Raw genomic sequence first — 227095 nt, 5'->3', positions numbered from 1 at the left:
TTAAGAACCAAGTTTCTTGCATGCATTAATGCATTTAATCCTCACAACAACTTTATGAGGTAGGTCTATTATTAATCCCATTTTTACAGATGAGGAAACTGAGGCACAGAGGAGTTAACCCCAAGAGCATAAATAGCAAGATCATAAATAGCATTTATTTTATTTATTTTTAATTTTTTTAATGTTTATTTATTTTTGAGAGACAGAGACATGGCATGAGTGGGGGAGGGGCAGAGAGAGAGAGGGAGACACAGAATCCAAAGAAGGCTCCAGGCTCCGAGCTGTCAGCACAGAGCAGAATGCAGGGCTCGAACTCACAAGCCGTGAGATCATGACCTGAGCTGAAGTCTGACGCTCAACCAACTGAGCCACCCAGGTTGCCCCAGCATTTATTTTAATAAAAAGAATATGAAGAAAGTTTATGCTTCTTAGAAGTAAAATTTATATCAGTCATACCCCTCTCAGAAAATTTTGGTTCTTTAGTCTCATGGGAAAATTTTGTTTAAATCTCTTACAGAATTTTACATACAATTTGCTTTAGAAAAGTAAATGCAAGAAAACGTGATATGCACTTAACGTTTATAAATATTAGATAAATTGCATGGTATTTTGGATGACTGAAACATAAACAAATTTATCAAAAAAGGCTCTACTGCCAATAAATTAGATAACCTAGATGAGATGGACAAATTCTTAGAAACACGCAAATTAACAAAACTGACTCAAGAAAGAATAAAAAAATCTGAACAGACCTATAACAAGTAAAGAGATTGAATCAATAATCAAAAACTTCCAACAAAGAAAGTACAGCAGCAGGTGAGTTCACTGGTGAATTCTACCAAACATTTTTTTTTCTACCAAATATGTAAGGAGAAGTTAATGCTAATTCTTCTTAACTCTTCCAAAAAAAAAAAATTGAATTAAATTAAAATAAAAGGGGAGGAACACTTCCTTAATTATTCAGTAAGACCAGCTTTATCTTGATACCAAAGACAGATCGTACACCATGACAGACTAGTAATTATTGCAGGAATACAGGGATGTTTCAACATATGAAAATCAATCAATGTAATATATCACATTAATAGCATGAAGGAAGCAACAGCTAGAAGAAACTGGGACAATGACATGAAAATAATGGTCTTATTTAAAAAAAATAGAATGAAGGGGGAAGCATGATCATCTCAATTGATAAGAAAGGCATTTGACAAAATCCAACACTCTTTCCCAATAAAAAACACTCAGCAAACTAGGAAGAGAATGGAATTTCCTCAACCTCTTAAAAGGCATTCATGAAAAACAAATAGTTAACAACATACTAAATGGTGAAAGATTGAAAACTATCTCAAGATCAAGAAAATGCCCACTCTTATCACTGCTAGTCATCATTGCACCAGAAGTTCTAACATGAGCAATTAGGCAATAAAAAGAAATAAAAGGAATCCCAATTAGGAAGAAGTAAGCCTATCTCTATTTGCAGCTTACATGATCCTATATATGAAAAATTCCAAAGAATCCACACACACACAAAACTATTTAGAGTTAATAAACAAATTCAGTAATGTTGCAGGATACGAGATCAACACACAAATGTCATTTGATATCTATACATTGGCAAAAAAAAAATATCCAAAAAGGAAATTTTAAAAAATAATTCCATTTACAGTAGCATCACAAAGAATAAAATACTTGGTAATAAATTTAACGAAGGAAGTGCAAAGCTTGCACACTGAGAAGTACAAAACATTGCTGCAATAAAGATTTATTTAAGTGGAAAGACATCCCATGTTCATGGTTTGGAATACTTAATAAAGTTAAGATGGCAGTATTCTCCAAAGTAGAGTACAGATTCCATGCAATCCTTATCAAAAACCCAATGACCCTTTTTTGCAGAAATGGAAAAGCTAATCCTAAAATTCATATGGAATTGCAACCCAAAGGAGCCAAAACAATCTTTAAAAAGAATAAAGATAAAGGACTCACATATCCTGATTTCAAAATGTATTAAAAGCTACAGTACTCAAAACAGTGTGTACTGCTATAAGGATAAATATATAGACCAGTAGCATGAAATAGAAAGTCCAGAAATAAACTATCATCAATACACTTATGGTCAACTGATTTTCAAGGAGAGTGCCAAGACTATTCAATGAAGAAGGAATAATCTCTTCAAATGGTGCTGGAACAACAATATTCATGTGCAAAAGAATGAAGCTGGACATAAGAGTTAAAACCATAAAACTGAGAAGAAAACGTAGGCATAAATCTTCATGACCTTGGATTTGGCAATAGTTTCATATATATGGCACCAAAAGCACAAGGTAACAAAAGATAAATTGGACTTCACTAAAATTAAAAAGTTTCTATGCATCACAGGACACTATTAGGAAAGTGAAAAGACAACCAACAGAATGTGAGAAAATACTTGCAAATCATGTCTATCAAGAAAATATAAAGAACCCCTACACTCAACAACAAAAAGACAAACAACCCATTTAAAAATGGGCAAAGGATTTGAATAGACATTTCTCTGATGAAGGTATAAATTCATGGGCCAACAAGCCCAGGAATAGGTGTTCAACATCATTCATCATTAGAGAAGTGCAACCAAAACCATAATTAGAGACCATTTCAAATCCACTAGGATGACTATAATTTTTAAAATAGAAAATAAGTGTTGGAGAGGATGTGGAGAAATGAGAACCTTTGTACATTGCTGGTGGGATGGTAAAATGGTACAGATATTATGGAAAACAGTTAGTGGTTCCTCAATAAATTAAACATAGAATTACCAGATGACCAATTCCACCCCTGGGTATATATCCCCCCTCAAAATAAAACCCCTGAAAACAGGTGTTCAAACAAAAACTTGTACACAAATATTCATAGCAACATTATTCATAGTACCCAAAAGGTGGAAACATGTCCATCAGCTGATGAATAAACAGATTGTGGTACATAATATAATAGAATCTTTTTGAGCCATAAAAAAAAAAAAATGAAGCACAGATACATACTACAACATGGATGAATCTTGAAAACATTATGCTAAGTAAAATGAGCAAGACACAAAAGACCACATATTGTATGATTCCATTTATATGAAATATACAAAATAGGCAAATTCATAGAGATAGCCGGAATCTGAGAGTAAGAGGGAATAGGGGGTGGCTACTTAATGACTAAGGAATTTCCTTTCAGGGTGATGAAAATGTCCTGGAACTAATTAATAGTGATGGCTACAGAACATGGTAAAGAAATGTCACTTGTGGAAAAGTTATGTATATTTTACAACAATAAAAAAGCTTAGTATGTATGTTAGAAACTGTTATTTAAATATCATAACACTTAGGCATTCTCTAGATATTATTGGGATTAAAATTTTGCACTGATATTCATCCCAAAGATATTTTTTCTAAATGTAATCTGCAAGTAAATGAATTTTTAAAGTCACACAGTAACTTTAGATCATAACTCTAGTCTAAGACTGAGAAACAATGGCAAACAGGAAATTTTGATTGGAAGCTCTTTCCCAATGCCTGGTACACAAACAGGCATTCCACAAATGTTTGCTAAAAGTCAAAGTAGGTACCTTTTCATAAACTCCATATAATGCTTAAAATAGTTGATAATATCTTAACTGTTATTGAGGAATAAACAGTAAAATGACATATCATTTTACTGTGACTGGATTATAAATTCCTATGTAATACTTTCATTCTATTTCATTCTATTTTCATTCTATTTCATTTTTTATTTGGAGTAAAAAATCAAATGAAAAATTAAAGCCTACTTTTGGCATTTTCATCCTTCTCAATCTCAGATGTCTTCCATGATTTATAAAAATGCACCAAGGCCCCCACCAGAGATTCTGTCCTTACTCCTAAGACCTAAGAAAATACCATGTTTATTTTGTATCTTCTCCTGGGCCTGAGCAATTCTGGCATCTTGTGAATCTCTTGAAGAAATACAGTATTGATTGATGTAGGTATTAGCATTACAACTAGTGTTTACTGCCACCCTATTTTCCCTCAACCCTGAGTAATTACTTCCTTTGGCTGAGATGTATCTAAAGAGTGAAGACAAGGAAGCCTGGGAACCCTGTTCAGTGCCCTATATCTTTGCGCAAGCTGAGGTTGGTCCCATTTGGTGACATTTCTTTGTGGATAATAAACACATATGTAATCAAGATATTTTAAAACAGTTTTATATTGCTGAATGAATACTAGTATAATATGTGCCTAAAAAATAATTAACAGAAGTTGGGAAGGCAAACAATGACTCAATGACCATTTGGTTACACTGTGAGTGGTGGCATGCCCAAGGTAATTAAAGGTATTAAATTGATCGTGACTACATTATGTTTCAAAACTAGTCAGGTTATATTTTTCTGAGTGAATTCTACTCAGAAAGTCTATTGTCACTTTTGAAGATAGTTAAAAACACTCAAAACTGAGAAGTGGAATCAACTAAATTTTTAAAATACTTTTCAAAGGTATGCATCTTTACAAATCTAAAATACATAATAAACTGAGCAACTCAAAAGAGACATAGATGGAGTAAATTTTGTGAAAGGAAAGATATCCTCACTTTGTGGTGACTGGAGCAATGAGGTTAGAGAGAAGCTGTCATTTAAAGAGCTAGCTGTATGTGTCAGTGACAAGAATAGCTGGGCTGTGTGAGAACTTCAAAGAAAGAAAATGCTAGGTAATAAGCTTGGCAAAAGCTGACCTACTTACCTGTCTGATTCTGTATCACAAACTCAGCAAAGCTGCAGAGAAGGACTGGGAGTGGGGGTGGCAGGAGCTAATCCAATTGAGAATTCATTTATCTCAGAAACTTTCTAATCAATAAGGCATTGAGCAGAGCATTAGGGAGACCAAAATCTTATGCAATAATTGATCATGACACAAAGGAGGGGAGAGAATGTTAGTTCCTTAAGGGCCCATTCTGGGGTATATTTTTGTATCCCCTGCAGCCCTTAGCATGTTACTCATTGATATACCTTCACATAATAGGCTCTTGCTCATTATTGGTTGAATATAAATATGGAATAGACTTGGTCTTTGAGGTCAGTCACTATAGATGTATGTGAGTTTATAGTAACACAGATTCTGAAACACAGAACAAAAACAATTTATGAGATTTCCGTGTTCACATATTGGAAGAGGGTTTTGAAATTAGAGAGGTGGAGAACACAAGACAGAAATGACTAACCTAGAATATGTTCAGGAAGGAAGGAGCAGCCCAGGCTGACTGCTGAATCAGATACATGCATAGGGGTGGAGGGAAATGTCGGCTCATTTATTGTATTATTCAAATTAAGAATAACAGTCATCATTTCTATCTGTACATGACTCCACAATAATATGAAGAAGCTCCAGACGGTTATAAATAACTACCAGGGATGCAGCCTACAGGTAGGCCTCCATTATATTCTGTCTACCTGCTCTTCCCTTCTGACCTTGTCCACATAGCCATATGGACCACTTACAGCTAAAATATATTAACTAAATCGTCTTGTTTTCTCTTCTCCCAGCAATATTACAACAATTACAATTTTCAAATGTCATGGACATTTTACTCAATATTTGGGTGGTAGGGAAATTTTATATTTTCTCTGTTACATAAATCTTTCGTAATAAGTAATAGTCATTGCAAAGATTGTACTAGATGATTATTCTGGTCCCTTCTAGCTCCAGTATTCAATAATTAGGTTGAATAGCAACTATCTCTTGATGTTCATATCCACCAGATATGACATCTTGGGATAATATCCCAGCCAGAACCCAGAACTCTATGGAGTTATCACCCCAGTGCCAGCATTGTCTAGTCTAGTGATTCTCAACCACAGCATCACACCAGGATTACTCGAGGAGCTTTAAAAGACCCTTAGTGCCTGAACTCTACCCCATATATGCCATCTCAGGATATCAGTTCCAGCCAGAACCTAGGTGATTCTAATCTGCAGCCACTGTAAAGAACCATTACCTAGGTCAATCTCTGTGTCACCGCTTACCAAAGTCTTCAAATCAAGGCTCTCTGAACTATAGTCTGAGTGTTTGTGTCCCTCCCAGAAGTCACGTGTTAAGAACCTGACTCCCTCCCCCTCCCCCCAAAAGTTATGGTATTAGGAGGTGTAGCCCTTGGGAAGTGCTTAAGTCAAGAGGAGAGAAGCCCTCCTGGGTGGGATTAGTGTCTTCTAAAAGAGGCGCCTGAGAGATCCCTAGATCCTTCCACCACATGAGGATATACCAAGAAGTTTGCAACCAAAAGAGGGCCTTCACTCAACCATGGGGCACCCTAATTTCGGACTTCTAGCCTCCAAAACCGTAAGCAATAAATTTCTGCTGTTTATAAGGCACCCAGTCTATGGTTGGTTGGTTTGGTTTTTTAGTAGCTAGAACAGACTATCACAGTGTTAAACCAAGAGCAAACTTTTCAAGCACCCTCAGGCTTTTAGGAGAGCCACTTATTCACATAATTATGAGATTGCAAATCATTCTTATCTGCTCAAGCTCTCCAAGGACCACTACAAGATAATATTTTGGTAGCTTTATTTAGCATGTGCAAAGTATACAATTTATTTTAAAACAATATACCATTTAGAGGTTTTCACAATTTAGATGAGCTTTTCCCAAATTATACCAAATTAGTGAGGCTGTATAGTATTTTTGTAGAAGAAATGGAATATTTTTAACAAAGTTATTTAAGAAAGATATTTGTGATGGTCTAAAATGAAAAGCATCTTTCAAAAACATGAACAACTCAGAACAGACTTCCGTTTCTGGGAATATGGTTGAGTAAATTATTTAGAAAAATCATCCTGCTTAAAACAATGAGAAATTCTGAATAAAATATATTTTCCCTTAAACCTTTGAAGAACAAATCAAGATTATGAAGACAAAAAGCTAAGTGAGAGACCGAGAAAGGTGAGCTGAGCACTGAACCTCTTTTACTGAGGACATTCCCCAAATGGAGGAAATTTCCTTTTGGTTTTGTTGGTTTCCTAGGGTATAGGCTAAAAAAAGTCAAAACCCAAGACATGCCCAAAGTGGAAAGACTCTAAGTCTATAAAGCTGGGACCTTAAAGTGCTACAGCTCAAGGAAAGTGACAAACCAAAATAACACCTACTTTGTTCCCTATTATCAGGAGAATGAGAAAAGAAAAAGAAAGAAAGAAAGAAAGAACGAAAGAAAGAAAGAAAAAAGAAAGAAAGAAAAGGGAAAGGAAGAAAGAAAAAAGAAAGAAAGAAACTAAGTGACAGAAAGAAAAGGGAAAGGAAGAAAGAAAAGAAAGGAACAAAAGAAAGAAAAGAAAATGCCTGGGGATCTCTGAGAACAGGTGACCACAAGTCACACACACACACACACACACCCGCTGTAAAGTTGCAGCCCAGATTTACATTACAGGAGACATAAATAGTCCCATAGTCATTTAAAGAAGATCTTTCCACAAAGAAAACTCTAGGCCCAGATATTTTCACTGGGAATTTCTAACAGACAAGGAAGACTATCTTTCTGAAATGTATGTAAACAGAATAATATGTGCTTAGGAAATTAATGTCAGAAAAATGACATCAAAGAAATGCCCTATCTGCACATTTTCAGCAAAATATCTCTCTCACTCATATGACCTTCAAGAATACTAAACTTTGTTAATTTCATTAAACTAATTCTGTATTTATTCAAAATATGGCAAAAGATATTTCTTCTCTAATTTTATTTAGTCTTCTATATTGTTCACAATGATTGCCATTAGAATAAATATGTTACATGATGTTTGAGCATTCACAAAAAATTGTAAAACCTACAAGTGACTAGTTAAGAGAACCAAAATTTCAACATCCATGACTGCATGATGGTGACAAGCTCTTTAACCACAATAGGACAATGACTTAATTAATATTAAACATTTTAATAGTCATTATTTTGAAATTATTCTCCATTGTTGATAATAAAAATTATTCAGCTCAATTTTTCTTTGTCTTATCCAGTAGAAATTTTAGATTATGGACTTCCTAATATTACATCAAACTATAAAAAATTATGCTGATTCATAGTTCTGGGTTGTCCACTGATACTATATAGTTAATGCTATTTAGCACATTGCCATTTTTTTTCAATTAATTACATTATGCTTTAAGATAAGCTAAAGATATTTTTGTGCCTAATTATCTGCATACTTATAATAAGTAACCTGTGACTATAGAATCTCAGGGAGCCAAGTAGAACCATTCAATGAAGGCCCATGATAAAATATGGTAAGTACTACTGGAGTGAGGAAAATGTTTAAAATTAAAATTTTACCTGTGGTAAAACTTTGCAACGTTCCACAAATGAGTACCTCTTTTGAAGACCAAAGATAGAGAAAAATGACCAAAGATAGAGAAAAAAAAGATAGAAAAAAAAAAAAGATAGAGTATAAAACTCAAAGATTATACTTCAGCTTTCTACATCCAAAGACTATAAAGGCAGAGAAACTACAGATTGAAGGTCAACAAACTAGAGCCCACAGGGCAAATCTGTCTGCTGTTTGTGTAAGTGAAGTTTTACTAGAACACAGATGTGCCTATTTGATTACATATTGCCTATGGCTGCTTTTGTGCTACAACAGCAAAGTTGAGTAGCTATGACAAAAACCCTATCTTTTTCTTGACATTTGCAGAAAAAAATTTGCCAACCTGTGCGGAGGACCATTCTTCCATCACCTAAGAGATAAGGCCTCAGAGAAGGTTTGATATAAGGAACTACGTACTATAGTGCAGGGTTGGCTGATTATCACGGTCTGGGATTTGACTCTGCCCTACCTGCAAACTAGTAAATTAACCTGTTATTGTTTCACACGTGCTGGCAGAAGACAACTAAAGTCCTAGGGCAGAGACAAAGAACTAGATGACTCCAAGTACACAAACTAGTGTGACTCTCAGAGTTTGGGACAATTCTGCTGGCCCCCAAATCCCACAGGAGCTGGTGGGGAATCTGCTGAGTTTCAGAAATCCATTGCTTTTATTTATTTGTTTATTTTTGAGAGAGAGAGAGCTCAAGTGGGGGAGGGGCAGAAGGAGAGAGAAACTATTAAGCAGGCTCCAGGCCCAGCATGGAGCCTGACTCAGGGCTGGCTTTCACAAATTGTGAGATCATGACTTGAGCTGAAATCGAGAGCCGGTTGCTTAACCAACTGAGCCACCCAGACGCCCCTCCACTGCTTTATAGCAAATGGTAGGCAACACTGCTCTTTGTCCTCAAGATTTCATACTACACACAGCCCTGAGAAAAGGCCCAGGTTAACAGTAGTGAATAGCGACGCTCAGGCACTGCAGCAGATTGCTGTCCCCTTCCTCTTTTCATGTTGTGCCAGCATTTCACGTTGTGCCAGCTGGAAAAGAAGAAAAAGGCCCATGTCTATTTTCACAGAGCAGGTAATGAAGATTGGATATGAGCAGCCAAAAATTAAAAATTGGCACATATGACTATCAGTGAAACCAGGCACATTGAATCGAGATAGAGTCTGAAAATATAGAATAAAAGGAAGAGGGTGATTCGATTCATTTTAACAAATCTGTGTGTGTGTGTGTGTGTGTGTGTGTGAGTGATCCCACTGTGTGCTAAGAACTAAAACACATGGTCCCTCACGCTTTAGTGACCGTAAGGAGCTCACAAGCTGGCGGGACACAGACAACTAACCATAACTATGTCCCCGACAATCCATCACATCCACGATTCCCTTTAATACAAAAGGAGAAAAAGGAGGGAAACATTCTAGTAGAAAAGAAGTGTATTGACAGATAATTCCAGTACAAGAAGATAAGTAGCAAATGGGATAAATTGTGAACATTAGACGAATTCAGAGGAAGAAGTGTGATACCTAAAATAAGAAAATGAGAGTTCCTTCAATGGTTGGTGCACCTCAAATAAAACACATACATATCAAACAGATTACGGGCAAGTAAACATTTTCAGAAATTAGTTCAGTTTAGTTTAGTAAACATTTGTTAAATATCTACAAGGTACAAGTTACAGAATGAAATAATTTTATGAACTGCCTGACATACCTTTATAATATTTTTTCTTACATTTTTTGGTTGCCTACTTACTGATCACCCCTTCATATGGCAACAATTTTCTCATATTTTCTATAGAAAGTATAGAAAGGTAGAAAGGTAATTCACTTTCCTCTAACACAATTGATCATAATTTGTTCTTTTATTATTTATACTTCACAAAACCTCTTTCAGCTTCACAATTCATCATCAGTCATGCCATGTAAACCTTTAGGATTGGGGAAGATTTACATCATGCTTCTTTCTTTCTTTTTCTTTTGAATGTTTATTTATTTTGAGAGGTGGGGAGGGGCAGAGAGAGAAGGAGAGAGAGAATCCCAAGCAGGTGCTGCACTAAGAGCAGAGCAGAGCCCAGTGTAGGGCTTGATCTCATGACCACGAGAACATGACCTGAGCCAAAATCAGGAGTCAGACACTTCACCAACTGAGCCACCCAGGTGCCCTTCAAGTTTCTTTCTTGTATGAGCTATTTCTCCTCTACTTTCCCATACTTCTATGCTTTCCCTACTTTTGGACATATTTCTGTCATGATCCCACCACATGCCCTGCACCTTCATGTCCTGACCTAAGCCAGAACAGCTGCAAAACTTAAATATACGTGAAAGCAGGGAACTTAAAACTGACCACTTGTTTTGGCGATGAGCAGTTTGCATGAAGTAGAAGCAGCTGTGTCTTAGTAAATGTTTAACATCGAATCTCTATAGTGGGAAAAAAAAAAAACAACCTCTGATTTGTAGCATTTGCCAACATCAATGGTGAAAATACTCCCACCAGGCAACGATTTCGAGCTACCAACATGATGTCACTAAATACAAAGTTGGGAAGAGATGGGCACAAGCAGGTCTCAGGCGCCAGTGTTGGGGGCACCAGCACACCATTGAGGACAGGGTCTAAGAGCCAGACTGCACCAGGTTGCATAGATAATGGAAAAGTGTGTGACTCGTTTCCCAGAGAAAAATGAGGAATCTAAGTGAGATCTGATGGGACTGTAATTTCATTGATACACATCCCAAAAAGAATAACTTATTCTTATTTTTTAAAGCATCTGGAAAGTTAATTTTTCCCTCTTACATCGAGCCATGGATGCTGTCAACAAAGCAAACAAAAAACAATTGGTCTGCTGAAAATTGTTTCTTCTTTCCTTCAAGACATACAGCAGGGTTCTCATAGTTGCAAACACATGCTGGTTTAGATCATTTCTCTCACAATTCCAAAGAGTGTTTTCCATCCCACCTCTCATACCAGCCAAACTGAGTTCATGCCTGCCTGCATCAGAAAGTGGTTGATCTCAGGCTACTGGCCCATGTTCCTGGGCACAAGAAAGCAACTCTGCATGACTTAAAGCTGTGTGGCTAACCTAATTAAACCACAAACAAAAGATTTGAAGGCAATTTGCAAAAATATCAAAATATCCAATAAATATATGCAGAGATGCTCAACATTGTTAGTCATTAGATAAATGCAAGTTAAAACTATGGCATAGCATTCACGGTACAACACACTACAATAAATAACAATTTTAATTTTTTTAATTAAAAAATTTTTTTTAATTTATTTATTTTTGAGAGATAGAGTACAAGCAGGAGAGGGGCAGAGAGAGAGGGAGACACAGAATCCAAAGCAGGCTTCAGGGTCTGAGCTGTCAGCACAGAGCCTGATGCGGGGCTTGAACCCACAAACCTCAAGATCATGACCCGAGCCGAAGTCAGACACTTAACCGACTGAGCCACCTGGGCACTCCTAGAATAAATAAAATGTTAAAAGATTGGTCATACTGTGGGTTGGTGAGGACAGAGCAGTTAATTCTACATTGTTGGTGGAAGTCTAATACAACCACTTTGTAACAATGTTTGTCAGGACCTACTAATCCTAAATACAAAATCTACCCTACATTCCTACAACTCCACTCCAAAATATATACTAAACACATATAAGTGCTTATTTCTATCAAAATACATGAACAAGAATATTCATGGCAGTTTAATGTGCCCCACACTAGAAATGAATGTCCTAAATGTCCTAAAACGAAATGGATAAAGTGGTTCAGTGATACAATGAAAAAAAGAACCAGCTACTAATCCACACAACATGGGTGTACCATTCAGTGAAAGAAACAGAACACAAACATTTACATGCTGTATGCTTCTGAATGTTTCTACTTGAGTGAAATTCAAAAAGGGGTAACACTAATCCATGGCGATAGAGCTCAGAATGGTTAACTTTGAAGATGTAATGACTATAAGTGGACAAGAGGGTATCTTTTGAGGTGACGGCATGTTTGACGTCTTGATCTGGTAATGGTTAGGTGTATAAACATGAAAAAAAGGAAAATTAAAAGTGGTGCACCGGGGTGCCTTTGGCTCAGTCAGTTAAGCATCGGACTTTGGCTCAGGTCGTGATCTCAAGGTTCATGGGTTCAGGCCCTGCATAGGGCTCTGTGCTAACAGCTCAGAGCCTGGAGCTTGCTTCAGCTTCTGTGTTCTCCCTCTCTCTATCCCTCCCCCACTTGTGCTCTCTCTCTCTCTTTCTCTCAAAAGTAGTAAACAGAAAAAAATTTTAAAGCATTTTCCTTCCCTAATAATGCAATTTAAAGCCATTAGGTGGAACATGGCAAGGATAGTATGTGCAGTAGGGTTGAGGGAAGACATGGTGGCCCAGTGTGGGGCACCGGAGCCTGAGCAGGGTGAGGGGGGTAACCACACAGTGGGGCAGCCTGGCACAAACTGTCAGAGCCTGAGGAGGGTAAGGGAAATACCCACGCCAGAGTTCAGCCTGGCATCGCAAAGTCAGAGGCTGAGCAGAGTGAAAAAGGTGTCTGTGAGGGACAACCTGGAAAAGGGGAGTTAGAGCCCACCAGGGAGGGGCGGGTGTCTGGGGACAGAGAGAGTGGGGGCAGGGATTGGACAGTGGGTGCCTACAAAGGTGTGATACTGTGATTTATAAGAAACATCCATTCTTTTGTCTTCCTTCCAGTTTCTGGCACAGAGCTAAGTGATAAGAGCAACAAAGGTGTCTTTTGTTATGTTAATGAGGCGACTTTAGGAAAGCCCCTGAGGTGGGGGGGGGGGGGGCACAGGAGGGAGAGGGGAGGGACTGGTTGCTGGGGGAACCAACCAGGTGATTAGCTGGTTGGAGCTTTCAGTCCCACCCCCTGACCTAGATTGAATTCAGTCACCAGCGGCTAATGATTTAATCTATCGTGCCTAAGAAACAAAGCTTTCCCTAAAAACCCCAAAAAGAACGGAGTTTGGAGAGTTTCTGAGTTGGTGAGTCTGTGGGGAATTGAGGAAATTGACAGCCAGGAGAGGGCATAGAAGCTCTGCACCTTTAAGGTAAGCTGCCCTACCCTGGGCATCATTTCCACCCGGCTCTTCCTGAGTTATATGTATATATATATATATATATATATATTAAGCTTATTTATTTTGAGAGAGAGAGCATGTGCATGCACACAAGTCAGGGAGGGGCAGAATGAGAGGAGAGAGAGAATCCTAAGCAGGCTCTGTGCTGTCAGCGTGAAGCCCAACTCTGGGCTCAATCTCAGGAGCTCTGAGATCATGACCCAAGCCAAAATTAAGAGTCGGACACTTAACCACCTGAGCCACCCAGGCACCCCCTGAGTTATATCCTTTTATAACAAACTGGTAAGTCAAATGTTTCTGTGAGCTGTTCTAGCAAATTAATCGAGCCCAAGGAGGGGGTGTTGGAAACTCCAATCTACAGCTAATTGGTCAGAAGCACAGATAACAACCTGGGCTTATGACTGCTGTCTGAATTAGGGAGATGGGGGCGGCAGTCTTGTGGGACTGAGCCTTTAACCTGTGGGATCTGACACTATCTGCTTGGAATTGAGTTGAATTGTAGGATACTCAGCTGGTATTGGACAATTACCTGGTGGTGTGGGAAAAACCCACAGACATTGGGATTGGCCCCAGCATGGTTAAAGGGTATTAATCGAATTAGTAATTATATTAAGGATAATGAAACACAAGTTTCTCACTGTTGGAGAAGGGAGTTATAAATACAGAAAGGGTAAAAACTAGAATGAATCCTGATATTGAATCAGGATTGGATGCGTCAGTGTGAACTCACAGTTCAAGGAAGGAAGGAAGGAAGGAAGGAAGGGAGGGAGGGAGGAAGGAAGAAGACATAAGACAAATATTCCCTAGCTCGCTCTCTTTACAGAGAGAGTCTGGAAATAGCAGTGACCACACCTTGTGCCCACATCTTGGCTTCTAAATACCATCTTCTACTAAAAGGAATGAAAGATTCTTGGAGACTGCCCGGTTCCAGACCTAGGGCAAGAAAAATACAAGGCAAAACTAAAACACCTTATTGTGCCAGTAGACAAGGTTGTGCTCAAAGAATGTTGGGGGCATGGCAAAGGGCATGGAAGGCAGCTTGGAGGGGCTTCCACTGACTAAACTGGGGTCTATGTAAAATAAATGGCAATAATAAACTATAACCCTTTGAATAAAATACAAACACGTACAGACAAAAAAAAAAAAAAACAACTGGAAGCTTGATGAGGAACAAGACATTTAATAGTTTTAAAGTATCTCCCTCCAAAACATTGTTACAGAGGACAATGAGTAACTTTAAATTGAGAAGCCTAGCAGACACCATTTTAATCACGAAACCAAAGCGATTATTATCAGTAATGGGACAAATGAAAATCTTACGCCACGTGAGAGGATGGAATGAAAAGAACACAGCATCACTTCTGTGATATTCCTGCCGAAGATGTATAACTTGAACCTAATCAGGGGAAAATATCAGACAAGCTAAACTGAGGGTCATTCTGCAAAATAACTAACCTGGAATTTTCAAACGTGTTGAGGGTTGAAAGTTAAGGAAAGATTGAGCAGCTGTATCAGATTGAAGACTAAAGAAACAGGACAACTAAATGCAGTGCATGATCCTGGACTGAATTCTTTCACTATAAAAGAGACATTATAGAGACAGTTGTCAAATGTGAATGGTTCTGTGCATTGGGTGATAGTAATGTTTCCCTGTGAAGCTTCCTGATTTTTTATGATTGTGTTGTGGTTTTGCACAGAAGTGTGTTTGTAGGAAATAAAGAGTATTCTGAGATGATGGACCATCGTGCTGGCCAATGTGCTCTCAAACTGTTCCGAAAAAGTTGTTTCTGTGACTCTCCGATTGTTTCAAAAATAACAATAATTATTTTAAAAAAATAATTAAAATAAATGATAAAATTTTTTTAAAACATTTTTTTAATTTTTTAAAAAAATTTTATTTAAAAAATAATTAAAATAAATGATAAAAACTAAAAAAAAATTTTTTTTAATGTTTATTTATTTTTGAGAGAAAGACAGAGTGCGAGTCGGGGAGGAGCAGAGACAGAGGGAGACAAGGAATCTGAAGCAGGCTCCAGGCTCTGAGTTGTCAGCACAGAGCCCTATGCGGGGCTCGAACTCATGAACCTCAACATCATGACCTAAGCCAAAGTTGGACGCTTAACTGACCGAGCCACACAGGTGCCCCTGAAATTTGATTAAAAAAATTTTTTAAGGCTCATTTTTCAGCTTGTTCTCTGTGTTCTAGGCCTCCTCCTTCCAGTTTTCCACAAAGTAAATTTCCTGCCTTCCTCAGATGCATAGGAAACATTAGCAGAATTGCAACTCATCTGAAAATAATTGATTGTTGAAAACTGCACATCTGATCCCAGATTTGCCAATGAAAGCTTCTCTGCATATAATTCCATCAATATGAGATAGAGTTTATGAAAATGGCCTTATTTGCGATATAGCAAATGAAGCATACAAAATTTGGTTTTCTATTCCTTTTAAGAAGTTCTTAGGAGAAAATTGATCCCCTTTCCTGTGGAAGAGATAAGAGAAAGTGAATGAAGGCATGGAAGGAAATGCTGAAATCTCTGTAAATTAACATTTTTGTAAGTATAAGGTGATATTTACATTGAAATATCTTGCTAGTGATGAGCCAAGGGAAAAGCTTATTTAGAGGGAAAAGCTCATTTTTCAGATAGTTGTGATTTTTCAAGGCAAAGAAAGAGTAAAAAGGAGACAGGAATAAAAAGGCACAGAAAAATTTTTAAGTTTAAACTTAAAGAAAAATCAAGAGATCCAGGAACAGGTTAATTTATGCTGAATATTTCTCTAGCCTGTCATCTACCTTGTCCCATTCCAAGTATGCCAATATCCCTGATCTAATATACTAAATACTCCATCTCCTTCCTTCTTTCTTCTTTTTTAATGTTTATTTTTTTGAGAGAGAGAGAGTGCGCATGTGAGCACGCGAGCGCTTGGGAGCGCACGTGTGGGGGGAGGGACAGAGAGAGAGGGAGACACAGAAACACAGAATCCCAAGGAGGCTCCAGGCTCTGAGCCATCAGCACAGAGCCCTACTTGGGGCTCAAACTCATGAAACATGAGATCATGACCTGAGCCCAAGCTGGATGCTTAACCGACTGAGCCACCCAAGTGCCCCTTCTCCTTCCTTATTTTTTAAGAGGGTATTGAAGCTAGCAGTGGCCATAGTTTGATTATAAGAAGATTTATAATACCTAACCATGAAGGATCCCTTCTTATTTAGAAGTCAGTGGGCAAATAGAAACTATTGTTGTCTTCTTCAATAAATCTTTCTTTGAAAATATTGTTTTCATGCTTCCTTTAACCAAAGTACCTTACAAAAAATTATTTTTATCCCTGAGCCACTGACAACCATCACTGCTGTTGTGTTATGTTCACGTGCTGTAAGACCACAACTCACACGGGATCAACTGCTTTCAGCAACACCTGATTCATTACAGAGGAAGTAGAAAAAAAATGTCCAAGTCACAAAACTTAAAATACAATTAATCCAGGGGCGCCTGGGTGGCTCAGTCGGTTGGGTGTCTGACTTCAGCTTAGGTCATGATCTCACAGTTTGTGGGTTTGAGCCCTGTGTCGGGCTCTGTGCTGACAGCTCAGAGCCTGGATCCTGCTTCAGATTCTGTGTCTCCCTCTTTCTCTGCCCCTCCCCCGCTGGTGCTGTCTGTCTCTCTCTCTCAAAAATAAACAAAAAAAATTTTTTTAAATACAATTAATCCAAGAGCTATTATTTTAAGAAAGAATTTCCTTTCTCTTCTCCCTTAAAAACTTCATTTGGGGAAGTCATTATCTCTGAAAGTGAATATTTTCCCCTCCTAAAAGGATATGCATGTTTTGGAAAATATTTGGCAGTTCCTTTCAAAACTAAAAATAGACTTACCATACTATGTAGCAGTGGCATTCTTAGGTATTTATCCCAGAGAAATGAAGAGTGATTTTCACACAGGAACTTGCATATGAATGTTCATCGAACTTTTTTCCTAATAGCCCCAAACTGGAAACCACCCAAATATCCTGCATTTGGTGAATGGTTAAACAAACTAAGAGACATCCACACCATGGAATACTACTCAGCAAAAAAACAAAACAAAAAAAGGAACAAGCTATTGATACATGCAACAACATGGATGAACCTCCTAAAGGAAATTGTGCTGAGTGAAAAAAGGTAGAGCCAAAGGGTTACATGCCACATGGCTCCATTCATTTAGGATTCAAGAAGTAACACAATTATAGAGATGAAGAACAGACTAGTGGTTCTCAGTGGTTAGAGATGGTGGAGGAGGGGGTGAATGTGGCTCTAAGGGAATATTGCAAGAGAGTCTTGGGATAGTACAGTCGAATATCTTGATTGCAGTGGGCTTTCAATCTACATGCACACACATGCACACACACACGAGTGCCTGTGTAACTGGTGAAATCTGAATAAACTGTGGATCGTACCAATACCAACTTTTTGGCATTGATACTGCATCATAGTTGTGTAAGATGTGGGAGGCTGGGGGAAGAATACGTGGGAATTCCCTGCATATTTCTTTGCGCTCTCCTATAAATCTAGAATTATTTCAAAGTAAAAAGTAAAAGATGCTATGTACAAAAATTAAAACTTTACATTTAATGTGATTTTCTTGAAAATACAAAGACTAGCAGGGAAGCAGGGGAAGGAATTGCCAGTCATTAGGTAGGTATGGCAATTCACTTTCTATGAATCGCCATGGCAATGTGGCAACATTTCCTACGAATAGAATATTTTTACACATTAACCGGGAAGGGAAAAAAGTGTTCTATATTCAGGACTGAACTTAGGGTTTGAGAGGCCTAACATAACCCGAGTATGTTAAGGCCTTGACTCCGTGTTATACCTACTGTCCTCCTGAGGATAGAAAGAACCTAAGGGCGGGTGTTGGGTCCCTGACCACTTCTGCCCTAAGTGTGTGATCTGTATGTTTATCACCAAATCTTGCACTTTGACGGTTAACATTACTTACCCGCCATTTTCACTCTTTCAGAAGGTTATTTCTCAAACAGTAACTTTTTCCTAGGTTTCAAATATATCCCCTTGCTTGGCATTTTTAAATATCATAACAGCATCTTTTTGTCTTTTCTAAGAAAAATTCACATTTCTGGTGTGTTTTCAAAAAAAAAAAACACCTTAAAATCTGCAGTTACTTAAGACAATATTTATGTCTCTCAACCCTATTGCTCTGGTTTTTCCTATTCTCTCCTTATTTTCCTTAATTTCCTCCTCTCTCTTTGGCATGCTTCTTCTCTATCCTTTTAGAGAAAACAGTATCTTTAATCATTTACCCTTTGAGGATAGGGCCAGAAGTTTTGAAATCACTAACACTAATTATTAGGACAAGGAATACCCACCCTTTGGTCCCTGCATACTCCTCATTAAAGACCTACACACTCAGGTGTAAAGAAATTCAAATATCCAGATACAGCATATTCCTAGGTATACAATAGAATATGGTAAGGAACAACGTCTACCTAAGGACATTTTTGAGACAAGCAAAACACCTGGATCACATGATTAATTAGATTCATTAATTGTTTTTATGACAAGCTTTAACCTAATTTTCCAAAAAGCTAGTTTTATCAGGAAAGCCACATTCAATGTGAAGATCTAATGTTTGTGCATAGCTTTTATCTAATTGAGGCAAAATTCATATAACATGAAATTAACTATTTTAAAGTGAATATTTTAGTAGCATTTAGTACATTCATAATGTTGTGCAACCACCACTTCTGTCTAGTTCTAAAATATTTTCGTAAGCCCAAAAGGAAACCCCAGCCATCAAGACTTACCCCCTATTCCCTTTTCTCCCAGCTCCTGGCAACCACCAACTGAAATCTATCTGTGTAGATTTATCTATTTGGATATTCCAAATAAAATCATATGACCTGTGACTATGTCAGGCTTCCATCACTTAACGAATTTTCAAGATTTACCCATGTTGTAGCATGAAATCTATCAAAACTTCGTTCCTTTTTTATGGCTGAATAATATTCCACTGTATGGTTGTACTGCAATTTGTTTATTCATTTAGAAGCTTGGGTTATTTCCACCTTTTGGCTAACATGTATAGTGATGCTCTGAACATATGTGTACAAGCATTTGTTGGAGTTCCAGTTTTCAATTCTTTGGAGTACATACCTAGGAGTGAAATTGCTGGGTCATGTAGTAATTCTATGTTTAACTTTCTGAGGACCCATCAAACTGGTTTCCAAAGTGACAGAGTCCTTTTACATTTCTGAGCATAGGTTTGTTAAGAGAAGAAGCTATTTGCCTTCAGAAACAAAACCGGATTTCCATCTGCTTCCTTGCATTTGGCACAGTTTAGAATAAATCAGTGGTTCTCAATTCTGGCTGTATACCACAAAGAGTTTAAAAAAAAAAAAAAAAGGAAAGCATGCAAGAAAGCTCCATCCAGGCTCCATCTCTAGAAATTCTGTTTCAATAAATCTGGGTTGAGCCTGAGCCACACCAAGTGACCCCCAGGTAATTCTAATGGCAGCCAAGATTGAGAACTACTTTTCTAAATGAATTCTGGGGAAGTAATGCAGAAATTTTCCCTTGGAGAATAGGAATCATTTGTCATGGACTCAGAACTAACTTTAATTTTTTTTTAACTTTAATTTCTTAATTTCCTTGGCTATTTGATTCATAGCCATGTATCTGTACCTAGAATCATGCTTAGGAAAGAACTGGACAAAAATAACTGCCTTAATATGGAATATCCAATTTTACTTTAAGCTTACAATTAATCATTTTTAATAGAAGTTAATAATTTTAAATGGCATTAATATTTTTAGCTACTGATATTAGTTAGGAAACCAAAGGGAAATATGTTCAACTTAGGATCCCCAATCAGATACTATTTTTGAATATGCTATCTTTCCCTAGTGTGCTTAACTAGACTTCCTTTCTCCATAATAGTGGCAGGAAATTATTTCTTCAAATGGCCATTTTATTTTTTTTTTTAATTTTTTTTTCAACATTTATTTATTTTTTGGGACAGAGAGAGACAGAGCATGAACGGGGGAGGGGCAGAGAGAGAGGGAGACACAGAATCGGAAACAGGCTCCAGGCTCCGAGCCATCAGCCCAGAGCCCGACGTGGGGCTCGAACTCACAGACCGCGAGATCGTGACCTGGCTGAAGTTGGACGCTTAACCGACTGCGCCACCCAGGCACCCCTCAAATGGCCATTTTAAAGACCAGAAGTCTAAAAGATAAGTTGGAGACAAAAATATAAGATGATCAAACAATACTGGAATTTACTGGAAATGTAATGTGTAATAAAGAACTCTATATATTTATTTTTAAAACCTGAATTCTACCTAAATCTCCTATTTCTTTATCTGTATTTAGTATAAATGTCATTATTTCCCATTCCCAATCCCATATTCTCTCTCTCTTCATCTTGGAAACTCTCCCTTCTCTTTGTCTCTCTCTTTCTCTCTATGGAAAAACACTTTTCTGATATTATAGCAAATTATGTTCATTTTAGTTCTGTATCCTTTTGACAAGTTTCCTGCGATCTTTCCCAGTTTTTACAGCAGATTCTGAAAATACTACTTTTTCATAATGCCATGCTTTTCCAAATAAATTAGAGGTTTCTGAAGACTGCTATAATAATAGCTATTTATTTATACTTAAATAAGCAATCAATTTAAAATTGTATAGCTGAAACAAAAATAGCTCTGTGCATTCTAGAATTACCCCTCTCACAGACTGTATAATGGCTTGACTAACTCTTCAATGAATCTCTCCTGAATAAGTGGACATCAGATCCTTTCCCAGAGGGACAGGCTTAATCAAGTTCCCGACTCTTAAATTTTAGAATGGGAAGCTGGATTTCCCTTCTTTCCCAAATATTCTTTTATAAGAGATTTTGCATTCAGAAAAGGACTCAAGCATTTGCAAAGGATACAAATATTTCCAGAGACTACAACAAATATATTTTTATTCATTTTCAAGTTCCATTGTAGATAAGAAAAATGAAGCTAATAATTATTGCTGCAATAGCCAATCATACTACATGCATAAATGTATCAAATTAACATGTACACCTTAAATCTACACAATGTTATATGTCAAATATATTTCGATAAAAAAAGTGAAGCTAAGGAAGTTACATACATTATCCAAGTTACTAAGTGATTATTACTGGGTTCAAATTGCCTGGTCTGCATCTTCCACTGTCCTTCATTACCTCTCAATATCCCTTCTCCCTACTGAAACCCTACCTATTCTGTCAGCCTAATGAGAAAAACAAGAATAACAAAAAAATTGAAAACCAGGCATTAATTAGGATCCCTGTTTCATAAAAAATAATACCAAATGCGTCTTGCAACTTAAAAATAATAAATTGAAATCTTTCAGAAGGCATGTACTAGGAAAAGTATTGTAGCTTTGCAAACTTAATCAGCATAAAAAAGAATACAGGCTGTTTGAGTCTAACAAGACAAAAAGTGAAGGAGACTTAGTAAACGATCTGGAGATCAGTGGCCTTGAAGAGCAGTCCACAGATGGGCATAATCAGCATCACCTGGGAAGATGTTAGAAATGCAAATTTTCTTTTTTTTTTTTAATTTTTTTAAAAAAAGAAATGCAAATTCTCCAGATGCACCCTAGACCTACTAAATCAGAGACTCTGGGGGTGGGGCCAAGCAATCTATTTCACCTCCCTCACCCTCCCGCCAAGTGATTCTGAATTATCACACTGAATTTATCAGATACACACTAAAGTTACAGAACCAGTGATCTAAATGATTCAGACTCAAAAGCAGCAGAAGAGAGTTGAAGAATTGACATAACCTGGTATGGAGAAGCTAAAACTCCACTTATTAGGATTGTATGCTTTTCTTTTTTTTTTTTTTTTTTAATATTTTTTTTTTCAACGTTTATTTATTTTTGGGACAGAGAGAGACAGAGCATGAACGGGGGAGGGGCAGAGAGAGAGGGAGACACAGAATCGGAAACAGGCTCCAGGCTCTGAGCCATCAGCCCAGAGCCTGACGCGGGGCTCGAACTCACTGACCGCGAGATCGTGACCTGGCTGAAGTCGGACGCTTAACCGACTGCGCCACCCAGGCGCCCCTGCTTTTCTATTTTCAGTACTGAGCAGCCTAATAGGTGTGGTATATTTTTTACTTGACCTAAGTAAATGTGTTAAATACACACACTTACCATAATTATAAATGCATAGTAAATAGGTATACGTAGTGGCAAAACCCAGAAGGAAATACACAAAAAAATAAATGTTGATAGTGGGATTCTATGTGGTTTTTTTCTCTTTTTAACTAATTTAATTTTATCTAAAATCAAATGAGGGTAGGTATTGTTATCCCCATTTTAAACTTCAGAGCACACATTCAGAGGAGGTAATTTGCCCAAGGTTAAAACACTAGGGCTGCCTGGCTGGCTCAGTTGGTGGACCATGAAACTCTTGATCTCCAGGATGTGAGTTCAAGCTCCATTTTACGTATAGAGATTACTGGAGAATAAAATCTTAAAAAAACAAAAAGACACACAAAAAAACTAGTAAATGTCATGAACTATGTTTAAAGTGGGAATTTATGGCCATGTTCAATTTGCTATTTTACAGAATGCAGTCCTTAAAAGAGTCATATCATTTTATAATTGAAAAACATTTAAATATATAAACACATATTAGGAAGCAATACACAAAAATTAAAATTTTGAAATATCCAAATGTGTTTAATATTCATATTTAAAGCTAAATATGCAATGACCATTACCAGCTTTGTTACATTACTAAGTTATTGCAATGTTAGAAAAATTATGTTCACAAGCCTGCAAATGTTCTCAGCCAATTTATTGAAAACATACCAAAACTGAACACAGAGTTATGTAATTTTCACCAAACTTGAGATAAAAGTGAATATTGAAAATGAAAAACTTGGGGCGAGGGTGGGGGCAGCTAGGTGGTTCAACTGGTTGAGCGACTGACTTCCGCTCAGGTCATGATCTCACGGCTCCTGGATTCAAGCCCCATATCGGGCTCTGTGCTGAGAGCTTGGAGCCTGGAGTCTGCTTCAGATTCTGTGTGTCTCTCTCTTTCTGCCCCTCCCCCACTTGTTCTCTCTCTCTCTCTCTCTCTCTCTCTCTCTCTCTCTCTCCCAAAAATAAATAAACATTAAAAAAAAAACAACCTAAAAAAACAAAACAAAACTGAGGCACCTGGGTGGCTCAGTTTGTTGAACATCCAATGCTTCATCTCAGCTCAGGTCATGATCCCAAGGTCATGGGATTGAGCCCCATGTTGGGCTAGTTGCTGAGCGTGGAGCCTGCTTAAGATTCTCTCTCTCTCTCTCTCTCTCTCTCTCTCTCTCTCTCTCTTTCTCTCTCTCTCTCTCTGCCCCTCTCTCCCTGCTCATGTGCTCTCTCTCTAAAAAAGAAAAAAAAAAAGAAAGAAAAGCTAAGATAACATTACAGTTTTATAATACGGTGGAGAAAAGATAAATGGGTACACTATCATGAAGTGCTAGCATTCTTAAAAGGTTTGAAGTAAGGTCCTTTGGCTGGACTAAGAATAGTTGAATGGGCAATATTAATCATAATAAAAATAGAACGAGTAAAGTCAGTGAAACTAAGAGAAGTATGCAAGTTACCAAGATCTTGTATGTGGGGGGAGAAGACCCCTCCCAAAAAAGAAAGACAAAATAAGGAGATTAATACAGAATATCTGCATTCTTGCCAACACCGGAATGGTGAGCCAAGAGCATATAGCAGCAGTTTGATCAAAATTGAGTGATTTTTTTTTTCCTGAAACTGAATTGAGTAACTGTAAGTTGCCCTGGCCAGAAGACTCCTTTATAATAAAAGTACATGTGGTATAGTAACCTCAACACTAAGTGGATGTCGGGAGAAGAGTTTGGGCCAGGTCTAGTGTAAAAGAAGATTCCCATTTGATACCATATGCAAAAATAGATACTATATATTAAAGACTTAAATGTAAAAAATTAGAATTAAAAAAATCATTCAAGAAAATCTATAAGCAAGGGAAAACTTCAAAACCAAGGCTAGAACCAAGTAGCTGTTTTTAAAATACTTCTTAACCATACAAGATTATGCAAAAGATCCCTTACAAATTGACAAAAAAAGACAACCCCACAAAATTAGTGAATATTGTTAAATAATGTGCAGAAGAGCACAGATGACCAATGGAAAAGTGAACTCATTAGCCCCCAGAGAAATACAAATTAAAGTGACAGTGAATATCATGTAAAATGGTATCTCATTGTAGTTTTCATTTACATTTTCCTGATGACTAATGATGTTGAGCAACTTTGCATGGGTTTATTAGCCACTCATATGTCTTCTTTGGAGAAACGTCTGTTCAAATTATTTGCCCATTTTTAATGAAGTTATGTTTTTATCATTGAGTTGTAAGATTTCTTTACATATTTTAAATACAAGTCTCTTATCAAATAAATATATGATCTGCAAATATTTTCTCCCAGTCTGTGAGTTGTCTTTTCACTTTCATGGTGGTGTCCTTTGAGGAACAAAAGTTTTGGTTTCTATGAAGTCCACAATTTTTTTTTCTTTTGTCATTTGTGGTTTTGGTGTCATATCCAAGAAACAATTGCTTAAACCCAAGCAATGAATTCCTGTGTTTTCTTCTAAGAATATTATAGTTTTAACTATTGCATTTATGTCTTTTATTCATTTAATTTTTGTGTATTCTGTGAGGTAGGGATTCAATTTTATTTTTTGCATGGATATCCAGTTGTTCCAACACCATTTGTTGAATTTAATTCTTTCCCCCATTGAATTATCTTGACAACTTTGTTGAAAACCAGTTGGCCACAGACGCATGATTTTATTTCCAGTCTCTCAATTCTATTCCATTATCTATATAACTATCTTTATGCTAATAATACACTGTTTTGGTTTTGTAACTTTGCAGTAAGTTTTAATTTTTTTTTAATCTTTATTTACTTTTGAGAGAGAGAGAGACAGAGTGAGAGCAGGGGAGGAACAGAGATAGAGGGAGACACAGAATCCGAAGCAGACTCCAGGCTCCAAGCTGTCAGCACAGAGCCGGACGCGGGGCTCGAACCCACGAACCATGAGATCATGACACCAGCCGAAGTCGGACGCTCAACCGACTGAGCCACCCAGGCTCCCCTGCAGTAAGTTTTAAAATAGAAAAATATGAGCCCTCCAAATTTGTTCTTCTTTTTCAAGATTATTTTGCATATTCTGGGGCCCTTGAAATTCCTTATGAATTTTGGGATCACCTTGTCAATTCACCTCAAAAAAGATAACTGGGATTTTAATAGAGATTTTATTGAATCTATACATTAATTTGGGGAGTATTGCCATCTTAAGAATCCTAAGTCTCTGATCCATGAATGTGGTATGTATTCACATTTATTTTCTTCTTTAATTAAGCAGATTTTGTAGTTTCTAGTGTACAAATCTTATACTTTTGTTAAATTTATGTATTTTATTTTAATGCTATTATACATAGATTTTTAAAAATGTTCACTTTTGGATTGTTCATTTCTCATATAGAAAAATGCAATTGAGGGGCGCCTGGGTGGCTCAGTTGGTTAAGCGTCTGACTTCGGCTTAGGTCATGATCTCGCGGTCTGTGGGTTCAAGCCCCGCGTCGGGCTCTGTGCTGACAGCTCAGAGCCTGGAGCCTGTTTCAGATTCTGTGTCTCCCTCTTTCTCTGACCCTCCCCTGTTCATGCTCTCTCTCTCTCTGTCTCAAAAATAAATAAATGTTTAAAAAAAATAAAAAATAAATAAAAATGCGATTAACTTTTTGTGTGTTGATCTTGTATCCTGCAAACTTGTTCAACTCATTTATTAGTTTATTATAATGATTTTTGTGTATTCCTTGGAATTTTCTATGTACAAGGTAATGACATCTGCACAGTTTTACTTCTTCCTCTCCAATCTAGATGGTCTTTATTTCCTTTTCTTCAATAACTCCCCTGGCTAGAACCTTTAATACAATGGTAAGTACAAGTGGCAAGAGTGGATATCCCTTTTTCCCCCTAAGCTTAAGGAGAAGGCATTCAGTCTTTCACCATTAAATACAATAGTAGTTATATGATTTTTTTTTATAGATGACCTTTCTCAGTTTGAGGAAATTACTTTACATTCCTACTTTATTGAGTATTTTTATCATGAATGAATGTTGAGTTTTAAGGGTTTGGGATTTTGTCAAGTATTTTTCTATTAATGTGATCATTTTTGTCCTTTATTATGTTAAGATTGCATGTTATAGAAATTTATTTTCAGATATTGACTTATGCTTCCATTTCTTGGATAAATTTCACTTGGTTGTGATGTACATTCTTTTTTTAATATATTGCTGGATTTAATTTGCTGGTCACTTTCATTTTTGAAAGATCTATTTTCTGAGTATAGAATTCTGTATGGACAGCTTTTTTCTTTCAGTCCTTTAGTATGTTGCTCCACTGTCTTCTGACTTGCAGGATGTCCAACAAGAAGTCTGCTCATTTTCTTATCTTTGCTTCTATGTGCATATATCTTCTTAATCTGGCTTTTTTTTTTATTAAAAAAAAGTTTTTTAATGTTTATTTTTGAGACAAAGCATGAGTGGGGGAGGGGCAGACAGAGGGAGACACAGAATCTGAAACAGGCTCCAGGCTCTGAGCTGTCAGCACAGAGCCCTACGCAGGGCTCAAACTCAAGAACCGTGAGATCATGACCTGAGCTGAAGTCAGATGCTTAACCAACTGAGCCACCCAGGTGCACCCTTAATCTGGCTTCTTTTAAGAATTTCTTTCATCACAGGTTTTAAATAATTTTTTAGTTTTTTTTTTTTTTTTCATGTTTCTTATGCTTAGTGTTCATTGAGTTTTTGGATTGGTGGTTATCATTTTCATCAAATTTGGGGATTTTTTTCAACTTTTACTTTTTCAAATATTCTATTCTTACACCCCAGCTCCTTCTGGGACTCCAATTACACATAAATTAGGCTCTTGAAGTTTTTTCACAATTCCATGATACTCTATACATCTCTCAGTGGTTGCCTTTGGGTTTTTGGGGGAGGTGGGGGTGCAGGAGGGCACAAGGGGATGTTTATGTTGCCATATCTTGAAGTTCACTAATCTTTGTTTTTGCTGGCATGGTTGGATCCATAAGTCACATGCCTAAACTCTTTAGCAATTCATTGTCTGTCCATACTTTTGGCCTTGTTTCCAGAAAATGCTATCTGGATAGGCTGAGAATTTTCCAAATAGCCAAGTGCTGATTCTTTTGTGTTTGGCAGTTCACTCTCAACTTATCTCCATCCTCTCATGTTTTACTATAAGCAGCAAGGAAAAACTAGGCTGTGCCTTCAAACACCTTAGTTGTAAATCTCCTTAAATATGTAAGTTTATCACTTACAAGTTCTGCTTTCCACCCAACACAATAAAATTCAGCCAAATTATCTACCACTCTATAACAAGGATCAACTTTCCTCTAGCATCCAATAACATGTTCCTTACTTCCATCTGAGACCTCACCAGAAGCATCTTGACATTCCTATTTTCAGCAACATTCTGTTATGACAATCTATGTATTCTCTAAAAACCCCAGAAACTTCCTATTTGGTTCTCCTGTCTGAGCTTTCATCAGAAGTACCTTTAATGTCCACATTTCAGCCAATAATGACTTCAAAGCAATTTAGGTTTAATAAAGTACCTCAAAATTCTACCAGCCTCTGTTCATAAGCCATTTCTGCATTTTAAATATTTGTTACAGTAGCACACCACTTTCTGGTACCAATATCTGTATTAATTTCCTAGGGCTGCTGTAAAAAAATACCTCAAACTGTGTGGCTTAAAACAACAGAAATTATTGTCTCACAGTTCTGGAAGCCAGAAGTCCAACTTCCTTGGCATTCTTTGGGTGCAGCTGCATCATTCAATCTCAGCCTCTGTTGTCACATGGCATTCTCCCTGTGTGTCCTCCCTCTTCTGGTAAGTACATAAGTCATATTAAATTAGAGCCATGCTAATGGCATCTTAATTATATCTGCAAATACCCTATTTCCAAATGAGTCCATATTCACAAGTACCAGGAGTTGGGACTTCAACATATCTTTCTGAGGGACACAAACTTATCAACAAAACCAAAATTTATTTTTTGGAAAGGTCAACAAAATTGACATATTTAGCTAGGAAAAATGAGAAAACACTCAAATTGCTAAAACCAGGAATAAAAAAGGAGATGTCACTATTGACCTTCCAGAAATAATATAAAGGACTACTGTGAACAGTATGCCAACAAACTGGATAACCTAGGTGAAAAGGAAAAATTCCTAGAAAGACACAAATTATCAAAACTGGCTCAAAAACAAGTAGAAAATCTGATGAGACCTATGACAAGACATGGAACTTGCAACTAAAAAACAAATTCCCATAAAAAAAAAAAACAGTAAGCCTAATTACCTACCTCTAAGTAAGTTGATTTCGTTCAATTCTTCATATCCTTACTCTATCACTTTACATTAACTTCCTCTTTTGAGACAAACCCAATAGTCTAATAAATAATACCTACTTTGAATCTCTTGAAATGCTTTCCTCTGGTTTGCAGGACTCTACACTCTCCTGAGTTTAATTTTTCTGGCCTAATGGTATTTCTCCTTATGTAGACTTCTCCTAAAGGGTGGCAAAATATGCTATTCGAAAATAAGCCACTTTGACATAAGGATTCTTTTGAGCCAGAAGGTACCTAAAAAAACAGCAGATGCAAGAGTATTCTAATCTTCTTCTGAAAACAGGGCATTAAAAACTCCCATGTGAAAGATACCCTCCCTATACAAGAAGCAAAATAGCATCCTTATCAAGAAGCTGAAATTGAGAGTCTATACAAATAGGCCTTATTAAAATTACTTTTCTTTAGCCTCACCACATTGTTTAATTGCTTTCTCACAGTTGCCACGCTTTGTTCAACCTAATTTAAAAGTATGTATGTAGGTGTCATCATTTTTTTGGGTCTTTCCCTTAGGATGGCTCCCATGTCAGCTAACACATAAATTCGTAGTGTTAATCTATCTTAATAAATTAATTTCTGTTAATCTGTTTTAGGTCAGCTTACTTCTCAGGTCTAGCTGAAAAAACCCTAAGAGGGTAGAGGTAAAATGTTGTCTTCCCTACATTTCTCAAACCTAAAAAGTCCCATTCACTCTTTTAGATGTTGCATGGCCAATTTCTGAACTTCTGCTTCTGCTAACCTTTTTGTTTTTCAGTCACCTATTGACATCTTCATTTGAACGAATAGGTCTCGCACCTGAAACTAAAGGGAAGCGTAAATTAAACAACACCCCCACGCCAGGGAACAGTACCCTACTTGAGAATGTAACACCCATCATTAGTTCTTTGAAATCATTTCATTTCCTGCAGGTCAATAAGATTCTTACCTAATAACGAAAAGAAAAGTGTGGGTTGTTCAGCACTTTCAGACATGTTGGCAAAAGAAGTACTTTCATATGCTAAATAATAACGCACAGATCTATGGTAGGGCATACTATTTGGGGAAAAGCTGCCAGGTCCAAAGTCTAAAGAAGCAATTAGTGCTCATTTTCTTGCCCAATTTAGTTGTCCTATTAACGCCTTGAAAAAAACCCACTTCTCACATCCTATTTCTTCTACCCCAGAAGCCTGGAAAGGAAAAAAAGATGACACACGAGCCCATCCAAGTCCTCTTTGCGCTGACTGTGTAAGAGTATTTGCCCCAAGAGCAAATTCCCATTTTCCTTTCATCCAACATCCAGTGTTCGTTTTCTTGATTCTCGGCGCCCCGAAACCGCCACCATGTGCATCTTACTAACCAGCAGACGAAATTTACGCAGGCGCCTTTCAGGGCTCACAGAACCCGCCTCCCTCGAGCAAGTCCCCGGGATTCATCCAATCAGAGCTCAACCAGGAAATCAAGTATCCGCAACACCTGACGCGAGTCGGCCTACGTCCGCCAGTGTCACGTGATTCCAGTCCGCGCCTCCCGCCCTCCCCTGAGGAGGACCCCCACGAGGCACCTCCCTTCAGCTAGTGCTCGCTGATTGGTTACTGTTCCTGCGGTCTCCTGGGTGACGGGAACGCGTTAGCCCTCTTGGAGGAGGCCCGCTGCGCCTGCGCGTTTGCCAGATCGCGCGGCCGCTCGAGCCTTGAGATGAAGGTAAATAACTTACAAACCCCCGGGGGTGGGGGCGGGAAAACGCGACCACTGGCTCTTAGTCTGCTGAGCGTCATTTTGAGGTTAGGAGTCGGTGCCCTCTCCCCCGTCCTGAATGCATTAGAGGAGGGGGCAAGAGAGCCGGTGGCCCGGGGGGAGGAAAGCTGCAGCAAAGTTGAAGGAAGGAGGGAAAGGAAAGAAAACTGGAGAGGAGGAGAAGGCGGAGAGGGAGGCCTCATTTCTGGCACCGCGAACTGAGTTGAAGTAGTGAGGGCAGAGGGAAGGCGGGCATGGCCCGAAATGAGCAGATTGGATCAGAAGAGACTAGGAACTTCACACCGCGGAAAGAGCGGTCTGCGTTTGGAGGGTTGCGGTGAAATTGACTGGATTGGGTGTCACCAGCTGCTGCTTTTCCTGCAGCTGAGCCTCTAGCAAGCCGTACTCAGCGCCTTTAAAAGAGTGAAAAGCTTCCGAAAGAATAATGTCAAATTGTATCGCCAGTGACTGATCTAATGTAGAAATCACTCAGTGGCTAATGTACATTATTCACGGAAAAAACTGCACTTGCACACGCAGGTCTCCCTGGAGAGCATCATCCTCTGCACGCACCGTTCCTAGGTTTGGGCTTCTAGTGAACCCCATTCCACGTCAGTGGCTACTGCCGATTCACCTATCCACTTTACTACAGCGATAGTACAGCCCTGATCTGACAAGAAATGGATAGCTCAGTTTGAAAAGTAATTAAGTCGTAATGATTCCTCGTGGCTATTAGCGTGGAAATTGGAATTGACCGGTAATCATAACATTTCTAAAGCACTTCACAATTTATGAAGTATCAGAAGGGAGAAGCTATTATTCCTGGTTTACAGATGAGAATTTTGTGCTTGAGGCAATTTGAGCTACTTGTTTTAATTAAGCCCTGCAGCTAGTAAGTAAAAAGCAAAACCAAAATCTGGTTTTCTGGTTTTGAAGCTAGCACTTTTCCTGTGTACTGTATATGGAGCATGTATATATAGCTCCACTGAAGAAAAATAATCTCTAAGGCCACAGCTAGAAGAGCGCGACCATGAAGCTGATGAAATTTAAGGATGCATCGCTTGAATAAAGGGGTTCTAGGTCATGTTGTCACAAAATTGCAAAAGATGCCTTTATGCTTTTTTTTTTCCTTCAAGGTGTTTTCCTGCTCCATAAAATGTGAATGCACCTTTGATTATAGAGGTGCACCTGTTTTCAATAGAGGTGGATTTCATCCACTTAACACACCAAATTGATTGGTGTTTAATTTTAAGCATTGGATGAGTTTTGTGTAGCCACTAGCCTTGCCAAGCCAGCTGTAGTATTTAAACTTCATATGCCTAGATATGGTCTATGATTTAACCTAATTATTTATAATTTAACCTAATATTAAAATCTAATTTTTTTCATTCAAGCTTATGTTCTTAATAGTTTTAGATCAATATTGTTTGATATAAATTTAATGTGAGCCAGTGTAATTTAAAATTTTTAGTAGCCACATTAAAATGTTTTAAAAGAAACAGGTAAGATTAATTTAAATAATATATTTTATTTTATCTAGTATATCCAAAATATTGTTTCAATATGTAATCAATATAAAATATCAATGAGATAGTTCACATTTTTCATAGTCCTTGAAATGTGTATGTATTCTATATTTACAACACATCCAAATTCATACTACCTACATTTCAAGCCCTTAATAAAATTTCAAGTCCACCTGTGATTTGTGGCTTCCATATTGGATACCCCAGTTCTTGACTAAAAGAAAGGCTTCTCAGCTGATACACTGTCCACCCAATAGCAAAATTAAGCACTTAATGATGAAGTAAGTATAAATAATGGGTAAAGGAAGAAAATAATTTTGAATGAAGGATAGACATTTGTATTTTTATCACGCTTGAGATTTTTTAAATGGTAGTTTTGTTAAGTTTAAAAACTCCATGCCACTGATTATTAGCTAAATTCAAGTTTAAGTTATTTTACTCTTTAACATATAAAACATTAAAATTATAATTTTCATGAAATTAATATTCAAAACATTTAAAACCAAATTTTATAATTGCTTTCCTGTGTGTACTAAGGTCCATACTTTAACAGCCAAATTGTGGAAATTTTTTGATTGGTTGGTTGATCTGATTAGTCATTTTGTTTGTTATATTATTGACTTTTTCTGGATGAGTTCTAACAATAAGCCTTTACCATCCTGAATTCTACTGTTTTCATGATCGTGTTTTGGTGTATTTGACCAACCCTTAATTGTATGTTTTGAAAATATAAAAATTGCGTTTGCCTTTTTAGCGTGTTTTCTCACTAATAGAAAGGACTTGGCTTGGCACACCAATACAATTCACCTGGCAAAAAACATCAGGAAACTACCTTGCAGTAACAGGGTAAGAAATCAATGAATGCTTTAAGTAAATCATCCTGACTTCAGATGCTTGTATGCCTGTATTACCACACCATTTGTTTAGTAGAAGTTCTTGTATGGTGGTTGTACAGTGGGAAAAGTAATACATTCATCTTCATTAACATCACAGTTCAGGGGCGCCTGGATGGCTCAATTGGTTAAGCATCAGACTTTTGGGTTTTGGCTCAGGTCATGATCTCCCAGTTTGTGAGTTTGAGCCCGACTTTGGGCTCTGCACTGATGATGTGGAGCCTGCTTGGGATTGTCTGTCTCTCCTCTCTCTCTGTCCTTCCCCTGCTCTCTCTCTCTCAAAAATAAATAAATAAACCTAAAAAAAAAAATCACAGTTCATAAAGTCTTTTCCCTGATAATAACTTTGTAGGTACAAATTATGAAACTGTCATGAGAGATCACTGAAATCACTTGAATGGCAGCTTAATTTTTTTAATGTATATAAATAAAAAGAAACAGATTATATTTTTGTGTTCTAATTGCTTTTAGAGCTGATCATATTGTGAAAATCTTTGATCGCCATGGTCAGAAAAGAAGTGAAATTAACTTACCTGGGTAAGTACAGAGGTGGGTCAAAAACTTTTTCAAGCTTTGTTTCCTAAAAGATAAAAACAGTATTGCCTTAAAACTATAATCAAATAGAATTTTACCACATATATATAATCTGTATCTCCTCTTTTGCTTTTTTTATTGCAAAGAGATTTTTTTATACATAAGTTGTTAGTAAAACATGTAAACAGATAGAGTTGATATTTATAACCTCCATACATTCAGAGGGAAGCCTTAAAGTATAATTATAAATGAGTCTATATGGAAGAATACTTATTTAATTATAAATAAGCCTGTGTGTGTGTGTGTGTGTGTGTGTGTGTGTATAGGCAGAGAAGATAAATCCACATCCCTATAGCATTTCACAAATTGTTGGAAAATAGTTACTTTCCACATACTTTTTAAATGACAAAGACATTCTGTTTTCAGGAAATCATTCTAGATTACACAAAATATAACTTAAGCATTTTTGATGATTCTTTGTAAATTACCTGTATTATTTTATTGATAGTCTCAATGGTTATTAAGGTGTGTAGAGTTCCTCATCTAAATGGTCTTATGCTGCCATGCTTTTTAAATTCACGTCTGTTTTCTGTGGTTACTGCCACCATCTTTGCAAAGGTTGTTTTACTTCCGTTGGTCTCTGACAGCCTTTCCCACCTCCTTCTCTGCCCCACTCACCTGATGCCACCATTTTGGTGTTTCCCATCGCCTCTTAACTGTTGCTTTTGTTTTCTATATTATGGAAAACAGAAGTCAAAATAGTTGTAATTATGTCTAAAAACAAAAAGGCACTTAGTAAGGACCTTCTTTGAGTAAATTGTATGGGGTTTTTGCATGATCTCTGTGACCTCTATTGGTTATATGTTAGCTATATATATATTTTTTTTACCTCTGAATTATTTTGCTGTATTTATCATAGTTAAATTCGACTGACAGAGGATCTGCAGATAAATAAAATAGCTTTATGTATTGCCTTTGTTAGATGATTTTATCAAAAATTTGAAAGCTTCCCTCTTCCAAACTCCCCTAGTCTCTGAAAATATTAGAGAAAATTAATTTTGAAGAATAAAGTGATTGAAATAATTGTCTTAACTATAAAACTGAGTATGGCTTAGCCGATATCCAAGAGCAGAGTCTCAAAATGAAAATCAGAGAAGAAAAAGTTAATTCTCAAGGAAGTTTTTGAATTATGATAAACACTTTGGAATAATTTTCAATTGTAACATTTTTAAAAAAGCATTTCCTATTTATAACTTTTGTCATTTTAATCAAATCACTCTTACTCTGTTATAATATAAAATGAAAATAACATTTCTTACCACTTCAAAATCCAGTTTTTCCATTATTTGCAATCCCACATCTACCCAACCTTGATCTGTTTTATACCCAATTTGTGTAGATATAACTTCATTTTTTATCAGTACCTTCTCTTTCTCTGTAAATCTGAAGTGACCTTTTGACATTTGGTTATACAAATTACCTCTTGATTCCAGATGTGATTTCTTTGTAGAGGTACTTGATGAGTTTGTCTTACCAAAAGGCCAGGTTCTTTATAGGATCTAAGAAAAATCTGCTAACTTACTATGTGTAATTATATTTAATGTAGTATATATAAATTATATTTAAAATAGAATTTAAATTCTTCCCATCCTCTCAACAACAACAAAAATTTTAACTTAGTGTAATCTAAGCAGTGAATAGTGAATTGTATTTCTCACTTTAGAAAGTTTATGACCTATTCAAAGTACATTGGTCTTGCTATAAATAAAAATCACAAATAGATTTTTAAATTTCTTTCCCTTGCTGTAAGAAAATGTATAGTGATATTTTGCTTTCTTTTTTAAAAGTAACTGTGTTGCTATGGATTGGGATAAAGATGGAGATATCCTAGCAGTGATTGCAGAGAAATCTAGTTGCATTTATCTATGGGATGCCAACACAAATAAAACGAGCCAGTTAGACAGTGGTATGAGGTAAGAACAACTTTTTTATTTTAAATCTTCACTTAGAAATATGATTATTTGGAAGCACCTGGGTGTCCAACTCTTGGTTTCAGCTCAGATCATGATCTCATGGTTCATGGGTTTGAGCCCTATGTCAGGCTTTGTGCTGATGGCCCAGAGCCTGCTTGAGATTCTATCTCCCTCTCTCTGCTCTTCCCCAGCTCATGTGCATGCATGCGTGCGCGCTCTCTCTCAAAATAAAAAAAAAAAGAAATATGATTATTTGTAGGTTTGATACTAACAATACTTACTGCTATCATAAAAATGCATTTGTGAGTTATTATGAAAGAAAGTTCATTTATTTTTTATTGTTACATATAATTCTATTGATTTTGCCCAATTAGAGTAAAACTGTTATAATTGTAAAATATAAATAGCTTCTTAAGAAGTTGCTTTCTATGGAACAGACTAAAATGTACAAAGATGAGACAAAATATCTGAAAAATCTGGAGATAGGATTGGGTGCAGGCATGGCTGGATCTAGGAGTTCTAGTGATGCAATCAAGACTCTAGCTCTTAGCTCTCCCTTTCTCTGTATTGACTTATTCTAAATCAGACTGTTCCCATGGCTACTGCCAGCTATTGACTTATATCATATCATTCACAGCAAGTTATGCCAAAGAGAAGAGCATATCCCATCACATCACCCTGTCCACTCAGTTACTCAAAAGGTCCCTGAGTAGGGTACACAGTGCCATGGGATTGAAAATCCCACCAGGTGAAGAGTGGGATGAAAGGTGGGACAGTTCCCAAATGGAAAATACATTTGGAAAACAATGAATTACAGGTCTGTGCTAAAATAGAAACCATTTTGACATATGGAAAAGCAAATTTTATTTACAACTGAAACTTGGTAGCTCAACCTTGAACAAGTTGCTTAACCTCTCTCTAAATCCCAAGTTCTTCTTTTATATGGAACGGGTATAGTAATAATATCTGCCTCATGGTGTCATGTGGCATGCAGGTAGGCCACACACACACACTATAAGATAAGACTATAAATTTCCAATTTACCAAGGATAATAATAACCCAGAGGAAGAAAGGTGGCCATGCAGAACAAGACCAAAGGTAACCTTAGCATAGTTTTCCTTTCCCTCAAAATTGACTCATGAGGTGTGCATTCACAGTTGATATTGTCTGCCCATTATAAAGTCTTAACATTTCTTGCTCTGTCCTTTTACACTTGGGGTATGCATCACTTTTCAGAAGATTTGAAGTACTTTCTGTTCTTCCATTCAAGAGAATATTTATAAACATCAAGTACTGGTTCTTGAACCAAATTCAGCATCAGTGAGACCACATTCTCTCCTGAAGAAAAAAGCATAATTTCCAGTGTTTCAGACTGGTGTATGTTCCTCTGCTGTCTATCTTCCCACAGATCCATTTCCTCATATCATCTCAGAGTTGTGAGGTTTAATTGTGTGTCATGCCTGGGCATGAAACCAAGAACTGAGTGAATGGTAGATGTTATTGTAATTATCATTAAGGTGGAACCAATTAAATATTAGTTAATATTTAATGTCTAAAGGTACTATTTAGCTTGCTCACAATTCTCTCTGTTCATGTTTTATAAAAAGCAGACTCCCAAAGAGGATTGAGTGTATGAGATTTATTATAAGAAATAACTGTGGGGGAACCTTGAGGGGGCAGGTTAGAAGAGCCACCAGACCACAGTGCATATCTGACCCTTGTGAAGTGGAGAGGGAAGGAAGAAAGGTTAGGTAGAAATGTCTTAGACTGCAGCTCAGTTCTAAGAAAGTTCAGCTAAGCCTCTGGGGAGACTTTAAGCCAAAGTAACCCATCAGAGAAATCCTGTGTCTCCTGGGAATGGGCCTCAACAGTATCCGTGTCCACTCAGTTACTCTCTGAAAGTAGCCTGTGGGAGAGCGTGGGCCCCAGCAGATTGAGGTGATGGATTCCAGTGCCAAGCATCTGGGGACACTGGTCAGTTACACTTTCCATAGCTGGAGATCTGAGAGACATTCTCACAGCTGTCATGCCTGCTTAAACATTAAGAGAAACATGCATATTGATATTTTAAAAATATATGCTTAATACATGAAACCCAGCAGCCTGGTATATTAGTACTTCTTATTAGAAGTAATTAAGAAAACAATTTTAAGTTTATTTATTTTTTTAGAGAGAGAGACAGCATGAGCAGGGTAGGAATAGAGAGAGGGAGAGAGAGAATCCCAAGCAGGCTACTCACTGTCAGTGCAGAGTCTGATTCAGGGCTCAAATTCACATACCCTGAGATCATGACCTGAACCAAAATCAAGAGTTGGATGCACAGTCGACTGAGCCACCCAGGTGCCCCCAGAAGTAATTTTTTTTAACTACACATTTACTACATCCTTCTATTGTTACAACTAACTTTTTATATACTTTAGGTGAACTTTTGTCTCCTAGGTATCAAATGTTCTTGAAACCAGTGTTATTTTCTGCAGTGAATGGCCTATCAGTGGTTCTCAAACTTTAGGTGCATCAGAGTGCTTATTAAAACACAGATAGTTGGGCACCAGAATTTCTCACTCAGTAGGTCTGGGGTAGGATCAGAGAAGTGGCATTTCTGAAGTTCCCAGATGCTGCTGCTGGTCCTGTGATTGCACTTTCAGAACCACTTTTCTATACTCATTGTGATTTCTTTCCTCAATATATGGAAAGGAGTCTACTACTTTCCAAGGAGCCCCGATTCCACGTAGTAAAGAATTATATAAAAGTTCAACCAGTAGATCCTAGAATGTACATAAGAACTGGTGGTAGGCAAATGTGCTTTCTACCTCTTTGTAAGTGAGCTACCCTTGATAGTGACAGAGTTGGGAGAGACAGAGAATAACAGTGGAATAGGAGAACCCTAGGCTCACCTTGTTCCATGAATAGAACTAGATAACTATCAAAACATCCTAAATACCCCAGAAATCGACCTGAAGACTGACAGAACAGACTCTACAACTAAAGGGACAGAAGAGGCCACACTGAAAAAGATAGGAAGTGTGAAGACATGAAAGACATGGTTTAGTGGAGAAATGGATCCTGGCTGCTGTGAAGGGGAAGGAGCGTGGTCATGGAGAAGGGCAACTGAGAGAGGAGCATATAGGGGAATGCACAAGGCAACATTTCCCCAAAGCCATTGGCTTGGAAAATGAGAAGGGCTGAATTTCATGAGTTCTTGCAACCAATGGGGCTTAAAGCCTGGAGTTTTGAAGGTCAGCAGCCTTCACTAGGATAGAGCCTAGAGGGTACTGCCCTGCTCCTTGAGAGAAGGCAGGTAAACAACCTGGGGCATACAGCATGTCAACAGCAATCTGAAGAGAGACTGGGCCACAAAATTGGGAGATCATTTGCTCTTGTGAGAGCATGTCCCCGAGAGACAGCATTCACAGAGATACATCTCCAGGAACAAAGGAGCTGGTCAGTGCCATTTCTCTCTCCACAGCATAAACACAGTCACCTGTGGAAGCAGTGCAGCATGGATACTGGCTGCCTAACTTATATTAAGCACCCCCTGTGCTCCAGTGGAACTGCTTGTCTCAGTCACACCTCAGTCCCAGTGTGGCAGGGCACTCCCCCAGAAGACCATCACAAACCTCTGCCCACACCATGTCTCCTAAGCAGAGAGTGCTGCAGGGCCTCAGTTCTGGTGGAAGTAGTGACAGGTCTCATTTCACAAGCAGACTAAAACTTGCCACATCAGATCAGGGACCAAACATTGTGCATAGAAGCCAAGCAGAGCCCTGCAGATGACTCACTGAAGGATAGGGCAGCCAAAACACAACAGCACAGTACCTGCACACACACTGGAAGCACTCCCTGAAGCATGAGGCCCTAAATGGTATGTGATATCTTCTTTATAAGACCATTAGTTTCAGGAGCAGGAGACTTAACTGGCTTTAATAGCACACAAAAGAAGACAGAGACTTAGAAAAAAATGAGAAGACAAGGAATTTATCCCAAACAAAAGAACAAGATAAGGTCATGGCCAGAGATCTAAGTGAGATAGATATAAATAACATGCTTGATGGAGAATTTAAAGCAACAATCATAAGGATACTCACTGGGCTTGAGAAAAGAAGACATCAGTGAGACCCATCCCACAGAGACAAAAGAGTTAAAAAAAAAAAGAATCAGATGAAGAGTGCGATAAATGAGATTAGAAACACACTGGATGCAGTGGACAACAGGCTGGAAGACTGAGAGGGACAAATTAGTGACCTAGAAGACAAAGTAATGGAAAGTAATGAAGCTAAACAAAAGAAAGAAGAGTTATACAACATGATAATAGACTTGGGGAGCTCAGTGACTCCGTCAGATATAATAACATTCCCATTATAGAAGTCCCAGAAGAAGAAAAGAGACAAAAAGGGGCAAAAAATGTATTTGAAGAAATAATGGCTGAAAACTTACCTAATCTCGGGAAGGAAACAGGCATCTAGATCCAGAGGCACAGAGAACTCCCATCAAAACCAACCAAAGCAGGCCTAATCCAAGACATACTGTAATTAAATTGCAAAATATAATGATAAAGAAAAGATATTAAAGGCAGCAAGACAAAAGTCCTTAACTTGCAAGGAAAAACCCATAAGGCTAGCAGAAGATTTTTCACAGAAATTTGGCAAGCTAGAAGCGAGCGCATGATATCTTCAAAGTGCCGAACAGGAGGAGCACCTGGGTGGCTCTGTCGGGTAAGCATCCAACTTCAGCCCAGGTCATGATCTTGCAGTTCAGGAGTTCAAGCCCTGCATCAGGCTCTGTGCTGACAGCTGAGAGCCTGGAGCCTGCTTCAGATTCTGTGTTTTCCACTCTCTCTGCCCTCCCCCCACTTGCACTCTGTCTCTCTCTTTCAAAAATAAATAAACATTTAAAAATTTTTTTAAAAAAAGTGCTAAGTGCTGAACAGGAAAAATCTGCAGCCAAGAATACTCTGTCCAGCAAGTCTATCATTTAAAATAGAAGGAGAGATAGAGAATTTCCCAAACAAAACTAAAGGAGTTCGTGACAACTAAGCCAGCCCAGTGAGAAATATTAAAAGGACTCTTTGAATGGAAAGGAGAAACCAAAAGTGGCAGTATAAAGACAGGAAACACAAAAACAGTAAAAATGAACATTTCTGTAAAAAAATCAGTCAAGGAACTCACAAAAAAAGGATATAAGATATAATAACATATACCTAAAACTTGGGGAGGAGAGGAGAAAAGAATGGGTTAAAATTTAATCAACCATCAACTTAATATAGACTGCTATTTGCAAAAGAGGTTTTATACAAACCTAATGGTAACAGTATATCAAATACCACTAATAAACATGCAAAGAATAAAGAAATCCAAATATATCACTAAAGAAAATCAGCAAAACATGAAAGAGGGAAAGACCAGAAAGAATCAGAGAAAATCTCCAGAAACAATTACAAAACAAGTAATAAAATGGCAATAAATAACACAAGGATCATAAATTACTGTGAATGTAAATGGACTAAATGCTCCAATCAAAAGACATAGGATGTTATGGGGTGCCTGGGTGGCTAAATCAGGTAAGCATCCAACTCTTGATTTCAGCTCAAGTCATAATCTCACAGTTTGTGGGATCTAGCCCCACATCAGCCTCTATGTTAACAGCGTGGAGTGTACTTGGGATTCTTCTCTCCCTCTCTGCCCCTCCCCTGCTTGCATGTGTGCACTCTCTCAAAATAAATATTAAGAAAAAAAAGACATAGGATGTCAGAATGGATAAAAAAGCAAGACCCGTCTATATGCTGCATATAAGAGACTCATTTTAGACCTCAACACATCTGCAGATTGCAAGTGAGGGGATGGAGAAGCACTTATCATGCAAATGGGTGTCAAAAGAAAGAGTAGCAATACTTTTACCAGACAAACTAGACTTTATTTATAATTTTTTTTAATGTTTATTTTTGAGAAATAGAGCTACAGTGTGAGTGGAGCTGGGGGTGGACAGAGAGAGGGAGAAACAGAATCCGAAGCAGACTCCAGGGTCTGAGCTGTCAGCACAGAGCCCAATGCAGGGCTTGAATTCCTGAACCACGAGATCATGACCTGAGCTGAAGTCAGACACTTAACTGACTAAGACACCCAGGCACCCTTAGGCAAACTAGACTTTAAAACAAAGACTGTAACAAGAGACAAAGAAGGACCCTATATAATAATAAAGGGGACAATCCAATAAGATTTAACAATTATAAATATTTGTGCACCCAGCATGGGAGCACTCAAATATATGTAACAATTAATAGCAAATATAGAGGAACTAATCGATAATAATACAATAATAGTAGGGGACTTTAACACCCCACTTACATCAATGGATCATCAAAAAAAATTTTAATGTGAGGGAGGGGCAGAGGGAGGAAGACAGGGAATCTGAGTGGGCTCTGTGCTGCCAGTGCAAAGCCTGATGTAGGGCCCAAACCCATTAGCCCTAAGATCATGACCTGAGCCAAAGTGAGACACTCAGCCAACCTAGCCATCCAGGCACCCCAATGGACAGATGATATAAACAAAAAATCAAAAAGGAAACAATGGCTTAGAATGACCAGATGGACTTAACAGATATATTCAGAATATTCCGTCCTGAAATAGCAGAATACATATTCTTTCAAGTGCACATGGCACATTCTCCAGAATACATAATATATTAGGTCACAAAATGGGCCTCAACATATACAAGAAGACTGAAGTCTTACCACGTACCTTTTCTGATCACAATGCTGTGAAACTAGAAGTCAGCACAAGAAAAAATTTGGAAAGACAACGAATACATGGAGATTAAATAACATGCTACTAAACAATGAATTGGTCAACCAGGAAATAAAAGAAATAAAAAAGCACATGGAAACAAATCAAATTGGAAACAAAATGGTGTAAAACCTTTGGGATGCGGCAAAAGTGGTCCTAAGGGGAAAGTTTATAATAATCCAGGTGTACCTCAAGAAGCAAGAAAAACCTTAAATAACCTAACCTTACACCTAGCGGAAGCTAGAAAAAAGAACAATAAATGAAGCCTAAAGCCAGCATAAGGAAAGAAATAATAAAGATTAGAGCAGAAATAAATGATGTAGAAACTAAAAAAACCCCAAAAAACAGTGGAACAGAGCAATGAAAGCAAGAGCTGATTCTGTGAGAAAAATAAATAAAATTTATAAACCTTCAGCCAAAGTTACCAAAAAGAAAAGAGAAAGGGCCCAAATAAGTAAAATCACAAATCAGAGAGGGGAAATAACAACTAACACCACAGAAATACAAACAATTATAAGAGAATATTATGAAAAACTATATGCCATCAAATTGGACAAGCTAGAAGAAATGGTTAAATTGTTAGAAACATATAAATTACCAAAACTGAAACAGGAAGAAATAGAAAACTTGAACAAACTGGTAACCAGCGAAGAAATTGAACCAGCAATTTAAAGATTCCCAACCAACAAAAGTCCAGGACCAGATGGCTTCACAGGCAAATTCTAGAAAGTATTTAAAGAGGACTATGGCCTAGTCTTCTCCAACTATTTCAGAAAAATAGAAAAGGAAGGAAAACTTCTAAGTTCATTCTATGAGGCCAGTATTCTTTTGATACCAAAACCAGATAAGGATTGCACTAAAAAAGAGAACTATAGGCCAATATCCCTGATGAACATGGATGCAAAAATTCTCAATAAAATACTAGCTAACTGAATTCAACAAAACATTAAAAAAAGTATTCACCATGATCAAGTGGGAACTATTCCTGGGTTGCAAGGGTAGTATTTGCAAATTAATCAATATGATACATCACATCAATAAGAGAAGGGATACGAACCATATGGTTGTTTCAATAGATGCAGAAAAAGCATTTGAGAAAGAACAACATCCATTCATGATAAAAATGCTCAACAAAGTAGGCTTCGAGGAAACATACCTCATAATAAAGGCCATATATGAAAAACCCACAGCTAACATCCTCTTCCATGGGGAAAAACTGAGAGCCTTACCCCTAAAGTCAGGAGCAAGACAAGGATGTCCAGCTCAAACTTTTTTTTTTTTTAATTTTTTCAGTGTTTATGTTTGAGAGACAGAGACAGAGCTTGAGTAGGAAAGGGGCAGAGAGGGAGGGAGACACAGAATCCAAAGCAGGCTCCAGGCTCTGAGCTGTCAGCACAGAGCCTGATGTGGGGCTCAAACCCACAAACTATGAGATCATGACCTGAGCTGAAGTGGACACTTAACCAACTGAGCCACCCAGGTGGCCCTACTCTCACCACTTTTATTCAACATAGTACTGGAAATCCTAGTCACAAAAATCAGCAATAGAAAGAAATAAAAGGCATTTAAATCAATAAGGAAAGAGTAAACGTTCCATTATTTGTAGATGACAAGGTACTATGTGTAAAAAATCTGAAAGACTCCACCAAAAAATTGCTAGAAATGATACACGAATTCAGTAAAGTTGCCAGAATCAATGTACAGAAATCTGTCACATTTCTGTACACCAATAATGAAGCAGTAGAAGAGAAATTAAGGAATCAATACCATTTACAATTGCACCAAAATCCTAGATACCTAGGAATAAACCTAAGGAAAAAGATGAAAGACCTGTACTCTGGAAACTATAGAACACTTCTGAAAGACATTGAAAATGACACAAAGAAATGGAATATTCCATGCACATGGATTGGAAGAACAAATATTGTTAAAATGTCCATACTCCCCAAAGGAATCTACACATTTAATGCAATCTGTATCAAAATACCACCAACAATTTCACAGAGCTAGAACAAACAATCCTAAAATTCGTGTGAAACCACCAGAGACCCTGAATAGCCAACCTTGAAATAGAACAGCAAAGTTGGTGGCATCACAATTCTGGACTTCAAGCTATATTACAAAGCTGTAATCATCAAGACAGTATGGTGCTGGCACAAAAAAATACACATAGATCAATGGAACAGAATTGAAAGCCCAGAAATGAACCCACGATTATATGATTAATAATCTTCAACAAAGCAGGAAAAAATGCCCAGTGGGAAAAAGACAGTGTCTTCAACCAGTGGTGTTGGGAAAACTTGGATAGCAACATGCAAAAGAATGAAACTTGACAACTTTCTTACACCATATGCAAAAATAAATTCAAAATGGATTAAAGACCTAAATGTGAGACCTGAAACCATAAGCATCCTAGAAGACAGCACAGGCAGTAACTTCTTTGACATCTGCTGCTGCACCTTTTTTTTTTTAATTTGAGAGAGTGTGTGTGAGAGTGCATGGGGGAGGGGCAGAGGGAAAAGGAGAGAGAGAATCTTAAGTAGGCTCCATGCCCAGTACAGAGCCCAACAGTGGGGCTCAATCTCACAACCGTGAGATCACAACCTGAGTCTAAATCAAGAGTCAGATACTAGGGGCACCTGGGTGGCTTGGTCAGTTAAGTGTCTGACTTCCACTCAGGTCATGATTTCATGGTCTGTGGGTTCAAGACCTGCATTGGGCTCTGTGCTGACAGCTCAGAGCCTGGAGCCTGCTTCAGATTCTGACTCCCTCTCTCTCTGCCCCTCCCCAGCTGTGCTCTCACCCTCTCAATAATAAATAAACTTAAAAAATATATTTATAAAAAAAAAAAAGAGTCGACACTTAACCAACTGACCCATCCAAGCACCCTGCAACTTCTTTCTTGATGTCTCCTGAGGGTAGGGAAACAAAACAAAAAATAAACTCTTGGGACTACATTAAAATAAAAAGCTTCTGCACAATGAAGGAAACAATCAACAAAACTAAAGGCAACTTATAGAATGGAAGAAGATATTTGCAAATGACATCCAATAAAGGGTTAATATCCAAAATATATAAAGCATTTATAAAATCCAACACCTCATAAATAATCCAATTAAAAAATGGGCAGAAAACATACAGATGGCTGATAGACACATGAAAAGATGTTCAACATCACTTATCAGGCAAATCAAAACTACAATGACATATCACCTCATACCTGTCAGAATAGCTAAACTGAAAAACAACAGATGTTGGTGAGGATGTGGAGAAATGGGGACTTTGGCAGGAAGGCAAACTGGTATAGCCACTGTGGAAAATAGTATGCAGGTTTCTCAAAAAGTTAAAAATAGAACTACCCTGTGATCCTTCAATCATACTACTGTAGGTATTTACCCAAAGAGTACAAAATCACTAAATCGAAAGGATATGTTCACCTTGATGTTTATAGCAACATTATCTACATTAGCCAAATTATGGAAACAGTGTTAGTTCCGTTGATTGATGAATGGATGAAGAAGATGTGGTATATATGTATTTATGTGCATACATAAACACAACAGAATATTACTTAGCCATAAAAAAGAATGAAACCTTGCCATTTGCAGTGACATTGATCAGGAGCTAGAGAATATAATGCTAAGTGAAATAAGTCAGAGAAAGACAAATACCATATTATTTCATTCATATGTGGAATTTAAGAAACAAAACAAGCAAAACAAGAAAAGAGAGAGAGAGAGAGGCAAACCAAGAAACAAACTCTTAACTATAGAGAACAAACTGATGGTTACCAGAGGGGAGGTTTCTGGAGGGATGGGCAAAAGAGGTGATGGAGATTAGGGGGTGCAGTTGTCATGATGAGCGCTGAGTCATGTATTCAAGTGTTGAATCACTATATTGCACACCTGAAACTAATATTCTACTGCGGTTAACTAATTGGAATTTAAATAAAAACTTTAAAAAGTGACAGAGTTGGAAAATATATGTTTTATTTAAGGCGATGAATTGTCGATGATGTTTCCAGTTTAATATACTGTGTTATTGGACCTACTTTTTTGAAAGCATGAGGTGTTCTCATCCATTAAGATTTTTACCACATTTACAACTGTCATTAGACTCATTAAACCATCTCATCATGAGGCATCTTAACGAAATTTGAGATTCCATCATGGCTTACGTTTTTATTTATTACATATTCGTAGGTCTGCACTGAATTTGTAGGTCTGACAGTAAGATCACCTTCTAGCATCTCCAAAATATCTTTAGCACTTAGTTTTTGTTCTAAAGCATTAAGTTGTAATTTCGTACTTCAGCTCCTAAGTAGGTATTAAAATTATTCATGAAATACTTTTTAAAGGATCTGTTTGGAGGTTATGATTGTGAATTTTTTTTAGTAATTGGTATTTTAATGTTATAGGGATCAAATGTCTTTCCTTCTTTGGTCAAAAATTGGAAGTTTCCTGGCTGTTGGAACTGTTAAAGGAAATTTGCTTATTTATAATCGTCAGACATCTCGAAAGATTCCTGTGCTGGGTAGGTTATAGCTGGAAACACTGCTAAATACTTGAGATGCTTTACATAAATGTAATATATTTTACTGCCTTAGATTTTGCTGATATTGCAAGGGAAATTGTGTAGTAGTGAGGCTCCCCTGGTCAAGCCTTATATCTAGCTAAACTTCAAGATCCATCTATACTGTCTCCTAAGAATTACCCAGGCTAAATAGAATGAATGTCTCTCTAAGGTCCACCTGTGCCTGTGGACACCAGGACATTAATAGGATGGCTTCCATTTGTCCCTTTCTCACCCAGATTGAGAACTGTGGACATGGAATAGCTCATGTTCATATCAACACATCAGTAGATGGACTAAAACATTTGGTGACTGTTTGGTGAGAATATCACTAGATATTAATTCTAACCTCTTACTCTCTCCAAACACCAAGTTAGCCTATGTAGGCACTGGGAATTACATTTGCCTCAGGGTATATGACTACAGTGTGTCGTTCCTTGTTTGACATTCTTGGTTCAGGCTCTTTGATTCCCACAGTCTCTGGTCACTTAGCATCTGCCTTCTGAATACCCAAGAAGAAACAGATCTATTCTTAATTATTGTAACATCATGCTGGTAAATGGTGAAACTAGTAGGCTTAATTATACCCACGTGGCCAGAAGAATTATAATTTACTGCTAAGGAAGAAGTTAAACCCTGGAGATAAGAGTACCCACAGAATACTTGAGAAAGTACCTTTCAACTGAGGATATTTAATTATTTCATTTTTTTCACATATATGTCTGTTTAATATTAATATTTTTAGTACTCCAGACTAAAGGTAAGGTTATTGATCCATTTGAAAAACTAAACAAACTATTTTGAGTTATAAAAAACAACTTTCACCATACAAATTGTCTATTTGACTTCAGTTAGGCATTTTTTTGTATCCCAGTTCATCTGTAGGAATATCCTGCCAATTGATTTACAGGCCCCAGAAATTTTGACACCTGATGTATAAGAAAATAATTCATCAAAGCATGATTATTTTGTGTCAGGCATTTGTCATACGTTCATGATTTTATATGTGATCTTCGTATTTAATATGAATATGAGTCTGTTCTCAGTCATTTATTAACTGTGAAAAATGGGCCTAAGGAGATTCAAGTTAATTTTGTATCTTTAGCTAAATATATAATAGCTGCCTCTTTCAGAGTTGGCTATGATTTGTGACTGCCTTTTTTCCTTTTAAATAACTCACTTTCCTAAATCCAAGCTTTTCCACTCCAGGTAGCTGCCGCATGGTAGCATGATCTGTCAACATTTCACAGTAACTAAGATCTGTTACCACGTTTCATCTCACACTGATTTATTTCCTCAACTAGACTAGACACGGGCAGTTTTCTCATTGCATGGTTCTTATATACATGAAATTCATTTACTACAGTGTAATTAAATGTTGCAAGCCTCTCAATAACATGGTTCAGACCCCAGTTACCATACTAGAGCATCTGTGAGTCAGTATTAATTACATAAGTCAGTACATGTAAAGTGCCCAGAACACTTTAAGTAGGCACACAAAACATGTTAACTGTTCTTGATGTTAAGGCCAACCTGAGTTCTGAGCACTGCAAGCAAAGAGGCCTTGAGATATACAGGAAGGAGGAGGGAGAGATGTTCTTCTCCCTTTCTCGGGTATAGAAAGGAGTTTGTCTTTGAGATTTTCCCACCTCTCTTTGTGCACTCTTTATCCCTCCTAATGCCCATCTCTCTGGGCCCAGTTCCAATGTAGCACCCAAGTCCCTTAATTTCTAATCAGAAAACTCTACTACATCTCAGTGTCTTCTCTGAATGCTCCCTTCACTTTTGTGCTCTGGCCTCCTGATTGGCAATGACCTCTGTATCCTGACGACTCCCATGTTTATCTCTTCCAATTTGTAGACTCCTATATCCAACTGCTTACCCAGCATCTCTGATGAGATATCTAATAAATACTTCAAATTTAATATCTTTAAAACCCTTTGGACACACAGCTGTCCCTCTCACCATTGGTGACATCTCATCATTTTAGATCTTCAGGCTAACCCTTAGTCTTGACTCTTCCTCTTTCTCATACCCTCCATATCTAATTTGCTAGAAAATCTTACAGGATTATCTTCAGATATCTCCATAATCCAGCCTCTTCTCACCACCTGTCCTGTTCCGCTGTGTGTGAGCCTCAAACATCTTCCACTGAATTTCTGCAATCTCTTAACTTGTTTCCCTGCTTCAACTCTTGCCCCACTATCGAGTATTCTCAACTAGGGGCCAGAGTGAGCCTTCTTCTCAGACCTTTCCAATGGTCCTCCATCTGACCCAGAGTCAAAGCCAGAGTCCTCACAATGGCCAGCCAAGGCCTGCATGACCTGGTGCTTGCAAACTCTGATTTCATCTCATCTTCTCACTTCCTCTGCTCCAGCCACACTGTCCTCCTTGCTGAGCCTCTAACATACCTGGCACACTCCTGCCTTAGATTGTACTCACTTAATAACTACTTACTTAGAACTTACTTCCTGCATAGGTACTGTATTAAGTTCTGTAAGGGGTGGAAAGAATGGTGTGGTCTCTGCTCTCAAAAGCAGCCAAAATAGCTAAACTTATATGGCACTTTCTTTATGCCTGGCACTCTTCTAAGTGCTTGAACTCATTTGATCCTCAGCTCTGTGAGATTGGCCCTACTGTTATCCCCAATTTATGGGTATGCGACTAAGGAATAGAAATGTTAAGTAGCTCACAGTAAGTGGTGGAGCCAAGTTTCAAATCTAGGCAGTCTGGCTCCAGAGTATGTATACTTAACCATTCTATTTCTCATTGTAGAATTAATCTTGCGACTCCAGGATTTGTGCTAGGACCTTCAATAAATCTCACAGTGTCAAGTATGTAATTCTCTGCCTCCCCAAATACAGTTTTTGCACTGGCTAGATTCCTCAGCAAAAAAGTTTCCTGATACATAGTGGTTCTATCTAATATCCCTTACTATTTAAGTGACTCAGTTCTTAACACAAGTCTCACTAGGACACATTCAGATTTGCACCTCAGTATTATCACAAATCTAATGCCCTCTAATTTTTCATGAATAGTCAAAACTGTGAATGTTGAATCTGTTTATACCAAGGGTCTACCACCCTGTAAAGCTGAGTATAGTAAAGGTAACTCGAGTGCGGTGGGATTTGCCTCTCTTAGAGACATTGTTACAGGGTTAGCTACATGGTAAGCAAACAAACTTATCAAGTAGCAGAATATCCACCTAAACGGTTAAAAAAAAAAGCATTATTGCTCTTCTATGCTGTTATATTGATTTGTAACTTGGTAATAAACTTTTAAATAAGGTTGCTTAGACACTAACTGCTTTGATGAGGTTTAACATTCTTTGTTTAATATCCATGTCATATTACCTAAATGTTCAGATTAGACATCACAGATCTTTTAATTTTTTTTGAGAAACCATGTGTCTGTACAAAAATCATCTCTTTTTCAGGAAAACACACTAAGAGAATCACATGTGGATGTTGGAATGCAGAAAATCTGCTTGCTTTAGGTGGTGAAGATAAAATGATTACAGTTAGCAATCAGGAAGGTGACACGATAAGACAGGTAATACAGTAACATCCTTGGTCCAATATATTCAGAATTTCCCTGAAATGAAGTTTGTCTACCAAGCTAATCTGTACAATTTTTAAATCTCTACGTGAGATATGTATACAATAACTTCATGTTCTAAACAACAAAAGCTTTTCTTTTTATGTATTAGTACACTTTTCTTCATAGGACTACTTTATCCAAATATTTTCCTTTGTACATTTTCCATTATCGAGTATTAGCATGGGTTATCGGCTCTGTGGTTATCCTCCGTCTGTCCATTTGTGAGATAACCCTTACTTTATATATGTATGTTTATAATATAAATGTGAATAACTAAACTTGGATTCTGGTCTGCCTGATATGTTAATTTAACTTTAACTGATATGTTAAATTGCTTCCAAACTAACCCTAATTAAATTTTAAATTTAATTTTAGGATTCAAGTTTACCGCTGTTCAAATTTCACAATTGATTAGATCCTCAGTGGCTCCTCCTTAAGGGAATTTGTATTACCAAGAGCTACTACATAATCTCACCAGTGGGTAAATTATACTTTGGACCACTTCGCTTATGATTTAGTATTGCTGGGGCAATATTAACTAGCAAATTCTTTAAATGCCCACTAGGTATGTGGCACTGTGCTATGTACTTTAGAAGAAATATGAAATATGACCCTATGTTCTCTATTGCTACATAACAAATTGCTCTCAAAACCTAGCAGTTTAAAACAATATACATTTATTGTTTTATAGTTTTTGTGGATGAGCAATGCAGGTGCACCTAGCTGCATTAAGGTATTAAAAGGCTGCATTTTATTGGTCAAGGTTGGAGTCTCATCTGAAGGCTTGACTGGGAAAAAAATCTGTTTCCACTTTCAGTCACATGGTTGTTGACAAGAGTTCAGTTCCTTACAGGTAGTTAGGCTCAGAGCCTCAGTTCCTCTCTGGCCATTGATTAGAAACCTACCTAATTACCGTGCCACATGGATCTCTCCATAGAGTGCCTCATAACATAGGTGGTAATAGATTGTGAGCAGCCATTTGAAACTTAAGCCACAATCTCTTAATAAATAACCTGATCTCAAAATCATTTTTGCCATATTCTGTTATGTAGAAGTAAGTCCCTGGGTCCAGCCCACACTTCAAGGGGTAGGGATGGGGATTACACAAAGAAACCAGGAGGTAGGGATCATTGTGGATCATCTTAAAAGCTGCGAACCATAGGACCCTACTCTCAAGAAGACAGAACTAATTACGATAAAACACAGCCTTATGCGATTGCCAGTTTTGTGGTATAGCTTACAAGTCTTACATATGTGAGATGGAGGAGATCAAGGAAAGCTGAATTAGGAATATTTAAAAGACAGATGATCTGAATAAATCAAGGTATAGGATGAACTTGTAACAGAGAGATCCAAAATTACAAGGGCTTCATTAAAAATAGACCTACCCTATGACCCAGCAATAGCACTGCTAGGAATTTACCCAAGGGATACAGGAGTGCTGATGCATAGGGGCACTTGTACCCCAATGTTTATAGCAGCACTCTCAACAATAGCCAAATTATGGAAAGAGCCTAAATATCCATCAACTGATGAATGGATAAAGAAATTGTGGTTTATATATACAATGGAGTACTACGTGGCAATGAGAAAGAATGAAATATGGCCCTTCGTAGCAACGTGGATGGAACTGGAGAGCGTGATGCTAAGTGAAATAAGCCATACAGAGAAAGACAGATCCCATATGTTTTCACTCTTATGTGGATCCTGAGAAACTTAACAGAAACCCATGCGGGAAGGGAATGAAAAAAAAAAAAGAGGTTAGAGTGGGAGAGAGCCAAAGCATAAGAGACTGTTAAAAACTGAGAACAAACTGAGGGTTGATGGGGGGTGGGAGGGAGGTGAGGATGGGTGATGGGTATTGAGGAGGGCACCTTTTGGGATGAGCACTGGGTGTTGTATGGAAAACAATTTGACAATAAATTTCATATATTGAAAAAAACCACAAAATTACAAGGGCTCTAAGAATATGGTAGTTTGGATGGTTTTTCTTCTTTCTCTTTCTCATATAACAGAGAGAGGTAGGCAGATCATCTCTGCATGTCTGCTTCACAAGGCTGTACATAGTCCCAGGTTCCTTGCTTCCATCTTACTGCTCTGCTATTTGCTAGGATGTTTTGTCTTCATATGCATAGTTAACAGCACCAGATCTGTATTTCCACCCCAGGGAAGGGAGAAAGAGAAGTGGAGTGCAAGAAACATTTAAAGGACCTAGTCTGGAAGATGCATTTATTATTTCCATTCATATCACTAGAACCTAATCATATAGTCACGCCACACTGCTGCCAGGGAAGCTACAAATTTAGTCTCTGTAGATCATCGATCATGTGCCCCACTGAAACTTGTTTTAGTGGATACCATAAGACATTTAGCAGTCTGTCATTCAACCCACGCAAAGCAGCATGAACAAAGATAAGAAGAAAAACTTGAAGCTTGTTTATGGCTCATTCAAGATTGGCTTGACTGAAGATGTGGGCTTTGATTGAAAATTTATAGAAAATAAGGCTGAAGAAGAAAGTTGGTTCCTGTATCTGGAAAGCTCTGAAAGTTAAGCAGAAGTAACTCAACCATGTTGAGCAGAACCATAGCATGATTAAAGTGGTTCTTAAGAAAGATTAACTAGTGTAAAAGATATTTCCTAGAAACCTAAAATTTTGAGCATTCTATGTTGGTACCCTTTTGAATTAGAATGATAATACAGTTCAAATGCTTTAGCTCCACATTTTTGTATCCATATCAGACATCAACACTGAATGAAGACATGGTCTTACAATGTTTTGCTACAGAGCATCCCAGGAAGTCGCTATATTCAGCCATTATCTGCATACATTTCCCATTTCTGATCTTTAAGATATATACTTCCAGAATTAGACATACTACTTAAGTTGTCCTGTGGTAAGCAAAGCATACATTAAAAGCATTGCTTTATTTGGTACTGTCTCTGAATTATTTTGACTTTACTATTCTGAAGATCACTCTAGTGTTACTTGTGTACATTTATTTTTATTTGTCCTATTAAGGGTTTGTCTTATTTCTTGAATCTGAAAATTGCTGTCTTTCATCAATTCTGGAAAATTCTTAGTCATTATCTCTTGGGTATTACCTCTTGCTCTTTCTATTCTGTCCTTCTGCAGTGTCAGTTAGACATATGTAGGACCTCCTATCTCTTTAACTCTCTTTCGTAATATCTTTTTGTCACTACAACTTCTGGATAATTTCATCAAATCAGTTCACTTACTCTTGAAATTTGGTCAAATTTGAGTTTTTTTATTTTAGTGATTCTTCTTTTCATTTTTAATAAGTACTTTAGAGCAAAATAGGCATTAATAGGATTAAGAGGTACAAATTTCCAGTTGCAAAATAAGTCATGGAGGTATGATATATAGCATAGGGAATATAGTCAGTAATATCGTAATAATTTTGTATGGTGAGATAGTACTAGACTATGGGGATAATTTTGTAAAGTATATAAATATTGAACTACTATGATGTTTATCTAGAAGTAATAGGATATTGTATGTCAAGTATACAGTTGATCCCTCAACAACATGGGTTTGAACGGTGCAGATTTACTTATATGCGGATTTTTTTCAATAAATATAGTGCAGCACCATAAATGTATTTTCTCTTATGACTTTCTTTTTTTTCTTTTTTTAGAGAGAGATAAAGTGAATGGGGAAGAGGGACAGAGGGAGAGAGAGAGAATGTCAAGCAGGCTCCATGCTCAGCGTGGAGCCTGACGTGAGTCTCAATCCCACGACCCTGGGATCATTACCTGAGCTGAAATCAAGAGTCAGATGCTCAACTGACTGAGCCACCCAGGCACCCCATGATTTTCTTAATAACGTTTTCTTTTCTCCAGTTTATTTTATTGTAAGAATACAGTATTTAATATACATAACATGCAAACCATGTATTAATTGAGTGTTTATGTTATTATGAGGCTTCCAGTCAGCAGTAGGCTATTAGTAGTTAAGTTTTGGGGAATCAACATTTTATGCCAATTTTGAACTGTGCAGGGGCTCGGCTACCCTGACCTCCATGTTATTCAAGGGTCAGCTGTATTTTTAATTAAAAAAGAAAAATACTTTGTAGTTCTCTTAAAAATCTGTCAGGATTTTTTTTTTTTTAAGTCTCTTGTCAGGGTGCCTACGTGGCCCAGTTGGTTGAGCATCTGACTCTTAATATCAGCTCAGGTCATGATCCCAGAGTTGTGGGATCAAGCCTTGCATCAAGCTCTACGCTGAGCATTGGAGCCTGCTTACGATGCTATCCCCCTCCCTCTGCCCCTCTCCACCACTTTCTCTCTCTCTCTAAAATTATAAAGAAAAAGTCTCTTGTCATACTTATGAGTCTTTTTATGTGTTTAGTCATTTTAAAGCATTACTTTATGATCTCTCTCTGAGAATTCTGTTATTTTTAGATCTGCTGACTTTTGCTCTTGATGCATTATTTCTTTGTGACTTTTCTCATTTTGAATTGTGAGCTCATCTTCAGCAGGGCTTGTCTGTGGAAATTTTTTTGCAGCTTTGGAAGAAGCTTTGGATTTGCCTTTGATAAACACTCCAAGGAGTTTCTAGACCACTCAAAGTATAAATTTGAACTTCAGATCATAATGAGGATAGGAAGGAACGTTTGATTTGAAAAGAACGTTTTCGGCATTTCTTCTGACTCAAAGCTCAGCCCAAATCAAATGGGCTTCTTTATTATCAACTTACCAACTGCTCTGGATAGTTGCACACATACTTTGGTTTATGGTTTGATCTTTGCTTATTGTCCCTGGAAATTTTCCTTACCTTCTTTCAAGCTTAATGTATCTATTTGATAAGATATTTGTTCCATTTCATCCAGAATTTCTAGAGGTTTATTCACGGTGGGATTTTCAGGTATAACAGAAGTAAAAGCAAGTTACCTGTTTTATTAATATTCAGAATGAATTTAAGTGTTGCATTTGTTCATAGTGATAACATTTCTATCCCTGCAGACGTCAGTGAGATCAGAGCCTAGCGACATGCAGTTTTCCACGATGAAGACTGATGATCGAATGTCTGCTGCTGAAAGCACAGTAAGAATGCTAAACCAGGGCACTGGGGGGGCTCAGTCGGTTTAGTGTCCAACTTCAGCTCAGGTCATGATCTCGCAGTTCGTGGTTTCAAGCCCCACACCAGGCTCTATACTGACAGATCAGACCCTGGAGCCTGCTTTGGATTCTGTGTCTCCTCTCTCTGCCCCTCCCCCACTTGTGTGCACGCAGTCTCTCTTTCTTTCTCTCTCTCTCTTTTTCAAAAATAATGTTAAAAAAAATTTTTTAAAGAATTCCAAGTCAAATCCATGCCCAAGTTATTTTGATACTTTTGTAGACTATTTTTTCTCCTTTTCTAGGATGGTTCAGAATGTATAGTGATAAATAAATTATGGTCTGTCATTTATTAAATCAGTGTAAGCTCCAGTCTCTTAGGCATGTAAGTTGCTTTTGCTGCTGCTGGCAACATCTAGCTGCCTGGTGTCACAGCAGATGAAGGCATCTTCCTGATGCAGTGGGTGTTGCTCTTCCGATTCTTGTGGTGGTAAAAACAGGGAGGGTGCCTTCACAAATAGAAGTCTTGATTTCTATATCATTTTTTTTTCCACACTATTGGAGATGGTGACCAGAGCTCTGTAAATTGTACTTTGTATTTTGTTAATAGCTTAGATGCATTTTCCCTGCCACAATTTAATACACTGAAATCCAGATGATTTTCACAATTAATACAAATATATTTAAATTAAATGATCCAATTTCTTAAAAAGCTATTTAATTGATAGTGACTTATAATTGGTAGAATCAAGGAAATATATCAGTGTTTCTCTTTTTATATAAATCCATCACTCTTAATGAGCCCAAATAAGTAATACACTCCTTCCCCTCCCTCACACAGGTAAACCCTGCACTGAAAATTACAATCAAATATTGACTGTGTGAGTAATGGAGGGACACTAGTCTAGCAACATTGACCAGTGACCTGCAGGTGATGGAAAGAATGATGATATAAAAAATTGAGCTCAGTTACCCACACAATGTGACTCAAAATCAGAATGTCCTCTTAGGATGGAAAACTCTCTATACTCTGGATATGAATTCAGTTTCAATGGAACTTCGTCAGACTTACAGTCCTGTATTGCACAGAACTCTAATGAGAGGTGTAGAGAATTTTAAAAAGTTAACCCACCCAAGGGCACCTGGGTGGCTCAGTTGGTTAAGCATCCAACTTTGGCTCAGGTCATGATCTCACAGCTCGTGAGTTCAAGCCCCGTGTCAGGCTCTGTGCTGACATCTTGGAGCCTGGAGCCTGCTTCAGATTCTGTGTCTCCCTCTCTCTCAGCCCCTCCTCTGCTCTCTCTCTCTCTCTCTCTCTCTCTCTCTCCCCCTCAAAAATAAATAATAAAACATTAAAAAAAAATTTTATAGGGGCGCCTGGGTGGCTCCGTCAGTTAGGCATCCAACTTCGGCTCAGGTCATGATCTCACAGTTTGTGAGTTTGAGCCCCGTGTCAGGCTCTGTGCTGACAGCTCAGAGCCTGGAACCTGCTTCAGATTCTGTGTCTCCCTCTGCCCCTCCCCTGCTCACACTCTGTCTCTCTCTCTGTCTCTCAATAATAAATAAAGGCTAAAAATTTTTTTTCTTTTTTAATTTTTTTAAATAAAATAAAGTAACACCCAGCTATTTTAATGTACTTTTCTTTTTTTTTTTTTTTTAATTTTTTTTTTCAACGTTTATTTATTTTTGGGACAGAGAGAGACAGAGCATGAACGCGGGAGGGGCAGAGAGAGAGGGAGACACAGAATCGGAAACAGGCTCCAGGCTCTGAGCCATCAGCCCAGAGCCTGACGCGGGGCTCGAACTCACGGACCGCGAGATCGTGACCTGGCTGAAGTCGGATGCTCAACCGACTGCGCCACCCAGGCGCCCCAATTTTAATGTACTTTTCAAAGGGTATGTTGGATGTGTGTAAAGCCAAGGACCCTTCCCAGACTATATATTACAATGTATTTTTTTAAATCACGTTATCTTATTACTTACAACATTTAATGTAAACCTGGCTCATTGTTTGCATAAATTAGATTTAGCTATTTGAATTTCCTTATTGGTCTTCACGAAGTACTGAGTAATTCATTTGCATGATCTCTTAATCTTTTCTGGCAGATCAGTGTGGTGGTTGGCAAGAAAACTTTGTTTCTTTATAATCTGAATGAACCAGATAGTCCAATTGATCTGGAATTTCAGCAGCGCTATGGTAACATTGTCTGCTATAGGTGGTATGTAAAAAAAGCTTATTACCAAAAGATATCCGTGTGTTTTTCCTTACTAATATATTTCATTTTTGACCTTAGCATTTTCACTTCTATATGTAACATTTTCTGGATTGTAAACTATGATTTAACATGTGAAACTTGGGGTACCTGGGTGGTTCAGTCAATTAAGTGGCCAACTTCGGCTCAAATCACGATCTCATGGTTCATGAGTTTGAGCCCCACAACAGTCTCTGTGCTGACAGCTCAGAGCCTGGAGCCTGCTTTGGATTCTATGTCTCCTCCTCTCTCTGTCCCTCTCCCACTCATATTCTCTCTCTCTCTCTCTCTCTCTCTCTGTCAGAAATAAACATTAAAAAAAAATTAAATATGTGAAACTACCTAGCATATTACATGGCCCTTGATAAATTGGATTCTGTAGTTCTTTAGTTTTAAGGCACTTGCTTATTTACTTTATTGCAAATGATAATCATCCTTTTAATGTATTGTTGCCTTTGTTGCTATAGGTATGGTGATGGCTACATCATGATTGGCTTTTCACGTGGAATTTTTGTGGTCATCTCCACTCATATTAGAGAGATTGGTCAAGAGATATTTCAGGCTCGTGACCACAAAGATAGTCTAACCAGTATTGCAGTATCACAGACGCTGAATAAAGCTGCTACATGTGGTGACACCTGGTAAGTTATATTCACATTTTCCCAGGAAAGCTTGTGTAAGGAATATTGAAGATATTCAACAAGACTTTGATGGCTAATATGACTCTATCCACCATACTTTCTTGCACTCCTAAAACCTGTTTGCAATTGAAAATTTCTAAGATTGCTTCTGCTGTTAACACTCAGGGCAAAACCTAAAATAAATACTAGATGTAAACTAAATACAACACCTAAAATTGAGTATGCTTGAAAATCCATCTTAAAATAGGTAATTCCAGGTAATATGAAGTAAGCACATTCCATCTGTCTCTCTCACTGAATACAGCTATAAACCCTGGGCAGACCTTTGTAGCAACGTGGATGGAACTGGAGAGTGTTATGCTAAGTGAAATAAGACATACAGAGAAAGACAGATACCATATGCTTTCACTCTTGTGTGGATCCTGAGAAACTTAACAGAAACCCATGGGGGAGGGAAGAAAAAAAAAAGAGGTTAGAGTGGGAGAGAGCCAAAGCATAAGAGACTCTTAAAAACTGAGAACAAACTGAGGGTTGAGGGGGGGGTGGGAGGGAGGCGAGGGTGGGTGATGGGTATTGAGGAGGGCACCTTTTGGGATGAGCACTGGGTGTTGTATGGAAACCAATTTGACAATAAATTTCATATATTGAAGAAAAAAAAAAAAAAACCTGGGCAGAATGCATGGAACAGCTATTTGAGGACTTTAAAAAGTAAATAGTAGGCATATTGAAGAAGACCAGAATTTGAAGTACCACTGAACCAGTAATGAGTCTCCCATTCGTCTTCCAATCTCTCAGGACTGAAGGCAGCCAAAATCCAGAAGTAGAAACCAGAACTTAAATAAGAGAGCTCTGAGAGAAGTCCTCTGGTTCTGGCTCAAGTTGCAGGAAAGAGAACTCCTCTTACGCTCGGAGACAGTTGGGGAAATTTCCCAGTTTCCTTTCTTTTTCTTTCTTTCTTCTTTCATGCCCTGGCCACCAAGCAACCTGCAGTGGCAGCAACAGCTCCGGCAAGAAGGACCCTCAGATGCCTACAGCTCTGACAGAGGGTAACCTTCCTCCAGTTACAGGGGCTGTGGTCCCAGGAAAGTGGGGTAAACCCTGCTGCTTACTTTTCCCCCTGCCCTCCCACTGCTTGGTGGCAGGTATGGGTACAGTTGTGGGAAGGACAAGACCCTGCAGGGTAACTAGAGCCCAAAATTTACTGCTGGAAGACCAAAAAAGGGATCCCCAGGGAATCAGAACATACCAGGGAGATCCTAGAGAGGGAGGAACTCTGGAAAGCAAGCATCTAAAGATATTTATGAGCTCCTAGGTTCACTCCTGAGCTATACATGTGTATCTCATCCTAAACATACCAAAGACTTTGAGAACTGAACTAACAGATCATAATGCAAGTCCTATGGGCCACAGAGTGGGCCATACAGGAACATATCCGAATATGACTGCAAAGCCTTTGAAAATGGAACTGATGTTGAAACCACAACCCACAAAAGGCTGGTTGATACTCATGGCCTGAACCCAACTGGGTTGGTTGCCTGCTTTGGGAAAAAAAAAAAAAAAAAAAATTAGCCTTCTCTATGGGACTTAGACAAAGTGCAAGAGTTTCAAACATAATATTCAGAATATCCGAAATAGAACCCAAAGTTGCCTGACATACAAAGAATCAAGAAAGTTTCAACTTGCTTGGAAAAGGCAATCAAAAGGTGCCAGTGCCAAGAGGATGGAGGTAAAGGTAGCAGCTTTATAAAAATTGTCCACATAAGTCCAAAAAAACCTAGCTCAGATACATCATAAACTGCTAAAAACTAAAGACAAAAAAACAGCTAAAAAACAGCATTTTAAATGACAGTGGATTTCTCACCATAAGTCATGGAGGCCAGAAGGAAGCATCACAGCTTCCTAAAGGGCTGAGAGAAAAGAACAGTCAGCTGAAATTCATTACCCAGTGAAAATATCTGTCAGTAATGAAGTGAAATGGAAACATTCTCAGGTGAGGAAAAATGAGGAGAATTTATTGCTAGCAGACCTGCTCTAGAAGAATTGCTGAAGGAAGTTCTTCAGATGGGACAGAAGAGATGACAGCAGAGGATTCGGAACATCAAGAATGAAGGAAGAACGACAGAAATGGTAAATATAATAGATCATTTTTTTGAGACCTTTAACATACATGCTGTTGAAAGCAAAATTATCATATTGTCTGATAGTATGTTCAGCATATTAAGATGCAGTACGTAAGACAACCCCAACATAAAGGGAAGAGGTTAAAGTTATATGTGATTTCTACATTATTTGAAGTGGTGAAATACTGATTCTAAAGAGACTGTGAAATTAAATATGTATGTTATAATCTAGAGCAACCACTAAAAAATAGGCAGAGATATATACAAAAACACAATAGGTAAATTAAAATGGAATACTGAAAAATGTTCAAATCTAAAAGTGGCAAGAAAGGACAAACAGGAACAAAGGGACAAACAAAATAACGAAACAGTAGATTTAAGTTCACACAGATCAATTAACTATGTTAAACGTGTAAATGACAATATTATTAGACATAGACTATTAGAATTCTTAAATGACCCTATTATATATTGTAAGTAACTCACTTCAATATAATCATATAATGAAATAACCAGGTAAAAGTGAAAGGATGGAAAAAGATCATCCAAGTGCTAACCAAAAGAAAGCTAGGTGTCTGTCTGGGTATCAAACAAAGAGCAAAGAAAATTACAGGGATGGGGAGAGAGACTGCATATTGATTAGATATAACAATGCTCAATGAGCACACACCTAGCAACAGAGCCTGAAAATAGATGAAGTAAAAACTGGCAGAATTAAAAGGAGAAATAGACAACAATAATAGTTGAAGTCCTCAGCGTCCCACTTTCAGTAATGTATGGAACAATTAGAAGTTCAACAAGGAATTAAAAGTATCAAATTGACACTTACTAAGTAGAGCACAGAGTGTCAGATCATAAGCTGCCGTTCAACAATACACAACAAGAAGAACTGAAATGGAGAAATTCACTATTCACAGGTCCAGGAGGAAATACCTGCCTGTCTTGAGGGGTCTCACAGAGAGTTCAAGGCACAGTTCAGACAAAAAGAGACAACCAGGAGCATGTGCTGTTAATAGGGTTCATGGAAAAAATAGGGTTCATGAATAAACTGCTTTGGGTTTCCCAGGCTAAGTCCAAATTGGTCAACTCTAACCAAAAGAGTGGGGTAAGCCCCAGAGAGCTTATCCTAGGGGAACATAAGGCACACAGGTGGTAGGAGGCAGGGGAGACTGTTGATCACAAGGGCTTTTGGGGAAGTCACATCCGGAACTTACGTTTGCTTGTGACTCTGGGCTGCTACCTAAGGCATGCACTTATAAGAAGGAGGGAGGGGTGTCAATTTAAGGCCATTTGGCCAAACAGAATGGATGCTGAGGCAGCAGTACCATGGAGTAGCTTAGCTAAACTCTTCATAGATTTGGACAGCACAGTAAACCAACTAGACTTAACATACATCTGTTAGACATTACACCAACAATGGAATATATGTTTTTTCTATGCACCCATGGAACATGCACCAAGATAGTCCATATCCTGGACCATGAAACCTCAACAAATTTATTTTTATTTTGTTTTAGAGAGTGAGAGCAAGAGAGTGGGTGGGGGAGCTGGTGGAGGCGGAGAGAATCTCTAGCACGCTCCATGCTTAGTGGAGTCTGACATAGGGCTCAATCCCATTACCCTGGGATCCTGACCTGAGCTGAAATCAAGAGTTGACCACTCAACCAACTGAGCCACCCTGGTGCCCACAAAACCTCAAGAAATTTAAATTCAAGTCCTACAAAATGTGTTCCTTGGCTATAATATAACCACATTGAAATGAATAATAGAAAAACAACAGGAACTTCTATGAACACTTGGAAATTAACGTACTCCAAGTAAATCATGAGTATATCCTAGAGAAAATTTAAAAATACATAGAACTGAAATCTCTAATCAATAATCTAAATTCCTACTTAAAGAAACTAGAAAAAGAAGATCAAACAAAAGGCAAAGCAGAAGGAATAAAATAATAAAGAGCAGAAACTGATGACATTGAAAATAGAATTGGAAAAAACAAAAAGGTGTTTTTTAAAAAAAATGATAAAAAATTGATCAGCTTCTAGCAAGAATGACAGAAATAAAGACACAAATCACCAATATCAAGAATGAAACGGGAATATCGCTACAAATAAAGGAATACTACAACTTCAGAACTACAGAGGAATACTACAGACAACTCAGAAATTTGGCAAGTTAGAAGACTGGAAAAATCCTTCAAAAACCACTACCAAAACTCAACCCAGGTGAAACAGATAATCTGAATTAGTCCTGTAACTTTTAAAGAAATTGAATAATTTAAGCCTCCTGAAAAATCTCCAGGTTCAGATGGTTTTGCTGGAGGATTCTACCAAATTCTTTTTAAAAAAGAATTAACACCAATTTTACAAAATCTCCTCAGAAAATAAAAGAGGAGGGAACACTTCTCACCTTATTTTATAAGGCCTTATACCAAAATCAAACTATACAAAGAGAAAGAAAGAATGAAAGAAAGAAAGAAAGAAAGAAAGAAAGAAAGAAAGAAAGAAAGAAAGAAAGAAAAGAAAGAAAAAAAAAACTAGAGACCAATCTCTCATGAACTTGGACAAAAAATCTTCAACAAAATTTAACAAACTGAAGTCAGCAATATATAAAAAGAATTATACCTCATGACCAAGTGGGATGTATTCCAAGTATGCAAGCCTTATCGACATTCATAATTCAATGAAGTTACTATATCTGCCCCTGAAGAAAAACCATACTATCACATCAGTTGACACACAAAAAATATTTCATAAGATCTAACACCCATTCATGATAAGAATTCTCAGTAAGTTAGGGATGGGGGGGAATTACCTCAACTTGATAAAGAATGTCTACTAAAAAGCCTAACATCATCTTTCATGGTGAAAGACTGAGTGCTTGCCTCCTGAGATTGGGAACAAGGCAAGGCTTCCACTCCCACTACTCTAATGCAACCTAATATTAGAAGTTCTAGGCACTGCAGTTTAAGACAAGAAAAAGAAATAAGCTACATCCAGATTGAAAAGAGAAAAGTAAAACCATCTGTTTGCAGATGAAATGATTGCGTATGTAGAAAATCTCAAGGAGTACAAACAAGGAATGCCTAGAACTAATGAGTGAGCACTGCATGGCTGTAGGATGCAAGATCAATGCACAAAAATCAGTCACATTTCTATATACTGATAACAAACCTGTGGAAACCAAATTAAAAATATGTCCTTTTTACTCCAAAGAAAATGAAGTACTTAGATCTACACATAACAAAGCATGTACAGGGTCTATGTGCTGAAAATTCCAATATGATGCTGGAAGAAATCAAGAGACCCAAAGAAATGGAGAAACACACTGTTCATAGGTCAGAAGACTGAACATAGTGAAGATATCAGTTCTCTCCAAATTAATCTATAGATTTAATGAAATTCATATGAGAATCCCAAGGTGGTTTTTTTGTAGATATAGACAAGTTTATGCTAAAACACAGTTAATCCTTGAGCAACAGATGTTTGAACTGCTTGGATCTACTTATGTGCAGATTTATTTTTCAGTTTATTTTTTTTTGAGAGAGAGAAAGAGGAGGGGCAGGGAGAGAGAGACAGAGAGAGAGAGAGAGAGAGAGAGAGAGAGAGAGAGAGAGAGAGAGAGAGAATCCCAAGCAGGTTCCTCACGGGCAGTGCAGGTAGGTCTTGAACCCCCACAAACCATGAGATCGTGAGCTGAGCTGAAGTCAAGAGTTGGACACTCAACCAACTGAACCACCCAGGCACCCCTACATGCAGATTTTTAAAAATACATACAGTACTGTAAATGTAAATTAAAATCTTTAAGATTTTCTTAATAACATTTTCTTTTCTCTAGCTTACGTTATTGTAAGAATACAGTATATAATGTATATGACATACAAAATATGTGCTAATAGACTGTTTATATTATCGATAGGGCTTCCAGTCAACAGTAGGCTATTAGTTAACTTTTGGGGGAGTCAAATGTTATATGCCGTTTTTCAACTGTGCAGGGTTTGGCACCCCCAACCCCCATGTTGTTTAAGAACCAATTGTATATATGCAAAATCACGGGTCCTAAAATAGCTAAAAGCAATCTTTAAAAAAAAACAATAAAGGGGCACCTGGATGGCTCAGTTGGTTAAGCGTCCAACTTCAGCTCAGGTCATGATCTCATGGTTCGTGAGTTCAAGCCCCACATAGGGCTCTGCACTGACAGTTTGGAGCCTGCTTTGGATTCTCTCCCTCTCTCTGCCCTTCCCCCACTCATGCTCTGTGTGTGTGTCTCTGTCTCTGTCTCTCAAAGATAAATCAACATTTAAAAAAATTTTTTGAAGAGAACAATCAAATGAGAGGAATCATCTTACCTAGTATTAAAGCTCACTTTATAGCTGCAGTAATCAAGACCATGTGGTATGGGCAGAGGGAAAGACACATAGATCAATAGAACAGTATAGAGAAGCCAGAAATAAACCCACACAAATATGCACAACTGATTCTTGACAAAAGTAGAAAATTAAATAGAATTAAAATTGCCTTTCCAAGAAATGGTGCCCAAGCAACCGGATATCCATATGGAAAAAACCGGAAAACAAACTTCACACCTTAATCAAAAGTTAATTCAGTGGGTCGTGGATTTAAATTTAAAATGCAAAACTATAGCATTTTTAGATAAAAACAGGAAATCTTCTAGGTCTAGGCAAAGAGTTCTTGGTTTTAAAACCAAAAACATGATCTGTATAAGGAAATATTGGAAAATTAGACTTGCTCAAAACTAAAAAATTTTACCCCATGAAAGATTCTGTTAAGAGAATGAAAGATAAACAGCACAATGAGAAAGAATATTCACAAACCACGTATCCAACAAAGGACTAGTATTTAGAATGCATAAAGGGGGGCGCCTGGGTGGCGCAGTCGGTTAAGCGTTCGACTTCAGCCAGGTCACGATCTCGCGGTCCGTGAGTTCGAGCCCCGCGTCAGGCTCTGGGCTGATGGCTGGGAGCCTGGAGCCTGTTTCCGATTCTGTGTCTCCCTCTCTCTCTGCCCCTCCCCCATTCATGCTCTGTCTCTCTCTGTCCCAAAAATAAATAAAAACGTTGAAAAAAAGAATGCATAAAGGGCCCTCTCAAAACTCAAAAAAACCAAACAATCCAATTAGAAAATCGGCAAAAGACATACATTTCAGCAAAGAAGATATATAGATGGTAAACACATGAAAAGATGTTTGACATCATTAGCCATTCCAGAAATGCAAATTCAGACCACAATGAGATATTACTATGCATCTATTAGAATGGCTAGAATTAAAAATAGTTATAACATCAAGTGCTGGGAAGGATGAGGAGAAGCTAAATCACTCAAACCTTGCCGGTAGGAGTGTAAAATGGTACAGCTACATTGGAAAACAGTTTGGTAGTTTCTTTCTTTTTTTTTTTTTTTAATTTTATTCATTTTTGAGAGAGAGAGATCATGGGTAGGGGTGACACAGAGAGAGGGGGACAGAGGATCTGAAGCAAGCTCTACACGGACAACAGAGCCCAATGCAGGGCTTGAACCCATGAACCATGAGATCACGACCTGAGCTGATGTCAAACGCTCAACCCAGTGAGCCACCCAGGTGCCCTAGTTTGGCAGTTTCTTAAAACAACAACAACAACAACAAAAACTGAACATGTACTTACTGTATGACCCAGGAATTTCACTCCTGGCCATTTTTCTCAGGCACATGAAAATTTATATTCACAGAAAAACCTGAATATGAATGTTTATAGCAGCTTTATTTGTAATAGTCAAAAACTAGAAACCATCCAGATGTCCTTCAGTGGGTGAGTGGTTAAACTAGTACATCCACATCATGGAATACTACTCAGCCATAAAAAGGAACACACTATTGATACACACAACAACTGATGTGAACCTCCAGAGAAGTATGCTGAATGAAAAGTGCCATTCACAAAATGTCACATACTGTGTGATTCCATTTATGTAATCCTGTTGAAATGATAAAGTTATAGAAATGGAGAACAGATTAGTGGTGACCAGGGCTTAGGAATGCATCTGGGGTGGAGAGGAAGGAGGTTAAGTGCATATATAAAAGGGCAACACAAGGATCCTTGTTGTGATTGAACTGTTCTATATCCTGACTGTGGTCCTGGATCTCAGCAATCTCGCATGTGATAAAATCGCATGGAACGAAATACAAACACATGCGTACATACACATGCACACACAAAATGAATACAGGTAAAACCTGGGACATCTGAAAGAGGTTATATCAATGTCATTATTTGACTATACTATTATCCTGTAGATTTTCAAGATATTAACATGTAAGGAAAGGTGGAGGGTATAGACAATCTCTGTATATACAATCTCCATATTCTCTCTCACAGCTGCATGTGGATCTACAATTATATCAAAATAAAAAGTTAAATGAAAACAAGGAAGTAATATATATAAAGGGAAAACCCTAGAAGGGTGGAAGGGAGGAGAGAGGAAAGGAGAAAAAGAGGAAAGAAATCTTAAAACCATTGTGTCCCAACACTGTGCTATGCAACTTTCATTGGCATGAACTGACCTATCTTCTCTGTAACCCTATGAAGTAATATGCCTGCAGTTTTTCATTAGTATTTTTTTAATGTTTATTTATCTTTGAGAGAGAGAGAGTGGGGGAGGAGCAGAGAGAGAGAGACACACACACACACACACACACACAGAATCCGAAGCAGGCTCCAAGCTCCAAGCTGTCAGCACAGAGCCCAATGCGGGGCTTGAACTCACGAACTGCAAGATCATGAGAACCACCCAGGTGCCCAATATGCCTGCAGTTTTTCAGAGCTTTCAACCTATGCCTTGTGATTCCAGATAAATGGTCTTTCTGTTATACTTCATTTCTCTTTGTATGAAAGAACTCAGGGTGGTCGGAGGAGCACACAGATAAGAGAAACCTTTTACTTCTTAAATAATTAATGCTGCTCAGAAGAAAGTTTTCCTACACAAAGTTTTCTTCAGGGCAACTTAAACCTCCTTGTTCCTAAAACTATAGATCAGAGAATGCAGCTGGGCACAACCACCACCCCACATAGAAAAATTTTTTAAGATAAAATGTAATTATAGAAATTCTATTTTCTTACCATGACCCAAATGATTATCCTATACAGGCCCCTTTGGAAAACACTGACCTGTTCTGTAGCCTACACTTTTTCATGAACTGAAACAATTTTGCTTAACGCTTATATTTATATACATATTTTTTCATTTTTCAGCATTAAAATTCATGACTTGGCAGAATTAAAAGATATGTATGCTATAATCAACCTGGATGATGAAAATAAAGGTACTGGTTTTTCTGAAGCAGAGTGACATTTTATTGCAATGACAGAGTAGTGTGTTTACTATTATATGATTTGCATTCATTGTGGGAGGAATAAAATTAACACCCTTCATTAGAGTTTGCTAAAATAACCCTAACTCTAACCTTCATTAGGTTTCCCTAAAAGAACCTACTCCTCTACAAAGCTGTAAATCCATTTTCATCTAAAGATTTATAGTGAGTTTAATCCCAATTTCAGTCATAAAATCTAAATTCTGACATACTTTCTCTTTGAGCCACTACTGAATGAATCAATGCTCATGCTCACATGCCTGTCCATAGTGAAGTTTTAGTCTGTATAGACCATTAAAGAAAACACTTGATTTTTTTTTGTCTCTGTAGTTTAAAATAAAAATATTCGTTTGCCCGCAACAGTATTATTTGTTCTTGACTACTCCTTTATTCTGTCACTTACTTCAGGGTTGGGCACCTTATCCTGGACAGATGATGGCCAGTTGCTGGCACTGTCTACCCAGAGGGGCTCACTGCACGTCTTCCTGACCAAGCTTCCCATCCTCGGGGGTGCCTGCAGCACAAGGATTGCGTATCTCACCTCTCTGCTTGAAGTCACTGTGGCCAACCCTGTAGAAGGAGTATGAAAATAGTATTACTTTGATTCTATTTATCAGTAAAACCAAAATGGTTGTAGCAGTTGACTTGCTACTCTTACTCTTCTGTGTTCTAGGAGCTGCCAATCACAGTGTCTGTTGATGTGGAACCCAACTTTGTAGCCGTAGGGCTCTATCACCTGGCCGTGGGAATGAATAATCGAGCTTGGTTTTATGTCCTTGGAGAAAATGGCAAGTATCAATCCAGTTGTCGTTTTCTTAACCAGCATGTAATTTCTGTTATTATTTGGGAAATGCTGAAAGTTTCTTTTAAGACCAGGTCTTTCACTCTTTGTCTTCAGATGCCTCTTTCTTAGCTTAAATGGTTATGTGAGTCCTCTAAAAACTTGGCATAATTTTTGGAAGGATTTTATCCTTTACCTTTGCAGTGAACACAGCATTGGTATAGTGGGCAGAGTCTGACCTTTAGAATTAGGCCCCGAGTTCAAATTCCCCTTCTGCTCCTTGTAGCTGGGTGACTGTAGACAAATTATCTACCCCTCTGAGCCTTGTTTTGGAAGACTTCGTCTGGAAAATGAGGATTCTTCTACTTGTAAGGGGTCATGAGCAAAACTAAATGAAGTAACGTGTGATCCACCTTTGCACAATGACTTTCTTGGGCACTTTCTTGGGTAGGCTAGTGGTTGGGTCCCTTCCCCCTCCTTTTATCCATGAAGTAATGACCACTAGCACCTGAAGGGAGCCTTGCTTTTTCTTCTCCCCTTTGGGGGTCAGATCTCCCTCAGGAGTAGAGTGAGCCTGAGAATTATCCCCCAATAGAGTACACCATTAAGCTTATTGTCACGAAAGTGTAATTTTTCATTGTTTTATGCGTGATTTTATTTTCTCTTACTTGGTTTCACATGCACCACTATGGAATTCCTGAAAGGCAAATCTATATGACAACTAAGATTGTCTTTAGAACGGCCAAAATACAAATTTTTGGTTCAGAATGCCCTTAAAAACACACATGTAAAAATTATTTGCAGATCTTTATGTAATTTCATTTATATATTAATGTGTGTGTGTGTTTATTGCTACAGCTGTTAAAAAATTGAAAGATGTGGAATATCTGGGGACGGTATCCAGTGTTTGCCTTCATTCTGACTATGCTGCTGCACTTTTTGAAGGCAAAGTCCAGTTGCACTTGGTAAGTATAATTTTGATGTCCCAGAGCCCTCAGGACTAGTGATGACTCAGTTTAAATGATGATGATGATCAGCCTAATGTCATATTATCAAGAACTTTGGTCAGAAAGCTAGAAAGCCAGGTGTGCATAAGGGACTAACAGAACTCTTTACCCCTTCTGCATGAGATGTTCAGTTAACTTTCTTGCTCTGTTTCCAAGAAACCCAACAAAATATCCACTGTGCTACTCACAACACTGCCGCAGCCAAGTAGATCCTGTTGGTAGACTGCATCTAGTGGGAAATTAAAAACTGATGGGCATGTTATATGCCTGGTCTTCCTGGAATGAATTGACTTCTGTATTTGGGCATGTCGCTAGGGGGGATCCTTGAAACGAAGCCTATTGTTCAAAAGACATTGGGTCCCACAATGTGGTCCCTGAACAAGGGCCTCTCTTACATCTATTTCATGCCTCTTTGCTTCTGGGAAACCAAAGAGAGTAGCTATTACCACTGCAGGGCCTGCTGCAAAACCATTCCCCTAAAAGGGGTTGTTTAATGCTGCCCTGCCAGGTTGTTCCTGTCTGATGTCTTTCTCAGTAGACATTCAGTAGTCTGAACGTTTAATCGAACTTAGGAAGACTCTCTCCTATCTCCCTAGATTGTTACAGGCCAGGTTTAGTCAAATACACCTATAAGCTATTATTCTTTTGTATTTTAGATAGAAAGTGAAATCCTGGATGCTCAAGAAGAACGTGAGACTCGACTCTTCCCGGCAGTGGATGATAAGTGCCGTATTTTATGCCATGCCTTAACTGGTGATTTCCTCATCTATGGTACAGATGTACGTAGTGGCTTCTTTGATACAGAACATAGGGGAATTTTTAATTGTTATTTTGTAATATGCATGTATATTGTGTATGTTATATTATTTACAGTAGATAGACATATACAGCAAATAGGTGGCATGATTTGCTATCAAGTTGCTTTTGTGATTATAAGCAATTCTGATGGCAGAGTAAAAAGAGCAGACTTTGGAGCCTGGAAAGTCTGGGCTCACATGCCAGTTCTATTACTTGCTAGGTGGTACTTAACCCCTCCAAGCCTCAGTTTCCTTATCTGGATGCTTTAAGGATTTAATGTGGTGATGAACATAAGACACCTCATTCCGCTTTAGATCTTCACTGCCTACATTTAGTAGGCATTTAATAAATAGTAAAATTAATTGTGTATTGAGAATCCCACTTTAACCGTCTCGTCTTTTGAACCACTAGTACCCTACTCCTCTAAATATTACATTAGTCACATGGACATAAAACATAGTAATAGCACTTTATATTTGTACAAATATAGGTTTCAAAGATTTTTCAAAACCTATCATATCGGTTATCTTGTTCAATCTCTAAAATAATTTAGTAAAGGTGGTAGGAAGGGCAGTTTTCCACATTAATTAGAAAAGCAATTCACTGTTTTAAATGTTTCATTTTCTCACATTGAACTGTTCTTTAAAAAAGAGCATGTCTTAAAACACACTATTGCCATAAGGGAGACTTTAAGTTTGACCTAAAATGATCAGTCTTTTTAGTAATATACACCAGTAGGGTAGGCCTCATGTGTCAGGTAAAGTGGCAAGGGAAATGGTAAATAATAGTAAATAGAATACATTTGTATGATACATGACAGTTTATAAAGCCCCGATCTCACTTATTTTATCTCATTAGTTTTCTAAAATAAGCAGAGAAGTTTTAGAGATGAGGACACTGAACTTTAAGAGGTTAGTAAGTTTGTGATAGACGTGGAACGTGAACAGTATCTCCTGATGTAAAATCCACTCTTTCCACTATGCCACATGGCATTCTGAAGTAAGAACTCAGGGTGTGGTGGTCTGACATTAAGTCAGCACTTATCTCAATATTTCTTGAGTGATTCTGACTACGTCATGTTTTTTAAAGTTTTATCGAGGTATGATTGATAGACAACAAACTGCACTATTTAAAGGCTACAATTTGAGGGGCGCCTGGCTGGTTTAGTCGGTTAAGCGTTCAACTTCCGCTCTGGTCATGACCTCGCGGTTCGTGAGTTTGAGCCCCGCATTGGTCTCCGTGCTGACAGCTCAGAGCCTGGAGCCTGTTTCAGATTCTGTGTCTCCCTCTCTCACTGCCCCTTCCCCACTCATACTCTCTCTCTGGCTCAAAAATGAATTAAAACATTAAAAATTTTTAAACCACAATTTGGTAAGTTTTGACATGTATATACCTGTGAAACACCATCAACTCAGCCAAACTAGTGAACACATCCATCACCCCCAAAAGTTTTCTCACACCGCTTTATGATTCTTCCTTCTTGTCCCACCACATTGATTGCTCTCTGTCACTATAGATGAGTTTCTGTTTTCTAGAGTTTTATGTAAATGGAATCATACAGTATGTACTCCTTTCTATCTGCCTTCTTTTATTCAGTGCCATTATTTTGAGATTCATTTCCTACTGTGTGTGTCAATTGTTGATTCCTTTTTCTTGCTGGAGTGGTGTTTCATAGTATGCATTTATTATAATTAGCTTACTCAAGAACCTAAGGATGGATATTGGGGCTGTTTCTAGTTTGGGGTTGTTTCCAGCCTGGATTGTTTCCAGTATGGGGTCTTCACAAATAAAGCTGCTGTAAACATTCATGTTCAAGTCTTTGCATGGACACATGCTTTCTTTTCTCTTCCATAAATACCTAAGAAGTAGAATGGCTACATTATATGACATGTGTGTGTTTAAGTTTTTAAGAAACTGACAGTCTGTTCTCTAAATTGATTGTACCATTTTACATTCCCATCAACAGTATGTGAGTATTCCTATTCCTCTACATCCTCACTGACATTTGACATGGTCAGTCTTTTTAATTTTAGCCACTCTTAAGTGTATCTTAAGTGAAATCTCATTGTGATTTTAATTTGCATTTCTCTAATGGATTAATGTGGAGCATCTTTTCATGTGCTTGTTTGCTTTCTGTGTATCTTTGGTGAAATGTCTGTTCAAATTTCTTTGGCTATTTCCTAATTGGGTTGTGTTCTTATTATTGATTTTTGAGTTTTTTTTTTTTTTTTTTTTTTTATATTCTGGATTTAAGTCCTTTATCAGATATATACTTTGCAAGTATTTTCTCTCATTGCATGAGTTTTCTTTTCTTTCTCTTACCAGTGTCTTTCAAAGAGAAAAAATGTTTTGATTTTGATGAAGTCCAACATGAAAATTTTTTTTTTATAGATTGTGCTTTTGGTGTCCTATCTGAGTAATCTTTGCCTAACCCAAGGTCATAAGGTTTTTCTACTATGTTTTCTTCTGTAAGTTTTACAGCTTTATGTTTTATATTTGGTTCTGCAATCCATTTTGAATTAATTTGTTTATACTGTAAGGTATAGTATAGATCAAAGTTCATTTTTTGTTTATAGATATTCCAATTGTTCCAGCACCATTTGTTGAAAAGACTGTCCTTCCTCCACTGAATCATCTTTGTGCTTTTGTCACAAATCAGTTGTCCATAGGGGCGCCTGGGTGGCTCAGTCGGTTAAGTGGCCAACTTCAGCTCAGGTCATGATCTCATAGTTGGTGAGTTCAAGCCCTGCGTCAGGGTCTGTGCTGACAGCTCAGAGCCTGGAGCCTGTTTCCGATTCTGTGTCTCACTCGCTTTCTGCCCCTCCCACACCTCTCTCTCAAAAATAATAAGTAAACATTTTTAAAAAATCAATTATCCATAAATAAGTGGGTCTTTCTGGAATTGCTCATTCCATTGATCTGTGTGTCTATCTTTATAAGAGTATTATGCTGTTTTAATTGCTGTAACTTTATAATAAGTCCTAAAATCAGGTAGTGTTAGCCCTCCAACTTTGTGTTTGTTTTTCAAAGTTGTTTTGGCTATTTTCAGTACTTTGCATCCCCATTTGAATTTTATGATAAGCTTGTTAATTTTTACAAAAAGGCTGCTGGGAATTTTAATGGTATCATGTTGAACTTACAGATCAGTTGCCATCTTAAACTCTACTCACCAATGAGCAAGGTATATATTTCCATTTATTTAGGTTTTCTTTATCTCAGTGTTTTCAAGTTTTCTGTGTACCAATACCCCTTTTATCAGATTAATACCTAAGTATTTCATATTTTTGTATTTTAGCATTTTTCATTTTTTTAATACATAGTATTACATTTTAGTTTTTAATTTCTGAATGTTCATTGGTAGCATATAGTAGTGCAACTGATTTTTGTGTATTATTCCTGTATACTGCAGCCTGGCTAGATTCACTTAGTAGTTCTAGTAGTTTTTTGTAAATTCCACTGGATTTTCTATATAGATGATCATGTCATCTCAGAGTAAAGGTAGTTTTACTTCTTTTCCAATCTGGATGCCTTTTATTCCAATTCATTGTTGAATAGGAATGGTGAGAGTGGTGTCTTCATCTTGTTCTTGACCATTACGTATGATTTTAGCTACAGATCTTTTGCAGATGCCCGTTAACAGGTTGTATGTATACTACAAAACCTAAAAACCACTAAAATAACAAAGTTGTAGCTAAGAAGTCAACAAATTAGATAAAATCAAATAATAAAAAATACACAGTTATATTGAACCCAATAAGCTATCCTAGCATTGGTGCTCTTCAAATAATTTTGTTATTTTTTCTTTGTTTCATATTGGATGGTTTCTACTGCTGTATTTCAAGGTCATTAGCCTTTTCTTCTGTAGTGTCTAATCTGTCATTAGTCTCATCCAATGTATTTTTCAATTCACATGTGGTATTTTCATCTGTAGAAGATATGTTTCTTTTTTTTAGTCTTCCATGTCTCCACTTAACTTTTTAAACATGAAATATAGTTTTAAAAAAATTTCATGTTTTAATGACCTTATCTGCTAATTCTAATATCTGTGTCAGGTTTTATTGATTAATTACTCTCTTTATTATGGTTCATGTGTTTCTGTGTTTTTGCATACCTGGTAATTTTACCTTTTGGGGTGCTAGATATTTTTGTATTTCTAAAAATATTCTTGAACTTTGCTCTGGGATGCAGTTAATTGACTTAGAAACAGTTTGGCCCTTTTGAGTCTTGGTTTTATAATTTCTTAGGCAGATGTGAAACAGTGCTCAGTCTATAGCTAATTATTTCTCACTTTTGATCTTTCCGTATTCTGTACCCAGTGCCCTGTGAGCTATGATCTTTTTTTTCCAATCTGACTATTGGAAACAGTCACTATTCCCAGTTCTGTTCCCTCTAATCCCTTTGGATGGTTCTTTCCATGGCCTTGTAGTTTTTTCACATGCATGCAGTCATTGCTACCAGCTGAGGACTCACGGTGGACCCCCTGCAGCTCTCCAAGCTTCTTTGTCTCTTGTCCTCTGCCCTGCAAAGTCCAGCCACCTGTGCTCCCTGGACTCTCAGCTCCATATCCTTAACTCAGGGAGCCCTGCCCTGCCTGTATCCTCCTCCCTTTGCCATGCCTTGAAAACTTGCAAAGCAAAAGCTGGAGAAATCATAGGGCTCACCTGGTTTGCTTCCAAAATCTCAGGCATCACTGTTCTTTGTTGCCTCATTCCAATATGTTGACAATTGTTTTTTCATGATTTTGTCTGTTCTTTTTGGTTGTTTGGGTGGGAAAGTTAAATCCAGTTTGTTACTCTGTCTTGGCCTGAATAGAAGTCCAAGATGTTATGTGTTTTTATTTTAATTAAACTTTTTATTTTGAGATCATTGTAGATTCACAGGCAGTTGTAGGAAACAATACAAAGAGATCCCATGCAAGAAGCAAAACAGGGAGATCCAATATACTTTTTTCCTAGTTTCCCCCAATGGTAACATGTTATATATTATAACCAGGATATTAACATTGATAGTCAAGATACAGAATAATTCTATTGCCAGGAGGATCCGTGTCTATTTTATAGACACATCCACTTCCCTTCTGCTTTCACCCCCATCTTGATCCCTGGTAACAAAGTTACAGTTGACCTTGAACAACAGGAGTTTGAACTGTACAGGTCTTCTTATATGTGGATTTTTTTTCCAATAAATTCAGTATAGTACTGTAAATGTATTCTTAAGGTTTTTGTAGTATGTTCTCTAGCTTTATTGGAAGAATTCAGTATATAAGACATTTAACATACAAAATATGTGTTAATCAACTGTTGTGTTATTGGTAAAGCTTCCAGTCAACAGTAGGCTATTAGTAATTTTGGGGGGGGGGAGTCAAAAGTTATATGTGGATTTTTGATTATGGGGGTGGTCAGTATCCATAACCCCTGTGTTGTTCAAGGGTCAACTGTAATCTGTTCTACATTTCTATAATTTGTCATTTGATTCATTTGAGTCATTGTGTGCATGAATAATTTTTTTCCTTTTTATTGCTGAGTAGCATTCTATGATATGGATGTACCAGTTTGTTTAAGGATTCACCAACTGAAGGACATCTGAATTAGTTCCAGTTTTTGAATATTGCAAATAAAGCTTCTATAAGCATTCACATACAGGTTTCTATGTGAACAAGTTTTCACTTCTGAGTAAATGTGAAGTTAACACTCACATCCACTGTAATGGCTATAATCAAAAAGTCAGATAATAACAAGTGTTGGGAGAGATGGAGAGGAATTAGAACTCTTATACACTGCTGGTGGGGATGTAAAATGGTGCAGCTGCTTGGGAAAATACTCTGGCAGTTCTGTAAGAGATTAAACAGAGTTACCTTATGACCCAGGAATTGCACTCCTATGTATATACCCAAGAGAAATGAAGATATATGTCCACATAAAACTTGTATACCAATGTTCATAGCAACATTATTTATAATAATCAAAAGATGGAAACAACCCAAATGTCCATCAACTGATAAATGAACATATAGCTTATCCATACGATGGAATATTATTTGGCAATAAAAAGGAATAAAATACTGATACCTACTACAAAGTAGATGAACCTAGAAAACATCATGTTAAGTAAAAGAAAGCAGTCACAAAAGACCACATATTGTATGATACTGTGTATGTAACATGTCCAGAATAGACAAATCTAGTGATAAAAAGTAGATTAGTGGTTACCTAAGACTGTGGGGAGAGTGGGATGGGGTTGGGGAAAATGAGAAAGATTACTAAATGGGGTTTCTTTTTGAAATGATGAATTGTTTTAAAATGAATTGTGATCAAGCATTATACAAATCAATCTGTAAATTATGCTAAAAACCACGGAGTTCTATATTTTAAGTGGGTGAATTACATGGTATATGAGTTATACCTCAATATGCTATTATTTAAAATGAAGTACAGACATCTTGTAAAAAAAGGAAAAGGATCAATTAGGAGTATCTGGGTGGGTCTGTCTTTATTCCGTTCCAGTGACCTATGTGTCTGTCCACTCACCAATACTACACAGTCTTGGTTACTGTAGCTAAAAAAAAAAAAAAAAACAAAAAAAAAAAAACAAAACCCAAAAACTTGCAACTGATTAAACTGATTTTCCTACTTTATTCTTTTTTTATTAAAAATTGCTTTAGCTATTATAGTTCTTCTGCCATTTTCATATAAATTTTAGAATAATCTTGTTTGTATCTACAAAAAATCTTGAGATTTTTATTAGAATTCTGGTAAAGCTGTATATAAGTTGGAGAGAATTAACATATTTATAATGGTGAGTCTTCCAATCCATGAACATAGTATACCTCTCCACTTATTTAGATCTTTTTTGATTCTTTCATCAGTGTTTTATAGTTTTTAGCATACAAATCCTGTGCACATTTTGTTAAATTTATATCTAAATATTTCGGGGTTTTTTTTGAGAGATTGTAAATGGTAATATATTTCTAAATTTTGGTATCTACAGTTCATTGCTAATATATAAAAATACAATTGATTGCATCAGGTGGTTTGTTTTTATTTTAAATTTAATTTTCTAATTTGTCTACCAACAGCAAAATATTTTAAAATAACATGGTTTGAAAGTTATTCTTAAACTGTAAGGATATTTCTTATAAGTGAAAACATCTGAAAATCAGTTATGCTTTAGTTATGCTATATCACTAAGAATGTTAGAACTAATTGTTGAATTAAATGCACATTCTCATTTACTGTCTCGGGTCTGTACCTTTACATATAGTAAACAATTGTTGTAGACTCTTCCTACATGAAAATATGGTATATTTTCTCTTAAAATTAGGAAGTATGTTTAAGTGCTAAAAGTATTTTTTTGACAACCTTTATATTTCTATGACTGGATTATTTTTAGACTGGTATCATTCAGTATTTCTACATTGAAGACTGGCAATTTGTTAATGATTATCGACACCCTGTCAGTGTGAAAAAGATTTTTCCTGACCCAAATGGGACCAGATTAGTTTTCATTGATGAAAAAAGTGATGGATTTGTCTACTGTCCGGTAAGTCTGGAAGATTTTTAAGTACTTATTTTTTTTTAATGCGATATACAAAGAAAAGTGTGGGTTTTTTTTTTCATTTTTATGCACTTTATTTTCAATATTTTAAGAATATCACTTTTATAAGTTACATAAGCATATAATTTTCATATGGTCATTGTTCAGTTTGAGTCACTATTATACTAATGTTTAAAATGAGTTCATTAAGACAGTTGATTAAAAGACAGAGATTAACTACTTCTTTTTTGAGGATTTGGTGAAATCTAAAATTATCTGCAACTGATATCTTTCTAGGGAGAAAATTTAGACTATTGACTTAATTCCTTCACGATTATTAGTATATTCAGATTTTCTACTTCTTCTGGAGTTAATTTTGTGATTATTTCTTTATGTTTCATACTCCTTTAGTGGTGGAAATAGTTGTTCACGGTATTGTCTTTTATATCTATCTATCTCTATATCTATCTATCTCTATATATATATCTATATCTATCTATCTATCTATCTATCTATATATGTATAATTTAAACCCAAGTTAACATATAGTGTAATAATGATTTCAGGAATAGAACTTAGGGATTTATCACTTACATATAACACCCAGTGTTTTTAATATATATTATATATAAAATCATTTTCTCTTATGCAGTTCAAAGATGATAGTACTTTGTTACCGTGTTTGTGATCTATTTCTACAACTATACATCAAGAAAACTTTTTCTGGGGCTCGTGGCTGGCTCAGTCACAACACAACTCTCCAGCTCAGGGTTGTAAATTCAAGCCCCACATTGGGCATAGAGATTACTTCAAAATAAAATCTTAAAAAACAAATGAAACACTTTGTCCAATATTCTGCAGTTTTTCATAGTGTCAGTACCAGAAAGATTTTTTTTAATGGAAAAATAATTATATCCTATACCACTTTAACCTGATTTACTGCACAATATTACAATATATCTTCGTGTACATGACCTTTCTCTCCAGTTGTGCAATAAGGTTCAAAGGGCAGGGACTCCTTTCCACCCACCTTATTTGATTTTCCTCTTGCCTTAAAGATTCTGAACACAAAGGAAAGGCATTTTTTTCATAATTAAAAACAGATGGACCCTTTTTAGATGAGTTACTCTGCTTTTTACACATCCTTAACTTTTTTGGAAATAGATTAGCAAAAGGAAATGTGATTTTACATCTTTTACTTGGATTTTTCATTTCCCTTTGATATCCAGTTAATGATTTAGTATGTCCTTGTTCACAGTCCACACAGCCTACAGCTGTTCTCAGACATGTCTTAATAGCCATTCCCCTGGTGCCTTCCTCCACCTCAGTAGCCACTCGGTGAAGACTACTTTGCCCTCCCTGTACTCTTCACTAGATGCTGAGACTTCCCGCCTTCTCCTTCTTTTCCTTTCCTTCCTGCCTGTCTTTCTCTTTCTTTAATTTTTTCTTTTTTTCTCTTCTTTCTTTGATAAGTAGAACAAGTTTCCACAGGAGTGCTTGTATTACTTAAGCAAAATTCCTAATGTGCCAGTTCTTACTCAACCCGTTCCTCTCCCAGTCACAAAACCAATGAGGGAAAATGACATAAATAGAAAGATAACCTTGAGTTATTTCTACTTGATACGGAAATTCATCCTGTACAGATCTCCCTTCTGTAACAGGGCACTCGTTCGAGCTGCCTTGCTTCCCCATGTGGCTTCCCCGTGGGTGGAAACTGCTGCTGAGAGCACCTAGAGGGTAGGCGGGTAAATCAGGGATCTGACAGGAGCTGGAGGCAGAATGGGGTTTGGCTGCTAGGGAAAGGCTGAAGAGTAAGAGTCAGAAAGAGCTGATGCATTTTTCTTTCTCCTTTTACAGTTTTCCTTTCCTTGATAATTTTTGTTAAAGAGGTTACATGGCCTTTCTCGTGGAGTTGGTTTGAGGTTTCAGTGAGTTGATTTTTCCAAACCCGTGATTGGGCACTTGGTAGCAGCCATTTAGCAGGTGTTCGTTAAAGCCCTGCCTCTTTATTGCTTTACCACCCTTCAACCCCTCAAGTTCCAGAATTATCTCACTTGTTGCTGCCCATTCCAAGTCCTGTTTCCAACTCTAACTTGCAGCCCAGCTAAGTGTTAAGAAAGAAGTCCTGGTAAAACAAAATCCACACAAAAGACTGACTGTATGAGAGCACAGGCTCTCCCACTCTGACCTGTGGGTGGATATTTGCTTTTATCCAAATTAAGATCTCACTGCTAGGGTAACAGTTACGTGGTTGGGCACAATATCTGAGGGGAGTGTAGTGCCCACAGGAGCGAATTCCTCTTTTAAATAACACCAGACGATCTTCCACAAGTAAGGCCAGTGTGGCAGGGAAGGGAAAGGAAGGCTTGTGGTGTGGGCCTTCCCCTGCCACCACCTAGGGCACAGGAGGAGGCTGCGCGGAGGCCCCTGGACTCCAGACCAGGTTGCTGTGCGTTTGATTTGATTTGAGCACTCGGCCTGTCATAGTGTGCTGCTGCTATGCAGCTCACTTCTCTACTCAACTTCAGTGAATTTGAGAGAAATACTGCTCCTGCGGTGTGCATACATGAGAATAAGGAACAATTCACACCATCGCTCTTCCTCTTTAAAGTTCTTACATTTACCTGTAGGTTCCCTTCGTATGTATATTCATTCAACTGATTTTTCCTCACTGTGTGCATGGTGAGGAAGTGACTTATGTTGTACAATAGAAGTGGGAGAGATGACATTTTTCTTACTAATGAATGCCCTAATAAAACAGCCTTGTCCCCCCATCACTCTCTGGAAGCCCATGAAGGGTGACTTGTGATATATTACGGAAAATTCGTAAATACGTTGCCCTTGAGAGAGGTGGTAGAATGCAGTATTTAAGTGTATGGACCTTAAAGACAGACAAACAGACCTGGAGTTAAGATTAGTAGGGGCGCCTGGGTGGCGCAGTTGGTTAAGCGTCCAACTTCAGCCAGGTCACGATCTCGCGGTCCAGGAGTTCGAGCCCCGCGTCGGGCTCTGGGCTGATGGCTCAGAGCCTGGAGCCTGTTTCCGATTCTGTGTTCCCTCTCTCTCTGCCCCTCCCCCGTTCATGCTCTGTCTCTCTCTGTCCCAAAAATAAATAAACGTTGAAAAAAAAAATTAAAAAAGATTAGTAATAATAACAACGAATATTTTTGTGCAGAATACTCCTTACATATATCAGTTATCTCTTAATCTTTATAGCAACCCCAGATATATTCCCATTTTTTAAGTAAACTTTATGCCCAACATGGGGCTCTAACTCATAACCCCAAGATCAAGAGTTGCATGCCCTACTGACTGAGACAGCCAGGCTCCTTGGTAAATACTCATATTATTGGCCATTTTACAGGTGAAGAAACTAAGGCATAGAAAAGATAATTAACGGGGCACCTGGGTGGCTCAGTCAGTTAGGTGTCCAGCTTCAATTCAGGTCACGATTTCATGGTTTGTGAGTTCAAGCCCTGCATCGGCCTCTGTGCTGTCAGTTCAGAGCCTGGAGCCTGCTTCACATTCTGTGTCTCCCTCTCTCTGCCCCTCCCCCACTCACACTCTGTCTCTCTGTCTCTCAAAAAATGAATAAATGTTAAGAAAAATGTTTTTTAAATTAAAAAAAGAAAAAGAAAAGACAAGGAACTTGCCCAAGGTCACACAGTCATGAAATGGTATATGTGGTAGGAGCCCAGAGTGGCTTCCTCCAGAGCTCTCACTTTAATTGGATTCCCAGTTTCACCGTTTATAAAATGGGCACAGTTCTAGTACCTACTTTGTAGGTTGCTATGTAAAAACTAAATGGGATGATGTGCATAAAGCTTGTAGTACAGTGTCTGCCGTGTAATAAGCACTCAACAAATGTTTACCCTTTAAAAATTCTACCACCAGTCCAGTGGCCCTGGTGTGCACATCCGCACAAACCAAGCATCAGTGTAACATAGTGGTTAGAAGCATAGACTGGAGCCAGACTGCCTGCTGGGTCCAAATCCTGACTCTTCACCTTACTAGCCGTGTGACTTCGGACAAATTCCTTGGTGCTTGAGTTTCTTCATCGGCAAAATGGGCATAATAATGCCCATCTTGTACAGTGTGAGGTTAGAATTAAATGAGGTTACGTACATATAAGTAATTAGCACAGTACCTGGTAAGTAGCGCTATTTGATAGGAATACAATTAGAACTACGTACAATTTTACATTTTTGATTAGGTAATTTTTTTAAGAAGATAAAAAGAAACAGGTGAAATTCATGTTAATATGTTTAACCCAATATTATTATATCAGTATGTAATCAATATAAAGTACTGAGACGTTTTACCCTCTTGTCCATCCTAGCTCCTTGAGACCTATTGGATAGTTTACACTTACACACATCTCAGTTCAGACTACACACGTTTCAATGTTCAAATAGCTGCATGTGGATTTACACAGTGGCTACTATGTTAGACAGCCAGCTCTATAGTATTGGTTATTATCTGCAAGAATCTTCTATTTCATTCTGACTCCGAGAGGCAAATAGGGTAGAGAGGAGGTGGGTATTTCTCAGTTTCACATTCAGGATATTATATAAGCCTGTCTGCCAAGGCCAATAGCTTATATCACTAACAGTACATTTTCAATTTATTGGAATGCATTATGGAGAAGTTTTTTGAAACAAAACAGACCCAGTGGAATTTCTTTAATTTTCAAATATGTATGAGTTAATTTGTTCTATATACCAGGGATTGAAAATTTTCCAAACACCAGTGTGTTCATAGTTTAAATTTCTTTTGTCTTGAGAAGTTTCAATTTTTTTTTTTTTTTCCTTAAGCTGAAGCTTTGTGTCCAGACTTATAGTTTTTCCCAAGTTCAACAAGTTTTAGGCCAAGCCAGATCTGGTACAAGAATCGGGAAAGGAACTTTCCTTCCTGTTACGGTTGGAGTGTTGTTGGGTTGAATGCGTTGGGAAAACTATGCCAACCACGGCTGCAGACAGGCTCCTGCCAAGGCAAGTGATAACAAAGTACATGCTTGGGGCAAATCTGTAAATCCTGTTTTGTAGGTCAATGACGCTACCTATGAGATTCCAGATTTTTCACCAACCATTAAAGGTGTCCTTTGGGAAAACTGGCCAATGGATAAAGGTGTATTTATTGCTTACGATGATGATAAGGTGTACACCTACGTCTTTCACAAGGACACGATACAAGGTACTTAATCACCTTTTTGTACAATTGTCGTTAAATTTCCGTGACAGTGAAATTAAAACCTTCCTTTCTGGTTTTTGTGCTGAGTATTCGCTTTTAGCATTAAGATGTCTATTTTAAAATACAGGATCCAAGGTGATTTTGGCTGGAGGCACCAAAGTTCCCTTCTCGCATAAACCTTTGCTGTTATATAATGGAGAGCTGACCTGCCAGACACAGAGTGGAAAAATAAACAACATCTACCTTAGCACCCACAAGTTCCTCGACAGTTTAAAAGATGTGGGGCCTGATGAACTGAGGCAGATGCTGACACGGACTTTAATGCTAAAAAGGTAGGGCTCCAAACACTTCTCTGGAGCTCTTATTTGCTTTTGTGATTTTAAAGGCCAAATCCTATTGAAAGAGATGGGCATAATAGTATTTACTTTGTTTATTTTACAGGATTGTTGTGAGGCTCAGATAAGATAATGGGTGTGAGAATATGTGTAAATTCTAAAGGAAGTCCTGTTGTACTAAGCCCTTTAGAACGAAGAGGTTTCTCATCACCCAGATAGCACAGTTATTGTGAAATTCTAATAAACCTCATTATTTCAGCAGTATCTTAATGTCATCATAAGAAGTTTGGTTTTGCCTAGCTTGTAATTTTTTTTTTTTAATCTGATTTTTCCTGTTACCTCTTGGGGCTTTTTTGAGTCTTCTTTTGTGGTTCTGACCATCTCTTAAATGTTGCTGTTCCTCAGCGTCCCATGATCTCCCTCTTCTCTTCTCTAATCATTTTTCCTGAATGAATCTCCTCTACTTACATGGCTTCAACAACATTCATAAGAGGCTGACTCCAAAATGTGCATCTTTTGCTTAAACCTGTATTTCCCACTGCCTACCAGTTGTGTTTTTGGGAGTCCACAAGCTCCTCAAACTTTCTCTGTTTAAAACAACTCATCTTGCCTGGCCTTTTCCCCCAGTCCTTATCACGTGTGCACCTGTCCCAACACACACACCTACACCTGCATACACGCATACACCAGACCCTTTTCTCCCCCACCCCCATACTCTCCCACTAACTCGCACCCTCACTTGGAATAATATATGATGTCACCACTTCTTGACCTCTCTCTCTTTGATAGCCTCATGACAGTCTCTATTCTCCACACACTTTTGAAAATCTGAATCTGATGCTCTCACTCTCCTGCTGGAGATCCTTCCCATTGCCTTGAGGAAGAAATCCCTACTCCTCAGGGACCTCAGCATGACGTACCGGACACTTGATGATTTAATGCCAGCCTCAGCTGTCCCCATTCTTCCACTCTGTGTTCTGCCAGCTGCTTGAATCTGATGTTTTTCATGATTCTTTGCCTTGGCACATACAGCTTTCTCTTCCTGGAACACGCTTCTCCTATGTCTGTATGCAGGAACTCCTTATTCTCCACATTCAACAGAGCCCTCTCCTGCTCCAGGAGGCGTTCCCTGCAGCCCCGTAACCTCTGGCAGGCTGGTTGGGGGTCTTTCTGGTGGATTGCCGCAGGGCAGTATACACAGTGGTTTAGAGTACTTCCCCCCTACCCCCACTGCTGTGTGACAGGCTAGTCTTGTGAGGTTTCTGAGCTTCACTTTTCCTCATCTGTAAAGAAGAAATAATAATATTCCTTAGTGGAGAGGGCTGTTAGAGTAATCTAGTGAGAGAGTTTAGGCAAAGCATTTAGCACAGATTCACATATCACAAGCCCTCAATGACCTGTGTCATACTGTGTCAGAGTCGTCTGTTGACTTACCTGTCTCTTCCACCTTCCCCAATTATGACGGCCTAAAAGACAGTGACTGTGGGCTTGATCTTTGTATCTTGGTTCCAAGCTCAGTTTCTGGCACAGAACAGGTGCTCAGTAAATGTGTGTTGGCTGGGAAAATGCATGGGTGAACAGATGGATGGATAGATATAATATATTCATTAATGCAAGGGTCCCACAAAAAGTTCAACTGGCATTTATGGTCATGTTTTGACCAGAAGTCAGCAACCTTTCTTGTTATGGGCCAAATGGTAAACATTTCAGGCAGTCAGCAACCTTTCTTGTTATGGGCCAAATGGTAAACATTTCAGGCTTTAAAAGCCATGGGATCTCTGTCACATCTACTCAAGTCAGCCATTGTAGCACAAGAGCAGCCAAGACAATCCATAAAAAATGGACCGAGCGGCCTTGTTCCACTCAGACTTGGGTCACAGCAGCAGACAGCTGACTGTAGGCCATAGTTTGCTGGCCTCTGTTGTAAACTTCCAAATATGTAGGGGTAGAGAGAGTACTGTTATTAGTCTCATGTGAGAAGAGAAATAATTTTCATCTCTGTGTGAAATAAACCCAAAAATAAACAAAAGAAAAGAGTTAGTTGCTAATGAGGGAGGGTGGTTACACAGCATAGAGTCAGATTAGTAAAAGAAGTTCAAGAAAAAGCATTTATCTGTATAATAAAGGAAGACAAGTTTATGTAGTTTTTGATAACTTGGAAATGATGATTACAGATGAAGAAATGGTTTGCAAATTTATCTGAGATGTGACATTGTATTATATATACCCTGAGCATTGCCAGTTAGGGGACGAGTAGAGCTCCCTGATTAAATCCTGTGCTCAAATGCTAGGTTTTCTGATGCTTGGGAAATATGCAAGATTCTGAATGATCACGCTGCCTGGAATGAGCTGGCCGGAGCTTGTCTCCATCACATGGAAGTGGAGTTCGCAATCCGCGTCTATCGGACAATCAGAAATGTTGGCATAGTGATGTCCTTGGAACAGATAAAGGTAAACAGCATCTCATGAGAATTATTAGTTAGTATTTAAGTGGTATTTATTCAGTCATTTTAAGCTTCTGAAGTTAATCGTACCTAACTCATCAACAAGTTAGTCGATAGACCGTTACCACTTCCTACTAAGCAAAGGCTTTTTAAAAAAAAAGAAATTCTGTATTTGTTCTCATTAAAACTGCTTTTGTTTGTAGGGAATAGAAGACTACAATCTTCTGGCAGGACATCTGGCCATGTTTACTAATGATTTCAACCTGGCCCAGGACCTGTACCTGGCATCCAGCTGTCCCATTGCTGCCCTGGAGGTATGGTGGCAAATAAGGATGGGAAGAACACGCAAAGGGGATCCCCTTTTGTGTAGTTAAAATTTCTCAGCACCAGACACCACACACCTTCTCCTTCCTAGAATTTAGACATTTCGGCTTTAAGAACCCCTAAGTATTCATTAATTTCAAAACTACTTTCATTCTGTGTTCTGTGGAGCCATAAAAGGCATGTTACTTTAACATTACCAAATAATTTAAAGTCTGTGTCCAAAGAGAACAGATTATTACATTTATAAAAATGTACCCAAATGAAAACAGTCACCATGTATCTAGAGCTCACATGGTGCCAGGCACTTTTCTAAGCAGTTCACATATTTTTACTCCTTTAACCCTCCCAACAATCCCAGCGGTTAGTTACCTATTTCCCAAGTGGGGAAACTGAGGTACATGTATCTTTTACTTGCTGTATGAGATTCTCTCGTGTGTCAAGAGGTACACTGAGGACTAGTATACCACCATTAGTTTCCCAGAGGTGAACATTGCAGGGGAAGGACTAGGACAGAGGGAAGGACCTGGCTCAACACAAGGAAGAAGTGGTTAAATGGAATAGCAATTATTGGGCTCTTGAGTTCAGCTCAGGTCATGATCCCAGGTCACGGGATGGAGCCCCATGTTGGGTTCCGCACTGAGCTTGGAGACTGCTGGATATATTCTCTCTCTTCCTTTCTGCCCCTCTCCATGCTGGCGCTCTCGATAAGATAAGATAAGATAAGATAAGATAAGATAAGATAAGATAAGATAAGATAAAAAATAGAGTTGCTGTTAGAACATGAACTCTAGGGTCAGATGTGTCTGGGTTCAAATCCCAGCTCTGTGTAATGTTCTACAAGTTATTTAATCTTTCTGTGCCCTAGGTCCCATTTTTTAAAATTAGGGGTCACAGTATCTAGCCTGTAGGGTTACTATAAAGATTTCAAAATGAGACTAAATCTCTGGAACAGTGCCTGACCAATAGTAAGGACACAAAGTGGTAGCTGTTGTCATTGTTAACGTTATCCTACCTCACACCAGCATTTCCATAACTACTTAGAGGAGGGGTTTTGAAAACGCACTTGCTGTTAGTTAGTTTTACAACTTCACTTTTTCAAATTGTTCTACAGAAAATTTTCATAATTTTAAGTGAACTAAATTTAAAAATGTTAGATAATTTTACAACATCATTTGTGATAATAGGGGACACCCTGAGAAAATTTCAAAATTTGGACTGATAGGCACTGAAGTAGGAATATAGTTCACTCTTATGTGGATCCTAAGAAACTTAACAGAAGACCATGGGGGAGGGAAAGAAAAAAAAAGTGAGAGAGGGAGGGAGCCAAACCATAAGAGACTCTTAAAAACTGAGAGCAGTCTGAGGGTTGATGGGGGTGGGAGGGAGGGAAGGGTGGGTGAGGGGTATTGAGGAGGGCACCTGTTGGGATGAGTACTGGGTGTTGTATGGAAACCAAATTGACAATAAATTTCATATTAAAGAAAAAAAGGAATATAGTTGTGATATGAGGGCAAAAATGTCACCTTAGCCCTTCTGCATTTAGTTGTGGACTCTTGTTGTGTGCTACGGGATTTGTAAAGGATTTGAAGTGATGACTGACTTCCCAGTGGAGAGGGGTGATCAACCTGTCATCCCTTTAACCTCACTTCGAAGGCTGAGGAGTTAGCTGGGTAAGAGGTCAGAGGCACCGCCCTACTGCCCAGCTCTGCCAGGTACTAGCAGTATAACTTGCTAAACTAGCCTCTCTTTGCCTCAGTTTCTGGATTTCTAAAATAAGTACAATAAAAGTTCCTTGCAAAAGGCTTGCTAAGGAAAAGTAAATAAGTTAATGCCCTCAAGTAGCACCTGGCAAAGAATAGCACTTGAAAAATGTTAGCTATTATTCATTCCTTACAAAATGTGAATAAAGTGAGGAGTAAACTCTAAAAGATTCTTTAATAATTAGTTTATGTTTGGAATTATGTGCCAGATGCAGATAAAAGATCACAGGAGCCAGGAGGAAAGACAGGTTCACATTTTATATTTATGTTTGCTATTATTCATGTTGTGAAATAGCTTCAGATTTTCTCAGAAAATAACATCAATTCCTATAGTAAAGTATTTCTCATTTTTTAAATTATCTCCCCTCTAACTAGAAAATTAATCTTGATTGGGTTAATTTTTATTTAATTTTTCCCAATTGATAAAAATTAAATACTAAAGAGTAGTATTTTGTTAGGGAAGACTGAATTTTGTAGGACCACACACCATCGTAATAGTAAGATGTTTTTGCTCCCCAAGACCAATTATTACCCCCTTGGGAGCTCTATCACTCCCACTGAGGCTGTATGCTATAATAATACATTATCCTTACCAAGATCAAGTTCCACTTTTTAAACAAAAAGCTTTTCCAATCACTTCTAGTAAAACTAGCATTGTATGGTGACTGTGCATAATAATGTGTTCATTTGAAATTAAGGTCTTTCTCTTCCCAATAGATGAGAAGAGATTTACAGCATTGGGACAGTGCCCTGCAACTGGCCAAGCGGTTAGCCCCAGACCAGATACCATTTATATCAAAAGAATATGCCATTCAGCTTGAATTCACGTAAGTCCTTATCTTTACGTTTTGCAGTCAGTAGCTAGCTACTGAATATCTTCAATTCCAAACTGCCATTAATTAGAAGGCCCTCCACTGATTTAATCATTGCTAATGGGGACAGGAGGGAAGCTGTATTAATTGTACTTCCAAAAAATGTTTTTTCTAACGAAGTCTTGTCCAGGCCTTTATCCACTTTCATTTTCAGGATCAAAATTTAAGTTTGGGTCTAAGCCTTTCCTACACTTAGAGTCTAAATATTGTTTTGAATCACATTTGGCCAAAACAGTTATACATAGCATCAAGGTGATGTACTGCTTTTCATAGCCTATGTTCATGATCTTGACCTCTTTGAACACTTCAAGGATTTGCAGTGTAATTTCAGGTCGTGTGGAAAAATATCAGAATTGGGGCACCTGGGTGGCTCAGTCAGTTGAGCATCCAACTTCGGCTCAGGTCATGATCTCATGATCTCACTGCTTGTGAGTTCAAGCTCCACATCACGCTCTCTGCTGACATCTCAGAGCCTGGAGCCTGCTTCAGATTCTGTGTCTCCCTCTCTCTCTGCCCCTCCCCCACCTCACACTCTGTCTCTCTTTCCTTCAAAAATAAACATTAAAAAAATTTTTTTTAATAAATAAATAAAGTGTTCAAAATTTCAACTTAGCATTGCCTAACTGGGCTTGCCCAAAGAAAACCTGAGGCTTCTGATGAAGAAATTGTTACCCCTGTTGTCAAGAAACATCCTAGCTGTGTTGACATGATGGGGTCCAAATATTAGAAATTTCCACTTAGAATGAGCACTGGGTGTTGTATGGGAACCAATTTGACAATAAATTATATTTTAAAAAAGAGGAAAGAAAGGAAAAAAGTAAAAAATAAAATAAAATAATAAAATAAAATAAAATAAAATAAAATAAAATAAAATAAATAAAATAAATAAAATAAAATACAAAAAGAAACTTCCACTTAGAAACATTGCTGACCACACAGCCTGGGCTGTCCAGAACGATGTTCTCAATCGGCAGAACAGTTTGTCTTCCAAAAAATCCCTGGTGCACTAACATGTGAGGAAACTGGGTGAACTGGGTGAGGCCTAGAGAGTTGGATGACCTGCCTAAACTCATATGGTAAAGCTCAGGCAGAACTCAAATAATGCCATTTTTAGAGCTGATTGATTTATTCTGGAGGCAATGTTTTCTCTGAGGAAGATGGATCTCCAAGTGAGTTTTAGCCAAACATCACTGATTCATTCTCTCCCAAATAATAAAAACAAGATAATAAATAGGTCTTCTAGATATGCAGACCCATGTTAGCATCAGTTATGGGAGTATTATTATTTATATTATGTGTAATACTTTTTATCTCAGTAAGAACCAGGGCCCTCAGTACTGTAATCTGAAGCGTGTTCCTTAATTTCTACCCTGATCCTTTCAATACATATTCTACTTATAAATATTGGGCCTTTGGAAAATACATTCATTTTTACGGTCACATGATTGTCATTAATGCCCTAAAGGCGATAATCAAAAGCGGTCTATTCAGAAGACATGAACAGACATTTCTCCAAAGAAGACATACAGATGGCCAACAGACACATAACACGAAAAGGTGCTCAGCGTCAGACATCATCAGGAAATGCAAATCAAAGCCACAGTCATCTCACACTTGTCAGAATGGCTAAAACCAAACAAGTGTTGGCAAGGATGTAGAGAAAAAAGAACCTTCATGCATTGTTGATGGGAATGCAAACTGGTACAGCCACTGTGCAAAACGGTATCGAGTTTCCTCAAAAAGTTAAAAATAGGAATACCCTATGATCCAGCAATTCCACTTCTGGGTATTTACCCAAAAAATATGAAAACACTAATTCGAGAAGATATGTACCCCTATGTTTATTGCAGCATTATTTACAGTAGCTAAGATACGGAAGCAACCCAAGGTCCACCGATAGATGAATGGATAAGGAAGATGTGGAATATATATACAATAGAATATTATTCAGCCATACAAAAGAATGAAATCTTGCCATTTACAACAACATGATTGGAGTTAGTATAGTGCTAAGTGAAATAAGTCAGAGAAAAATACCATATGATTTCATTCATATGTGGAATTTAAGAAACAAATGGGAAAAAAAAGAGACAAACAAAAAACAGACTTAATTATAGAGAACAAATAGATGATTACCAGAGGGGAGGTGGATGGGGGCATGGGTGAACTAGGTGAGAGGGATTAAGAATACACTTATCTGATGAGCACCGAGTTGTATATAGAATTGGTGAATCACTATCTGAAACAAATGTAACACTGTATGTTATATACTGGAATTAAATTTTTTTAAAGTAGCCCATAAAGAGTAATCTCTTTGACATGAGCCATAGGAACATTTTTCTAGGTATGTCTCCTTTGACAAGGAAAACAAAAGCAAAATTAAACTATTGGGTCTACACCAAAAATAAAAAGCCTTTGCAGAGTGAAGGAAACCATCAACAAAACTAAAAGACAACCTATGGAATGGGAGAGGATATTTGCAAATGACATATCTGATACAGGGTTGATATCCAAAATATGTAAAGAACTTCTATAACTCAACACCGAAAAAACACAAATAATCCAGTTAAAAAATGGGCAGGAGACATGAATAGATATTTTTTCAGAGAAGACATACAGATGGCCAACAAACACATGAAAAGATACTCAACATTACTCATCATCAGAGAAATGCAAATCAAAACCACAATCAGATATCATCTCACACCTGTCAGAATGGCTAAAATCAAAAGGACAAGAAACAAGTGTTGGTGAGGATGTGGAGAAAAAGGAATCCTCTTATACCGTTGGTAGAAATGCAAACTGGTGCAGCCACTCTGGAGAACAGCATGGAGGGTCCTCAAAAAATTAAAAATAGAACTACCCTATGACCCAGCAATTTCACTACTAGGTATTTATCCAAAAGATACAAAAATACTGATTTGAAGGGGCACATGCACCCCAGTGTTTATAGTAGCACTATTAACAGTAGCCAAATTATGGAAAGAGCCCAGATGTCCATCGACTGATGAACAGATAAAGAAGATGTGGTATACATATACATATGTATATGTTTACATATACAATCAGCCATCAAAAAGAATGAAATCTTGCCATTTGCAATGTAGATAGATGGAGCTAAAATGTATTATGCTAAGTGAAATAAGTCAGAGAAAGACAAACACCATAAGATTTCACTCATGTGGAATTTAAGAAACAAAACAGATGAACATAGGGGAAGGGAAGGAAAAATAAGATAAAAACAAAAAGGGAGGCAAACCATAAGAGACTCTTAACTAGGGAGAACAAACTGAGGGTTGCTGGAGGAGAGATGGGTGGGAGGTGGGCTAGATGGGTGTTAAAGAGGGCACTTGTGATGAGCACTGGGTGTTGTATGTCATGAATCACTAAATTCTACTCTTGAAACCAATTCTATACTATATGTTAACTAACTCAAATAAAATCTTGAAAGAAAAAAAAAATAGATTACCATATGATCCAGTAATCCCACTACTGGGTATTTATCCCCCCAAAACTGAAAACACAAATTCACAAAGATATCTACAACCCTACATTTACTGTAGCATTATGTACTGTGGCCAAAATATGGACGCAACCCAAGTGTCCATTGATAGATGAATGGATAAGGAAGATGTGGTATATATACACAGTGGGATATTACTTGGCCATAAGAAAGAATGCAGTCTTGTCATTTGCAGTATCATGGATAAATCTAGAAGGTATAATGTTAAGTGAAGTAAGTCAGAGAAAGACAAACACTATGTGATTTTACTCATTTGTGGAATTTCAGAAACAAAACAAATGAAAAAAAAGACCAAAAAACATAATCTTAAAAATAGAGAACAAACCGGTGGTTGCCAGAGAGAAGGTAGGTGGGAGATAGGTAAAGAGGATTAAGAGTACACTTATTGTGGATGCCTGGGTGGCTCAGTCAGTTGAATGTCCGACACTTGATTTTGGCTCAGGTTATGATCCCAGAATCATGAGATTGAGCCCCAGGTCGGGCTCCACAGGCTGAGCATGGAACCCGCTTAAGATTCTCTCCCTCTGCGCCTCTCCCCCGCTTGCATGCATGCTCTGTCTCTCTCTCTCAAATAAAAATTAAAAAAAAATAAAAAGAGTACACTTATCAGGATGAACACTGAGGAATGTATAGAATTGTTGAATCATTGTACACCTGAAACTAATATAACACTGTATGTAATTTTTTTTAAAAACAAAAGATGCCTGTAAAAGTGGCCCATAAAATTTAATGTCCCTCCCCAAAATGCTTAAAATACTACAAAGTAATAAGTATCTTACAATCTAACATAATCCAGCTTTATAATTATTTTTATTTCTTTAAAATTTTTTTTGTAATGTTTATTTTAGAGAGAGAGAGACAGAGACAGAGCATGAGTGGGGGAGGGGCAGAGAGCAAGGGAGACACAGGATCCGAAGCAGGCTCCAGGCTCTAAGCTGTCAGCACGGATGTGGGGCTCAAACTCACAAGCCGTGAGGTCATGACCTGAGCCGAAGTTGGACACTTAACTGACTGAGCCACCCAGGCACCCCTATAATTATTTCTAAAACAGCAAAATAATAATGAACTGCACTTGAAAAAAAATGCTTATATGTTGTATATCCCATCTTATGTGAGCCCAAGCAACTCAGTGACAAAGATTTCTTTTAAATCTTGTATATGTAAATGAGATACTTAAATATGTATTAAAATTCACTCTAATTTTTTTTCAGGGGTGATTATGTAAATGCTTTGGCTCATTATGAGAAAGGAATAACGGGTGATCATAAGGTAAACTTGAATAAAGATATGTATAATTATCTTTAGGTTTGTTAGTTTCATTTAAAAAGCCATGGTCTAAATTGCATTTTATTTATTAGTAGGTGAGCTCTTTTTCAGTTTATTAACAACTTTGCAAGGATAGAGTTAAATCATTTTAAAACACTTCAGATCTAAAGATGACAATATTTTTTATCACTCTGAAAAAGATCTGTTTTCCTTTGTATCTTAAACATGAGCTTCTCGTTAATGTTCAGAGTAAAATTTTTATCCTTTCCCACTTACAGGCTAACTATGATTTTCATGAGGCTTTTCCTTTTACTCTTAAAAAATTTCAATAACTACTCTACAGTGTACCCCCAGTCCATAAAAGTCTGTTCTGCCATTTCATCTCTCACGCTGTATCTTTTATGATGATCCTGGAAATCATGTACTTTATGCACTATTCCAGCCCATTCTCCCATCCCAGGGTTTTAGCTCAAGAAGCTAAATTTTGCAATAAAAATTGATGTTTTTAGGTGAGGTCTTGTAAAGATTGAAAATCTTTTTATTTCCTATTTTATAGCTAGAATTTTTATTACAGAAGTTAATACAGTTTCACTGTAGTCCATTTAAAAAATCACCACAGTATAACATGACAAGTGAGAGTCTACCAATCTCTCCTCCATCCACACACCTCAGTGGTAACCACTGTTAACAGTTTTATATATTTCCACCCAGAATCTCTTGTAAGCATACAAATATGAATGTAATGTGGACTTTCACTAAATATGATATCATTCAGTTTTACAGGGGTGCCTGGGGTGGCTCAGTCGGTTAAGAGCTGACTTTGGCTCAGGTCATGATCTCATGGTTCGTGAGTTCAAGCCCTGCGTCAGGCTCCATGCTGACAGCTCAGAGCCTGGAGCCTCCTTCGGATTCTGTCTCCCTCTCTCTCTACCCCTCCCCGACTTGTGCTATCTCTATCATTCATAAATAAATAAACTAAAAAAAATTGTTTTAATGCTTTAAAAAAATCATTTCCTTTCAGCAAAGATTAACTGAAATCCGTTCTGGGATAAACAGCATTCTGTTTTCTTCGTGGTCTTTCAAGTCAATACATTCGAATCTATGTTAATCTTTTAAGAGCTTCTAATAGTCTGTTGTTTAGATATAGCATGGTCTTTATATCCACTCCCTTATTGAATCATAATTGTTTTTGGTTTTTTACTATCAAAATACTGCAATGAATATTCTACCTAGTGTACATGTATCTTTACCTAAGATAGTATTTCTGAAGGATATTATTCTTATAAGGGGATTTCTACGTCATAAAATATATGCTTTTAATTTTTTATATTGCTAAGTTGCTCTCCAGAAATTATAGCAATTCATATAGCTGTAGGTCATCTGAGAAAGTGTCCATTTTCCCCCACAGTTTCAACAACATTGAATGTTAATCATTTTATCTCATCTATCAATTTTATGAGCCAAAAACAAAGGTCTTTTGTGTGTGTTTATTAGTGAAGCTGAGCATGTTTTTTTTATTGGCCAATTATATGTTTTTTAATGAATTGCCTGATCATATCCTTTGCCTTGCATAACTCTTGAGTTTTTTATACTTTCTTTGGCTACATACATTTTAAGGTTTTTAAAAAATTGTTTTTATGTTCCATTTATTTTTGAGACAGAAAGAAAGCATGAGCAGGGGAGGGGCAGAGAGAGAGGGAGACACAGAATTTGAAACAGGCTCCAGGCTCTGAGCTATCAGCACAGAGCCCGACATAGGGCTCAAATTCATGAACCACAAGATTATGACCTGAGCTGAAGTTGGACGCTTAACCTACTGAGCCACCCAGGCGCCCCTTAAGTTTTTTTTTTTTTAATCTGTGTATTTGAATCTAGTAACCACTAGCCACACATTGCTATTTAAATGATTGAAAATTAAATAAAATTTAAAATTCAGTGTCTTTGTCACGCTGGCCATATTTCAAGTGCCCAGTAGCCATTTATGACTATTAGCCACTGTGTTGGACCAGGCAGATATAGAAGATTTCCATGATCACAGAATGTTCCACCAGCCATGCTGCTTTACATAAAATACAATAGGACATTATATTTTATTACATAGATTAGTTCCCTGAAAAGTTCTTTAGTTATCTTTAATGAATTAAACAATTTTACAGAAAGTTTTTAATGTTTAATCGTGTCTAGTAGAGAAATCTTCCATTTGATAAATGGCTTTTTCCTTAATTTTGTTCATAGCATTTATGCTGTGTATCCAGCATATTACTTCTTATATAAAATTTTATATCAAGAAGACATACAGAGATACACAAAGCATTATGACAAGGGTAGTAAGAATTTGTTGTTAAGCATAAAAGGTGTAAACTTCTAAAGAAAAATATATAACTTTGTAACAGAAGATAAAAAAAAAAAAAAAGGACTCAGTGTTACTTCATAATGTTAAGATTTTCCTGAAAAGACTAGTGAAAGTAACCTTTGGGCTCATTTTAGATTTAAATCAATTGTTTGGCTGAAATACATCAATTTAACTTAGGGTCTGATGTGTTATTTGCCTTATAATTCTAGGAACATGATGAAGTGTGTTTGGCTGGAGTGGCCCAGATGTCTATAAGAATGGGAGACATACGCCGAGGGGTTAACCAAGCCCTAAAGCATCCCAGCAGGGTCCTTAAAAGAGACTGTGGAGCCATATTGGAGAACATGAAGGTACCCTTTTCTATGCCTAAATATTCATGCGGACTTATACGTAATAAATTCAGTATTTTAATAATCTCATATTGTTTTAGCAATTTTCAGAAGCAGCCCAACTGTATGAAAAAGGTCTCTATTATGATAAAGCAGCATCTGTTTACATCCGCTGTAAGAATTGGTAAGCATTTGCTAAGTTTGTTCTGAGCAAGTGTGGAAATGAATGGGTCCCGGAAGTCTCCCCACTTGTTTCCTTATCTGTACACCCTGTTCTCCCTATCTAGGTCTTCCCTCTATCTCCTTTTTTCTTCTTGGATGAGTTCATATTAATAGTTTGTTTCCCAAAGAACAACACATCCTGTTGGTTCGGAAATCCCTGATCAGACAAATTACTAGGGAAAAGAGCCCTGTTGCCCCCAAACTGTTAATGAACGAACCTTCATTTTCCCTTGGAGGGGGAGGGCAGGGGTGTGGCATCAGAAGGAAAAGCAGTTACATCTGCTTTTACCTATAGGAGCCAAGATTTCAAAGATCATGATAACTTTTTTGAATCCTAAAAACTAACACTTGATTGTGGAGAGTGACTTTGGAAGTGAATATAGTGCTGATACTCTCTGAAATCTACATTCTAGGGCAAAAGTTGGGGAGCTTCTGCCTCGTGTTTCTTCTCCAAAGATTCACTTGCAGTATGCCAAAGCTAAGGAAGCAGATGGAAGGTTTGTACAGTTTCTCAAATTCATGCAAGTTTAAAGCAATATATAAGTTTGATAAATTAACCATCAATCTTTGCAACTTCTAAGAAAGGCAGAGTGGAGAAAGAAAACATCTTTACCCTTTGCCTGGCCTCAAGTGCCAAACTATTACATTTTTCCCATATTTTAAATACCTCAAGTAAACCTTTATGTATTCAATATAGGCTACTATCTCTTTTTATTTAAGAGTTAAATACTAAAAGGTGATATTTTGATATAATATGGCATGAAAATAAAGTGATGGTCATTTTATTAAGAAGGATAACTTACAGATGCCAAGGAAAAGAACAGTGAAGAAATATGAATTCCACACCGATGATTGCACAGTTTAAGCTGCAAAACAGCGTCAAGATATCGCAATGGATAGTTAATATCCTAAATAATATCTTCTGTCCTTCTGCAACTGGATAGAAGAAACTCAAAGACAAGGAGTCTCAGAGGAGGAAACACAATTATGAAATTGTATCTCATACAAACATGAAAAAGCTCTACCTCACTAATAATAATTAAAGCAACAGTATGTTATTTCAACCTCTCCTATCGTGAGATTTTAAACTAATAACCATACTATCAAAATGCACTTGTTATGCATGACTGACTCATTCTGTATAATTTCCGTAGCCTTTGGAAAGTTATTTGGCAAAATACATTAAAAGACTTTTAAAGGTCAGTACCCTCTACTTTTAGAAAAGCAACCTTAGGAAATAGAGATACACACTAAATGTCTTGTTGAAATGGAAAGAGCTGGAAAGCTAATACGGACTGAAGACAAGTCTTGAGCTCCATCTAGAGGTTGACATGCAAAGATTTTTATAGATCACTCTTACTGAAATATTCTGTTATTTTCTGTTTTCTAAAATAAGCTTATATTACTATTATAATCTTCCCAATCAAAAAAAAAAGGAAAGTGTAAAAAATTCTATATATATTGTTCAGATGAAAAAATGCAATTCAATATTAATATTTTACTGTTAGTTTATCAAACCTCTAAAAAAGAACACATTTTAGGGAGATGATTCCTTGTATTCATCCTAATGAAGAATAAAGAAGTACAAGAAAAATAAGCAACCGCCATCAATAAAAAAATTGCCTCCTTTATTGACATTTCCCCCCCCAAATGTGACAGTGTTAAGGAAGCTTATCTGAACTAAGTATTTCTTATAGATACAAAGAAGCCGTTGTGGCTTATGAGAATGCAAAGCAATGGAACAGTGTAATCCGCATCTATCTGGATCACCTCAACAATCCTGAAAAGGCTGTCAGTATTGTCAGAGAGACCCAGTCTCTGGATGGAGCCAAAATGGTAGCCAGGTAACTGAATGCATTATTTTTGGACTTCCAAAAACTTGCCTGGAAAGAAAGCCCCACTTACCTTGATCAAATAAATTCAAAGGGAATATTTATTCTTTATAATTTTTTTTGTTAGATCTAAGTGTTTAAATTCAAAGTCTATTTGTTGTGGTTAGTGTAGGAGAGAATGTTTTTCAAATACAAGCATATAGTATAAAACTGCAGTTTGCCTAATGCATTTTTTAAAACGGTTTCTCATAGTTGCAAAAAGATTTCATTTTGTAAATGACAAACTTATTTTAAATGAGCCAAGCTGATTAAAATACTTTGTTTTAGGTTTTTCCTACAGTTAGGTGACTACGGGTCTGCCATCCAGTTTCTTGTTATGTCCAAATGTAATAATGAAGCTTTCACCCTGGCTCAGCAGCACAACAAAATGGAAATCTATGCAGACATTATTGGTAAATACCATTGTTTTCCCTAATTTCTCTTACAGATTTGTATCCTAGAAATACTTGACTCTTAGGACCTAATTATCAGCTTGGTATAGCCCACAAGCACATGCACACACACCATTTATACAGAGACGCATACATATTGATGTGTTAGACTTCAAGATTCCTACTATCTTACAGGTGAGATGGAATTATCAGGCCGTTTTCAAAAATTAAGATTTTGGGGTGGCTATTAAAAGAAGCCAGATTTCCCAAATTCTGCTGTTTGCCAACCAGTGGTAAAACAAGGTTCCAAAATGAAGGTAATAAAAAATGCAGAGGAATTTTTGAAAAAATAGTTTCATAAGTTTTTAAATTGAGTTAAAAATTAAGATTATATGATTCTACTTTGATGAAGAGTGATATACACAAGACGTGGTTTTTCAGAAGAAAGTCCAAAAGAGGATTTTATATTCTGAGAACACCTGCTTTTAGGTTTTCTTCCCTTATTTGCAATTTTCTTAGAAACTACTGAAATCATTTTCAGATTTTGATTTTATGGGCCATACATAACATTATTTTTGGTGGTATTTTATTTTGTTTTATTTTCCCAATATGCATAGCACAAGTTTACCATTTTAACCGTTTTCAAATGTACAGTTCAGTCATGTTAACAGTGTCATACAGCCGTCAGTCACCACCATCCATCCCCAGAACTTTGAATCGTCCTGAACTAAAGCTCTGTACTCATTACACAGTATGTCCCCATTCCCCGCCCCCCACCGCCCCTGGCAACCACTGTGGTACTTTCTACAAATCTACATAAATTTGACTACTCATAGTATGTCATATAAATGGAATCCTGAAGTATTTGCCTTTTTGTGTTTTGTTTTTTAAAATTTACAAAATGACCGTAAGAATTGATGATAGGATTTATGAGAAAATTTTTATTTCCGTTTCAAGGAAACAAAAATAGGTAAAAGCATCTTCTCATATCTTAGAAAGTCATTCAGATAATTGTAGAAAATAAGGAGCTGCAGGAAAAAAGGGAAATACAAATAGAAGCAGTATTAGTTACTAATTTTTAATTCGACAGATAACATTTCTTAACATTACAAATCACTATACCACTAACCCATTTAAGTTTTTCTCATTTCATAAGGATGTGGCTTATCCTGCATCACTCACACACACACACACACACGTACACACACACACACACACGCAGGCACGTACGCACGCGCACACTTTTGTCCACCTTTCTTTACCCTCTTCTATTACAAACTCCCTATCTGCCTTGGGCTGGAGGCCCAGGGCTGTTGTGACACTTTGGTATTGTAACAGGACTCCAATACCCATGGGTAAATGTAAACAATGAGTTGGAACTCCTGCAGAGTTGAGGTCCTTCTTCCACTGTGCTTAACATATTTAAGCTTCAAACCAAAAGAAAAACAGTAATAAAAGAAAAAGAGTAATTATCTTTAAATGGCATCTATCAGCCACTTGAATATCATTTTCCTTCCTTGTCTGGCAAATGCGGACAATTGTCGAAACCAGGCCTTGCTGAGAAAGGCGGATAGATTACGTTTGTATTATGGTTGACTTCTGATTGTTCTTAGACTCTCGGCAGAATGCGATTGCGATTTGTAGTCATAGTTGTTCCTGTTGTTTTAGGAAATGAGATTGAGACTCTTAAAGAATGATAAAAGTCACTAAGGGTGATGTCTGACCATAGCCTACATTCTCACAAGGCTCGTAATTTTCTCTCCTGATTCCTGTTGAGGGTGAAAAGAAAATAGAACAGAGCTGGTATTTGGGGGAATGATGGTGGATCTGTTTTGTGATGAAAACAAACACTGACAATAACACTGATATTTACAGTTACAAATTTTTTATCACCTATTTTTAGATCACCTGTATTTGGATCTTATTTTTAAGTTAGCAATAAAATTTTGCTCAGATATTTTACTCCGTAAACTTCTGTTGTAGGTTCTGAAGGTACTACTAATGAAGACTATCAAAGCATCGCCTTATATTTTGAAGGAGAAAAAAGACATTTTCAGGCTGGAAAATTCTTCTTGCTGTGTGGCCAATATTCACGAGTTAGTATTTCCTGAGAAAATATACATTGGACTCCACAGGAATGCTAATAAGATTCTTTCTTTATTTTTTTAAGTAATCTCTATACCCAATGTGGGGCTCAAACTCAAGAGTCCGAGATCAAGAATCATATGCTCTACTGACAGCCAGATGCCCCAGCAATATTTTAAAATTATTATTAATGCTTTCAGACACCCAGACCTGAAATATCAAAGTTAAATTTAAATCATTCTCTCTCTCCCACAGCCAATCACATTCTTCCCCTGTAATATCTCTGACATTGTCCCTTTTCATTCTAACTATCATCAACTTAATCCAAACCTGGGTCACTTCACTTATTATATTATTACAATATTATTCCTATTTTCTAGTTTCTGTTCCTATAATTCATCCTTCATTTTATTCCCCAAACAGTACTTACTTTCACTGCTACAGGGCCCCTAAAGCAGGAGTTATGGCGTTCAAGCAAGGGGTGTAACTCAGTGAAGCTGTGTGTTCATTGTGTTCATTGGGTGTTCACTGGGGACTTACGGGTGCCACCTGTTTGGTCTGAGGGAAACATCTTCTACTTACCTCCAGAAAATTGTTGCCTTTCAGGAGTTGGGCCCCTGTGGGCTAGATCATAGGACTTTTCACGAGAAATAGAATTCTAGGTCTCCCAATTTTAAAACATGGGCCCACATATTTGTAGAATACCTCACCTGCCAAAGAAACGTGTCTGTGTGTGAACTCAGCCTTCTGGCTACCTATTTACTGTTTCTGGCCACTTAAAGTCCAGATTCCTTAGCTGGCACTTAAGAAAATTCCCACAGATTGACCTGCACTTCCCAACCTGGCATCCAGCTGTTTCCATTAAGAAACATTCCATGGGGCGCCTGGGTGGCTCAGTTGGTTAAGCGTCCGACTTCAGCTCAGGTCATGATCTCACACTCCATGAGTTCGAGCCCCGCGTCAGGCTCTGTGCCGACAGCTCAGGGTCTGGAACCTGCTTCAGATTCTGTGTCTCCCTCTAGATCTCTCCCCCTCCCCCACTCATCCTCTGTCTCTCTCTGTCTCAAAAATAAATTAAAAAAACATTTTTAAAAAATTAAAAAAAAAAAAAGAAACATTCCTGCTAGCCTTTTCCCATTCCTGTTCTCCTCTAGATCTCTCTCTGCCCTCTTTCCTACCTACCACAGACCTGTTCATCTTCAGGTCCTTTTTCCTTCATGGTACCTTCAGATCACCCCCCTGTTTAATCAACTTTTCTTCCTTAGAGCACCAATGAAAACAAATGGTCATACTGCCCATTGTCTCTTAAACTTTTATTATAACCTTAAATTTCTTCATAGGTGTAGTGTTTAGGAAGTAGACAATTATGATTTAAAATAATTGGTTCCTTATAAATATCACATTACACAGATCTCCCCAATTAGATTGTGTATAATACAACAAGAGGGGCTGTGTCATACCCTTCCTGGTATGCTCCATAGTCTCCTATACATAGTAGCAGGTTGGCAATAAATATTTGTTGAACAAATAAATGAATGAAAATAATTATATCTTCATAATGAAAGAGGACTTATTTTTCACTCTCATCAGAAGTCAGAACTAAATTCTTCAGAGGGTTAACTAGATCCTTCCATTTTTAAAATTCTACTCAGCCTTTTTGGGGTTTTTTTAAGTTTATTTTTGAGAGAGGGAGAAAAAGAGGGAGAGCAAGTGTGGGAGGGGCAGAGAGAGAGAATACGCTGTCAGCACAGAGCTCGAGGTAGGGCTTGATCTCATGAACCATGAGATTGTGACCTGAGCCGAAATCAAGCATCCAGCACTTAACTGACTGAGCCATCCAGGTGTCCCTCAGCCTTTTAGGTGTATATATTAAGACCCAGACTGTGCAAGCCCCTGGTTGAGAGGTGGACACTTTCATAAACTGTAATTACTTTGTGTGAAAACTTTGTTTTTCCCAATGTGAAAGCAGTCTGAAAGTTTTTAATTGCTATACATTTCTCATTTCAGGCACTGAAACATTTCCTGAAATGTCCGAGCCCAGAAGAGAATGCAGCGATAGAAATGGCGATTGAAACTGTAAGTGAGCTCTGTAATAAGACTTTTGAGAATGCTGATATTTTGAAAAACATTTTGAAGAAATTTCCAAACATACAGAAGTAGACTAAATATTGTAACCAACTCATCTGACTTGTACCCATCATCTGACTTCAACAGCTGTCAGCATACGAGCAATCTTATTTTATCTGTACCCCCACCTCTTTCCCTGTGTTATTTTAAGGCAAATCACAGACATCATGTCATTTCATTTATGGGTACAAAGTCTATCTATAAAAGAAAAGAACCTTTGGGTTTTCTTTTAGGTATAACTTGCATGTAGTAAAGTGCACAAATCCTAAGTATGTAACTCTTTTTCTCATATATTGCACTGACGTAACCCCTACTGAGATCAAGATATAGAACATTTCCAGCTCCCAGAGGCTCTTATGATGTCTCATAGTCACTGGCCAAGGGTAACCACAGCCAAGGGTAACCACAATTCTGACTTCTGTCCTTATAGATTGGTTTTATCTGTCTATGTATTTCATATAAATGGAATTGTACATAGGTACTATTTTGTGTCCAGTTCCTTCGAATCAACATATAGTCTATTAATGCATGTGTATTACTACATGCAGTGATGGTTCATTCTTACTCATTGCTGTGTAGTATTCCACCCGATGACTATACCACAATTTATTTACCTATTACTCCATTAATGGGCATTTGGGTTGTCTCCACTTCAGGCATATTATGAGTAAAGTTGCCACAAAGTTGTTCATATCTTTTGGTGGACATAACACTCTGCCTTATTGGGTGTATATCCAGGAGTAGAATTGTTAGGTCATAAGATACACATATTTTGGCAATAGTTGTATCAATTTACACTCTACCAGCAGTATGAAAGAATTTAGTCGCTCTCTTTACTAACACCAATCTATGTCATTATGACTACTGATAGAGGTGTAGTGGTATCTCATTATGGTCTCAATTCATTTTTCTAAAGACTAATGATATTGAGCACCTTTTCATACGTATATTGGCCTTTTGGATATCCTCTTTTCTGCTATTTAAATCTTTTTTCTAATTTTTAATTGTATCATCTCATCTTATTCTTACTGATTTGTAGGACTTTTTATAATTTCTAGATACAAGTCTTTCCATCATATATATATATATATATATATATATATATATGATCTCTCCAACTGTGGCTTGCCTTTTTATTCTTCAGTAGTGTCTTTTTTTTTTTTTTTAAGTTTATTTACTTTGAGAGAGAAGGAGCACAAGCTGGGGACAGGCAGAGAGAGGCTGTATGTGGTCCATGCTCAGGGGCTCAGACCCACAAAACTGTGAGATCATGACCTGAGTTGAAATCAAGAGTTGGACGCTTAACCGACCGAGCCACCCAGGTGCTCCATCTTCAGTAGTGTCTTGATGGAAAGAAATTCTTAGGTTTTAATGAAGTCCAACTTATGAATCTTTTTTTTTTATGGTTAGTGTTTTTTTTTTTTTTTAATTTTTTTTTTCAACGTTTATTTATTTTTGGGACAGAGAGAGACAGAGCATGAATGGGGGAGGGGCAGAGAGAGAGGGAGACACAGAATCGGAAACAGGCTCCAGGCTCTGAGCCATCAGCCCAGAGCCTGACGCGGGGCTCGAACTCACGGGCCGCGAGATCGTGACCTGGCTGAAGTCGGACGCCTAACCGACTGCGCCACCCAGGCGCCCCTATGGTTAGTGTTTTTTAATCCTATTTAAGAAATCTTTTCCTATCGCATGGTCATTAAGCTATTTCTCTTATGTTTTCTTCTAGGTATTTGATTGTTTTAGCGTTCTTATTTAGTCCTGTGCCCATCCTGAATTAACTTTTGTGTATGGTGTGAGGTAGGAATTAGGAATCTTTTTTTCCCCAAATGGATATCCAGTTGATCCAGCATCATTTATCAAAATACCATTTTGCCCCCACTGAATTACCATAGAGCATTTGCCATAGATGAAATGACCAAATATATGTGAGTCTAGTTTTGGATTCTGTATTCTCTTCCATTGATTTGTCTTGCCTGTAACAATACCACACTGTATTACATGTATTCTTTATTATAATCTACTTCTTGTCACTGTGGATTTGCCTATTCTAGACATTTCATATAAATGGATCCATACAATATGTGACTTTTGTGTCTGGCATCTTTCTTTCAGAAGGTTTTCAGCGTTCAGCTGTGCTGTAGCATGTACTAATACTTCATTCCTTTTTATGGCTAAAGATTCTGTTGTATGACTCTACCACACTGTATTTATTCAACAGTTAATACACATTTGGTTTGTTTCTACTTTCAAGCTTTTATGAATAATGCTGTTAACATTTGTGTGCAATGTTATATACATTGCATATACTCTCTTGAGTGTATATCTAGGAATTTCTAGGCCATATGTTAGCTCTATGTTTAACATTTTGAGGAATTGTCCAACTGTTTCCCAAAGCAGCTAAACCATTTTACATTACAAACAGCAATGTGTGAGCATTGCAGTTTCACCAACAATCATTTCTTGTCATTGTTGAACATCTAGTTCAAATTTCCCCATCTCCTGTATTTCCCACTAGCTGGCAATTAAATCTAGATACTTAATCAGACATAGATTTGGTGTTTTTAGATGGTGCTAAGTTCGTCCTCTTTCATGACATCAGTAGGCTCATGTCTTAATAAGCTCAGGCTGCCGTAACAACATACCACAGACTAAGTGGCTTAAACAACAGAAATTGATTTCTCACAGTTCTGGAGGCTGAGAAGGCTAAGATCAAGGGGCCAGCCAATTTGTTTCCAGTGAGAGCTCTCCTCTGGGCATGTAGATGGCTATCTTCTTGCTGTATCCTCACATGGCCTTTATGGGGTGCATTCAGGTGAGGAGAGATCTCTCTCCCTTCCTTTTGTTGTAACACCACTGATCCCATAATAAGGCCCCTACCCTCATGACCTCATCTAACCCTAATTACTCCCAAAGGCCCATATTCAAATATCACCACATTTGTATTCAAATACAAATATGTAGGGCTTCAACATATGAATTTTGGGGGAACATAAATATTCAGTCCATAACAGCCCATCATTTTGGTCATCTGTTTTTATGGTGTTAAGATTGATTATTAGATATTAGAATGGTCAGCCTTATCCCTCCATTATGACATTTCCCATCAACCTTTTCACCTAATGATTTCAGCACCCATTAATGTTTATTACCTGGATCCATTATTTTATTAGCGGTTGCAAAATGGCAATATTTGTCATTCCTTCTATTCCATACCAACTATTTTGTTACTGTGAGATAAAGGAAAAATAGGGTAAATACTTGATTTTTTTCCCCTCTGCTTACTAGTTTTAAGACTAATGAGTTGCAGGGAACCTGGGTGGCTCAGTTGGTTGAGCATCTGACTCTTAATTTTGGTGTACATCATGATCTCAGGGTCGTCAGATTGGGCCCCCGCATCAGGCTCCACACTGGGCATGGAGCCTGCTTAATATTCTCTCTCTACCCTTACCCCCAATTTGTGCTCTCTCTATCTTGAAAAAGAAAAAAAATAATGAGTTGGTTTCCTGCCATCCTCCAAAGGTGACTTCTAGAGATGCTTTTGTTTTTACTATCATTATGAACTCATAGATTTTTAGTATATTTGATTTCAATCCATTACATCCAGTTGATGTTTTTTATGCCCAAATGTGTCTTTACATTAACTATTATTGCATTTTGACACAATCCTATTAATCTTTGATAGATTCCTTGCCCTCAGGTACATGATATTATTGACTCCATTTCTTTTTTTTTTATAAGTTTCTTTTTTTTTCTTTTTTTTTTATAAGTTTCTTTTTTTTTCTTTTTTTTTATATAAGTTTCAGTTGTACAGCTTTATAATTCAAAATCCGTATATACTACAAGGTGATCACCATCATAAACCTAGTTACCATCCATCACCATATAGTTGACTCCCTTCACCGCTTCACTTATCCCCCAGCCTCCTTTCCCTCTGGTAAACACTAGTCTGTTCTCTGTGTGAGTTGGTTTTGCTTTTATTTTGTTTTAGATTCTACATATGAATGAAATTAGACAGCATCTGTCTTTGACTTATTTCACTTAGCATAATACCCTCAAGGTCCATCCATGTTGTCACATTTGGCAAGATTTCATTATTTTTTTAAGGCTGAGTAGTATTCCATTGTGTGTGTGCATGTGTGTGTGTGTGTGTGTGTGTGTTCCACATCTTTATTCATTCATACTATGAATGGACACTTGTTTTCATATCTTGGCTCTTGTAAATGCTGCAATGAACATAAAGGCACATATATATCTTGGGGTGTTAGTGTTTTTATATTCTTTGGATAAATACCAAGAAGTGGAATGACTAGGGCATATGGTAGTTCTATTCTTAACTTTTTGAGGAATCTGCATACTGTTTTCCATAGGGACTGTATCAATTTTAAATCCTACCAACAGTGTACAAGGGATCCCTTTTCTCCACATCTTCTCCAACATTTGTTATCTTGTCTTGTTGATAATAGCCATTCTTACAGGTGTTATGTGATATCTTATTGTGGTTTTAGTTTGCATTTTCCTACTAATGAGTGATGTTCAGCATCTTTTCAAATGCCTGTTGGCTATTTGTATGCCTTCTTTGGAGAAATGTCTTTTCAGATCCTCTGCCCATTTTTTAATCAGGTTAGTTTTGTTGTTGACTTGTATGAGGATTTTTAAACTTTTTAAAAAAATGTTTATTTATATTTGAGACAGAGAGAGAGCATGTGTGAGCAGGGGAAGGGCAGAGAGAGGGAGACACCGAATCCAAAGCAGGCTCCAGGCTCTGAGCTGTCTGCACAGTGCAGTACCTGATACGGGGCTCAAACCCATGAACTGTGAGATCATGACCTGAGCCGAAATCAGGTGCTCAAACAGCTGAGTCACCAGGCGCCCCCATATGAAGATTTTTTTAAATATATTTTGGATATTAACCCCTTATTGGGTATATAGTTTCCACATATCTTCTCTCATTTCAGTAGGTTGCCTTTTTGTTTTGATGTCAGTTTCCTTTGCTGTGCAACTTTTTAGTTTGATGTAATTCCATTTGTTTACTTTTGTTTTTGTTTGCCTTGCCTTTGGAGTCAGATCCATAAAGACATCACTAAGACCAAAGTCAAGGAGCTTACCTCCTATGTTTTCTTCTAGAGTTTTATGGCTTCAGGTCTGATATTCAAGTCTTTAATACATTTTAATTTTTTGTGTATGGAGTTAAAAAGTGGTCTAGTTCCATTCTTTTCAATGTGGCTTTCCAGTTTTTCCAATACCACTTACTAAAGACTCTCCTGTCTTCATTGTTTTTGCTTTTGTCATAGATAAATTGTTCCTATATATGTGGATTTACTTCTGGGCTGTCTACTGTGTTCCATTAACCTGTGTGTCTGTCTTTGTACCAATACCATACTGTTTTGATTACTGTAGTATAATTTGAAATCAGAGAGCATGAGACCTGCAGGCAGCTTTGTTCTTCTATCTCAACAATGCTTTGGCTATTCAGGATCTTTTCTAGCGTCATACAAATTTTACAGTTATTTGTTCTAGTTTTATGAAGTATGCCATTGAAATTTTGACAGGTATTACTTTGAGTCTGTATAGTGCTTTGGGTAATAGAGACATTTTAAGAGTATTCTTCTAATTCATGAGCACAGAGTACCTTTCCGTTTATCTGTGTCATCTTCAGTGTCTTTCATCAGTGTCTTATGGTTTTCGGTACACAAGTCTTTCACCTCCTTGGTTAAATTTACTGCTAGGTATTTTATTCTTTTTGATGCAATTGTAAATGGGATTGTTTTCTTAATTTCTCTTTCTGATGTTTCACTATTAGTGTACAGAAATGCAACAATTTTTTGCATATTGATTTTGTATCTTACAATATGTAGTTATCAGTTCTAATAGTTTTTTGGTGGATTCCTTGGGGTTTTCTATATATAGTAACATATCATCTCCAAATAGTGACAATTTAACTTCTTCCTTTCCAATTTAGATGCCTTTTATTTCTTTTTCTTGCCTAATTGCTGTGGCCAAATTCCATTTCTTGCCCCAGACCTGGAATCAGTCATTTCTCTAAGAAGGTCTAGTTCCTTTCAGTGAGAAATTGTTTTAGAGACCATAATTTGGGTGCTAGCAATATTCTATTTCTAAGCCTTTTCAGTAAAAGTATTGGAATTTTTTATTATGGCATAAAAATTAGTATTTTCTAAAAGTACCTGAATTTGAAGCTGCAGTGAAATTAGTAAAGTATGAAAATTATTCTCTGGCCATCCACAAAAGGCCGTTTTATTTCATTATGAAAATAGTTTCATTCTCTGATTTTCTCTGCATATCCACATTTTCTAAGGCGTATTTCCTCCAGAAAGCCAGACTCAACGCTGCCAGCAACTCTCAAGAATACATTTCCCACCCTTCCTGCTAAAGATGGACTGGAATTCTGGCCCCAAATGCATAAGTCCAGAAGGGCTCTGAATTGGTTAGTTCAGGTGTCCATTACAAGATTAAACAACTGGTGGCCACAAGGATGGAATAATCTGCTTGGGCAAATTAGGTTAAATTCCAACCCCTAGACATTACACCTCTATTGTCATGGGGAATAGGGTCCTCTGAGACATGGAAGTGTCAATGGTATACCATGGTTGAAATGAAAGTAGGAGCATTTCTCAGAAAAGTTAAAGGAATTGGTATCAGACAAAAGTATAGATGTCCCTTGCAGCTATCAAATTTTTCTCCTTTTATGAGTATTCTTTAATCCTCCCATAGCTACTTCTAGGTGTTGTGCTATATATTTCATTATAATAAATTTTACTAAGTTCAGGGACATGTGGCCTATAAAACCAACATATTTGTGTTTATTATCCATTACTAGGATAACTTCATTCAGACAAGTGCATTCTGCACTTCACTACCAGAGAATTTTCCTGAAGTCCAGTTTTAAATCCTTTTATTCTCTAGCTGCATTGCCTCCCAGTTGCCTCATAATTTGTTCCCAATCTATTCTTCATGAACCACAGAAGCTTAGGTACCCCTGCAGGTGATCTTGTCTAACCTCTTCATTTTATTGGTGAGGAAATAAGAGGTCCCGTAGGATGATATGACTAACCTAAAGCCACCCAAATAGAAAGTAACAGAACTATGACTAAGTCTTCTTTCCAACCAAATTGCCTGTTACACTCCTCTATGTCAGTAGCCTATGCTACACTAACCTGGCCACTTCTACCCGAGTAATTCAGGGCTCCCCTTCCTGTGTTCCTTCATTCTTGTGGTCCCCTACACCAAGGCCACCCACCCTCCTACACCTCTGCCTTTCATACTCCCACACAACATGCAAGACCCACTTCACACACAAGCCTTTTGTGAACTGTCCTCTGGATGAAATTTCACCATCCTTAGACTCTTCTCTAAGTACTTTGAACATCACCTACCACTACAGTTATCTCCCTTCAGATTAATAGCTCCTCAAGGTCAAGGACCCATTTCTTCAGAGTGTTTAGCACATTATGGCCACTCAATAAATATTCGCTTAGTTGAACACATGTTGGTTCCCAACTTAGTGAACACACTATATGGATGATATAAGTTTCCTTTCAACCCTCCATTCCTTTCTTTCCTTTCCACCTTGAGACACCCCCCCACACATTGGAATTTCTTATAATCTGTGCACTCTTACTTGCTGACTCCATAATTGAGAATATCTTGAAAATGTTCACAATTTACCAACCCCCACCCTACCCCATCCTCTACCCCTTAAGGTCCTGAAGTGCATTCTTGGTGCGTGTGTGTGTGTGTGTGTTGGTGTGTGTATAGTACAGCCCTACTTGAGAATCATTACCTGAATGAACCCATGATATGGATGAGAAAGATGGGTCTTCACAGGATCTTTTAACTGTGCTGGGGGCCTTCCTTCCTCTTTGCAGTCAGCTTCTGCCTTCGCCACTCTGTAAACCTTCTCTAAAAGGTCCCCACTGCTAAATATAAAAGTCTCTTCTCTGTCTTCACTCCATGTTATGGGAGCATTTTACACTATCATTACTACATCTTTCTTATGACTCCCTTAGAACACTGCTTCTCCCATTACTTCTCAAATGGTCCCTTCTCAGCCTCCTTCACCGACGACTCTACTCCAGTATGTAAGTGTTCCTCAGCATTCTGTCTTCATCCTTCTTTTAATTTTTAAAAAAAAATTTTTCAATGTTTTCTTTATTTTTGAGAGAGAGAGTGCAAGCAAGGGAGGGGCAGAGAGAAAGAGAGGGAGACACAGAATCTGAACTGGGCTCCATCCAGGCTCTGAGCTGTCAGCACAGAGCTCAGTGCAGGGCTCAAACTCACAAACCGTGAGATCATGACCTTAGCCAAATTCGGACACTTAACCGACTGAGCCACCCAGGCACCCCCCCCTTCTTTTAATTCTTGACGGCCACATCTATTCCTTACTGGCTCCCTTTTCCATCCTAACATTTTGGGTGTGTTCAACCCTCTGAAACTCATATTTAACTAGGCATCCTGTATTTTTATTTGCTATGTCCAGCAACATCAGATAGCACTGCTTAACATCAGTCCAAGCCCTTTATGGGTATTAACTTATTTAATCCTTAAGACAATATGGTGAGTTAGGTATTTTTTTTATCCTCATTGGGGTCCCAAGAGTAACCAGGTGATCTTTTGACCTCAGGCAGGCTGACCCCAGAGCCCTTGCTTTACCATGTCTCCGTACTGGCTCATTCACCCAAAATCATCCACAAGAGCCATCGAGATGATGAGCTGTACAGGATTTCTCTTCCTTACAGCATCGCTTCCTTACAGCAGTGGCAAAAGCAGAGGCAACAGATTTGTAAAGGCTTAGCTTTCTTGCACTGATGACTACCACAGTGAGTGAAGTGTGTAGAAATTCTGCAGCGCCAAGGCCCTCTCCACCCCACACGTTCACCACAGTCTCTTCTGCACAAGGAACTTCCAAACTTTTATCTTTTTCCCTCAAGCATAGCAAGCTAGGCCACATGTTGCTCTGTCCCTCGTAACGGTTTCCTTCTTTTTCTGGTGGCTCTTTGCACTGTATCATTAATACAAGCACAGCACCGCCCTCTTCAGTGTTCGTTCCCTTTGGTGGAGCTCCAGTTGCATTCTTGGCTCACCCCTTTTTTACAGACACAAGACTCTTAAGCCTCCTCGTCAGTAATTATCCCTACTAAAACACATTTCCATCCTCCGATACCGTACGTAATTTTTCCTGATCAACACCACACATCAGTGGGACTCGATGTGTTTCCTTGGGGAGCAGTGGAGACGCAGTGCTTGGTACTGTGTGCTTGCAGAAGGCCTAGTTCCTGCACCCAAGACCTTATTCTCTATGTGCCATGTTCACCTTGAGAAAGTTTTTACTGAAACATCCAAAAAGTATATTCTGTGTGTGTGGGGGGGGGGGGGGGGACGGTCTTTTGATACAGCAACTGAGAAAAGCTGTAGCTTTTAAGGATAGACTTTTATTAATGGAGCCTCTACAAATAAATGAAGAAAGACCCTGAATTTATATCATGTCAGGACTTGACTATAGCCATTTTTACGATTCTTTAATTCTATTTCCTTAGCACAAGGTTTTCTGCCCCTCCTCCCCTTCCTTTCTAGTTTTAAGATGCTGAATTTACTGTTTCTTTCTCTTCCTAAACAGGTTGGTCAGGCCAAAGATGAACTGCTGACCAGTCAGCTGATAGACCACCTTATGGGAGAGAGTGATGGCATGCCCAAGGTACTAGAAATGTTGTCTTCTCTTGGGTTCTAAGTATTTTAGTTACCATTTGACTTTCTTCTGCCCTGTTTTTACCTATTATGGGTTCTGCATCATGGACTTGTAAAGTTTTCTCTCTGAATATAATCTTCTAGACAGTCCCTGCATTTTAGAGGATATTGGGTATATTCACCCTTTGAAATTGGCATTGTCCCCTGTGAAATAGCCACAATCCTCTAGATAACAATTCACACCACCCACAACTTTCCTCAAATGTTAAAGAGTTTTATTTATTCTGGGAACTTTGAAAACTATTATTAGAACTATGAGCATTAATCCCTAAAAATCAGTATACTTTGTTCATATTTCAAAATTGTGTTAATAACAATCATATTTAGCGTAAAAGTAACTCACTATAAATATAAAGTAGAAATAAATCATTAAGAACATATTTTCTAAGTATGTGACTCTTGGGAGTTCATTCAGACATTGGTCTTCTCACAGTCCTGATGGGGACAGTCCCCTTTGAGAACACCCCCGAGCTTGTTCTTCCCTTTTGTTTTGATGTCTGAGGTGATCTTCTTGTGAAGGAAGTCAAGTTACTGATTTGGAGAGGTGCCAGAATGTCATAGCTGGAGAGGATGGTAGCAGTCCTGATCCCTGAGTCCATAGACAGAAACGGGAGACCCAGGGAAGCTAAGTTAACCTACCAAAGGGCACAGGCCCTTAAACTGTTCCAAACCACCTCACCTCATGTCCACTTATTCTAGTAATCAGGAAAACAGTGTCAGGTATATAAAATTGTCTATAGGTGAAGAGAATGGGAACAGAAAATAATCAAAGGCCAGCGTTCTTATGGGCCAGAGAAATTTATATAGGTGTAAAAACTTTTAAGTTTTTGCAAAGTTGATATAAGAATACATTTTGCTATCGCACACAGGAGATAACTCTGTGGAGTAGCATTAGGAACACAGACTCTGAAGCCTGATCACTGTGGCTCAAATCCAGACTCTGGAGAGGTCCTGTTGTGTGTGTTTCTCATCAGTGCAATTAGTGTATAACCATGCCTTCTTCCCAGGAAGAGCATGAGGATTTAAACACATTAATATTTCTCAAGTACTTAGACTATTACCTGGCACATATTAAACTATGAATACATTCTTGATAAAAAAATAATTTCTTTATTCAGTGGACTTTTTTAAACAATATCAAAAGTGGATTCCGACTGAAATGAAAAATTTTAGGTGTTTGTCCCCCTGGCTAATGAAGAGTGATGTTTCTCTAATGGTTTGTATGTCAGGATGCCAAGTACCTGTTCCGCTTGTACATGGCCCTGAAACAGTACCGAGAAGCTGCCCGGACTGCCATCATCATTGCGAGAGAAGAGCAGTCTGCAGGTACGTCCCTGACATTCACGTTTGTCTCGTAGTCAAGTAGTAGAATCAAGCTCCAAACTCTTTTCGAAATGCCCCGGAAAAAGTAGCCCTTTTCTAATCTAGGTTTGCTTTGAACCCAGAAGATGAGGAGAATGACCATTTCTGGGTTTCAGAGAAGTACAATAATTGACCAGCACAGGGGGATCTAGGTAACTCCACTAATGCCTTCTCTCGGTAGTGCTATTTCCTCTTCTCACGGCCTCGCAGCTCTTGTCTCCGGGACAGTGCCCTCTCCCCGGTCCAGCCCAGTGCCCCTCTCGTACACTTCACCACACCTTCTTTCCATGCCACGTATTTGACTTTAACAATATGAAAGAGATTGGAAAGTGGAAGATGGTGTGATGTTATTATTGACCTAGTTCTTAATAGTACGCAGGGACCATTTATAGAGCCTCCATAAGGCTTCTCTTCCCTTACATGCTCTCTAAATGTTTATTGACTAAGTCAGAGAATTAGTCTCGTATATTCACTAGTTTCTGCAAGCTGCTAGTTTCTAGATGTTCAGAAATATGGAACACAATTTTGGCAAATACAAAATGAAATGAGTCACTGCTTTACTCAGTTTACGTTGATCTAGCACCCACTGCGAGATACACGATTCAGAGGACTGTGCCACAGTCCCGCCCTCAGGGAGTCCTGATTTGGTGGGAGAGAGTTGTTATAAAGGGTGATAAGTGCCAGAATAGAACAGAAATCCACTAAAAGGGCACCAGGAGAGGGATCCACCTCACCTGAGGGTTGGGGGTGTTGTAGGGAGTTGGAAGATGGAGAGGAGAGAAGGCAACAGAAGTTTCAGCTGAGTTTTGAAAGGCTGAGATGGCAGAAGATGAAGGAGAAAGGCATATGCAGGGAGAGCAGCAGCAGCAAAGGAGGACAGACTCAGAGGAGCAAGGGACTCCTGGGCACCTATTGTGGTGGTGGGGGGAGGCAGGAGGGGAGGGCAGAGGTAAGGTTAGGAAGGTAGGAGGAGGCAGATCCTGAAGGGCTCAGGACCTTGGCTCAGGAGTTTGCATGTGATCCCTAAGGCCTTTGGAGGGTTTCATGTTGGGGTGTGACCTTGAGCTTTGACAAGATCACTCAGACTTCTCAGAATGGAGGCAGAAGCAGCACAGAGGAACACCCAATAGGACATGGCTGCAGAGAGATGGCGAGAGGCAATACAGCAGGCCTGGGACCAGGCTGGATTTGGGAGACCTAGAAGGTGACTCGGAACTTGATCGCCATCTGCTTTGGGGGCAGGTGGAGCCCTGAGGAAGAGGGAGGGGTCTAGGATGACACCATTTGCTCCCTGAGGGACTGGTTGGGTATTAGTACCATCAATTACCACAGGAAAAACTAAGCTACTTTATGTAAGAAATTATAAAGATATTGCTAATAACAAAATCTACTTGTAAAATGAGGGCCCACATTGTGATGAGCACCGGGTGATGTATGGAAGTGCTGAATCACTGTATTTTCACCTGATGCTAATATTACCCTGTGTATGAACTCACTGGAATTTGAATAAAAACTTTAAAAAATAAAATAAAATGAGGGCCCACAGAAAGTCCTCAGATTTCATCCTTTGCAATAATGCCATCTTGCCGCCTTTTTCCAAGGAAACTATCGGAATGCACACGACGTTCTCTTCAGTATGTATGCAGAACTTAAATCCCAGAAGATCAAAATTCCCTCTGAGATGGCCACCAACCTCATGATTCTGCACAGTTATATCCTCGTGAAGGTGAGGCCTTACAGTGACTTGGGACATAATCTGCCAAGTGAGTTTATCACCTGAAGGATTTTTTTATGGGCACCCCTCCATTGGATGAGTGTGATTTTCTAGATCTCTACGTTGTTAAGTGAAAAAAAGCAACATAGAATAATTGTACAATATGCTGCCTTTTGTGTACAAAAGGGAAAAAAATAAGAATGAATAAATATTCATTGCAAGTAAAATGAGAAATATACTCAGAAGTCTAGCTAGCAAAAGTAATTTCCTAAAGGGAACAAGACATGGGACAGGGGGGGCCTGGTACCATCCCAATCAGGCGATAGAAGGGAGCATATCTTTCTCCGTGTACCTTGTTTTACCTTGTTTTGATTTGGAAGCAGATAAATGTATTACCTGGCCAAAAAAAAAAAAAAAAAAAAAAAGACATTTTTGTTCAACCAGAGCTTATATTAATTCTAAGATCGTGGATTTTATACAATTCCATGATTTTTTTTTAAAATTTTTAACGTTTATTTATTTTTGAGACAGAGACAGAGCATGAACGGGGGAGGGTCAGAGAGAAGGAGACACAGAATCTGAAACAGGCTCTAGGCTCTGAGCTGTCAGCACAGAGCCCAACGCGGGGCTCGAACTCACGGACCGTGAAATCATGACCTGAGCCGAAGTCGGCCGCTTAACCTACTGAGCCACCCAGGCGCCCCTCCATGATTTTTAATACTATTTAGTTTTCATCTGAATATAAAAATAATACATATTCACTGAGAAAATTTAGAGAGTGTAGAAAAGTATAATGAAAAATTTACCTTTGAGCCCATCACCATACATAACACCTGTTAACGCAGTGCTGTATACGCCCTCCATACTTCTATGAAGACATGTGTGCATGTTTTTTTTACATTAGTATTTATGTCCAGTTGTCTGTTCTGTTTTTTCAATTAGTAATTTTTAATAAAAAACAAAATACTTCACGCAAACCTCAAATACTTGTGTACAGTTTTCTTAAATATTATATGTGTGTGTATACACACACACATAAACACATCTTTGTAAAGATACAGAATCCAACCTACATATTTTTTCAGATTTTCATTTATATCAGAATATACCTTCCCATATTAATGTTAAATTGGCATTCAGGCCAGTCCACAAGAGCTTATTTAATTTTGACAGTACCTAGGATCACAGTAGTCATATTATGAATGACTTAGATCCCAATTATCTATAACAGCAGTGTCCAATAGAACTTTCTACAGTGTTAGAAGTGTACCATATCTGTGCTGCCCCATGTGGCAGCCACTAGCCTGGCTGTGGGGCACCTTAAATACAGCTGGTGCAACTGATAAACTTATTTTTTTTCCTTTACATAATTTTAATTTTAGGGGCACCTGGCTGGCTCATTTGGAAAAGCATGTGACTCTGGATCTCAGGGTCATGAGTTTGAGCCCCACGGGTGTAGAGATGACTTAACAATTTTCATTTTTAAATTTAAACAGCCACATGTGGCTAGTGGCTACCGTGTTAGGCCACACAGTTCTGTAACACTGATTTTTTTTTTTTAATATTTATTTTTGAGACAGAAAGAGACACAGCATGAGCAGGGAAGGGGCAGAGAGAGAAGGAGACACAGAATGTGAAGCAGGCTCCAGGCTCTGAGCTGTCAGCACAGAGCCCGACGCGGGGCTCGAACTCACGAACTGTGAGATTGTGACCTGAGCTGAAGTCAGACGCTTAACCGACCGAGCCACCCAGGCGCCCCTGTAACACTGATTTTAAGGGAAAAATTAGAATTCCAGCTTGCAACCCCTGAGAGTACATTTCCCTCCAGAGCAGCAGGAAGATCCGTTCTCTCATGTGGAAAAGAGTAGAAAGGGAGAAGGGAGGTCTCTCTCAGCTTCAGACCTGAGTGGCAGTGCCAATGTGCTGGGGCCACAGAATCCAGCAAGATGGAACTTTTGGGGTCAGGGGGAGGATAGAAAGAGCTGGTGGGGGGCACCTGGGTGGCTCAGCCAGTTAAGTGTCCAAGTTCAGCTCAGGTCATGATCTCACAGTTTGTGAGTTGAAGCCCTGCATCAGGCTCTGTGCTGACAGCTTGGAGCCTGGAACCTGCTTTGGATTCTGTGTCCCCTTCTCTTTCTTCTCCTCCCCTGCTTGTGCTGTCTCTGTCTCTCTCAACAATAAGCATTAAAAAAAAAAAAAAAAAAAAAAAAAAAAGCTGGTAGAAGATGGGAAGCAAAAGTTAAGGAATCCTTATATAAGAAGCACCCGAAGTGATAGGGATGGTTCTCAAGTCTTTTTCTTTTCCTCTGGCATTAAGGGCTGGCCTGTCACTTGCATAGGACCAGACACCCTCTTCCCTCCCACTGCAGGGCCCCTGTGACTCTTCCTCTTTGCTGTAATGTTTGCCTCTTACACAAGCACCAAAATTCCCAAGATTTTTAACTGTGATATCAGAAGTGAAACTGTTAACCTTTCCAAGTAAGAACAAGTTCATGTGAAAATGTCAGCACCATCTTTGACACCAAGGACTGAAAAAAGCCATCCACATTTCAGGGGATATCAAGACAGCTTTGGTGGATGTTTCCTCTCAGAGGTGGGACAGGGACTCTGGCTGAGGGACAGCCTGGGAACTCTGGGTCTGGATGACTGGGCTGGGAAGTCTGAGGCACAGAGAGTCAACAGAGGACAAACAGCAGGGGACTCCCTACCCTTTAGATTCAGTTAACAGAAGGTTGCAGTGCTCAGTAAATTCTACTATCATTCATTTGCTTAGACTGGATGCCTGGGAGTTACTCTAAACTTGCCCTGCACATTCTCACCAGTTCTGCCTCCTATTCAGTCTGCTCCCCTCACCCCGCACCCCCCACCCGTCGGCTGCCCCACCTTGCCTGGATGATGCAGCAAGGTTGTGGCCTGGTCCTGTGGACTCTCCAGCTTCCTCTCATCTTAAGCATCACAGACCCTGCTCGTACTTAGTACTTACCCAATCTCAGGCCCCTCCAGCCATCGCTGCCCCTTTCCCACACGACAGGCAGTGCCCTTTTCCTTTAACAACTCATCCCCTTTCAGCCTGACAGACTCGGCCTTCAGGTCTCACGACCGCTTGGCAAAGTTGGTATCATTAGCCCTCCAAAAATGGCCAGGAAGAGATGGATCAGGGATTTGACCTCATGTCACATGGTCTAAGACAAAGTAGAAAACAGAGCACAGAGTAGAGGTAAGGCCAGTGAGGCCATGGTGCCAGGCAGCAGCCGCTGGAAGAATAAAGGAGAAATCCCAAGTGCCGTAAGCCAAGTAAGGCTGCAAGGATCCTGGAACGACCCTGTTCAGGGTCATAATCAAGGGGGGATTATTTCATTTGGGACAATAAAAAGTGAATTAGGTTGAATCAAAATCTCTAAGAAAAGTAAAACATGTATTTCAGATTCATGTTAAAAATGGAGATCATATGAAAGGGGCACGTATGCTTATTCGGGTGGCCAACAACATCAGCAAGTTTCCGTCACGTGAGTACTATCTGAGAAGAGCTTGTTACCTGCACTTCTGCATTTGTGTGGCACCGTGAGATCTATAGTCACTAACTCTGCAGCCACTATAGTATAACGGTATGCCAAGACCACCTCCAGGTTTGGCAATTCACTAGGACTCACACAACTCGGCACATCGTAGTGCCGAAGGCTACGATTTATTTCAGCAAAAGAATACAAAACCAAATTGGCAAACGGAAAAGGCACATGGGGCAGAGTCTGGAGGAGCACAGGTGCAAGCTTCCAAGGGTCCCTTCCAAATGGAGTCACACAGGACACACTCGACTCCTCCAGGAATGAGTTGTGTGACAGCACACGTAAAATGGGGTCTCCCAGAGGAGACTCAGTGCCCAGGGGTTGTACGGGGGCCTGGTCACATCAGCACCTCCCGCTTGGTATGGACCGAATTTCCAGACTCCCAGAGAGCAGGTGTTCAGCATAAACCACATTGTTTGTACCAAGAGTTTAGGCAGTGAGCCACTCTTATCAGTTCTGGAAATGGCAGAAACTCCTCCAAAATCCAAGTCCCACATGCCAGCCAATATCAAGCAGATCTTTCTAAGGATAATAACCTTAACACTACACACATGGGTACTATTATTATTTTCCCTATTTTACAGAGAAGCTAATGGAGGCAAAAGAAGTGAATAACACTTGCCCGAGATCACACTATTAGCTAGTAAGTCTGACTCTCTTCTCAACCATGATAGGCCACGCCCTCTACAAAAGGTCCCATTATCCCATATGATGTATCGTTATAACATTCTTCAGTTAATAGACTTTCCCACATTCTACGACAGGGCAACACAATTTTTCTGTAAAGGGCTAAACGTCTAGGCCTCGTGGGCCAAACGGTCTCTGTCACAACTACTGTTTCTACGTAAACCGTACATGAGCATGGTTGTGCTCCAAAAGGACTTTACATTTTTGGACATGGACATTTAATCACATATAACTTTCATATGTCACAAAATATTCTTTTGATTTTTCTCAACCATCGACAAATGTAAAAGCCATTCTTAGCTCATGAGTCGTACAAAAACAGAGGGCCAGATTTGGCTCACAGGTCATACCTCACCAACCCCTGTTCTCTAAATATATTCTTTTCTGTTACATGAAAAAAAAACTTTAACTGTATACCATGCTGGCAAATGGTGTAACAGGACACACACTCTCGTGACTGCTGGTGGGAATGGACACTGGTATATGCCTTTCTAGAAAGCAGTTTGGCAATTTGTGCTAAGAGTGTTTTTTAAAAGGTCATGCTCTTTGATCCATTAATTCACCTTCGGGATATCTGTCCTGGAGAAACAGATGCATGGAGAGAGGTTAGTGCATAAAATTATTCATCTCCCTTACCATGCATCGGCAGTCCTGTCAAATGCAAAACTTTCTCTCACCGGTAACAGGAGGATACATGCAGATGACCTCAAGCAAGTGCCGGTCCAAGTGTCCCCTGGCAAAACACAGTATAATCACAGGAAGGACATTTTGATAAGCAGCGACTTCACTGCTGTGTCCTGTCCTCGTTTAACAGGTCACACATCTGGTTCTTTGCCAGAAAACGCACATTTAGAGAGGTGTGATCCTGTTTTCCTCCTGAACAGGGACAGAGTCATGACGGTAGGAGCACTGTGCTCTCTGCTCTCGCTTGTTTTGCAGACATTGTGCCCATCCTGACGTCTACTGTGATCGAGTGCCACAGAGCAGGCCTGAAGAACTCCGCTTTCAGCTTCGCAGCTATGTTGATGAGGCCCGAGTACCGCCACAAAATAGATGCCAAGTACAAAAAGAAGATTGAGGCTATGGTCCGGTAGGCAGTGACAGCTCTTTCTATCTAATCACACTTCACAAATGCGTTTGTTAGAATACGGCTGCTAGTGTGCAGGCTCGGTAAGAGAATGGATGCGGGGCAGCAATCAGGACTGTATTCAGCTACCAGCAGCAGAAAACCCGACAATGGCTTGAACAAGTCAAGATTTCTTTGACTCCTACACAAAGCATCACAGTCCAGGGCTGGTGCTGCTGGGTCCTGATGCCAGCAAGGACAGATCCCTCTGCCTTCCAGCTTTGCCATCCAGAGCATACAGAATTTCCCTCCTCATGAAGAGGCAGGTGGGGAGAAAACGTAGGGGCACGTTTGCCCTGACATTTTGGTGCCACGCCTGGGCACTAGCTTTGAAGAGATGCTAGTTAAGATTTCTCTACAGCTATGAGGTCTGACATGCTAACTGCTAGCCACGTGTGGCTATTTAAATTAAAATTAAATTTAAAATTTAGTTCCTCACATCACCCATATTTCAAGCGCTCAGAAGCTTCATGTGACTCATGACTACCATATTGGAGAGCACAGGATTAGAACACTGCCGTTGTCACAAGGAAGTTCTGTTGCACAGCCTTAGGCAGTCTTTACCACTTGAGTATACAAAGGGGAGAGACAGAGGAGAAAAAGCAAGCTTACCCCTCAGTGACCCTAGAAGAGAGGACACAGCAAGACCCACCCATGTTTTCTGCCATTTACTGTGCCGTGAACTCTAACTCCTGCATGTGGCCCACATACTGTTACGGTCTGACCAATCTTGATTCCTCTTCCCCCTTCCTGAGCTAGAGTGCAGGCTGATGCTGAGCTTCTCTCTAGTTTCAGATTCTGACTGTGAAGAAGTAGGCATGTTAAACACATGATTCCTTCTCACAGGAGACCTGATACATCCGAGACAGAAGAGGCCACAACCCCATGTCCCTTCTGCGAATTTCTTCTCCCAGAGTGTGAACTCCTGTGTCCTGGATGCAAAAATAACATCCCATATTGCATTGTAACAGTAAGTTTCTCTTTAACAAATATTCGCAATCCATCTGAATACTTGCTGTGTAAGAAAAAACACACTTGGGAATCAGATGGTCCTGGCTTAAGGCCTTTTTCTGCCACTTTCTTGGCCATATAACCTTGTGCAGTTTGCTTTACCTTCCGGGCCCAACCCTAACAATGTGTGCCTAGTGAGATAAACTGCAGGTTGAAGACAGAACATGAAGTCCTAGTTCACTACCTTGGCATACTGTAGCACTGCATAAGTGGCGGTTTTTAGTATTAATTTTAATATTAAGACCTATTAGAAAAATTTAAATACAGATTATTTGTTAATCACTAGGCTAACATAAGCTTTATTTTAGAGGAAAATAAATTTAGGTAATGATGTCACAAAATTGAACACCCTTCTATGAATGTGAGAAATGAAATCTGGCTTCAGTCTGTTTGACGCCGTCTCTTCATAGTCAATCACCTACGTGAAATACCAATTTCATAATTTAGAGGTCTGGCTTTTAACTTGAATACGTGTATCGTAACTGAATGATGGCAGGAATTTTTTAAATGATGAATTTTACTTTGAAATGTACTCTTTCCAGGGTCGCCATATGTTGAAGGATGACTGGACCGTGTGCCCACACTGCGACTTCCCTGCCCTGTACTCAGAATTTAAGATGTAAGTGTGCATTGTTTCATTCCGCCACACGGATGAGGCCTTTGATTCAACCACTCTTTTATTCTGAGGTCTCCTTATTCATGTTCCTAAAGACCCAAGTTGTCTTCTTGGAAGAACTTTCTAAATGACCTTTGTGAACATTATCCTTAAAGGGGACCTTGCATGAGGACTGAATATTCCTAATTCTTAAACTGCATGATGAACATGACTAAGGAGGTGTAGACAGGAATAGCTGTTTTTCACGTTAGAATATCCCAAAGATAAAGGAATGTATTTAATTTTACTCTGCCTTTCCCCCCCCAAACAGCATGTTAAATACTGAAAGCACATGTCCTATGTGTTCAGAAAAACTAAACTTTGCTCAACTAAAAAAAATCTTGGACTGTACCCAGTACCTGCGAACAGAGGTAGAGCAGTGAGTCGCGCATGCAGGTAAGTGCCAGACAATTCACTCATTTCCCAGGGCATGAGGGTCCACAGAGTAGACACGGCTTTACAGTTTGTATTGGCAACACCTCCTTTTTGTGCATCATGTAACTTGTCAGATTTGAAGAATCTACAACAAACCTTTGGTGTGCTTAAAAAATGCTAAAAGGCAGGTTGTACAGTCTCCATGGTGACAAAGGCTATTTGGCCAACCAGCATCATGGATTTCAACTATGCTGTATTTTATCAAACCACATGTTCTTTTTAATCAGTCTATTAAAACCAGAGCCAGCTTATGAACAATGGAGTTTTTTAAAGTTCTGAATATATTATAAAGGTTTTGGCTTCCACAGATTTGAAAAGTCGCTTCTTTCCAAGTCTCATTTTTGCCACATGGAAGCTATACATACCCTTTCCATTTGAATTCCACTGGCAAGAATTTACTCATGGCCACAAATACTTCAAAGGGAGGCAGGGAAATGTGGTGTCTGCCTGGGAAGCCAAAAGCCCCGCCCGCCCAAACCCGGGTGTCTCGTTGAAAGGAAAAAGTGAGATCGGTTCCTGACACGGCATCTACCCTCACTTGATTAAAATGGAACTCTGCGTTTTCTCACTACCTGCCTCCACAGTCTCCTTTCCTCAGTAAATAGCAGCTCTATTCAACTAGCCGGTCAGGACGGAAACCCGGACGTTATCGGACTCATCCTCGCCCCTTCTCCCAGTCCATGGGCAAGTCCTCTCGTCCACCTGCAGTGTATCAAGTTCCCTTCACAAACCCTCTTGGGAACTTTCTACTACACCTGCAAAAACGGCCTCCGCCTCCCCCTCCTGCTCACTGTGCTGCAGCCCTGCTAGTCTCTGCACAGCACCTGAGAAATCTTGCATTCCCACCAGTAGCACACAAAGGCTTGTCTGCCTTTTTGTTTATAATGTCCCAGTGGGTGTAAAGTGGTATCTCATTGTGGTTCTGATTTCCATTTCCCTAATGACTAAAGATATGGAGCATCTTTTCATGGGCTTTTTGGCCATTTTTGTACCTTTGGAGAACTGTCTATTCAAGTCCTCTGCCCATTTTTTAACCTGGTAATTTATCTTTTTATTGTTGGGTTATAAAAATTCGTTTTTTATAATTTATTTTGAGAGAGAGACAGACAGACAGACACAGAGACAGAGAGCGAACAGGGGAGGGTCAGAGAGAGGAGGGGAGAGAATCCCAAGCAGGTTCCACACTGTGAGTGCAGAGCCTGATGCGGGCCTCCAACTCACGAACCGTGAGATCATGACCTGAGCTGAAATTCAAGAGTCAGCCCCTTAACCGACTGATCTACCCAGGCGCCCCAAGTTCTAAGAATTCTTAATAGACCCTAGATACAAGTGTTTTACTTGTAGATAAATTGTAGATAAATAATAAATTTACTTGTAGATACTTGTAGATAAATAATTTGCAAATATCCTCTTCCATTCTGTGGAAGTATTTTTTACTTTCTTGATAGTATCCTTTGATGTAAAAATTTTTATTTTGATGAAGTCCAGTTTATCTTTTTTTCTGTCTTTAGTTATATATGCTATATGCACTTTTGGCGTCATATCTAAGAAAATATTTACAGCTGTTTCGCTCTAAGAGTTTTATAGTTGTTGCTCTTACATTTATATTTTTGATCCATTTAATTTTTGTGTACTGTGTTAAGTTAGGCATCCAGCCTCCTTCTTTTGCCATGTACATGTCCCAGGACCTTTTGCTGAAAACTATTCTTCCCCATTGTTACTGGGTTGTCTTTTAGTTATTGAGTTGTAAAACTTCTTTATTTGCATTTCCTAGATACAAATCTGTCAGATATATTTTGCAAATATTTTCTTTCTGTGGCTTCCCAATTCATTTCCTTAATGGTGTCTTTTAATGAGATTTTAATTATAATTTATACGTTGTAAAATTTTATGGTTATTGTGTCCTGTCTAAAAAAATATTTGTCTACTAACAAGTCATGAGCATATTCTAATAGGTTTTCTTCTAGAAGTTCTAGGTCTGTGACCCATGTTGAAATTATTTTTGTTTATATGTGAGAGGAGGATTGAGATTCCCCCCATCCTGCAGCTCCCTCAAGCAGATATACAGTCTTCCAACACCATTTGTTGAAAAATCTTTCCTTTCCCCGTTGAATTGCTTGGGTGCCTTTGTTGAAAACCAATGAGGTTTTAAGTATAGATGTTTCTGGACTGGACCCTCTCTTCTTTTCCATTGATGTATTTGTCCCCTATTTTAATACTCCATTGTTTTGGTTACTGAGACTTTATGACACATCTTAAAGTCCGGTACTGTGGATCCTCCAGCACTGTTACTTTTTCCGAGATTGTTTTGACTATTTTTTTTTTAATGAAATTTATTGTCAAATTGGTTTCCATACAACACTCAATGCTCATCCCAACAGGTGCCTTCCTCAATGCCCATCACCCACTTTCCCCTCACCCTCACCCCCATCAACCCTCAGTTCTCAGTATTAAGAGTCTCTTATGGTTTGCCTCCTTCCCTCTCTGTAACTTTTTTTCCCCCCTTCCCCTCCTCCGTGGTCTTCTGTTGAGTTTCTCAGAATCCACATATAAGTGAAAACATATGATATCTGTCTTCCTCTGCCTGACTTATTTCACTTGCATAACACTCTCCAGTTCCATCCATGTTGCTACAAATGGCCAGATTTCATTCTTTCTCATTGCCACGTAGTATTCCATTGTATATATAAACCACATCTTCTTTATCCATACTTCAGTTGATGGACATTTAGACTCTTTCCATAATTCGGCTATTGTTGAAAGTGCTGCTATAAACATTGGAGTACAAGTGCCCCTGTGCATCAGCACTCCTGTAGCCCTTGGGTAAATTCCTAGCAGTGCTATTCCTGGGTCATAGGGTAGATCTATTTTTAATTTTTTGAGGAACCTCCACACTGTTTTCCAGAGCGGCTGCACCAGTTTGCATTCCCACCAACAGTGCAAGAGAGTTCCTGTTTCTCCACATCCTCTCCAGCATCTATAGTCTCCTGATTTGTTCATTTTAGCCATTCTGACTGGCGTGAGGTGGTATCTGAGTGTGGTTTTGATTTGTATTTCCCTGATGAGGAGCGACATTGAACATTTTTCATGTGCCTGTTGGCCATCTGGATGTCTTCTTTAGAGAAGTGTCTATTCATGTCTTCTGCCCATTTCGTCACTGGATTATTTGTTTTTCGGGTGTGGAGTTTGATGAATTCTTTATAGATTTTGGATACTAGCCCTTTGTCCAACATGTCATTTGCAAATATCTTTTCCCTTTCCATCAGTTGCCTTTTAGTTTTGTTGATTGTTTCCTTTGCAGCGCAGAAGGTTTTTATCTTGTTGAGGTCCCAATAGTTCATTTTTGCTTTTAATTCCCTTGCCTTTGAGATGTGTCAAGTAAGAAACTGCTGCAGTTGAGGTCAGAGAGGTTTTTTTTCCTGCTTTTTCCTCTAGGGTTTTGATGGTTTCCTGTCTCACATTCAGGTCCTTCATCCATTTTGAGTTTATTTTTGTGAATGGTGTAAGAAAGTGTAAGAATTCTTCTGCATGTTGTTGTCCAGTTCTCCCAGCACCATTTGTTAAAGAGACTGTCTTTTTTCCATCAGATATTCTTTCCTGCTTTGTCAAAGATTAGTTGGCCATACATTTGTGGGTCCAATTCTGGAGTCTCTATTCTATGCCATTGGTCTATGTGTCTGTTTTTGTGCCAATACCATGCTGTCTTCATGATTACAGCTTTGTTGTAGAGCCTAAAATCAGGGATTGTGATGCCTCCACTTTGGTTTTCTTCTTCAATATTACTTTGGCTACTCGGGGTCTTTTGTGGTTCCATACAAATTTTAGGATTGCTTATTCTAGCTTCAAGAAGAATGCTGGTGCAATTTTGACTGGGATTGCATTGAATGTGTAGATTGCTTTGAGTAGTATTGACATTTTAACAATATTTATTCTTCCAATCCATGAGCACAGAATGTTTTTCCATTTCTTTATATCTTCTTCAATTTGCTTCATAACTTTCTATAGTTTTCAGCATACAGATCCTTTACATCCTTGGTTAGGTTTATTCCTAGGTATTTTATGCTTCTTGGTGCAATTGTGAATGGGATCAGTTTCTTTATTTGTCTTTCTGTTGCTTCATTGTTAGTGTATGAGAATGCAACTGATTTCTGTACATTGATTTTGTATCCTGCAACTTTGCTGAATTCATGCATCAATTCTAGCAGACTTTTGGTGGAGTCTGTCGGGTTTTCCATGTATAATATCATGTCATCTGCAAAAAGTGAAAGCTTGACTTCATCTTTGCCAATTTGGATGCCTTTGATTTCCTTTTGTTGTCTGATTGCTGATGCTAGCACTTCCAACACTATGTTAAACAACAGTGGTGAGAGTGGACATCCCTGTGGTGTTCCTGATCTCAGGGGGAAAGTTCTCAGTTTTTCTCCATTGAGGACGGTATTAGCTGTGGGCTTTTCATGAATGGCTTTCATGATGTTTAAATATGTTCCTTCTATCTCAACTTTCTCGAGTGTCTTTATTAAGAAAGGATGCTGAATTTTGTCGAATGCTTTTTCTGCATCGATTGACAGGATCATATGGTTCTTATATTTTCTTTCATTAATGTGATGTATCACATTGATGGATTTGCGAATGTCGAACCAGCCCTGCAGCCCAGGAATGAATCCCACTTGATCATGGTGAATAATTTTTTTTATATGCTGTTGAATTTGATTTGCTAGTATCTTGTTGAAAATTTTTGCATCCATATTCATCAGGGATATTGGCCTGTAGTTGTCTTTTTTGCTGGGTCTCTATCTGGTTTGGGAATGAAAGTGATGCTGGCTTCATAGAATGAGTCTGGAAGTTTTCCTTCCCTTTCTATTTTTTGGAACAGCTTGAGAAGGATAGGTATTATCTCTGCTTTAAATGTCTGGTACAATTCCCCAGGGAAGCCATCTGGTCCTGGACTCTTATTTGTTGGGAGATTTTTGATAACTGGTTCAATTTCTTCACTGGTGATGGGTCTATTCAAACTTCTATTTCTTCCTGAGAGTTTTGGAAGTGTGTGGGTACTTAGGAATTTGTCCATTTCTTTCAGGTTGTCCAGTTTGTTGGCATATAATTTTTTATAGTATTCCCTGATAATTGTTTGTATTTCTGAGGGATTGGTTGTAATAATTCCATTTTCATTCATGATTTTATCTATTTGGGTCCTCTCCCTTTTTTTTTTTAATGTTTATTTATTTTTGAGAGAGCGGGGGAGGGGCACAAAGAGAGAGGGAGGCACAGAATCCGAAGCAGGCACCAGGCTCCAAGCTCTCAGCACAGAGCCTGACGAAGGGCTCGAACCCACTAACGTGAGATCATGACCTGAGCCAAAGTCAGACACCCAACAAAGTGAGCCACCCAGGCGCCCCGGGTCCTCTCCCTTTTCTTTTTGAGAAGCTTGGCTACAGGTTTATCAATTTTATTTTTTCAAAAAAAAACAACTCTTGGTTTCATTGATCTGCCCTACCGTGTTTTTTTTGGTTCTATATTGTTTATTTCTGCTCTGATCTTTATTATTTCTCTTCTGCTGGGTTTGGGGTGCCTTTGCTGTTCTGTTTCCTTTAGGTGTGCTGTTAAATTTTGTATTTGGGATTTCCTTGTTTCTTGAGATAGGCCTGGATTGCAGTGTATTTTCCTCTCAGGACTGCCCTCCCTGCATCCCAAAGCGTTTGGATTGTTGTATTTTCATTTTCATTTGTTTCCATATATTTTTTAACTTCTTCTCTAACTTCCTGGTTGACCCACTCATTCTTTAGTAGGGTGTTCTTTAACCTCCATGCTTTTGGAGGTTTTCCAGACTTTTTCCTGTGGTTGATTTCAAGTTTCATAGCATTGTGGTCTGAAAGTGTGCATGGTATGATCTCAATTCTTTCATACTTATGAAGGGCTGTTTTGTGACCCACTATGTGATCTGTCTTGGAGAATGTTCCGTGTGCACTCGAGAAGAAAGTATATTCTGTTGCTTTGGGATGCAGAGTTCTAAATATATCTGTCAAGTCCATCTGATCCAATGTCTCATTCAGGGCCCTTGTTTCTTTATTGACCCTGTGTCTAGATGATGTTTCCATTGCTGTAAGTGGAGTATTAAAGTCTCCTGCAATTACCACATTCTTATCAATAGGTTGCTTATGTTTTGATTGTTTTACATATTTGGGGGCTCCGGTATTCGGCGCATAGACATTTATAATTGTTAGCTCTTCCTGATGGATAGACCCTGTAATTATTATATAATGCCCTTCTTCATCTCTTGTTACAGCCTTTAATTTAAAGTCTAGTTTGTCTGATGGAAGTATGGCTATTCCAGCTTTCTTTTGACTTCCAGTAGCATGACAGTTCTCCATCCCCTCAGTTTCAATCTGAAGGTGTCCTCAGATCTCAAATGAGTCTCTTGTAGACAGCAAATAGATGGGTCTTGTTTTTTTTATCCATTCTGATACCCTATGTCATTTGGTTGGAGCATTTAGTCCATTGACATTCAGTGTTACTATTGAAAGATACAGGTTTAGAGTCATTATGATGTCTATAGGTTTCATCCTTGTAGTGGTGCCTCTGGTACTTTGTGGTCCTTGCAACATTTCACTCACAGAGTCCCCCTTAGGATCTCTTGTAGGGCTGGTTTAATGGTGATGAATTCCTTCAGTTTTTGTTTGGGAAAACCTTTATCTCTCCTTCTATTCTGAATGACAGATTTGCTGGATAAAGGATTCTCAGCTGCATGTTTTTCCTGTTTATCACATTGAAGATTTCTTGCCATTCCTTTCTGGCCTGCCAAGTTTCAGTAGATAGGTCTGCTACTACGCTTATGTGTCTACCTTTGTATGTTAAGGCCTGTTTATCCCTAGCTGCTTTCAGAATTCTCTCTTTATCCTTGTATATTGCCAGTTTCACTATGATATGTCATGCAGAAGATCGATTCAAATTACATCTGAAGGGAGTTCTCTGTGCCTCTTGGATTTCAATGCCTGTTTCCTTCCCCAGATCAGGGAAGTTTTCAGCTATGATTTGTTAAAGTCCACCTTCAGTCCCTTTCTCTCTCTTCTTCTTCTTCTTCTGGAATTCCTATAATACGAATATTGTTCCGTTTGATTGCATCACTCAGTTCTCTACTTCTCCCCTCATACTCCTGGATTTTTTAATCTTTTTCTCAGCTTCTTTCTTCCATAATTTTATCTTCTATTTCACCTATTCTCTCTTCTGCCTCTTCAATCCATGCTGTAGCCACCTCCATTTTATTTTGCACCTCATTTATACCATTTTTTAATTCATCATGACTATTTTTTAGTCTCTTGATCTCTGTAGCAATATTCTCTGCTGTCCTCTATGCTTTTTTCAAGTCCAGCGATCAATTTTATGACTACTATTCTAAATTCTTGTTCCATTATATTGCTTAAATCGGTTTCGGTCAATTTGTTAGCTGTTGCTACTTCTTGGAATTTCTTTTGAGGAATTTCTTTCCGTCTCACCATTTTGGCTAGTTTTCTGTCCCTTATGCATTTTAAAAGCTTGCTGTATGCTCTGCACCTACCAGCACTGCTATATTAAAGGAGGGTCATACACTGTCCAGGGCCTGGCCCTTCAAGAAGTGTTTTTTCGGGATTGTTACTTGCTCTCTGTTGTTGTGACTTTGGTTATTTTATTACCCTACTCATAGGAATATTTTGGACCCTCCACCAGATGTGCTTTGATTTGTTCCTTGGAGTAGCCCGGGTTGTCTCTGTGTCTCAGGACCCTGTGCTTTCCAGAGGGGTTCCCCTTCCTGCTTTATCTTCCCTCCACTCATGTGATCCAAAGGGGTCTACACTGAGTGATACTCATGCCACCATCCAGTCTTGAAGTTCCTGTGAAACGCCAATTCCTTCTCAAAGTGCATCTAAACTAGAATCACCTGAAATACTAGTTAATGTGCAGATGCCCAAGCTAATCAGACTAAATCAGATACCCTGGGAGCTGGAATGTGGCATCTGTATTTTCACAAGACTCCCAAAAGGCTGCAATCATGGAAAAAGTTGAGAATCATGTTTTAGCACATTCCTGTGATCTCTCATCAACCATGTGCTTTTTGTTATACTATCATGTGTCAAATTCAAACTCAAAATTATATACTTGCATGGGACAGAAACTTTGAAAATTACACTACTTCTTTGCCAGTGAATCCTGGTTAGACTGTCTTTAGAAGGCAGTAGAGGAGAAGGGAAGACAGAGGAGGGAGAAGTCACATGCTCCTTTCTGTCTGCTGGTTCCTGCCAGTTTTATCCCCAGTGATCTTTTTTTTTTTTCTTTTAAGTAGGTTTCACACCCAATTTGGAGCCCAACTCAGGGCTTGAACTCACAAGCCTTGCTTAACCGAGCTACCCAGGCGCCCCTTGACTACTCTTAATCCTTTCCATCTCTCTATAAAATTTTAGAGTCAGCTTGTCAAATTCTGTTTTTAAAGCATGCTCAAATTATGATTAAGATTTGTTTCATTTTCTGTTGCTGCATATTATCACAAATTTAGCATCTTAAAACAACATAATTATGTCACAAGTTTTTTGAGAAATAACTGACATTACTTGTTTTAGGTGTACAACATAATGGTTATATATACAGAAATGATTGCCATAGTAAGTTAACATCCATCACCACACAGTAACTTCCAAATATCCAACATAGTTAACTCTAGATACCATGCTATACATTACATCCGCAGCACTTATTTATAACTGGAGGCTTGTACCTTTTGACCACTTTCATCTATTCCACCCACTCCCCACCCCAGGCGTCTGGCAACCAACAAACTGTTCTCTGTTATGTAGGAGTTCAGTGTTTTTATACATATAAGTGAGACCATACAGGATTTGTCTTTCTCTAATTTCACTTGGCATAGTGAAGGCCCACCCATGTTGTTGTGAATGGCAATATTTTCTTTTATGGCTGAATAACATTTCTGTGTGTGTGCATACACACATGACTTTCTTTCTCCAGTGTCATTTCCTTTATCCAATATAGATGGACACTTAGGTTGTTTCCATATCTTGGCCATTGTAAATAATGCTGAAATGAACACAGGGGTGTAGATATCTTTTCAAGATAGTGATCTGTTCAGATAAATACCCAGCAGTGGAATAGCTGGACCATATGGTAGTTCTGTTTTTAATTTTTTGAGGAACCTCTATATTGTTTTCCACAGTTGCTGCACTGGTTTACCTTCCCACCAACAGTGCACAATGGCTCCTTTCTCTCCACGTCCTTGCCAACACCTGTGATTTCTTGTCATTTTATAATAGCCATTCTGACAGGTGTGAGGTGATGTATCATTGTGGTTTTGGTTTGTATTTCCCTGATGATCAGTGATGTGTAGCAGCATCCTTTAACATACCTATTGACCATTTGTTGTATCTTGTTTGGAAAATTTTCTATTCAGATCCTTTGACCATTTTTAATTGGATTTTTCCCCAATTGAATAGTAGGAGTTCTTTATATTAACCCCTTATCAGATGTATGATTTGCAAATTTCCATGTTGCCTTTTCATTTTGTTGGTTTCCTTTGCTGTATACAGGTTTTTTAGTTCAGTGTAGTCTCACCTGTTTATATCTGCTTTCCTGCCTTCCTGCCTTATTTTTAGGGTCAAATCCAAAAAATCATTACCAAGACTCATGTCAAGGAGCTTACCCCCTATATTTCCTTCTAGAAGTTTTATGCTTTCAGGTCTTATGTTCAAATTTTTAATCCAGTTTGAATTGATTTTTGTATATGGTGTGAGCAAGTAATCCAGTTTTCTCACCGCCATTTATTAAAGAGCCACTCCTTTCCCCATTATATATTCTTTACTCCTTTGTCCTAAATTAACTGACCAATGTAACTGTTTTTATGCCAATACCATACTGTTTTGCTTATTATAACTGTGTAATATAGTTTAAGGAATTATGGTGCCTCCAGCTGTGTTCTTCTTTCTCAAGATTGCTTTGGCTACTCAGGGTCTTTTGTGGTTCCATACAAATGTTAGGATTATTTGTTCTATTTCTGTGAAAAATATTGGAGACTGATAGACATTGCATTGAATCTGTAGATTGTTTTGGGTAGTATGGAAACTTTAACAATTTTAATTCTTACAATCTGTGAGCACAGTATCTACTTATGTGTCCTTGATTTCTTTCATCAGTGTCTTACAGTATTCAGTGTACAGGTATCTCACTTCCTTGGTTATATTTATTCATAAGTATTTCATTCTTTTTTATGCAATTGTAAATGGATTGTTTTCTTAATCTCTGATAGTTCATCATTAGTGGATAGAAATGCAACTGATTTTTGTATATTGGTTTTGTATCCTGCAACTTCACTGAACTCGTTTATTAGCTCTAACACCTTAGTGGTCATTAGGGTTTTCTATATATAGTATCACATCTTCTACAAATAGTAACACTTTGGTTTGCTTTCCAATTTGGCTGCCTTGTATTTCTTTTTCTTGCCTAATTGCTCTGTCTAGGACTTCTAGTACTATGTTTAATAAAAGTGACAAGAATATGCATCCTTATTTTCTTCCTGATCTTAGAGGAAAAATCTTTGTAAATTTGTAACCACCAAGGATGATGATAGCTGTTGGCTTGTCCTATATTATGTTGAGGTATATTTCCTCTATAACCACTTGGTATAAACTTTTATCATCAATGGAGGTTGAATATTGTCAAAATGCTTTCTCTGTATCTACTGAGATGATCATATGATTTTTATTCTTGATTTTCTTAATGTGGTGTTATCACACTGATTAGTTTGTAGATGAACTATCTCCATGTATCCCTGGAATAAAATCCCTCCTGATCATGGTGTATGAACCTTTTAACATATTATTGAGGCCAGTTTGCTAATAGATTGCTTATGGTTTTTGTATTCTATGTTCATCAGGCATATTGGCCTGTAATTGCCTTTATTGTGGTATCCTTGTCTGGTTTTGATATCTGAGTAATGCTGGCCACGTAAAATGAGTTCAGAAATGTTCCCTCTTTGATTTTTTGGAAGAGTTTGACAATGACTGGTATGAGTGCTTTAAATGTTAGATAGAATTCACCAGTGAAGCCATCTGGCCTTGGACTTTTGTTTGCTAGGAGGTTTTTTGATTACAGATTCAATCTCCTTACTAGTAATTGGTCTGTTCAGATTTTGTTTCTTCATGATTCAGTCTTGTAAGAAAGATTCTGTTTCTAGGATTATATCTATTTCTTTTCTAGTTTGTTTCATTTGTTGGTGTATAATAGTTCACAGTATTCTTTTATGATCTTTTATATTTATCAGTTGTAATATCTCCTCTATTTGAGTCCTCTCTTTTTCTCTTGGTGAGTCTAGCTAAAGGTTTGTCTATTTCCTTTAACCAGCTTAGTTTTATTGCTCTTTTTTACTCTTTTTTTTTTTTTTCAACATTTATTTATTTTTGGGACAGAGAGAGACAGAGCATGAACGGGGGAGGGGCAGAGAGAGAGGGAGACACAGAATCGGAAACTGGCTCCAGGCTCTGAGCCATCAGCCCAGAGCCTGACGCGGGGCTCGAACTCCCGGACCGCGAGATCGTGACCTGGCTGAAGTCGGACGCTTAACCGACTGCGCCACCCAGGCGCCCCTGCTCTTTTTTACTCTTTTTAGTCCCTATCTCAGCTTTGGACTTAGCTTGTTCTTTTCTAGTTCCCCAAGGTATAAAGTTAGGTTGTTAAACTTGGGATCTTTCTTGTTCTTGACATAGGCATTTATTGCTATCAGCTTCCCTCTTAGAACTGCTTTTGCTGCATCCCGTAAGTTTTGGTATATTATCTTTCCATTTTCATTTGTCTCTGGGTATTTTTTTTTTCTTTTGATTTCTTCCATGACCCACTTGGTTGTTCCATAGCATGTTGTTGAATCTCCACATATTTTTTAATTTTCCTTTTTTTTTCTTATAAATGACTTCCAGTTCCATACTGTTGTGGTTAGAAAAAACGCTTGATATGATGTCAGTCTTTTTAAATTTATTGACTTGTTTTTGTGGCCTAACCTATGATCGATCATTCCTGGAGAATGTTTCATATGTGCTTAAAAATGTCTATTCTGGGGTGCCTGGGTAGCTCAGTCGGTTGAGTGTCTGACTTCAGCTCAGGTCATGATCTCACGGTTCATGAGTTTGAGCCCCACATCGGGCTCTCTGCTGTCAGTGCAGAGCCTGCTTTGGATCCCCTGTCTCTCTGCTTCTCACCCTCTCTGCTCCTCACCCATGTTGTGTCTCTCTCAAAAATAAACATTAAAAAAAAGAAGAATGTCTATTCTTCTTGGAGGGAATATTCTGTAAAGGTCTGGTAAGTGCAATGTTTACTTACTGATTTTCTGTCTGGATGATCTAGTTAGGGGATGAAGTCCCCTACTCTTACTATATTGCTAACTCTCTCTTAGATCTGTGAATTTTGCTTTAGATCTTTTTTTTTTTTACTTCTTTAATGTTTATTTTGAGAGAGAGAGAGAGAGAGCGCATGCACACATAAGGCAGGAATAGAGAGAATCCCAAGCAGGCTCTGTGTTGATAGCATGTACTGTGAGATCATGACCTGAGCCAATAAAAGGTATCAGTTGCTTAACCGACTAAGCCAACCAGGCACCCCTATTCTTTTTTTTTTTTTTAATGAATAAATGAATATCATTTATTTTTGAGACAGACTGAGCAGGGGAGGGGCAGAGAGAAAGGGAGACAGAATCCCAAGCAGACTCCGTGTTGTCAGCACAGAGCCCAACACAGGACTCAAACTCACAAACTGAGATCACGACCCAGGCCAAAATCAAGAGTCAGATGCTTAAGTGAGCCACCCAGCTGCCCCTGTTCCTATGTTAAGTCCATACCTACAAATGTTATATCCACTTTTGGGTTGACATTTTTATCATTATATAATGACCTTCTTTGTTTCTTATTATAGTCTTTTATTATCTAAGTAAAGTTATTCCAGTTTTCTTTTGGTTTCCATTAGCCTGGAATATCTTCTTCCATTCCTTCACTTTCGGTCTGCTTCTGTCCTTAAAACTCAGTAAGTCTCTTGTTAGCAGCAAGACAAATGGATATTACTTATTTAATCCAGTCAGCCACTCTTTTGATCAGAGAATTTAGTCGATTTACATTTAATGTATTGATAGATATGGACGTACTGACATTTTTATTGTTTTCTGGCTGTTTTATAACTTTTTTGTTCCTTCTTCTCTTTGTGATTTGTTTTCTATAGTGGTATGCTTAGATTCTTTTTTTGTGTATGTACTATAGACATTTCTTTGTGGATACCATGAGGCTTACATAAAACCGGTCTATTTTATAACAAGTTCAAACACATTCTAAGGCTCTACATTTTTACTCTCCCCACCCCCCATTCTATTTTTAATGTCATAGTTTACATCTTTGCAAGTTGGATGTCCATTATTGTCATTATAGTTATTTTTACTACTTTAGTAAGCGATTAACCCACCACCATATTACAACATAAGATTATTCTGAATTTATATATTAACCTTTAAGCATTCATATTTACACTTTTATATGCTTTCCTCTTATTAATCAGCACTTTCAGGGGTGCCTGGGTGGTTCAGGTGGTTAAGTGTCCAACTTGATTTCAGCTCAGGTCCTGATCTCATAGTTCATGGGTTCAAGACTCACACCAAGCTCTGCACTGATAGCGTGAAGCCTGTTTAGGATTCTTTCTCTTTCTCTCTCTCTCTCTCTCACACACACACACAATAAATGAATAAACTTTTTAAAAAATCAGCACTTTCAGTTTAAAGAAGCCCCTTTATTAACATTTCTTATAAGGCTGGTCTAGTGGTGATGAACTCCTTTAGTTTCTCCTTGTCTGGAAAATGGTCTCTCACTCTTAAATAGAACAAACTGAGGGTTGATGGGGGGTGGGGGAAAGAGGAAAGTGGGTGATGGGCACTGAAGGGCACTTGTTGGGATGAGCGCTGGGTGTTGTATGTATGCCAATTTGACAATAAAGTATATTAAAAAGAAAAAGAAAAAAACGGTCTTTCAGTTCTGAAGGACAGTATTGCCAGGTAGAGTATTCTTTGTTGCATTGTTTTTCTTTCAGCAGTTTGAATATATCATGCCACTGTCTCCTAGTCTGCAAAGGTTCTACTAAAAAAATTGCTGATGGTATTATGGGTTCCCTTTTGTGTAACAAGTTGTTTCTCTCCTTTAGCTTTTGGCAATTTAATTATGTGTCTTGGTGTCTCTTTGGGTTCATCTTGTTTGAAACTCTGAGTTTCCTAGAACTGAATGTCTATTTCTTTCTCCAAGTTAGGGAAATTTTCACCCTCTTTCTCTTCTCTTTTAGGACCCTTAGATTATCAATATTGGTTGGCTTCATGTTATCACATAAATCCCTTAAGCTAAGCTATAATCACTTTCATTCTTTTATCTTTTTGCTGTAATTAGATGAGTTTCATTGACCTATCCTCAAGTTCACTGATCCTTTCTGTTCATTTAGTCTGTCATTGAACCTTTCTATTGTATTTTCCAGTTCAGAAACTATAGTCTTCAAGTCTGTGATTTGTTTGGTACTTTTTTCACTTTGTTCATGAATTATTTTTATGACCATTATTGTAAACTATCACATAAATCACTTAATGGAGATCAAGCAAAATCTCCATTTTGTTAAGATCTTTTTGTGAGGGTTTATCTCTTTTTTTGTTTGGAACATATTACTGTGTCTTCATTTTCATTGACTCTGTTTTGGTTGCTATGCATTAGCTAAAAGAGCCACCTCTCCCAGTCTTGAAGGAGAGGCCTCATGTAGGAAAAGAGCCTAATTATTCAACACTGCCCTGGCTCTACCATCTTTGTTTTTAGTGGCTCCCAGTAGTTGAGGGTATGCCAAGACCTGTCAGTATCCCACAGTGGGGAATGTCACTCGGAACCTAGATGCTAGCCTCTGAGAGTGTTGCAGTTGGCCTGTAAGTATGTGTTAAATTAGAAGCCTGTCCCTCAGGCCAAAGCTTTTAAGATAGCAGGCCTTTTGCACAGAGAGACTGGGTGCATTTCATTCTGCTGCCTCTGTGCTGGGCCATGGGGGATTAGCCACAGTGGGTCCATGTGATCTTATTTTGGACTGTTTTCTTGTTTGCTATGTCCTTATAGGTCTCGTGGATACAAGTCTCATTGCCTATTAAAGCTAGAGGTTTTGGAGGCCCATCTCTAGTGTGGAAGTCTTAAAAGTGAGGGCACCAAATGTGGGTCCAAACCCTTCACTCCTCAGGGAAAAGCTGGGAGTTGTTAGTTGCCTCCTGGTTGTGTGTCATCATGCTGGGGATGGAATTTAATGTCAAGATTTTCTCACCCTCTCCTACCCAGTTTAATGTGGGTTTTTTCTTATTCACCTGATGTGCAGGAATCAGTTTCTTTCAGACGACTTGTTCCATATGTAGCTGTACATTCACTATGTCTGTGGGAAGAGACATGCCTATCAGTAGGATAGACATGGCTTAGCAGAGTCTTCTGTTCAGGGTCTCACAAGGCTGCAATTGGTTGGAGCTGCAATCTCATGTAAGGCTCAGTGTCTTTGTCCAGCCTGTTTGTTGGTGGGATTCCATCCTTTACCTTCAGAGTACCGACGCCCTCAGATCCTACAAGCAGCCCTCAGTTTTTATGCTTTCAGTCCAGCATTAAAGAGTCTCTTCCGAGCCTGTGAAGTTCAAGGGTTTACATGGAGTTTATAAGCAGATTTAGGGGGCAATACTCTTTTCAGGATATTCTCCCTCACATTTCAGTAGTTCTGGCAGGCCCAAACTCTGTTCTCTTAACTCAACTCTACAAGCTAGTAAGACAATGACTTTACGGTTGTCTCATGGACTTAACCTCAGGTGCAAAGGCATATAAAGATGAATTTTACCCAGTAGCCTTCTCTTCTTTCAAGAGTTGGCATCTTTCCAATTTCTACCAGCTTTTGGTTGGTTGCTCTCCAGTGCCTTTGAATAGTCTGTCCCAGGTTTGTAACTATTATCTGCAAAAAGATAATCTGCAATTCTGCCAAAGTAGGATGTTGCTTATGTTTTTAATAATCCTACATAGACTCTCTCCAGACACTATCCATGGATTAAAGCAGAGCCTTAGACCATGGTTCATAAATACTTGCAGATATGCTTTAGTAAGTTATGATTATGCACCATCTTTTGAAAAAGTCACTATAAATGTCTTATACAATAAATATTGGTTGAAACAGCAACTTCATGGACTCCTTTTAGACGAGGAACCATTAACAACTATTTCGTTTCAGGAAAATCTTCACAGATTGCTGAGCACTTTCCTTGCATTTCCCCACTCTTCTGAGTAAAGTGGCTGTTATTAGCACCCTCACTTTGTAATAACAGTTCGACAGCTTGCATGTACAATTTTTAGTCAAGGCCAAGATTTAAACTCAATACGGATTATAGACCAGAGGCTTCTAACTTGAATATGGTCATCTTGCTCCACATTCCAGAAATGAGCAAAAACTTCTTTGGTATAGCTTTATTACTACATACCACAGTTACCTGAAATGCTTCTAAAGACATGTGGGGTTTTTTATCTTTTCTAGATATAATGTTCCTGAAAAGATAGCATTTTTCTACAGGAGGCTGTGTGGTTGCTGGATACAGAAAAAAGAAAGACTCTCCGGGTCACAGACATTGTACAATTGCCATTGTACAGTGGCAAAACAGTGACATATAACCTTGATGTTTATCATAGTTCCTCTTCAAAGTCTTACATATTCTATGCTCTGCACTGTTAATAGTAACCTATGACATAACTAACTTTTATATTTTGAAATATTTCCTTTAAAATAAAATTGTTGACTAGATATTTGTAATGTTTTCCTGGATTAAAGGGAGAAAGGAAGACAGCTTTGCAGAACATCAGGAAGTGTGGGCAGCACAGATATTAACAGTTAAAAGTTGGAACTAAGCTTAAGCCTATTTAGCAGAATCAGTCTTACAATAAAAACACCAATTTAAAAGAATCAAACTATAAACCATAAGCTTTTATCTCCTGAATCATTATACCACATACTGTAGAATTCCTTTCACAAAATTAAATCACTGGACTTCTCCTGAAGATATATCCAAAATCTTCCCCGTTATCACACACACCCCGTATTTTTCCTACAACAGTATATCCTTCCTTGCCACCCAAGGCTAATGTCACCAAAGTCTAAGCAGCTGGCAGAAATGAGTCATGTAGCCTCACTTTGTCTCAGATGATAGGATTTTACAGTATAGGCGCCAGCATCCTGAGCATTACAAAGGTACCCAGTGGCACCTATGAGCCTATGGTAGACCCCATAGGGGGGTCAGTCAGTGATGTTTTAGTGCATCCAAGTATCCACATGCATGATGCCTCCAACGTTTTGATCTGTTCTTGCTCCCACAAAGGCTGGCCAGAGAATGGGCCAAGTAAAGCCGATGTTTTACTAAGTGATACAAGTTATTATCATTAAACCCACTATCATCCCCTTGTTTTCCCATTATCACTGGAAGGATGTTGTAAAGTTAGTTAGAAGAATAAGAGCCATAGGCACCTGGGATCTGTGAGAGTAAAGCACACTATATTTGGGGAGTTATGAGCCTTAAACATTCACTAATAAGCATAATTACACCAGAACTTATTCAGGAAGACACTACTCCTCGTACATAAATCACTGTTCCTTGTTATAATAACTTCAAGAGGCCGAATAATGGACTGCCAAAACTTAACAGGACGAAGGATAAAGCACAGTAGTTTGTTATAGCTTCCAAAATGGCCAAGCCTCAATGGATCTCAAAAGAAGCATGCAGTTTGCTGCAAAGATGTGTGGCATCAAGTAGCTCCAGCAGATCCATGTTGCCATCTCATATTTTAAAGAGCGTATTTACCATCTCTAATTCTAAAAAAAAAAGTAATCCTATACACTGATTATGCCAATCATAGAGCACTTAGAATAACAAAATCATAATAAACAAGAGAAGGACACTATTCATTTTTCTGGCTGCAAGAAGAATATACTCCCTTTCCTGGGGAGGAAAGAACAAGTAGGCAGACAAAAAGCACTAGAAATGGAAGAATATGCGTAAGAAAGCCATGCTCACCCCACAGGTAAGGTGAGGCAGTCGTCAATCAAGGATATCTTCACTGAAGTGCAAATTTCAAGCTGGGCTTTAACAAAGAGAGGAGCAAGGCTTAAGGCAATGTTTTATTCCCATAATGAATTTAGTCTGCATGAAAAACATTTTTAAATACACTTTAAATGTCGCAAGAACTTTGTTTCACCTCCCAAACAGACTGTCAATTACTTAAAGGGAGGAAATAGTATCCTAATTTTATAATTCTCTTAGCACATACCTCTGAGCATTTACTGACAAAATTTTTTAAATGACAAAATTTAGACAACTAAATTCCAGGCTAGTTCCACAGCCTCAGAGCTCCTCAACAAATACAGTTACAGGTACAATCTAAAACTCTAGTCCAGTCTGTGGAGTCTGTCATAGGGCAGAACCAGATCTCCCAGAGACAAAGTAAACAAAAATCAGGGTTCATTTTGTCCCAAGCCAGAGTGAGATTAACTTAGACCCTACTGGTTTGAACCTGATGAGTTGAGACTCTAGAAGGATAAAAATGTGGCAATCCTTTTGCAGCCCCCCATATCTTCCAGTAATACCAAAGAGGCCTCCCCATGACATGCTATTCACAAACAGAGAGATGGCTGGCACTTAAAGAGGTAATCAAGTTGGGAAGTAATTGCCAAAGTTCTAGTTCACATAGCTGGTTAGTGAGAAATATAGTTAGCTTCTTACCCAATGATCTGCAAACTAATAAAGTAATATACCAACATACTATTTTACTGTACACAATGACATTCTTAAGAATTTGTACATGTATCAGGTGGAACATTTTTATTTCTCATTTATATTCTGTAAGATATTTGACAATGTACAAAGAATACCCAGTTCTAGGTGGTGACTGTTTTGTATTACGATTTATTTACAAAATTTCACCACATAATAGTAACTACCTTTTTTAAAAAAAAATCAGCATTGGTCCTATAAAGGCCATTAGGATAAATTCTTAAGCCTACAAAAGTTGCCTTAGTACCAATGTTTCCAGGCATATTATTGTTAACTAAAATCTGACTCCAAAGCCCACATATAGTTGACAGGGGACAGTGGAGGGCCCAAGCAGTCCTATCAACCTCTATAAGAGGTGTATGTTAGCCTACTGGTTACATCCTTCTAGCAGTACCACCATTTATTTGTAATGGGACCACCAAGTTGCCCCATTACGCTAAAATATGGTTCCTTTGGGGAAAAAACAAGGCATTCTCTAGACAAGCTAGACTGGTCAACAGGGTGAGTAAAAAGTGGCTGTCAGTAGTGAAAAACAGTTTCATTTCTTTGAACTTTTTCCTTTTCCTTTTCTGGACTCCTTATCTTTTTCTGATTTTGAAGGCTTTGAAGATTTTGTCTTTTTCTGTTGGGAGGGAAGAATGCACAAAATAGTTAATAGCTGTATTCATGAGGAAATGAAATACGTTAATTTCTACAATAAAGCAAATCTTTACCTGCAACTTAGTAAGAAGAAAGAGTGTAAACATCTTCCATTACTGCTACCCCTGACGAGCTTACTTCCAAGAAATGGCTAGCTGAAGCCCTCAACTACTGAAAAGCTATTTCGAATCTAGGACTAAGATATGTTACCCAGGCATGCAATTTCTTGGATTTGGCACAAGGTATATTTAGGAAAGACAAAATGAGCAGGCAATACAAATAGGATCACGTTTTAATGAAGAATTTCCTTTTCTTTCGGTTTCAGATTAGAGATCTAAACACGTTCAGTTTGAGAAGGGGAGAGAGGGAGACAACCTCTTATGTCTACACAAGACTAGAGAACTACACCGGAGAAGGCCACCTTCGTACCCCTGCATAAACAAACCAGAAATGAGGGACAAGAATGACACACACTAAGGACAAAAAAGAACACAGACTACATTCCTTTGTCTTAGCCAATGGTAAACAGTGGGCTGATGCCATAAATGATTTTAATCTTTTCTAGCACAAGGATGTTTTATTCTGAGGAAAATTCTATAGGCAGTTCAATGGCTACTGCAAAACACACAAAAAACAGAAGGGAGAGATGGTTTCATTGAAAATGTTTTTCTTGATTAAGCTGTAAAAATCTGTCTCTAGGGTAAAGCACACACCAATGGCCAAATAAAAAATGGTATTTTTTCTAACAGGGCATATGATGATCAGATCAATATGATGGCCTATTTTCTTGCTATCTGGCTCTTACACTATTATAAATAGCTGACTGTTTACAAGAATAAAATCTACACCTTCTCCACCCTCACTCAGTGTAATGAATACAAAAACTTAAATAGGCCCTGAATAATTTCAGAAGGCAAGTTATACACAAGAAAAGATAAACTACTAAGGGACTATCATGGCATTTGCTGTCTGAAGCTTAAAATGTTACCTTGATCATTGCATCAGTTTCCATAGAATCTTGGTCTTTCTCATCAGCTTGAGAGTCATCTTCATTTAACTCTTCACTGTATTCAGAATCCAGTGATGCGCCTGTGCTGTGTCTGGGTGTCTTCACTGCCTGGAGTGAATATGGAGTCAGGTGGACTTCCTTATTGTAGGTTCTTGTGAACGCTGCTTTCACCTATAGGAAAGGAACAGAGGGAGTTGGTTAATGATCTAAGTGCCAAACAACCTTTCAAATAGTTTTGCAAGACTCTGCAAGACCCCTGAAGTATTCTGCAAAATATTTATGCAAGTTCATGTAAGTATATGTATATTCATTTTTCTATAAAGAAGTCCCATATTTTTCATGACATTCTTAATAGAGCCTATGACTCAAAAAAATAAGAACCAGTATTTGGGAACATTAGGCAGAGAAAAGAAAAAACTGTAACTCATCATTTTTGCCTATTCAGTGCATTCCACAATTCTACAAAGTGAGAAGCAGTGAATCAAATCAAAAAAGACTTACAATAAAGTACAAGTTAAAGTTGGTCTTTAATTACCACAAAATACATAAATTACCATGACAGTGGTTACTTCAAAATACTAGGTAACTTGAAGTCTTAACTTGAAGCTTCTAAACATGACTGTAGAATTACTCCTTGAATTCAAACAATGGAGATCTCTTGTGAGAATTAACTCATAACCATAAAGTCAGATCAAAATTCTGGAGAAGGCAAGCCACACGGAATAAATAGGTCTTTTACAACAACAGCACCAAGAAACTGGCACAAGTGTGCAAGGTACTGGATATTACAAATTCATGTTATGTCACTTTGGTTTTTTCATGCTCATTATACAAAAAAAAAAAAAAAAAAACCAGGGGATACATTATTACATAACAGATTGTCCAACTATGATAAATACTAAATTCATACATTAGGCAGACTGAGAAAAAGTATAAAAATCCTCAGTCCATAAACACTTCCTTCTTTTCATAATGTATTACCACCGTCTTATTTACTTTCCCAGGTTTATCTACACCCCCCCCCCATAAGGAATATATTTAGATTTGCCTCTGAGATTTCATGTTTTACTTTTCCACTCAGCATAAAGCAATGACAAAACTACAAACTACAAGGTCAAATCCAGAAGTCCATTCTTAATAGTGCACGCAAATAGTATCTTTGGAAAGCATAGGCCATAAGAAGCAAAAGACATTTAAGAAGAAAACAATTAAACCTTTTTAAAGTACCTACAACATCTCTGAAATAGTCCTAGTACAAGCTTGGTAATCACAAAGTGATGGAAAACGAGTGGGTTACACAATTTACCTTGGGATCCAACTTGGAGAAGAGACTAGGTTTGCCTCCCCAGCTGCTAATTTCCATGATATTCTCAAAGTCTTCTTTCATCAAGTAGTATGTGTCCATAAGAGCAATAACATCCTGTACTCCTTCTACCCCTTGGGAGATCAAGGGCTGTACAAGTGCATCCCTTATATGTGACAGATAATCCATGTTTACAGTCCTTTTGCTGGAATAAGTTCTTAAACCAAAACAAAAGAGATACCTATAGTCAATGGCAAACCACCACCAACTCAAGTCATAATGTGCTGGATAGAGTTCAATCCACTTTTAAAAATGCCCAATGTAATGTCTACTATTTACCAGCCGGTATAGGGAAAGCCTAGCACTACACCATCAGGGTAATGGATACACACCAGTGTGCTCAAAGGGAATTTACTACTTATCTCGAATCAGTGAATGAAAAACAAACATAGGTTCTACTTCCAATCTACTCTTAAGGCCTAGGCAACAAAAACATTTCTATGTACTCCTTATAGCCAAAGATTACTCATTCCCAGTTCCAAATCTTAAATGCATCAGTAAAAGGCAGTGAGATTTCCTACCTCAAGTGCCACTGTTACTTCCTATATGAGGGTCTGTAGCACCTTTTTATCTCTGATTATAACATGCAAAATTACATATGAATGTTTCTCTCGTATTTCCTTGTACTGTACTATTACTCTGAAATCCTTAGTTCTAGAGCAGGGTTTTCCCCAAACTAAGAAAACTGCAGAAAACGTCCCTGTAGAATCACAAGGTGGTCCACACTGGTGAGGGGAAGGCTTTGGGAGAAAGTCTCTGATTTGCTGAGAACTACAATGTTATCATGAAATGATAGTTTCTCTCTCTCAAATACTGTCACTCAAAGACAGAAAATAGCTGAACAAAACAAAATCTAAATCTAAGTCTTTCCAAGCCAGCTACCACCATCATCAAACCAGACAATTATATGTATGCATACTTCAAACAACAAACCTCAAAAGCTGTTGGGCTTCAGAACCCATACAAATTTTTAAATTACTAATGGGTCCTGCTCTTGCTTTCAGGTAAACTGGGTCTGAATCACAAGAATCCACAGTTTTCTTGATCAGAAATCTAGAACCCTGTCCCACGACAGCTTTACTACCTAGGCAAAGAATCCCAAAAATTCCTGTTTTTTTTTTTAAGTTTATTTATTTATTTTGAGAGAAAGGGAAGGGGCAGAGAAAGGGAATCCCAACCTGGCTCTGTGCTGTCAGAATGGAGTCTGATGTGGGGCTCAGTCTCACGAACCGTGAAATCATGACCTGAGCCAAAATCAAGAGTTGGACACTCGACCAACTGAGCCACCCAGGCGCCCCCAAAAACTCTTATTTTAAATTCACCCATTTCCTCTAGATTCAGTCTTCCATAACCAGGCACACTAGTTAGCTGAAGACAAGTATGAGCCCATAAGCTCCAGTGCCTAAGAAAATCATGAAACCTTTTCCAAAAGTATTTTCTTATATTTGTTACAGTACTGTTACCTTCTACTAGAAATCACAGAAATAACTCTAGAAAAGTCTAAAGGTATCATCTAATGTTCCTAAATCAAGGGTTCATAAACTCAGAAGTCTGTAATTCCCCTAACATTATTTGTACGTTAGTGCAGTTTGGGGGTAATAAAGATCAAAGAGCTTTCAGATTCTCAAAGGCATGTATAACCCCAGTAAGAACTAATAATAAAACTGCACTTCCATTTTTAAAGAGAAACTGAGATCTATCAAAGTTCAATGACCTAACCAAGGTAAATAGAAAGGTCCTAATTTACTTTAAAAATTGTGAAATGCACTGTAGATGTCCTTTGATGATAACAATGTCCTGTATATGATTCATGAAGAAACATTTATTGAGCAATTTTATCTGCTGGATGGGTAGGCCTCAGTTCCTACCACCAGAAATATTTGGTCTAATGGGAGAAGGGGACAAAAAACACAGCCATAAAACAAAATGGAAGTCCAGTGCTCACCATCTACATGAATATGGTGAGGGCACCAAAGACGGACACCCCCAGGGTACAGGGATGCATCACCTTTAAAAAGCAGAGTGCAGGGAGTAGGAAAAGAGCTGACAGCTGGGCCCCTCACTGGATCAATGAGAAGAGCAGTAGGGAAAACAGCACTCTCCAGTTTCTAGAGGCCGCTGACAGCCCTTGGCTCATGGTCCGGTCCCTCTTCCCATCTTCAAAGCCAGCAATGTATCATCTTAAAAATGTCTTTTCTCTCTGACTTGACACTGCTCCATTTCTTTTTTCTTTTGTAAAGACCTTTGTAATTACATTGGACCTGCCCAGATAATTGAGGACAAACTTCCCACCTTTTTTTTGTTTGTTTATTTTTGAGAGAAAGAGTGAGCAGGGGAGGGATGGGAGGGGAATCCCAAGCAGGCCCCGCATTGCCAGTGCAGAGCCCAACGCTCTGACCTGAGCCAAAATCAAGAGTTGGATGCTCAACCTACTGAGCCACCCAGGTGCCCTGACAAATTTCCCATCTTAAGGGAAGAATAAATTTATATTATTCTAAAGCATTAAGTTTTGGTAATCTGTTATAGCAGAAATAGAAACTAATACAAGAGTGGCAAAAAAAAGACCCATGCCAAGGCTATGAAGAGGGAACACAGAATTTTACAAAACCAGAAGAAAGGAACTATTTCAGCTCAACTTCAAACAAAAGTTAAGAGTGGACCAATATTGGGGCACCTGGGTGGCTTAGTCAATTGGGCATTCCAATCTTGATTTCAGCTCGGGTCCTGATCTTACAATTCCTGAGTTCAAGCTCCATATCGGGCTCTGCGCTGACAGTGCAGACTGCTTGGGATTCTCTCTCTCCGCCCCTCCCCTGCTCCTGTTCTCTCTCTCTCTCTCTCTCTCAAATAAACTTACAAAAAAACGTGGACCCATGTTAATATTCCCTCCAGAGATCAGAGAGAGAAATAAGATTGCTCAAGTGGTTCTTCATGGTTACAAATGAATTCCTAAGGTTCACTTAATATTTGTGCGCCTGCACATTTTCCAAGTTTCTAAACTTTAACAAAACAAATAAGAATTTTTGAACTTCATTAAACTTCTCCAAACACATTTGTTTTCAGTCATCTGCATGTCTGCCTCCTGTTGTTATATGCTAAACTGTGTCCCCTCTCCTAAATGACCAGGTCAGTTCCCTACTAGGGAGGTAAAAACTAGTTCATTTATCTAAATAGTCCCCTTTTTCCTATGAAGTTATTTGGGAGCTGAGACGTTACGTATGCCTACTAGTAATAGGCATAGTCAATAATAAATAGTAGCACTACCTCAGATTTACAGAGCTTTAAAATTTATCTTAAAGTTATGGCACATTTACCTTCTGGGTTTAAATTCCAAAGTATCCTTTTAAGTGATAAAACAATTGTTATACTGATTATAGATAATAAAACTCAGGTCCACAAACTGTAAGGAACTTATCCAGGATCATTTATCTAGTTGCAGCAAAATAAACTAAAGCCCAAATCTTGTGCTTATGTTGTCCTAAATACGCACCCTGATAACACATGGCATAATCATGGAGACATGGAGTAACAGCACTTACCTGAGACCCATGTGCTGTGCTAGGTCCTGTACAATACGATCGTGTTTGCCGGCAGATGAGTGCTTCCCCAACCAGCTTGGGAAGGTAGGAAACTGGGTCATATACCCCCTCATTAACTCTCCAGGAAGAACACTGGCATAAATGGCCTGAAAAAAAAAAGTGCAGTCCAAAATCTGATTCAGTACAGAGCTTCCTACACAGCTGCCAGCTTCTAAGGAGTCTCTGGCAAATGAAGCAATGCTGTCCCAGGTACCTAATTCCAGGGCATCACACCCTTCCCCTCTGCCTCTCATCTGTTGGTACGGCAAACTTCTCCCAGAGAAAACAACAGATCGGTCCAAAACACGTTATGGTCCTCAGAGAGACCATCTTGCCAGTTCATTCAGGCTTCTCAACCACTGATCCCAACATACCAGTTACTTCATTGTGTCAATGTCACAGGAAAGACTTTAAGAGGAACAGGATTACCTTTAACATAAACTACTGATAGCACAGGTGGATCAAGACATGGAAAACTGAATAGAGTATCAAGTAAATTGAGAAAAGATTTTTAAAACGGTATCCTTGAATATCATCTAGATCCAGGGCTCATACTTTTTAAAGTTGGAATTATACATAAATTTTGTATCCTGCTTTATTCCAGTAATAGTCTCTCATAAGCATTTTTTCATATTAAACAATCTTTATAAATAATTTTAAGGACTACATAATGTTCCATCAAGAGTATTTACCATAATTAATCATTCTCCTATTGCCAGACATGGAGTTTTTCTCCAATTTCTTACGCTATCAAAACTAATGTAATATTTTTGTACATTAAGCTTTTCCTATGTTTCAAATTATTTCTTTAGGATAAAATCTTGAAGGTAAAATTATTAGTTTAAAAAATGAACACTTTGGGGCACCCGGGTGGCTCAGTCAGTTAAGTGTCTGACTCTTGATTTTGGCTCAGGTCATGAACTCACAGTTCATGAGATGGAGTCTGGAGTCAGGCTTCACACTATTAGGGTGGATTTTCCCTCCCTCTGCCCCGCCCCACCTCTCTTTCTACTCCTCCCTCTGCTCATGCTCTCTCAAAATAAATGAACTTTTAAAAAAATGAACACTTTTAAAACATAAGAGAAGGGATTCTTTATATCCAGAATGAATATTGTTTTATTACTGTTTTCAGATAATGTGTAGGTTGAATTAAGACAAGAGTAAGCCTTCCCGAAGTCCCTTGATTATTATCACTCAGGCCAATAATACAGTACAAATATGCAAAGCTCAAGAACAAATAACACTCTTAATTATGACAGTCTGCAAAATTCTGTTTTGAGCAGAAGCTACCAACCCAGATAACGTACTGAATATAAAACTGCCTCTTGAGCAATGATGAAGAAAATCAGAATTCACATATCAGAGGCCCCTGGGTGGCTCAGTCAGTTGAGCGTCCAACTTCAGCTCAGGTCATGATCTCATGGTTCATGAGTTTGAGCCCCGCATCTGGCTCACTGCTGTCAGTGCAGAGCCCACTTCAGCTTCTCTGTCCCCCTCTGTCTCTGCCCCTCCCCCACCTGCACTCTCTCAAAAATAAACAAACATTAAAAAAAAAAAAGAATTCACATATCAGAAAAGTGGCTGCTGACCTGCTCTGGCTATCCTACTTTAAGTAGGAGCTACTTAGCAACCATCTGGGAGAGCCAAGAATGACAAAAAAGAAATGGGATTCTTAGGGTAAAACAGAGCAAGTAACACTTTTGACTAACATCTTATTTATGACCAGAATCTAATGTTCCTATTTCTACAGGTCCATTTACATAAAAACATTTTGAAACACTGAAAAATAGGGCAATTTTTAAGAAATAGACAATAGTGACCACAGAGTGTTTTAATCTCTAACAGACTGTATTTTTGCCATAAGAGCCATAATGTTTATCTGGTATTTCAAATAGCTACAAGAGCTAAAAGCTATTTTGTTCTCTTTAACTAAAGCAGAGTCTGCATTTTAAGGACAGCCCTATGCTTACCTGCGTGGGCAGAAGACTCCAGTTTTGCTTACTCCGGATCTGACGGTCCACTAGGTCACCATCACATATGCTATCTGCTGCTCTGCTTAAAAGCATCAAGTGCTTTTTCATGTCACCCCTGCAGAAATAAACCAGTCTGGATTACAGCACTGTCCATACCTCAGACCCCTCTCTCCCAGGTATCTGGAGGATACAAATTCTACCCCTCACTAGCTCTGAACACTCACCCTGCAGCTACAGGCTTCACATGTACGTAGTTCTCCTGGACAAAGAGGGGTGCTATTGAATAATCATGAAAAAAGAGATCTGACTTGTCCATAAGCGACATATGAGCAGTCTCCTCTCCAGCTGCAAACACTTTCCGGGCAACATCAAATGGGCCCTAAAAAAAGGGAGGGACACACCTAGCAAAATGGCCAATGTCTAAAATACTGACAACATTAAATGCCGGCAAAGATATGGAGCAACAGGAACTCTCATTTACTGCTGGTAGGGGTGCAAAATGGTGCAGTCACGTGTAAGACAGACTGCCAATCTTTCTGCAACAGTGAATATACTCTTAGTATACCATCCAGCACTTGTGCTCCTTGGTATTCACCCAAATGAATTAAAAACATACTACACAAAAAAACCTGCATGGATCTTTACATCAGCTTTATTCATAACTAAAAATTTGGAGGCAATCCAGATGTCTTTCAGTAAGTGAATAAACTGTGACACATACAGACACTGGAATACTGGAATATTATTCAGCACAAAAATAAGGCCATGAAAAGATATGGAGAAACCTTAAATGCATGTTACTAATTCAAAGAAGCCAATCTGATAAGATTATATACTGTATGATTCCAACTATATGACATTCTGAAAATGATGAAACTACAGAGACAATAACAAGATTAGTGGCTGTCAGGGGTTCAGGGAAGGGATGATGAACAGGCAGAGTATAGAGTATTTTTACGACAGTGACAGTATTCTGTGTGATACTACAATGGTGGATACAAGCTATGATACATTTGTCAAAAGCCATGGAATGTACATCAAAAGTGAAAGAACCCTAATGTAAACTATGGACTTTGGGTAATAATGATGTACCAGTACATGTTCAGCTGTAACAAAGGTACCACTCTGGTGGGGCATATTGCCAGTGGGAGAGGTGGTATGAGCCTGAGGGCAGGGGATATAAGGGAAGTCTCTGTACCGTGTGCTAAATTTTGCTATGAACCGTTTAAAACTGCTCCTAAAAAAGTTTATTGATGAAAAAAAAAAGAGGGAGAGAGGGGGTTAAAAACACTGCTTAATCATTGCTCTAGCTGTAATAATAAATTCTGACTACTGACTACATGAAATAGAATAATTGATACAGACTTCTAGTTTCAGAGAGGGTATTAGGTTATAAACCATTTGAAACAATTATTCTGAACAGTTCCAAAACTTCAAAACATGAAATCTATACATAAGGGACCCTGAAAAGGCCATCTTATAACTACTGAAGCATGAGTATAACTTAAAACTTCCATTTCTCATAATTTACAATATATACTAGCAGCCCTTGAGGAAAAATTCATCTGAATTGGAAACATTTTAGCTGTCTTTCTTATTGTAAATATCAATAGATTCTATAAGTGTGTCAAGGAACTATAATAACTATTAAGTTAATATAAGCAGCAGAAGAAATGCTTTAGCATGAGAAAAGTACTTAAGAAATGGAAACTTATCTTACCAGTTTGATATCCTTTTTCGCTCTATGAGAATCAGCCTTGGCCTGGTCATAGGTTAGTGCCTTACTTCGTGCACACCACATACTCAGATTGTGTAAAACCTAAAAGAAATCAGAAATAAGACATGGTCAAAGTGAGAAAATAATGCTACTCCTCCTCCCTGAAAAGTTGAAGGCATTAATTCAAAAGAATCAGCAACTGTTACATAATATACATTTAATTTACCTGTCTGATATCTTGATTGGCTCCCAAAATTATTTCATTCATAGCTGGAGGGGGGATCTTTAAACCCTCTTTAAATGCAATAGACATCATAGCACCCTGAAATTTACAAAGGGGAATCTTAAATGATTTTAACTCATATAATCAAACATTTTTTAAGTATTTATCAGGTATTTTTAAAAACTGACCAAAAAATAAGAAGGATAGTGTGATGGGGGAAAAAATCCCCATCATCGTACCTTAATCTGTTCAACTCGAGGTCTTTGAAAACGAAGATCAAAACAATAATGAACCAAAGAACGAATCTTGGGATGATTTCTATCATTGCACATACAAATAATGGGAATTTTTGTATGTTTTATCAAACCAATTAATTCCTGAAAGGCAAATTTACAACATAAAATAATTATTTAAAAAAACAAAATACTATACACAATGTATATATTTTAGGTTTTGAAAACCTCCTTGGCACCACACTTTAATTATCACAGCACAATTAGTTCTTTAAATATTAAAAAAAAAAAAAAACAACTAAAAATCAACAGTAAAATCAAACTGCAAAAATACATGGTTTTCATTACCTGAATTCCTCCCCTGTCCTCATTGCCTGCCATGCCATCTACTTCATCCATGATGACAGCATGTTTCATGCTTACTGAATGGGCACCTCCACCTGACCCATGTTGAGAAGCAATGAAATGGGACAAAAAAATAGTAATTGTTCAAATGCTGCTGCTTTATAAAAACCATGTAAAACATTTCAAACTGGTAATATAGGTCCATGGTACAAAATGCAAGAGGCACAAGCATATGCAAATGAAAAGAAATTCTCCCTCTACCTTTGCCCGCTAGGGTGTCCCTATATATATTAAAAACATGTGTGCATAAAAATATACATCTTGGTTTTATCATTCAATATGTTTTAGTGATCTGTTTCTTATCTGTAGATACAGAACACCTCTTTTTTTTTTAAGTTTACTTATTTCAAGAGAGAAAGCATGTGCACGTACCAGCGGGGAAGGGGCAGAGAGAGACAGAGAGAGAGGGAGAGAGAGAGAGAGAGAGAGAGAGAGAGAGAGAGAGAGAGAGAAAAAGAAAGAGAGAATCCCTAGCAGACCCACACTTAGCGCAAAGCCTGAAGGGGGCTCGATCTCATGACTGCGAGATCACAAACTGAGAAAATATCAAGTCAGATGTTCAACTGACTGAGTGACCCAGGGGCCCCTAGAACACCTTATTTTTTAAGGCTGTTTAATAATATCCTACTTTACACATGTATCATAATTAATTGCTATCTATTGATAAAATATGAAGATGCTTCCAACCTTTTGCTATTATAAATCATACTAAATGATAGTCTCACATATCATTTTGTACATACACATATATATACATATATATATATGTATGTATATATATATAACACAACTGCTAAATTCCAAGAATTAGAAATTCTAGGCTAAAGGGTCTGTGTAATACAACTTTCAGAAATACTGCCAGACTACTCTCCAGAGTAGTACATATTAACACTCCCACCAGCCATGTAGAAGAGTGATGTTTCCTGAGCAAATCCTTTTTTTTTATTTTTATTTTTTAATTTTTTTTTTCAACGTTTATTTATTTTTGGGACAGAGAGAGACAGAGCATGAACAGGGGAGGGGCAGAGAGAGAGGGAGACACAGAATCGGAAATAGGCTCCAGGCTCTGAGCCATCAGCCCAGAGCCTGATGCGGGGCTCGAACTCACGGACCGTGAGATCGTGACCTGGCTGAAGTCCGACGCTTAACCGACTGCACCACCCAGGCGCCCCTAGCAAATCCTTTTTAATAATGATTTTCTACCAATGAAAGTACCAAGAATTCAGGTGACCATGCAATATCCACCACTGGTTCTAAATATGCACTATTTAGACTGTAATTTGAGCATCTTATTTTTCTCATAAACTCTGGCCATACCAGACCACCAACTACAGCCTGAAACACAGTGGCACCTTCACAGTTTCTTCTCCTCTGCTATTATCTTTGCCTATATGACCTCTTCCACCACAAAGGATCCTCTCTCATCCTTCAAGGCCTGTCAAACAAGTGTCACCCTTATCCTGGTAGCTCTCCTCAATGCCCCAAACAGAATCACTTCTGCGTCTACAGGACTCTATTACCTCACTCGTCACACTGTATTACAGTTATTTATTTACTCTTTCTTCACAAGATTCACCTGTGAATCCTCTAAAAATTATGTGCAAAATGCGCAAGCAAGTGCATATATGTATTTTAATACATTCTCAGAAACCTCTAAAACCTGGGGGAATATAAGAGAAACTGTTGTCCTATAGAAGTTCCACCATTATCCCCAGGAGTTAAGCAGCGTGCCTGGCACACAGTTATGTTCAATACTGGTTACTAAACATTGAAATGAACTTGTTTTCCTTACATAACCAAAGAAAACAGTTCAAATACCCACATACTTGAATAAAAGCCCGTGATGCTGGTATTATTCAGTGATTCAGCAATAATCTCCTTCAAACTGTTCTTACTCCGAGTGTCACTTGCATTCAGTTCCACGTAGCTATATCCTAATTCCTAATCAAAATATGGAAACTGTTACTATCACAATGCAAATTATTAACCCCTTCCCCCCAAAAAAACAAGGCAATGAATGAAGAGGATAGAAAAATGACATAAGGAACCATGGCTAAAAAAGATGAAGACAATGAGATTATAACATGCCTCACAATACTGAGATTATATATATAATACATATATACACATATACACACACATACATCCACATACGCACCACACATACACAAAATACAAGTTTGGTCTTAAAACTTCAGCTGATAAATCACTAATCTAGAAGCATATACTTGAACAAGCAATATTACTAGGTTTGCTTCTTCAAATCTTATAAAGAATTAAATATACCCATCCCAAGATTTTATAGTATCAGATACAAAATCAATCTATTATAAGATACCAAAAATCATTCTTGACTCTTCAAGATAAAGTTAAAGCATTCGTTATCAAACCATTCCAATATAAAATCTTTCCAAGCTGTAAAAAATCAAGTTATTCTGACTCATTTCCCAAAACTGATTCTACTGATAAGCATTAAGATATGCTTTAATTCAATTCCCCTCCAAAATAATATAATAATAAGGGAGAAAAGAGTCATGCTCACAATTGTAAGACTAGGAAAAAAATCTTTGGTTTTTTTTAATGTTTATAATAGAATAGAAAATATGTACTTGTTATCCCAGCTAAATATTTATGATCTGGTCCATAAAACAAGGACACAACAAAACCACCAGCTTATAGGATAAGGGTTGGGAAATGCAGTAATAAATTTAAAACCAGTTTACTATCCCTCATTTTATCATTCTGATACCACTTCACGTATGACCTCACACCATTCTGATACAGGAACTCTGGTTTGCTCTAGTGTCTCCTCATCTCACTGTCTAGATCTGGCGGCCACACAGGGAGGAGCAAAGGCAGGCTCCCACAGCAGTGAAGATCAGACTAGCTGGGTTCATACTGTGGCACCAGCCTCCACTGTAAGCCCATTTCATTTGTCACATGAGCATGGTAAGAATACACATATTCATACACAGAATTCTTACAAGAGTAAGTAAAATATCTTTATCCATCAGAGTCTATAAGACCTATTTATATTACCTAAAAGATAATGTACCTAAGGGCTTACCACATTGCCTGGCACACAGGTAAATATTCCTATTATTATAATTACCAATATTAAGAAAAAGGATGAAAATGAAAAATATCCCCAGAATCAAAATAAATTCTTTTCTTTTTTTTTTTTTTTAATTTTTAACATTTATTTTTGAGAGAGAAAGAAAGAGCACAAGACGGGGAGAAGCAGAGAAAGAGGGAGACACAGAATCCGAAGCAGGCTACAGGTTCTGAGCTGTCAGCACAGAGCCCGACGCAGGGCTCGAACTCACAAACTGTGAGATAATGACCTGAGCTGAAGTCGGACACTTAACCGACTGAGCTACCTAGGTGCCTCCCCAAAGTAAATTCTAAAGGTTTAATTTTGGCAAAATATATACATAGGTTAAAATATATACAGGTTAAAATACATATACCACGGACATGCTAACACCCATGTGTATGTATCTCCTACACATGCTCATTTCTGGGTTAGTTTTCCAACTGCACTCCGGGACAGGACACTCACCTGACAAACCAGAGACGCTGTGGTTGTCTTCCCCACACCTGGAGGGCCAGAGAGCAGTGCCGCTTTGAAACTAGAGCCATCATCTTTGCCAGCAAACTTACCAAACTTTGCTGCCAGGAAAAAAGAAGTTCCAGAGAGTTAGCTTCTATTAATTACCCAGGAGAAATTCAGGAATGGCAGGAATCATTCCTTGTGCATAAACTTAGCATCAAGAGCAGTCCTCCAGTTTACTTCTAAATTTACAAAATACTTTCTACAAACCATAAACAAGTTTCCAGGCATTTAGTGAAGCTCTACTCCCTACCTCACTTACACCCAAAATAAAACACTAAAACTAATGAACTCTGAAATTCTGATTTGAAACCATAATTTTATGAGTTTCCTTTCTTACAAAAAGCACAGGTCAAGGAGCAGAGTACCTGGGTCCCAATCCAAACTCTAGCTATCCTAACTCCACTGCTTACCAACTGGGAAAAGTGATTTAATCCCTCTGGGCTTATTCCCTCCTTTGTAAAATGAGGGTAACATTCTTTTTGATCACAAAAAGAATGAACTGAAGATGGTGTGTCTGCAACTATCCTGCACAATTTGACTCTTGAGCATTCTTCTCCCCTTATCGCACAGGTGCCTGACTCATCAAGAGCGCTCAGTACATACACAATGACTGAGAGAGAGATGGTTACAGGCATGGGAAAAGAGACTACAGTTCACGTGAAGCCTTATTAAGTCTTTTCCAGGCACACAAAGCACTATATCCCCTTTTAAGGTAGATTTTATGTGGTTTCAGAAAGGGAAAAAGAGTCAAATATAACCATGTATCGTTACAATTACATCATCCGACCGTCATAAATAAGCTGACAACAACAGCCAATGTCTAGTGACCACCTGCACACTGATAAGCCAGTCACCACCCTGGGAATTCACCGTGCTGCTCACTAAATTTTGCCTTCTTATTTCTCACACAGTATCCTCCGGGGCTGCGGGTGACGCTCAGAGAAACACTACTAACATTTGTGATCTCAAATCTCAGTTTCAAGAATACCCTAGACATTAAATACAGACCGTGACTGTTCATTTTCCATGACAAATACATGGTGAACAAGTACAGAAACCAGAGCTCGGGCCTACTAAAAGCAAATGTGCTGCTGGGATTTTTAGGCTGCTGACTCCATCAGTGTGCCTCAGCTGTTTATTTGCACCTTTCTCCCCCAACTCTCCTTAGCACTTTCAATGGCCTCGCTCTCACGAGTCTTCAGAATTGGTCCCTGTGTTCTCTCCCACCCAACACTCCTCCCTCCCTTCACTAGCTAACTCCTCTTTAGTTTCCAACTCTTTGCTTAGCTATCCCTTCTTCCAGGGATGGGAGCACACATCCGCATCCCTGACCACATACCTCCATGCCCCTAGCACCCTATACTTACCCCTGTAACAGTACTTAGCACAAAATATCTTAACTGCTGGTTCACATATGTCTGTGACTGACTGAGCTCCTTGAAGGGGACTGATTTGTTCACAACAGCACCTCTGGGGTCTAGTATAGCACCTGGACTCAGAGCAGGCTTTCAATAAACGTTTGCTGAGAGATGAATGAACCAACTAGTATACTTTCTCAAATATGTGCAACTGAGCAATTACATGGTGACAGACACACACAAAAAGGAATGAAGCTGTAAAATCACCGCGTTTCTTATCTTCAGATGGACTCTTGTGCCAGTTTTGGAGCCAGCGTAGGAGTTTGTTGGCACAGCTCTGGTCACCTTGCTGTCCGATTATGGTCTTGAGTGAGGTTGGCTTATATTTATCCACCCAGAGCAAATTTTCCACTTTGTTTTCACTGCAGTCATCAGCCAAATTCCTAGCCCGGCTGTCCACATTTGTCTCCTCAGCCACCTGCTCCTCGAAGTCCAGGGATCTCCAAATCACACTTGTTTCCTTTTTTATTGACTTCATAGAGCTGCCCCTTTTGGGAGTCAGTCTGCTTTTTTTAGATTCTGATTCCTTCTTAGTTGGGCTAATTTTTCTTTTTCCTTGGTCATTTTTTTGGGGTGTTCTTTCCAATTTGCACTTTTCTTTCTTCATCTTAAAAATTGGGAAAGTGAGGAAAAAAGAAACCTGATAAGATATACAGAATATCTATCCTGCTAAATGTACTTTACAGGGCAATCTGGGATACCCAAGTGCGCTACCCAACCTGGGCCTGGTTTTTCACCATGAACCCTGCTGTTGTGGAAATCACCACCTTCCAAACTTTAGCAAAATTAACAACACACACACCAAAAAGCACCCAAGTGCAAATTTTTAAGTGAGAACATATTAGTTTGCAAATAGTAAGTATTCCAAAATCAGTCTGAAATCCAAGGTGAAGGATTAAGAAATTTTTGTACCAGTTTTCTGACCAGTTAAAAGTTAACGCCTCCACAAAAACCTGTACACTAATATTCACAGCAGCCATTTATGTAATTATATATTATATATTAATTAATTATATAATTATGTTATTATTACAGCCAAAAAATAGAAACCCAAAATGGCCAACAACTGATGAATGAATAAACAAAATGTGGTATATCCACACAATGTAATATTAATCACCACAAAAAAGGGAGTAAAGTCTTGACACATGCACTTCAATGCAGCTGAACCTTAAAAACATACTGAGTGAAGACGTCAGGAACAAAAGGCCACAAATTGCATGTTTCCCTTTATATAAAATGTCCAGAATAGGAAAATCCATGGAAACAAAAAATTGAATAGTGGACACATGGGGCTTCTTTTTGGAACAATGAAAATGTTCTAAAATTAGATACTGGTGATGGTTGTACAATCTTGTGAGTATACTAAAAATCTGACATACATTTTAAAAGGGTGAATTTTATGATGTGAAGGTCTCAAAAACAAGAAAAATAGTGCCTCTTTGCCAGTAACTGGATGCTGAAATTAGGAGGTAAACGTTTGAAGAGAAACAGGATATTATCCAAGTATTAAAGTTCTCTCCAAGATATTTTCCAAAGGGAAAAACAGTCACTTTACTAGTGGAGATACCTGTCAGAAACCACCTTAACCAAGGTTAACAGCATGAATAATAAGACATATTGACATCTACATCTAATACGATGCACTGAGAAGGACAAAATATCACTTCTGCAGTATTCCTGCCAAAAAATGCATAACCTCAATCTAATCAAAAGACATCAGAAAACCCAAACTGAGAGACATTCTACAAAACAACTAACTAGTACTCATTAAAAGTCTCAAGGCCACAAAAAGGCAAGGAATTGGAGATGATGAAGACACCCCAACAAAATGCAGTATGGGATCCTAGAACAGAAAAAGGACAATTGAGGGAAAACGTGAAGTCTGAATAACACACGTACTCTTAGTTAACACTATGGTATCACTGTTAATTTCCTGGCTTTGATAACTTCTATGGTTATGTAAGTTGATAACATCAGGGGACACTGGGTGAAGGGCCAATCCAAATCATTTCCCATGACTGTTCTAACTGGAGTAAGTGGGAAGACAACCTCACTACCTGGGTGACAGAGCTGAGGACATTAAACCTGGACTTCTGGTACCTTTGCATCCTATACATGGAAAAGACCTGAACAGAGTGGAAATGAATGAAGATAATACTGGGAGAAGCAGAGAAGAAAACTGAAAGAGTTCTAAAAGCACTGTGGTCTCCAGATCCATAGTTCCGACATCAGACCCAGCCAGCCCATAATTTAGTTATGTGAGCCAACATGTTTTTCCTTTTTGCTAAAACTAATATGGGCTTCTGTCACAAATGAAAAAGTGCTAGTAAGTTCTAAATGAAAATGAACTTAAAGTGCTGATACCTATAACATATCCCTTAATGAACTCTTAAAAGCATTAAACATTTGCACAAAGTCACTGAAAGAATATGGAAAATATGGAAAGTTTAGTTAAGCAGATATGGTTAAGTGCAATACACTGCTCTCACTCTCCTTATATTTCTTTAAGGAAAGGTAAGAGGTGCCTGGGTGGCTCGGTCAGTTAAGCATCCTACTCTTGATTTCGGCTCAGGTCATGATCTCATGGTTCATGGGATCAAGCCCCAATCGGGCTCCATGCTGACAGTGTGGGGCCTGCTTGGGATTCTCTCTCTCCCCTTCTCTCCGCCCCTCCACAGCTCGTGCTGGTGTGCACGGACTCTCTCTCTCTCTCTCTCTCTCTCTCTCTCTCTCAAAATAAATAAACATTCAAAGGGATGGAGGGAGGGAGGGAGGGAGGGAAAGAAGGAGGAAAGGAAATACACCAAAGAAGAGAGCCTAAAGCAGAATCCCTGCTCAGAAGGAAATAAGGTAGGTTCATCTGTGGTAGAGGGCAAAGTTAATCTTTTCGGCCACAGGCCTGTAGCCACTCACAAAATGTCTCTATGAAATAGGAAAATTGTTAAATGAACCAACTTAAATAAATCAAGTTCATTTTATACAAACCTCAGCTTCAACTGCAATTTCATACTTGGACTTCTTGCCTGGCATAGTTCGAATCAGATTCAATAGGCCATCTTCATCAATAATATTTGTCCCCAAAGCTGCTGCCTGTTGATTAAAAATACAAATCATTAAAACTGTATCCTAACCATTACTTTCTGTTAAAGAAAAAATGATTCTAGGATCTGCTCATAGGTGAAAAACTACATTTATAAATTAGAAAAACTGGAATATTTTTTAAAAACATATTCATGAAAAAGTAAAAGAGCTTATAAGCTAATAATAGCCATGTGACAGCTCTGGCCAATGAGACTTAGAGGGAACTCTACAAGAGGTGTTTAGGGGAAACTCTTATAAGGCCAATCGCAGTTAGGGCAACATCTTGCCACTGCTACCTTTTTCCTTACTTAAACGTGGACTTGAATGCCTAGAGGTACAGCTTCTTTGCAATACATGGCAACATCGCAAAGACTAAAGCTAACACAGTAAGTAAGGATGACAGAGGTGGAGAAAGGAACTAGTCTAGCTATATCACTGAGCTGCTGGACCATCCCCAGCAAGCACCTACCTCTAGGATTCTTGTTAGGTAAAGAAATGAGCAGCCATTTGTCAAAACCACACTTATCAGGTATAATTCCTTTGAGCTAAATATAATTTTCCCCAACACAGAAAGAGTTTTCAATAAACAAAACTTAAGATGGAGTGTACAGTGGCATATATAGGAATATTTAGGACTAACAGAAAAAGAAAACTGTATTTGCTTCTATCTTTGAAAAAAGATCTAAACTAGAATACTACACTAAGAAAATCAACTACACAGGAACTGTACCTTTGGAAAACCAAAATCCTGAAGTTGAAGCCAAGAACACTTCTTGGAGAAGAAATAATGTAGGGATGAAATTACTTCTACATTTTTTTTCTTTATTTAACTCTGTGTAGAAAGGGCACTACTACAAATGGTCACAGTGAGAGCCTGCCAATGGAAGCAGGCTATTTGCCTGTGTTGAGAAGACGGCAGTACCCACCTTATCACTCTTGGACTGTCCACTATCACGACCCATGACAAGGTAGTTTGTTTTCTTACTGACATTTCCTGTTACTTTTCCCCCGTAACGCTCAATTAAAGACTTGGCCTCATCTCGTTCAATGGACTCCAGCACTCCTGTGATTACAAATGTAAGGCCTTCCAAGCAATTTTCAGCTCCCTAAAAACCAAAATGTTCAAGCAGAGAGGAAATTACATGGTAGCCTTCCAAAGAAATATTTGGCATCAAAACTGCAGGAAGTTGATTTTTCTCATTTGACATCATACATAATCTCAGCATGAAAAATTTGCAGGAAATTCGCAGCAAATAAGCAGAACCTGAAATTAAATCCTGAGAAACTCTTAGGTAGGCTAGCATTTAATAAACTTACAAAACAAGCCATGAAAAATATACATCCAATACAGTTATCAAAGCTTATTAAAATTATCCATTCATACTACTCTCATGGTTTTCTAAATATTTACACCACTAGTTTACTTGCAAAACCTCAAGTAAACAACTAGATGCAATCCACCTATAGAATTTATTATTGTTAAGAAAGGAAAGATTGGATTCTTAAAAAGTTAAACAAGTTTGAGCTCCTTCTCTCCTGTTTACTGTACAATAGTAAATCTAACAGCCTGCAATTAACTTAAAGGCAAGATCATATGATCTCTTGATTAGAAAGATAACTTGATATACAAAAGACACTGGCCAAAGAGAACTGGGAGGAGGAGACATTTAGTCTTAACTGGAACTATCTATAGTTAATAGACTTTTTAAATTTTTTGTAATGGTTCAATAAAATGATACAACCAAGCAAAATGAAAATTATGTAAACGATTCTAAGTTACTCATTACCCTTTGAATAGAGAATTGAGATCAACATAGACTTAAAACATGCCTAAAAGAAAGATGCTAAACAAAATTCAACGACGACCAAATACAAGTTCAATCCTTCACTATCCTGATGAAGAATCTTTGGAGGGTGGCGGGGGAAGAGCTATGAATCTTCTTGGAGAGAAAAGGTCTGATTAACAACATCTCCAGGTCTCTTCAAGCCCTATCTATGATTCTAGGATTAAAATCATCTTGCGAACACTAAAGTATTTAAATTCTTTCCAATAAATTCAAAATGACCCTAGTGAAGTCCACATGTAAGCCCCTAACCCACACCACAATCACCTATCCTGTGGCTCTGAATATACTATCACTTAGCCAAACTCAGCACTTCTAGCCTCCCAACCAACCTCTTACACTCTAGAACACTTACTGCGGGACCAGCAAGCTGCCCAATATCCTCAACCACTACTCCAATATCCCTCCACCACCTTGCCTTGACAGAGTCCCCTAAGGACTCCACTTTGACTAAAGTCCTCTCAAGCAGAGTTGTGCTTAAAGTCTTTCTCATACCACATGCAGGAGGCAAGGTTGACGTCTTCCTCTATCCTCTTACACAACCCACCAGCCCCTGAAAGTTTACCCTCTCCTCTTCTTTATTAGTGGAACTACTAATCCCCATTTGTGATCTGAATCCCCTCCCGTTCTACCTTCTCAGAAATCTCACACTACATTTGATTATCCTTCTCTTTCTGGTATAGGTTCCCTCACTCCCTTTCTGGTGGCTCCATATTATCAGTGAAAAACATTAGTCTTGTGAGTACCATATTCCTCAAAACTCAGCCCCTGTAGGTTTATGGGTTACTTAAAGGAAAACTTTTCTAAGTAGTATCAAGCAGTAGTTCATAATGGGAATAAATATACCTAATTCACAATGATGGTGACTAAGGCTTTTCTATTAATTTTTTTTTTTAAGATATTTTTTAAGTAATCTCTACACGTAATGTGGGGCTCAAGCTCCACAACCCTGAGACCAAGAGTCACACGGTCTACCAGCTGAGCCAGCCAGGCGCTCCTCTGTTAATTTTTAATTATCAGTTTTCTGCTGCTGTAAAAATACTGAATACGTGCATGGACCCATGGGCCAGAGGCCCTGACGGAAAGGCATGCCCTCTCAGAACTCACCTTTGGTATTTCTTTGGAGCCCAAAGCTTTGGGACCTTCTCGATTTAAGTAGCTTCGATAAGCTTGATAATTAGTGCGTCTCTTTTCAGAATCTTCAGGACTTATAGACTTCAGGAAGGAGGGGAAAAAAACTGAATAAAGTCATGCAACATTCAGATGAAATGAGTATGTATCCAAAAACATATGTATCAATAAGTACACATTAAGTCACTTCTGTGTTTGGTCCCGAGATGAACATTTTTGGCTACACAGGTACTCCCCACTTAGACACGCCTGGCTTATAAGCATCCCTGCATCAGCTCTTCTTAAACCTTTTGACGCTCTAGAGGAACATACCACGAGTGCAGGTTAGGTACACAAGCCAAGTTGCTAGCCCCAAGCAAAGAAACAAAAAAATATGGACTTTATTTCAAAAATTCACATGAGTTTCGAGTTCTTTTCCATCATATAGCCATGCATATTTTAATATAAAAATTAATTTTTCCCCAAGTACACTTCATCACACAAGAAGATATCCCATGTTTATCCTGTAGCTTTGCACACCCCTAAAACAGCCTAAATGGTCCTATACCTCTGAGTTTATGAACACTACAGGCTGAGCATTGACAGCCTCATAATACCCAGCTGGTTCAAACAACAGGCAAGCTTTACTCCAAAAATTTGACACATTCTATACACCTCCACTCTCCCTTCCAGGTTTAATCTCTCCCATTCTGTTCTCTCAGGAGATCTTACTGTAGGTCTATCTCATAAAATCCTAGGGAAACTTTTCAAACTATATATCCCTAGATATACTCCAAGTTTGGCTTGGGGTATGGCTGGGGCATGTGTATTTGGGGGGAAAACATCCTAGATAATTCTGACTTGAGAACCACTGCAAAAATGGTTTCATGCTTTTTCCACTTCCTATTTTACATTTTTTTTAACTAAAAGACATCTCAAATCCCTTTGAGAATAGACCAAATATTATTTCTATGCAAATAAATGATTTTAATCAATAAGATAAGTTGCTTTGGTTGTAAGTTAAGTAAGCCATTAGAGGCTGGTCCTAGACTCTAACCCTACTTTTTAACAGCGGTTCTTAAAAACTGGTGTGCATTTATATCCATCTTAGGAGCTTATTAAAATACACTTGCCCAGACCACCAAACCATTTTTTTAACAAGCTTCACAGGAGAGTCCAATGCATACCAAAATGGGAAAATTATTCATTTATAACATTAATTCTACGAAAAACGCAATTCTGAATTATACACAACTTTATAAAGTAACTGTGAAGCACAGTCATTTATGAAGTTGAAATTATCTGACCAAGGTAGACTGAATTTATTAAACTCTCTGATATTCCCAAAGCTGCTAACATAAAATTTCTGAGTCATGCTATTCCAACTTTGAAAAGTAAGGTGAAGAGTAGCAATACCATTTAAAGATTTCTTCTCCTTTAATAAAAATAGACCAATCTCTATAAAATGAACATGTTTAGTATGCCTGAAGAAAAACATTCATCCACCAGATAAGTATTTAAGTTTAGTAAAGAAAAATCAGAGACCAAAATGTTAATTGCTCCCTTAAGCATATTTACAAGCACTGACCACAAACAAAAGCATCTAGAAATCACCATTTCACTGTTCTACACTAAAAAATAATGGTGATGAGCAGTTAAAATATACAATATTCTGCTTTTAATTATAAGTACCTAAGAGGCGTGAAGGAATAGTGGTTTCTCATTATGAATCTAAGGTGGTTCCAAATTACAGATTCTAAGAAACCATTCAATTCTCAAATATATATGAAAACAAAAGACAATTTTTGAAAACCATTTTGCATTATTTCATTGTTTTTTTGCCTTTGCAAATGAATTCAGTATCTCAACACTGTTATACAAGAGCAAAAAGGAGTACACTCAGGGCAAATCCCAATTATTTTAATAATAATAGCAAAAACAGCACTTATGTACTAAGCACGGTTCCAAGTGGTTTTATATATTAAGTCAGGTACTATTATTATCCCTATTTTACAAATGAGGAAAGAAAGAAGAGAGAGAGGAAATAACCAGACCAAGGTGACATATCTGCTCAATGGCAGAGCTGTATGATCTGAAAATGGCTCCAGAGTCCATTCTGAGAGCCACTATGTTGTTATACTGTTTTTGTTTTTGTTTTGCCTCAGAGGACCTGAGTTTAAAGCTGGCTCTGCTGCTTCCTAGTTGAATGATCTTGGAAAAGTTACTTAATTCTTTCATCAGCCTGTTTCCTCATCATTAAAAACTGAATAATAAAAGTAATTAGGGTTGTGAAGATTACCTGAGATACCATATGCATTAGTGTAATATCTAATACACTTTAACACTCAATATTGGCTAATTTAGCTGTATTAATAAGCTATATTCTGCAATAGGATCTAAGTAAGATATCTTAAACATATTAAAATGACTTAAAAAGCTAAAAATAAGACTTGAAAACAGTCGAACCCAGACCAACACATAGCCCCCAAATGATATACTTTTAGAAAATTTCTACCTCTTTTTTAGCTGGAGAACTTTTGGATTTCTTAGGAGTTTTTGTCTGTCCTTTCAATTCAATGGCATTTTCTTTTCTTTTTGAAGCCATAGGCTCTGTTTCTTTATAAGAACTCTCTCCTTTTTTTTTCAAAAGGGCCAACTTGGAACTGGCTTTTGGAGAAGTCTCCCCTATTTTGTGAGGTGAGGACTTCAAATGTTGCTGAGATCCTTTCAAACTTTCACATTTACTTTGCTTCTTAGGACTACAGTTCTTTCTGTCATCTGAAAATTGTTCTGTTTTTGCTAGAAAGAAAGCAAAGATTATGACTTTTGTTTTTGGGAAAATGACACCCAAATCAGGATTTTTTTTCATTTTTCAACTCAATAATATTAGCACACAATGTATATGGTGATTTCATAACATTTACATTAAGAATTTAGTTCTTTATACAAAGTATTTATTTTTAAAAGTTTAACATTTGTACATTTTTATATAAACAATTCAAATTAAAGGATCTGTCTGTCCTTTTAAATATAAATGACTCTACTTCAAATGATATGGTTAAACTACATCGAAGGACATGCCCTTTATTCCACAGATAAACTTCAATGATCTGAAATTTACACAGAATTTCAGAGTAGAAATGTCACATGAAAATTGTGGGTTTGTAACATAGTCTGAAAGCCCCAAATCCTGTGATTTCAAGACTAAAAGGTACTATATGAATGAATTTACTTATAGGATTAAGACCATCTATACTAGCAGACAGATTATCAGCTTGAAACATCTAGTTCTTTGCCATCAGATACTGAAGTCCACATGTTGCACTACACTTGGAAATTAACATTAATGTGAAACTAAGAACTGAAATACATCTTTTACAACAATCATAGAATAGACATTTAATACCAGCTAATATCCAAATATAGCTTTAAAGTATCTAAGAAGAACATGTTTCAATAATCCTATGAAATAATGTCTACCTAACAATACAAGGCAATTATTGAATAGAATGTTTAAACAGATTATCATGAATTTTCTTCTGTAAAGATAAATGTTCCAGCCCACTTTTTCCTGCTAATATTACCTTTATGAGGAGATTTATGTTTTTCTGCTTTACTTAAATTGGCTTGGACAGATGACAATGTTTCTCTTTCTTCTGGGTCCTTTCGAGCCTAAGAAAATTTAAAGTGTCAAATGTGACAAGTAACAGGAAAACTACTACCACAAAATATGTTATTAAAATTGACCAAAGTTAATTTTAAGTTTTGATTGTAAGATTAAGGGCCAACTTCCAAGAAGATAATACAATAAATTTCCATTCCTTCATCCCCAAAATCTCTAGGAAAAATGATGCATTTTTTTATGTTTAATTTTACACATGAGGAAACTGATGAAAGGTTATAAAAAATGTATCTATAAAAAAATTATCACAGTTGATCCCAACTTGTAAGAATCGAAGACTTGCTTCTGCTTCTTTCACCTCAATTCTCAATTTGTTTGTGTTAGGTAACTAAAAACTAAAATCTAAACCCAAAAGACTAAATTAAAGAAACAATCCAGAGCTCAAAAGAAGACAGCGCTTTCCCAAAAGAAAAAATAAAATCCACTCTCTCCACTGCTCCCTCAAAATTCCATTTTACAAAGAGGTCACAAACTAGGATACATAACGCAATATTTTTTTTAATAATTATAATTTGAATGCCTTTAAGGTGGAGTAAGGTTTTTTAAATGACAAACTCCCCTCCATTCCTTATTATCTTATACCTGCCTGCTGTTAAAATCTTTTAAAATAGTCAAACATTGATACTGACAATATTAACAGAATGATTCAATGGAAATAAGGCTAATTTTTTGGAGAGAAAGTGCTTAAAAAAAAAAAAAAACACTGATGCTTTTAAATATTCCCAAAAATATACTCATTATTATCTGAGACTAGGACTAATACAGATCTTAAAATTAGCTAATTAGAAATAGTAAAATTGTGCTCCCAAAAGTTAACATTTGAGTTATTAAACTTAAGTTCCTCAGCAACATCTGTAAGTGCTATTCTCTGAACAAGTACATAAGAATCCATCTGTGAGAGAGACTATAAGTAAAAGTTGTAATTCATTATTTTGTAAAGAACGGTTCTGGTTGGCTTTGACTCAATCAACCTTCCTTGAGCAAGAATATGTTTCTCAATGAGCTTCCTCAAAATATTCTTATAAATTAAAATAATTTAGCTTCTTTCTAGAAGTTACTCATGGTTGGTTGTATGTCCAGAGCCTCGAATACACAGGTATGAAAGGGACCACTGATCTGCAGTGTATATTCAGAGTGCAAACAAAAGCTGGCTCACACACCACCTTTTTGGTCTTTGGTTCTTCATCCAACATGGCTAACGTTCTGGCAAACTCTTCATCTTCGTGCAGCTGTCGCTCCAGCTGTAAAAAGTGTCAACACAATGAGTTGCTTTTTTCTTTCTGTAAATGAAAGTTTTTAAATGTTTCATACATGATACTTCAAAGTGGAAAAAACACTTTCCAGAAATTACAATATTTTTTCCACTTAATATTCAGTATCACAGATTTGTTTCGTTAAGCCAAATTAGATTTCAGAATACTTATTTCTAGTTTTGCAGGTAAAATAGACAAATTGAGCATATTTTTAAAGTCTCACTTACAAAGTTGAAAGTCTATGGTTTTTTTAAATATAACACTTACAGATCTCTTATTCCATTTTTTTTTAAGTATATTTATTTTGAGAGGAGAGAGAGAGAGAGAGAGAGAGTAAAAGCAGAACAGGGCCAGAGAGAGAGGGAGAGAGACAGAATCCCAAGCAGGCTCCGCAATGACAGCATGGAGCCCAACACGGGGCTGGAACTCATGAACTATTCGATCATGACCTGAACCAAAAGAGTCAGACACTTAATCAAATGAGCCACCCAGACACCCGCAGGTCTCTTATTTTTATTTATTCTGAATTCTACTAACAGCTCTGAAAACAATCTCATCCATACAGAAAAACAATAGACTGGAGGGCACAAACAAAAAAGTGAATCTAAAAAATAAAGAAAATTATATATTTTCTTTGTATACAATACTATTATATACAAGTGTAACTATCACTTATAATCATCAAACTTCAATTTTCAATTACTAACTCAGATGTATCTCTTCTGACTTTTGAAAATTTATTTCATCATCCTAACATGCTAAAGTAATAGACAGCATGTAGAATAAAGATACTCTACTTGCCTTGTTGTTATTTCCAGTATTTTCATTTGCAGAAAAATGGAACTCTTCCAGAAAAGAATGTGTAGCAGTGGAATACATTTCTCATTTATAACTTTTTATTTTTATTTATTTTTGTTTTTTGAGAGACAGTGTGAGTAGAGGAGGGGCAGAGGAGAGGGGGAGAGAGAATTCCAAGCAGGCTCCACACCCAGCATGGAGCCCGATCCCATGACCACGAGACCATGACCTAAGCCAAAATCAAGAGTTGGACACTTAACTGACTTGAGCCATCCAGGTGCCCCTATATTTCTCATTTATAAACTAACTGGTTTTACGCCCCAGTTGAACAATAAAATAGTTTAATGTAATATCAAACAAAAGCCTCCTTGTATCATTCAAAGGATGGAACCTCCAAATCTACTCAATCCAAAAGAAAAGGCTTTGAAATTGGCAGAAGCCTGATGAGAACACAGTAACCAAGCCTTTTGTTTATAAAATGAACTAATTTAAGCTACACAGAACTGTAAGCAAGCCAGACAGATGCACATCAATATGTTCTGTTACCAAATATTTACTTACTATAACTGAACTAAGCATTTAATTACTAAAAACAATATGAAAAATCTTCATCATAGAAAAGTGCTTCAAATTCTAAAGCTCCAGTTGCAGGGATTTCTGGTTGAACTCTACCATTTTCCCCAAATTTCACACTCTATAGTATGCTTCTGGTAAAGAGGATTTGAGAAGCCAGAACAGAAGAAATGAAAATATTCCCATTAGAAATTCATCAGCGGGGGGGCACTGGGTGAGTCAGTCATTTAAGCATCTGACTCTCGATTTCAGCTAAGGGCATGATCCCGCAGTGGTGAGACAGAACCCCATGTGGAGCCCCATGTCAGGCTCCATGCTAGGAGTGGAGCCTGCTTAAGATTCTCTCTCCTTCTCCCTCTGCCCCTCCCCAGCTCACGCACAGACGAGTAAATTACCCAAGTAAGGTTCTAAAAGAATGTGACAGCAATGGGAAAACAGGGGCACTGTGATACAAAGTACCAAAGCCAGTTTGGAAAGGATGGGGTAGGCCTCCAGTATTTGAGACAAGAAGCCATATACCTAAAAATTACTTCACCGTTTTAATGAAACCATTTGTGCTACCTTCAGTCATCAGGATTATCTGCTTACAGTCTATGTAATTCAATGTAATCAAATAAGGTGGAAAAGATTTTGAAAACACAAACTCTGTGTAACTGCCAAATTAATAAAATGTGATCAGACATATTTCAGAAAACTGAAATACTGTTCTCTCACAACAATATTTAACAAGAGCTTTTTCTATGCCAAGCACTAAAATGAACACTGATGTCAGAAAAGCAAAATGAAACTAAACAGCCCTGGTGTATGGACTTAGAGCCTACAATAAGAAAACACATAAATAACAATTATAATAAATGTCATTAGTAGCTACAATGGGGTGCAACACAGTATATAGGAGGGGTTTCTAATATAGTTAAGAGAGTATAATAAAATGACACTTAAGCTAATAAACAGGAAGGGGGTTCAGGCATCAGGTATCAAGGTCTGGAGCCTTTGATAGAGATGAACACTCTTCTTTGAAATATTTTCTTTGTTTGGCTTCCAGAAAATAACAAGCTTTCTTGATTTTCCTACTTCACTAGCCACTTTCTTAAATCCCCTTTGTTAGATCATCCTCCTTCTCTTCCTGGCCTCTAAATTTTAACAGTACCCTAGAGTTCAAACCTGAGACTTCTTTTCTGTTTACATTCTCTACCCATGATCTTATCTGGTTACACTGGTTTCAAACACCATTCAAATGCTAATGATCCAAATATACATCTTCAGTTTAGACCTTTCCCCTGAGCTCCAGATTCTTCTATCCAAACGCCTACTCTGCATTTCCATGTGGAAGCCTATTAGGCATCTCAAATTTAACATGTCCAAAACAAAATTCTTTATTTCTTTGTACCAGTGTTCATCTTAATAAATAATATCACCATTCATCCAGTTACTCAAGGCAAAAAACTGGGAATCCTCTTTGCATCTTCTCTTTCCCCCACACCTTACACACAATCTGTCAGCAACAACTGAAAGGCTGCACCTTCAAAGCACATAAAGATTTCATGACCACTTCTCACTACCCCTGGTACAAGCCAACTTCTCTCACCTACTCAACCATAAGAGTCTCCAAACTAATCTTTCGTTCTTGCTCCACCATGGTTTATTAGCCTCCCAGAAGCCAAAATAATTTTAAGATCCATCAAATCATGTCACTTCTGTATTCAACACTCCAATGGCAGAGACTAAAATCCAAAATCCTTACCATTTCTTTTGGTAGGTTCCAAAGACTTGTCATGACTTACAGGATTTCCAAATGCATCAAACTCAAATGTTTCCACCTCAAGAAAACTACTTGCTTTTCTCTGTTTAGAAATCTTCCTCCAGGTAGTCAGTCCCATGCCTCACCATTATCACTTCATTTGTTCCCCAATGTCACTTCCTCAGAGGGGCCTTCCTAACCCCTCTCACTCATAATCCCACTGATCACCCCAAAACTATCTATCCTTTTACTTTTCTTCACAGCAGTTATAATGATAGGACATTTTTTTTTAACTGCAGTATCCTTAACACTTAGAACTGTGCCATGCACTCAGTACGAGCTCAATAAATACTTGTTGAATGAATATGAAAAGTTTACAGCTCACGAGAGCCCTCTGAACTGGAACAGATTTAGGGGTCATCAGCATATACATAGTACTTTTAGCCACAAGAGTGGATGAAATTGCCCATAGTGAAAAGGAAAAAAATATGACCAAATTAATTTTAACTATACTAAAGGAGGCTTCCACTCAAAGAAATCTAATAATAAATCTTTAAATAATTATCTCCTACTCCCATCATTTATCTTTTACATAAATTTAGAATTTTAGGGGTGCCTGGGTGGCTCAGTTGGTTAAGCATCTGACTCTTGGTTTTGGCTCAGGTCATGATCTCGCAGTTTGTGAGTTGGAGCCCCCCCATCAGGCTCTGGGCTGACAGTGTAGAACCTGCTTGGGATTCTCTCTCTCCCTCTCTCTGCCCTTCCCCTATTCAGTCTCTCTGTCTCTCTCTCAAAAATAAAAATACACTTTTTAAAAAATTTTTTAAATAAATTTATATTTTTATATATTAGATTTTAACTTATTTTACACATAACTCTTACAATGAGAGTCAATTCAAAATTAAACTAGAACAATCCTGATCATTTGGCCTGAGTACACTAAACAGCAAGGCACAATATCAAGTTGTTAATGATACCTAAACAAAATGTCAATACCTCTGCATCCTCATCAAGTTGCAATTGCTTGGCGATGGCTTCATCATTTAATCTGGAATCATCCACATTTTGTGAAGGCTATATTTCAAAGATAATCAAGCAAGATCAGATAAACCTTAAGTTAAAAATAAAGTACGTTTTCTCGATTGTAGCTAATTAAATACACCAATGAGCAATAAATTTATCAGTTATAAAATAGTCTCAATGCACACCAGCCAGAAGATTATGTTCATAGCTACTCCCTGACCACATGCAATTTCCTAATGAGCAAATATCCTACAAACAGATGGTTCTCACTTAATTCTACTGTAATGTTCAAAAGAAGTAACCCCAAAAACCTGCAAACTAACATCTTGGCTTCAGAAATAGTCCAGAACATTGGCAAACCAGTATGTGTGACTGGTTACATTTGTCCTACAGAGGCACTAATGCAATCAACAAACACACATCATTTGGCAGGCTTTAACTCAGGAGACTATCTTCACTGTAATTTATGTGTATTTGTTTCCTAAATGTTCAGAAGAAAATGATTCCAACATCAGCCAAAGTACAAAGATCAAAAGTATAACATAGGTAAGCTCTGTTTGTAAGTTATATACTTACGACCTCACTTGGGAACAAACTTACTGTCCAATTTTGTCTGGCTGAAAGTCAAAGGCAAAGTGAGTTTGCATTCTCTCTCTCTCTCTTTTTTTTAATGTTTATTTATTTACTCTTGAGAGAGAGAGAGAGAGAGAGAGAGAGAGAGAGAGACACTAAGCAGGGAAGGGGCACAGAGAGAGAGACAGAGAGAGAGAATCCCAAGCAGGCTCTGTGCTGAGAGCACAGAGCCCAATGCAGGGCTCGATTTCATGAAGCATGAGATTATGACCTGAGCCAAGATCCAGAGTTGGAAGCTTAACCAATTGAGCCACCCAAATGCCCCAAGTTTGCATTCTGAGTATTTAAACTCTAAGCATTTCAATTTATTCCTATGATTTAAATGATCTTTTCCCACTTTCATATACAAAAAAATAAATGTGTAATATGCTAAATTCCTTATCCTCTAAAATGATGTCAGTATGTTTTATCCATAATCACAGGAAAATTATTTTCATTAAGAAAATATGCTGATCAATTTACAACATCCAAATTTCTTTTATTAATAACAATAAATGGGTACAAATCCTGAATATTCTTGCTTGAATGCAAACACTCACCTCTTTTCTTTTGCTTGCTACCATCTTCTTATCTGATCGTTGGACACTTCCGGTTCCAAAATAATCAAGCACTGATGTGGGGGTAAGTTTTATTGGTGATAAAGGCTTATTCTTGGTCTTAGTGTTTTCTTCATTCTTTTTCTTATTCGATGCTCCAAGATAACTATTTGTAGATCTTCCATTCTCTTTTGATTTAGAGGCTGCCTTCTTACACATAAAGTCATCTTCTTCATCTTAAATGGAATATAACCAAACATTACTTAATAAAACATTGATTCTAATTATTTAAAGCAACCACTTCCACCAGCTTTATAAAAACTACTCTAGAGCTATGGAAGGCTAATGATTTGTTTCTTCCTATCTCCTAAATTCAACAGTCATCCTTACATTTACCACTGCCATATGTGTATTAAACCATTTCCACCAGTTACCACCCCAGAGGACACAAATAGATTTATTTACTCATGTTTTCAACAAATATTTACAGAGTATCCATTATGTGCTGGCACTGAGGACACCTACAGTGAATAAAATATTCACTGTATTTATACAGTGAATTAAAAAGACAAAATACCTGCCTTCATGGAGCTTGAAGTCTAGAAGAGGAAACAGATATACAAGTAAACATATGCTGTCAAATTATAAATTGCTATAAAGAAAAAGTAAAACAGGATGAAACATTTCAAGAGCAATGAGGGGGGTGCTCTTTCAGATATGGTCATCAGGGAAAGCCTCTTTGATAGGCAACATTCAAATAGAGTCTGGAAATGAAGATACCTCAGGCAATGAAAACTCAAGAGCAAAAGGCTTAAAGTGAGTGAGCTTGAAGGTCACTATGACTGCAACAGAATGAAGGGGATACATCACTAGAGTTTCAGTGAGAGAGGGAGGGGTCAGATCATGTGGGATCATGGAAAGAATGTTAGGTTCTATTTCAGAATGAGAATCCACTGGAGAATCTTCAGCAGAGTAGTGAGTGATCCAACTTAAGTCTTATCCTTTGGAGAACACACCATCAAGCGGAAAAAACAAATGCAGGAAGACCATTTTGGAAGCTACAGTTGTTCCAGAAGAAATGGTGATGCCTTGAACTAGTGTTATATTTGCAGAGGTAATAAGAAGTCGTCAGAGTCTAGCTCTATACTGAAGGTGGACTGTCTAGCAATATCTAGCCATTCATATAAGACATTAAATACTTTTTTTGGTTACGTTTTATCTTTCTTTTAAAAAGTTCTCATTAAACATCTAGTTTAAAAGTCTTTCTAAGCTTTCTAATCTTTCTAAAATGCTTAGATACAACAATGTACCTCAGAAAGGCCTAAAAGACGTGGGGGGTTTTTTTGGTTCAGTGATTCACAAGATAAAAAGCTCTTTTCATTGGCCATTACCAATAACAAAAGAAATCCAATAGAAAAATCTAAAAGGCAATTGTGAAGACCAGGTCACTGTGTGGGTGGGAGAATTCACTTTATAAGTCTGATGTGCAAGGCCACATATAGGTGAGTCACTTCCTCTCAAGTACTCCCTCATTCAACCAAGAGCATTTGCCATGCACTGTGCTATTCCTACGTGGTTGCCACCTCAAAGAGGAACGTACCCACAATATGTAAAAAAAATCAAAAAGGATTAAAGGCTTACTTTCTAATTATTGTTTAAAGTTTATTATTTATTTTGAGAGAGAAACAGAGAGAGCACACGCATGCCCACAAACAGAGGAAGGGCAGAGACAGAGAGGGACAGAGAGAATCCCAAAGAGGCTCTGCACTGTTGGCACAGAGCCCAACATGGGGCTCAATCTTAGGAACCATGAGACCATGACCTGGGCCATGATCATGAGCTGAGCTGATATCAAGAGTCAGATGGTTAACCAACTGAGCCATCCAGGTGCCCTACTTTCTAATTATTATATTTATACTAAAATGAAACTACAGAGGTGCCTGGGTGGCTCAGTCAGTTAAGTGTCCAACTTTGGATCAGATCACAGTTCCAGCCTGGCATCGGGCTTTGTGCTGACATCTCACAGCCGCCTACCGTAGATTCTGTTGTCTATCTGTCCCTCCCCCACTCACACTCTGTCTCTCTCTCAAAATATAGACATTAAAAAAAAAAAGTAACCCACCACTTAAAGCAAATTCTCTACAAATGAATTATTCACTACAAATTTCCAAAGAATTTACATTTCACACTACCCTCCAAGGGCCTGGATAATCATGAATAAATTTATAAAATGGCTCCATACTCCTCGCCACCAACAACTGGACCAGGAGTGGGCACTTGATCAAGATGGGGGCCAATCTTACCCCTTGATCAGTTTGCTAAACTGACATATTTACACTAAAGTGTTAAGGTTCATTCCTGCATTCAGAGAGAGACGACAATAGCTTAACAAATTACATTTTGCTTACAATAACCTACGTTTTTCACGATAAGCGGGTTTTAACCTGCAAGCAAAAGATTTTAATTAAAGCATACTTGTTTTATTTATAGTCAATCTACCTTCAATCTTAAAATTTTCATTTGTAAACCTTTCTAAGCACATCCAAGGCTTTATATACTTAGATTTCAGTTTAACCATTGTTAACAAGAGTCAGCCAGCTGACCAGGTTCAGTCACTCACATATCTGTTCTCCCCACCTGACAATCGGACCTTGTCTGCCACTGCCAGATGTGGGAAAAGGTGTCTGATTCAGATGGTTTTGCAAAGGAGAGGTGTCATTATCACCATTCCACTAAAGTACAACAGCCACAATAATCACCCATAATAGTCCTGATAACCACTAAGAATGTAATTTGAAACTCTTTTCTTTTTCTCTAAGATAACAACATAATGAATTGTTATATTACAGAAACCCAAATAATATTTTATAATTTAGGGGCGCCTGGATGGCTCAGTTGGTTAAGTGTCCAACTTCGGCTCAGGTGATGATCTCACGGTTCGTGAGTTCAAGCCCCGCATTGGGCTCTGTGCTGACAGCTCAGAGCCTGGAGCCTGCTTCAGATCCTGTGTCTCCCTCTCTCTCTCTGCCTCTCCCGGGCTCAAGTTCTGTCTCTCTCTCTGTCTCAAAAATAAACATTAAAAATAATAATATTTTACAATTTATAGCTGGTTTATTTTAAACCCCTAGACTCAGTTAAGCTGTAGCATAACCAAACCAGTAGCATTCAACAAACTATTCTACTTAGCAGTCAAAAAATATTATGCAAATTATGCAAAGTGCCCTTAAAAGAAGATTCAAAACAAGACCAACACTGCTGATACCCTGGCTTTAATTTAATAAAAATAACCACAACACTGGAATCTACAAAGTGTAGACAACCAATACATCTCCCTTAGAGAGTAAGTGCAAAATTAAAAACATATTATTTTTATAATATGTATATATAAGTGTATATAAGACTTCTAACCTCATCTGAGAGCTTATTAAATTTTATAATTTTCACTTGGTGAAATTTTCACTTTAAGTTCAACAGCTGTATTTCTGGGCACGAGGGATTACCTTAATGAAGAAAGAACAAAATTACATTGTCTCTGCAAAATGATAGTCCTCTACTAGATCCCCCTCTCCCCACTTTAAAAATGCCAAAAGCAGTAACATTCCATTTCCACTACACCCAGCCATGCTAATAAGCAGCATAACAGAAAATCCCAGAATTAAATGGACCATGTCAATCACTGTTCTTCTGTTACAGTTCTTCCCTCATTACTCAAGAACTTCCTCACTATCTAAAATGTTGTATTTGTCTTTAAGAACTCACTGTAGACAAGATCAATCACTGCTATTTGGTATAGCCCCAGAAAGGGAAACAATGGTATTGTAGATACTTGCAATCCCTAGTTTAACCCTTTCTCCAGCAATCTCATAAATATTTACAGCTAACAGGTTAACATGAAATTTAGTGAGATCAAAAATTTCTAAGATTATCACATTAAAAAGACTGTTAGCAAGGGTGTAAGGAAATGGGACTTTCACATACATAACAAGCAATGGTAATAAGTTGTTTAAAATCTATAGAAGACAGTTTTGCAATATGTACCAAATCCTTACATATGTATACCCATTAATTGGACCCAGTAATTCCACTTCTATGAATTTAGCCTTCAATAAAACAAATGTCTTCAAGCTATAGATCCAGAATGTACTATACCCAAACAGACATATTTTTTAAATATTTTCATAATTTCTGAATAAAAATGTAATTACACATGGATTTTTTTAAAAATATATGGAGGGCTCCTGAGTAGTTTAGTCGGTTGAGCATCTGACTCTTGATTTCGGCTCAGGTCACAATCCCAAGATTGTGGGACAGAGCACAATCCCAAGATTGTGGGATAGAGCTCTGTGTTGGGCTCTGAGACTGCTTAAGATTCATTCTCTCTCTCTCTCTCTCTCTCTCTCTCTCTCTCCCCCTCTCTGTGTCTCTGTCTCTCTCTCTCCCCCCCCGCCACCCCCCCTCCTTCACTATCTCTCTAAACTAAAAAAAAAAAAAAAAAGATTTTAAAGCTAGAAGTGTTCTGAATAAAATTTCAAGTATTTTATATCGTACTAGCTAAAACTACATACAAGGCCCCTTTTTCTGTACTAACCACAAAATAAATAGCTCTCCAATCCCCTTGGAAAGTAGGAGAAATTCTAGTGAAATACAGTCACGAAAAGAGAAAAAAGACTGGCTTGCCTGATTTGACACTTACTTAGTACTCCATGATTTATGCACTTCCCAATAATATTCCTTACAGTTATGGGAAAAGCTAACACCAGAAAAAAATAAACTCAGGATCCTAAGCATAGGGGTATTTCCTATAAACACAGAGGATCATCAAGGAGAATACAGGAAAAAAAATATGGCGTTCTATAAACTAATAGGCATATCTGAAAGCATTCTGTCCTCTTACCTTGATAAAGGCAGAAAACCTGCAGAAAGCAGCAGTGCTATGTCTTTGTACTAGGACTTCTGAACTCATTGTCTTAAAACTCCTATAGCCTTTAGTATTTCAAAGGCTACACCAATACATTATTGAAAATGAATGCAAAAGAGGCCAAAGATGAAAACAATGCCATCAGCTGCTTGCAGAAGACAGTCATTTTAACAGGTGTTGCTGTGACCATCCTCATATAAAATAAATATTTTACAATCCTACACAGTGTGCACAAATGAAACATTCCAAATAAAGTTATCATTGTTTCTCTTTTTTAACATTTGTTATTATTTTTTAATAAGCCTAAATTTCTTCTTGCATTGTCAGAAGCCAAAGGCAAACTGTGTTCTCTTCTCCCCAGGAACGTATAATACGATAATGATAAACAGATCTAAGTCCAATTTCTTAGACCTAGTTGAAAATCACGGGCAATTGAACACTCAGAATCTCCCTCCAGGATATCTGTCTCCTTATAAAAACACCATTTATTTTTATTTATATACAACACAACCTCAAAAGTAGTAACAATCACCAAGTAAACTAGCATTATCCAACATACAGCAGAGGAATTGCCGGGGAGAGAAGATTGCTTTGCCACTCTGAGTTAGATACATTCATTTGTTTAGAAAGGGTAACAAATCAGAGAAAGAAAATAATGTGCAGGTCTACACAGAAACCTATTTATAAGCCAAGAAGGAAAAATATCTAATTATGGAGTTTATCCTGCTGAGACCTGGGGATTCTGATTTTCCTTCCTTCAGTCTGGAATACACAGAAACCAAATTAATGGAGATTATGCTAGACAGATCTGGTTATAGAGATTAAAAATTATTTGGTAACAACTAGCCAAAAACTGAAAAAGGAATCCGAGTTTTTAGAGCCTTTTTCTACCAAGTTCTTTTTCAATACTTTCCTTGAGTCAAAAACCCAAACTGTCATTTTGGTTTTGGAAGTAGAGAAAAGTTCAGAAGCATGCCAAGTCTTCAATATTTGTTAATTAGATGCATGGAAGAGAAACTAAACATACCATCTTTGCACCATTTATGTGGTGAATCAGACATTCTGTACTTCAGTATAATTAAATAAAACCTCTGTAACTGCTCATCTTTAATCAAGAAATTAAGAGAACACATGATTTGATTCATTACCAACAAATCCTCTTAGACTCAGACTTTGTTATATTTTTTTAAATAAACCCATTTTATCATTTGTGAGGTGTAGTGAGGTGAGTAATGATAAACAAGAAAAAATGTACTGGCTTGTACTGTGATGTCATCCACCACACGGTGCTGAGTCCCTACCAGAGCAGCAAAAACCATCCATGGAAAGTCACAGCTGGTTTTAGTTACTAAGAAAACAGAACACAGGAGAAGAAAGTGGAACATTTTACCAGTTACTCTCCTTCTATCGCCACTGGATCTCACAAAAAAAGAAAAGTGGGTGAAAGGAGGCTTGGACAGTAGGACACAGGTACAACACCCACGACTTCTTACAATGTTCAGGTATGAAACATGCAATACAAGGAAACCTGGTTGGCCACAAAGAGTAAAGGGAGCAGTTCAGCAACACAATTCCCCACTTCCATTCATATTCCACTTCCCCACATGTGGGAGGAGGTAACAATGCTGTCTCAGTATTAATGCCAAATATAAACCACTTGTATATTACTTCATTAGTATTTAGTTATTATTTTCCTAATATAGTACTACTTCCTTGGCATTCTGGAATACAATCCTGTGTCTCTCATGGTTTCACAAGTGCCTGATAGCAAAATATGGGTTACAAGAACAAACAACAGTCTGTTCATTTTTTTTTTTAATGTTTATTTGAAAGAGAGAGAGAGAACACGAGCAGGGGAGATGCAGAGAGAGATGGAGAGAGAATCCCAAGCAGGCTCTGTGCTATCAGCGCAGAGCCTGACATGGGGCTTGAACCCATGAACCATGAGATCATGGCCTGAGCTGAAACCAAGAGTCGGCCGCCAAATGGGCTAAGCCACCCAGGCGCCCCAGTCTGTTCATTTTCAAAGATATTTCAGAATCTCAATAATCATTCCAGATACTCCAGTGCTCCATATGCCACTTAATTCTTTTCAAGTCTCATAATACACACTATTAAAATAGGACTGAAGAACTAGGAGGCAAAAAAGATTGCAAGAAAGCATCCAGCTCTTATAAAGATGTTTCAGTTAATGTGAATCTGTAAATAAAATTGCCAAAGCAGTATCAATGGCCTTTGAATCATCTATAAAATGGAAGAAATCGCTAAAGATTAAAGATGAGAAATGGAACCCAAATTGCCAAAAAGAAAAAGGCACATTTCCAACCACAAAACTGTAGAAGAGGAAAGGTCTGGTGACAGTTCTGTGCAACGGTATCAAGAAGAAGACAAAAGGAATATTCAACAGAAGAAGATGGAGTTCCCAGAAACAAACAATGCTGACCTAAGCGCTTATTTATTCTATTAAGTTACAGGACTAGCAGATGAAATAAATCTAGAAACAAGGGATATCTCGAGTTCAACAAAACATTCACCAATTTCTCTTCTGATTGGGCAAACCAGGGTTTCCAACATCTACAGTATTAACATTTTGAGCCAAATAACCCTTTTGAAGAGAGCTCTCCTGCACCCTATACAATGTTTAGTAGTATCTCTGGCCTCCACCAACTCAACACTATGGCACCTGCCAGTAGTGATGACCAAAAATACCTCCCAATACTGCCAAATGTTCCCAGGGAGGCAAGTCACCCTTGACTGAGAAGCACTGATTTATGGCAAGATGAAGAAATACAACATAGGTAACAGTGGTTATTAAGATCTACAAGTAATTCATGAGAAACAGAAGAGCTATAGCCAAGGTGCTGATAAGAGATCATGTCATTTTGGAAAAGGTTTCTTTACCTGTCTCTTAATACAAAACAAATTTAGGGGCGCGTGGGTGGCTCAGTTAGGCATCTGACTCTTCATTTCGGCTCAGGTCCTGATCTCCCAGTTTCATGGGTTTGAGCCCCGCATGCGGTTCTGTACTGGCAGTGCAAAGCCTGCTTGGGATTCTCTCTCTGCCTCTCCCCAACTCACGTTGTCTCTGTCTCTCTCAAACTAAACTTTAAAAAATGAATAATTTTACCAATGATTCAGAAAGAAATACAAAGATATGTTTACCAAATTTGTAGAAGGTATGAAATCACAGGATATAAAAAAACAAGTAGATGAGGGACATGCAAAGAACTACCGCATTCTTCCACAGTGAAAATTTGTGTAACCTTAGATTGAAAACTGCTTCTGAAAAGTCATCTCTCCTATTAGGTAGATTTGAAGATCAGATGAGGTGAATATGAAATATAAGCCATATAATGAATAATGCTATTCCATGAGGTCAGCAAAAGTGTTTTGAAAAAAAATCTATAGTAGTATACAAGATAAAATTTATTTTATCATTCTCGTAGAATTCTTCCCGCCTTGCACTCTGGACACAAGTCTTGTTTCAAATAAAGTAAGAAACTCCTATGTAAAAGATGCTGTAAGCAAGAAAATATGAGCTACAACAGTAGGCAGTATTAAGCTGGTATAAATCTGTAAAAGTTTTTAAGTTGAATTTTTTAAATTTTCTCTTTCTATAATAAGTATGAAAGTAATGAATAATGCATATGAAATAGCACTATTGATTTCTAAGCTTCCACATTATTCTCTCTTTCTGGTATACATAATACCTAAATCTCCAAGTTAAACTCTTCTAAAACCTTTCACATTTATCTCGAATTTCTCTCTCTAGGAAACATTTCCCAAACCTCCAAAATAGAAGTTACCTCTCCCATGCCTGAATATCCTCAGGAGACATTTTTATTGCTGTTAATTTTTCCTTATGTAATTTTTATATAAAAGACTTATCTCCCCAATGAACTCTACACCCTTGAAGACTACATTTTATTCTTTTATCTATTTCATAGATTATCCAGTACACTATTATGTACATACAGGATATTTGTTGAATAAATTAGTGAGGATTTAATATTGTTAAATATTGTTAAATAAATGACTGAATCAGGTTACAAAAGCCTGGAATCTAATAAGGTAAAAATGTAAGAGTTTATTTCAGAAAGAAATCTAATATAGGTAAGTGTTAAGTCCCCCTTTTGGAACCTGAAAACTGGAAAAGACCTGACGGAACAGCAGCATTTGTTCAAAAAAATATATTATTAGTGGTGCTTTTATCCAGAAGATTAATAAAAGTCAAAAAGAAACTAAAAATGCTGCTGGTAGGGGTGCAGTGGGAACCTTCATAAGAGCAATGGGCCCAGAAACAGAAAGTGGAAGCCCTATGTACTCTTCATAATATAGGCAGCTAAACTACATCCTTAAAATGAACCTCAAGAAATACTCTCCTCTTTTAAGTGATCATATTCCTCATTGTGAATGGTTCATTTATTAAATATATTACATTACAATGAACCACAAACAAGTACACACATCAATAATCTAATATCCAAAATAAGAGCATGAGAAAAATTAAATGCATACTATTAAATTCCATGTAGAAGTTTAAAAGATGAGATAGGAATCTCTCTGTATTGAGACAAAGAGGCAGAAAATGAGGAAGGGACAAGAAGGAAGACAAGGAGAGGAAGGAAGGAAGGGAGGAAGGGAGGGAGGGAGGGAGGGAGGGAGGGAAAGAGGGAGCCAAAGACATTAAGTTATGAAAAAGCAAGCTGCAGAATTTTATAATAAAATGCCACTCAAATAAATACAAGTGTGTATATATGTACACGTGGGTGTGTGTATATTTTATTTATATAGCTATATAAGGCAAAAGGGACAGATGAGAGAATGAAACATTGTCATCTGAATTGTTTACTTCTCTTTCAGTGAGAATGTGTTAATGTGTTACTCAGATAATTTAAAATAATATTAATCTAAATACTCATCCTCCAAAATGATAAATTTAGTTTCTTTATAGAGTCTTAGTGCACAAATCAAAATTAATTTTTGAACAAGTATAATCAAAGAAATGTAAACACACAGTTCTTAGTTCTTAGTTTCCTCTCACTTCAAGGAAATTTTCTGTCTCAATCGCTTTGGTTTCCCTGAAACCGTCTAAGAAAAGTACTCTATCCTTACATAATCTATTCCCATTTGTCTGGTAAACAAAACTATTATGTCTCTAAAAATCAGCAAAAGAGAATATTACACACAGAGCAGTATTTTCTGCTACTATTTTCCCAAGTCACAGGTCGCCAATATTACATGGTAAACTGGAGAACATTACATTCCCAATTTTTTCCCACTTAACATCTCCCAAATGATTATAACCTCAAGAGCACAGTCTCTGGAATTATGTGCTCAATTAAAACTACCAGTCATAAACAACTTTCAAGACAGGAAAAAACCCCCATCATTTTCAGCCAAACAGCAGCTCCTGATGAAACTGCATAATAAAAGGTCATCTTTGCCAAACAAAACTCAAGGTCTCTCACTTCATTAAACAGCTAAAAGTAAATATATTTACCCAGTACAACAAGTATTTGGGTTTTTACCAACTTACAAGAACATTTTACTAGAGTCAGTGGTTAGCTATGAAGATATTTATAAGCCATTTTTTTCCTTTTCCTGTAATTTGGGAGGTCGATGTAATCAAACTACTTTAAAAATCAACAGAAGACATATTTAATCAAAATGATGATGAAAAATATGTCATGGAGCTAGACGATAAGCCTAAAGATCTGTAAAACAATATAGCCTAAAGAAATGTATAATAGTATAAAGTAAAAGCACTTGAATGAAGCAGGATATTTTCTAAATTAAGGTTACTTCCTAAATGTTTTCTCATTGTTTATATAGCCCTGTGCAACCAGAATAAAATGTGAGCTACATATGTAGTTTTAAACTTCTCATAACCATATTTTAAAAAAGTGAAAAGAAACAAGTGAAATTAACTGTAATATATTTTATTTAACCCAAATAACCACATTTAAAGAAAGTGGAAAAGAAATAAGTGAAATTAAATTTAATGATATACTGTATTCAACTCAATATATCCAAATTATCATTTCAACATGTGATCAATACTAAAAAATTATTAATGAGACAATTTACTTCTTTTTGTACCAAGTCTTCAAATCTGTACATACACTTACAACACTCTCAGTTGGGCCAGTCACATTTCAAGTGCTCAACAGCTACAAGTAAATAGTAGTTACCATACTGACAGTGTATATCCACAACATTAAGTGGGTCAGATACAATTTCTAAATTTCTGAAGCACAGTTACATAATCAACAGAAAGTCCTAAGTACTTAAGCAAAAGCAAAATGTTCTTATTTTTTAGCATAGTCTTTAAAGGCAGATGTAGGGATAAAATAAAGTTAAAATGTAAGAATAACAGTTAATACTTATTGACCATTTACTATACGCCCAACCCTGCTTTAAATGCTTTTCAAGTGCTCTGCTGTGGGTACTAGTAATAGCCCCAACCCCCAAATGAGGAAACTAAGACACAAGGAAGGTAAATGAACGTCATCTCAGGCAATCTGATTTAAGAGTTTCTGCTCCTAAACACCACAAATGCAAGAAAAACACCAAACAAAAATTGGTATATGAAAGATAAAATAAGGAATAATGAAGCAAAAATTGTTTTTTTTTTGTTATTAACAGGTTTTTAAAATTAAATCATTGTCATATAATCCTTTTCCACAAGAAGTTCCAATCCCCAAATAAACAATACAATTTTAGGTTAATCTTATACTTGCAATATAAACATTTACATTTATAATGTGAATATTCATAACCTGGTACTGAACAACTGTAGTTTTAGCTTTAAAAAAAGTAAAGAATAATTTTTAAAAATATTTTAAGGTGATGAATTTCCCAGTTTATTAATTTCAAGAAGCTGCACTTTTCTTAAAACCCATTATATTCCTGATTTTATTATGGACTTCGTTTTAACAGTTCATTCTCTTATAAAAGGAAGAAAAAGGGATTATTTTCTTCCCATGAACCTGTAATTTCAAAGAATAAAAAAATATGAGAAGACAAAACAGGCAAGAAAAGAACTTGCTTTTTCCTATATCTTAATTCTAAAAAAAAAAAACAAAAAAAAAAAAACAAAACAGAATACTATGTAATAAATACTGAACATCCTATTAGATGGGTACATCACACCCCAAATTTCCAACTAAAATAAGGGGACAATGTTTACTTTCACACATACATGCCACCAGCAGAATGACAGAAACATGGATAATGCTCATTAAAATTTCAGATAAAGTGCTGGATATCTCTTCAGAAAATAACATTTGAAAATACCTGGCCTGAAATAAATGATCCCGTGTTAAAGAAAATCTGTGATCAGAGCTTAAATTGTCTGACCCTTCTGTGTACCTAAAATCACAAGATAAGGATAGCCAACTGATCCACAGTTGAAGGCCACGGCTGTCTGCACACTAACTTTGACGTTTCCAGGGTGTCACTGGAAAGCTCGATCACACCACCTTTGGTTACATAATAAACCTATCACCATACGTTTCTAGTATCCCTCCCACATATTCAAAACTTCACAAAGGTGGCCAGATCTCAGAGGGGGATCTCTTAATAGAAGAGTGCATTTGCACAATGTGCCTAAGCAGATATTTAGCAATAGAACAAAAAGGTTAGAGTCAGTCGGCCTCTGACGTAATGAAGAACTATCTCAGCTTACCAAAACGTTTACAGAAAATACATTCATGTTATCTACATTTTGGTTTTGATCATTTGAATAACAATCAAATGTCTCTAAGAACCTATACGAAGCTATTTTTATATGCTTCAGGCACTAGGTCTGGCCCTTTCCTATGCACCATCCCAGTAAATCTCTCCAACAAGCCTATTCAAGTAGTGTCTCTACTTTATAGACCGTGAGACTCAAACTGTTAGATGGCAACCGAGGATGGACCCTCAGGCAGGGCTTCTGACCTTCCAGGCTAAGATTTGTTCTACAACACAAGGACTTTCTTTCCTGTTTCATTCCCAACTTACTGAACAATTTATCTACCATGAGTACCCACATACTTTCAAGTAACAGCCCATACACGTAAGAAAAATTTTATTGTTACTCGTATCTTCAAAAACCTTGACCTTTATCTGCAAATTCCAGTAACATTAAAATCTTAGAGGTGAATTGTAGATCTCAATAAAGCTGTTATTGAAAAAAAAAAAAATGGGGGGTGGGGGGAGTGTGCCTGGCCGGTTCAGTAGGTAGAGCGTGTGACACTTGATCTCAGGGTTGTGAGTTCAATCCCCATGTTGGGATACCAAAAAATTTTTTAAAAACAAACAACAAGTCTTTAGCATGGTAATGACATCAACTCTCCAATTATCCTAATAATACTACCAAAGATAATCCAAAAACCTAATCTGTCACTCATTTCTCAAAAATGTTTATAAATCAGTCCCTTATATTGCTAACTTAGGTCTCTCATTACTTCACCCCTAGGAAATGCCTTGACTTACCTAATTATGGTTTCTATACTCTCTATCCCACCCTGAACATTAGCAATCTAGCAATCACTCTTTTCTTTTTTTTTATTAGGTTTCATGCACAGTGCAGAGCCCAACGCAGGGCTTGAACTCACGACCCTGAGATCAAGACCTGAGCTGAGACAGAGAGTCGGACACTCAACCAACTGAGCCACCCAGGCGCCCCTTTAATATTTTAAGTAATCTCTATATCCAACATAGGACTCAAACTTACAACCCCAAGACCAAGAGTTGCACACTCTACCCACTGAGCCAGCCAGGCACCCCTCTAGCAATCACTCTTAAATACTATTCTCATCATTCCACAACTCTCTTCAAGAATTTTAATGGTTCCCCTTCCCTGCTATGTTAAGTCTAAATCCATCTGCCTAGCTTCCAAGGTCTTCTCTAATCCTACCTCCCACTACTCCTCATATGGGCAGTCTCTTCTGTGCCCTACGAACATACCAAGCCTTGTGCTGGATGCTGTGCTTTAAATAATCCCACCCCCTAAGCTGACATTCTTCCCTCCACCGCCTGCTCATCCTTCAAGTGCCAGATCAAATCTTGCCCTTCGAGCCCTCTGCCTGACTAGTGCTTATTGCTACCTCAAGCGACTACTACAGTACTTCGGGAGTCTGGTCATCTTTTGTACCTCCAGCACCTAGTTTCTGGGATGTAAAAAACACTCAATAAATGTCTGTTGAATATAAACTGTAATATGCTGTGCCAAAGTAATTATGTGGCTTTTACCGTCTCTTCAAACCAGGTGTGTTCACTTCACTAGCAATTCAAGTAGCAGAGTGCTAAAAATAATGGTTTCAGAGGTTTTCTTCAATATGAACAAATCAACAACCTATGAGATGCTTTCATGGTTCCTTCAAGTATTTCTACGTAGGAACCAATTCAACAGGCTCTGTGAATTTGAAGATTAATACATCTAACCTTTTATTCCTGTTACAGTCTCCTCTAGGAATTAACAATGCCACAACCAAAATTACTTTACAGGGTGCATGAGCGGCTCAGTAGGTTAAGCATCTGACTTCAGCTCAGGTCATAATCTCACAGTTCATGGGTTTGAGCCCTGCTTCAGGTGAGCCCCACTTCTCTCTGTCTCTCTCTCTGCCCCTCTCAAAAAAGGGGGGGTGGGGAGAAAAAAAAAAGAAAATCCTCACAGCGATTAAAAAAAAATGACTTTACAACACATCTGAGTTTTTTCCCTAAGATGATAATTCAGAGTTCCTCACCATAAAGGAATACTATCTATGAAACAATCATTTATACTATTTTACCATTTTAAGATTAGTGTACAATTATTTATAAATGGCTTTTGCTTTCTAACCACTCAAAACAGAACAAATAAATTTAAGTATAAAAACAATCATCTATTAAAAAGCTAATGCTAATAAAATCTTTACTGTCACAAGAAAATACAAGGAATTCATGCCACATCTGTGCTAGATCACAGATCACAAATATGAATAATTGTTATATACTTAAATTATTATGACTTTAGCATGCAAAGTAAAAAAACTTAAATAAAAAAGTTTTAAAATAATAATTTTAATTTTTTTTCCTTAACGTTTATTTATTACTGAGAGACAGAGCATGAGCATGGGAGGGGCAGAGAGAAAAGGAGACACAGAATCTGAAGCAGGCTCCAGGCTCTGAGCCATCAGCATAGAGCCCGACACGGGGCTCGAACTCACAAAGCATGAGATCATGACCTGAGCCGAAGTCGGACACTCAACCTACTGAGCCACCCAGGCACCCCTAAAATACACCAATAATATTTTAACACAGGATTCAAGATAGAGCTTCAACTTACTCAATATAGAACACCTAAAAAATTCCAAGGCCAATTCCCCTGTAACTAACCCTTACAATGGCCCTTAACCCACAGAAAATGCCAAAGATGATTACAGCCTTTCCCTGATAAATATAAATCAACAAAGCAAAAAAGGCAGCAGAAATTCAATTCAAAGTGAAGGAGGTTCATCCAGACACCAATGAGTAGCTCTGAGTAGCTCAAGAACATAACACACACTACTCTTCTCTCAAACATTAAACATACTCAGTACACTTACCTGTTTCTGAAATGTATGTAACAGGATCCTGGCGTAGAATTTTACCAGGTTTAGGTTTTTCTGGTTGCTTTTTGGCATTTTTTACCTGCACTGTCTCCTCGGATTCTGAATCTGTACATGAGAAGCAAATGAAACAAAACTCTCAAGAGAAAAAATAAAATACAGTGTGTTCTTAAAGTGATCATTGTTAACGAATTCCTCAAGGCCCATTTTGAGGCAAATCCCTTTTATGAATTCTCACAGGTTACTTCTACACAGTGTTAAACCTTGGTCTTACTTTTCTATTGTCACTATAACAAATCACCACAAATTTAGTGGCTTAAAACAATATAAACATATTATCTTATAGTTCTGAAGGTTAGAAACCCCATATGGGTCTCACTGGGCTAACATCAAAGTGCCAGCAGGGCTATGACCCTTTTCTGGATACTCTAGGGAAAAATCCATTTCCCTGTCTTTTCCAGTTTCTAGTGACTGCTAACATTCCTTAGCTTCTGGCTCCCTTCCTCTATCTCCAAAGCAAGGAACATCAGGCAAAATCCTTCTCATGCTGCATCTTTCTGGTTCTCTATTTTCCATGGTCAGTCTCTGTCTCTGTCTGTCTGTCTCTCTCTCTGTCTCTCTCTCTCTCCCCCTTTCCTCCCTCTTCCTTGTGAATACAGTGGGCCCATCCCCAGATAATTCAGGATCATCTCCCTATTTTAAGGTCACCTGATTATCAACCTTAATGCCACCTATAACTTTAGTTCCCCTTTTGCCATGTAACCTAACATATTCACAAGTTCTAGGAATTAGCGCATGGACATCTTTGGGAGCCATTAGTCTACCACAACCTAATCACCCAGGACGCTTAAATACAAATCAAGACAAAGTGGTACAAAAATAGAAGTTTCATAAACTTTAGGATCCTTCCTTTTCCTCTGCACCATGCATTTATAAATCCTGTTTCATACTAAAACTGTATCAAACAACTAAATTTTCAATTTCCCAAAAGATAGAAACTCCTGGGGAGTGGGAATGTGTACTTATTTCAAATTCCTTACTGTATACAGCAGTAAAAGACATAGAATAAATATTGAAGCACTTTTAGAATTGAGTCAGAATTTTTGCTCTTATTGTCAAATCCTGACAATCTATGCATACTTCCTTAGAGGTTGCATTATTAAGAATTCCCACCAGATGGATCTTCTCCGCAAAAGCAATACCTAAAACTTTTTGAATTCTACCATTATTTTAACAGATCATAAAAGGCATACATAAAAATACAACATTCCCCATCTTAAAAGTACAGTATATTCAAATATTTTATATTGTGATTGTTCCATTTTAAATCCAACAAAAAAGGACCAGATCAAAAGCACAAAAATTAAATTTTAGATCTTTGTTTCCAGAGCAATATTCTAAGGCACTATTTTTCAAATTCAGTCTCCAAGAAGCTCAGCTGAAAGAGAAGTTAGTATGAATATTTTTAAAAATAAATATGTCAGGGGCACCTGGGTGACTCAGTCAGTTGAGTGTCCGACTCTTGACTTCAGCACAGGTCATTATCTCACAGTTTGTGAAGCAGAGCCCCACATCGAGCCCTACGTGTCAGACTCTTGCAGCATGTGATTCTCTCTCTGCCTCTCTCTCTCAAAATAAATAAATACACTTTATAAGTAAACTTACTTGATAAATAAATGTCATGTTCAAAGTAAGTTTGAAACATGCTGTGTATACTGTATACCCCTCTGAACAAACATATTTAACACATTAATATATTGTGGCTCTGTTAAGTTCTACAGTACAATAAAACTGTTTTCAACTTTATTGGAGCACAGAGTCTTCTCACAGGACCTATTATAACAACAGAGAGAGCTGTGTGTCTCAGAACATCAGTTGGGAAAACACTGTTCTAAGGGATATAAAATAATTTTAAAACTTTAAGGCTCCCCAGAAGAAATATTACCTGAATCATAGATGATCCTCTTTTTCTTGTTTGGTTGCTTCTGTTTAGAGTCATCTTCTTTACAAGAACTATTTACCTGTAAACATCACAGTATAATTAGAATGCAAAACTTATATAAATTCGTTGTGTTTTCTCGTTAGACTTGAACTCAGTAATTTTGCCCCAAGGAGACATTTTTCCTTATTATAACTGGGGGGCAGGAGAAAGGGGTTACTGGCACCTACTGAGTAGACCAGGGATGCTACTAAACACCCTAACAACGCACAAGATAGTCCTCCACAACAAAGAATTACACAGCCCAAAATGTCATTAATGCCACAATTAGACTAAACAATTAGCCAAACCCACCATCAAAAAGACAAGAGAGAATAAATGCTGGCGAAGATGTGGAGAAAAAGGAACCGTTGTGCACTGTTGATGGGACTGTAAAATAGTACAGCCACTATCGAAAACAGTATGGAGGTTCCTCAAAAATTCTTGTCTAAAAACTACCATATGACCCAGCAATTTTACTTCTGAAACTATATCCAAAGAAAAAAAAAACACTAACTCCAAAAGATATCTGTACCCCCATGTTCATAGAAGCGTTATTTATAATAGCCAAGACATGGAAACAACCTAAGTGACCATCAAAGTAGGAAAGGATAAAATTGTGATACACATAAAAAAAGAGGAAATCCTACCATTTGCAACAACATGAATGAACCTTGAAGGCATGCTAAGTGAAATAATTCAAACAGAGAAAGACAAATACTGTATGATCTCACCTATATGTGGACTCTAAAACAAGCAAAAAACATACCAAACTCAGAAAAAGATACCAGACTTGTGGTTACCAGAAGCAGGGAGTGAGGGGAGGTACAAGTGGAGGAAGGTGGTCAAAAGGTACAAACTTCTGAGGAGCCCTGGTGGCTCAGTCGGGGTGAGCATCTGGCTCTTGATTTCAGCTCAGATCATGACCTCACAGTACATGGGTTTGAGCCCCGCAGTGGGCTCCACACTGACAGTGTTGGAGGGAGTTCTCTCTCTCCACCCCTCCCCTGCTCTCTCTCTCAAAATAAACTTAAAAAAAAAAAAGTACAAACTTCTACTTATAACTACTAGACATGCAATATACAACATGAAGACTATAATGAACACTGTTATTTGATACATAGGAAACTTGTTAAGAGGGCAGATCTAAAAGTTGTCATCACAGAAAAAAATTTTTTTTCTTTTTTTACTTTATCTATATGAGATCCCGGATATTAACTAAACCTGTGGTAATCATTTCACAGCATATGTAAGTCAAACCATCATGTTGTATACCTCAAACTTCTACAGCTCAGATGTTAATTATTTCTTAATAAAACTGAAAAAAAAAGAAAAAAACCAATTGCATCAGATGGGAAAAAAAGAATTATAGAAAAGGCTGTATTATTATTCAGCTCCACTTTCAACACTAATTACATATAACAAAGAGTAAAAGAATGTCAGATATTAAAAGGCAAATGCTTACTGAAAATGAAAGAGACAAAGGTTAAGGAGTTATGGGCTGTCCACTACCCACTGCCTGTTAGAAAACTATATATAACCAGGGCACCTGGGTAGCTCAGTTGGTTAAGTGTCCAACTTCAGCTCAGGTCATAATCTCACAGTTTGTGAGTTCAAGCCCCATATCGGGCTCTGTGCTGACAGCTTGGAGCCTGGAGCCTGGAGCCTGCTTTGGATTCTGTCTCCCTCTCTCTCTGCCCCTCCACCCCCCTCTCAAAAAATAAACATTAAAAAAAAAATTTTTTTAAAGAATACTATATATAACCAAGGCAAAAGATATTACATTTTGTAGTTATACATTATATTTCTAACATATTCAAATTTTCCCAAAAAAATCAAGAAACCAGACAGCAAAAGAAACTATAACCAATCATAAGGGAGAAATATGTTTCTAGAGGCACCTAACTGCTTCAGTCCATACAGTATGTGACTCTTGATCTCAGAGTTGTGGGTTCAAGCCCCACACTGGTTGTAGAGATTACTTAAAAATAAAATCTTTAAAAAAAGAAAAAGAAATATGCTTCTACTCATTACAATAAAACTTGAAAAATATAAGAACAATTGACCAGCTTGCAAGAAAATGAGATAAATGAACTGGAGCACAGAGTTAAAAAGAACTACAGTAACTCAAAAGTTAGAGAAGAGGGTATCCCACAAGGGAGAGAGCCACAGAAGGAGAGTCTCAAATTCTGCCAATAAACTTAGCCCAGATCTCTCCTGCACTACACATGAATGGAACAACTCGTAGTGCCAGCTAAGGATAAAAGAACTGAACAAAGATTTCATCTGCTGCCCATCATAGGAGACACAAGAGTTTAGGCTCTGAGTTCAGGCAAGTTAACTGCCTGCTAAACCAAATGAATTAACACTCTTTGGAGGAATGTAACAGAATCCAAATTTCCTGCACTACATAACTAGACTATCCAACATAAATCCAAAATAACCAGACACACACACACACACAAATACAAAATGTAACCTGTGATGCTTTATTTTTTATCTGTAAACTTGACTGGGCCACAAAGTGCCCAAGTACTACATCAAATATTATTCTGAGTGTTTCTATGAAGGTGTTTTTGGATTAATTTAACATTAACTATCCAAGGATAGCAGGCTTGAGACTGTAATCACACTACTGGCTCTCCTGGTTCACAGGACTTCAGACTCACACTTAAACTATACTACAGCTATCATGAGTCTCCAGCTTCCCAACTGTAGGTCTAGGGACTTGTCAGACGCTGTAATCACATGCATGAATTCTTTAAAATAAATATCTTTGTAGATTCTATTTCTCTGGAGAATTCTGACTATACAGATTTTGTTACCATGAAATAAAGTGGTGCAGTAAAAAATACCTAAAACATGGAAGTGGATTTGGAACCGGGTTATGGTGAAGGCTGGAAAAGTACATGCTTTAAAAAAGCCTAGGACTTCTGGTCCAAGATGGCAATGCAGAAAGACTCTGAACTCACCTCCACAGAATATACCAAATCTATACCTATTTATAGAGCAATTCCTCCTGAAGAACTGAGGGCTGACTGAACAGCTTTTGCACAACAAAAGATGGAGAGACCACAAGAGAATGTTAAGAGAAACAGAAACAAAAACTGCTGAATGAAAGGAACCCTTACCATGTCACTGCAAACTACATTGAGGAGGGATATACTGAGGGACCATAAGCAGATTTGTGCCCTGGGGCACAGAAAAAAGGCCAAAATTTATTTATTTATTTATTTATTTATTTATTTATTTATTTATTTATTTATTTTTGAGACAGAGAGAGACAGAGCATGAACGGGGGAGGGTCAGAGAGAGGGAGACACAGAATCTGAAACAGGCTCCAGGCTCTGAACTGTCAGCACAGAGCCCGACGCGGGGCTCGAACTCACGGACCGTGAAATCATGACCCGAGCCGAAGTCAGCTGCTTAACCGACTGAGCCACCCAGGCGCCCCAGAAAAAAGGCCAAAATTTAAAAGGGCAACTAGATTATAAAAGATCCAGCCCTAGAACTCCACCAAATGGTGGGGGAGTTACTGGAACTCTCTCCAGGTCAGAGGGGCCAAGGTTTACATTCTCCCTTCACCTTGATGGCATGGACTGAAGCAGGGTCCAGGTGCCCTAGGCAGCCTATCACCTCAGTAAGCCCCAGGCTCTTAGTCCACACCAGCCCGAGACATCCCACCTATGTGACCCCAGTGCAATACACACCACAATATCCTTGGTCAATTCCCACTATAGCTCTGTCTTGCCAAGGTGACACAGGCACAAAACACCCCAAAACACTCCAGGCCCATACCACTTTGGCTCCAGACAACTTGCCAGGACACCCCCAATACAGAGCTCCCCAAGAACTCCTGGCACATGCCTGTTTTGGATCCAGATGATTCACCAAGGGACCCACTACATGCAGTGCCTTGGGACCACCCAGCCCATTCTTGCTTTGGATCTAGACAACTCACCAGGATTCCCCTATACAGAGTGTCCAGGACCATCCAGCTCCAGCCACCTCACCAGGGCACTCCCACACAAAGCACCCCAGGACACCTTCATGTGCACACACTTCAGCTTCAGCTGTCCTCAGCACAGAGATCCCTTAGACCACCCTAGCCCATGCCCACTTCAGCTTCAACTGTGCACCCTGTGCACAAAGAGCCCTGGGACCACCCAGTTTACACCTACTTTAGCTTCAGCAGTCCTGCCAGGGTGTCATCTGCGCAGAGCAGGGAACCCCAGGACCTCCAGCTTGCACCCACTTCAACTTTAGCTGCTCCATCAGGGCACCATCTGTGCAGACAGCCCTAGAACCACCCCAGTCCACACCCACTTCAGCTCAGGCCATCCCACCCGGGTACCCCAGCACAGAGTTCCCCAAGACCACCAGCCACAACTTCAGCCAGCCAGTCAAAGTCACCAGACACATGCAGTCTACACAGGAGATGGCCATACACAAGACCATTCCTTCAAGGTTAGGAGAAGTATCTGTTCTACTTAATTCATGGAAATAAACACAGAAAGTCTGGCAAAATGAGAAGACAGAGAAATATGTTTTTAATGAAACAAGACAAAACCTCAGAAAAAGAGCTAAATACAATAGAGATAACCAAACTATCTGCTAACCATTTCAAAGTAAGAAATAAATAAATAGATAGATAAATCAATTTAAAGTAATGATCACAGAGATGCTCACCAACTGGAGAGAAGCATAGATGAATTCAATGAGAACTTCAACAAAGAGAAAATATTAAAAAGGACCACAGTTGAAGAATACAATAAAGGAAATTAAAAATACACTAGAAGTAATCAACAGTAGATTAAAGAATGCTGGGGCGCCTGGGTGGCTCAGTCAGTTAAGCGTCTGACTTCAGCTCAGGTCACGATCTCACACTCTGTGTGTTCGAGCCCCGCGTCGGGCTCTGTGCTGACAGTGCAGAGCCTGGAGCCTGCTTCAGATTCTGTGTCTCCCTCTTTCTCTGCCCCTCCCCTGTTCATGCTCTGTCTCTCTCTGTCTCAAAAATAAATTAAAAAAAAAAAAAAAAAAAAAAAAGAATGCAAAAAACAGATCAGTGACCTGGAAGACAAGCTAATGGTAAGCACCCAAACAGAACAGCAAAAAGGAAAAAGAATTAGAAAAAAAAAAAAAAAAAAAAAAAAAAGACACAGAATAGGTTACGGATCTCTTGGAAAACATCAAGTGAACAAAAATTTGCATTTAGGGGTCCCAGAAGAAAAGAGAGACAAAGGGTGAGAAAACTTACTTGAAGAAATGAGAACTGAAAACCTCCCCCAACTGGTGAAGAAAACAAATATCCAACTTCAGGAAGCACAGAGAGGTCCAAACAAGATAAACCCAAGGAGTTCCACACCACAGCACATTAATATGTAAAATGTCAAAGATTAAAGATAAAGAATTTTAAAAGCAACAAGACAGAAGCAAATAATTACCTACAAGGGAAACCCCATAAGGCTATCAGCTGATTTTTTAGCAGAAGGGATGGCATGATATATTCAAACTGCTGAATAAAAAAAAAAAAAAAAACCTACAACCGAGAATACTCTACCCAGCAAAGTTATTCAGAATTCAAGGTGAGCTAAAGAGTTTCCCAAACTAAAGTTAAAGGATTTCATCACCACTTAACCAGACTTATAAGAAATATTAAAGGGCTTCTTGAAGTGGAAAAGAAAGGCTGTATTTAGAAGAAAATTATGAAAGGAAAAAAATTTCATGAGTAAAAGCAAACACAGTAAAGGTAGTAGGGCAACCATTTATAAAGCTAGTATAAAGGTTAAAAGACATAGTAGTAAAATCAACTATATTTTTTAAATTAGAGGTGTCTGGATGGCCTAGTCAGTTGAGTGTCTAACTCTTGATTTCAGCTCTGGTCATGATCCCAGGGTCATGGGATCAAGCCCTGCACTGGGCTCCACACTGAGTATGGAACCTGCTTAAAGATTCTCATTCTCTCTCTCTCTGCCACTCTACCCCGCTTGCTCTCTCTCTCTCTCTCAAATAAAATAAATTAGTTAAGGGGACTCACATAATAAAAAGATGTAAAATATGAAAACATATACACAAAATGTGGGGTGGGAGAGTAAAAATGAAGTTCTTTTATAATGTGTTCAATCTCAAGTGACCATCAATTTAATACAGAATATCATATACCTGGATATTACATAGGAACCTCATGATAACCACAAGGCAAAAACCTGAAATAGATATACAAAAATTAAGAGAAAGAAAGCCAAGCACAACACTAAAGAAAGTTATCAATCACAAGAAAGCAAGAAAGGAACACAGAAGAACTACGAAACCAACCAAAAATCAGTGAACAGAAAGGTAGTAAGTACATACCTATCAATAATTAAATGTAAAAGGTCAAAATGCTCCAATCAAAAGACAGAGGGTGATAGAATGGATAAAAAAACAAGACCCACCTATATTCTACCTATAAGAAACTCACGTCAGACCTAAAGACACATACAAACTGAAAGTAAAGATATGGAAAAAGATATTCTGTTCAAATGGAAACTAAAAAAAATCCAGGGTAGCAATACCTGTATCAGACAAAATAGACTTAACAACAAAGATTATAACAAGAAACAAAACATGGCATTACATACTGATAATGGCATCAATTCAACAAGAGGATATAACAATTGTAAATATCTATACACCCAACATTAAAGTACCTAAATACATAATACAAAGATTAACATACGTAAAGGAAGAAATCGACAGTGATACAACAACAGTAGGGAACTTTAACACCCCATTTCATCCAGAAAGAAAATCAATAAGGAAACAGCTTTTGAATGACACATCAGAACGGACCAACTTAACAGATATATACAGAACATTCCATCCAAAAACGACGAATACACATTCTTTCCAACTGCACGTGGAACATTCTCCATGGCAGATGCCATGTTAGTCCACATAATAAGTCTCAATAAATTTAAGAAAACTGAAATAATATCAAGCATCTTTTCCAACCATAACAGTAAAAAACTAGAAATCAATTACAAGAAAAAAAAATGGAAAAAACACAAACACGTGGAGGTTAAACAACATGCTATTAAACAACTGATTGGTCAATGATGAAATCAAAGAAGAAATTTAAAAATATATGTATTAGTACAAGAAGTTCTAGCCATAGCAATCAGACAAGAAAAAGAAAAGGGCTCCAAATTGGTAAAGAAGTAAACTATCACTATTTGCAAATGACAAGATACTATTCATAGAAAACCTTAACTCCACCAGAAAAAAACATTAGAATAAATTAATTCAGTAGCCTCAGGATACAAAATTAATATACAGAAACCTGTCTTGTTTCTATATACTAATAACAAAGTATCAGAAATAGAAATTAAGGAGTGCCTGGGTGGTTCAGTTGGTTGAGCATCTGACTTAGGCTCAGGCATTTAGGCTCAGGCTGTGATCTCACGGTTTGTGAGCTCGAGCCCCACATCAGGCTCTCTGCTGTCAGTGTGGAGCCCGCTTCAGATCCTCTGTCCCCCCCTCTCTCTCTGAACCTCCCCAGCTCACACTCTTTCTCTCAAAAATACATAGAAACATTTCAAAAAATAGAAATTAAAGAAACAATTCCACTTACAATAGCACCAAAAAGAATAAAATACTTAGAAACAAATTTAGTCAAGAAGGTGAAAGATCTGTACTCTAAAAACTATGAAATATTGATGAACAAAACTGAAGATGTCACAAATGAAAAGATATTCTATGCTCATGGATTGTACAAATATTGTTACAACATCCATACTACCCAAAGCAATCTACAGATTCAATGCAATCCCTATCAAAATACCAACAGTAATTTTCACAGAACTAGAACAAAAAATACTAAAATTTGTATGGAACCATTAAAGACCCCAAATAGCCAAAGCAATCTTGAAAAAGATTGCAACATTTTTCTAGATGTCATTTCGGCAAGGGAAACAAAAGCAAAAATTAACTATTGAGACTACACCAAAATAGAAAGCTTTTGCACAGCAATGGAAACCATTAATAAAATGAAGAGGCAACCTACTGAATAAGAGAAGATACTTGCAAATTATATGTCCAATAAGGGGTTAACATCCAAAGTATATAAAGAACTTATACAACTCAACACCAAAAAACCCCAAATAATCTAATGGGCAGAGAAAGTGGGCAGAAAACCCAAAAAGAAATTTTTGCAAAGACATTCAGATGACCAATAGACACATGAAAAGATGCTCAACATCACTAATCAGCAGGGCAAATCAAACCACAATAAAATATCAGATTACACCTGTCAGAATGGCTAGAATCAAAAGACAAGAAAAAAGGGTTGGTGAATAGGTAGAGGGAAAAAAACACTCAATGCACTGTTGGTGGGAATGCAAGCTGGTGCAGCCACTGTGGAAAACAGTACGGAGGTTCCTTAAAACATTAAAAAATAGAAATAGAATACAAAATACAAAAATACATATATATAAATATGATCCAGTAATTCCACTACTGAGTATTTACCAAAGAAAACAAAAACACTAATTCAAAAAGAAATATACACCCCTACATAGCCAAGATATGATAGCAACCTAAATGTCCATCACCAGATAGATAAAGATGTGAGATACATACACACGCACACTAAAATATTACTCAGCCATGGGGCACCTGGGTGGTTTAGCTGGTTGGGTGTCTGACTTGATTTCGGCTCATATCATGATCTCTCGCTGTAAGCACAGAACATGCTTGGGATTCTCTCTCTCCCTCTCTGTGCACTCATGCTCTCTCTTTCTCTCTCAAAAATAAATAAACTTAAAAAAAAAAGTTCTAGGGGTGCCTGGGTGGCTCAGTCAGTTAAGCGACCGACTTCAGCTCAGGTCATGATCTCACAGTTCGTGAGTTCAAGCCCCGCGTTGCGCTCTGTGCTGCTTCAGATTCTGTGTCTCCCTCTCTCTCTGCCCCTCCCCTGTTCACACTCTGTTTCTGTCTCTCAAAAGTAAATAAATGTTTAAAACTAAAAAAAAAATATATGTATTAGTACAAGAAGTTCTAGCCATAGCAATCAGAAAGAGAGTTCTTGCCAAGAACTGAATTGGCTGGAACCTTAACCATAGACTTCTAGCCTCCAGAACTGTAAGAAAATAAATTTCAGTTTAAGCCATCCAGTCTATGTATTTTGCTACAGTAGCCCAAACTAATACTTGAGCCAAAGACTTAAGAGAAAAGGCATTTAATAGAGACCAATCCTAATATGTTAGAATTAGCCAACAAGAAGTTTAAAGTACCTATTATAACCACATTCAAGAACATAAATAAATAAAAACTATGAAAAAGAAACAATCAGAAATTCTAGAATTGAAAAATGCAATATTTAAAATAACATATTCACTACATAGGCTTAACAGCAAACTGGAGAGGGAAGAAGAGTCAATGAACCTGAAGACAGTAACAAAGAAATTATATAATCTGAAATACAGGGGGAAAAAAAAAAGAATAAAAATGAACAAATCTCCATGAGCTGTCAGGCAGTATCAAAATTCTGATATGTGTATAATTGGAATCCCAGAAGAGGACAAAGAGAATGAGGCAGAAATATATTTGAACAACTAATGGCAGAAAGTTCCCAAATTTGATGAGATTTATAGATTCAAGAAACTCAGAAACCATAAACAGGATACATGCAAGAAAACCACACCCAGGCACACCACAGTCAAAGCTGAAAACCAAAGATAAAAATCTGTAAAGCAGCATGAGAAAAACAATACATAACATACAAAAGAAAACAATATGAATGACTGCTAACATCTTTCCAGAAAAAAATAGAGACCAAAGGACAATGGAACATTTTAAAGTGCTGAAACAAAAAACTGTCAATCCAAAATTCTATATCCAGCAAAAATAGCCTTCAAGAATGAAGACAAAATAAAGACATTATTAAATAAACAAAAATTTACAGGCACCTGGGTGGCTCAGTCAGTTAAGCAACCAACTCTTGATTTTGGCTCAAGTCATGATCTCAAGGTTCATGAGATTGAGCGCCACTTCAGGCTCTGCACTGTAAGTGCAGATTCTGTCTCCCTCTCTCTGCCCTTCCCCCGCTTGTGTGCATGCATGCTCTCTCTCTCTCAAAATAAATAAACTGTTAAATAAATAAACAAAAACTTAGGCAATGTGTTACCAAAGACCTACACTACAAGAAATGGCAAAGAAAATTCTTCAGGTATAAAGACAATGATATGAGATAGAAATTAAGAAATTCTTATCTTCGATAAGAAACGGAAAGTACCAGAAATGGCAAATATGGGTAAATATAAAAGATCAATTTTTTCCTCTTAATTTCTTTAAAATACATGTCTGGGGTGAAGAGAAGATGGCGGCTTAGGAGGACGCTGGGCTCACCGCGCATCCTGCTGATCACTTAGATTCCACCTACACCTGCCTAACTAACCCAGAAAACCACCAGAAGACTAGCAGAACGGAGTCCCTGGAGCCAAGCACAGACGAGAGGCCCACGGAAGAGGGTAGGAAGGGCAGAGAGGCGGTGTGCGCTGCACAACTGGCGGCAGGGAGCCGGGGCGGAGGGGCGGCCCGCCGGCCAAGCAGAGCCCCCGAGTCTGGCTGGCAAAAGCGGAGGGGCCAGACGGAGTGTGTTCCGAGAGCAAGCGGGACTTAGCACCTGGGAGGTCATAAGTGAACAGCTCTGCTCGGAAAGCAGGAAGGCTGGAGGACAAAGGGAGGGAGAGTTGCTGAGCCCCGGGACGACAGAGCTCAGTTTGGTGGGGAACAAAGGCGCTCGCCAGCGCCATCCCCCTCGCTCATCCCCCAGCCAAAATCCCAAAGGGAACCAGTTCCTGCCAGGGAACTTGCTCGCTCCGCGCAAACACCCAACGCTGTGCTTCTGCGGAGCCAAACCTCCAGCAGCGGGTCTGACTCCCTCTGGCTGCCACAGGGCCCCTCCTGAAGTGGATCACCTAAGGAGAAGCGAGCTAAGCCTGCCCCTCCTGCCCCCGTGCACCTTGCCTACCCACCCCAGCTAATACGCCAGATCCCCAGCACCACAAGGCTGGTAGTGTGCAAGTAGCCCAGACAGGCCACGCCACCCCACGGTGAATCCCGCCCCTAGGAGAGGGGAAGAGAAGGCACACACCAGTCTGACTGTGGCCCCAGCGGTGGGCTGGGGGCAGACATCAGGACTGACTGCGGCCCCGCCCACCAACTCCAGTTATACACCACAGCACAGGGGAAGTGCCCTGAAGGCCCTCACCACTCCAGGGACTATCCAAAATGACCAAGCGGAAGAATTCCCCTCAGAAGAATCTCCAGGAAATAACAACAGCCAATGAACTGATCAAAAAGGATTTAAATAATATAACAGAAAGTGAATTTAGAATAATAGTCATAAAATTAATCGCTGGGCTTGAAAACAGTATAGAGGACAGCAGAGAATCTCTTGCTACAGAGATCAAGGGACTAAGGAACAGTCAGGAGGAGCTGAAAAACGCTTTAAACGAAATGCAAAACAAAACGGAAATGACGGCTCGGATTGAAGAGGCAGAGGAGAGAAGAGGTGAACTAGAAGATAAAGTTATGGAAAAGAGGAAGCTGAGAGAAAGAGAGATAAAAAAATCCAGGAGTATGAGGGGAAAATTAGAGAACTAAGTGACACACTAAAAAGAAATAATATACGCATAATTGGTATCCCAGAGGAGGAAGAGAGAGGGAAAGGTGCTGAAGGGGTACTTGAAGAAATAATAGCTGAGAACTTCCCTGAACTGGGGAAGGAAAAAGGCATTGAAATCCAAGAGGCACAGAGAACCCCCTTCAGACGTAACTTGAATCGATCTTCTGCACAACACATCATAGTCAAACTGGCAAAATACAAGGATAAAGAGAAAATTCTGAAAGCAGCAAGGGATAAACGTGCCCTAACTTATAAAGGGCAACCTATAAGACTCGTGACTGATCTCTCTTTTGAAACTTGGCAGGCCAGAAAGGATTGGCACGAGATCTTCAATGTATTGAACAGAAAAAATATGCAGCCAAGAATCCTTTATCCAGCAAGTCTGTCATTTAGAATAGAAGGAGAGATAAAGGTCTTCCCAAACAAACAAAAACTGAAGGAATTTGTCACCACTAAACCAGCCCTACAAGAGATCCTAAGGGGGATCCCGTGAGACAAAGTACCAGAGACATCACTACAAGCATAAAACATACAGACATCACAATGACTCTAAACCCGTATCTTTCTGTAATAACACTGAAGGTAAGTGGATTAAATGCGCCAACCAAAAGACATAGGGTATCAGAATGGATAAAAAAACAAGACCCATCTATTTGCTGTCTACAAGAGACTCATTTTAGACCTGAGGACACCTTTAGATTGAGAGTGAGGGGATGGAGAACTATTTATCATGCGACTGGAAGCCAAAAGAAAGCTGGAGTAGCCATACTTGTATCAGACAAACTAGACTTTAAATTAAAGGCTGTAACAAGAGATGAAGAAGGGCATTATATAATAATTACAGGGTCTATCCATCAGGAAGAGCTAACAATTATAAATGTCTATGCACCGAATACCGGAGCCCCCAAATATATAAAACAATTACTCATAAACATAAGCAACCTTATTGATAAGAATGTGGTAATTGCAGGGGACTTTAACACTCCACTTACAGAAATGGATAGATCATCTAGACACATGGTCAATAAAGAAACAAGGGCCCTGAATAACACATTGGATCAGATGGACTTGACAGATATATTTAGAACTCTGCATCCCAAAGCAACAGAATATACTTTCTTCTCGAGTGCACATGGAACATTCTCCAAGATAGATCACATACTGGGTCACAAAACAGCCCTTCATAAGTATACAAGAATTGAAATTATACCATGCATACTTTCAGACCACAATGCCATGAAGTTTGAAATCAACCACAGGAAAAAGTCTGGAAAACCTCCAAACACATGGAGGTTAAAGAACATCCTACTAAAGAATGAGTGGGTCAACCAGGCAATTAGAGAAGAAATTTAAAAATATATGGAAACAAACGAAAATGAAAATACAACAATCCAAACGCTTTGGGACGCAGCGAAGGCAGTCCTGAGAGGAAAATACATTGCAATCCAGGCCTATCTCAAGAAACAGGAAAAATCCCAAATACAAAATCTAACAGCACACCTAAAGGAAATAGAAGCAGAACAGCAAAGGCAGCCTAAACCCAGCAGAAGAAGAGAAATAATAAAGATCAGAGCAGAAATAAACAACATAGAATCTAAAAAAACTGTAGAGCAGATCAACGAAACCAAGAGTTGGTTTTTTGAAAAAATAAACAAAATTGATAAACCTCTAGCCAGGCTTCTCAAAAAGAAAAGGGAGATGACCCAAATAGATAAAATCATGAATGAAAATGGAATTATTACAACCAATCCCTCAGAGATACAAACAATCATCAGGGAATACTATGAAAAATTATATGCCAACAAATTGGACAACCTGGAAGAAATGGACAAATTCCTAAACACCCACACTCTTCCAAAACTCATCAGGAGGAAATAGAAAGCTTGAACAGACCCATAACCAGCGAAGAAATTGAATCGGTTATCAAAAATCTCCCAACAAATAAGAGTCCAGGACCAGATGGCTTCCCAGGGAAGTTCTACCAGACGTTTAAAGCAGAGATAATACTTATCCTTCTCAAGCTATTCCAAGAATAGAAAGGGAAGGAAAACTTCCAGACTCATTCTATGAAGCCAGTATTACTTTGATTCCTAAACCAGACAGAGACCCAGTAAAAAAAGAGAACTACAGGCCAATATCCCTGATGAATATGGATGCAAAAATTCTCAATAAGATACTAGCAAATCGAATTCAACAGCATATAAAAAGAATTATTCACCATGATCAAGTGGGATTCATTCCTGGGATGCAGGGCTGGTTCAACATTCGCAAATCAATCAACGTGATACATCACATTAATAAAAGATAAGAACCATATGATCCTGTCAATCGATGCAGAAAAGGCCTTTGACAAAATCCAGCACCCTTTCTTAATAAAAACCCTTGAGAAAGTCGGGATAGAAGGAACATACTTAAACATCATAAAAGCCATTTATGAAAAGCCCACAGCTAACATCATCCTCAACGGGGAAAAACTGAGAGCTTTTTCCCTGAGATCAGGAACACGACAGGGATGCCCACTCTCACCGCTGTTGTTTAACATAGTGCTGGAAGTTCTAGCATCAGCAATCAGACAACAAAAGGAAATCAAAGGCAACCAAATTGGCAAAGATGAAGTCAAGCTATCGTTGTTTGCAGATGACATGATATTATACATGGAAAATCCGACAGACTCCACCAAAAGTCTGCTAGAACTGATACATGAATTCAGCAAAGTTGCAGGATACAAAATCAATGCACAGAAATCAGTTGCATTCTTATACATTAACAATGAAGCAACAGAAAGACAAAGAAACTGATCCCATTCACAATTGTACCAAGAAGCATAAAATACCTAGGAATAAATCTAACCAAAGATGTAAAAGATCTGTATGCTGAAAACTATAGAAAGCTTATGAAGGTAATTGAAGAAGATATAAAGAAATGGAAAGACATTCCCTGCTCACGGATTGGAAGAATAAATATTGTCAAAATGTCAATACTACCCAAAGCTACCTACACATTCAATGCAATCCCAATCAAAATTGCACCAGCATTCTTCTCGAAGCTAGAACAAGCAATTCTAAAATTCATATGGCACCACAAAAGGCCCCGAATAGCCAAAGGAATTTTGAAGAAGAAGACCAAAGCAGGAGGCATCACAATCCCAGACTTTAGCCTCTACTACAAAGCTGTAATCATCAAAACGGCATGGTATTGGCACAAAAACAGACACATAGACCAAAGGAATAGAATAGAAACCCCAGAACTAGACCCACAAACGTATGGCCAACTAATCTTTGACAAAGCAGGAAAGAACATCCAATGGAAAAAAGACAGTCTCTTTAACAAATGGTGCTGGGAGAACTGGACAGCAACATGCAGAAGATTGATACTAGAACACTTTCTGACACCATTCAGAAAAACACACTCAAAATGGATAAAGGACCTGAATGTGAGACAGGAAACCATCAAAACCCTAGAGGAGAAAGCAGGAAAAGACCTCTCTGACCTCAGCCGTAGCGCTCTCTTACTCGGCACATCCCCAAAGGCAAGGGAATTAAAAGCAAAAATGAATTACTGGGACCTTATGAAGATAAAAAGCTTCTGCACAGCAAAGGAAACAACCAACAAAACTAAAAGGCAACCAACAGAATGGGAAAAGATATTTGCAAATGACATATCGGACAAAGGGCTAGTATCCAAAATCTATAAAGAGCTCACCAAACTCCACACCCGAAAAACAAATAACCCAGTGAAGAAATGGGCAGAAAACATGAATAGACACTTCTCTAAAGAAGACATCCGGATGGCCAACAGGCACATGAAAAGATGCTCAACGTCGCTCCTCATCAGGGAAATACAAATCAAAACCACACTCAGATATCACCTCACACCAGTCAGAGTGGCCAAAATGAACAAATCAGGAGACTATAGATGCTGGAGAGGATGTGGAGAAACGGGAACCCTCTTGCACTGTTGGTGGGAATGCAAATTGGTGCAGCCGCTCTGGAAAGCAGTGTGGAGGTTCCTCAGAAAATTAAAAATAGACCTACCCTATGACCCAGCAATAGCACTGCTAGGAATTTACCCAAGGGATACAGGAGTACTGATGCATAGGGGCACTTGTACCCCAATGTTTATAGCAGCACTCTCAACAATAGCTAAATTGTGGAAAGAGCTTAAATGTCCATCAATTGATGAATGGATAAAGAAATGGTGGTTTATATACACAATGGAGTACTACATAGCAATGAGAAAGAACGAAATATGGCCCTTTGTAGCAACGTGGATGGAACTGGAGAGTGTGATGCTAAGTGAAATAAGCCATACAGAGAAAGACAGATACCATGTTTTCGCTCTTATGTGGATCCTGAGAAACTTAACAGAAACCCATGGGAGAGGGGAAGGAAAAAAAAAAAAAGAGGTTAGAGTGGGAGAGAGCCAAAGCATAAGAGACTCTTAAAAACTGAGAACAAACTGAGGGCTGATGGGGGGTGGCAGGGAGGGGAGGGTGGGTGATGGGTATTGAGGAGGACACCTTTTGGGATGAGCACTGGGTGTTGTATGGAAACCAATTTGACAATAAATTTCATATATTGAAAAAAATAAATAAATAAAAATACAATACAATACAATACAATACAATAAAATACATGTCTGTTTGGAGCAAAAATTATCACACTGAATGTGGAGTATTGGGGTGCCTGGGTGGCTCAGTCGGTTAAGCGTCCGACTTCAGCTCAGGTCACGATCTCGCGGTCTGTGAGTTTGAGCCCCGCGTCGGGCTCTGGGCTGACAGCTCTGAGCCTGGAGCCTGCTTCCGAGTCTGTGTCTCCCTCTCTCTCTGACCCTCCCCCGTTCATGCTCTGTCTCTCTCTGTCTCAAAAATAAATAAAAACGTTAAAAAATAAATAAATAAATAAATAAATAAATAATGAATGAATGTGGAGTATTAACACATGTAGCTATAATACATATAGTTAAAACATAAAAGATGGTGGTAAACAGACCTGTAGAGTTGCAAAACTCTCATATCTTACACAAAGTGGAACAATATTAACTCAGACACACTATTGTAGCCATCACCTGCTTTCTACAGTGACACTGTACCTTAACTTCTCTGAGGCCCAAGGAAGACAAGGAAAGAATAAAGCTTTCCTCCAAAGTTTTCCTTCACCAGAAGTCCAACACCTTTCACTTGGGGCTCATGTCTTTAAGAATAAACTTTGGTCTTAAAATACAAAGTTTTAACAACTGAAAAGGGTTCCATCTCTCCTATAGGAAAACAAGCAATGAATGCAGGAAGCTGTATTAATTAGAAATATACTTGTCTTCTTTCTCTGCAAAATGAGTTGAAATCTATATTCATTTCAGGCTCGCATAATATCAAGTCTAGGAACTGAATTTATTTAACTTTTTATACAATTCAATACGGTATCTGGAAAACTGACCTTGATTTCCTTTATTCCTTTCTTTGCTTTTAAAGTTTCTTCAGCAGACTTTGTCTTCTCATTCTTCTTCACTGTGTCAGTCACAAGTTTCTTTCCACTTGGTATAACCCCAAAGAATTTCCGAATATCCTAAAAGCAAAAATGGACATGCATAAACAAACATTAACGGCACAAAATGTGAATTTCACTTGCAAACGGGGACACCTTACACACACTGGTTTGCCCTCAGCAATTTCTTCACAGTGCAATAACTCCACCATGTGCAGCAGCGTTCTTTTCATGCGCAAAAGTTTACTGATAAAATTACCTGGGTTAAGAACCATTTGCCTAATGAAAAATAGTTATTAATTCTCAGAATTTGGCAAAAGCAGGACAAAAATGAGCAATGAAATTGTTCTTAACAACAGCATAATTACTAAAGAGGCAAGTCATATGCGCATATTCATCCCACCTCCCCAGGCACAGTGAGAGAGAGGACAAATGTTGAAGAGTATAATCCTTGCCCATGGGATTTATACTCCAGTTTGAAAGAAGGATACCTTTCACAACCCTGATCATTTAAGGCTTAATAACTTAAAACTTAATCACTTAATAACTAAAAACCTTGAAGTTACTCTTCTTTATGTGATTTTTCCAAATTCTGAAGTAAATATTTTATGCGTATTACAATATTCTCTTTAATTGCTCTATCCCTTTGTGTTAAGCTGAAATCAAATTAATCATAATGAAACATTTACAATGTAATTTACAATTAAAATCACTCACTTTTATCTTTTGCATACATATTCTTCCCTACCCTTTTAGATTTTACCTTTGAACACGGATGGTGTAGAGAACAGGAATAGATCTTGGAATCAGAAAGCCTCAGTATGAATCTCTACTCCACTGCTTTTTATGTGTGACCTTGGGCAGGTTACTTTAATCTGGTTTTTCATCAGTAAAGTGGGACTAATACTACCTACACTTTATGAGGATAATTAATGTTGGCTCAGTAAAAAGCTTCCCTTTCCCTCATTTATGAACTATTATTCTTTCATACCACTGAAACGTCTCTACTTACAATTATCTCTGCTCCCAGGCAAGGATATAAGGAACACAAAATAATGAGATCTGAATAAGGATCTGAATTCCTAAGAACTGAGTTCAAGAGCCAAGTATTCTCCTCTTCCTATCTTACGTTCCTGAATTTTCAATCCTTTTAACCTGTTCCCTGTTCCTCTCTTTATTGTGGTGAGCAAAATGCCTGTTGAAAGTACTTTGCCGGGGCACCTGGGAGGCTCAGTCAGTTGAGCACTGACTCTTGATTTCAGCTCAGGTCATGATCTCAGGGTCACGGGATCAAGCCCCACTTTGGGCTCAGCACTGAGCATGGAGACTGCTTAAGATTCTCTCTGTCTCTGTCTCTCTCCCTCTCTGACCCTCTCCCCCACTCGTGTGCTCGCTCGCTCTCTCTCTCTCTCAAATACAAAAAAAATTCTTAAAGGTACTTTGTGAGGTGTAAGAAAGTTAACAATTCTTTCCTAGAACCTGGCAGTAAATATCATACTCTTAAAATGTCACAAATCCCAAATAAGCATGTTATGCACACACAAAAATAGCTTTGTGTCTAAGCACATAAACAAAGCAGATAAATGAGGTACACAGGCACTAAATTTCTTTTAAAAGATTATAGACCTCTCTGATTTTATGTTCTCTTTTGTAAACTGCTTAACACAGAAAAGTCACAAATCCATCCTAATAAAATCTAAGTCTAAAAAATATTGTTTACAGAATGAATACTTCACCTATGAGGCTAAGACATTTGTGTCAAGTGCTAAATAAAGAAAAATAGGCAATAAAGAAAGGCACAGTCTTCCATATAACTTACAAAAAACTGGGTTTGCGGTTGACAACTATTTACTTTATTGCTTCTGGAGGAAATGACAGTTTCACACCAGAGTTTCACTTTTAAAATTACCAACTGATTTTTCATTCAAATGGTGGTGACGGTTTGCACGCATGCATGCACCCTTACACACAGCACAACACGTGTACCATGGAAATACCAAAACTGAATATTAATAATCAGGTTAAAGTCACTGCTGGTTTTCAAACGGTATTAGGCACACAAACGCTTACAACCACAAAAGAAAACAAAATATAATTCAGGAAATGGAATGGTTATATTAAGGCTCTCTGACTTTTGTGTTTCATACTCCTCAGCACTGTTACCTTTCCTTCCTAACTAATCCTTTCTATTCACATCCCCTTTCTCTTCCTTTTCTTTATTCTACCCTACTCTCTCACTCCCCACACCCTTATACTCTGATGACAGCAGAACAGGCAAATAACAACATTCTGATCTATCCCAATACACACTGAAAATCTAAACTTTTGGAAAAGAATTTTCATCACAAGGAAAGCCAATTAACTCACACCTTTTAGGATTATCTCCAATATGAACAGCCATCTTGTATATAAACATCTAAAAGACAAGGGTCACTAATTTGGCCTTAGAGAGTGACTTCACTTTACCCTTCAATTAACATTCCCTAGTCTAGTACTCCCAGTTTTCAAACATTTCATGAAATGGCGAACAAGTCTAGTGGCTAATCATACTCCCAAATAATAGATCTAAACATCACTCTTGGGGCACCTGGGTGGCTTAGTCAGTTAAGCACCCAACTTTGGCTCAGGTCACGATCTCCCGGTTTGAGAGTTCAAGCCCCACATCAGACTCTGTGCTGGCAGCTCAGAGCCTGGGGCCTGCTTTTGATTCTGTCTCTCCCTCTCTCTCTTTGCCCCTCCCCCGCTTGCACTGTCTCTCTCTTTCTCAAAAATAAACATTAAAAAAAATTTTTTAATTTAAACACCATTCTTGAATGCACAAAATAATTATTCCTGAGTATATGAGTAGAAGAGGGAACCGATTTTAATTTACTTTTATAATCTTGGCAAAGGGAACGTCTTCTAAGTATAACATCAAGGCTAGAAACCATCCATAAAGGGAGACAGATCTGACTACATAACAAGAAAAGATGCCATAAACAAAAGTTAAAATACAAGTAACTAACTTGAAAATATCTACAATATATGGTGTATATATAGGGTCCCTACAAACCAATAAGATAGCTGAGTAGAAAAATGAATTAAAGCTACTAGTAAGCAAATTATAAAAAATGCAAATAATCAACAAACAATAAGAGATGTTCAACTTCACAAATAATAATCAAATAAATTGAAGCTGGATTATTTTTCTCTAAATGTTAAAAGACTGATAATGCCCAGATTTGTCAAGGATATGGGGGAACAGATGCTCACAAACTATTCTGCTGTAAAAGTAAAAACTGGTATACTGGAGGACAAAAACTCATCTGGAAGACAATCAGCAATACTTGTCTCAATTTTAAATGTGCATATCCATTGTCCCAGGAAGTCCATTTCTAAAAGAAATGATAAAAGAAATAACATTATTTTTATTTGGGGAGACCAAAAAAAAAGTAATTAATTCTTCTTATTTTCTTCTTCAACAGTTACTAGTTGAACAAGTAATTCAGGTCAAATAAGGCAAAAACTTAGGCAAAAATCACATCAAAGTTAAAACAAATTTTAGCACAGATAGCTAATAACAAGTTTATGTGCTTTTACTTACAGCTACTGGACACAGATTTCTCTCTCTTGATGATTCTGTGGGTATATAAGGCAAATAGAATATCTCTGTTTTATAGATAAGTAAGTGGAATTAAGACAGACAAAGGCTTTCTATCAGTTTTGCCATTTAGTACCGGACACTTGGGATGAATTACATAACTTCTCTGCCTCTCAGTTTCCTCATGTTACCACCTGCCTCATAAAATTCCTGTGGGGATTAAGGTGGCACACCAAAAACCTCCACCACGGAACCTGGTCCTCCAAATCCCTTTCAGTTTTCCACTTGACCATGACTGCCCCTTCATAGTTTTCCTACAACTCTAAGGATCTATGCAAAGTAGCCATACCCCACAATTAGCAGTATGGCATTTCCCTTCTCATTCCTGACAAGTTTGTATGCTTAGAGGCGGGCACTGTGCCAGGGACTTAGAACACAAACAGGAAAATGCCCTCATGAAGCTACCTAGGAGTCAAATTAGTATATAAAGAATTAAATACAAAAGAGTGCTAAGACAGAGCTTCTCACAAAACTAGAAGACAGGAACAACGAACACAGAGACCTTTCCAAAAGAAGCAACACCTGAATTGAGTCCTAAGATGATTAAATGAGATGTTTTTTTAAGTAACCTCTACCCCCAACGTGGGGCTTGAACTCACAACCCCAAGACCGAGAGTCACATGCTGTACCGACTGAGCCAGCCAGACTATACTGTTGATAGTCATATAAATCTGAGTTTGAAAGCACTGCTGTTAAGTTCCATAGAGCAGGCCTAGCTCCCCACTCTATCTCAAGCACAGGGCCAGCACTTGAGATAATGTTGGATGAATGCAATGGGGCACCTGGCTGGCTCAGTCAGTAGAGCGTGTGTGCGGCTTTTGAGTTCAAGCCCCACACTGGGAGTGATTACTTAATAATAAAAGCTTTAAAACTATACGTATCGGTTGAACACATGAGCAGTTATTTCTGTACATCTGGGCTCCCTCCAAAAGAGAGGTTCTTGATTATGTAAAATGAAACTCATGGTAGATGTGTTTTTAAAAAATTGAGTATTAACATAATCTTTAATTGAGATTAATTTTTTGCTATGACTTTACTTATTGTTTTTGACTTTAAGAAATTTTAAGTGTTAAATTAACACTTATTGTGTATTAATTCTGAAATAAATTATTAAAGTTGACCTATAATTAACCCTTGAAATATGGTACTCTCTTGTCATATTATAATATTGTGGCTACAAAAAACAAAATAGTTTCACTCTTTCTACAATATTTCCTCTTCTTCAAATTTGTTTTCGCCAAACTAATTATCTTTTAGAAATCATATATATCTCTACATATAATCAATGTTAATGATACAGCAAAGTCTAGCACAGGCCTCAAGAAATTCTAAGATACCAGTGAGTAAAAAAGAAGTGTGATCTGAAAAATTTTTAAATAATCACAGGTTCTACCCAGGAAGAATTTTAAGAACCTGCATCAAATTCCTCTTTATTCCTTCATTCATTTATTCATTCAACAGTATTCACTGAGAGCCTTCTATGAACCACGAACTCTTCTCGGTGCTTGGAATAAACAAAACAGACAAAAGTCTCTGTTTCTGTGGAGGTTTCATTCTACTTTTCTATTCTTGGTCTTTCTGTCTTTAGAAAATAAAGCAAAACACAGGAAATAAAGAACAGACAATATAAAGCACAGAAAGGGAAAAGAAATAGAGAACATATGATTATGGAAGTATCTGCCTCTCCTACTTGCCCTGGAATCTGCTCAGTCTACCTAAGAGGCTGCTCCCAAGAAGTGAAAAAACCCAATTCTATTCTTGGTTGTGTTGAGGAAGATGTGTAAAATTCTGAAGCCATAATAAGTGTAATCACATGAGTCCGAGACTACTCTTTCAACGAAATACTGTACTACAGAAAGTTTTCAGGTGTACCTGATCCAAAAGTACTAACCAACACCAGCAAAATTAAACAGAAAATGGAAATTAATTAATTTAGATTTTTAAAAAATAAGTTCTCCTTCAAACATGCATAATTGGAATAACTCAAACATTTAAAACTCTTTATGCCTGATCTAATGATTTATTTCAACATTTTGGCATTTTCACCACGGTTAATATAGTCTGATTATGGTTTTTATTCATCCAGAAGTCAACTTTTTACAGCTGACTTCAGATCTAAAAAATCAAATTTACACTATTTCAATGAAGACTGAAATTAAGTTCAAATCGAAAACAGACCTACCAACCTAAATGTCCACCGACAGATGAACAAAGACCACATGGGGTTTACACACACACACACACACACACACATATGTGTATTATATTATATATATAATATTATAATAAATATTATATTATATATATAATATAATACACATATATATATATATTATTCAGCCATAAAAATAATGAGATCTTGCCATTTATGACAACATGGATGGGCCTAGGGGGTATTATGCTAAGTGAAATTAAGTCAGACAGAAAGACAAATACCACATGATTTCACTTATATGTGAAATCTAAAAAACAAAAAGCACAAAAAGACCATAAATACTGAGAACTGGTGGTTGCCAAAGGGAAGGGGGTTGAAGAGAGAGGCAAAATGTACAAAGGGAAGTGGGAGATATAGGCTTCTAGTTATGGAATGAATAAGTCACAGGGACAAAAAAGTACACCATACAGAATACAGTCAATGGTATTGCAATAGCATTTTATGGTGACACATGACAGCTAAGCGTGTGGTGAGCACAGCATATAGAGTTGTCAATTCACTATTTTCTACACCTGAAATGAACATGTGTCAACTATACTTCAATTTAAAAAACAAATAATTGGGGGGCATCTGGGTGACTCTTGATTTCAGCTCAGGTCATGATGTTACGGTTTGTGGGATCAAGCCCCACACTAGGCTCTGCACTGACAGTGCAGAGGCTGCTCAGGATTCTCTCTCTGCCTCTCCCTTGCGCGCGCGCTCTCTCTCTCTCTCTCTCTCTCAAAATAAATAAATAAATAAATAAATAAATAAATAAATAAATAAATATTTTTTTTTAATAAATAATTGTGGGGCACCTGGATGGCTCAATAGGTTGAGAAACCAACTCTTGATTTCAGCTTAGGTCATAATCCTGGGATCATGGGATCAAGCTCCATGTTGGGCTTTGTGCTGATCATGGAGCCTGCTCGATATTCTTTCTCTCCCCCTCCGCTTCTCTCCCCCCCACTCGTGCTCTCTCTCTCAAAGCTAAAAATAAAAGCATTTAAAAAATAAATAGGGGCACCTGGGTAGCTCAGTCAGTTAAGCATCCAACTCTTGATTTAGCTCAGGTCATGATCTCACAGGCTTGTGGGATCAAGCCCCATGTTGGGCTCTGCACTGACAGCATAGAGCCTGCTTGGAATTCTCTCTCTCCCTCTCTGTCTCTGCCCCTCTCGCACTCCTGCTCTCTCTCTGTCAAAAATAACTAACTACACATTAAATAAATAAATAAATAAATAAATAAATAAATAAATAAATAAATAAATAAATAAATATTTAAGGAAATAAAAAATAATTTAAAAAAATAGACCTACCACATAATAAATACTGTACTTCTCTAGGCTATATTACTTATTGTCATTAAATGTTCAATAGATTAGAGGGGCGCCTGGCTGGCTCAGTCGGAAGAGCGTGCAACTTTTTTTTTTTTATGTTTATTTTTCGGAGAGAAAGAGAGAGAGAGAGAGAGAACAAGCAGGGGAGAGGCAGAGAGAGAGGGAAACGCAGAATCTGAAAAAGGCTCCAGGCTCCGTGCTGTCAGCACAGAGCCCAACACAGGGCTAGAACTCACGAGATCGTGACCTGAGCCGAAGTCAGACACTTAACCAATCAAGCCACCCAGGCACCCCAGCATGTGACTCTTGATCTCAGGGTTGTAGACTCAAGCCCCATGTTGCGTGTAAAGATTACTTAAATAAACTTTAACAAAAATGTTCGATAGATTAAAGTAGAAAGGGCTAGAAAAGATGTTTTCATACCAGTAAATTTTCTATTCTAGTTAATTTCTCTTTTATTGGAAATAAAGTTTATTTGTACTTCATCAAATACTTATTAAAAATGTACCATGTGCCAGGCACTGTACAGCAGTTCCCTATCCTTGTGGCTCCTGTCCCTGCAAAACTTATACGCTAGTATAAGACGCTGTCAGTAACAGGTTGCCTATCTATTAATATCCAAAACATGTGCCAAGTAAACAGAGGTGTGGTCTTTTCACTAAACACACCAGGGTTTTGTTTTGTTTTTTACACTTTTGTGGATCTGACAAAAGCTATGAATATTTTCCACAGAAATATGCAAAAACACAGTATAATAAAAATTTATCCCCGGTTCCTGGCACAGAGCTCCTAAACACCCTAGAATCCTAAGTGACAGAAGTGTCTTCTGTTATTTCCAATCAGTCCTTTGGATCACACCTAAGTTTATACTAATGAGGCAACGTAGGATGGAAACTGGTCACTAGAAAGGCCAAGAATGGGAACTCTCAGCCCCACTCCTAGTTCTACAGGAAGAAGAGGTGGACTGAAGATTAGATTATAAAGACTCTTGAATAAGCAAGGTTCGATATTTGAAGAGCTTCTGGGTTGGTCAACATATCAAGTTGCTAGGAGGGTGGCATACCCAAAGACAGCACGGAAGCTCTGACCCCCCAACCCCCCATATCTTACCCTACAAACCTTCTCCTTCCCTTTAGCTGTTCCTGAGTTGTAGCCACATAATAAACCGGTAAATATAAGTAAAATGTTTCCCTGAGTTCTGTGAGCCACCATAGCAAATTATCAAACCTGAGGAGGAGGTCCTGAAAAGCCCTGACTTAGAGCCAGTCAGTCAGAAGTATAGGTGGACTAGGGCTTGTAACTGGCTTCTGAAGTGGGAGCCACTTTGTGGGACTGAGCCCCTTAACTTATTCAGTCTGCACTAAATCTGAATAGTGTCGGAAGTAAACTGAACTGTAGGACACCCAGTTAGTATCAAGAGAACCAGAGAACTGACTGATGGCAAAAAACACCCCACACACATACAAAACTTTGCGTGTAATCTAAAATTCAGGGGTTTTCCCTGAAAACCTACTAATGGTTCTCCATGAATCCGAAATCAAAAACTTCTGATCCACATACACTCAAGCTAACTCACATCCATCTCAACCTCAGTACCAAGTATATACACACTGATACCTCCTAAAGCTCTCCTCAATCTCTCCACCCCACACCTCCCCTAAGTTCCATATCACGTAGCCAATAGTCTGCCGATACATCTCTGTCCAAATGCCCCAAAGATACCTCCAATCCATAATGTCCAAAACTAGGCTCGTATTTCTGTGGGACTTGCTTCTCTCCCTTTATTCCCCACCTCAATGCATAGCACCACCATTCACCCAAAACAGAAACCTGGGTACTGTTTTTCCTCCTCACTCTGACTCTCCACCTATTCATCCTATCTCTCAATTATTGTCCCCTTCCCTCTTTTTCTTTTGCCAATGCCCAGAGTCAAGGCATCATTTATTTACTTCTTTAATAAACCCTTGAATAGGACTTGCTCTGTGCCAAGCAATAATTTAAGCACTTTAAAAATATTTACTCATTTAATCCTCATAACAACCCTATGACTTTTTTAACTTCAACTCCAGAATTAAAAAAATTGAGAATGCCAACAAGATATTCTCTAGTAAAAGTTTTGAAATTTAAGATGCTCTTAAACGTAAGCAAAAAAAGACTTCTTGCATTTTCTACCTTAAGGTGTAACTAACAATTCTACAACACTATTAGAGAGAAGCATCACCTAGTAGGCAGCCCAAATGCAATTTTAACATACATAAGCCAAGACAAAATACCCAACTTTGCCAGGTACTCAAAAAAAAAAAAAAAAAAAAAATCTTGCATTTTTAGAGTCCTTTACCTGTACCAAGAAGTTTCCAACTTGGTTCATTATATAAATCCACTAGTAGAGTTAGAGATGAAAAAAATTTTTGCAATAAATACTCCTAAACCCATACAGAAGTAAGCTTTCACTGACCTCTAGCTTTAGAAGGTCAAAGTACAAAAGCCACTATATATTTACTTTGAAGTATAATCAAAACCTTCAAGTTACTTTTTTCCACTGCTGATGAGCTCAACCAACAAACAAGTTATATTTGCCTATCAAAAATGCAAAAAGAAAACAAATTATGTCACTCTGTTCACTTATCTTTGAAAGGTACAGGATTTTATGCAAAGTAAGTATGGCAGTGCTCTGTAGAGTAGTTGCCACAATGTATCTTGGCTTCACTTCTCTACTTTGAAAGTAACCAAGAAATATAAATATTTCTGATTAATATTTTTAAGTCAACCACCAAATCCACAAGAAGAAACTGATTATCAACAAACTTCACAAAACCTGTCCAAATATAAGAATCTTTTATCCTGAAAAACACTAATATACAAATTATATATCTGACTAATATACACAATGATTTAACTGGTAGCACAGCATAGACAAGCTGTGGAATAAAGTATTTAAAACTATATTGAGGTCTTACACTTTGAAAGCAAAAAGTTGTTAGAATGCTTTCCCTGAGATCAGGAAAAAGATGCAACCACTCCCATCACTTCTATTCAACACTTGTGAAGGTTCCAACAAAAGCATTTAGGCAATAAAAAGAGAGAGACAGAGAGATAAAAGGTACCTAGATTGGACAGGATGAAGTAAAACTATCTCTATTTACAGATGAAATGATCTTACATAGAAAAAAATCCTAAGGAATCCACGAAAAAAACTATTAAAACTACTACATGAGTTCAGCAAGGTTGCAGAATACAGATCAATATACAAAAGTTTCTACACTTTTGCAATGAACAATCCAAAATTGAAATTAAGAAAACAATTCCATTTACAATATCATCAAAAAGAACAAAATACTTAGAAGTAAACCTAATAAAAGTGTAAAACCTATACTCTGAAAACTATAAAACATTGTTTAAAGAAATTAAAGACGTAAACAAATGAAAGGATAGTCCATGTTCATGGATCAGAAGACATTCCATTGTTAAGAGGGCAATACTCCCCCAAATGATCCACAGATTCAACATCATCACTATCAAATCCCAGCTGGCTTCTTTGCTGATTCTAAAATTCATGTGGAAAGTCAAGGGACCCAGAACACACAAAACAATCTTGAAAAATAACAAAGTTGAAGAACTCATACTTCCTGATTTCAAAACTTACCACAAAGGGCAGGGGCGGGGGGGAGGGCAGGCAGGGACTTACCACAAAACTATAGTAAAAAAGACAGTGTGTTACTAGCACTAAGATAGATAGGTAAATAGGTAGATAGGTAGATAGGTAGATAGGTAGATAGGTAGATAGGTAGGTAGGTAGGTAGATTAGATAGATAGATAGATAGATAGATAGATAGATAGATAGATAGATAGATAGATAGATAGAAAGATAGATAGATAGAGGAAAAGTACAGAGAATTAAAAAAAAAAATCCTCACACTTATGGTCACTTGATTCTTAACTAGAGAGCCAAGATAATTCAATGGGAAAAGAAATGTCTGCAAATGGTACAGGAACAACTATCCACATGCAAAAGAATAAACATGAACCCCTACTTCACACCCTATACAAAATATTAACTCAGGACGCCTGGGTGGCTCAGTTAGTTGAGTATCTGACTCTTGATTTCAGCTCAGGTCATAATCTCGGGGTCATAGGATGGAGCCCCACATCCAGCTCCGTGCTGAGCATGGAACCTGCTTAAGATTCTCTCTTTCTCTCCCTCTATACCCCTCTCTCCCTCCTGCTCACTCTCTCTCTAAAATAAAAAATAAAATTTAGGGGGCGCCTGGGTGGCGCAGTCAGTTAAGCGTCCGACTTCAGCCAGGTCACGATCTCTTGGTCCGTGAGTTCGAGCCCCGCGTCAGGCTCTGGGCTGATGGCTCGGAGCCTGGAGCCTGTTTCCGATTCTGTGTCTCCCTCTCTCTCTGCCCCTCCCCCATTCATGCTCTGTCTCTCTCTGTCCCAAAAATAAATAAACGTTGAAAAAAAATTTAAAAATAATTAAAAAAATAAAAAATAAATAAAATTTAAAAATTAACTCAAAATGGATCAAGGTTAAAGGTGAGAGGTAAAACTTTTAGAAGAAGACAGGCATAAATCTTCATGACCTTGGATTAGGCAATGGTTTCTTAGATCAACATCAAAAGCTCTGAGGAAGTGATGACAGGCTTGAGTAATAAGAAAAAGGCAGACATGTGAGGAAGGATGTGAACAAGGAGATGAAATAGCAAGAACAAGAGCAGAGACAGAACCAGCCTAATACACTCAAAAGACAGAGAGCTAAGAGAGGTAGGTAGGGGCCTTAAAGGTCAACTACTACTACATATGGCAAAAACTACACTATAATAGGGTGACAGCACTAGTCCAGGGGGAGCATTCATATAGTAAAACTCAATGCAAAAGGTATCCCCTAAAATGGGGCATGAAGCAACTCAGATGTATTTAGACATGACAGCTCTTCAAACAGGCTATACTCTAGGTCTCATGTGTGTTTAATTCAACCTTATGCATATGTTCAATAAATTATACCAGCCAACAAATTACATATGCTGATTTCTTAAAAATGGCATCTCAGGTTTCATTCACATTTTGAGCATGTTATTAAATTCTAATAGCAACCAAATTGTTGACATGACTGCTTTTCTATTCTTTTTATCTTTAATTTTGTTTCAATTCCTTTAATAGACATTATGTTCACATGGTTAAAAATTCAAGAGTAAAAAAGTCTGCTTCTGATCCTGCCTCTCAGACACATATTTCCCATCTTCGGAGGTAGCAAATGTTATCAGTTCCTTGTGTATCCTTTCACACTTCAAATAAAAGTGTGTATATTCTTTTCTCTCTTTCTCTGCATAAAGTGAAACTTTACATACTGTCCTACACCCTTGTTTTTTAACTAAATTATCTTGACAACTGTTTTATATCAGGGCATAAAGTTTTCTCTTTTTTAATGTTACGGAGTATTGGATTTTGTAGATATAGTATTTTACCCCTTTATTGATAACTTCAGTTAGAAATATTTAAGAAAAAAAAAATGTAGCCCCCAGGGTAAGAGTTGTAAACGTCTGTGGAAGGGCTTCAGAAGATATGCAAATTCTCTTAAATGTTGTATACATGCCCATATGTATTTCTGTGGGCAGAAAATTTGCATACCACTCACCACATTATCAAAGGGAACTGTGACCCAAAGTTAAAAACTACTGTATTACAATATAACTTGTGCCTAGGTGTTCAATAAATCTACACTGAACAGAATTTTAGTCTGGGGTTTTGCTAACTGTTGTACTAGAGACAGAAAGACTAAATTAAATACCAATGCAATCCAAAATTCTTATCTATGTTATAGACCTTTCCCTTCAGCAAAGAGCAAAACTGACTCATCTGACCCCTCTTTTCATCTGCGTGCGAACAAAAGTACTAAGATAGAAAAGAACCAAAACTTAAAGTCCTTGAATGATCAAAAGTTGACTATATAAACCATTGTTCACTGTAACTGACAACATCAGAGGCATCTTTGATACCCTTAAACTATGCAATGTTCCAGAGTCCTTCCTAATAAAATTAGATCATTGGTAGTCACATAGTAGTATACCTCCACATGCTAGGTGCCACAAAAAAAGCTTTACACATATTACCCTGTTTAATCCTCAAGCTAATCACTTAAGACAGCTATATTTTGCCCCTTTTTACAGTTAAGAAAAACACAAGCTTAAAAAAGTTAAAGTTAAGCTATTTACTTAAACCAAATAAAATCCACCACCACAAAACTACCAAATGGCAGAGCAAGACTAAATTATCGCCTTACTCTTAACCTTCAAGACTCCAAATGTCATCAACTTTCCACAATACTATAGTGCCTTAAGTCCAATATTAATTATAATCATTTTAGGGAGGCAGTATAATGTAGTGGTCAGAAAAACCGAGGTTCCTACTCTAGTTCAACCACTTATTAGTTGTATGACAAACTGTTTAAACTCTAAAAGCCTCCTTCAGCATCCGTAAAACTAGATTGCTGAGAGGTTTAAGTGAGAAAGGTATATAAAACAAACAGCTCACACACTGATATTTGGTGCAAGGTGGCTATTATTTTATCCCTTTTTTATGAGAAAAAAACACTAAGGGCTGCAAGGTTTCCCAATGTGGCATAAAAATTTTCCCTCCAGGATGCTGGTGTTGTGATAAGGTAAAAAATAGTTGAAAAAATTACGTCGGATTATGAAGTAGATTCTGGCTTAATAGATCATCATAAATTGTCCTTTAAATATTTCAAACACATATCTGTATCTATTTCCATACCAGCATGAACGTCTGTTTTAATACCTGCATAATCATTTCACGCTCAATTGATATGCTTTATGCACAATTATACAGAGGTGTGTTTTTATAAGATTATTTTTAACATCAGGTGATAAGCGATGACAGCTGTCAGATATATTGTATCTGTCTTTACCTCCAGTGTTGTTAGGGTTTGGGTTCCCCCCCCCCCCCGGTAAACCGTGTTATCCCTTTGGCTTCCACCAATTCATTTAAACAAAATAAAGCATCCTCCCTAAGCCTTCGGTCTCAAACGGCTCTGTGATGAGCGTTTCGTGGCGCTATTAATGACGAAAGTTCAAGGCCTAACACAACTTACAAAAAAGGAAAGTTTGTTACATTTTTCTCCGCCTTGAACGAGGGCTTGAAATCAATGCTTTAAGCGGGACGCAAAGAGAGGTTTCGGGCAACGCCAAACAGGAAAACAACTTTATCGCCAAGCCCCCCAAATCACCTTCTTTACTCTCTTCCTTCCTCCCTTCCCCCAAGAGTAAAAAAAAGTGAAACTGCGGCGCAGCACCAAAGGCATGAGCGCAGCCTGCTGCCGAGAGCAGAAACCCCGCGGTCCCAGGAAAGCTGTGCGACCAGTGCCAGATTTTTGGCCCCTTCCGTGCCTTCGCTCCCCTTCGGAGCCCCGCACCGCCGTCCTCCCCCACCCTGCATTCCAAAAGTGCCCGGTCCACACCCAGCCTGCAAACTCTCCCAAGCCCCCGAGCTGCACAGCCTCCCCCAGGGACTCACCATCGCAGCCCACGGACTACGGCGCGGGCGGGCAGGCCGGTGGGCCGGGGAATCCGTTACCGGGACTCGGGATCCATTCGCGCCAACAACTTCTCCCGCGAAGTGGAAGGTGGTGGGGGCCGCGGCGCCCGGTGATGACGTCAGAAGGCGCGCAGCTTCACTTTGGCCCAGGCGGGAGGCGGGAGGTGCGACGTCGGCCCAGGTGACGCCCCGCAGGCCGGCCGGCCGCTGCCATCGCGAGGACGTACGGGACCGGGGTCCGCGCGCAGGTTTGCGCCTTGGGCTTTTGGTGGGAGCCCTCAAATGGAGCTTCCGAGGTTGATGTACTAAGGCGGGCAAACCGGGATTCTCCCAATTACACGTCTCTAGGGTGCACTGCCTTGCACCAGCTTTCAGGTGTTTCAATTACCACCAGCGATGAAGATAAACATTTCAGATGTCGTTTTGCACATTACATTTTAATATCTATTCTGAAACAAGAATTTCACCGGAGAGTAGTTATCCCGATTTTTTTTTTAATGTTTGACCCACCGAATTGGAGTTTCTGCCTGCTAAGTGGAAACCCACAGTTTGAAAGCCGGGCTAAAAGACCATTTTAAATGTTTATTTTTGATAGAGAAAGCACGAACAGGGGAGAGGCAGAATGAGACAGAATCCCAAGCAGGCTCCACCCTGTCAGTGCAGAGCCCAACACTGACTCAAACTCACTAACCCTGAGATAATGACCTGAGCAGAAATCAAGAGTCTGACGCTTAACCCACTAATCCACCCAGGCCCCCTAAAGGACAGTTTCATATTGTGTAATTCCAGAACAGAAAAGACTTTGGTAAAATCATCTAATCATCAACACCCACTCCACTTTATAAGTGAAAAATATAATGCCCGAAAAAGCTAAAGGGTCCACAGATGGCTCTAGGGCGTCTAAATTCCCAAACCTGCACTAAGTTCATCAGAGCAGTTGTGTGTGTGAGACCAAGGCATAAACAAGGTGCATCACAGAAAAACAATGATCCCAAAAGCTTTGGGGTAATCAAGTTTCATATTAATAGATAAGCAACTGAATTGTGGAGTAGAATGCGACATTTGCATACAATTTTAAGAGAAAACACCGGACTCTAAGGAGTTTAGTGGAGAGAGCAGTATCTCCAGGTTTGGCCCTAGACTTTCAGATCTTTACCCACCCATCCTCCCCTTCAGGTCTTGCATTTTATCACACCAATATCTCTACAACGAAAGATAGCAAAGCCTTCTGGAATACAACAGAGGTTAAAGGTGGAGAGCCTGTATTTATCAAATGCCAATGTAATATGTGCCAGGCATGCAGCTATGGACTATCCTAGTTCAGCTCATCTAATAGCCGCCGTGACACTAGCTACTATTATTCTCCCCAATTTACAAAGGAGTAAACTATTACTCCTGAACAGAGAGAGCCCTGTTGCGTCAGACCATCTGCAGCCAGTATGGTAGGGCTCCCAGCCCCACCACATGCTATGGGCAAGATACTATGCCTCAGTTTCTTCATGCATAAAATAAGGATGATAGTAGTACTTCATAGGGTTATTCTAGAACATTACTCTTGGCTTAAGATAATAATATTTTTGTCAGCTATTACCATTATTGTTACACAAGGCTAGGTATTATCAAGGGAGATAGGTATAAAAATGAACTTATGCACTCCATAATTTTTTTAATGTTTATTTTTGAAAGAGAGAGAGAGAGAGAGAACAAGTGGGGGAGGGGCAGAGAGAGAGGACAGAGCATCCAAAGCAGGCTCCTCACTGACTGCAGAGGGCACAATGCTGGGCTCAAACTCACGAACCATGAGATCGTGACGTGAGCCTAAGTTGGACACTTAGCCGACTGAGCCATGCGGGCGCCCCTTGCACTCCATAATTTTGCTTAGGGAAATACTTGATAGGGGTGGAGGGGTGTCATTAGAAACTGAAAAATCAATGAAAACTATGAACCTACTCTCCATAAAAATGTACACAGCAGGGAGATCACAAATTTTGCTTATAGTCTCAGAGGATGTAAACCAATTCACAATGTCCATTGTGTTGCAAATAAGTAAATAAGATATATATTCAAAGTTTTACGTATCTTTTATATAACTTCTAATTTTTGTATTTCTTTTTTAGCATTTGAAGACTTCCCTGAATTTAGCTGAGACTTAAGTCAGAAGCCTGTAACTTCCAGAAAGATACTGAATTTGTTGGATTGTTTTCTTTAGGAACATTTACTTGGAAATATTCTATCTCAGAAATGTACCAGATTAAAAATGACTGCATATGCTTTGATACTGCTCCCCTCACCTGAGCTAACCTGTGTCTGATTTGACAGTTCCAGACATAAGCTTTTTTTTTTTTTTTTTAATTTTTTTTTCAACGTTTATTTATTTTTGGGACAGAGAGAGACAGAGCATGAACGGGGGAGGGGCAGAGAGAGAGGGAGACACAGAATCGGAAACAGGCTCCAGGCTCTGAGCCATCAGCCCAGAGCCTGACGCGGGGCTCGAACTCCCGGACTGCGAGATCGTGACCTGGCTGAAGTCGGACGCTTAACCGACTGCGCCACCCAGGCGCCCCCAGACATAAGCTTTAAGAGGACTAGCAGCTCCTACCTTGCTCTACTGGACCCTTGAGCTCCCATGTAAAGCAAGAGAAGGGGCCAGCTGAACCCGGGATTACAGCATTCTCCACTTGGTACCAGGCTTGTAAGTGAAGCCGTCTCGGACCCACCATACCAGCTGCCGGTGAAATTCTAAATGACCCCAACCAACACTATTAGAGCAGAAAAATCACCTAGTCAAAACTTGCCTAAATTCCCTGACAGTAGTGTGAGTGTAATAAAATAATTGTTCTTTTAAGGTGGTAACTTTTGGGGTAGTTTGTTGTGAAATGATAAGTAATCGGAACAGAAATATTGTAAAGAACCCAAAACGGAACCATGAATAAACATGAACAGAATATTCATGC

General features: G+C 38.1%; 2 protein-coding genes and 1 long non-coding RNA gene across 5 annotated transcripts; 2 read left to right on the top strand and 1 right to left on the bottom strand.

Moving 5' to 3' along the window:
* Window positions 1-30492: 30492 nt before the first annotated feature.
* WDR19 (WD repeat domain 19) lies at window positions 30493-143746 on the top strand. Of its 2 annotated transcripts, none has more exons than XM_043553289.1 (37): window positions 30493-30595; window positions 32909-33000; window positions 33519-33584; window positions 35429-35554; window positions 46752-46867; window positions 50343-50458; window positions 55491-55571; window positions 57690-57802; window positions 58303-58476; window positions 67843-67913; window positions 68370-68542; window positions 68635-68749; window positions 69601-69707; window positions 70406-70528; window positions 77937-78086; window positions 83126-83273; window positions 83398-83602; window positions 85897-86056; window positions 86253-86363; window positions 88851-88960; window positions 93740-93797; window positions 96357-96497; window positions 96578-96660; window positions 97112-97195; window positions 98396-98542; window positions 98858-98982; window positions 100945-101057; window positions 103054-103122; window positions 112805-112882; window positions 114162-114258; window positions 115896-116020; window positions 119433-119514; window positions 121198-121348; window positions 122231-122354; window positions 122938-123014; window positions 123322-123446; window positions 143306-143746. In XM_043553289.1, the coding sequence occupies exons 1-36, from the start codon at window positions 30590-30592 to the stop codon at window positions 123431-123433; spliced, it is 4029 nt and encodes a 1342-aa protein (XP_043409224.1). In that variant the 5' UTR covers window positions 30493-30589; the 3' UTR covers window positions 123434-123446; window positions 143306-143746. The 2 variants fall into 2 exon arrangements, with proteins under 2 accessions (XP_043409224.1, XP_043409222.1); XM_043553287.1 differs by lacking the exon at window positions 143306-143746 and adding an exon at window positions 140058-140477.
* RFC1 (replication factor C subunit 1) lies at window positions 141045-224244 on the bottom strand. 2 transcript variants are annotated; one of them, XM_043553294.1, is made up of 25 exons: window positions 224121-224244; window positions 209366-209494; window positions 192233-192308; window positions 190285-190395; window positions 174796-175028; window positions 173597-173674; window positions 169399-169476; window positions 168138-168225; window positions 167069-167352; window positions 164551-164658; window positions 162526-162705; window positions 161504-161608; window positions 158723-159122; window positions 157044-157153; window positions 155308-155422; window positions 153425-153516; window positions 153083-153220; window positions 152847-152942; window positions 152624-152722; window positions 151128-151282; window positions 150901-151018; window positions 148892-149037; window positions 145296-145509; window positions 143969-144160; window positions 141045-142963 (listed from the first exon to the last, which is right to left on the bottom strand). In XM_043553294.1, exons 1-25 carry the CDS (start codon window positions 224121-224123, stop codon window positions 142880-142882), a joined length of 3432 nt encoding a protein of 1143 aa, XP_043409229.1. In that variant the 5' UTR covers window positions 224124-224244; the 3' UTR covers window positions 141045-142879. The 2 variants fall into 2 exon arrangements, 1 of the variants encoding a protein (XP_043409229.1); XR_006292817.1 differs by lacking the exon at window positions 141045-142963 and adding an exon at window positions 143255-143869 and having other exon boundaries at window positions 143906-144160.
* A 15-nt stretch (window positions 224245-224259) lies between these two features.
* Window positions 224260-226465, top strand: LOC122467023. The gene is made up of 2 exons (XR_006292822.1): window positions 224260-224364; window positions 226259-226465. It is a non-coding gene; the product is annotated as an uncharacterized LOC122467023 (long non-coding RNA).
* The last annotated feature ends 630 nt before the right edge of the window (window positions 226466-227095 follow it).

The sequence above is a fragment of the Prionailurus bengalensis genome, chromosome B1 (assembly GCF_016509475.1).
Source record: "Prionailurus bengalensis isolate Pbe53 chromosome B1, Fcat_Pben_1.1_paternal_pri, whole genome shotgun sequence".
NCBI classification, from domain to species: Eukaryota; Metazoa; Chordata; class Mammalia; order Carnivora; family Felidae; genus Prionailurus; species Prionailurus bengalensis.
Note: the sequence above shows the minus strand (reverse complement) of the source record. Positions and strands in the feature narration are given on the sequence as shown.

Bases quoted from the DNA above. Each gene is read 5' to 3' on its own strand.
- WDR19 (XM_043553289.1), top strand. The intron at 83,274-83,397 runs GTACTTAATCAC...TTTAAAATACAG, and splicing joins TCACAAGGACACGATACAAG to GATCCAAGGTGATTTTGGCT. The intron at 98,983-100,944 runs GTAAATACCATT...CTTCTGTTGTAG, and splicing joins AATCTATGCAGACATTATTG to GTTCTGAAGGTACTACTAAT.
- RFC1 (XM_043553294.1), bottom strand. The intron at 164,659-167,068 runs GTAGAAATTTTC...TCCTTCCTGAAG, and splicing joins GTTCTCCAGCTAAAAAAGAG to TCTATAAGTCCTGAAGATTC. The intron at 157,154-158,722 runs GTGATTTTACAG...TTTTCCTGGCAG, and splicing joins ATCTGAAGATAAGAAACGCG to CAAAGTTTGGTAAGTTTGCT.